The sequence below is a fragment of the Leptodactylus fuscus genome, chromosome 5, assembly GCF_031893055.1.
Source record: "Leptodactylus fuscus isolate aLepFus1 chromosome 5, aLepFus1.hap2, whole genome shotgun sequence".
NCBI lineage: Eukaryota > Metazoa > Chordata > Amphibia > Anura > Leptodactylidae > Leptodactylus > Leptodactylus fuscus.
This window is the reverse complement of record NC_134269.1, coordinates 207419501-207654646: the sequence shown is the minus strand read 5'-3', so window position 1 is coordinate 207654646 and position 235146 is coordinate 207419501. Positions and strand designations below refer to the sequence as shown.

Here is a 235146-nt window from a genome sequence, read left to right as displayed (position 1 = left end):
TGGTCAGTGCACTTGTCAGGCTGATGTATAGCAGATTCATCAAATGAGAATACAGAATGAAACGCAAAAATTGCATAGTCTTATTCTCAAGTAGGTGCGGGGCGTAGAAAATGGAATAACATCTTAGGATATCACCCCAGTCCTGCAGATAGATAGGTTACTGTCACCAGACCCAGCATATCACCCCAGCCCTGCAGATAGATAGGTTACTGTCACCAGACCCAGTATATCACCCCAGCCCTGCAGATAGATAGGTTAGTGTCACCAGACCCAGCATATCACCCCAGCCCTGCAGATAGATAGGTTACTGTCACCAGAACCAGCATATCACCCCAGCCCTGCAGATAGATAGGTTAGTATCACCAGACCCAGCATATCACCCCAGCCCTGCAGATAGATAGGTTACTGTCACCAGAACCAGCATATCACCCCAGTCCTGCAGATAGATAGGTTACTGTCACCAGAACCAGCATATCACCCAGTCCTGCAGATAGATAGGTTACTGTCACCAGAACCAGAATATCACCCCAGCCCTGCAGATAGATAGGTTACTGTCACCAGACCCAGTATATCACCCCAGCCCTGCAGATAGATAGGTTAGTGTCACCAGAACCAGCATATCACCCCAGTCCTGCAGATAGATAGGTTAGTGTCACCAGAACCAGCATATCACCCCAGCCCTGCAGATAGATAGGTTAGTGTCACCAGAACCAGCATATCACCCCAGCCCTGCAGGTAGATAGGTTACTGTCACCAGAACCAGCATATCACCCCAGTCCTGCAGATAGATAGGTTACTGTCACCAGAACCAGCATATCACCCAGTCCTGCAGATAGATAGGTTACTGTCACCAGAACCAGCATATCACCCCAGCCCTGCAGATAGATAGGTTACTGTCACCAGAACCAGCATATCACCCCAGCCCTGCAGATAGATAGGTTACTGTCACCAGAACCAGCATATCACCCAGTCCTGCAGATAGATAGGTTAGTGTCACCAGACCCAGCATATCACCCCAGCCCTGCAGATAGATAGGTTAGTGTCACCAGAACCAGCATATCACCCAGTCCTGCAGATAGATAGGTTAGTGTCACCAGAACCAGCATATCACCCAGTCCTGCAGATAGATAGGTTACTGTCACCAGACCCAGCATATCACCCCAGCCCTGCAGATAGATAGGTTAGTGTCACCAGAACCAGCATATCACCCCAGTCCTGCAGATAGATAGGTTACTGTCACCAGAACCAGCATATCACCCCAGCCCTGCAGATAGATAGGTTAGTGTCACCAGATATCTGCAGGGCTGAGGTGATATGCTGGGGTCTTTCTTATATCCCCCAATTGCCTTAAGCAGATCAACTTCTGACCTGGGAGCTGCTCCGCAGTCTCTACCAATAGTTTCCTCATTGAGTTACAGCAATATAATCTCTTGAAATCACCGAGAAATTGAAACATAAAGAATATGAGGAAATTGTAGACAATAATTTTTAGACTTATGTCTGTTGGTCTAACTTGTAGGTTTTACATAGACATGAAACATGACCTTATATGGTGAAATATATCTAGTTTATAAAGGATAAAGATGAGGTTCTCAGTCACCGTATACAAGGAGCGGAATGTGATTTAAAGGGATTGTCCAGTTTCAGCAAGTAAATGTTATTGTTTGTATACTGAAAAGTTTTAGGGTTTTCCATTATATTTTCTGTATCAATTCCTCACGGTTTGAGGGCATTTGTACTCTGTATGGCATTCGGCCAATCAACGCTGGTCAATGCATTCCTATGGGAAAAAGTCAGCTCCCGCATATCACAAGCTGACAGGGATCCCGACCAGATAGAGCCCCAAAAAGCTGTGTGAGTGACATTCCCCCCTAAATAAAGGTAATCCCTAGCTAACCCTGCCAGTACATCTATCCCTGTCTCACAGTCACATAGTTCACAGTCTCATATGACTCGGATATTAAATTCACCATTCATATAAATTGGAGGTCACCTGATTTAGCCAGTCAATTACTTTTTCAGATTATTTTTCGGTGCCTCCTTTGTCGTAGTTCCGGTCCCACCTCCCCTGTGCAGTTATTGGTGCAAAAAAAGCGCTAGGGAAGGTGGGAGAGGATACAAATTTTTAGTGAGTTTGCCACCTGGTGTTCGACTCGAATCGAACATCTCGAACAGCCTGATTTTTAATATACCTTATTAGAGAAAAATGCTTCTTTCTCTACTTTTCAGTCTTCTTGCATATCGCAGAAATATGAGGTTGAGGAAGGAATGACCAGGAGCTCAATGAGAGGGAAAGACACGCATTGAGACTGCAGCAACTAATAGAAAGTTTCTATTTCACCTCAAGTGCTTCATTCATTAATACAGGTCAGTACTTCTTAATATGAGTGATACAGTCCTTAAATGGCCACTAAAACTCTACATCAAATCATAGTACAGAATAGTACAGGCAAATATAACAAACTTTTTAATGTAGCTTAACTGAGAAAAATGATTCTTTCTTCACTTTTCAGGCTTCTTCAGTCACAGAAGAATAAGGTCGAGAAAAAAATAAGTAGAAGCTCAGTGACGGAAAGAAGGAGACACACTAGAGACTGCAGCAACTAATAGGAAGTTTCTATCTCACCCCAAGTGCTTTAATCATAAATAATAGTCAGTACTTCTTAATATTTGTCCTGTTCTCAATGTTGCTGCAGCTTCTAAGAGAGAGAGAACTATGAAGCAAAATTTTCTACATGTGCAAGGTATGGGAGACACTATAGCAGCTAGTTTCCACCCACCAGGGAGAACTTAGGATGGGCCATCACATTATATCTGCCAGGACCACTGCAGATCAGCTGTTCCAGGGCAGCACAGGTCCTGGTAATGTTTGATTGTCTGAGGAGACCCCTGCTGTGTGCCCAAAGAGTTTGACCGGAAACGGACTGGAGGACCGAACCTCAAGAATATTTGATGAAATGTATCTCATGAGCTTGGCCCATCTGTAATAATGAGGTGACACTGATAATGGGTTGACTCTGCTGTAACTCTCTGCTGGTATCAGTGGTGCATGAGATGTTCCTCATATTCGGTCAATAACTGTTAGATTGGACAAGTGTGATGAATATATATTTTTTATTTCACAATTCTCTCCGAATGATCTTCCGGTCCATCACTCGTTTCCAGCCCCCTTTGGTCAATTGGATTCCAAGGAACAACCTGCGTGAAGATGAAAAAGTCAGGCTACAGTACGACCTTCATGGAAACCACATACAGTCCTGCGCAAAAGTGTTAGGCAGGTGAGGTAAAAATGTAATAATGTTTACAGAAATGAAAGGGTTAATAGTTTATTTTCGTCACTTGACCAAGTGAAGTGAATGGAAGAAAAATCCCATCAATATTTGGTGTGACTTTTGCCCTTTGGGGGAGGAGTCCTGGAAGTGATGATCCGGCCCCCGCAGAGCCCTGATCTCAACATTATCCAGTCTGTCTGGGATAACATGAAGAGACAGATGGATTGGAGCAAGCCTATATCCACAGAAGATCTGTGCTTAGTTGTTCAAGATGGCGGTGGGAACAACCTCCCTGAACAACTTCTGCAAGATGAGAATCTGCTCAGTTAACTCTGTGTCTTATAGAGAAGTGCTGGTGAGATAGAAACTTCCTGTGACTAGGGTTGAGCCGATCTTGACTTTTCAGGATCGATTTTAAAATCCGATTTCCAATCATTTTTCATTCAAACCCATTCGAACCCAATCTCGATCCCAATTCAAGTCAATGGGATTTTTTTATTAATCGGAGATCGGATTTTAAAAGCAATCCTATTCAGTATACAGCATGGAATCTAACAATTGTTAGAATCCACGCTGTGTAGTGAATCACTAAGTAGCCAGAGGATTTTTTTTTAATCCTTTGGCTACTTAGTCCCCCCTGGTGTCCACTTACCTCCAGAGATGGCTGCTCCGCTGCTGTTCGCCTCGCTGCCGCTCCAGCTGCAGTCTTCTTCTCCCTTCACTGCCCCCTCCCTGCCAGGTTAGGAGAGTGTGGGCGGGTTAGGAGTGTGTGGGCGGGTACTGGGAGGGGAGACGTCATGTCAGCGAGGCGAAGAAGACTGCAGCTGGAGCGGCAGCGGAGCAGCCATCTCTGGAGGTAAGTAGCTACTAGAGATGCTACTTTAGTCTCCCATTAGGATGAATGGAGGCAGCCGGCACGCAGGGGGTTAAGGCTGTGTGCCCGCTGCTTCCATTCATTCCTATGGAACCGCAGCTGAGCCTTCACACTGAGTATACGCTATATACTCAGTGTGAAGGCATTGTGGGAAATACTACCGATCTCGATCCCACCTAAAAAGATCGTGTTCGGAATTCCGATCGCGATCGTGAAATTTTCTCGATCGCCGATCGGAATCCGATTTTTTCCGAACACGATCGCTCAACCCTACCTGTGACTCTGCCGCGGCCTCTGTCTATGTCTCCTCTCTCACTCGCTCCTGTACAGTAAATCAGACTTACATTTATAGATGAGGAGGAATATCACAGGTGTCAGTAGGATCAGAATCCCGCGAATAATGTTTCCGATTGAAGCTTTATTCCGTTCTCCAGAATCTGGCCAATCCGTCACTGACTATACAGAGAGAAGATTTCAGCAATGTATTACTATCCACCTTATGTCATTTCCGATCACATTGGGATATAACATGGGTTGTCCAGGATATACGCAAGGAGTTGCTGTCCTGTCTTGCGGTGCCTTCTTCCAGCAGAAGTCCTTGTCTCATGTGCGGCCTAAGGAAAGAAATCGGGATGTCACTTACATACGTCACCTGTGACGTCCCATGTCCTTTCCTTAGGCTGCTGTTTGATGTCAGAGGTCACGTGCGGCGAGGACTTCCACCAGAACAAGACCTTGGGAGTGGCAAGACCGGAACACAGTGGGAGACACCGGAGCACCAGAGGCAGGAGAGTATGGATTGTTATCTTATCACCTCTCCGGCCTTCTTACCAAACACTACATATCCTGGACAACCCCTTTAACTAGAAGAGTTTATTTTACCGTCACTTCTGTAACGTCATTGCGTGTACCGGAAACCTCCGTGGATGTGACTGCGACAATTTCAGAAACTGAAATACATAAGTAAGATAATATTTAGTACAAGACTCCATTATATCAGGTGGCCAATGGCTTCAGATACAGGACATAACCTCCACCCATTCAGCTGTATGAAGAGGCTGCAGGGTCAGGTGAATGCTACGGCCTCTTCATTACTTACCAAGCACAGCGCTGTACAGTGTATAGTGGTCGTGCTTGGTATTGCAACTCACGTGAATGTGACTGAGCTGCGATCAGGCCATGTGACTGATGAACATGATACCACATGTCCTGCTGTAACACTCAGGAGGGCCAGGGCTGGTATCACGGGTAATATATCAGATGTGGCCGGCTTTCAGGGGGTCCCTGGGTCCCAAATGTGCACAAAATCTCCTTTTTGATGTCCCCGACTACCCACCCCCACTCTGATATCTGACAATGACAACAAACAACCAGGTCTCGGGGGTAGCCGTTGCTCTTTTTACTAGCAGGACCAAGTAATACAAATGTACATATGGAGGAATTCTTCACATACAATACAGCGATCTTTGTAGGTAGTGTCCAGTTAGCAGGTGATGAAGGCAGAATGCTTTGGATAGATTAATTAGTAGTTGCTTGGGTAGTTAACTTGTATATACTTGTAAAGATGGCCTGTATCCAGGGGGTTAGTCCTCAACAACTGGGTACACGTATGTAGAATAGCAAATACAATTTTTTTCAGCAGCGGGAGACCCTCAATTTCTGCCAGACTAGCTATGGGCTTCTTAAATATAGATTTGTCCCAAAGACTTACTTGAATAGAGAAATACGTGTGAGGTCCCAGATGTATGGATAAGCAGGTCCATCAACGTTAGTACTTGCAGGCTTGAAGCTTCAGAGGAAAACACTCTCTGAGGAGAATCCTGAGTACAGAGGAAAAGCCATCTCTGTGGGAAGTGCTCTCAGAGTTGGCTGCCATTTTCAGCTCTCCATGTGCTGCTAGGTCCACATGTCTTGTCTTGTCCCCCCACACAAAAGACCAAAGCAAAAGGTCCCCAACCCCCCTAGAGGGGGCTGTAACCCCTCCTCCTCCAGGCCAGTCCTGAAGGTCACCTGATTATACTGGAAACACCTTCACACTGACAACTCAAATTACAATGGCAAAGTATAGGCAGGTGTAGTTCACAAAAACATCCACAAGATGGCGCATTAATAGACCCCCTGTGTGCTGGCTCTGGAAAAATAGAAGGAATGAAGGGGGAGGAAACGCTTTACCTTATATGCAAATGTCCATACCATCTCGGTCTGCATGGACTATTAAAGGGAATGAGACGAGCAGAATCGGGACATTACACTGCGAAGCAGAAGCGGGACTCAGCCAGGTTCAAACAGCTAATCTGCGGGGTCCCAGGTTATAGACAGCCATAGATCGAATGTTCTATCCTAACGATTTGCAGAAATGTATAAATTGTTGCTTTGGTTTTTCCTGACCCTTATATTATATACAAAGTTTAAATATAAAGATATGGAAGTGTAAAATATCTCACCTCCTGGTGCTTATATCTTGACATCAACCTTATTTTTCAGGTCATTGAATGCTCCAGAGATCTCCACCCGGCAGCAGTACGTCCCTTCATCTTCTTTGGTGGCCCCGGTGATGGTCATGGACACGTCCCCCTGACTGATGTTGCCCAGTAGCTGGTATCTGTCAGATTTCCTCCAGGTTACTATCCTGCCATCAGTCCTGATGATCTCATCATTACACCAGGTAAGTGAACAGTCGCCCCGACCCCAGCATATGGGATTGTGATACTTATATATGGTATAAGTGCAGGGTAAGACCAAGGTGTCCATCACTGATCCGATCACCTCTACTGATACTGCCAGGACTGTGGGGAGGAAAGTGCGATGAAATATTACATAGCCCAGACGAGAGGATTCTTATGGCCAATTACCTGAATATATAAGGAGTATAACCCATATATAGGTATGGCCGCAGTACTGTATGTGTATATATACTCTCTATCTGCACACTGTCCCACCAAACCCAAATCCAGACCGGCTTTGATGGTCGAGATTTATAGAAACAGCGTAACTATCTGAGCTAATTCTGTAACTCCCATAGAAGTGACTGAGAATTCTAGAAACAAATCAGGACTGCTGGATATATCTCTGTCTATATAGATCTATCTACATTGTCTGAGTGGACAGATCTATCTATCTATCTATCTATCTATCTATCTATCTATCTATCTATCATCTCTATCTATCTATCTATCTATCTATCTATCTATCTATCTATCTATCTATCTATCATCTATATCTATCTATCTATCTATCTATCTATCTCCTATCTATCTATCTATCTATCTATCTATCTATCTATCTATCTATCTATCATCTCTATCTATCTATCTATCTATCTATCTATCTATCTATCTATCTATCTATCTATCTCCTATCTATCTATCTATCTATCTATCTATCTATCATCTATCTATCTCCTATCTATCTATCTATCTATCTATCTATCTATCTATCTATCTATCTATCTCCTATCTATCTTTTTTATCTATCTATCTATCTATCTATCTATCTATCTATCTATCTATCTATCTATCTCCTATCTATCTATCTACTATCTATCTATCTCCTATCTATCTCTTTATCTCCTATCTATCTATCATCTATCTATCTATCTATCTATCTATCATCTATCTCCTATCTATCTATCTATCTATCTATCTATCTATCTATCTATATATCTCTTTATCTCCTATTTATCTATCTATCTATCTATCATCTATCTATCTCCTATCTATCTATCTATCTATCTATCTATCCAGTGGCGTAACTAGGAATGGTGGGGCCCCATGGCGAACTTTTGACATGGCCCCCCAACACTGACGATCTTGACCGAGTCCACCTACGCATTCCTGCGCTCTATCATGTCCCATAGTGGCCCCTACAGGACTAAATACTGTCACGTCACCCGCTGACCGCTATACCAGGACAATTGTGGATAAAAATTCTGGTCATGTGCATTACAATTTAGTAACTCCATGTGCCTCATATTAATAGAAGTTAACCCCATCATGTCTCTCACATTAACCCCTGTGTGCCTCACATAAGAGTTACTGATATGTGAGAGACATGGAGGTAATAATAAAGTATCTTCATTATTATTACCCCCATATGTCTCACATATCAGTAACTCTTATGTGAGGTACACAGGGGTTAATGTGAGGGACATGATGGGATTCAAATATCGAAAAAAGATCCAGCACCTCCCGACGTCTTAAAAACTTCCAATCTTTATTTTCAATACATTAAAATGGAAACATGGCAACCATCATAGGGTGGAAATATGGCTACGCGTTTCGGGACACGTCTGGTCCCTTCCTCATGGCATACTTCAATGATTTCCAACTTCCTTTATAAAGACACCCAACCTTAAAAAACTCCTCCCATAAGAACAATTAACCCTTAAATATAAATACACATTCCTTTTTTAAACATAACATATAAAAAAGGAATGTGTATTTATATTTAAGGGTTAATTGTTCTTATGGGAGGAGTTTTTTAAGGTTGGGTGTCTTTATAAAGGAAGTTGGAAATCATTGAAGTATGCCATGAGGAAGGGACCAGACGTGTCCCGAAACGCGTAGCCATATTTCCACCCTATGATGGTTGCCATGTTTCCATTTTAATGTATTGAAAATAAAGATTGGAAGTTTTTAAGACGTCGGGAGGTGCTGGATCTTTTTTCGATATTTGGATACCTTGCAGCCGAATGAGTCCACCAGCTTCCGTGCACACCGACACAGGATTCAAGGACATTGAAAGGGGTGAGCTGAAAAACTAAAACTTTTCTTGTATACATGATGGGGTTAACTGCTATTAATATGAGGCACATGGAGTTACTAAAACAAAACTAAACCCCCCCAAATGCCTGATATTAATAAGTATAGTAACCCCAGTATGTACCTGTGTACCTGTGTTTTCTTCTTTTAGTTTCACTTTCCTGGAGCTTCTTCTCTTGCATGCAGGAGCTCGGCAGGGTCCATATCCTGTATAGGGATAAGCCCCGCCTCCTGGGCTCTCCTCAGCCCTCTCATTGGTGGGCAGAGGACAGGCAGAGAAAGGGAGAGGGAGGGGAGAGAGAAAGCATCCTGAAGCGCTGAGAGGAGCCAGACCTGCAGCTCCTGTGTGTCAGCCGTAGCTGCAGCATCATACATATACAGTACTTTCCCTATATTAATAGGGAATGTATTCCACCAACAGGGGGCCCCGATCATTATACTCGGGGGTCCGAAAAGACCCTCGAGAATAATGATAGCAGTGGTAGCGGCTGTCACCGGGCCCCTAATGTCCCGGGTCCTGTGGCAGCTGCCTCCGTGGTAGTTACACCACTGTATCTATCTATCTATCTATCTATCTATCTATCTATCTATCTATCTCCTATCTATCTATCTATCTATCTCCTATCTATCTATCTATCTATCTATCTATCTATCTATCTATCTATCTCCTATCTATCTATCTATCTCCTATCTATCTATCTATCTATCTCCTATCTATCTATCTATCTATCTATCTATCTATCTATCTATCTCCTATCTATCTATCTATCTATCTATCTATCTATCTCCTATCTATCTATCTATCTATCTATCTCCTATCTATCTATCTATCTATCTATTTCCTATCTATCATCTATCTATCTATCTATCTATCTATCTCCTATCTATCTATCTATCTATCTATCTATCTATCTATCTATTATCTATATCTATCTATCATCTATCTATTTATCTATCTATCTATCTATCTATCTATCTATCTATCTATCATCTATATCTATCTATCTATCTATCTATCTATCTATCTATCTATCTATCTATTTCCTATCTATCTTCTATCTATCTATCTATCTATCTATCTATTATCTATATCTATCATCTATCATATCTATCTATCTATCTCTCTCCTATCTATCTATCTATCTATCTATCTATCTATCTATCTCTCTCCTATCTATCTACCTATCTATCTATCTATCTATCTATCTATCTATCTATCTATTATCTATATCTATCTATCATCTATCTATCTATCTATCTATCTATCATCTATATCTATCTATCTATCTATTTCCTATCTATCTTCTATCTATCTATCTATCTATCTATCTATCTATCTATCTATCTATCTATCTCTTATCTATCTATCTATCTATCTATCTATCTATTATCTATATCTATCTATCTATCATCTATCATATCTATCTATCTACCTATCTATCTATCTATCTATCTATCTCCTATCTATCTATCTATCTATCTATCTATCTATCTATCTATCTATCTCCTATCTATCTATCTATCTATCTATCATCTATCTATCTATCTATCTATCTATCTCCTTTCTATCTATTTATCTATCTATCTCCTATCTATCTATCTATCTATCTATCTATCTATCTATCTATTATCTATATCTATCTATCATCTATCTAGCTATCATCTATATCTATCTATCTATCTATCTATCTATCTATCTATCTAGCTATCTAGCTATCTAGCTATCTAGCTATCTATCTATCTATTTCCTATCTATCTTCTATCTATCTATCTATCTATCTATCTATCTCTTATCTATCTATCTATCTATCTATCTATCTATCTATCTATCTATCTATCATCTATCTATCTATCTATCTATCTATCATATCTATCTATCTATCTATCTATCTATCTATCTATCTGTCTCCTATCTATCTATCTATCTATCTATCTATCTATCATCTATCTATCTATCTCTTTATCTCCTATCTATTATCTATCTATCTATCTATCTATCTCCTATCTATCTATCTATCTATCTATCTATCTATCTATCTATCTATCTATTTCCTATCTATCTATCTTCTATCTATCTATCTCCTATTTATATATCTATCTATCTATTATCTATCTCTATCTATCATCTATCTATCATATCTATCTATCTATCTATCTATCTATCTATCTATCTATCTACCTATCTATCATCTATCTATCTATCTCCTATCTATCTATCTATCTATCTATCTATCTATCTATCTATCTCTCTCCTATCTATCTATCTATCTATCTATCTATCTATCTATCTATCTCCTATCTATCTATCTATCATCTATCTATCTATCTATCTATCTATCTATCTATCTATCTCTTTATCTCCTATCTATTATCTGTCTATCTATCTCCTATCTATCTATCTATCTATCTATCTATCTATCTATCTATCTATCTATCTATTTCCTATCTATCTATCTTCTATCTATCTATCTCCTATCTATATATCTATCTATCTATTATCTATATCTATCTATCATCTATCTATCTATCTATCTGTCTCCTATCTATCTATCTATCTATCTATCTATCTATCTATCTATCTACCTATCTATCATCTATCTATCTCCTATCTATCTATCTCTCTCCTATCTATCTATCTATCTATCTCATATCTATCTATCTATCTATCTATCTATCTATCTATCTGTCCATCTATCTACCTCTTTCTTATCTACTAACAATATGATAGAAGAAATAAGACATTTGTCTCCGTAGACACCAGAGGATACAACTATATCTAGAATGAATCCACTCACCTGAGGAGCAGAGAATAAGGACTAATATTCTGAGAGTATTCAGAGTGGACATCTTGTGTGACCGCTGCACAGAACGCAATAAAGGCAAAAGAAAATGAGACATCAGGAAACTGCAAAAAGGAAACCTTAGCCAAAACGCAGGCATTGGTTCTTCACATGACACACATATGTACAGCACTATGCAGGTGTGGAATCAATGCTGCAAAGTAAGAATGCTTCCAGAAATAGAAGGGTTAATAGCTTATTTTTGTAAATTTTTGTCTTTTGGAAGAAGAGTCCTGGAAGTGATGATCCGGCCTCCGCAGAGCCTTGATCCCAACGTCACCAAGTCTGTTTTGGATGACATGAAGAGACAGAAGGATTGAAGCAAGCCTACATCTACAGAAGATCCGTGCTTAGTTCTCCAAGATGGCAGCGGGAACAACCTCCCTGCCTAGAAACTGTCTGCAAGTACCGAGAAGAACTGATGGAAGGCAAAGAGCAAAGGTCACACCAAATATGGATGGGATTTACATTTCTCTTTTCTTTATTTTTATCAATTGTTGGTACTTGCAGACAGTTTTTGGCAAATCTCAGTGGGGAGGATGTTCCAGCCGCCATCTTGGAGAACTAAGCAAAGATCTTCTGTGGATGTACATTTGCTCCAATCTGTCTGTCTCTTCATGTCATCCCAGACAGACTGGATGATGTTGAGATCGGGGCTCTGTGGGGACCATATCATCACTTCCAGGACTCCTCTTCCAAAGGTCAAAAATTGACATAAATAAACTACTTACCCTTCTATTTATGGAAGTATTCTTACTTTGTAGAATTTTTTCATGCCTAAAATATTTGCACAGCACTCTCCGTAAGGAGCCAACAGGCCATATACTGTACCTGGAAGATTCCTAGTGGGCTGGTCCTTTTGATCACACATTGAGCAGTCTGGCCTGCCTTCTAAGCCTGTGATTTATTTGTTGAGATTTAAGGCTGCTAACCATAGAGATCAGTGAACATGAATTTGGAGTCAATAAGTCATGTAAGTGGAGATGAGCAAAATCAATTCAGATAGAACCAGATTCAACCCAAATTTTCCAAAAGTTCTGGTTTCATCTCAAACCTGAAACTTTTAGGGCTCATCACCCACAAAACACTAACAGGCTCTCTTCAGGTCCCAAAGTATAATAAGTGTAAGCTGACGTCATATGCCCTAGGGTCTTGTCATGACCCAGTGTCATTATGTCAACATACCCCATCACTGGCCCAGTCACAAGCTTCAGCATTGGCCCTGGGGTGCATCGAAGCCAGAGACCACAAGAGACCTAAAGAGGACATTCAGGGACCACCAGACACCACAAGGATGCCCAGGAGAACAGAAGCCATGGTGTGTTATTTTTACCCACCTTCCCTGGGCTTCCTATGTGCCTTAGTTTATATGTGTAGTCATGAAGTTCAAATGTATTGAGCGGCTATTTAAAGGGGACCTTTCACCACCTTTATCAATTCTAACTTACTGAATCCTTCAATAGACACCACTTTACAGACTCTGGCACAGTTGGAATTTTCTCTCTAGCCCCCACCATTCCAGAGCATTGATTTCTGTTTGTTACAACTCAATGATTTTCTCTGCTCTCAGGTGGGCGGTCCCTGACTACAGTAGATAGATAGGCACCGCCCACTTGGGAGCAGACAGCATAAGTGTACTGTAACTAACAGAAGTGATTGCTCAGGAATGGTGGGGGCTAGAGAAAAAATTCCAACTGTGTCAGAATCAGTGGAATACCATGTATTGAAGGATGCAGAGAACTGGTGTAAGCAGTGAAAGATTGACTTTAATGTAAATACTGGGCTTCATGCTCAGGAAGCCTCAGGGGTCTCTGCTGGCACTGATAATGGGGTGACTCTGCTGAAGGTCTTTGTTGACATCTGTGGTACAGAAGGTGCTCCTTATTTTAGGGTTCTCTGTCAATTAATTTGTAATGCAGACAAGTGTGATTACACTATATGTTTTATTTCACATTTATCTCTGAATTTTCTGACAGCCCATAATATATTTCCAACTTGTTCTGGTCAATGGAACAACCTGCGTGAAGATAAGTGAAAATGAAGAACATTGAAGTGAACCGTGTGTAGACTATATTGTTTCAACTTCAGCAGCATCTTATAGGACATTATAGAGAAGTTCTGGTGAGATAGAAGATTCCTGTGACTCTGCCACGGCCTCTGTCGGTGTCTATGTCTCCTCTCACTCGCTCCTGTACAGCAAATCAGACATACATTTATATATAAGGATGTACATCACAGGTATCAGTAGGATCAGAATCCCGCGAATAATGTTTCCGATTGAAGCTTTTTGTTCTCCATAATCAGTTACCGGCTATGTACAAAAATAAAATAATCCAGTAGATCCTTTAGGACCCCCCCCCTGACGGAACCTCTGGAGTAACCGGTATCTGTCAGATCGGTAAGTAAATAGGGCCTGTTGTTGGCTGACCGGTAACGGCCTATTAAGAAAAGAAAAAAAACGCAGGGGTAGCGGCTGTCGCTGGGCCCCTAATGTGCCGGGCCCTGGTAGTTACTCCACTGTAACTGAAGACTTAATCCTCTCGCAGTCACCATCTTCTATATATAGTTTTCTAACAAGACTTTATTCCACCACCATTTTTTCCCGCGTTAGGTGTTTGGCTTCTTTCATTCATTGTTTAGCTCTTCACGCGCGCACTCATCTACCCCCTGGGGTGTATCATTCTGTAGAACATTAGTTGTACACCTATCAATGTCAAACTATAGCCCAAATCTGCTGCGATATAACATCAACTACACACAGAGCACTTATTGCAAGTTAGGGTAGGATATTGCTGCCGCCGCAACGTGCATTTCGCCTGCCAACATCCTAATATTGTTTAGATTTCATAAATCATATCCATTTCATGACTTTCTTCCTCTTTTATGATGGTTTCGGATCTTGTTTGTGCATCCTTCCATATATTCTCAGATTTCTCAGAAGTTTTGCTTCCTACATATATTTATTCTAATAACAGCGCCTTCCGTTCTTCTATTTGAGCTTTATCTAGGGATGTATCTAAAGGCTCGCGTGCCCAGGTACAACAGCTCAGCCTGGGCTGCCCTGCAACTTCTCCTCACAACCATCAGACACATCCCATCTAGCCATATTTACATTTCCTTTCCTTCTCTATCTGGCCCAGACCACCATGATGACTTTTTCACACCATTCCCATCCCTGTTGGAGCCCCCCACATAGTAAACATGCCCCCTTCTGTACCACAGTCTCCCCCATATATTCCCTCTTTGACTACTTGTTGCTGATCAATGGCTATATTTGCAATGAAAGGGTTTAACGTTCTCCTTTCTGACAGTGGAAGGCTGTGTATCATAAATCTTCTTTCTCCAGAGCCCCAGGGAGCATAGAGAATAAATCAGGAATCAGAAAGGAGATCAAAGAGGTTTCTGCAGCCCTAGTGTGGGGAGCATGGCCTGTTGGCCCCCTTGGACTCTGGGCCTGGTCATTATGACCCCTATTGTATTACTCCTAGTGGCTGTATCCCTTTTCTTCAAGGATCACCTCTTAAAACCCACCCGTCTTATACACCCCTTCATGGTATATCATAATATTAAGTGCCATGGACTCAAGTTATGATATTTTCAAGTTGCCCTCAAGCTTCCTGGGCCATTGCAGCTTCACTTGGCTGGATCTACTAGTCTCGTGGATTCTATACTTTTTGAAGGTGAGACACAATTTTTGGGGAGAACTTTATTTGGGATCCTCTATTCTGCTGTATTCCGCTCTCACAGAGCTGTCTGCTGCCCACCTTTACAGCATTGCTCTCGCTTAATCCACTGTTTCCAATACCTACTAACAGCTAGGTTGGGGTGGCCTAGATGATGGACAGTTCATCTGCTTTCCTGTTTCTCTCAGGATCCCCTCCAAAAGTCTGTTAACTGGGCAAAATATCATTGACTGTATCAAAGAGGCAGGTCTAGCAGTCAACAATCTCTTACCAAATGGTACACTACCCAAAAGTAGCCTGTGAGAGCTTTTTCATAGGACAGTGGGGTAGCATTTGTATACCCTCTAGTAGAAAGACCCAGACTCTGCTCTACTTATATAAATATCTGCAAGTCTTTGGGATTCTGCTTCCTCTTTAATTTTATTTGCTTCCCCTTTTCAAATTCTCTTTAATTTGATTTTTTTTTTTTACAGCATTCTGAATTCATCCAACTTTGAAGATGACTTTTTTTCGGTGTGTTCAATGAGAGCCAATCGCAGGCTTCAGTAGACCCTCAGGCCCACAACCACACCCAGAGAGTCAGAAGATGATCAAGGAGGATCGGACGCTGAAGGTAAGGAAATAAAGTTATGGTATACCTGAGATCACCACTAAGGTTGAGCGATCGTGTTCTATCTTTTTAGGTGGGATCGAGATCGTGATTATTTCCCACAATGCTTTGCTACTGGCCAAGCATTGTGGGAAAAGCTAACAATGTTAGCCTTCACACTGAGTATATGCCCTGCTCACTCTGAGCGGAGTGTATACTCAGTGTGAAGGCTCCACTGCGGTTCCATAGGAATGAATGGAAGCAGCCGGCACACAGCCTTAACCCCCTGTGCGCCAGCTACGTCCATTCATTCTAATGAGAGACTAGCTAGTAGTTACTTACCTGCAGAGATGGCTGGTCCGGTGCCCGGTGTTCTCGGTCTTCTTCGCCTCGCTGGCCCCGCCTCCCAGGTTAGTGTTTAAAGAGCTAGGAAGAAGGCGGGGCTTGTGGCTTAGGAGAGTGTGGGCGGGTACAGGGCGGGGAGACGTGACGTCTCCCCTCCCAGTACCCGCCTACACTCTCCTAACCCGCCCACACTCTCCTAACCTGGGAGGCAGGGGGCAGCGAGGCGAAGAAGAACGAGAACACCGGGCACCGGACCAGCCATCTCTGCAGGTAGGTGGACACCAGGGGGGACTAAGTAGCCAAAGGATTAAAAAAATCCTCGGGCTACTCAGTGATTTAAAAAAATCACTACACAGCGTGGATTCTAACTATTAAAGCGTTCAATTGTTAGATTCCATGCTGTATAGGGAATAGGATTGTTTTTAAAATCCGATCTCCAATTAGTAAAAAAAATCCCATTGACTTGCATTGGGATCGGAATTGGGATCGAGATTGGGTTCGAATGAAAAATGATTGGAAATCGGATTTCAAAATCAATCCTGAAAAGTCAAGATCGGCTCAACCCTAATCACCACCACTACAGCCTGACGCGCGTTTCGTTTGTATACACAGACTTCGTCAGGGGTCCCTACAGCCAAGCAGATCTTCAGCCACACCTCCTCTTCCAGCGATGTCTTTGGGTCCCGTCTTTCTCCAGTGCTCGCGAACTGCCATTGATAAAAAATGGTGTAGGTGCATGCGCAGTAGCAGCAGTAGTAGCAGCATGCTACTGCGCATGCCCCCACGCCATTTTTTATCAATGGCAGTTCGCGAGCGCCGGAGGAATACGGGGCCCGAGGACATCGCTGGAAGAGGAGGTGTGGCTGAAGATGACGTCGGACCCTGAACGCCTGCCCACCGTGCACAATAGATAAGATTAACATATGCTTTTTTAGGGTTTTATTTTAAACACACAATATTGATGTACAGATTAAAAAAAAAATTAAATTACAAAATTAATTTATTGTATAAATATTTTGTTCGGTTTGGTCCTGTGTTCTTTCCAGCCCCTCCAGGGATAAGATTCTGCAAAACACACATTTCGTTTATCGTATAGGTTGTATACATAGCAATATCAGCATAATATACCATAATATGACCATAACCTGGTTAGTTATAGAAGACCTGTCATCAGGTCTGAAAAGCCCAATGACATCCATCATCTGATTGGCACCGCCACCCTGAGCATTTTGATGTTTTGTTTATCCAAATCTGTTTAGCCATTCCAAAGATATAAGCCCTACTAGTTAAGTGGGCGGTAACACTGTGGCTCCTCTGGGGCGGGGTCTCTGTGTGCTGTATGTCATGTAATGTTACCGCCCACTTGCCTAGTAGACCCTACTTTAACAAGCTTATATCTTTGGAATGACTGCACGGATTTGGATAAACAATACACCAAAATGCTCAGGGTGACAGCGCCGAGCAGATGATGGATGTCATTGGGCTTTTCATAACTAGTTACAGGTCCTTTTTATAGGCGTTGTAAGGAATTAAAATAGGCATGGCTACTTTCTTCCAGAAACAGCGCCCTTCTTATGGGCTGTAATTGACTTTGCATTTGCATCTGCCCATGGGTGAGACTGATGCTATTTCTAGAAGAAAGAAGCCATGTTTTTTTTTTTTTTAATAATAAATAATGGTGGTATTACAGTCATGAGATTATGTGAAAGGAATGACAGAGAATTGACGGAAGTAAGTAACAGCTTGTTTGACTGGGAATACTCAGCATTTACTGATGGAATATTCCGGCAATACCATGACCTTATAATCTGTAGGGGTCAGACCAATTTTATCTTACTCCCTAGCTAACACAATGATATCTTATTCATTACTGACCTTGATGTTTCTTTACTTTTCCTTTTACTATCTGAAAACCAGAAGAAGAAGGTTGTGTCTTAGTACCGAATAGTCTGTACACATTGCAAATAATATGGAATACTGCAAAAATTATGGGACCTTATAAATGCATAAGAGTGCGGGCTGAGAATCATATATACTGTATATACAGGTCACCGGTCTGTGAAGTGGCTCCTGATTTTTAGTAGGATTTTACTTTTCATAATACACAACAGCTGCTGCAGAACCTCCTGGAGAAAAGTTGAGCTTCCTTTCCATCATTGGTTGCCATCTATGAATAATCCTAATTCTCATGGTCTACAGCATCTGAGGTGTGTATGATGATGTTCTGCAGCAGCTGAGGTGTGTATTATGATGTTCTGCAGCAGCTGAGGTGTGTATTATGAGGTTCTGCAGCAGCTGAGGTGTGTATGATGATGTTTCGCAGCAGCTGAGGGTGTATTATGATGTTCTGCAGCAGCTGAGGTGTGTATTATGATGTTCTGCAGCAGCTGAGGTGTGTATTATGAGGTTCTGCAGCATCTGAGGGGTGTATTATGAGGTTTTGCAACAGCTGAGGTGTATATGATGAAGTTCTGGAGCAGCTGAGGTGTGTATTATGATGTTCTGCAGCAGCTGAGGTGTGTATTATGATGTTCTGCAGCAGCTGAGGTGTGTATTATGATGTTCTGCAGCAGCTGAGGTGTGTATTATGAGGTTCTGCAGCATCTGAGGGGTGTATTATGATGTTCTGCAGCAGCTGAGGTGTGTATTATGAGGTTCTGCAGCATCTGAGGGGTGTATTATGAGGTTCTGCAACAGCTGAGGTGTGTATTATGATGTTCTGCAGCAGCTGAGGTGTGTATTATGATGTTCTGCAGCAGCTGAGGTGTGTATTATGATGTTCTGCAGCAGCTGAGGTGTGTATTATGATGTTCTGCAGCAGCTGAGGTGTGTATTATGATGTTCTGCAGCAGCTGAGGTGTGTATTATGATATTCTGCAGCAGCTGAGGTGTGTATTATGATATTCTGCAGCAGCTGAGGTGTGTATTATGAGGTTGTGCAGCAGCTGAGGTGTGTATTATGATATTCTGCAGCAGCTGAGGTGTGTATTATGATATTCTGCAGCAGCTGAGGTGTGTATTATGATATTCTGCAGCAGCTGAGGTGTGTATTATGATGTTCTGCAGCAGCTGAGGTGTATTATGAGGTTCTGCAGCAGCTGAGGTGTGTATTCTGAGGTTATACAGCAGCTGAGGTGTATATTATGAGGTTCTGCAGCAGCTGAGGTGTGTATTATGATGTTCTGCAAAATTTGGCAAAGAATGTATACTAGAAACTCACATCTCAATAAAAATACAGCCAGTGAAATCAGGACAACGATAATGACGGCGACGCAAACCATAATATATAGAAGCTTGTTATCGCCTGTCATGGCTTCTTCCCTTTCAGTTTCCTGCAGGCAGTCAAGATACAAGAGATAGAAAACAGAACATAAGTGACAGATTATCATGTAAGTATCTGCTTAGAATGGATAAAAATATTCTTACTGCCTTTAGCCACCACTAGGGGGTGCTCAGGTTCGATCAGAAAATTTTCACAAAAATCTTACCAACACATACCTGGCTTGCCGGCGTCACAGTGGAGGGGAGCGGGTGGGCCGAGGTTGCCTTCAGAGTTTCATAAGTAGATTGAAGGTCTGTGATTAAAACAAAGTGCATATAAAGCAATAATAGAAATATGGACAAAATTGTTCCTAAATATTTGAAAATTGAAACAAAATCTCAAAATCCATAAGATCCATAAGATCCTGTCTTCACAATACGTAGAGCAAGTGCCAAAAGTCTGACTGAATTGTCCCCAAGTTTTCTTCCTGCCATTGGACGTCTCACTAGGACTGACCAAAAACTTCCTCTACGTGATGGCTCATAATGGAACTAGAGTCACGGAGCTGGAGGACAAGTTTCCCCGAACCAGTGACCCCAAGATTCAAGAAGAAATACTCAAGGGTTCCAAAATTAGAGAAGTGATACGGGATGTGGAGATTGTGAACAAGTTGAGCGCAAGAGAAAATTCGGTATGATCATTTTTTGATTTTCGTTTTTGACTCCCCTCCTTCTAAACCCCATAACTTTTTTATTTCTCCGCTCCCAGAGCCATATGAGGTCTTAATTTTTGCGGGACAAATTTTTCTTCCTGATGCCGCCATTAATTATTCTGTATAATGTACTGGGAAGCAGGAAAAAAATTCAGAATAGGGGGGATTTGAAGAAAAAATCAATTTCTGCGACATTCTTACGGGCTTTGGTTTTACGGCGTTCACTGTGCAGCCAAAATGACCTGTCCCCTGTATTCTGTAATTCGGTACGATTCCGGGGATACCAAATTTATATGGTTTTATTTACATTATGACCTCTTAAAAAAAATCCAAAACTGTGTTAAAAATTTTTTTTTGAAAAGTCGCCATATTCCGACAGCCGTAACTTTTTTATACGTCTGTGTACGTGGCTGCATAGGGCGTCTTTTTTTGCGGGTCCGGGTGTACTTATTAGTTCCACCATTTTTGGGAAATGCTATTATTTTGATCACTTTTTATTCAAATTTTTATCAGAATCAAAACAGTGGAAAAACGGCGGTTTGGCACTTTTGACTATTTTTCCCGCTACGGCGTTTACCGAACAGGAAAAATATTTTTATAGTTTTGTAGAGCGGGCGATTTCGGACATGGGGATACCTAACATGTATGTGATTCACAGTTTTTAACTACTTTTATATGTGTTCTAGGGAAAGGGGGGGTGATTTGAATTTTGAATAATTTTTATATTTTTTTTATATATTTTTTTTACTTTTTTTTTTTTTTTTGCATTTATTAGACCGCCTAGGGGTGTTGAACCCCAGGGGGTCTGATCACTAATGCAAAGCATTACAATGCTAATGCATTGCAAAATGCATTGCAAAAGATCATCCTTTCTTTTGCAGGCTGCATAGACCAGCCTGCAAAAGAAAGAGCTTGCAGACCGGCCGGGGAGCCTGTACAAGGCTCCCGGCTGTCATGCTAATGTGACGTCGGCTCTGGAGCATGCTCCAGGAGCTGGCAATCACTGGCAAAATGGCAGTTTCCCATGCGCCAACGGGAAAATGGAGCCTCCGGCGCCTTTGACCGTGGTGCCGGAGGGGTTAATGCCTCCGATTGGTCCAGGGACCGATCGGAGGCATTAGAGATGGTTGTCTACTGCTTAAAGCAGTAGACACCCGGCGGCTATGGCGGCCGCCCGGCTCCCGGGCGGTTGCCATAGTTACACAACCGACATGCGCCGTAAAATTATGGCGGATGTCGGGAAGGGTTTAACAAGAACCTTTGGTGAAATCATAAAATTATTGTAAAATAGTGACAGCACAATGGGGTGCAACATGGTACTATGGAGGCCCACTTTATTAGTAGAAGGGTCTCGCTGCAACTACTGGGCATGCCAAACCCTTGGCCAATGTGCCCATATGATCAGTAGACATCTCAGACTTACCTTGAGTGGTGTGAGATGACCAGTCGGTGGGCTCAGGAGGACTTGGAGCTGCCGATAAAATAAGAACGATCAAAATATAGCAAAAATTTGTGACCCTCTACAGGTAATAAAGCCCCATGAAGGGGTTCTCTTGGACAACATTGATGTTTGGTCGGTGGGGTCTGTTTTTTATTGTCTACATAGGCCTTGGATTGGTAGCTTCGTGAATTCACTTGGTCAAACCCACCGATCGAACCTTGATCCTTAGTGACTTTTTTTGTTGCAGATTTTGCTGCGTTTTTTTGAGATGAAGTCAAGAATAGCTACAAAAGGAATGAGAAATATACAGTCCTATGAAAAAGTTTGGGCACCCCTATTAATCTTAATCATTTTTAGTTCTAAATATTTTGGTGTTTATAACAGCCATTTCAGTTTGATATATCTAATAACTGATGGACACAGTAATATTTCAGGATTGAAATGAGGTTTATTGTACTAACAGAAAATGTGCAATATGCATTAAACCAAAATTTGACCAGTGCAAAAGTATGGGCACCTCAACAGAAAAGTGATATTAATATTTAGTAGATCCTCCTTTTGCAAAGATAACAGCCTCTAGTCGCTTCCTGTAGCTTTTAATCAGTTCCTGGATCCTGGATGAAGGGATTTTGGACCATTCCTCTTTACAAAACAATTCAAGTTCAGTTAAGTTAGATGGTCGCCGAGCATGGACAGCCCGCTTCCAATCATCCCACAGATGTTCAATGATATTCAGGTCTGGGGACTGGGATGGCCATTCCAGAACATTGTAATTGTTCCTCTGCATGAATGCCTGAGGATTTGGAGCGGTGTTTTGGATCATTGTCTTGCTGAAATATCCATCCCCGGCGTAACTTCAACTTCATCACTGATTCTTGAACATTATTCTCAAGAATCTGCTGATACTGAGTGGAATCCATGCGACTCTCAACTTTAACAAGATTCCCGATGCCGGCATTGGCCACACAGCCCCAAAGCATGATGGAACCTCCACCAAATTTTACAGTGGGTAGCAAGTGTTTTTTTTGGAATGCTGTTTTTTTTGGACGCCATGCATAACGCCTTTTTGTATGACCAAACAACTCAATCAGTCCACAGGACCTTCTTCCAAAATGAAGCTGCCTTGTCCAAATGTGCTTTTTCATACCTCAGGCGACTCTGTTTGTGGCGTACGTGCAGAAACGGCTTCTTTCTCATCACTCTCCCATACAGCTTCTCCTTGTGCAAAGTGCGCTGTATAGTTGACCGATGCACAGTGACACCATCTGCAGCAAGATGATGCTGCAGCTCTTTGGAGGTGTCTGTGGATTGTCCTTGACTGTTCTCACCATTCTTCTTTTCTGCCTTTCTGATATTTTTCTTGGCCTGCCACTTCTGGGCTTAACAAGAACTGTCCCTGTGGTCTTCCATTTCCTTACTATGTTCCTCACAGTGGAAACTGACAGGTTAAATCTCTGAGACAACGTTTTGTATCCTTCCCCTGAACAACTATGTTGAACAATCTTTCTTTTCAGATCATTTGAGAGCGGGCTGTCCATGTTCGGCGACCATCAAACTTAACTGAACTTGAATTGTTTTGTAAAGAGGAATGGTCCAAAATACCTTCATCCAGGATCCAGGAACTGATTAAAAGCTACAGGAAGCGACTAGAGGCAAAAGGAGGATCTACTAAATATTAATGTCACTTTTCTGTTGAGGTGCCCATACTTTTGCACCGGTCAAATTTTGGTTTAATGCATATTGCACATTTTCTGTTAGTACAATAAACCTCATTTCAATCCTGAAATATTACTGTGTCCATCAGTTATTAGATATATCAAACTGAAATGGCTGCTGCAAACACCAAAATATTTAGAACTAAAAATGATTAAGATTAATAGGGGTGCCCAAACTTTTTCATAGGACTGTATAAGAAGTTCTTATACTTCCACATTCTGCTCAATCCACTCCTGGCTTTGGCTCAAAATAAAAAACGCAACAAAATCTGCAACAAAAAAAGTTGTATTTCTGCAACGTGGGGCCCAAGTCTTAATGATATTTTTGACAGTAATGATCTCCTCACCCTCTTGTATCTCTACTGTTCTCTCTATTTTCAGATCATTTAACCATCCAGGGATCTCCACCCGGCAGCAGTAAGTCCCTTCATCTTCTTTGGTGGCCCCGATGATGGTCATGGACACGTCCCCCTGACTGATGTCCCCCAGTAGCTGGTATCTGTCAGATTTCCTCCAGGTCACTTTCCTGCCATCAGTCCAGATGATCTCCTGATCACACTTAGAATTTGGACAAGTGCCCCGTCCCCAGCACATGGTGGTCGGCCATGAAGAATATGTACAAGGTAATACAATGGTGCCATTCAGTGGTCCGGTCACATGTCCTGCTGGAGCCACCAGACCTGCAGTGTAAGAAAATACAATGTTTGAGGCAAAATTGGCTGTGCACCAAAAAGTTTAACTTTTTGCAGATTTTGAATGCTGATTTATGACAGAAAAATAAATAGATTCCTCTTAAGGTGCTCTATATGTATGAGAAGATAACCCGACCACAATAAGGACATCATGGCTGGTTATCAGGAGGACACTACATGTATGAGAAGATAACCCGACCACAATAAGGACATCATGGCTGGTTATCAGGAGAGGACACTACATGTATGAGAAGATAACCCGACCACAATAAGGACATCATGGCTGGTTATCAGGAGGACACTACATGTATGAGAAGATAACCCGACCACAATAAGGACATCATGGCTGGTTATCAGGAGAGGATACTACATGTATGAGAAGATAACCCGACCACAATAAGGACATCATGGCTGGTTATCAGGAGGACACTACATGTATGAGAAGATAACCCGACCACAATAAGGACATCATGGCTGGTTATCAGGAGGACACTACATGTATGAGAAGATAACCTGACCACAATAAGGACATCATGGCTTGTTATCAGGAGAGGACACTACATGTATGAGAAGATAACCCGACCACAATAAGGACATCATGGCTGGTTATCAGGAGGACACTACATGTATGAGAAGATAACCCGACCACAATAAGGACATCATGGCTGGTTATCAGGAGGACACTACATGTATGAGAAGATAACCTGACCACAATAAGGACATCATGGCTGGTTATCAGGAGGACACTACATGTATGAGAAGATAACCTGACCACAATAAGGACATCATGGCTGGTTATCAGGAGGACACTACATGTATGAGAAGATAACCCGACCACAATAAGGACATCATGGCTGGTTATCAGGAGGACACTACATGTATGAGAAGATAACCCGACCACAATAAGGACATCATGGCTGGTTATCAGGAGGACGCTACATGTGTGAGAAGATAACCTGACCACAATAAGGACATCATGGCTGGTTATCAGGAGGATGCTACATGTATCAGAAGATAACCTGACCACAATAAGGACATCATGGCTGGGCTTCTGACCAGTCTCCGACCATAGAAAGTTCTTACATTTATGGTCATATCCATTGGTAACCGATCAAGACAACAGATGTCACCACTAGAGATGAGCGAGTACTGTTGGGATCAGCCGATCCGAACAGCACGCTCCATAGAAATGAATGGATGCACCTGGTACTTCCGCTTTGACGGCGGCCAGCCGCTTAACCCCCCGTGTGCCGGCTACGTCCATTCATTTCTATGTGAGCGTTCTGTTCGGATCGGCTGATCCAAACAGTACTCGCTTATCTCTAGTCACCACGAAGATAGTTAGAGAAATGATACGGCTTCTGCCCATATTCTTAAAGTATAACTTTTTTTTTTCCATAAATTCATAGTGAATGTGAAGGAAACAAACTTTAGAATATAGTTTATATAAGAAAAGTGCCTGTTTCCTTATTTATTTGTCACCTTCTGGCAGTGAATGTATAGGTACAATAGAAGTCTATGCAGAGGGGAAGGAATTAGAGAGACATATGTATTATAGAGAGACCGTTCTCTTTCACAACACAGTTGGGTTATCAGGAATTACTATCCAGTTTTCTCCCAACAGAAATAACTTATATAATGCTGTAGACAATCTCGTATCTCTGTCTCTCTCCTTCTCCTCCTCTCCCTCTCCTCTCCATAGACTTCATTGTAAACTGATGCTGCTTGGGTCTGAAGTATGGATTGAAATCACTAAGATAAGAAGTAAAGACAGTATAGTATAGTATAGTATAGTATAGTATATATGGAGTCTTATTCTAAACTGTGAGTAAGGTTCTCGGGGCCTCAGCTGTGGGTGTAAGGCTCTGTACACAGCAGTGTGTGCCTGGTCAGTGTACTAGATGTGGTTTTCATAACACAGTACACAGGGTTGAGCTCAGTTGTGGTTGTCACCCACTGCATTATTCGAGTAATGTTATTCAATATCACAGGTACGTTCTCATATGAGATATTTTGTCATTCAGAAACTTGCATGAGGAAACCATGGCTTCACACATCCTGCTTACAATTTAGATTCTTCAAGGTAGAGAGGTAGATAAATCGATAGATATGGGATAGATAGATAGATAGATAGATAGATAGATAGATAGGAGATAGATAGATACTGAGATAGATAGGAGATAGATAGATAGATAGGAGATAGATAGATAGATGACAGATAGATAGATAGATAGATAGATAGATAGATAGATAGATAGAATGAGATAAATAGATAGATAGATAGATAGATAGATAGATAGATAGATAGATAGATAGGACATAGATAGATAGATAGGAGATAGATAGATAGATAGATAGATAGATAGATAGATAGATAGGAGATAGATAGATAGATAGGAGTGTCACGGAGCAAAGGTATACGTCCTTCCTCCGGAGGATATCTTGAATCAACACGGACGCAAGAGGTCGGGAGACAACAGCAATTTATTGTATTCCACAAAGTTAGTAGCCGGCGGCGGTCACATCAACCGTAATAACAATAAGTCCACAGAAGTCACAATCCAATGATAGCTTTGGTTCCTTGGTCCTGTAACTAAATCCTGGCTCTCTGCAGAGCTGTGCACAGGCCGGCTAACCCATACTAACTGCTAACTACATACTATATACTAAGACTGTTACATCCTATATCTGTGGGTGGGAAGGGCTGAGTCACAGATCCTTCCCCCCTCACCTATACCAAGGAGAGCAGACTCCCTGTCTACTATGGACAATGCACCGTCCAACATCTTCTTGGAGACACTGATCAGATTATCTCCACCCATTGTCCTCACTGGTCCTCACTAGTTAGATGTATCTGCATACAATGTGCTAACACACTAGACCCCAATCAGCCAACTACACATTGATGTATATAACAGGTTAGAGAATACATTCCACATGAAATATATATTACACATGGCCTATAGTATGGACTCTAACCATCCCGTGACAACCCCTCCCCCTCTCAAAACATGTGCATGACACAATTGGCCTACACAGGTAAATTGGGGAATGCACATCAGTCTCTATAGCTCATATGTCCTCCTGCCGGGATAACCCATCTGCGTTCTGGTGTTGGTTCCCTCGGCGGTACTGAATGGTAAAGTTGTAGGGTTGAAGGGCTGGCATCTGGCAGAAAATCCGGTCGATCCATGTTGGCTTCTCCCTGAGCTTGGCTTCGGGTCACTGCTCCCACAAAATGGCACTATAGATTTCCAACATCGTTGCCTAACAGAACATCAGCCGGCAGCCCGCTCATCACACCAATTGTGCATCGTTTTGGTCCATAACCATAGTCGAGTTCCACGGTAGCTTTAGGAATACGTTTCCGAGTACCCCCTGCCAACTCGATAGAAAGGCCAGGACCCTCCTCTAGGGCCTCAGGTCGAACCACTCGGGGGTCCGCTACCGTTAGGAAAGCTCCCGAGTCCCGGAATCCAACAACTGTTCGGCCATCCAGTAGGACCTCCTGCAAGTGCTTCCGCTGAAGGTTTGCGGGATGTGTGGCAGAAGGCTGAATCCCATAGACCCCTGGAGGTGGAACAGATGGGTCATTCATGGAGTCATCTGGAAATGGGGCCAAACTTTCTGTCCTAGGGGTGGTTCCCAGGTAGTGAATAGGCCGGGATGCCACGGTGGCCCGTGCCCCCATGTTAGCAGGGCAACTAGCTTGCAAATGTCCAGGCCGCCCGCACCCAAAACATCTGCGCTCTAGCATTCTTCCAGTAGGTCGTTGTCTAGGGACAGGGTTGTTCATAGCTGGAGGCCGATGGGCTGGGGCAGGGGTAGAGGGGGAATTGTAATCCTGAGGCCGGACACGAAAGGTGGGTGGCTGGCTGAAGAGTGTCTGGCGGACTGTGGTAGTTTTCCGCTCCTCTGCAAACAACCTCTTCCACTGCGGCTTGATGGTCAGGCCCTCATCTGCAAGAGAAGCAGCTTGCTCAACTGTGGCTGGGTTCCGTTCCAGCACCCACTCACGGATTTCAGCGGGGCACTGGGAAAAGAACTGTTCCTTAAGTATGACTTGGAGGACCTTATCGACTGTGACAGCCTCCTCTCCTTCTAGCCAGCGCTTGCATGCTTGCTTCAACTTGTGGGCGAACATGTGGAAGGAGCTTCCCCCATTGTAAGACAAAGAGCGGAACTGAACTCGGTAGGTCTCTGGAGTGACTGCATAATACTTCTGCACCGCTCTTTTAATGGCCTCATAGTCCCGCTGATCACTAGGGTCCATGGCTCTGAGAGCTTCCGCAGCCCCATCTCGTAGGTGCCCCACCAGATACCGGACCCAATCCTTCTCTGGGACTTCCATCAGGCGGCACTGGTGTTCGAAGTCCTGAAAATATCCATCAACATCCCCAGCCGCTTCATCAAAGGTCTTGAAGTGTTTATGGGACACATATGGTGGTTCTCTCACTGTTGGGCTGGGGGTCGACGTTTGATTATAATTCCTCGTAGTTATCTACACATGGCCTATAGTATAGACTCTAAACACCCCGCGACAAGGAGATAGATAGATAGATAGATAGATAGATAGATAGATAGATAGATAGATAGGAGATAGATAGATAGATAGATAGATAGGAGATAGATAGATAGATAGATAGATAGATAGATAGATAGGAGATAGATAGATAGATAGATAGATAGATGATAGATAGATAGATAGATAGGAGATAGATAGATAGATAGATAGGAGATAGATAGATAGATAGATAGGAGATAGATAGATAGGAGATAGATAGATAGATAGATAGATAGATAGGAGATAGATAGATAGGAGATAGATAGATAGGAGATAGATAGATAGATAGATAGGAGATAGATAGATAGGAGATAGATAGATAGATAGATAGATAGATAGATAGGAGATAGATAGATAGATAGATAGATAGATAGGAGATAGATAGATAGATAGATAACATATGAAGTATAGATAAGAGTTAAGGTGTACCTCCCATTTCATTGCCAGGTGTCCCTACACATATACTCCATGTCTGGTATTACATATAGATGAAGCATTGTCCCTTAGATCAGACATGGTCTCGGCACACGGTTGTATCTTCAGTTTGTACGACCTAGAAAATGGTTCTAATATTATAAGAAATCTGAGATTTAATTTTCAGAAGTTCCTTCAAGCTGTGTATAATATCACATCCCCGACTGTGTTTATCACTACTTATATCTCAGATTATGCTACAGCTAGTTCTTAAGTCTGGGCATATTATGTAAGGTAAGAATCTCAGCTTTCTTATGATACTTTATCCATTTTTCTAGATGGTATAACACCGGAGATAGAGCCATGTGAGGTGACCATCTCCCTGCGGTAAATGCTTCAGCTCTGTATATTTACAATATAACTGTGTATGGATTTACCCCACAACATCTCATTTACGCTACATTCACACCCGTCTTCAGGTTTCCCCAAGCAGACCATCCCGACCAGAAACCTAATCTGCTTAAAACAGTGGTTACCCGGGGAAACCCGCAGACCCCAGAGACTATAATGGGGTCTGCTGGGTGTCCACTCGGTTTCCATCCGTCTGCAGAACAAAAAGGTTTAATCTCCACAGGTGACAAGACTTCTTCACTGTAAGGAACGTGAATCTGTGGAATAGCCTACCCAGGAGCCGGTCACTGCAGTCACAGCTGACAACGTCAAAAAAGGATTAGATGTATTTTTAGAGAAAAAGATAATTGATGGTTTTATAGAAATGTATAAAATGTCCTGCCATTTCCCATCCCCTGATTGAATTTGATGGACATATGGTTATGATGTATCTTTTCAACCGTACTAACTATGTAACCAATGGAAAGAAGGAAATAAAGAGGAAGGAAGTAAGGAAGAAAATGAAAGATTAAGAAGATAGATAGATGATAGATAGATGAGATAGATGATAGATAGATAGATAGATAGATAGATAGATGATAGATAGATAGATAGATAGATAGATAGATAGATAGATAGATAGGAGATAGATAGATAGATAGATAGATAGATAGATAGATAGGAGATAGATAGATAGATAGATAGATAGGAGATAGATAGATGATAGATAGATAGATAGATAGATAGATAGATAGGAGATAGATAGATAGATAGATAGATAGATAGATAGATAGATAGATGATAGATAGATAGATGAGATAGATAGATAGATGATAGATAGATAGATAGATAGATAGATAGGAGATAGATGATAGATAGATAGATAGATAGATAGATAGATAGATAGGAGATAGATAGACAGATGAGATGATAGATAGATAGATAGATGATAGATAGATAGATAGATAGATAGATAGATAGATAGGAGATAGATAGATGATAGATAGATAGATAGATAGATAGATAGATAGGAGATAGATGGATAGATAGATAGATAGATAGATAGATAGATAGATAGATACATAGACAGATGAGATAGATAGATAGATAGATAGATAGATAGATAGATAGATAGATAGATAGATAGGAGATAGATAGATAGATAGATAGATAGATAGATAGATAGATAGGAGATAGATAGATGATAGATAGATAGATAGATAGATAGATAGATAGATAGATGATAGATAGATAGGAGATAGATAGATGATAGATAGATAGATAGATAGATAGGAGATAGATAGATAGATAGATAGATAGATAGATAGATAGATAGATAGATAGGAGATAGATAGATAGATAGATAGATAGATAGATAGATAGATAGAGATAGGAGATAGATAGATAGATAGATAGATAGATAGACAGATAGATAGATAGGAGATAGATAGATAGATGATAGATAGATAGATAGATAGATAGATAGATAGATAGATACATAGACAGATGAGATAGATAGATAGATAGATAGATAGATAGATAGATAGGAGATAGATAGATGATAGATAGATAGATAGATAGATAGATAGATAGATAGGAGATAGATAGATAGATAGATAGATAGATATAGGAGATAGATAGATAGATAGATAGATAGATAGATAGATGATAGATAGATATAGGAGATAGATAGATAGATAGATAGATAGATAGATAGATAGATAGGAGATAGATAGATAGATAGATAGATAGATAGATAGATAGGAGATAGATAGATAGATAGATAGATAGATAGGAGATAGATAGATAGATAGAAGATAGATAGGAGATAGATAGATAGATAGATAGATAGATAGATAGATAGATGATAGATAGGAGATAGATAGATAGATAGATAGATAGATAGGAGATAGATAGATAGATAGATAGATAGATAGATAGTCTGTATATGAGTAGTAGAAGCTTCCGCAGAGAATATCTATATTTCTATGTATCTGGTGACTTACCTTTGGTAAATAAGACATATAAGCAGAGTGTTATGTACGAGAGTCTCATGTCTTGTCCGCACATCTGATCTCTGGTCTCTAATACTTATCTTGTTACATTTACCTACTTCTGTATTTCTAGAAGGAAACGAAAGGAAACTCCTTATATGGTGAATGAGTCACATAGATCATAGACTGTACGTGGTGAGGGAACCCAACACAGCATCTCTGAGAAACCCATAGAGATACCTAGAGATACATGGTGGTCTCTGTATACAGACGTCAACTCGGCTTTAGAGCAAGTCACCCTATTTTTATCTTCCCTTACGCAAAATACGGGGTCACCTGGTGATATATAGGTTCTGTTCATTATATAAGTTCCATCCATTATTTAATAATCTATCCATTAGTTACTGATTTAGAGTCTTTTAGATGTTGTATGAATATTGATTAGTCATGTCTGAGCAGCGACATAGCCGGGTCCTGTGGTGTGACATTACTAATGTGTCACCTCTCAGCCCGCTAAGGGATCGGCACGTTCAGGTTAGTGGGTTATTTTAGCTACATCCACCTACACGAGGAGGCCTTCTATAAAGGTCACTAGAGATCTTCTACGACTACTCGTGAGAATATCACCCCAGCCCTGCAGATAGATAGGTTACTGTCACCAGAACCAGCATATCACCCCAGCCCTGCAGATAGATAGGTTACTGTCACCAGACCCAGCATATCACCCTAGCCCTGCAGATAGATAGGTTACTGTCACCAGACCCAGCATATCACCCTAGCCCTGCAGATAGATAGGTTACTGTCACCAGACCCAGCATATCACCCTAGCCCTGCAGATAGATAGGTTACTGTCACCAGAACCAGCATATCACCCCAGTCCTGCAGATAGATAGGTTACTGTCACCAGAACCAGCATATCACCCCAGCCCTGCAGATAGATAGGTTAGTGTCACCAGAACCAGCATATCACCCCAGTCCTGCAGATAGATAGGTTACTGTCACCAGACCCAGCATATCACCCCAGCCCTGCAGATAGATAGGTTAGTGTCACCAGAACCAGCATATCACCCCAGTCCTGCAGATAGATAGGTTACTGTCACCAGACCCAGCATATCACCCTAGCCCTGCAGATAGATAGGTTACTGTCACCAGAACCAGCATATCACCCCAGCCCTGCAGATAGATAGGTTACTGTCACCAGACCCAGCATATCACCCCAGTCCTGCAGATAGATAGGTTACTGTCACCAGACCCAGCATATCACCCAGTCCTGCACATAGATAGGTTAGTGTCACCAGACCCAGCATATCACCCCAGCCCTGCAGATAGATAGGTTAGTGTCACCAGAACCAGCATATCACCCCAGCCCTGCAGATAGATAGGTTAGTGTCACCAGAACCAGCATATCACCCCAGCCCTGCAGATAGATAGGTTAGTGTCACCAGAACCAGCATATCACCCCAGTCCTGCAGATAGATAGGTTACTGTCACCAGACCCAGCATATCACCCCAGCCCTGCAGATAGATAGGTTAGTGTCACCAGAACCAGCATATCACCCCAGTCCTGCAGATAGATAGGTTACTGTCACCAGACCCAGCATATCACCCTAGCCCTGCAGATAGATAGGTTACTGTCACCAGAACCAGCATATCACCCCAGCCCTGCAGATAGATAGGTTACTGTCACCAGACCCAGCATATCACCCCAGTCCTGCAGATAGATAGGTTACTGTCACCAGACCCAGCATATCACCCAGTCCTGCACATAGATAGGTTAGTGTCACCAGACCCAGCATATCACCCCAGCCCTGCAGATAGATAGGTTAGTGTCACCAGAACCAGCATATCACCCCAGCCCTGCAGATAGATAGGTTAGTGTCACCAGACCCCACCAGCAGTTGGTAGAACAGAGAGAATGTCTTCTTCTCAGATGAGGTTGTTGCTCAGTCGTCTTGTTGCCTTACATAGTGTGGGAAAAAAAACAAAACTGCTGACAATGGTCATTAAAGGGGATTTTTATCACATTATGCAGAAATATAACATTGTATCTCTTTCCGTTCCTGTTCTTTTATTCATTTTCCTAGTTAATTTGTGATTCAGCTTTCCAGGTTTGCTACAAAATTTGGGTGGTCAAGACTTTTTAAGGGGATGTACTAGATTACTAAACATGGCTACTTTCTTCAAGAAACTGTGACGCATCTGTCCATGGGAATGGCATCGGGCGTTCAATTTTCAACAATGTTACCTGTTGTGTTACATATGGTTGACCTAGGAGAGGATCGAATTAAAGAGGACCCCCCACAACACCGCACCAATGCCCCCAACTCCAACTCTTTGCATCCTTCAATAGGCTGAGGCCCCACGTGGCGGGAAGTTGTTGTTGAGGATTATTGTCCTCCTATCTGCTCCTCTGTTGCACACAGTGGTAGGAATTTATTAAAACAGTTTTTTTCCAGTTTTCCGGAACCTATGGAATAAACCATTTCTACCAGTGTTTCTTGTATGAACAGAAGGTCAAAGTCAGTATACAGAGACAGATTGAGGCTCTCATAGACCTTCATACTGGGTATGACCTTCTCCTCATCATCCAGGAAACACTGTGTGCATCAGAGAAACAGAGAGATCAGGGCTCCGGAGGGGAGCACATAACTTCACAATAAAGCTGTAAGTATTTTCATAAGGGATGTGGCCAATTTTTATTCTTTTTTGACTGGTTGGGATCTTCAAATTCAACACATTGATTGAAAGGATCAAAAACTGGAACAATTTCCTTCGAGGGGAATCTGAGGGCGTCAAAGCTTCAGACCTCCGCACAGATTCTCTAAACAAGGACACCTTGGTGATTAGTATGGCGGGTGCAGGTCTCTTTCCTAAGTCCTTTGAACGTAGGGAAGATGATGGTTGTTTTACGCGCGAAGATACACGCTGCCCTGACATTCAGAAGGAAGTTATCAGTTTGCACAATGAATCACAACCACAATCTTAGTTGGAACTTACTGCTCACATTATTCTTTAAGGAAACCTCACGACTTCTACAATCTGATGTCTTTAGATAACGCCGCGCACATAGGAAGTGACATATATGTGACCTGACAAACCTGGGCTGAGGTTAGTGACAATCGCATGAGGTCGCATCTCGGTAATGTCTCTTACCAGGTGGAAATTATTGTTTAAATTTCTAGTATTTCAATAAATTTCTCTTCACATTTCCAATAAAGTTTCCTCTTTTCTATGTTATTCATCATTAGTTTCTGTGCCCACGGCATTATCGTCATGTCCTAGTATAACAGGCAAACTACACAGGGTATGGAGGTATATACAGGTTCTGTATGGTATATAGCAGTACATTTACCACAGATGTTACACCTGTAGTCTGGATACAAGATGAGATACGGCAGGACATGGAGGTATATACAGGCTGTGTATGGTATATAGCAGTACATTTACCACAGATGTTACACCTGTAGTCTGGATACAAGATGAGATACGGCCGGACATGGAGGTATATACAGGCTGTGTATGGTATATAGCAGTACATTTACCACAGATGTTACACCTGTAGTCTGGATACAAGATGAGATACGGCAGGACATGGAGGTATATACAGGTTCTGTATGGTATATAGCAGTACATTTACCACAGATGTTACACCTGTAGTCTGGATACAAGATGAGATACGGCAGGACATGGAGGTATATACAGGCTGTGTATGGTATATAGCAGTACATTTACCACAGATGTTACACCTGTAGTCTGGATACAAGATGAGATACGGCAGGACATGGAGGTATATACAGGTTGTGTACAGTATGGTATATAGCAGTACATTTACCACAGATGTTACACCTGTAGTCTGGATACAAGATGAGATACGGCAGGACATGGAGGTATATACAGGATCTGTATGGTATATAGCAGTACATTTACCACAGATGTTACACCTGTAGTCTGGATACAAGATGAGATACGGCAGGACATGGAGGTATATACAGGCTGTGTATGGTATATAGCAGTACATTTACCACAGATGTTACACCTGTAGTCTGGATACAAGATGAGATACGGCAGGACATGGAGGTATATACAGGTTGTGTACAGTATGGTATATAGCAGTACATTTACCACAGATGTTACACCTGTAGTCTGGATACAAGATGAGATACGGCAGGACATGGAGGTATATACAGGATCTGTATGGTATATAGCAGTACATTTACCACAGATGTTACAGCCGGACCTGGATTCAAGCGCCATGCCAAGCCATGCGTGTCGCGGCAAGTTTAGCTCTGCCCACTTATATGTTGACTCCGCCCATTCTCATTCATTTTTCATGTCCCCCGACACAGTATAATCCTCCTACAGTCACCCGCACATTATATGCCCCCATATTATAATGTTCCTTTCCAACTGCCCCACAGTATTAAGTCCCTCTCCTGGTAAACATGAAACTGGAGCAGCTGGAGGGGGACATTAGCAATGGGGGTAGTTGGAGGGGGCAATAAATAAATGGCAGATGAAGTTGGACATTAAATAGGGGCAACTAGAAGTAGACATTAAACCGAAGGGGTAGCTGGAGGGGGACATTAAACAGGGGGCAACTAGAGGCAGACAGGTCCCCCTCCAGCTCCTCCCACAGTTTAATACTCCCCTCCAGTTGTCCCCAGTTTAATGTCCCCCAGTTTAAGTGCCCCCTTCATCTGCTCCATTTCATGTCCCCTCCTCCATCTCTGCCCCCAGTTTCATCTCCCCCCCCTCCATTTCTCCCTCAGTTTCATATCCCCTTTCATCTGCCCCCAGTTTCATTTGTCCCCTCCATCTCTGCCCCCAGTATAATGATAAACACAAACAGACACACAGACATACACACACACAAATACACAGACACTCTCTCTCTCTCTCTCTCCATCCTGCATCTCACATCCCCCTTCCCCCTCCCTTCTCAGTACCTTACACGGATCTCTTCATCTCTTCACTGCATGGGACACTGACACGCCCACCTAGTCACGTGACAAGATCCTTGAACCATAGTTGAGCGTTCCTCCGATCACCGCAGCCTCTTATCTGTTATAAGAGCAGACGGTGATCGGAGGAATGATTGATCAGTAAACCATTAACGGGACATAGCGGGACATGTAGGGAGCTGCACGGGACGGCGGGAAAGGGGTAGGAAAGCGTGATTGTCCCGCAGAAATCAGGACGGTTGGGAGGTATGGTTATATAGCAGTACATTTACCACAGATGATACAGCCGGGCCTGTAGTCTGGATACAAGATGAGATACGGCAGGTCATGGAGGTATATACAGGTTGTGTATGGTATGCATGTCGGTCTAGACGTTCCCGGGAAACCTTTATGTGTGTGCGAGGGTGAGCATTATCCTGCTGGAGAATAGGTTATAGTGCGTGTTATTTACAGGGAAGGGCATCCCAATATGTCAGTCCAGACCTGGATTTAAGACAACTACAGATAAAAAAAAGTCATTTATTATTTATTATATTACATATATTTTCTTCCGATCTGTCCCGGGTTTTTCTTCCACGTCCTCCAATGATATCGCTGCGTGATCCTGAAATCATACAGAGAAGTAATGATGTGAGCTGTAATAAGAATGGTGAAACGCGCTAGGTCACTGAATCATGGCGGCCTCCTGGGGATATAAAGACTGGCGTTCAATATGCCAGTCTTCAGACATATCCCTGATTGTACAGGCTCGTCCTTGCAGTTAGTCGCCGGATGCCTGAGTGTATATACTGTAGTAAATGTATATATTTGCAGTTGGCACCTGTGCAGATTTGCTATGTAAGAGTCACTTACATTTTAATGCGATTGCAGCCGCTAAAAACAGGACGGCGATAATGATGACGAAACAGGCGACAAAAAGAGGGACAGCACTATAGTCATATCCCGTACTCTGTGAGAGGAGAAGAGACATTTGTTATCATGGAGAATTCATGGGGTGGTGCAGGACTTTGAAAACATGGCCGCTTTCTTCTCAGGAAGTGACATCATGTCCGTTGCTCACATGGTCATTCTGCAGCTCAGTCTCATGTAAATGGAACGGAGATATGACCAATGGACAGGATGTCACTTTCTGAGAAGAAGCGGCCATGTTTATAAAGTCCTGCACAACCCTTTTAAAAAATAGAACATAGCAGTAGTATTATTATGGCGCCATCTACTGTACTGTGTAGTGATTGTCCTTAGGAAGTAGAGTGCTTTACTATCTTCTTCAGTCCCATGCACTTTCAACGAAGCAGTGGCAATAATATTTGACTGCCACTCCATTTAAAGGTGGTGTGCCCTAGACCTCAGCATATCACCCCAGCCCTGCAGATAGATAGGTTACTCTCACCAGACCCAGCATATCACCCCAGCCCTGCAGATAGATAGGTTACTGTCACCAGAACCAGCATATCACCCCAGCCCTGCAGATAGATAGGTTAGTGTCACTAGAACCAGCATATCACCCCAGCCCCGCAGATAGATAGGTTAGTGTCACCAGAACCAGTATATCACCCTAGCCCTGCAGATAGATAGGTTAGTGTCACCAGAACCAGTATATCACCCTAGCCCTGCAGATAGATAGGTTACTGTCACCAGAACCAGCATATCACCCCAGTCCTGCAGATAGATAGGTTACTGTCACCAGAACCAGTATATCACCCTAGCCCTGCAGATAGATAGGTTAGTGTCACCAGAACCAGTATATCACCCCAGCCCTGCAGATAGATAGGTTACTGTCACCAGAACCAGCATATCACCCCAGCCCTGCAGATAGATAGGTTACTGTCACCAGAACCAGCGTATCACCCCAGTCCTGCAGATAGATAGGTTACTGTCACCAGAACCAGCGTATCACCCCAGTCCTGCAGATAGATAGGTTAGTGTCACCAGAACCAGTATATCACCCCAGCCCTGCAGATAGATAGGTTACTGTCACCAGAACCAGCATATCACCCCAGCCCTGCAGATAGATAGGTTAGTGTCACCAGAACCAGCATATCACCCCAGCCCTGCAGATAGATAGGTTACTGTCACCAGAACCAGCATATCACCCCAGCCCTGCAGATAGATAGGTTACTGTCACCAGAACCAGCATATCACCCCAGTCCTGCAGATAGATAGGTTACTGTCACCAGAACCAGCATATCACCCCAGCCCTACAGATAGATAGGTTAGTGTCACCAGAACCAGCATATTACCCCAGTCCTGCAGATAGATAGGTTAGTGTCACCAGACCCAGCATATCACCCCAGCCCTGCAGATAGATAGGTTACTGTCACCAGAACCAGCATATCACCCCAGCCCTGCAGCATACCTCCCAACTTTTGAAGAACCGAAAGAGGGACAAAATGTGCGGCGCGCATAGCCCCGCCCACTTTTGTGTTGACTCCACCCACTCGTTAATTTTTCATGTGCCCGCACACAGTATAATCCTCCTACAGTCACCCGTAAATTATATGTCCCCCCTCTATCTCTCCCCCAGTTTCATATACATCCTTCATCTGCCCCCAGTTTCATGTCCCTCTTCCATCTCTGCCCCCAGATTCATGTCCTCTCCATCTCTGCCCCCAGATTCATGTCCCACATCTCTGCCCCCAGATTCATGTCCCCCATCTCTGCCCTCAGATTCATGTCCTCTCCATCTCTGCCCCCAGATTCATGTCCCCACATCTCTGTCCCCAGATTCCTGTCCCTCCATCTCTGCCCCCAGATTCATGTCCCCACATCTCTGTCCCCAGATTCCTGTCCCTCCATCTCTGCCCCCAGATTCATGTCCCCCAATCTCTGCCCCCAGATTCATGTCCCTCCATCTCTGCCCCCAGATTCATGTCCTCTCCATCTCTGCCCCCAGATTCATGTCCCACATCTCTGCCCCAGACGCGATGTACAAGCCAGGAGCCGGCGGCAGCAGCGAGGCGAGGAGCTGACACAGGTCAGCTCCTCGCTTCAGCCGCATGTGTCAGCGAGAGAGAGACGCAGCGGCGAAGCGGACACGCGAGCAGCTTCAGCCGCATGTGTCAGGGAGAGAGGCGGGCAGAGAGCGGCGAGGGAGCGGAGGAGAAGGTAAGTTTAATGTGGAGGTGGAACGTGAATCTGGGGGCAGATGAAGGAGAGGACGGCATGACACTGGGGGCAGAGATGGAGAGGACAGGAATCTGGGGCAGAGATGTGGGACAGGAATCTGGGGGCAGAGATGGAGGGACATGAATCAGGGGGCAGAGATGTGGGGACATGAATCTGGGGGCAGAGATGGAGGGACATGAATCTGGGGGCAGAGATGGAAGAGGGACATGAAACTGGGGGCAGATGAAGGGTGTATATGAAACTGGGGGAGAGATAGAGGGGGGACATATAATTTACGGGTGACTGTAGGAGGATTATACTGTGTGCGGGCACATGAAAAATAAACGAGTGGGCGGGGTCAACACAAAAGTGGGCGGGGCTAAATTTGCCACATTTTGTCCCTCTTTAGGTTCTTCAAAAGTTGGGAGGTATGCAACCCCATAGTCTCCGATGTGGTCCAATGACATGCGTGATGTTCTAATAAACATATTACAAGAATATACCTGGTATACTATATTTAGGGTGGTGGGCAGAGGGTCAGCAGAAGATGTCATTGGGTCGACGTAAGCAGGTTCAAGTCCTGTGGTTAAAAGAAAATGGGTAAAGATACATAGAACGTAAAGAAATGGAGGATCACAAGGAACCGGCAAACCCTTTGTGATGTCCATGTATCCTAACACAGCATTTGGAAAGGGAGTGTCTTAATAGCCTTACCCCTTCACCAGTCCTTGTAACCCCTCCTATGCCCACTGGGTTACCATTGATAGTTTGGCCTTTGGCCTACAGGTGGCATCCAAGTGCCCAAATTACCATATCTATGGGCATCTCCATCTTACCATGAGTTGTATGAAGTGACTGGTCGGAGGGTTCAGGAGGACTTGGAGATTCTGAAAGATAAACAATTTCAGAAATTTGGTAACAGGGTAACAAAAACACATGACCTGGGTGAGATGTAAAAACATTCTCCGAGAACTTTAGTGTCAAAGTTTGATCAATTAGGATCCATGATCTGGGACCCCCGTCAGTTCAGAACAATGAAGTTACTCTTCCAAAAACATGTCTGTGCCTGGTCCCGCTGCTAGTCATGTGTAATTTTTTGGACCCCAACAAGCAAACATTGATGGCCTCTCCTGGGTTACTGTTAATTTTTGGGGTTTTTTCTGTGGGTACAAGGGTTTTTTCTAGGCTCCCCAGGTGAAACAAGCCTTATGGAATACAGTTGTGGGTTCCACCATGTAGTCCTACCCATCAGTAACATGGGATGCTTAGTCCTTATTGCTTTTTAAAATTTTTAAATTGCGGATTATAAAAATAGCCAACCCCTTCATGGCGGCGCCCCAGTGTCCAAATACCCCAGAGGTATCTCTGACTTACCATAAGTTGTGTAAGATGGCTGGACAGTGGTTTCAGGAGAACTTGTAGTGGCTGAAAAAAATTAAGAATTTTTAGAATTTTGTAAAAATTTTGGAGGACTCGAGGTTTCATAGATACCAACATTTACTCAGAAAACATCGGGGCATTTAAATCCCTCCCCCCAAACCAGACAGGAACATCCACTATGGGTTGGGTTCTGCATAAACATGGCGTCTTCTTCTGTGGAGTTATATGGGATCTCCTCACCCTCTTGTATCTTTACTGTTCTCTCTATTTTCAGGTCATTGAACCATCCAGGGATCTCCACCCGGCAGCAGTAAGCCCCTTCATCTTCTTTGGTGGCCCCGGTGATGGTCATGGACACGTCCCCCTGACTGATGTCCCCCAGTAGCTGGTATCTGTCAGATTTCCTCCAGGTCACTTTCCTGCCATCAGTCCAGATGATCTCCTGATCACACTTAGAACTTGGGCATGCTCCCCGTCCCCAGCACATGGTGGTCGGCCATGAAGAATATGTACAAGGTAATACAATGGTGCCATTCAGTGGTCCGGTCACATGTCCTGCTAGAGCTGCCAGACCTGCAGATTGGGAATCACAGTCAGAAAGATAACAGAGACATCAAACATATGATAAGTAGGTAGAATAGATGGATGGACGGATGGATGGACGGACGGACAGACAGACAGACAGACAGACAGACAGACAGACAGACAGACAGACAGACAGACAGACAGACAGATAGATAGATAGATAGATAGATAGATAGATAGATAGATAGATAGGAGATAGATAGATAGATAGATAGATAGATAGATAGATAGATAGATAGATAGATAGATAGATAACCTATGTAACTTTTCATACATGAGGAATATAAGTGACTACAGACCTTTGGTAAGTAAGACATACAAGCAGAGTATTATCCACATGTGTGCCATGTCTTGTCTGACCCCGTACATCTGATCTCTGCGCCGGTCTGTAATTCTTGCGCTGGCACATTTATATGGTTCTGCTTTTCGAGAAGGAATTGAAGAGGAAACTCCTTATGTGGTAAATGATGTAAATCATAGTCTAAGAACTTGTTCTCTTATAGCAGACGATTTTACCTTCCATCATGTCATCTCCTTTTGTAATACTGTCTGTGATTTAAATGAGGTGCAATCCCTACAGAAATGTCAAGTGTCAGTCTATTATTAGGCTTAGTGGCCAGAGTGAAGATGAAAGGGTATAATATTTTTTATTAAGTATAGACACTGACATGGAAAATGTATAAAAATATGATCTTTCTGTTAATAACTATCTTTATGCAATTGAGTTCTCTTGCAGCACTGGGGGCGTCCCCAGTGCTGTGAGAGAACTCTCCAGCACCACCTCCATCTTCTTCAGGACCCGGCCTCTACGCGTCGTCTTGGCCTGGCTTTCAATCGTCTACACATGCGCAATTGGCTCTGCCAGCGGGCCTCGGGCAGAGCCGACTGCACCTGCACACAGCCATTTTTTTGTCGCCGCTTACTACAAGAGCTTGCGTAAGTGGCCACAAAAAAACGGCCACGCGCAGGTGCAGTGGGCAGAGACGATTGCACATACAGTCCTATGAAAAAGTTTGGGCACCCCTATTAATCTTAATCATTTTTAGTTCTAAATATTTTGGTGTTTGCAGCAGCCATTTCAGTTTGATATATCTAATAACTGATGGACACAGTAATATTTCAGGATTGAAATGAGGTTTATTGTACTAACAGAAAATGTGCAATATGCATTAAACCAAAATTTGACTGGTGCAAAAGTATGGGCACCTCAACAGAAAAGTGACATTAATATTTAGTAGATCCTCCTTTTGTAAAGATAACAGCCTCTAGTCGCTTCCTGTAGCTTTTAATCAGTTCCTGGATCCTGGATGAAGGTATTTCGGACCATTCCTCTTTATAAAAAATTCAAGTTCAGTTAAGTTTGATGGTCGCCGAGCATGGACAGCCCGCTTCCAATCATCCCACAGATGTTCAATGATATTCAGGTCTGGGGACTGGGATGGCCATTCCAGAACATTGTAATTGTTCCTCTGCATGAATGCCTGAGGATTTGGAGCGGTGTTTTGGATCATTGTCTTGCTGAAATATCCATCCCCGGCGTAACTTCAACTTCGTCACTGATTCTTGAACATTATTCTCAAGAATCTGCTGATACTGAGTGGAATCCATGCGACCCTCAACTTTAATAAGATTCCCGGTGCCGGCATTGGCCACACAGCCCCAAAGCATGATGGAACCTCCACCAAATTTTACAGTGGGTAGCAAGCGTTTTTCTTGGAATGCTGTTTTGTTTGGACGCCGTACATAACGCCTTTTTGTATGACCAAACAACTCAATCTTTGTTTCATCAGTCCACAGGACCTTCTTCCAAAATGAAGCTGCCTTGTCCAAATGTGCTTTTGCATACCTCAGGTGACTCTGTTTGTGGCGTACGTGCAGAAACGGCTTCTTTCTCATCACTCTCCCATACAGCTTCTCCTTGTGCAAAGTGCGCTGTATTGCTGACCGATGCACAGTGACACCATCTGCAGCAAGATGATGCTGCAGCTCTTTGGAGGTGTCTGTGGATTGTCCTTGACTGTTCTCACCATTCTTCTTCTCTGCCTTTCTGATATTTTTCTTGGCCTGCCACTTCTGGGCTTAACAAGAACTGTCCCTGTGGTCTTCCATTTCCTTACTATGTTCCTCACAGTGGAAACTGACAGGTTAAATCTCTGAGACAACGTTTTGTATCCTTCCCCTGAACAACTATGTTGAACAATCTTTGTTTTCAGATCATTTGAGAGCGGGCTGTCCATGTTCGGCGACCATCAAACTTAACTGAACTTGAATTGTTTTGTAGAAAGAAATGGTCCAAAATACCTTCATCCAGGATCCAGGAACTGATTAAAAGCTACAGGAAGCGACTAGAGGCAAAAGGAGGATCTACTAAATATTAATGTCACTTTTCTGTTGAGGTGCCCATACTTTTGCACCGGTCAAATTTTGGTTTAATGCATATTGCACATTTTCTGTTAGTACAGTAAACCTCATTTCAATCCTGAAATATTACTGTGTCCATCAGTTATTAGATATATCAAACTGAAATGGCTGCTGCAAACACCAAAATATTTAGAACTAAAAATGATTAAGATTAATAGGGGTGCCCAAACTTTTTCATAGGACTGTACGTAGAAGATTGAAAGCAAGGTAGAGGCCGGTTTCTGAAGAAGATGGAGACGGTGCTGGAGAGTTCTCTCGCAGCATTGGGGACGCCCCCAGTGCTGTTTGAGCGCTGGGGACCGCCCCCAGTGCTGCGAGAGAACTCATTTGCATAGAGACGGAAAACGGAATATCTACCAAACGGCAGCGCGGAGAAGACATCTAAAGGTAGGAGAAGAATAGCCTTTCTTAAGGCTATTCCTACGTGTTAGTTAGAAAAAAAGGGATTCTAATGATAGGATCCCTTTAAAGGACCTGGTGTTACTCCTTACAGGTCCTCACGCATTCCCCAATTCCTCTGTTATACCTCTTGAATACTTATGAATCCATTGACCATTAGTCTCATCAAAGGGGGGTCCCTATACAGTCCGGCACTGACAATGTGAGACTATGTCAGGACCCTCCTCTCATGTGGTAACGCCCCGTTGTCAATTTCTTCCTAAATTCCTAGAAGTATAGAACATCAACACAATACGGATATCTAAGAAACGGTGATTCAGAATTGTTATGTCATTTAGGAAGGGGGCACATACTTTACCTGGCACTGTAAGGGTGTATAGTGTTGCATTTCTGGACGGAATGGCTTGTTATGTCCCGGGGTTGTTGCTCAATCGTCTCATTGGGAAACAAGCAAAACTGCTGACAATGAAGGGACTTTTATTGTGCAATGCTGAATGATAACATTTTCTCTTTTTTTAAGTGTTTTCCACAGCTTTCGAAACTTACTGCCAAAGATTTAAAGGGATTCACAGGATTGAAAAACATGGCGGCTGATTTCTAAGAACAGCGCCACAGCTGCCCATGTTTGTGCCCGGTAATGCAACTTCATTGAAGTAAATGGGCCTGAGCTGCAAGGACACGCACAGGCTGGGGCGAGGAGTCATACTAATTTTTGAGGAAAACAGCCATGTTTTTCTAAAACAGTCAATTCTCTTAAAGGGGTTATACCACGAAGAATATTTATCCTCTATCCAAAGGATCTTCATAGACCTGCAGACAAAGCTCCATCTTTTGCGTATATTGTGCCCACTGGTTCCCCAATTATGTTCAACCAAAATTATGTTCAAGCAAAATGAAGAAAATATTTGATGTGACCTTTACCCTTTGGAGGAGGAGTCCTGGAAGTGATGATCCGGCCCCCGCAGAGCCCTGATCTCAACATTATCCAGTCTGTCTGGGATGACATGAAGAGACAGAAGGATTGGAGCAAGCCTATATCCACAGAAGATCTGGCTTAGGTCTCCAAGATGGCGGCGAGAACGAACTTCCTGTTGAATTCTGCCAAAAACTGTCTGCAGACGTCCCCAGAGATTCCACGGAATATGTGATAACTGAATGGTCAGAAGGAGTGTCCTGTCCCCCCAACTGCAAAACTGTGTCTGAAGGTGTTGAATAAAGAGGTGGCCTCACAGTCTCAGCTGGTGAGTATGGTGCTCAGTAGGGTTGAGCCGATCTTGACTTTTCAGGATCGATTTTAAAATCCGATTTCTGATCATTTTTCACTCGAACCCGATCTCGATCCCAATTCCGATCCCAATGTAAGTCAATGGGATTTTTTTATTAATCGGAGATCGGATTTTAAAAGCAATCCTATTCACTATACAGCATGGAATCTAACAATTGAAAGCTTTAATTGTTAGAATCCACGCTGTGTAGTGAATCACTAAGTAGCCAGAGAATTTTTTTTTAATCCTCTGGCTAGTTAGTCCCCCCTGGTGTCCACTTACCTGCAGAGATGGCTGCTCCAGTGTTCTTCGCCTCGCTGCCGCTCCACGCTTCTCTTCTCGCCTCGCTGCCCCCTGCCTCCCAGGTTAGGAGAGTGTGGACGGGTTAGGAGAGTGTGGGCGGGTACTGGGAGGGGAGACGTCACATCTCCCCGCCCTGCACCCGCCCACACTCTCCTAAGCCACAAGCCCCGCCTTCCTAGCTCTTTAAACACTAACCTGGGAGGCGGCGACAGAGGCGAAGAAGAACATCGGGACCAGAGCAGCCATCTCTGGAGGTAAGTAGCTACTAGAGATGTTAGTTTAGTCTCCCATTAGAATGAATGGAGGCAGCCGGCGAGCAGGGGGTTAAGGCTGTGTGCCGGCTGCTTCCATTCATTCCTATGGAACCGCAGCGGAGCCTTCACACTGAGTATACACTATATACTCAATGTGAAGCCTAAGCAAAGCATTGTGGGAAATAGTACCAATCTTGATCCCACCTAAAAAGATCGTGTTCGGGATTCCGATCGCGATCGTGAATTTTTCTCGATCACCGATCGGAATCCGATCTTTTCCTAGTGCTCAGCTATATCCATCAGTCCTGTAGACCTGTACTGGGCATGTGCGACCACCACTCTATTCAACTACACGGTAGTGTGAGATTCATCTGTCTTGTCGGTGACATACCGTACGTTCCTGCTCTCGCCCATAGATTTATTGCAGCTCTGTCCCCTCTGATTGGCTCCTGTTTATTAACACAAGCCCACCACAAACCCATCAGACGTTTATATGATTACAATGATAGTAACTAGGCCACCAACTGTATATGTATTAAGACAAATGTTATATAGATACAGAAACGTACAGCTGCAAGTTACACCTAAAATACTCATAACTATATTAAATTAATTTCGGAAAATGTAATAAAAAACGCAATTTGACGACTTTGAACGGAACAACAATAAATAAAATTATATTAGAAAATTAATCTCAGAAAATATCCGCAACATTCTTTAGCATTAGATAAAGAAGAGGAAAGTAATAGACGTCATGTTATAATTTATACAATATCAAAATTTATCAGTTTTACAACATTTTAGAATTTTTCATTTTCTTTGTTGTAAAGGGTCCTTTAGGTCACCATGGGTGCTAGAGCCCGGAATGTGACTGCTACTTTAGAATCCCATCTACTGTTGGGGTTGGGGTGATGTCCAGGGCCCAACTTTCTAGTTTTGATTCCGTACGTGTTTCCACCATTTCAGGACATGATAGGATTAGCATCGTTGGCCTAGTTTTCTGGAAGACATGGTCCAAGGCGTCAGCAATTTTTTGGGTTGTCACTAGGGTTGAGCCAATCTTGAGATTTCAGGATCGATTTTGAAATCCGATTTCCGATCATTTTCCATTCGAACCCGATCTCGATCCCAGTTCCGTATACTCAGCTCTGCTACATATGAGATGTAGCAGAGCTGAGTATACGGTAAAGCAGGGACGAAGCAGAAGAGTAGATAGACAAGTCAATGTAGAGTAAAGCAGATGTAGCAGAGTCCAGTATACGGCATAGCAGAGAGGAAACAGAAGGGTAGATACTATCTAATCTTCTGTTTCCTCTCTGCTATGCCGTATACCGGACTCTGCTACACCTGCATTACTGTACATTGTAGTAGTAGTAGCTAACATTGTTAGCTTTTCCAGTAGCAAAGCATTGTGGGAAATAACCTCCGACCTCGATCCTGCCTAAAAAGATCGGGATTGGAATTCCAATTTACTCGACCGCCGATCCGAATCCGATCTTTTCCGATCCCGAACCCGAGTTGTCACTGATGTTGAAGACCATTACTAGCACTGGGACCATTATTGCTGATGTAGCCCCCAAAAGAACAACAACGTATTCCAGGCATTGTCAGGCCAAGGCAAACATAGTGTTAGTCCATGATATAAAAATTCTCTGCCGTCTGATTCGCGGGATTGCTTAAGTTGTTCAATTCTGTATGTTCAGTCCTATAAAGAAAATGAAGCCAAGATTAGATCATAAAAGGAACAGAGTAAGTCTAATAAGGGGATATTATTGTGCAACACACTAATGTGTAGCCGCCAACTACTAGGGAGCTTAAAGGGAGTGTGTCACCAGCCCCATCCATATGAAGCCAGCCCCACGGATACACAGGTCAGGGACACCTAAAGTTAGAGTTGTTATCTCATCTTCATCCGTGCCTCTGTTCCTGAGATATCGATTTATTACTAATCCAAATGAGTCGTTTGGCACAATGAGGGCGTCACTGTTGCTCTCATTGCTCCAACAAGCTATACCCTCCCACCCGCCCCAGGTCTACCTTCCCTCCGTTCTCCAAATGCTTGCCTAGGCCCTAAGCTCTTGTGTATGGACCGTTGTTATGATAATCCGCGCATGCGCAAAGCTTGACCAGTCCGAATCAGTTTTACTGATCTCTATAAATCCTAAGGACCTACCTAAAGTGGAAAGTGCCCCTTCTGCTACTTACCCAACATCTGATTTCCTTTTCTTGAATTTATCTAAAAAATAAAATAAAGTAAATATCTAAGTAAGTAAGTAATCTAAAGTAAAAAATAAAGTAAAGAAATAACAAAAATCAAATACAAATACCAAGTATAACCCATGAACAAGTGTGGCGCTGTTTTTGGAAAAAGCACTTCCTTTTTCCTGTCTCAGTCACCAGGATTCTACCATTAAAACATGTTTTTTTCTAATGACCACATCGGAATAGCCTTAAGAAAGGCTGTTCGTCTCCTACCTTTTGATGTGGTCTCTGCCGCGCCGGTCATCCAAAATACTGTTTTTTCCCGGTATGCTAATGAGTGTCCGGCAGCAATGAGGGCGGGCCCCAGCGCTCATACGCCGATGGAGGCGTCACCACTGCTGCCGGAACTGGGCAATCCAGCCACGCCTTCTTCCTGATCTGCCTCCTCCCCTTCTGTGTCCTCTTCTTTCGTCGTCATGGGTGACGCATGCGCAGTCAACTCTGGCAGCGAGACCCTGTTAGAGCCAACTGCGCATTCCGGCCGGTGGCCATATTTGCGAGGCCGCAATTGCGCGCATGCGCAGTACGCTCCGCGAAGTATTTGCCGAACAGAGTGTACTGCGCATGCTCAGTAAGGTCCGTACAGCCCTCTGACGCCTGGATGAGTTCACTCGCGCGTTGGAGGGCTGTACGGACCTTACTGCCCTCATTGCTGCCGAACACTCATTAGCATATCGGGAAAAAACGGTATTTTGGATGACCGGCACGGCGGAGACCACATCAAAAGGTAGGAGATGAATAGCCTTTCTTAAAGCTATTCCAACGTGGTCATTAGAAAAAAACATGTTTTAATGGTAGAATCCCTTTAACATATTTTAAATATAACCTATGGAAAAGCCACAATGGCCGATCTTTGAACTCTGGAGCCCCAAAACAAAATCTAACCGTAGGTCTCCCATTTATCATGGGCCACTTCTTCGGCGGCAGAGTTGCCTTTGGGCCTTGTCGGTCATTAGGGACCATGTGCCTTGTTGACACTGCCGCCTGCTCCATTAAATATTCTAGAAAGTACATTTGACTTTTTGATGTTACTTACATATGTATAAAATAGCGGCAAGAAGTATGACTGCCAGTGTAACAAGTGAGAAAACGACATAGGTCTCAATCCTCGTGCTCTGGGACTCCGAATTGGAGGAGAATGTCTAAAATAAAAGAAATATATAGAAAACGCAATATGACTAAAACCAACATTTCACCAAAAATCACCATAATACCGTAATGATACCGTAATGATACGTCCCACAGGTAAAACCTCCTACAAAAATAGATATCAAGTAACCGATTCAAAATTGAGACTCTCAAGGTCGGACTGGCCCACTGGAGTACCAGAGGATCCTCCAGTAGGCCCAAGCTCTAAGACAATGGTCCAGTGGAAGACACCCAAGTATGAAGACTACTAAGGTCTATGTCCTAGAAGTTGTTGGATGGTGGCTTCCCAGAATCTTTATTTATGGAAATTCCAAGGAACCTCAAGTCTGGCCCTGCAGACTCCCAAATCACAATGTGCATGGAGTAGTCTGAAAAGCTATGGAAATGAAGAGGAACTGGAGTAACCAACCAGAAATATTAAAAAAGAGGGCACCGGTCACTTATAACTGAAGGGGTACTTTAAATTTGCATTGTAACATCCAATACTATTTGTAACAAGATTTGATATGCCTTGTATTTCCTATTGTGGCCACCAGACTTGTCCCAGCCATGCCTTCTACGTTCTCAATAGGGAGAAGGGGGCGGGGGGGGGGGGGGGGGGGTATGCTGCTGCCATACACCAGACAACAGTATATTTCCCAAAGATCAAGTATGTTGAATTTCGACACGCCAACCCTTCTTTACCACAAATCTTAGGCCACCATACTCATGAGAAGGTCAACCAGCCCCACCGAAATCAGAAGCTTCGGAAAATGTTCATCTATTGTATTTGGCCACTACGTGCTATAGTCATCTCATATGATATAGCCAAGGGAAATATACAGCGTAAGTGGAAACGCCAAAGAGGAACCGAATCCGGATGTTCTGCACTAAATTAGCTCTCCATAGTACAGACTGTCTGCCGTCACTTGTAGATAGTCGCCCTGGCTGCAAAGTACAAGAAAACCAAAAACATAGAGGAAATTCTCCTGGACCCCAACCAATTATATAAGAACCTGAGATGAGATGGTGAAGGTCCAACGGGTTGGTGGATTGGTTGGTAGTTCGCTGCTATCTTCATGAATCTTATCTGGAAAAATAGGTAAATAGGAAATATAAACATTTCTTAGAGAAGACCTGTGTGATCTGATCTATGGTTACATCATTGGATGCTTAGCGGTTATTCGAGAGAATGGGTGCAGCACAAGACAAGTCCTGCAGAAGAGAATGAGAAGATGTAAGAAAGGAGGAGCGTTGGCCATGAGTGGGTTGTAGATGACAGGGAGATGTACAGTATGACAGTATTGTGGAGAACGTTCTAGACTACAAGAGTTATGATTCCTGAATATAAATGGTCTGGACCAGACACCAGACAGGAGGATCAACTTATCTGCTGCCATCACGATGGACATGAAGCTGCATCACCCCATGTGGCACTACCCTCATAGAAGTCAAGATGAGAATTGACTAGGAAAATTTTTTTAGTAACTAGTACGATAGATGTTTCTTAGATGGAAGGGACAGGATTTGGAAAAGGAATGAATATAAATAAGACATAAAAAGAGATCAGAGTCGAAGAATAACTTCAAGACTTTGGGTCAGATGTCTGGAGAGGAGGGTGGTGTTAGGTTCACATCAAGGTTAGGTTAAGGTTGGAAATAGGAGACAACAAAGAAATGGGCAGCCAAAGTCTTGGCTTTTCTTGGAGTTACGTGTCCCAGACAATAACGTGAGTGAGCGCTCACCTTTATCGATCTTCAAAGTCAGATCGGTTACGTCATCATTGAATGGTCCAGTGACCTCCACCCGGCAGCAGTAAGATCCTTCATCTTCTTTGGTGGTCCCGGTGATGGTCATGGACACATCCCCCTGATTGATGTCCCCCAGTAACCGGTATCTGTCAGATTTCCTCCAAGTCACTTTTCTTCCATTAGTCTGAAGAATCTTTTTGGTGCAATGAGTCTGAAAACGTGAACACTTGGCTCGTTCCCAGCACATGTTGTATGTCTCTTTACTGGTAGAATAATGGCAGGGTAACGTCACCGATCCATTGACCGACCCGGTCACATCTTCTTCTGATGCCGATAAAACTACACATGAAGGAGACTTGTAAGAATTTAGAAATAAAGGTATAACATAAAGAAGATCCACAGAAGATCTGGTATGGTAGGTAATCTAAACCTCTTGAGAAAGGAAATCAGAATATCGAGAGCAAGAGATGTTGCCTTTCATGTAAGCTACTATGTGTCAAGAGGATGGAGACTTCCAGACCTTACTACCTTGGTTGGTGGCAATCTTGGTTTGACGTGTACTGTATGTCCGAATTCACTGTATCTGTGGCTGTAGGTTATTCAATATATTATCATAATATGATCAAAAGAAAAGAAAATGGCGGCATCTACTAGAGGTCAAACAACAAGAAACACAGTCAATACTCACCAGAGCAGGACCAGAGAAGACCAGACATGGACACAATCCAGAAAATCATCTTCTATAATGCCTAACCAAGAGCAAAATGTTGTCTTTGGGAACGTCGCTGCGTTACAGGAAACCAGTGGGAGGAAGTTTCTAAAATTAACTTTGCTGGTGGTTACGTATAAAAAAAGTCTCACCTCTGTATAAGATTTGTGTCATAGGTGCATACGCCAGCCCCCGCTAGTAGGGGTAGAGATTATTTGGTTGGCTATAGACCGACACCGACTACCAGAAGCGGCCTGGAGATTCAGTAACAACAGCGGCAGAAACAGAGCTAAGAAGAATTAGAGTTGTCACCCAGTATAACTTACATTCTTAGACTTGGTTCACATCTGTGTCAGAGTTACCACCGTAGAAGGGGACGTACTCACTCTCATCACCTCCAGCATCAAAACCTCCTGTCCACTGGGTGCGCATGTGCCATCTGAAGCATATAAATCCAGCGCATGCGCACTCCCATAGGCATGCGCACTCCTCCAGAGAGCAATAGAGTCACAAGATACATGCGCAAAGGCGTCCAAGCCTGTAAGGAGAGCTGAATAAGGGAGTTACCATACTCCTATTATATATCTCCTATTATATATCATGCATCACGACTCAATATGGGAAAACAGCACATGCAAAAAAGTACAAACGATGTGCGGGGTGTTTTATTTAAGTCTGTTAAGTTTAATTTTGATCTTTTATTTCATACTTATGTATGATGAAGAGTCACTGTTAATTGTAAGAGGATGCTATATGTTATACCTGGCTGTTAATAGTTACTTGGCGCATGCGCTGTTGAGATGATATATCATTGTGCTATCTTGTTTAGTATAATATGTGTGCGCCATAGTAGGATTAGGACAGGCGGCATATTGTATGTACTTCAGTGCTGTTTTTTCATATTCAGCCATGATACATAGCCCTTATCCGGCTCTCTTTACCGGATCGGCCTCCTTTGCGCATGCGTGTTGTGAGTCTATTGACCTGTGGAGAAGGGGGGCTTCGGTATCTGTCTGGGTGCGGAGCGCACATATAATAGTATTACTGTTCTATTATTATGTTCCTATGTAATCCTATTAATATTATAAATGTGAAAGTTTGTGACTTTGGATGTTTGTGGGTTTGTGTGTTTGGATGTTTGTTACTCAATGACATCCGAACGGCTGATTGGATTTTTTAGAAATTTCACACACACCTACATATTGGCCAGGAAGGGGTAGTAGGCTACTTTAAAAGTGTGTCACTCACCCCAAAACGCCATCGCGAACCTCAAAAGTTGTCTCCGGCTCCACGTCGCCCCTGCCATGACGTCAACGCAGGTTGTTACATGCAGCTCCTATTGGTGGAGGTCGGTGTCTGGGCGGGATTGGGAGACAGGTCAGCGGCCCCATAAGTTGACGCCGATATGTGGGCGTGGCCAGCACGCACGGACACTTCACTCAACATGGTGGCGCCTCCACCACACAGCCACCCGTACACGGTCTTCCCAGCGCTGATATGCCAGCCGGCCACACACTCCCCCCATGCCGGCATAACATACAGCAGCAGCACGAACACGCCTCCAGCCCGTGTACTGTGCAGACCACAACATACATGTCTTGCCAAACTCCCTGCTGCTACCGACTCATGTTGCGGTCACCATACACAGACCTCACCAGCATCTACAAGGTGAGTGTTGCAACTTCTGTCAACGGCACGATCCTTGGGGTGGGTGGGGAGTTCAACAGTTGGTGTGTTGGGTGGGGGGAGGTGGGGGGTTAAAGTGTTGATTGGGGAGGGGGGTTGGGAGCAGAGAGCCGAGGGTGAGTAGGGGGGGAGGCTGATTCCACAGGTTAAATGGGGGGTTGGAGGATCACTGGTGTCACGGGTGGGTGGTGGTGGGCGCAGGGCTGGCAATTTGCAAGGTGACTGTAGGCTGTAAAGGGGGGAGGGGGCGCGGGTGGGAGGTAAGGGGGGGGGGCCGAGGGCGCGCTTAGGTAGTTAGGAGGGAGCCGGGGAAACAGCAGCAGGGCTGTGGGGTCCCCCCCACCAGGGTGGGGGAGAGGCCCACGGCGGCCACAAGGAAAGGGTCGTTGGGGACAACGGTCCGCGCCAGGTTGGGAGGGGTCGCGGACGAAGTTGTGGGTACAGCTAGTATGAGATATATTTAACCTACAACCCTGTCAGGTTTTGGCCTTTTTTGGATGTTCACGCCTCCGGTCTTGTTTATTGTATACACGTTTTATAGTCTTTCCAATAGAGTTATAATACTTATATGTTACCATCGGTGGTGTTTCATTGATCGGTATATGTGGTATATGTACGGTGACATCACTCCGCTTGTAGCTGGAGAGGATCATGGTGGTATATGCGCCATTCATAATTTTGGCATGACACCCCATGTTTGCTTTTTACTCCCATCGATAGAAGACATATAGAAGCGATATATACGGTAGACATAGAAGACAATGGGACCATTTATTTAAAAATACATCAGTAAAGTATTTTAGTAACACATTAGACAAATCAGTGCAATAGCTCAGCGGCGCCCTCCATCATGTCTGCCCTTATAAGGTACTGCATGTTATAGGTGCATCTTGTTACTTAGTATTACCTTAATGTATTTCTGTATTGTGTTATTATAACCACTGAGACTTGTTAGAAGATACCATTGGTAGGGGTCTGTGCCCCCCGCTAATCACCAGAATGAAGCGAGAACGCTAATGTTTGGGCTTTCTTTTCATATCTTGGAACAGTCTATTACATTCAGTAGAAATACGCCAGGCCCGGAACCCCCACCAATGCTATCATACGGTATGTGCAGATTATGTGTCACAAAATATTAGTACCTGGAACATAGCAAAAGCAGAAAACCAATATACAGGAGAACAATATTATTATGCATGATGCCTCATTCATGACTCTGGGTGGTGGACCTCCTGAAGACGACTGTATCAAATAGACAGCAGGTCAACCCATCCATGTGGAGACATAGGTTAGGATCACCAGAACCACTAACCTATCTATCTGCAGGGCTGGGGTGATATACTTGGGTCCAGTGACACTGACCTGTCTATCTGCAGGACTGGGTAGACATGCTGGGGTCCTTTGACACATTCCCTTTAAGGGGTTCTCCCATGTGAGCATTTTGTATCCACCAGCAATATACTGATCACAGAGTCTCTCCTGCAGGAACCCGCAAGGATCAGCTGCAATCTGTGGAATGGGTGAACCTGTAAGAGATGACTTTACCTGCAGTGCCCCCAGAGTGGAAATAAAGTATTACAACCTTCTTACGGAAAGGCAGGGGTGTGTAAGGCAGGGGTGCCCAATACGTCGAACGCGATCTACCGGTCGATTGCAAAGGAAGTATGGGTCGATTGCAGACATCCTCATTATTAGACTGCTCTCCATGTCCACCAGGCAGCGCCGCACCTCTAATGAGGCAAGGTGAGGCGCCCACCTCGGGCGGCACACGGGAGGGAGGTGGCAACCCAGGCGATTTTTGGGTTTTTTTAAATTTTTTTTCCGCCTATGCTGATACGTAGATGTCTGACTGCCAAGAGAAGAGGATCGCGGGGGCAGTGGGAGCAGTAGCAGGGAGATCGGTAAATATAATAACTTTTTTTTCTTTTATAATAGACCGTTACCTGCTGGCCTATTTACCAACCTCCCCGGACCTGCTCACTGCCACCCCCGCTTCCCCTTGTGCCATAGGCCGCAGAGGCCGGCAGTGAATAGGCCCGGGCCAGGCCGCGATCCCACTGCCGCTATTATTATACTCGGGAGTCTTTTCAGACCCCTGAGTATAATAATCGTAGCCCCAGGGGAGGTGAGGGAACATAATAAACAATGTTACTTACCTCTCCGGGATCCGATGTTAATTCTAGCAGGCTTCGGGCCTATATGGTAATATCCAAGACCACGTGATGTCTGGGCATTACCATATAGGCCCGAAGCCTGAATTCAGCGCACTGTCTGCCTTCACAATCTGTGCTCCAGGACAATCCGGTTGGGGGGGGGGGGCGTCTTTCGATTGTCCGCCACAGGCAGCAGAGAGGCTAGGACCTATCTTGTCAGCTCGGCAGTGGGTAGTAGATCATTTTGACTTGGTCATTTTATAAGTTCATATTTTCTATAACATCCGTGGAGTTTTGTCCGTGCTCATTTTTCTCCACCTGCTGGCTAACAATTCATTTGGTGAGATAGACTTTGCAATTACATTCAGTCATTCTCCTGATATGAAATACTATAATACCGCCACCTATGGACAACAATAGGTAGAAAAACATTTATATCTAAATAGAATTCCTTTATAATCATCTTTGTACATAGAACAGCCCCAAATATGATATGTTCCAGTAGATCCAGCTTGGAAATGTGTTGGCGCATGTACTAGATCTCCATAGACGAACGAAACCAAATCAGTGGTGCAAGTAACTGGTATAGAAGACTGAAATGTCTGGTGTGGATGGGACTCAGCCCTAAGCTTCGCTTGTGTTTCCTATATGGTTGGTTTTAGCCTCTTCAGCTTTGTTGGGGTCATTTGCTTCAGCCTGTAGTTCAGTGGTTGGGTCCTCTGCATGGGAGACAAGTTCGAGACTGGAGACAAAAAAAAAATTAAATTAAACTTGATAAATAATAAAATATATAATAAATATATTTTTAATCTGGCACCTAGCACCTAAATACAGTAAATAGAAGCGTAAAAATTGATGCAATAAAAAAAACCAAAAACTTCATTTATGATTATATTGACTGGACTTCATGAAACATAATAGCTGGTTTTAACACACACGAATAGAAAAAAATGGTGCCATTGAAAAATACAGCTTATGCCGAAAAAAACAAGCCCCAATACAGCTAAGTTGATACAAAAAGAGTAAATAAAGATATGACTCTTGGAATTTTACTTTATTGGATGTCATATTGGATCCCTGCAGCTACCACTAGGGGGAACTTACTCCATACATATTTGTACAACTTCCAATAAGCTGAGTATTAGCAGAGATTCCCACAGATGTGGGAGATTTGATGAACTGGGAGGTTACCCCTTATTTCGGGAGCTGCCTCAACTTTGCAGGAAAGTAGGGGAGTACAAATTTTTCCTTGCCAATATGGATCGAACTATAGTCTTTAAAAAACTAAATGTAATAAAAATATAATAATATTAGTTCAAGTGACACTTACTGCGGATCCAAGCCTAAGAGGTAGCGTGCTCTTTTCTGACCTAATAGAAAAAGAAATACTTTAGATAAAGGAAAAGCCGCACCATTAGATGCCCAGTGTTCACTAACATAATGCTGCAAAAGGGAACGTTTTGAGGGGCACCGCTATGGGCACCCACATGACGCCTTCAATAGGAAAACCTTTGTTTTGGTCTATTGATTTCCAAACCTTCTCAACAAAGCTTCTTGTAGATGGATTCCCATCCTACAACCCCCTTTTCTAGATTCGACACCTCTAATGTTTCTCAATATCGGACCCAAAAATAACAAAAATAATGAACCAAGGACTCCTCAATTTTAGAATACAGTTTTGGAAAAGTCCCTATCACAGTGTACCGATGCGGGGATCACCGTTCATCAACTATATCTATATCAATCCCTTGGGAGGTGTGAAAGTTCCCTACAGCGCCACCACAGGGGTAATGAAGTATTACAAAATGGTCCATATAATGTATGGACTTGTGGAGTCCTCCACAGAGAGATCCTCTTTGGAGCCATTTTCCCCTTAAAGGACCCTAATAGTGTGATTGTGAATAGTTCTTCCAAACAAGACCACCCCTTTAAAACTTTTTGACTCACCTTTCAATTGTAGAAGTATTACACAGATCACTATTAGTGCGATTACCGTTAAGCTAATCGCAATGATGATGGTACTTTTATCCTGCAAGGGAAAGACATGTTAGAATAGTGGTCAGGGGAGTTGTGGGGCACACATCTATTCTTTGGTATCTCAAAGACTTCTCAATTTAGAGACCTTTTGGTCAGAATTCTGGGGTTAATCCATTATGGTGGGTCCTCTGAGGATCAGCCAAAAGGTTGGCCTTGTATTGATCCCTGATGCACTCGTGTATATGCCAAGGGCCAGTATGGAACCTACATATGTCCAATACGTGCTGGTACCAGCCGATTACTGAGCCATAGAGGACCCACTATAAGGTAACCTCTACTGTTTTTGTCCCATCCCATAATATCAGGATAATATATAACTCCCTATAATCATTTCCTTGGACGTTACCTTTTTCAGAGGTGCTGTGACATTTGCTTGAAACAAATCTGAGATTCCTACAAAAAAACAAAAAAAAATATAATGACAACACCCACAAGAAATTTGTTTCCGTGACTAACCCCAAAACATTTTTTAACAATTTTTTGTAAATTCATTCATGTATGATTTTCAGGTTATGGCTAGTGATACACATGGGAACATATTATAGGACAGGGTCCTACAACCAGTCTTGGGATTAATTTCACGATCGCAATCGGAATTCCGAACACAATCTTTTTAGGTGGGATTGAGATCGGTACTATTTCCCACAATGCTTTGCTTAGCCTTCACACTGAGTATATAGTGAAGGCTCCATAGGAATGAATGGAAGCAGCCGGCACACAGCCTTAACCCCCTGCGCGCCGGCTGCCTCCATTCATTCTACTGGGAGACTAAACTAACATCTCTAGTAGCTACTTACCTCCAGAGATGGCTGCTCCCAGTGCCGGTGTTTTTCTTCACCTCGCTGCCGCTCCACGCTGCTCTTCTCGCCTCGCTGCCCCACCTCCCAGGTTAGTGTTTGAAGAGCTAGGAAGGTGGGGCTTGTGGCTTAGGAGAGTATGGGCGGGTACAGGGCGGGGAGACGTGACGTCTCCCCTCCCAGTACCCGCCCACACTCTCCTAACCCGCCCACACTTTCCAAACCTGGGAGGCAGGGGGCAGCGAGGAGAGAAGAGCAGCATGGTGCGGCAGCGAGGCGAAGAAGAACACCGGAGCAGCCATCTCTGCAGGTAAGTGGACACCAGGGGGGACTAAGTAGCCAGAGGATTAAAAAAAATCCTCTGGCTACTTAGTGATTCACTACACAGTGTGGATTCTAACAATTAAAGCGTTCAATTGTTAGATTCCATGCTGTATAGTGAATAGGATTGCTTTTAAAATCCGATCTCCGATTAATAAAAAAATCCCATTGACTTGCATTGGGATCGGAATTGGGATCGAGATCGGGTTCGAATGAAAAATGATCGGAAATCGGATTTTAAAATCGATCCTGAAAAATCAAGATCGGCTGAACCCTAATTACTATATAAAATTATAGTTTTTTTTGAAGAAATTCAAAAACTAATAATTTTCTATAATTAATATCAATACGGGTCTAATCAAATTATTATAATAGGTTTCGCAGTTGATGTTACCCATTAACGCCTCGCTTTATTTTATTAATGGATACAATAAATTGTGAATTTTTTGGATGGCCCCTATCTCTAGACGTAGGGTTACCATTATCATTTGGGGAATGACTTTCTGGCCATAGAGAAGATGTTGCGTGTTCCTTGTTTTCAGGATTTGATTCAGCCGAAGTGGTCAAGTCGTCTTCAGGTACGAAACCGGGAACATCTGAAGAAGAACAAATACGTAACATTTTAAAATAAATTATTAGAATTTAAGTAATGACATTTTTCAATTTTTATTTTGCATTAATTCAAAATTGTAATAAATATTAAAAAAAATATTATTGACATAGCCCATTTGTTCCTGAATCTTCAGTGGTGCCCGAAGTGGCAATGGCCCATACAGTATATGTACTCTGAGCATATATCTGCCCTTCTTCTTGTCCTTCATTTATTAAAACGCTATGGTAATCTGCAGCTGCGTTGCCCTCCCCTCCCCTCCTCTTTCAAAATGATAAAAAGATGTTTCTGAAAAAACAAAAATTACAAAATTTCCTTCACGGATTCCTATACCTGAGGTCTTGTCAACGGTAGGTTTTGTTTTTGGAACTTCATGCTCAGTTCTAGTCGTTGAGAAATCTGTACAAAGAAAATGGGAGCCAATGCAGTGGTGCCTGTAAATTTCAGATTTTTCCCCTAATAGTCCAAAATTAAATTTTTTACTAAATTGCACTCCCCGCTTATGATCATGTGTCAAAGACCAAAATCTTTTAAGTCCAGTGCAACTAAAATAAGAAAATAACACAATTTTGCAACTGTGAACTGTATACAGCTCCCATGCGGATCTATATGTTTCCATGGACATCTTGGTCCTTCCACCATGCACCATATACAGTTTTACCAAGAATTTAATATTGATGTTTTTACCTGAGCTCTTCGGTGTTAGGTCAATGGTCTCTGCTGTCCCGGAAGGGGGGACGTCTCCCTTTGAATATGTTGCAGTCTCTGTCCGGATAACATGTGGTGATGTATCTTCAGTAACCGGTAAAGTTGGTTCAGTAGTTACCTCCACATGTGTTGTTAAGGTTCTGGTAGGTTCTGGTGTAGTCTGAATAGCTGGTGGTGTTGGAGTGGTCTTCACAGTTGAAGGTGCTGGAGTTGTCTTAGTAGTGGTGGTTGGTAGAGTTGTCTTAGTAGTAGTGGTTGGAAGAGTGGTAGTTCTTACTGTTGTAGGTGCTAAAAAATTTACATTATTGTGTAAACATAAATTAAATTTTTGGTGTGACAGATCAAAAACATTTTTGTCATAGATCTACAACTATTCCACCAACAAAAAAGGTGGCAGATGGAGGAGAAACTTGAAGCTCCGATACAAAATTCATAACTGGGACCCCACCCATCTTTAGACCTCCTCAAGTATCTGGGAATGAATGAAGCTGTTACCTCTGAACCCCAAATAAAATCTGTTCCAACATGGTGATTTTGGTGGCATTGGCTGAGGATATAATTTGTTTGATGGTAGATACATTGGGAGTGAAGGACCAGAGATGTTAGATAACAAAGGACAACAAAGGTTGGTGAGGTGTTTGAGGTGGTGGGACTCCAAATAATTGGCATATAATTTGCAGGGTGGTCTACTTCCTTGCAGACGCTATTATCAATCAAATAAGGTTTTTCAAAAGATTTTTTATGAAATCTTACATTCACCTTAAGAACAATCTTGGACTAAGGTTTCTTACACCCACCAGAGAAGAAGATCCCATAAGTTAGAAAGACCCTACCCAAGTTGTACATCTTTGGCATCAGCGTCATCTTTAAAATGACTTGTCTTCTGCTGGACCTTTGAAGTTCATTATACCAGTCATGATGGTATAATGAACTTCTGGTGGGTCAATCCAACCCAGTCCTCATGGATTAGGACCATGCTGGTCTTTTGTTGCCTATCCCACCACAATTTATTCGTGGTCACTTGAAATTCCAAAGCCTACGGCAGATGCCCCAATAATAATTGGCAATTTTGTGGCTTCCAACCCATGAAAGTGGATTAGCATCTGTTTCACGTAAAGATGCGAAGGTTTGGAGCCAATCAATTTGTCACGCAAATTTTATAAAGGGATTGTACTACTGGTTGGAATCTAAATCCTGCGAATCCCACCAATCCTCTTTTCTGTATGAATTGCCACTCTCTTGGTGGGGGTCAATGGAGTTGAACTCCCAACAGTCATCGAGTTATCACCTATCCTGTGGATAGGTCGTAACGTGCTATCGTGGCACAATCCCTTTAAGAAATACGTATATTAGCACAAATACAATAATAGCAATCACATTGGATAAACTTTTTTGGTATACCGCGGTCACCTCTTTCAACTGTTAACTGTATGTTGATCTTTTCATCGTTGAACCACCCTTGATGTTCAATACGGCAGCAGTACGTCCCGGCATCTTCAAGGCTGACTTCAGCAATGGTGAGGGACACTATCCCTTGGTTAATTCTCTCTTTGAGCTCGTAGCGTGAAGATGACTGAAAAGTGACCTTGCGGCCGTCGGTCCAGATGAGTTGCTGGTTGCACTTTGAGTTCGGGCAACTTCCACGGCCCCAGCACATAGTGGTGAGGTCGCTGCTTCGTCTTACCTTGTACGAACATGGCAGAACGATGGATTGTCCTTCAATTCCTGTTATTGTTTTTTGGCATAGCACAGTGACTACAAAAAAAGTAAGGAAAAAAATTCATGGTATATCGGTGGTATTTATGGGTACATAAGTATTGGTCTTATAATATATGGTTCAGGTTCCAGTATGTGGGGACCAAAGCCTCAAGGAATAGGTGGTGGCATTAGTGGGTCCTCATCTACTCTTCGAAGGAAGAGGGCATGGGGCGTACTTGGTCTGTTGCCCGACAAACCCCATGATACTCACCCCCTTGTTCTCTTCCCTGGTGTGATAGAAGGGCAACCGGCATATGCATACAGTTTTCTGAAATATCGATTTCGACCTTGACATGTCTAGCCCATATATCATTCATCGAGGGTGAATTTTTTGATATCTCAAACGTTAATACGGAAAAGTAAAATGTCACTATAGGATCCATCTGGAGCATAAATTCTTCTGCCAGACTATACCCTCACCCACTATTCTCTTTCCCGGTGGGGTACAACATGGACATCCACATATAACTACTAGAGATGAGCGAGTAGTACTACGGTATTCGAAATACTCATATTCGATCGAGCACCACTCGCTATTCGAATGGAAAAGTTCGATGAAGAACCAGCATTGATTGGCCGAATGCTATACAGTCAGCCAATCAACGCTGGTTCTTCTCCTACCTTTAGAAGTCTTCTCCGTGCAGTTTCTCCGCAGCGTCTTCCGGCTCTGAATTCACTTTGCCAAGCATCGGGCCTGGGCAGAGCCGACTGTGCATGCCCGCTTGTTGTGCGGACATGCGCAGTCAGCTCTGCCCAGGCCCGATGCCTGGCAGAGTGAATTCAGAGCTGGAAGACGCCGCGGGGACGCAGCGCGGAGAAGACTTCTCGGAGGATCCAGCCCGACCCTCACTCGTGGACTTGGTAAGTATAATTTGATTGAACGTTGCCTACCCCTGAAACGAGCATTTTCCCCCCATAGACTATAATAGGGTTCGATATTCGATTCGAGTAGTCGAATATTGAGGGGCTACTCGAAATGAATATCGAACCTCGGACATTTTACTGTTCGCTCATCTCTAATAACTACATATTATATAACTACGAAAGATCATATTGGACGTTTGTCCAATAGACCAAATTTTGGCACCGAGGGTGAAATTTTTAGCGTTTTTAGAATATCAAGTCATAACAGGATGCATCTATTGAATGAAATGTCAAAAATGACAATGATATTGAAAGTCCAAATCATTATCTCAAAACCAAAAAAATAAAAACAGGAAACTAATAAAAGCGAGAGAGTCTGCGGAGATAGCGCGGCTCCATAATGACTGCCGTATGGAAAATGCAACTTCCTGGGATGGACACCGCAGAAGAAGAGAAAGTGTAACTCAGCAAATTCACTTCCTTATGTTTAATGGAGAAGTTTCTAAACTTTGGATAGTACAAAAAAGCCCAAAATACCAAAATACCTCAACACTTGACCTTCAGCAACCTAGGTCACCTGCTATCAGTGTGGTGGTAGCTTTGGGTCGGGGGTAAGGGTCCTGAGCCGATATCAAGAGAACAACTAAAAACCTGCTGTTTAGAAAGATAAGAAATCCTCAAAGTAAAGAAAAGGATGAAATCGTGAAGACCATGGAAGAGCGAAGAATGACTGAGGGTCAAAGTTACAATACTGCCAAATAATAAGTCAGAAACATTGTCATTATATTGGTGGTATTTCTATTTTACTGTTCAACACCTGTACTACACGTCCTGTACTGCTCTCTACCTGTACTACACGTCCTGTACTGCTCTCTACCTGTACTACACGTCCTGTACTGCTCTCTACCTGTACTAGATGTACTGTACTGCTCTCTACCTGTACTACACGTCCTGTACTGCTCTCTACCTGTACTACACGTCCTGTACTGCTCTCTACCTGTACTAGATGTCCTGTACTGCTCTCTACCTGTACTACATGTACTGTACTGCTCTCTACCTGTACTACATGTCCTGTACCGCTCTCTACCTGTACTAGATGTGCTGTACCGCTCTCTACCTGTACTACATGTCCTGTACCGCTCTCTACCTGTACTAGATGTGCTGTACCGCTCTCTACCTGTACTACATGTCCTGTACCGCTCTCTACCTGTACTACACGTCCTGTACTGCTCTCTACCTGTACTACATGTACTGTACTGCTCTCTACCTGTACTACATGTCCTGTACCGCTCTCTACCTGTACTAGATGTGCTGTACGGCTCTCTACCTGTACTACATGTCCTGTACCGCTCTCTACCTGTACTACACGTCCTGTACTGCTCTCTACCTGTACTAGATGTGCTGTACGGCTCTCTACCTGTACTAAATATCCTGTACCGCTCTCTACCTGTACTACATGTCCTGTACCGCTCTCTACCTGTACTACATGTCCTGTACTGCTCTCTACCTGTACTACATGTCCTGTACCGCTCTCTACCTGTACTACACGTCCTGTACTGCTCTCTATTTGTACTACACGTCCTGTACCGCTCTCTACCTGTACTACATGTCCTGTACCGCTCTCTACCTGTACTACATGTCCTGTACTGCTCTCTACCTGTACTACATGTGCTGTACCGCTCTCTACCTGTACTACATGTACTGTACCGCTCTCTACCTGTACTACATGTCCTGTACCGCTCTCTACCTGTACTACACGTCCTGTACTGCTCTCTACCTGTACTACATGTGCTGTACCGCTCTATACCTGTACTACACGTCCTGTACCGCTCTCTACCTGTACTACATATCCTGTACTGCTCTCTACCTGTACTACATGTCCTGTACCGCTCTCTACCTGTACTACACGTCCTGTACTGCTCTCTACCTGTACTACATGTCCTGTACCGCTCTCTACCTGTACTACATGTACTGTACCGCTCTCTACCTGTACTACATGTCCTGTACCGCTCTCTACCTGTACTACACGTCCTGTACCGCTCTCTACCTGTACTACATGTCCTGTACTGCTCTCTACCTGTACTACATGTCCTGTACCGCTCTCTACCTGTACTACACGTCCTGTACCACTCTTTACCTGTACTACATGTCCTGTACTGCTCTCTACCTGTACTACATGTCCTGTACCGCTCTCTACCTGTACTACATGTCCTGTACCGCTATCTACCTGTACTACATGTCCTGTACCGCTCTCTACCTGTACTACACGTCCTGTACTGCTCTCTACCTGTACTACATGTGCTGTACCGCTCTATACCTGTACTACACGTCCTGTACCGCTCTCTACCTGTACTACATATCCTGTACTGCTCTCTACCTGTACTACATGTCCTGTACCGCTCTCTACCTGTACTACACGTCCTGTACTGCTCTCTACCTGTACTACATGTCCTGTACCACTCTCTACCTGTACTACATGTACTGTACCGCTCTCTACCTGTACTACATGTCCTGTACCGCTCTCTACCTGTACTACACGTCCTGTACCGCTCTCTACCTGTACTACATGTCCTGTACTGCTCTCTACCTGTACTACATGTCCTGTACCGCTCTCTACCTGTACTACACGTCCTGTACCGCTCTCTACCTGTACTACATGTCCTGTACTGCTCTCTACCTGTACTACATGTCCTGTACCGCTCTCTACCTGTACTACATGTCCTGTACCGCTCTCTACCTGTACTACATGTCCTGTACCGCTCTCTACCTGTACTACATGTCCTGTACTGCTCTCTACCTGTATTACATGTCCTGTACCGCTCTCTACCTGTACTACATGTCCTGTACTGCTCTCTACCTGTACTATATGTCCTGTACCGCTCTCTACCTGTACTACATGTCCTGTACCGCTCTCTACCTGTACTACATGTACTGTAATGCTCTCTACCTGTACTACATGTCCTGTACCGCTCTCTACCTGTACTACATGTCCTGTACCGCTCTCTACCTGTACTACATGTCCTGTACCGCTCTCTACCTGTACTACACGTCCTGTACTGCTCTCTACCTGTACTACACGTCCTGTACCGCTCTCTACCTGTACTACATGTCCTGTACCGCTCTCTACCTGTACTACATGTCCTGTACTGCTCTCTACCTGTACTACATGTGCTGTACCGCTCTCTACCTGTACTACATGTCCTGTACCGCTCTCTACCTGTACTACATGTCCTGTACCGCTCTCTACCTGTACTACATGTACTGTACCGCTCTCTACCTGTACTACATGTCCTGTACCGCTCTCTACCTGTACTACACGTCCTGTACCGCTCTCTACCTGTACTACATGTCCTGTACTGCTCTCTACCTGTACTACATGTCCTGTACCGCTCTCTACCTGTACTACACGTCCTGTACCGCTCTCTACCTGTACTACATGTCCTGTACTGCTCTCTACCTGTATTACATGTCCTGTACCGCTCTCTACCTGTACTACATGTCCTGTACCGCTCTCTACCTGTACTATATGTCCTGTACCGCTCTCTACCTGTACTACATGTCCTGTACCGCTCTCTACCTGTACTACATGTACTGTAATGCTCTCTACCTGTACTACATGTCCTGTACCGCTCTCTACCTGTACTACATGTACTGTAATGCTTTCTACCTGTACTACATGTCCTGTACTGCTCTCTACCTGTACTACATGTACTGTACCGCTCTCTACCTGTACTACATGTCCTGTACCGCTCTCTACCTGTACTACATGTCCTGTACCGCTCTCTACCTGTACTACATGTACTGTACCACTCCCTACCTGTACTACATGTGCTGTACCGCTCTCTACCTGTACTACATGTCCTGTACCGCTCTCTACCTGTACTACATGTCCTGTACCGCTCTCTACCTGTACTACATGTCCTGTACCGCTCTCTACCTGTACTACATGTACTGTACCGCTCTCTACCTGTACTACATGTCCTGTACCGCTCTCTACCTGTACTACATGTCCTGTACCGCTCTCTACCTGTACTACATGTCCTGTACCGCTCTCTACCTGTACTACATGTCCTGTACCGCTCTCTACCTATACTACATGTCCTGTACCGCTCTCTACCTGTACTACATGTCCTGTACCGCTCTCTACCTGTACTACATGTCCTGTACCGCCCTCTACCTGTACTACATGTCCTGTATTGCTCTCTACCTGTACTACATGTCCTGTACTGCTCTCTACCTGTACTACATGTACTGTACCGCTCTCTACCTGTACTACATGTCCTGTACCGCTCTCTACCTGTACTACATGTCCTGTACCGCTCTCTACCTGTACTACATGTACTGTACCACTCCCTACCTGTACTACATGTGCTGTACCGCTCTCTACCTGTACTACATGTCCTGTACCGCTCTTTACCTGTACTACACGTCCTGTACCGCTCTCTACCTGTACTACATGTCCTGTACCGCTCTCTACCTGTACTACATGTCCTGTACCGCTCTCTACCTGTACTACATGTCCTGTACCGCTCTCTACCTGTACTACATGTACTGTACCGCTCTCTACCTGTACTACATGTCCTGTACCACTCTCTACCTGTACTACATGTCCTGTACCGCTCTCTACCTGTACTACATGTCCTGTACCGCTCTCTACCTGTACTACATGTCCTGTACCGCTCTCTACCTATACTACATGTCCTGTACCGCTCTCTACCTGTACTACATGTCCTGTACCGCTCTCTACCTGTACTACATGTCCTGTACCGCCCTCTACCTGTACTACATGTCCTGTACTGCTCTCTACCTGTACTACATGTCCTGTACCGCTCTCTACCTGTACTACACGTCCTGTACCGCTCTCTACCTGTACTACATGTCCTGTACCGCTCTCTACCTGTACTACATGTCCTGTACCGCTCTCTACCTGTACTACATGTCCTGTACCGCTCTCTACCTGTACTACATGTCCTGTACCGCTCTCTACCTGTACTACATGTCCTGTACCGCCCTCTACCTGTACTACATGTCCTGTACCGCTCTCTACCTGTACTACATGTCCTGTACCGCTCTCTACCTGTACTACATGTCCTGTACCGCCCTCTACCTGTACTACATGTCCTGTATTGCTCTCTACCTGTACTACATGTCCTGTACTGCTCTCTACCTGTACTACATGTACTGTACCGCTCTCTACCTGTACTACATGTCCTGTACCGCTCTCTACCTGTACTACATGTCCTGTACCGCTCTCTACCTGTACTACATGTACTGTACCACTCCCTACCTGTACTACATGTGCTGTACCGCTCTCTACCTGTACTACATGTCCTGTACCGCTCTTTACCTGTACTACACGTCCTGTACCGCTCTCTACCTGTACTACATGTCCTGTACCGCTCTCTACCTGTACTACATGTCCTGTACCGCTCTCTACCTGTACTACATGTCCTGTACCGCTCTCTACCTGTACTACATGTACTGTACCGCTCTCTACCTGTACTACATGTCCTGTACCACTCTCTACCTGTACTACATGTCCTGTACCGCTCTCTACCTGTACTACATGTCCTGTACCGCTCTCTACCTGTACTACATGTCCTGTACCGCTCTCTACCTATACTACATGTCCTGTACCGCTCTCTACCTGTACTACATGTCCTGTACCGCTCTCTACCTGTACTACATGTCCTGTACCGCCCTCTACCTGTACTACATGTCCTGTACTGCTCTCTACCTGTACTACATGTACTGTACCGCTCTCTACCTGTACTACATGTACTGTACCACTCTCTACCTGTACTACATGTCCTGTACCGCCCTCTACCTGTACTACATGTCCTGTACCGCCCTCTACCTGTACTACATGTCCTGTACTGCTCTCTACCTGTACTACATGTCCTGTACCGCTCTCTACCTGTACTACACGTCCTGTACCGCTCTCTACCTGTACTACATGTCCTGTACCGCTCTCTACCTGTACTACATGTCCTGTACCGCTCTCTACCTGTACTACATGTCCTGTACCGCTCTCTACCTGTACTACATGTCCTGTACCGCTCTCTACCTGTACTACATGTCCTGTACCGCCCTCTACCTGTACTACATGTCCTGTACCGCTCTCTACCTGTACTACATGTCCTGTACCGCTCTCTACCTGTACTACATGTACTGTAATGCTCTCTACCTGTACTACATGTCCAGTACCACTCTCTACCTGTACTACATGTCCTGTACTGCTCTCTACCTGTACTACATGTCCTGTACCGCTCTCTACCTGTATTACATGTCCTGTACCGCTCTCTACCTGTACTACATGTCCTGTACCGCTCTCTACCTGTATTACATGTCTTGTACCGCTCTCTACCTGTATTACATGTCTTGTACCGCTCTCTACCTGTATTACATGTCCTGTACCGCCCTCTACCTGTACTACATGTCCTGTACCGCTCTCTACCTGTATTACATGTCCTGTACCACTCTCTACCTGTACTACATGTCCTGTACCGCTCTCTACCTGTATTACATGTCCTGTACCGCCCTCTACCTGTACTACATGTCCTGTACTGCTCCCTACCTGCAGCTGCAGTATCTTATTCTCTCCATAAGTGTGCAATGTAGTATAAGGAGATAAGCAGCAGTAAAGAGGTCACAGCACAGTATAAAGAGCCGACCCTCTTGGTATCCATGACAGAGGAAATATACATTTAGAAAAACCAAAAAGTCGGAGTAGTAGACACAAAAACTACAAAAACTGATGTTGCCCCCAAACATTGACCTCGAGGATTGATCCTCCGTCCCTGCAGGATTGATTAGTCATGCCTGCCCTGTATGGAGAGGATACACAATATCTACCAATTGTCTTTTAGACAAACTTATCAATTTATGTGAACCAAAATTCTTCCAAGAAGGAAGCGACAAGAAGAGAAGACGAACCTTCCCAAGAGATCAGACAAGGACCTGAAGGCCATTTATCTCCCTCTTATATCACAGCACATCCTATCAAGTCACAAACTCAGCTCTGCTACATCTGTACAGTGGTAGAGGAAATATCTCAGACTGCCATACATCTGCGTCTCCCAAATTCTGGAACATTAACCTTTCGGCTCCCAGAAGGTCAGTAATACATTCCAGCTCCCCGTGACAGTGATGAGGTTAAGCTGTTACTCCATGTCTCTACCCTCCATCGAGACCCCCTCGCCACGGCCCCTTTTCCTTCCAAATTACACATTCCTTTGTCGCCCCTTTTGTTTTTCACTTCTTTATTTGTGGATTTTTTTTTTTAGAAAATAAGTTGCGCCAGTTCATCGACCGTGTGGCACCCCTGATCAGGACCATTTGTAGGGACCCATTGTATGGGCCTAAGAAAAAAAAAGTGGGCGCAGTACAGATCCTGCACTCAATGGTGTGAATAGGAAATAGTTAAATGACAAACTCAGCTCTGCTACATCCAAGTGCGATAGCAAAATCCTCATTCCAAGAAGTTATTTAACTTAAAAGACATCTCAGGTGACATTAAAAGAAGTGTTGCAAAAAGTTAAGATGTAGCAGAGCTGACTAAGCGTCTTCCAATATCACAATGTGATCCACTCAGCTCTGCTACATCTTTGATATTTCCAAAGAGCGGTCATGTTAAAAAGTTTTGCATTTTGCAAGACGGTCTTTGTTCTTACCTAAGGCGCTGAGGAGAAGGAGGAGAATTTGTAGACTCTCCCTACAACTTGAGCACAACTTCATCCTGACTGTAGCAGTGCCGGTCACTTCTGCAGAGACTGACAACTTCTGATACAATGCACATGGAGGAGGTCACTCCCACATCCAACACATGTCATCCACAGCTGCATCAACCCAGCGGTCATATATGCATGATGGGGGGCACATATATATGCATGCTTCACATCCAGGATAGGGGGGCACATATATAGGCATGCACGCGGTCGATGGGTTCTAAGGGGGATCTATGCACCGAGATGAGTGTCTAAGACTAGAAGAACGTCTGGTACCTCCATGACATCACAGCTGGCTCCGGCGTCCAGTACAGAGGGTGGGGGCGCTGGAATCAGAGACTCCCAGTGGGGGGAGAGATGTAGAGCTCTGAAATCATAAAGCCCAATGCGACTATTCCCAGCACAGATATATTCGTTCTTTATCCTCCTGGGCCGAGGCGTAACATGGAGCTCATCACCCTATACAAAATCCAAAGCGATTCAAAGAGGAACATTGTTGGCAATATAAATAATGAAAGATATTGCAACCATCTTAGTGGTGACATCTGCTGTTTCTATCGGTTTCTAATAGATAAGACCATGAGTGTCGGAACTTTCTATGGTTAGAAACCCAGCCGTGATGTCCTTATTGTGGTCGGGTTATCTTCTCATACATGTAGTGTCCTCCTGATAACCAGCCATGATGTCCTTATTGTGGTCAGGTTATCTTCTCATACATGTAGTGTCCTCCTGATAACCAGCCATGTTGTCCTTATTGTGGTCAGGTTATCTTCTCATACATGTAGTGTCCTCCTGATAACCAGCCATGATGTCCTTATTGTGGTCAGGTTATCTTCTCATACATGTAGTGTCCTCCTGATAACCAGCCATGATGTCCTTATTGTGGTCAGGTTATCTTCTCATACATGTAGTGTCCTCCTGATAACCAGCCATGTTGTCCTTATTGTGGTCAGGTTATCTTCTCATACATGTAGTGTCCTCCTGATAACCAGCCATGATGTCCTTATTGTGGTCAGGTTATCTTCTCATACATGTAGCGTCCTCCTGATAACCAGCCATGATGTCCTTATTGTGGTCAGGTTATTTTCTCATACATGTAGTGTCCTCCTGATAACCAGCCATGATGTCCTTATTGTGGTCAGGTTATCTTCTCATACATGTAGTGTCCTCCTGATAACCAGCCATGATGTCCTTATTGTGGTCGGGTTATCTTCTCATACATGTAGCGTCCTCCTGATAACCAGCCATGATGTCCCTATTGTAGTCAGGTTATCTTCTCATACATGTAGTGTCCTCCTGACAACCAGCCATGATGTCGTTATTGTGGTCAGGTTATCTTCTCATACATGTAGTGTCCTCTTGATAACTAGCCATGGTGTCCTTATTGTGGTCAGGTTATCTTCTCATACATGTAGTGTCCTCCTGATAACCAGCCATGATGTCTTTATTGTGGTCAGGTTATCTTCTCATACAAGTAGCATCCTCCTGATAACCAGATATGATGTCCTTATTGTGGTCAGGTTATCTTCTCATACAAGTAGCGTTCTCCTGATAACCTGTCCACAATAAGAACATCATGGCCGGGTTTCTGACCATAAAAAGTTCACTCAGGAGGCCAGGAAGGTGAAAAAAACCCCCCAACCCATACTCACCTGTCCCTGGTGCTCCGGTGTCTCCCACCGCAGTCTGCTCCTGCTGCTCCAAGACCTTGTTTTTGCGGAAGTCCTTGCCCCACATCACCATTGAGGCCAATCAGCGGCCATGTGAGGACTGGACCGGACCGCGGTGGAAAGTACTGGAGCACCATGAACAGGTGAGTATGGGTTGTTGTTTTTTTTCACCTTCCCCCAACCTCCTGGCCACAAACGTTTCTTCCTGGACAACCCCTTTAATAAATCCTACAAATAATTGCTTACAAATAAATAATTTCCACTGTAATCTCCATAAATAAGAAATAATAAGACTAATAATGTATCTCCCTAAATATTGGAGACGGGCTGTTCTATATCCTGCTGACGCTCGCTCTGCTCACCAGCGTTATCAGCAAAATTCCTGATCTTGTGACCTTCTGCTTATTCTACATCAGCTTCAGCAAAACAGGAACAGATCCAGAAGATTTGTGGTCATTTTCGTTTGATGGAACTTTCACAACTCTATAAAGAAACCTTCTTAGTCCTCTTGGCCACAGGACATTCTCTGGGGTGGAAAATACATTTACATCTTGTTACTTATATAACACAGCGCTGTGACAACCCCTGTCCCGATAGTCACCACAGCTCTGGAGTATAATACAGGATAAGTAATGTACTGTATGTACACAGTGACTGTACCAGCAGAATAGTGAGCGCAGCTCTGGAGTATAATACAGGATAAGTAATGTAATGTATGTACACAGTGACTGTACCAGCAGAATAGTGAGCGCAGCTCTGGAGTATAATACAGGATAAGTAATGTAATGTATGTACACAGTGACTGTACCAGCAGAATAGTGAGCGCAGCTCTGGAGTATAATACAGGATAAGTAATGTAATGTATGTATACAGTGACTGCACCAGCAGAATAGTGAGCGCAGCTCTGGAGTATAATACAGGATAAGTAATGTAATGTATGTACACAGTGACTGCACCAGCAGAATAGTGAGTGCAGCTCTGGAGTATAATACAGGATAAGTAATGTAATGTAATGTATGTACACAGTGACTGTACCAGCAGAATAGTGAGCGCAGCTCTGGAGTATAATACAGGATAAGTAATGTAATGTATGTACACAGTGACTGCACCAGCAGAATAGTGAGCGCAGCTCTGGAGTATAATACAGGATAAGTAATGTAATGTACGTACACAGTGACTGTACCAGCAGAATAGTAAGCGCAGCTCTGGAGTATAATACAGGATAAGTAATGTAATGTATGTACACAGTGACTGTACCAGCAGAATAGTGAGTGCAGCTCTGGAGTATAATACAGGATAAGTAATGTAATGTAATGTATGTACACAGTGACTGTACCAGCAGAATAGTGAGCGCAGCTCTGGAGTATAATACAGGATAAGTAATGTAATGTATGTACACAGTGACTGTACTAGCAGAATAGTGAGCGCAGCTCTGGAGTATAATACAGGATAAGTAATGTAATGTATGTACACAGTGACTGTACCAGCAGAATAGTGAGCGCAGCTCTGGAGTATAATACAGGATAAGTAATGTAATGTATGTACACAGTGACTGCACCAGCAGAATAGTGAGCGCAGCTCTGGAGTATAATACAGGATAAGTAATGTAATGTATGTACACAGTGACTGTACCAGCAGAATAGTGAGCGCAGCTCTGGAGTATAATACAGGATAAGTAATGTAATGTATGTACACAGTGACTGCACCAGCAGAATAGTGAGCGCAGCTCTGGAGTATAATACAGGATAAGTAATGTAATGTATGTACACAGTGACTGCACCAGCAGAATAGTGAGTGCAGCTCTGGAGTATAATACAGGATAATTAATGTAATGTATGTACACAGTGACTGCACCAGCAGAATAGTGAGCGCAGCTCTGGAGTATAATACAGGATAAGTAATGTATAGAGATGAGCGAACACTAAAATGTTCGAGGTTCGAAATTCGATTCGAACAGCCGCTCAATGTTCGTGTGTTCGAACGGGTTTCGAACCCCATTATAGTCTATGGGGAACAGATACTCGTTAAGGGGGAAACCCAAATCCGTGTCTGGAGGGTCACCAAGTCCACTATGACACCCCAGGAAATGATGCCAACACCTCTGGAATGACACTGGGACAGCAGGGGAAGCATGTCTGGGGGCATCTAACACACCAAAGACCCTCTATTACCCCAACATCACAGCCTAACAACTACACACTTTACACACTCAATACCACCTCTCTGACAGTAGGAAAACACCTTGAAACATGTGTATTTGGCACTTGCAGTGAGGAGAGCTTGTCACCAGCAGTGAATTTGGCCCTTGTAGTAAGTTGAGGTTGGCACCAACATTTGTTTTGAAAATCAGGGTGGATTGAGCCTCTAACCAGCAGAGTTTGGGCAAATTCATGGTGGAGGGAGCCTCTAAAAACCCCAGTTTGGACCAATTCATGGTGGAGGGAGCCTCTAACCAGCCCAGTTTGGGCAAATTCATGGTGGAGGGAGCCTCTAAAAAACCCAGTTTGGACCAATTCATGGTGGAGGGAGCCTCTAACCAGCCCAGTTTGGGCAAATTCATGGTGGAGGGAGCCTCTAACCAGCCCAGTTTGGACCAATTAATGGTGGAGGGAGCCTCTAACCAGCCCAGTTTGGACCAATTAATGGTGGAGGGAGCCTCTAACCACCCCAGTTTGGACCAATTCATGGTGGAGGGAGCCTCTAAACAGCCCAGTTTGGGCAAATTCATGGTGGAGGGAGCCTCTAAAAAACCCAGTTTGGACCAATTCATGGTGGAGGGAGCCTCTAACCAGCCCAGTTTGGACCAATTAATGGTGGAGGGAGCCTCTAAACAGCCAAGTTTGGACCAATTCATGGTGGAGGGAGCCTCTAAAAACCCCAGTTTGGACCAATTCATGGTGGAGGGAGCCTCTAACCAGCCCAGTTTGGGCAAATTCATGGTGGAGGGAGCCTCTAAACAGCCCAGTTTGGGCAAATTCATGGTGGAGGGAGCCTCTAACCAGCCCAGTTTGGACCAATTAATGGTGGAGGGAGCCTCTAACCAGCCCAGTTTGGACCAATTAATGGTGGAGGGAGCCTCTAACCAGCCCAGTTTGGACCAATTAATGGTGGAGGGAGCCTCTAACCACCCCAGTTTGGACCAATTCATGGTGGAGGGAGCCTCTAACCAGCCCAGTTTGGACCAATTCATGGTGGAGGGAGCCTCTAAAAAACCCAGTTTGGACCAATTCATGGTGGAGGGAGCCTCTAAAAACCCCAGTTTGGACCAATTCATGGTGGAGGGAGCCTCTAACCAGCCCAGTTTGGACCAATTAATGGTGGAGGGAGCCTCTAACCAGCCCAGTTTGGACCAATTAATGGTGGAGGGAGCCTCTAACCACCCCAGTTTGGACCAATTCATGGTGGAGGGAGCCTCTAAACAGCCAAGTTTGGACCAATTCATGGTGAAGGGAGCCTCTAAAAACCCGTTTGGACCAATTCATGGTGGAGGGAGCCTCTAACCAGCCCAGTTTGGGCAAATTCATGGTGGAGGGAGCCTCTAAACAGCCCAGTTTGGGCAAATTCATGGTGGAGGGAGCCTCTAACCAGCCCAGTTTGGACCAATTAATGGTGGAGGGAGCCTCTAACCAGCCCAGTTTGGACCAATTAATGGTGGAGGGAGCCTCTAACCACCCCAGTTTGGACCAATTCATGGTGGAGGGAGCCTCTAAACAGCCAAGTTTGGACCAATTCATGGTGGAGGGAGCCTCTAAAAACCCCAGTTTGGACCAATTCATGGTGGAGGGAGCCTCTAACCAGCCCAGTTTGGACCAATTCATGGTGGAGGGAGCCTCTAAAAAACCCAGTTTGGACCAATTCATGGTGGAGGGAGCCTCTAAACAGCCCAGTTTGGGCAAATTCATGGTGGAGGGAGCCTCTAAAAAACCCAGTTTGGACCAATTCATGGTGGAGGGAGCCTCTAACCAGCCCAGTTTGGACCAATTAATGGTGGAGGGAGCCTCTAAACAGCCAAGTTTGGACCAATTCATGGTGGAGGGAGCCTCTAAAAACCCCAGTTTGGACCAATTCATGGTGGAGGGAGCCTCTAACCAGCCCAGTTTGGACCAATTAATGGTGGAGGGAGCCTCTAACCAGCCCAGTTTGGACCAATTAATGGTGGAGGGAGCCTCTAACCACCCCAGTTTGGACCAATTCATGGTGGAGGGAGCCTCTAAACAGCCAAGTTTGGACCAATTCATGGTGAAGGGAGCCTCTAAAAACCCGTTTGGACCAATTCATGGTGGAGGGAGCCTCTAACCAGCCCAGTTTGGACCAATTAATGGTGGAGGGAGCCTCTAACCAGCCCAGTTTGGACCAATTAATGGTGGAGGGAGCCTCTAACCACCCCAGTTTGGACCAATTCATGGTGGAGGGAGCCTCTAAACAGCCAAGTTTGGACCAATTCATGGTGGAGGGAGCCTCTAAAAACCCCAGTTTGGACCAATTCATGGTGGAGGGAGCCTCTAACCAGCCCAGTTTGGGCAAATTCATGGTGGAGGGAGCCTCTAAACAGCCCAGTTTGGGCAAATTCATGGTGGAGGGAGCCTCTAACCAGCCCAGTTTGGACCAATTAATGGTGGAGGGAGCCTCTAACCAGCCCAGTTTGGACCAATTAATGGTGGAGGGAGCCTCTAACCAGCCCAGTTTGGACCAATTAATGGTGGAGGGAGCCTCTAACCACCCCAGTTTGGACCAATTCATGGTGGAGGGAGCCTCTAACCAGCCCAGTTTGGACCAATTCATGGTGGAGGGAGCCTCTAAAAAACCCAGTTTGGACCAATTCATGGTGGAGGGAGCCTCTAAACAGCCCAGTTTGGGCAAATTCATGGTGGAGGGAGCCTCTAAACAGCCCAGTTTGGGCAAATTCATGGTGGAGGGAGCCTCTAACCAGCCCAGTTTGGACCAATTAATGGTGGAGGGAGCCTCTAACCAGCCCAGTTTGGACCAATTCATGGTGGAGGGAGCCTCTAAACAGCCCAGTTTGGGCAAATTCATGGTGGAAGGAGCCTCTAACCAGCAGAGTTGTGGGAAAGCAGGGTGGAGGGAGCCTCTAACCAGCAGAGTTGGTGGAAATCAGGGTGGAGGGAGCCTCTAACCAGCAGAGTTGGGGGAAATCATGTTGGAGGGAGCCTAGTATTAGCAGAATTGTGCAACGCTTATGGTGGATGAGTATGAGGATGCGGAGGAATTGGAGAGGTTGAGTACAGACATGGAGTTTCATGTTGGGGTGCTTTACACAGGTGGGCACAAAAATGAAGGCTCTATCCAGTGGTGGTTCATTTTTATCAAAGTGAGCCGGTCGGCACTCTCAGCTGACAGACGGGTGCGCTTGTCAGTGATGATGCCACCGGCTGCACTGAACACCCTCTCAGATAGGACGCTGGCGGCAGGACAGGACAGCACCTCCAAGGCATATAGGGCAAGTTCAAGCCACAGGTCCAACTTCGACACCCAATACGTGTAGGGCGCAGAGGGGTCGGAGAGGACAGGGCTGTGGTCGGAAAGGTATTCCCGCAACATGCGCCTATACTTCTCACGCCTGGTGACACTAGGACCCTCCGTGGCGGCACTTTGGCGAGGGGGTGCCATCAAGGTGTCCCAGACCTTAGACAGTGTGCCCCTCGTTTGTGTGGACCGGTGAGAACTTGGTTGCCTACTGGAGGAACTGCCCTCCCTGCCGCCAACGTCACATGCTGGAAACATCTCCATCATATTCTGCACCAATTGCCTGTGGCAAGCATTGATGCGATTGGCCCTCCCCTCTACCGGAATAAAAGACGAGATGTTGTTTTTATACCGGGGGTCAAGGATAGCAAAGATCCAGTACTGGTTGTCCTCCATGATTTTGACAATACGCTTGTCGGTTGTAAAGCACCCCAACATGAACTCAGCCATGTCTGCCACAGTGTTAGTTGGCATGACTCCTCTGGCCCCACCGGAAAGTTCAATCTCCATTTCCTCCTCATCCTCCATGTCTACCCATCCGCGCTGCAACAATGGGACGATTCGAAGTTGCCCGGAAGCCTCCTGTATCACCATCACATCATCGGACAACTCTTCTTCCTCCTCCTCCTCCTCCTCCTCCTCCATTAAACGCAGTGAAGCGGACAGATGTGTGGACCTACTCTCCAGCTGTGACGGATCGGATGCTATCCCTAACTCCTCTGTGTGATCTGAGTTATCCCTGATGTCAATCAGGGATTCTCTCAGAACACACAAGAGCGGGATTGTAAGGCTCACCATCGCATCCTCAGAGCTCACCCTCCTTGTGGACTCCTCAAAGACCCGTAGGATGTCACAAAGGTCTCTCATCCATGGCCACTCATGGATGTGAAACTGAGGCAGCTGACTTTGTGGCACCCTAGGGTTTTGTAGCTGGTATTCCATCAAAGGTCTCTGCTGCTCAACCACTCTATTCAACATCTGAAACGTTGAGTTCCAGCGTGTGGGGACGTCGCACAAAAGCCGGTGTTGTGGCACATGCAGGCGTTGCTGGAGAGATTTTAAGCTAGCAGCGGCTACTGTCGACTTGCGAAAGTGGGCGCACATGCGCTGCACTTTCACCAGTAGCTCTGGAACATTGGGGTAGCTCTTTAGGAAACGTTGCACCACTAGGTTGAAGACGTGGGCCAGGCATGGAACATGTTGGAGTCCGGCAAGCTCCAGAGCTGCTACCAGGTTCCGGCCGTTATCACAAACGACCATGCCTGGGCCCAGGTGCAGCGGCTCAAACCATATTGCCGTCTCATCGAGGAGGGCATCCCTCACCTCGGAGGCAGTGTGCTGTCTGTCCCCCAAGCTGATCAGCTTCAGCACAGCCTGCTGACGTCTACCAACGCCAGTGCTGCAACGTTTCCAACTCGTAGCTGGGGTCAATCTAACAGCGGAGGAGGAGGCGGTGGCGGAGGAGGAGGCGGTGGCGGAGGAGGAGGCGGTAGAGGAGGAGGAGGAGGGGGGTGTTCTTCTCGTGTCCCTGCCAGGAATGTTAGGCGGGGAGACGAGGTACACCGGGCCAGTTTGGGAAGCAGTCCCAGCCTCAACTACATTCACCCAGTGTGCCGTCAGTGAAATGTAGCGTCCCTGTCCGCATGCACTTGTCCACGCGTCGGTGGTCAAGTGGACCTTTGTGCAAAGCGCGGAACTAAGGGCCCGCCTGATGTTGAGTGACACGTGCTGGTGCAAGGCGGGGACGGCACACCGGGAGAAGTAGTGACGGCTAGGGACGGCATAGCGAGGTGCCGCAGTTGCCATCAGGTCCAGGAAGGCGGGAGTTTCAACAAGCCGGAACGCCAACATCTCCTGGGCCAGCAGTTTAGCGATGTTGGCGTTCAAGGCTTGCGCGTGTGGGTGGTTAGCAGTGTATTTCTGCCGCCGCTCCAATGTCTGAGAGATGGTGGGTTGTTGTAAAGAAACGCCTGATGGTGCCTTTGATGGTGCAGGAGAAGGAGATAAGACAGGACCAGGGGAGGATGAGGTAGAAGTCAACAAAGTGGCGGAGGCAGATGAAGTGGTGTCCTGGCTCGTCCTCTGGAGTGCATCGCCAGCACAGTCAGCAGTGGCAGTGGCAGAGGCAGAGGCAGAGGCAGTGGCAGTGGCGTGAACGGCAGGCGGCCTTTGTCCTGCCGTTGCTGCCTGCCACTGATTCCAGTGCTTGGATTCCAAATGACGGCGCATTGAAGTGGTGGACAGGTTGCTCTTCTCAGAGCCCCTAATCAATTTCGAGAGGCAAATTGTGCAGACAACACTATATCTGTCCTCGGCGCATTCCTTGAAAAAACTCCACACCTTCGAGAAACGTGCCCTCGAGGTGGGAGTTTTTCGGGGCTGGGTACGAACTGGAACATCTTGGGAGATTCCGGGTGTTGCCTGGCTTCGCCTAAGCTGCTGACCTCTGCCTCTGCCTCTAGCTACCCTTTTTGGTGCTGCACCTGCCTCAACATCCACACTACTTTCCCCGCTTGACATCCCCCCTGTCCAGGTCGGGTCAGTGTCCTCATCATCCACCACTTCCTCTTCCAACTCCTGTCTCATCTCCTCCTCCCGCACAATGCGCCGGTCAACTGGATGCCCTGACGGCAACTGCGTCACATCATCGTCGATGAGGGTGGGTTGCTGGTCATCCACCACCAAATCGAACGGAGATGGAGGAGACTCTAGTGTTTGAGCATCTGGACACAGATGCTCCTCTGTTAGGTTCGTGGAATCGTGACGTGGAGAGGCAGGTTGAGGGACAATGAAAGGAGCGGAGAACAGCTCTGGGGAGCAGGAACAGTTTGGGTTATTGTTCTGTAAAGCTTCGGAATTTTGGGAGGAAGGAAGACAAGACTGTTGGGTAATAGGAGGAGAGGAGGCAGAGTCTGACTGGCTGCTGGACAATGTGCTGTAAGCGTTCTCTGACAGCCATTGCAAGACCTGTTCCTGGTTCTCGGGCCTACTAAGGTTTGTACCCTGCAGTTTAGTTAATGTGGCAAGCAACCCTGGCACTGTGGAGTGGCGCAATGCTTGCTGCCCCACAGGAGTAGGCACGGGACGCCCTGTGGCTTCACTGCTACCTTGCTCCCCAGAACCATTCCCCCGACCTCGCCCACGGCCTCGTCCACGTCCCTTTCCGGGAGCCTTGCGCATTTTGAATTCCTAGTTAGAAATTGGCACTGTATACCAGTAGTAAAAATTGTGGGTGCACGTAACCCCAATATATTCTTTGAATTCCCAGTCAGACACTGGCACTATATGGCAGTAGCAAGAAATGAGGGTATTTATAACCCCAATATATTCTTTGAATTCCCAGTCAGACAATGGCACTGTATACCAGTAGTAAAAATTGTGGGTGCACGTAACCCCAATATATTCTTTGAATTACCAGTCAGAAACTGGCACTATATGGCAGTAGCAAGAAATGAGGGTATTTGTATTCCCAATATACTCTTTGAATTCCCAGTCAGACAATGGCACTGTATACCAGTAGTAAAAATTGTGGGTGCACGTAACCCCAATATATTCTTTGAATTCCCAGTCAGAAACTGGCACTATATGGCAGTAGCAAGAAATGAGGGTATTTGTATTCCCAATATACTCTTTGAATTCCCAGTCAGACAATGGCACTGTATACCAGTAGTAAAAATTGTGGGTGCACGTAACCCCAATATATTCTTTGAATTCCCAGTCAGAAACTGGCACTATATGGCAGTAGCAAGAAATGAGGGTATTTATAACCCCAATATATTCTTTGAATTCCCAGTCAGACAATGGCACTGTATACCAGTAGTAAAAATTGTGGGTGCACGTAACCCCAATATATTCTTTGAATTACCAGTCAGAAACTGGCACTATATGGCAGTAGCAAGAAATGAGGGTATTTGTATTCCCAATATATTCTTTGAATTCCCAGTCAGACAATGGCACTGTATACCAGTAGTAAAAATTGTGGGTGTATATAGCCCCAATTCTATTGCTAGGGGACTTGCAGGGTATTTCTGGGGTGAAGGTGGGGGGGCACACCGTTGGAACGGGTATCGGGGTATATATCGGGTATACGGGAATACACTGACAGTGTATTCCATTCAGGATCCTGGGAAAGCTGGGTTGCGGCGATTGAGCCCGTCAGTGCCACGTTACACTGACAAGCTTCTCCCTGGAATTTAGCTCTTACAAGAGCTGTTGGTTGTCTTCTCCTTCCTATCTAGCCTGTCCCTGCCTACCCAGAATCTAAGCCCTAGCTAGCTGGACGGAAACCTCCGTCCTCGGTGAATTGCAAGCTCAGAATGACGCGAACCTGGGCGGCGCTGTTCTTTTAAATTAGAGGTCACATGTTTTCGGCAGCCAATGGGTTTTGCCTACTTTTTTCAACGTCACCGGTGTCGTAGTTCCTGTCCCACCTACCCTGCGCTGTTATTGGAGCAAAAAAGGCGCCAGGGAAGGTGGGAGGGGAATCGAGTAATGGCGCACTTTACCACGCGGTGTTCGATTCGATTCGAACATGCCGAACAGCCTAATATCCGATCGAACATGAGTTCGATAGAACACTGTTCGCTCATCTCTAGTAATGTAATGTATGTACACAGTGACTGTACCAGCAGAATAGTGAGCGCAGCTCTGGAGTATAATACAGGATAAGTAATGTAATGTATGTACACAGTGACTGTACCAGCAGAATAGTGAGCGCAGCTCTGGAGTATAATACAGGATAAGTAATGTAATGTATGTACACAGTGACTGTACCAGCAGAATAGTGAGCGCAGCTCTGGAGTATAATACAGGATAAGTAATGTAATGTATGTACACAGTGACTGTACCAGCAGAATAGTGAGCGCAGCTCTGGGGTATAATACAGGATAAGTAATGTAATGTATGTACACAGTGACTGTACCAGCAGAATAGTGAGCGCAGCTCTGGAGTATAATACAGGATAAGTAATGTAATGTATGTACACAGTGACTGTACCAGCAGAATAGTGAGTGCAGCTCTGGAGTATAATACAGGATAAGTAATGTAATGTATGTACACAGTGACTGCACCAGCAGAATAGTGAGCGCAGCTCTGGAGTATAATACAGGATAAGTAATGTAATGTATGTACACAGTGACTGCACCAGCAGAATAGTGAGCGCAGCTCTGGAGTATAATACAGGATAAGTAATGTAATGTATGTACACAGTGACTGCACCAGCAGAATAGTGAGCGCAGCTCTGGAGTATAATACAGGATAAGTAATGTAATGTATGTACACAGTGACTGTACCAGCAGAATAGTGAGTGCAGCTCTGGAGTATAATACAGGATAAGTAATGTAATGTATGTACACAGTGACTGTACCAGCAGAATAGTGAGCGCAGCTCTGGAGTATAATACAGGATAAGTAATGTAATGTATGTACACAGTGACTGCACCAGCAGAATAGTGAGCGCAGCTCTGGAGTATAATACAGGATAAGTAATGTAATGTATGTACACAGTGACTGTACCAGCAGAATAGTGAGCGCAGCTCTGGAGTATAATACAGGATAAGTAATGTAATGTATGTACACAGTGACTGCACCAGCAGAATAGTGAGCGCAGCTCTGGAGTATAATACAGGATAAGTAATGTAATGTATGTACACAGTGACTGCACCAGCAGAATAGTGAGTGCAGCTCTGGAGTATAATACAGGATAAGTAATGTAATGTATGTACACAGTGACTGCACCAGCAGAATAGTGAGCGCAGCTCTGGAGTATAATACAGGATAAGTAATGTAATGTATGTACACAGTGACTGTACCAGCAGAATAGTGAGCGCAGCTCTGGAGTATAATACAGGATAAGTAATGTAATGTATGTACACAGTGACTGTACCAGCAGAATAGTGAGCGCAGCTCTGGAGTATAATACAGGATAAGTAATGTAATGTATGTACACAGTGACTGTACCAGCAGAATAGTGAGTGCAGCTCTGGAGTATAATACAGGATAAGTAATGTAATGTAATGTATGTACACAGTGACTGTACCAGCAGAATAGTGAGTGCAGCTCTGGAGTATAATACAGGATAAGTAATGTAATGTATGTACACAGTGACTGTACCAGCAGAATAGTGAGCGCAGCTCTGGAGTATAATACAGGATAAGTAATGTAATGTATGTACACAGTGACTGTACCAGCAGAATAGTGAGTGCAGCTCTGGAGTATAATACAGGATAAGTAATGTAATGTATGTACACAGTGACTGCACCAGCAGAATAGTGAGCGCAGCTCTGGAGTATAATACAGGATAAGTAATGTAATGTATGTACACAGTGACTGCACCAGCAGAATAGTGAGCGCAGCTCTGGAGTATAATACAGGATAAGTAATGTAATGTATGTACACAGTGACTGCACCAGCAGAATAGTGAGCGCAGCTCTGGAGTATAATACAGGATAAGTAATGTAATGTATGCACACAGTGACTGTACCAGCAGAATAGTGAGCGCAGCTCTGGAGTATAATACAGGATAAGTAATGTAATGTATGTACACAGTGACTGCACCAGCAGAATAGTGAGCGCAGATCTGGAGTATAATACAGGATAAGTAATGTAATGTATGTACACAGTGACTGCACCAGCAGAATAGTGAGCGCAGCTCTGGAGTATAATACAGGATAAGTAATGTAATGTATGTACACAGTGACTGCACCAGCAGAATAGTGAGCGCAGCTCTGGAGTATAATACAGGATAAGTAATGTAATGTATGTACACAGTGACTGTACCAGCAGAATAGTGAGTGCAGCTCTGGAGTATAATACAGGATAAGTAATGTAATGTATGTACACAGTGACTGTACCAGCAGAATAGTGAGCGCAGCTCTGGAGTATAATACAGGATAAGTAATGTAATGTATGTACACAGTGACTGCACCAGCAGAATAGTGAGCGCAGCTCTGGAGTATAATACAGGATAAGTAATGTAATGTATGTACACAGTGACTGTACCAGCAGAATAGTGAGCGCAGCTCTGGAGTATAATACAGGATAAGTAATGTAATGTATGTACACAGTGACTGCACCAGCAGAATAGTGAGCGCAGCTCTGGAGTATAATACAGGATAAGTAATGTAATGTATGTACACAGTGACTGCACCAGCAGAATAGTGAGTGCAGCTCTGGAGTATAATACAGGATAAGTAATGTAATGTATGTACACAGTGACTGCACCAGCAGAATAGTGAGCGCAGCTCTGGAGTATAATACAGGATAAGTAATGTAATGTATGTACACAGTGACTGTACCAGCAGAATAGTGAGCGCAGCTCTGGAGTATAATACAGGATAAGTAATGTAATGTATGTACACAGTGACTGTACCAGCAGAATAGTGAGCGCAGCTCTGGAGTATAATACAGGATAAGTAATGTAATGTATGTACACAGTGACTGCACCAGCAGAATAGTGAGTGCAGCTCTGGAGTATAATACAGGATAAGTAATGTAATGTATGTACACAGTGACTGCACCAGCAGAATAGTGAGCGCAGCTCTGGAGTATAATACAGGATAAGTAATGTAATGTATGTACACAGTGACTGTACCAGCAGAATAGTGAGCGCAGCTCTGGAGTATAATACAGGATAAGTAATGTAATGTATGTACACAGTGACTGTACCAGCAGAATAGTGAGCGCAGCTCTGGAGTATAATACAGGATAAGTAATGTAATGTATGTACACAGTGACTGTACCAGCAGAATAGTGAGTGCAGCTCTGGAGTATAATACAGGATAAGTAATGTAATGTAATGTATGTACACAGTGACTGTACCAGCAGAATAGTGAGTGCAGCTCTGGAGTATAATACAGGATAAGTAATGTAATGTATGTACACAGTGACTGTACCAGCAGAATAGTGAGCGCAGCTCTGGAGTATAATACAGGATAAGTAATGTAATGTATGTACACAGTGACTGTACCAGCAGAATAGTGAGTGCAGCTCTGGAGTATAATACAGGATAAGTAATGTAATGTATGTACACAGTGACTGCACCAGCAGAATAGTGAGCGCAGCTCTGGAGTATAATACAGGATAAGTAATGTAATGTATGTACACAGTGACTGCACCAGCAGAATAGTGAGCGCAGCTCTGGAGTATAATACAGGATAAGTAATGTAATGTATGTACACAGTGACTGCACCAGCAGAATAGTGAGCGCAGCTCTGGAGTATAATACAGGATAAGTAATGTAATGTATGCACACAGTGACTGTACCAGCAGAATAGTGAGCGCAGCTCTGGAGTATAATACAGGATAAGTAATGTAATGTATGTACACAGTGACTGCACCAGCAGAATAGTGAGCGCAGATCTGGAGTATAATACAGGATAAGCAATGTAATGTATGTACACAGTGACTGTACCAGCAGAATAGTGAGCGCAGCTCTGGAGTATAATACAGGATAAGTAATGTAATGTATGTACACAGTGACCAGCAGAATAGTGAGCGCAGCTCTGGAGTATAATACAGGATAAGTAATGTAATGTATATACACAGTGACTGCACCAGCAGAATAGTGAGCGCAGCTCTGGAGTATAATACAGGATAAGTAATGTAATGTATGTACACAGTGACCAGCAGAATAGTGAGCGCAGCTCTGGAGTATAATACAGGATAAGTAATGTAATGTATGTACACAGTGACTGCACCAGCAGAATAGTGAGCGCAGCTCTGGAGTATAATACAGGATAAGTAATGTAATGTATGTACACAGTGACTGTACCAGCAGAATAGTGAGCGCAGCTCTGGAGTATAATACAGGATAAGTAATGTAATGTATGTACACAGTGACTGTACCAGCAGAATAGTGAGCGCAGCTCTGGAGTATAATACAGGATAAGTAATGTAATGTATGTACACAGTGACTATACCAGCAGAATAGTGAGTGCAGCTCTGGAGTATAATACAGGATAAGTAATGTAATGTATGTACACAGTGACTGCACCAGCAGAATAGTGAGCGCAGCTCTGGAGTATAATACAGGATAAGTAATGTAATGTATGTACACAGTGACTGCACCAGCAGAATAGTGAGCGCAGCTCTGGAGTATAATACAGGATAAGTAATGTAATGTATGTACACAGTGACTGCACCAGCAGAATAGTGAGCGCAGCTCTGGAGTATAATACAGGATAAGTAATGTAATGTATGTACACAGTGACTGTACCAGCAGAATAGTGAGTGCAGCTCTGGAGTATAATACAGGATAAGTAATGTAATGTATGTACACAGTGACTGTACCAGCAGAATAGTGAGCGCAGCTCTGGAGTATAATACAGGATAAGTAATGTAATGTATGTACACAGTGACTGCACCAGCAGAATAGTGAGCGCAGCTCTGGAGTATAATACAGGATAAGTAATGTAATGTATGTACACAGTGACTGTACCAGCAGAATAGTGAGCGCAGCTCTGGAGTATAATACAGGATAAGTAATGTAATGTATGTACACAGTGACTGCACCAGCAGAATAGTGAGCGCAGCTCTGGAGTATAATACAGGATAAGTAATGTAATGTATGTACACAGTGACTGCACCAGCAGAATAGTGAGTGCAGCTCTGGAGTATAATACAGGATAAGTAATGTAATGTATGTACACAGTGACTGCACCAGCAGAATAGTGAGCGCAGCTCTGGAGTATAATACAGGATAAGTAATGTAATGTATGTACACAGTGACTGTACCAGCAGAATAGTGAGCGCAGCTCTGGAGTATAATACAGGATAAGTAATGTAATGTATGTACACAGTGACTGTACCAGCAGAATAGTGAGCGCAGCTCTGGAGTATAATACAGGATAAGTAATGTAATGTATGTACACAGTGACTGTACCAGCAGAATAGTGAGTGCAGCTCTGGAGTATAATACAGGATAAGTAATGTAATGTAATGTATGTACACAGTGACTGTACCAGCAGAATAGTGAGTGCAGCTCTGGAGTATAATACAGGATAAGTAATGTAATGTATGTACACAGTGACTGTACCAGCAGAATAGTGAGCGCAGCTCTGGAGTATAATACAGGATAAGTAATGTAATGTATGTACACAGTGACTGTACCAGCAGAATAGTGAGTGCAGCTCTGGAGTATAATACAGGATAAGTAATGTAATGTATGTACACAGTGACTGCACCAGCAGAATAGTGAGCGCAGCTCTGGAGTATAATACAGGATAAGTAATGTAATGTATGTACACAGTGACTGCACCAGCAGAATAGTGAGCGCAGCTCTGGAGTATAATACAGGATAAGTAATGTAATGTATGTACACAGTGACTGCACCAGCAGAATAGTGAGCGCAGCTCTGGAGTATAATACAGGATAAGTAATGTAATGTATGCACACAGTGACTGTACCAGCAGAATAGTGAGCGCAGCTCTGGAGTATAATACAGGATAAGTAATGTAATGTATGTACACAGTGACTGCACCAGCAGAATAGTGAGCGCAGATCTGGAGTATAATACAGGATAAGCAATGTAATGTATGTACACAGTGACTGTACCAGCAGAATAGTGAGCGCAGCTCTGGAGTATAATACAGGATAAGTAATGTAATGTATGTACACAGTGACCAGCAGAATAGTGAGCGCAGCTCTGGAGTATAATACAGGATAAGTAATGTAATGTATATACACAGTGACTGCACCAGCAGAATAGTGAGCGCAGCTCTGGAGTATAATACAGGATAAGTAATGTAATGTATGTACACAGTGACCAGCAGAATAGTGAGCGCAGCTCTGGAGTATAATACAGGATAAGTAATGTAATGTATGTACACAGTGACTGCACCAGCAGAATAGTGAGCGCAGCTCTGGAGTATAATACAGGATAAGTAATGTAATGTATGTACACAGTGACTGCACCAGCAGAATAGTGAGCGCAGCTCTGGAGTATAATACAGGATAAGTAATGTATGTACACAGTGACTGCACCAGCAGAATAGTGAGCACAGCTCTGGAGTATAATACAGGATAAGTAATGTAATGTACTTACAATTTTAGAGATATGCCATTTAAATGTGTGTTTTTATGTGTTATGTATTACTCACTATGGCTGACACATGGCTGGACATCCCTTTTATTAATAGAAACAGAATGAACGTTGTTATTTCTCTCGGCATTACAGGAACATTATTACATAACTTGGACAGAGGTGTAATTGAAACTCATGGGCTCTGATGCAAAATCTGTAATAGCGCCCCACCTAGCATATGCCATAAATAACACTGGTGTCTGCTTATGTGGCAGAGAAACCTGTCCCCTCCGGCGCTGAGGGCTGTGTGTGACAGCTATCACATCACCCCCTATAGATGGACCCTACAATCATAAGATGTGACATTGAACTATTGAAATAAAAATACCCACTATCACCCCAGTCTAAAAAGTATTATAGTACAAATACAATGCCAAAAAAGTTGGGGCAGTGTTTAAAATGTACAGAAAACAAGAATACAATGATGTGAAAATCTCAGAAGGTGAAAGTTACACAATAGAACAGATGACATATCAGAAGTTTGGATTGGAGAACCTCCGACCATCTTTGCTTCTGAGAGATTCTGCCTCTCTAACATGCTGTTGTTAGACACAATCAATAAGTAGTACTATTGTATTTCACTAATATCACTTATTTTCCAGCCTTTTGTTAACCCTATTCCTTCCTTTAGAACAACTAGTGTAGCTGCCATCAATTTCTAAATTAGTTATTTTTTCACCTGAAATAGATAAATGTCTAACTTTCACCTTCTGATTTGTAATCTATGTTCTATTGTGTAACTTTCACCTTCTCATATATGATCTGTGTTCTATTGTGTAACTTTCACCTTCTGATATGTGATCTATATTCTGTTATGTAACTTTCACCTTCTGATATGTGTTCTTTGTTCTATTGTGTAACTTTAACCTTCTGATCTGTGTTCTTTGTTCTATTGTGTAACTTTCACCTTCTGATTTGTAATCTATGTTCTATTGTGTAACTTTCACCTTCTCATATATGATCTGGGTTCTATTGTGTAACTTTCACCTTCTGATATGTGCTCTATATTCTATTGTGTAACTTTCACCTTCTGATATGTGATCTGTGTTCTATTGTGTAACTTTCACCTTCTGATATGTGATATATATTCTATTGTGTAACTTTCACCTTCTGATATGTGTTCTTTGTTCTATTGTGTATCTTTCACTATTGTTAGACTAAATACAATCTATACAAGAGTTGGAAACTTAGGTCAATACAGATGACGGTATTGAGGAACAATTACGTCTTGCACGTACCATGACCATTTACGTCGGCGTGTTTTTTTAATGATATTTTTATTAAGGGATTACAAAATACGGATTGTAATATTTAGCAATTGTAGAAGTGAAAGAAACAAGAAGAAGGTAGTAAATGAATCACTTGAGCGTAAATAACCCATTAGCCACTTCTCTATATATAATAGTCACCATGAAAAGAGCTATTGTAAATAGACGCAGGAGGCCGGGGGCAGGGGATTGACAGTCGCAGAAGAGATTCCGAATTATGATAAGGAGTAACAAGGAGCGAACCAGTTTTGATCAAAATTTTCCAAATTTTCCAAATGTTTTGAGCTTGACCAGAATCCAAAATTGTTGGTTTTTCTCATCCAAAAAACACTATGTTCTACTGTATGTGAGGGCTCTTGTTTTGTGGGATACGTATTTTTTATATTGGTACCATTTTTTGGTATGTATATCTGATTTTTTGGGGGGTATTGGCATAAACATTACATAATGTAATGGGGAGGCTTTGATAAGAGCCTTGTAAAACGGGATACCTACCACATGGATGGGACCTTTAACTTCTCCATGTTGTGTTGGTGGAGTAGGAAGGTATTGAAGACAGGTCGCGGGTCCTGAACCAAAATACACGAGATCTCTGGTCACGCCAGGGTAATTTGGGAAACAGAATTCCATTCTACAAAGAGGTATCTGTTTAGGGAAAGTTACAAAATGTGCGGGAGACAAGACATGTACCTATGAGATAGAAAGACAAATAAACCAAATAATTGTTTCTGGTGAATCCAAAACTTGTGGCACCAGCGGGGATAGAAACAACATCAGAGTAAGTATCTCTGCAGGGGAACCCGGCAGTCGGACCCCCAGTGATCGGGCATTTATTCTCTATCTGTGCCCTCAATGGGCAAAACCCCTTTAAGTCAACCAATTCAAATCAATAGGCGCTCTTTTGATGATATAAGCATATATATATATATATATATATATATATATATATAAACGTGTGCTTATGTTGTCTTTTCTGTATGCAGGGAGAAATGACTGGACCAAATTTGGCTAATACTGTAGATAAATTGGTTGCCTAGAACCAACCATGCTCAGCGTATTCCCAAAAGTAAGTACCACTGGCTTCCACATCAAGACCTTCCTCCATATAATATCACATGGCCAATACAAGCTTGCAAATCCTTCATTCTTAGCCTCACTGACATATACCATTATCCCAGGATTTGCAGGACTTATTCACTGTTGTCCTCTTTTATCAGCCGTTATCAGAGGATCGTATATATACACTTATATCCTCAATATACTCACATTGTTCTCTGCTATCAGATAATGTAATATAAATATAGCTGATAGCAGAGAACAACAGTGAGAAATCACTGAATATATATATATATATATATTTACAGTCCTCTGATATTTGATAGCAGAGAACAACAGTGAGCAATCGCTGTATATTAGTATATATGCAATCCTCTGATAAGGACTGAAAACAGAGAACAACAGTGAGCTCTCTCTCTATATATATATCTTTACACAAGCCTCTGATAATGGCTGATAACAGAGAACAACAGTGAATAAGTGCTGCAGTCCTGGGATAATGGTGTATGCCAGTGAGGCTAAGAACAAAGGATTTGCAAGATTCCATTGATCAGAATGTCCAGGGTAAAGGTTGCAAGGTTAGCATGGCTGCAGAAGGCAATAGTATGACCTTTATTGCTTGCAATAAGAGGAAAAGGGAACCCCTTGTATACATCACCCCAGTATTCCTAAAAATGAAGCCCCGCCCCTTGTGCACTTGCAGGCTGATTTGCATATCCACAAATATATGATTATCTCTGCATTGCCTCACTGGTACATTTATGATCCTACATGACACTATTATTGGCATTTTGAACCTGAAAAGAAAATGGTTTGCTAATCTCAGCATATTGGGCTCAGCTGCAATACCACACTCAACCACAAGAGCGGCGATGTACTTTCAAAAAAAAATAAAAAAATATTTTCTTGAATTTCCTATAACCCCATTAATATTTAATAAGACTTTATTTAGTAGTCTGTAAGGGGTTAATAGCTAGCTCGGCTAGGTGCATTGCGTAAGCGGCCACAGTCATACCAGACAGGATGCCGGATAATTTAAAACACATGTCTTAGAGCCAGGCCGGGTGCTACACGCTTGTACAGGAGAACATGGCTGTGTATGGTGCAGATGTACAGGCGTGGATTCCTTCCTGCCTTAGGTCACCTACATAGGAGTCTCTCCATCGATGACATCGGAGGCGGACGCTTCACTGGTTTTGCTTTGGATTTGCTTCATTCTAGGAAAAATTTATACGAACACAGAGAATACAATTTTTTATACAAAGATGAAATTTTTGTTTTATGGTTTTAGCGCTGTATTTTGTCTTCTTTCAGTGTTGTTAGTCACCAATATTATAAAACAATTTTCCTATATCATATTAGGGAACTCTGAGCGAATGAGGTGGGGTACTCTGTCCGGAGTGGATATAAAGTTCTGGAGGACCTGTCCTGCATTACACAGACAACCCATTGATCTGAATGGACATTGTGTAATACCTCATTTGTCCTGTGGTGGAGCTGCAGAGAAATTCAACACTTAGGTGGAACAAATAGGGACTACACAAGAACAGGGAACTCTTATAAACCCCCTCCCCCTATTGGGACTAATTTGGCTATCCTCAATACGTGCTAACCATTCTACTTTCTTCAGAGCCATCATAAGCATGAACTACTATCCTTGTCACCACTGCAGAGCCGACGGGGGGTTCAAACAGAGGGGGTCCCCATTCAGAACCTAAATATACTGTATTAGCCAGGGAGGAGAAGGTATAAATATAGAAAGTAGACTTTCAGTTTTATCCATCTGATTACTGAGTTATTAATGTAGAGCTGGCCCCTCCTCTTTTAATAGTATACGCCCCTGAGGTACCTGCTTACTTACCTTAAGAACACCATGGATTGAGGTAAGCTGTTATTCAGATCGATGACACAGGTTAGGTGTAAAAAAAGAACAAGATCAACGTATTTTACACAAGTCTTGATGTTCCCCATGCCAGTAGAGGGAATGTATAGTTCATGGGGAGCCCAGGTAGCATAAACTGAACACACTGAATGTTCCTGAAAACCCAAAAATCACACATGTCCTGGTAACACAAAACAGCAATGGAACTCCTTAATGTGTCAATTTGTCCCGTTTTCCAAAGTCTTCCCCATTCATGGTGCACAGTGTGCCAAGATATGGTTTTGATGGTAATGGGTAGTTCTATTAGGTGGTTACTGAGTTATTAATGTAAATATGTCCTCTCCTATTTTAATAGTATACGCCCCTGAGGTACCTGCTTCTTTAAGGGAGCTGTATCCAATATAATATACAATAAAATTGTACCCCAAACTGGAAACAAAGTATAGAAAATAGACTTCCTGTTTTATGCAACTGGTCACTTTGTCATTTATGTCAAGCTGGCCCCTCCTCTTTTAATAGTATACGCCCCTGAGGTATCTGCTTCTTTAAGGCAGCCATATCCAATCCAATAAACAATAAAAATTGCACCCCAACCTATAAAAAAAGATATAGAAAATAGACTTCCCATTTTATCCATCTGGTTACTATGTTATTTATGTCCCCTCTTCTTTTATTAGTATACGAATCCTATCATTCAATCACATTTTTTTTTATTATTAACACATTGGAATAGCCTTAAGAAAGGCTATTTTTCTCCTACCTTTCGTTGTCTGTAAATGAGTTCTCTCGCAGCACTGGGGACGGGCCCCAGCACTCAAACAGCACTGGGAGCGTCCCCAATGTTGCCAGAGAACTCTCCAGTGCTGCCTCCATCTTCCAGTGGTGGCTTCTAACTTCTAGGCTTCGGGCCTAGGGCAAAGTTGACTGCGCATGCCCGCGACCATAAGAAAAATGGCCACTTACACAGTATTTTAAACGGCCAATTTCTGGTGGCCGGTGGGCATGTGCAGTCAGCTTGCCCTAGGCCCGAGACCTAGAAGTTAGAAGCCAGCACCAGAAGAAGACACGGTGAAGACCTCGTTCCAGAAGAAGATAGAGGTGTCGCTGGAGAGTTCTTTCGCAGCATTGGGGACTCTCCCAGTGCTGTTTGAGCGCTGGGGCCCGCCCACAGTGCTGCGAGAGAACTCATTTACATACCGACAAAAACCAGGATTCCTACGGAATGGCGGCGCGGAGAAGACAACAAAAGGTAGGAGAAGAATAGCCTTTCTTAAGGCTATTCTGACGTGTTAATGATAAAAAAATGTGATTGAATGATAGGATCCCTTTAAGGGAGCAATATCCAATACAATATACCATAAAAATTGCAACCCAAACTGGGTAACGTGATATAGAGTAGACTTCCTGTTTCATCCATCTGGTTTCCAAGTATAGAATGACTTTTGTAACCACCCAGTTGCTTCATTGTATTTCATTCTCATTTCTGCCTCTTCTGTGATGTGTTTTGAGGAATTTGACCGTGTCATCCACCAGTTCTGCTAAGACAGATTGTCTTCATCAAGTATCAGCTCAGCAAAGTGACAGCAGAATTTTGCAAAAAGGGAAAAGGAACAAAAATATCAGTTTCATTTTTTTGATCATTGAAGTGAAACCTAAAAAGAGCAAAAAGAGAAACAAAACATATTTCTTGTAAATTGACAACCGGATGATATTTTTTGGCCACCGCCAAACTGTTAAGGGCTTCTTCTGCATAAAAAATACCATATTGCTGCATCGGTGAGGGTTAAATAGAGGCAGTCCTACATTCAGAACCTTCATATATGAGCCAGGGAAGAGCAGGCCTCTTATGTTAGAGAACCTGGCTTGTCTGTGCATCTCATAGATTTTGTTGCAAATTGTGTAATGCATCTTTTACCCTGCGGAGGTGCTGTAGGGGAATTTAACACTTGCTACAGCTCTGATTACAAGTAATTATAAGAGAAATTCACAAAATGCATATAGGTAAATAATATCGCCATATAGTGCTCATGTATCAGTGCTATAGAATGCAAAAATAAAAATAAATTAACCATACAAGAAATTATGGTTTGCCCCTAGTGTGGGGGAGGTAGCTCGGTAGCAGCAATGGTGCAGACCCAACCAGTCAGATACAGGGACACAAAATATGTATCGAACAGGTATATTTAACAAAAACAGCAAAATAAACCTTCACTTCAGGTACAAAATGAGCAATATAAAATACAGCGTTTAATGTCAGGCAAAAGAATGTCAAACAAAACCCTGCTCGTCCGAGCACTAACTAAACACTAATGTACTAACTGAATGGGTGGCTTACTACCAACCACATGAGTAAACAAAAATAGCGCAATACAGTCTAACCAGATTCTCTGTGTGTAAGGATAGACCCAGGTGCCTCCTCTCGCTCCCAGGATCTGCCCTGACGTGCAGGCTCTGCAGCTTTTTATGGCCCGGTATCGAGCCCAGGACCTACACCTAAGGCATAGGCCTACTCAAGACTCACCCTGGACCACACATAGGTCAGAAACCTGGAGCTGATATATCGGGACTCCAGCACTCTGCCTACCACCTTCTCACACTAGGCAGTAGCGGGAAAAAAATGAAGTCTACGATTGGGCCTCAGTGGTCACATTGGACACGTCAATGTCATGACGCTTTGACACAAGTCCAATCACAAACTTCAGGGGTCTCCATGGGCCAATGACGCAAACCACGAGGTTGGAAGAGCCCAAAAAACACTGTGGTGGAGGCCTGGAGAGGTGAGGAAAGATGAGTATATCTCACGCGTTCTGGCCATCACTAGGTGTAACCGTCAATAACCTGATACAAAAACCTCCATTCAGAGATGAGTAAAAAGTTTTGCTGGGTTCTGAATTTCAGCTGAGGTCAGACTTTTTGCAAAGTTCCGCTGAAGTAGAACATTTTCAGATTTCTGTTCCTTGCGTTATTTTCAGGGTTGAAAGGGATGTACAAAAAGTTCAGATCAGGTTCCCAGCCAGTTGTATGACATTCCCCGTTCACCTTCTCTAACCTCGCTCCCCCATGAAAATTTTTTAGTTTTTCCATCTGTGACATTTTAGATAATCCTAAATTCTTAATGTAATCTGGGTGGGGGAAAAGTTTTTAGACTATGGTTTCCTACGTTAGTCTTAATTCTCCCCATTGGAGTGAGATGGTGAGAAACTCAGGCAACAATGTGGGCCAAAGATGCGCCATAAATACTCCCATCTAAACCCCTCTTTATTTGTTGAGTACACAGGATTCCAAATTTTCCAAAAACACACTGACCCACCAAAATAATAATTTTTTGTTCTGAAGATTCAAGGCTATGCTCATTTTTCAAAAAGAAAAAAAATCCTAGCCAGGGTATGTGGTCTACATGGACTTGTAGGTCTACTTTAATGTGAAGTAATGGTGGTGACAACCATAGGTGATACAAAATTGTAGCTCCAATGGTTGTCACTTTATAGTCATCCATTCAATGCTACTAGAGGGGGGTCATCCTGCAGTTAAAAAGTTCTCCTGAACTCGATATGGATGGCCTATCCAATGGATAGGCCATCAATATGGGATCAATGGGCACAATTATCCCCACAATTAGGCCACAAGGTCAGGGTCCTCTTCATTGTAGACCAGGCACAGTGCTATACATTGATGGGTTAAGTTAAGGAGAGGATATCAATATCAAAGCCCTGGAAAACTCTAACCATAGAATAGAGGATAAATTGCTGATCGGTGGCGGTCTCAGTGGTTGATCAGCATGTACTGGAAAATCAAAAATCAAGATAAGGAGCTGCAGATAAAAAAAAATTCTAGAAAAAGCTAAAGTTTTGTTTCTTCATGACTACAATTTTTCTTTTAACATGTTCTCCTCATGACTCATTGAGGGGTTACATAACCAGAGGGGGTTGAGCGGTCATCCAGCTGTCTTCATACCCAAAGGAGGAGGAACATGTTTGCGTGTGTAAAAGAAGCAACAATACCAAAAATAATTTTAAAGACAAAGAATTACATGGTTGGTTGTACAAAAAGTTTACTCACGGTGTCAACTGAACCAGCCAATATGGTCAACCTAGGTCTTACTTCTGGAGAGCTTCACTGTCAAGACTAGGGAAAAGAGTGTAAGCTTTAGAACAGCCTCTCCCCCCTGCTTAAAGGGGATCTTTCACCACCTCCATCAACTCCAATTCTTTGCATCCTTTATAAACTTTGCCCCACTAATTTTGACACAATTGGAATTTTTTCTCTAGCCCCCACCATTCCTGAACAATGAGTCTGTAAGATTCAGCACCAATATCACTGCTATCAGGTGGGCGGTCCCAGACTAGTTGCTGCATCTCAGGACCGCCCCTGACAGTAGAGAGTGCTGAAAATAACAACATCAACTACTCAGGAATGGTGGGGGCTAGAGAAAAAATTCCAACTGTGTCAAAATCAGTAGAGCATCAGCTATTGAAGAATGTGGAGTTGGGGGATCCTGATCATAACCCCAGAAATCATTCTTTTATCACCTAGATTTTAGTGTAGATTTCAGCCATGTTTACCAGATTTTTGTGTAAATTATAGTAAATTGCTGGCCCGCAGGAGGCCCCAACGTTCCCACTAAGCCCCACCTATATTAAAATTTTGGAGTATAAAGTAAAAGTTAAAATTTTTTGCACAAAAACACAAAAAATTGTGACTTTTATATACCAGAAAACTGGCAAAAGGGGCAAGAGAAATTTCCTCCAAGGTTCTTTACAATTTTTTTGTTTATTTCGGGCCAGTTTTGACTCTTTAAGATTTTAATTCTTGCGAACGTTTTAGGAATTTGTAACAAGAATGAAGAATAAAACGAGTCCTGAGTGTAATAACTCAGCATGAAATATTCTGAGAACTCACTCTACGTCTTGTGCCAAAATGAAGAAATATAACTTTATTAGATTTAATAAAACTTTTGTTTTTGAGGAAATGAAAAAAAATTAAATCCTCATTTTGCTTAGAAATACAAAAATTCCCTAAAATTAAGAACTATTACAGCAATGTCATAAAAACGGCGTGTGGAGGAAGCCAATTTTTTTTTTTTTTTTTTTTTTTTTAGCATTTGCCTTGTATAAAGTAAAAGGGCCAAGACCTTTGGTACTTACACATTCTCGGGTGGCGAAGAGCGATCTTGATCTCAGACCCACTGGATAATGTGATTGTACGTTATCATGGGTTCCGAAGGGTTAGTCTGATGGACTCCTCTGTGCAATACAGTTGAGTGCCTATAAGTAATGCCGCAGACATAGCTCCTGTGCTGGCGGTGTAATAGTACCGTACTATTACGGCGCTGAGCTTTGACTACATGCTAAGGCATCGGTAACTTAAAAGGATTCTACCATTAAAAATCAATTTTTTCTCGTTAAGATGTCGGAATAGCCTTAAGAAAGGTTATTCGTCTCCTACCTTTAGAAGTCATCTCCGGCCCGTGTTCGGTAGAAATACCGGTTTCTACCGGTATGCAAATGAGTTCTCTCGCAGCACTGGGGGCGGGCCCCAGTGTTCAAACAGCACTAGGGGCATCCCCAATGCTGCCAGAGAATTCTCTCTAGTGACGTCTCCCTCTTCAACAGCAACCGCCTCTTCTGTCGTCTTCTTCCAGCTGGGGTCACACTCCGATACCTGCGCATTTTTTGGAGGCTGCTCTTGCGTGCATGCGCAGTACGCTCCTTTAGTTCTACCGGCCACCGGCTGACATGAGCACTCGGCTCTGCTTACGTCTCAATGGCAGGCGTCGGAGTGTGACCCCAGTCGGAAGAAGACGGCAGAAGAGGTGGTTGCTGTTGAAGAAGGAGGCGTTTTCTGGCAGCATTGGGGACACCCCCAGTGCTGTTTGAGCGCTGGGGCTCGCCCCCAGTGCTGCGAGAGAACTCATTTGCACCCCCGTAAAAACTGGTATTTCTACCGAACGGCGGAACTTCTAAAGGTAGGAGACGAATAGCCTTTCTTAAGGCTATTCCGACGTCTTAACGAGAAAAAATAGATTTTTAATGGTAGAATCCCTTTAACAGTATCGTCCAAACAAAGTCGTAGTAGTGGTAGGTGCTGCATTTGCACCTAGGTGTCTGAGGAAACCCAAAAGTGCAATGACAGGACAGTGTAGGGTTTGATAAATGGAACAAAGCTATTGGCTGAATGGAGAAACCTTAAGCCCAAATTCACATGGAGGAAGCTGGACCAGAAAACGTGGTGCGTTCATTAGCTGGATTTCATGGCCTAAACTCAGAACCAGACACAATCCATTCTAGTGATCTTTGATGTTAGGACTCCCTGACTCTCCATAGCTCCACTATCCTGTATGGCACAGCATATTGCTTATATGTTTCACAAATATTTGCAAGGTTCGTCCATCTGCTTCGTTTCAATCCAAACTAAATGTGAAATTATTATTCTCTGGTACAAACCTAAAAGCTCAGTGATCTGCTCTAATAATGCAACTCTATGGTATCCTCCTATTAAGGTTCTTACAGAACAGCACACCGTGTGGTCAGACAGGGTGTTACAAGTAAAAAAAACATCAATCCTTTCAAAGAGACAGACACTGACAATTATTGTACATTTATCATTTTATTGTGGTTGCAGTTTCATAATACATTGTTGGAAAAAAAAAATATCCTAAGCAGCTGAAATGTTGAAATTCGATAGCTTTGAAGACAATAAAAGCCAATTTTGTGTAGGAATATTTGCCCTTGAACATAACTGAGTGCATTTGCATCTTGTAAGTAAAGGTATGAATTATAAGAAGCATACAATGTTTCAGCAAAGCAGTGGTTTTAATCTTTGGAATAACAAAACAGTGATTTTTTTTTTCTTTTTAGGTCAATGTATAATGATATTACTAATAAAAGTCAAGTTTTAGACAGTCAACATGGCGTTCATATTACAGTCACAATACCTGGACCTCCCACGGTCCTACTGAACCTGGACACAGATCACCATAGAACCTATGGTAATTCAAGTTTGGTTCTAAAGAACCTCGGGGGCGGGACTTTGTGTGTGTCGGCAGTGGAATGGCCTCTAAAATGTGGCTGCGTTAGAGCCCCTCCGAATGTAGTCAAAAAAATTACACTTGGCACATTTACCCCCCACTGTCTTAAAGGGTCAAAATCTATTTCTTGTACTGATGTCACCTATAGTAACTATATACATATAAAATGAAACCTGCCTGTCAAAAACTTTGGAACAGATTAATAAGAGAATGAAAAAAAAACAAAAAACATATATTTAAATGAGTGTTGTGATCCCAATGGCAGGACTCTCAATTTTGTGCCGATTTTCTAATTTCTAAAAATATTTTTTTTAAAAAATTCTGTTTTTATAAATTAATTACAATTTTTTTTTTAATTCCCCCCCCCCAAATCTGAACTAATCTGTACTTCTCTTATATTGTACCTATGATTTATTTTTTGCTTATATTTTATTATTATTATTTTTAATGATGTTGTCGGGCCTATACTTAAAATTTTTCTTTTACAGGTTATTGGAATGAAAAAAAAAAACAAAAAAACCTAAAAACTAAAAAAAAGTGAATTAACAAAAGCTGTGATATTGGCTAGTATGTAAAAAAAAAAAAAAAATCTAGATATATTCTAGCACATATAAAAGCGTTCTGCATTTAATAGTGTTGTCAGATTAAAAGCTACCTGTGTATATAATGTGTATAAAAAACAGTTGAACTATTATAACACTATAAGGTCAACCATAAAAAGTACCACTGCTGGCTAGTACGAACCAAAAAATTTGGCAATACCTGTAACAGAACGAAAAAGGTCAAAGTAGTTTGCAACAAAAGAAAAAAAAAATATAATAAAAAAAGATAAAATAAAAAAAATCTGTATTTTTTTTCTTTAATGGACATTAGTCGTTATATAAAGAAAAAAAAAAAAAAAAGTAAACCGTATTATACTCTAAAGTGCAGCGCGATTATGCTGGCGCAAAATCTCATGGTAAAAACTGCCCTGTTGCTGTTGCTAACAAATTTTTGTCGGTATAATGGTATCAGTAGAAATCGGTTGGTTTCACAGCTGAGATTCTTGAAGATCTTGTGCAAAGGCAGTGCTGTACTTCTGGAGGAGTCGCTGACTGGAGAGGTGGATATTAAATACAGTGCTAATGTACAGGGTTTGATTCAGCGGATCGAGAAACACATTTTTTGGTAAAAGTAAACATAAATATAAAAATGACAATTTTTTAGCACTTTATATCTGAGTTGGTCCGGTGGCTTGGAAAGTGATTTATGGCTCCTTCTCAAATCTTAATCCTGCTGGAGAAGAAGGTAAAAAGAAAAAAAAAAAATTGTAGACATCTAAGAAATTTTACTTTGGAAAATATGATAATAGTAATATTTTTTAAAAAATTTAAATAACAGTAAAAATAATTTCAAAATATTTTTGAGAATTTTTTTTAATTCGATTTAATCTGGACCCTCGTAACAATTTTAAAAGGGTTTTCCAGGCTAAAAATATTGTCCTATACCTATGAACGATCAATATGAGCTCAGTAGGGGTCCACTGATCGACCAAATTCAGATTTGAGAGGTCCTCTTTAAAGTAAGTGTCTACTTTTTTTGCACCATGACATTTTTACGTTTTTTTTTGCTACCAACCGCCACCACCAGAGGGAGCTTAAGAGCTAAGCTCATACAAACATAATAGAGTCTGCAGTAAGCTCCTAAGCACCCCCTAGTGGTGGCTGTAGGTAGAGAGAATTTCGTAATTTAGCTTCAGGTCTACAGGAGGTTAAAAGGTGGAAATTCACTCATCTAGAAGAATCTAGAACCTATAGACCAAAGAAAAGAAGAGAAATGTTACTTACCATTAGTGTCAGACTTTTTTCCGCCAGTTGTCATCTGTTAATAAATATTAGAGATCCATAAGTATTTGCCTCTCCCTTAGGTAGGGATGTAAATATATGGGATAGCAGTCACAACTGATCCTTGATGGCCTAAAAAGGCCATTCACATGGTGGAAAGTGAAGAAGAATTTGAGGTGGACTTTTTCCTCAAATTCCTCTCCACTTTCCAGACTTCCGGCGTTAACCTGCTGATCTTAAAGTTATGGCCCTTCCCCCCTGACTACACCATGACCCCCTTGGTGACGGATGAATTGCAATAAGATGTTTGGGAGTAACTAAGAATACGGTCATGTTCTGCTCTCACCTTGGTTGGTGACCCAGGCTTCTCTGTTTGTGGCTTTTCCCAGATATTACGTTTGCCGGAAACATCTCCAGGTCTTAAATCCTGAACATGGAAATATAAAAGTTATTAAATGAAGAAAAAGGAGGAAGAAAGAAATAGAAGTTGGCCCAACAACCAGCCGATTGCCTCCTGTTTGCCTTCTCTGCTGGGAGAGCCTCTGTTGCTCTGGAGGACCAATCTTAGTCTTACATTATATGAACATCCCATTCATTTCATTGAGTAGTATGCAATGCTTCATTTTGCCTGTTGGGGCGCTGCAGGACAACTAAAAACCTGCACCAGATTCCCAGTTGCTTATGGCCCAAAGCCCCGCTGTAGCACCCAATCCAAGACCATAAGAGATGTTACCATTCACACATTTATTGCCCAGGATGTTTTTTAAAATAGAAATCCCACACTAACCTATCTATCTGCAGGGCTGGGGTGATATGCTGGTTCTGGTGACACTAACCTATCTATCTGCAGGGCTGGGGTGATATGCTGGGTCTGGTGACACTAACCTATCTATCTGCAGGGCTGGGGTGATATGCTGGTTCTGGTGATAGTAACCTATCTATCTGCAGGGCTGGGGTGATATACTGGTTCTGGTGACAGTAACCTATCTATCTGCAGGGCTGGGGTGATATGCTGGTTCTGGTGACACTAACCTATCTATCTGCAGGGCTGGGGTGATATGCTGGTTCTGGTGACACTAACCTATCTATCTGCAGGGCTGGGGTGATATGCTGGTTCTGGTGACAGTAACCCATCTATCTGCAGGGCTGGGGTGATATGCTGGTTCTGGTGACACTAACCTACCTATCTGCAGAGCTGGGGTGATATACTGGTTCTGGTGAAACTAACCTATCTATCTGCAGGGCTGGGGTGATATACTGGTTCTGGTGAAACTAACCTATCTATCTGCAGGGCTGGGGTGATATGCTGGTTCTGGTGACACTAACCTACCTATCTGCAGGGCTGGGGTGATATGCTGGTTCTGGTGACAGTAACCTATCTATCTGCAGGGCTTGGGTGATATGCTGGTTCTGGTGACAGTAACCTATCTATCTGCAGGACTGGGGTGATATGCTGGGGTCTGGTGACAGTAACCTATCTATCTGCAGGACTGGGGTGATATACTGGTTCTGGTGACAGTAACCTATCTATCTGCAGGACTGGGGTGATATGCTGGTTCTGGTGACAGTAACCTATCTATCTGCAGGGCTGGGGTGATATGCTGTGGTGTGTTGACACTAACCTATCTAATATGGTTAAAAATAATTGCCAATGAAACACCTTTCTCAGTAAGAATGGGCATCTAAGAATGTCCTGAAGCCCTCAAAGGCAAATTTAGGCAGGGATTAGAACAGTACACTACAGAACATGGATAATTCTGGAAGAGACTACAATACTGTTCCTTAAAAACGACCTTTCTTAACTTCCACCATTTCCAGCTTTTGGCTCCCTTCAATGGATACCGCTCCACTGATTTTGATACAGTTGGAATTTATTCTGTAGCCCCCACCATTCCTGAGCAATTGATGCTATTAATTATACCATCCAATATTTTATTTAGTCTCTACACTGTCAGTTGGGCGGTCCCGAGTTAGACAGCCTGGAACCCACCCACCTGACAACAGAGAGCTTAATTAGCATGTTGGGTACTAAAATTAACAGATTTCTCAGGAATGGTGGGGGCTAGAGAAACAATTCCAACTGCTCCAGAATCAGAGGAGCGGCGCCTATTGTAGGATTCAAAGAACTACAGTTGGTGGAGGTGGCGAAAGATCCTCTTTAACCCCAGTGTAAAACATCAATAGTAAAGAATTACTAACTTATCCACATTATTACCTTATCAGCACAATGAAAAGATCCAATAAGGAAAGAAGGAGGAAGAAGAAGAAGGCATCAGAGAGGAGATCTCTTCGGGTGGGGGCAGATGGATAGACGAGTAAGGAAAGAAAATCAGCTGATCAAGAGCAAGAAAGAGAGAGGTGTCAACAATAGCTAAAAGGGAAACGTAAAATAGTTGCATTGAAGGTCTACAAAAAGTTGTAAAAGTCAAAGAATTTTTGAAAAAAAATCTGATTAATAGAGCAGACTGAGAATTCAGCCAGCCTGGTTGCCAGGGTTACTACCTGATATACACTCGCCGGCCACTTTATTAGGTACACCATGCTAGTAACGGGTTGGACCCCCTTTTGCCTTCAGAAATGCCTCAATTCTTCGTGGCATAGATACAACAAGGTGCTGGAAGCATTCCTCAGAGATTTTGGTCCATATTGACATGATGGCATCACACAGTTGCCGCAGATTTGTCGGCTGCACATCCATGATGCGAATCTCCCGTTCCACCACATCCCAAAGATGCTCCTCTATTGGATTGAGATCTGGTGACTGTGGAGGCCATTGGAGTACAGTGAACTCATTGTCATGTTCAAGAAACCAGTCTGAGATGATTCCAGCTTTATGACATGGCATTGCATTGTCCTGCTGAAAGTAGCCATCAGATGTTGGGTACATTGTGGTCATAAAGGGATGGACATGGTCAGCAACAATACTCAGGTAGGCTTTGGCGTTGCAACGATGCTCAATTGGTACCAAGGGGCCCAAAGAGTGCCAAGAAAATATTCCCCACACCATGACACCACCACCACCAGCCTGAACCGTTGATACAAGGCAGGATGGATCCATGCTTTCATGTTGTTGACGCCAAATTCTGACCCTACCATCCGAATGTCGCAGCAGAAATCGAGACTCATCAGACCAGGCAACGTTTTTCCAATCTTCAATTGTCCAATTTCGATGAGCTTGTGCAAATTGTAGCCTCAGTTTCCTGTTCTTAGCTGAAAGGAGTGGCACCCGGTGTGGTCTTCTGCTGCTGTAGCCCATCTGCCTCAAAGTTCGACATACTGTGCGTTCAGAGATGCTCTTCTGGCTACCTTGGTTGTAACGGGTGGCTATTTGAGTCACTGTTGCCTTTCTATCAGCTCGAACCAGTCTGGCCATTCTCCTCTGACCTCTGGCATCAACAACGCATTTCCGCCCACAGAACTGCCGCTCACTGGATGTTTTTTCTTTTTCGGACCATTCTCTGTAAACCCTAGAGATGGTTGTGCGTGAAAATCCCAGTAGATCAGCAGTTTCTGAAATACTCAGACCAGCCCTTCTGGCACCAACAACCATGCCACGTTCAAAGGCACTCAAATCACCTTTCTTCCCCATACTGATGCTCGGTTTGAACTGCAGGAGATTGTCTTGACCATGTCTACATGCCTAAATGCACTGAGTTGCCGCCATGTGATTGGCTGATTAGAAATTAAGTGTTAACGAGCAGTTGGACAGGTGTACCTAATAAAGTGGCCGGTGAGTGTATGTAAAAACATACAATGTATCCTTTGAATGTCACCATGGCAACACGGGAGTGGCCACCTCAGGCTCATGCACTAGTAATCAGATTTTTCAATATCTATTGTACCAAGATCACACACGGCATATTTTAGGTGGGTTTGTAGTGAAAACCCCCCCCCCCAAAAAAAAAAAACAAAAAAAAAAACAGACATGGGTTTGGAGGACAAGGTGAGGAATTTTAATCTCCTGTCATGTTCTGTTTCGCAAATTTTTCTGCCACGTTTCAATAAATTATTAGTATTTTATATCCTGTATTATTTTATTCTCAATAGGAGAACTTAGCACACATGATGTTCTTCGTAATTATGCATAAGATTACAAAAACATGGCTGGTTTCTACTAGAACAGCGCCACACTTGTCCACAGGTAGTGTGTGGTATTGCAAGTCAGCTGCATTCACTTCAGTGGAGAAGAGTGGTAATACCAGTTCCAATGTACGGACAAGTGTGAAGCTGTTATGAGGAAAAAAAAGCAGTCATTCTGTACAGCCCCTTTAAATGCGGTTTTGACCACCGGTATTCGCATATTGCACATCCATACATGGACACATGATGGCCATAGGTCTTGTGGCACTTACTGAAGGCTTTGTAGAAGGGGTTTTGTTGGTCTCTGGGGTTTTTGTAAGCCATTCATTAATACGGCTCGAGACGCCAACCTTTAATCCTGCCGTTTCCTGAAAAAAAACAACAAATAAACACAATTTTAGTACAAAGGCATTAATTTGGTGGTGACAAGTGCCTTAAAGGGAGTCTGTCACCAAAACTTATCATATCAACAGAACCCGCAGGTAGATAGGTTAGGGTCCCCTGAATAAAATGGTGTTCTCCCCTTGTCAATCGCTTTTTCCGTTCCCGAGATATCACAGTTTTTGTTATATGCAAATGAGCGCTTTGAAGTATTGAGGCCGCCGCCATTATTTCGAGGAAGTCATGTATATTGAGATAAACGGCAATATCTCGGCAACGGAGGCAGCGATTCACAAGGGGAAAACACTGTTTGATTCAGGAGACCCTAACCTATCTATCTGCAGTGCCGTGGTGATATGCCAGAGTCTGGAGATAAAGTCCCTTTAAGAACAAGGAGAAGAAATAAATGGTTCCTTGAACAAATCATACAAAACCTTGATGCTCCAATGACTAGGATAAGGTTTTATGTTATTTCCAGAATGGTATGAGGTCATGTCGTCAGTCATGCTTATAAAGTGAGAACGCCCAGGGCGGATACTTGGAAGAGCTGAAGGGAAGGGAGGTAGCGGGCAGTCAGGAGCAAGATGGAGTCAACCACAGAAATAGAAGCCCAAATAAGAAGGACAGAATTCTAGAAGTATTATGCGTGAGCTGAGTGTGCATGTGTATGGGAGTCGAGAGGAGAAGCTGATGGCCAAACAAGTGGGTTGTATGTTGAGTGGCCACATTTAGTTGTAGGGGCCAATTTACGCACAATAAGGAGTCTATCATAGACTAACTCCATCATGGCTTCCTCATCAGTGTTCCAATATATTATATGTGCCAATTAATCGGGTTGTCTGGCACTATGATATTGGGCACCACTTCCTTTTCTCAGGCCACTGACTTCTCATCCACTGCCCACATGGCCATGGTGAAGCCTAGTCCCATTCGGATGGATGAATGGGGCCAAGCTGCAATACCAAGAAGAGCCACTATACAATGTATGGCGCTATGTTACGTAAGTAGTGAAGAGGCCGAAACAATATCATAGTCCCGGGGCTCTAGTTAGTGTATCTGATTGTTGGCCCACCAGGGTACCTCTATGTGGTTTATCCGTGGGCCATCCTACCCACTTTGACCCTGTCTACTACCCAATAGTAGCAACGATATAGAGGCTAATGAGACTAGCAGTGGTTACCTTGTTCGGTGAGACGACTCCACTGGGTGACGAGAATACATTTCCTTTCTCCCACATGCTCTTTATATTCCGCACACCCTCGGTCACCAGCGGAAGGTCGGCTGGTGCGGGTTTACCAGGTCTGGGGCCTTTGTTGTTCTGCAAAAAATAATACATAAAAAAATGAAGCGTGAACGGTTACGTAACCGGTAACACCAAACTAAGAACTAACCTAGTGTGTTGATCCAGAAGAAGCCATTATCTTATGCTTTATTATTTATAGGTTGGCTCTAAGGGTGGAGGCCTTGGGTTTGTTGGATTGGCCTATTGTCACCACCAATTGTACTGACTATTGTGATGGCCACAAAAATAAATCCCGACTATTCAAAAAGTTACCAACCACACGATCCCACACTTACCCCAATGGCACTGGTGTATTGCTCAAGTCGGCTGTCGATCTTGGACACCACCGCTGGTTGTGAAGATTTAACGCTATAAGAGACACAAGTGTTATAAATACTATGGGAGCAAAGGGTTATGGGTACTGGAAAAAATAATATATAAGGTGGTGGAAAAACATGGATGACAATTTTGGAGAAAGTTGGGTGGCAACCAGTAGTCAGAGAACTTCCCAAGATTTGTTTAGTTTCGAGTCCAGGTGTCTCGGGATTCTGTATCGTTTTGGGTTGAACAAGTCTGGATAGAACCAGAACTATCAGATCCCAGGCACACACAGCGCCGCACCTCCCATGAGGTGACCTGAAGCGACCGCTTCAGGCGGTGCTATGCCGGGGCCCTGGGGGAGGGGACGTCCGCCTCAGGCGGCACAAACCCTAGGTTCACCCCTGGGCACACCTGTATACATATAATGATTTTTGGGATTTCTTTGGCGTTCGCCAGGCAGGTGTTACGGTGTCCATCACATCTTCAGCAAATAAAAGTCCGCCCTCTAGTGTTGAGTGTGCAGAATGACATGTGGCGAGGGTTTGTGTTCTCCAGGATTGCTATGATTAAGCGTGCACAGGAGTGTAACACAACAACCGCCATCCATTTCCTCTGACTAGTTAAGTTGTTGATAACATCATAAAGGAAAGATGGCCGCCCGGGCGCCTGGGAACTCGGTGGCCGGCTTTAATCATAGAACAAAGCCCTCATTTACAGCACTTGTCATGTCCTAATGAGCGCTCGCCTGAGAACAGAGTCATTTCTGTTAAGTCAGGAAGAGAGGAAGAGAACTGAACCGCACGAGACAATAAAGGTGCAGATTTAAGGCAGTCACCTCCGAAATTGGAGTCTGTACTGACGTCAGGGGCAACTGAACCGTGGCACGTAATGTTGTGGGAGTCGGTACAGTGTAACTTATTACATGACTTGTCTTGCCAATTTTTGTAGGAGTTCAGGCGGAACCGTTTTAACGAATATATTAATGAACTGCTCAATAATACGTCAGTAGGTCGTCGGGTGTGGGTGATGTAGTCAAATGGGAGGGGCATATAGGAGATTTTTTTGTTCCTCTATATGCTGTGTTTATATCTGTATAGAGATGGGCGAAACTCCCAAGTCAGGTCTCTGCTTCGTTTTGGGTCAAACAAGTTGGGCCTCCTGGTGGCGTCTCAGCATCTCGACCTTCTCAGTCACATCTAACGCCCTGGGCCTGTGATTGGGCCATGACGCTCAGCATGCTCATGTGACCACTGAAGCCTGATCATAGGCCTCAGTAGTAACCCAAGGGGTATAATATCACCAGGCGACCGAGAGAAAGCTCTGGACGCTATCAGGAGGCCCTTAAGAGGTGTCAGGAGGCCCTCAAGAGGTGAAGGAAGAGGAGTATGAGCAGTGGTGTAACTAGGAATGGCGGGGCCCCGTGGCGAACTTTTGACATGGACCCCCCCCCACGACGACCTCGACTGACCCCCTCCTAAGCGCGCTCTATTATGCCCCATAGTGGCCCCTGCACACAGTATTATACCCCATAGTGGCCCCTGTACACAGTATTATGTCCCTCAGTGGCTCCTACACACAGTATTATCCCCCATAGTGGCCCCTCCACACAGTATTGAAAAGACCTCAGGGTATAATAAGTTACCACAATGCATGTCGCGGCGGCCATTTTAGTTCATCCCAGAAGAATCCCCCATTGTCTGGTTTTGTTGGGTCAAACCCGGCTCGTGACGAATCGGTTCGCCCATTTCTATATCTGTATAATTTACAAAACTTATATCACTCACCTTTTCTGGGCCGACCTATTCAAAAATTCCGCCCGTTCCTCAATCTATAATAGAAACAAAATAATTTTAATAATCTTACATTAGTCATGACCCCACTGCTTACTCTTAAACACAGGTGTATCATAGAGACTATAACGTAGATGCTGTGGGGCCCAGGGAAAGAAAGTATGAGTGTGATTACTAATAGATGGAACCTGCACAGAAGCCCCGCCCCTGAGGAGCTGCATTATTGGCAAATAAGGGGTGAGGAAAGGCCCAAGGAGATTGTATAGGGTTAAAACTCACATAAAACATTACCATAATTGTGGGGGGGGGGGTTATGAGGGGCTGATATTCTATAATTTTATATAATACAACCACGGCAAACCCAAACCACAAGTCAGCATGCAAAATAAGAGAACGTCCAAAATGGTATAAAGACCAAATAATCTACCAAATTTATATTACATGTGAAGAAGCCTTTAGTGCAGCATCAGCTTAGAATAAAATGTCATCACGGACGAATTAGAAAAATATCACGTACGATTTAGATCGTATCCGCGCCATTTACCCCACGGTTGCTTTTAATACACACACCTCAGTTTTTGAAGCACTAAAGTCTGCTCCACCTGTAAACGAAGGCAATATAAGGACTATATAGCAATCGGATGTACACGTCTCAAATTCTTGACCACTAGGTGGCAGCATGTGACACTAAATCCACCGCTATTCACACACAAGGCACGCATTTTAAAAAAACCAAAAAAACAACAACATACAGTGTATAAAATCACAAAGTATTTCTGCAAAAAAAATAGGAAAGAAGAAAAAAATATTTATAGAAAATTTGTCAAATATTGTCAAGTAGATGAGCTGATGTGACATGGGCATGTTATGTCATGGTCACGTGACGTCCTAAAAGAAGGACAGTGAACATCACATTAGCATGCTCATGTCACAAAAAGGGGCATACACAACCCAAAAGGGGGCATGACCTTGCCAATAGGAACACATCTCACACCATTCTATACCTGGATAGCAAATTGTTGGTAGCTACACATATAATAGACAGTCATACCCGCATTCAGGGGCTAGCAAAGGGGCTGTTATATTGTGTGGGGGCCAGTACAGGTACCATTATACTATGTGGGGCCAGTATACTATGTGGGGCTAGTACAGGTACCATTATACTATGTGGGGCTAGTACAGGGGGGCATTATACTATGTGGGGCCAGTAAAGGGGGCATTATACTATGTGGGGCCAATACAGGGGGCATTATACTATGTGGGGCTAGTACAGGGGGCATTATACTATGTGGGGCCAGTACAGGGGGCATTATACTATGTGGGGCCAGTACAGGGGGGCATTATACTATGTGGGGCTAATACAGGGGGCATTATACTATGTGGGGCTAATACAGGGGGCATTATACTATGTGGGGCCAGTACAGGGGGCATTATACTATGTGGGGCCAGTACAGGGGGCATTATACTATGTGGGGCCAGTACAGGGGGCATTATACCATGTGGGGCTAATACAGGGGGGCATTATACTATGTGGGGCCAGTACAGGGGGTATTATACTTAGTGGCTCTCCCATAGTATATAGTTCCCTATTGGCCCCATACAATATCCCCCTTATAATGTCCTTCTTTGGGTTGCTCCACCACAGATTCATGTCACCCTCCAGGTTTCCCCCACAAATTTATGTCCCCTCACCCCCAAGAGGATGCCAATGAGTTGGGGTAACTCAGACCTACTGCCATGGACAGCAAATGTCGGATTATCCCGCTGTCCAATGAAGGCCACAGGCACCATGGGGCCCGATGCAAGTGCACCATTGTCCCTATAGTTAAAGCGACCCTGGTGGGGACCAGTAAAGGGGGCAATATACTGTCTGGCACCAGTAAAGGGGGTGTTATACTGTGTACAGACCAGTAAAGGGGGTGTTACACTGTGTACAGACCAGTAAAGGGGGTGTTATACTGTCTGGTACCAGTAAAGGGGGTGTTATACTGTGTACAGACCAGTAAAGGGGGTGTTACACTGTGTACAGACCAGTAAAGGGGGTGTTATACTGTGTACAGACCAGTAAAGGGGGTGTTATACTGTCTGGTACCAGTAAAGGGGGTGTTATACTGTGTACAGACCAGTAAAGGGGGTGTTATACTGTCTGGTACCAGTAAAGGGGGTGTTATACTGTGTACAGACCAGTAAAGGGGGTGTTACACTGTGTACAGACCAGTAAAGGGGGTGTTACACTGTGTACAGACCAGTAAAGGGGGTGTTACACTGTGTACAGACCAGTAAAGGGGGTGTTATACTGTCTGGTACCAGTAAAGGGGGTGTTACACTGTGTACAGACCAGTAAAGGGGGTGTTATACTGTCTGGTACCAGTAAAGGGGGTGTTATACTGTGTACAGACCAGTAAAGGGGGTGTTATACTGTCTGGTACCAGTAAAGGGGGTGTTACACTGTGTACAGACCAGTAAAGGGGGTGTTATACTGTCTGGTACCAGTAAAGGGGGTGTTATACTGTGTACAGACCAGTAAAGGGGGTGTTATACTGTCTGGTACCAGTAAAGGGGGTGTTATACTGTGTACAGACCAGTAAAGGGGGTGTTATACTGTCTGGTACCAGTAAAGGGGGTGTTATACTGTGTACAGACCAGTAAAGGGGGTGTTATACTGTCTGGTACCAGTAAAGGGGGTGTTATACTGTGTACAGACCAGTAAAGGGGAAGTTATACCCCTTTAAGTTAACCTGCAATTTGCAGTCTTAAAAATTACAACCAAAAAGACGAATATCCATAAGAAAGGACATTTGGGTTTGTACCTTAAAAGCTGAACCCTTTGGAGTAAAACATGTGAATGTTTTCTTCTCTTCTGATAACCCGTCATCTGGAAGTTTCTGGCGTTTTTCGGCGGCTTCTGCTCGTCTCCTTTCTATTTCTTCCTTACGTTTCTTCTTTTCTTCCTAAGATAAGAGACAAGTTTTTGTAAAAATTTTAATCCATTGGCTTTAAAAAATAAAAGACTTACACAGACCACTAGGGTTGAGCGATCGATATCGGAAAAGATCGGATTCCGATCGGCGATCGAGTAAATTTCACGATCGTGATTGGAATTCCGATCCTGATCTTTTCCAGTGGGATCGAGGTCGGAGGTTATCTCAAGATCGGCTCAACCCTAAAAGTGACTTTTCCCATAGAGAAGCATTGACTAGGGTTCAGCGATCGGGATCGGAAAAGATCGGATTCCGATCGGCGATTGAGCAAATTTCACGATCGCGATCAGCTGAAAAATGATCGGAAATCGGATTTTAAAATCGATTCTGAAATCGCAAGATCGGCTCAACCCCACAGATCACCGCTCGCCACACCATCTCACCTCTTCCTTAGCTTTCTTCTCGGCCTCTTCTTGTTTCTTCTTCTGTTCTTCTTCTTCCATCAGTTTCCTTCTTTCCTCACGTTTCTTCTTCAGCTCCTCCAGTTCCACGGCGGCTTCTTGTTGCTTCTGTTTAAGCTTCTCAAACTCTCCAGAATCTGATTCGCCTCTACGACGCTTCAGTTCCTCGAGCTTCTTCCCTGCGTCTGTCACATCAGAACTTGGTTGTCCTTTTGCACCACTTCAATAGTAATGTGAAAAATAAATGAGTTTGGAAATTGGCCAAAGGGCAGAGACAGAAATCACTCTTCGAAATGGAAAAAATATTGTGGTCCATCATACATGCAATATGAGACATGAAGGTGGTAGAGCATGACCACACTATAAACCATGAAGAAGGTAGAGCATGACCACAATATAAACCATGAAGAAGGTAGAGCCTGACCACAATATAAACAAGAAGGTGGTAGAGTATGACCACAATATGAGCCATGAAGGAGGTAGAGCCTGACCACAACATAAACAAAGAAGGTGGTAGAGCATGACCACAATATGAGCCATGAAGGAAGTAGACCCTGACTACAATATGAACCATGAAGGAGATTGAACCTGACCACAACATGAACCATGAAGGAGGTAGAGCCTAACCATAATATGAACCATGAAGGAGGTAGAGCCTGACCACAATATGAATAAAGAGGGTGGTAGAGCATGACCACAATATGAGCCATGAAGGAAGTAGACCCTGACTACAATATGAACCATGAAGGAGATTGAACCTGACCACAACATGAACCATGAAGGAGGTAGAGCCTGACCACAATATAAATAAAGAGGGTGGTAGAGCATGACCACAATATGAGCCATGAAGGAAGTAGAGCCTAACCATAATATGAACCATGAAGGAGGTAGAGCCTGACCACAATATGAATAAAGAGGGTGGTAGAGCATGACCACAATATGAGCCATGAAGGAAGTAGAGCCTGACTACAATATGAACCATGAAGGAGATTGAACCCGACCACAATATGAACCATGAAGGAGGTAGGGCCTGAATACAATATGAACCATGAAGGAGTAGAGCTTGACCACACTATGCACAATGAAGGAGGTAGAGCATGACCACAATGTGAACCTTGAACGTGATAAAGCATGACCATAAGATCACAATTTGGACCATGAACTATTTTTCAGCCGATCTTAAAGGGAGTCTGCCACAGAAAACAACCCCTTGGGTTAGCGTCACCTGAATCAAATTGTGTTTCCCTCTTGTGAATTTGTTCCTCTGTTCTCGAGATATTGCCATTTTTGCCAATATGCAAATGAGCTCTTTGGCGAAACAGGGGCATTATCATTGCTCCAAATAGGCAAGTGGCAGTGGCCTCATTGCTCCAAAGAGATCAGTAACTTTAAGGGCTTGGAATATGATGGCCTTCCCTAAGCCATAAATGTATTTAGGACATTTACCACTTTGCGTCCATAATGTACCATGAGCACAATGTGCAATGTTCTTTGCAGCTCATGGCCAGCAGGAGGCAGCAGTGAGTTCAGATATCGTTTGAAACAGCGAACGCAATAAAATTTTGTAAGTCGGATAGTCAGGAGTCAAAATAAAATTGTTATTCCTGGGAACGGATCGGCCCTTGAAACTCAATTGGAACTTGCCTATGAAGACGTTCATGGAGGCCGTAGACCTCAAAGGAACTCTACTTTCCCAGGCCTTTCTTGGGTCAAAGATGACAAGTTCTTTCCAAGCTATTCACAATTATATCAATGAAGTGTCAACCGGCAGCTGTGGAGTCGGAATTAAAAGAGCTGCGAGGATCCACATATAGGACGAGATCAAACAACTCAAGTATATGAGTTATACCAATGCCAATATCCTATAAGTAATGTGTAATTTTTAGACTATGTCGAAATTTTGAACTTCCCTGAACTTTTTGGATGTTAGCCATAGAACGTACGCAAAACATAAGCTTAAAGTGAATTTCCACTTTTTGATACAACGTCATTTTTAGGATCTACGGTCTGCACCGAACAATTTCTTAATATATCTTTATCACAGTAAGTGCTCCGTTTTTCCGATACAGGTCTCCAAACTTTGTGCATAGATGTAGAGTATGGTTATAAAATCCTGACTGTATGCATTTGCTCTAAAGCTCCCTCTAGTGGTGGCTGCTGACAGAGTTTTATTGTCAAACTCTTGGGTTTATTATAACTTCCATAGGTCAGGTGATGGGATGGCCCACTTATGGAACATTTGCACTTGGCACACCAATATGGATAGGGAATAAACATCATTTGGACCCTCTCCTGAAGGAGGAGAACTAATTTCCAACCCAGAAATATCTACTAGTGTCAGGAAGTAGTGACTACCCTTCAACAAAGCTTAAGCAGAATCCGTCTATGCTCCGGCATTTGCATAGACTTCCGCCCACACATACAAGAGCTCAAACTCTAAATTTGGCTCCCCCACAGGCAGAGCTTTGCTAAAGCGGGTAAGTAACCTGATGGTCAAAAACAAATCCCTAAAACTGCCAGTTGGGAAACCAATAAAGGGGCACTTGGAAAATCTTTAGGGCAATGATCCCTAGGAAGAAATATGCAAAAAATAGCTTTTCTCCAGTAAGGAAATATACAAATATGGATGCCAAACGGTTCCATTAGCGCGACCTTTGAGATGGTACCTCCATATACATCAGTTCTTGGTCTTCAGAAGTCTAGTCATCTGGGATTAAAACCAACCAGAATATCTCCTCCAAAAGGAAGAGACATCCATCTTTTAGACAGCTTATTGTCTATCATCAAGGTGCTGGTTGGTTGGTGGGTCTACCCTCCATCAATCAGGGACTTCTTGAAGGCCAGACATTGAACTATAGGGTCCCACCTACCATAATGTGGCACTAGAGGAAAGTTTTCTTTTTTCCATTGAAGAATACTTATTTGCATATTCATTTCCCAGAATTCCCAGTGGAGCAAGCATGGCCTGTAGGACTCAGCACACCTGACTATGGTGGACCTTTAGGAGACTAATTACCCAGCATACTCTAGAAATAAGAAAACTTTCATTCTAGCGCTACATACTCCATAAATCAATATCTAAGAGTCTCCTTGAATCATGTGATCTTTGAAAATCTGGTAATATGGTATTACCCCAAATATGGAGGAAACATGAAGAAATATTAGTCATGTTCCACTCACTTTGAATGAAGAGAGAGAAGAATGTGAGTACTACAACCCTATATAGCGAGAGTTGGCCGAGACACAAGCTGAAGGATGTCACCTCACACATAGTCTTAGGGGAGGAAGAGGATATAACAGGGGATGAGACATCATTGGGGCCTGAAATATCCTGTTCCAATTACTTTAAGCCAAACACAACCAAATATGAAGATGTTTGGTTTACGGAGAAGACTTATTACCCAAACTTGTCCATATGTTTGAGCTTCTGTGGCGTAGCTTCATGTAAACTTTCTCCATTTTGAGCTTTGGCCTTGCGTTCCCAGCTCGCCTTTAACTCTTCTTTTCCTCCTTTGTCTTTAAGAGTCTTCTCCTCCTTAACCTGTTTGGGAAAAAGTTTAGGAGGCCAAAAAGAGAAGAAGTAAGATTTTAGCAGAACAGAATGAAAGCCCTAACTACTAGAATTACTGTCTACAAAAACCGGTTGGACCTCATTCACATGGTGAAGAATTTGTATAGACTCCTAACATAGTGTCCCTAGAGGAACATGGCGATGCTGGATCTCCATATGACTCCGGTTCTGGAGGTAAAATTGTTCCATTCTAGATACCATCAGTTTGGTGCTGGACTGTCTCCGATAGTCTATTTCCTAGAGTTTGTTGGAGGTTGGGCCTCCAGAATACATTTATCTGGTGGGTTCACCCTACAATAACCCCTTCAAAAGTCGGAGTCTCATGCTGGCCCATTATTGTGTTAGAGCCTGGGCCTACCAGAGGATCCTCTGGTACTCCAACACTGGATACCATAATATGGTGCTATATGAAGCCATAAAGAGTGTCTACCACTATCACTGTCTCATGTTTTGGAGGACCCAACCCAAATGTGACCCATTGATTTCACTGATAACTGTGTAATTCTTCATTGTGCCTGGGGTGGCACTGCAGGGAAACTGAGCTGCCAGGTACCTTCACATATTACAGCTGATTGTTGGTGATCGACTACTAGTAGGGTTGAGCGATCGGGATCGGAAAAGATCAGATCCCGATCGGCGATCGAGCAAATCTCACTATCGCGATCGGCTGGAAAATGATCAGAAATCGGATTTTGAAATCTCAAGATCGGCTCAACCCCTAAAAGTGACTTTTTCCATAGTGAAGCATTGGCTAGGGTTGAGCGATCGGGATCGGAAAAGATCGGATCCCGATCAGTGATCGAGGAAATTTCACGATCGGGATCGGCTGGAAAATGATCAGAAATCAGATTTGGAAATCTCAAGATCGGCTCAACCCCTAAAAGTGACTTTTCCCATAGAGAAGCAGTGGCTAGGTTATAACGATCGGGATTGGGAAAGATCGGATCCCGATCAGTAATCGAGGAAAATTCACGATCGGGATCAGCTGGAAAATGATCGGAAGTCGGATTTTTAAAATCGATCCTGAAAACTCAAGATCGGCTGAACCCTAACTACTAGGTGAGTCAATCTATACTTACCACACTATGCGACACCATTTGCACCACTATTGTGTTTCTAATAAAATGTAATGCAGCACGATTGGTCATTTTTATGGAATATTAGATTAGTTTTAGAAGTTTTTAGTAAGATCAGTTATAATACTGAAGGAAACAACTTGTCGGTGTAAGTAAGCTAGTACACAGTATTACGGAGAAATTTAACAAAGGGGAAAACAGAAAAGTAGACCAAAAGGTACAATAATCCGCCATAATAAACAAAAAGTGGATCCTGTTATCTTCCTCTTTTTTGTAGGCCTCATTCCCTATAATGTTCTTTTTCTGTTTAGTGGAGGCGGCCATTTTTTGACAGCCATATTGGTTATGCACAAACAAAATTTAAAATTTAAAAAAATTGCATAAAAAAAAAAAAAAAAAAAAAAAAAAAAAAGCTAAACGTGACCAGATAGTTACCTCCTCTTTTTTGAAGCCAGGTCGACCTTTGTCATCTTTTTTAGGTTCAAATTTATTTTCTTTGTCTTCTCCCTTTTTTTGCGACATTTCACAGGTTTGAGAAAAGTCTATGAGATTACGAGCAGACAAGGTGCGTTCTTGCATCTGCAGGCAATCTTGTGCTTGGCAAAATGGTGGCACGTTGACGTGTGTGTGCGCATTACTGATTTGTGTGCCTAAACCATATACCAAAGAACTACAATAGCGATCTAGTCACCAAGCATTGGGTTGTGTCAGATGGCACCAGGGGCCACCAAGTACCAAAAGACTACAATAGTGATCTAGTCACCAAGCATTGGGTTGTGTCAGGTGACACCAGGATCCACCAAGTACCAAAAGATTGCAATAGTGATCTAGTCACCAAACATTGGGTTGAGTCAGATGGCACCAGGAGCCACCAAGTACCAAAGGACTACAAAGTGATCTAGTCACCAACCATTGGGTTGCATCAGATGGTATCAGGAGCCAGGCCCACTGGTCGGGGTTGCCCATTATGGATATACCTGTTTGTATGTATTTTACCTACATGACCCTCTATTTCAAAGCTAAGAAGGTTTTGCCGGTGCTTGTAGATCTCAAAAATTCCAACAAAAAAAATTGTAGGATCAGTCTACCAAAAAACTAATGTCTATGGCATGTCTAAGATAATCTAGAAGACCTAGAAGATCAAGAGGTGATCTCTGAAGTGTATGGATAATATCCACTGCAGTCACCTAAGGGTTTTGCCTTATTGGAACTCCTCTACATCATTGCCCCCCTTTCTGTCTAGATTGGGTCTCCAAGTCTTCCCACTTCTTCGGTAGTCCCTTCAGACACCCCTTTCCATTGGTTATCTCATATGGGCTATGTAGTGTTGTAGTGAGGATGGAGGTCTTCTGGAATAAGTCCACTATGAGATGGTTACTCTTGTAGATCAGAACACTTTATTCCATGCTCCATCATGGCTCCCTGTCTAACAACTCCTCCCCCTAAGCTCAGCTCCTCCTCCCTTACTACCTCACTGTTGCTAGGCAGACAAAGCAGAATAAGTAAGCAGAACAGAACATACAGAACATACTTATAACAACATCACATCTCTCCCCTTCTTATAAAAAAAAAATAAAATAAAATGCAAACATTATAAATGAACAATAAATAAAAGGTCCGAACTGAAAAGAAAATTTTACTGCAGAACATAGTCCCTGAGGTGCGTTGGTGGCCTTCGACTCATCCTTGTCGGGTAGCGTTGAGACATCTCGTTATCAGAAACAGTCTGTGAATTTTCGGAGGTGTCTCTTGTTGGTGTTGCTGAACCAGTTGTACCTGGTGAAATGTCCTCATCATCTGTCTCCTCTGCACTTGCTCCTGGGTTGTAGTCACGAAGCTTTTTAAAATGGGAGACATTTCGTGTCACTTGATGACCCTGGCTTTGAGCAGTAACCATGTTGCCTTTGACGTGTGTGACTTGAAAGGGTTCTGGATGATAAGGGGATGATAACTTGTCACTGGGTCTCAGCCTTTTAACAAGGACCCAGTCACCCACGTCCAGCTGTTTGAAGCGACAACTTCTCTTATCTGCATATCTTTTCATCCTGCCTTTGGCAAGGGAATCATTGAGGACCAATGGAGTCTGGACGTGAACTACTGGGATGTTTGGAAGCTTAATGCGCAAAGGCCTGCCGAAAAGCGCAGTCGCTGGCGGAGTTCCTGTAGTAGAGTGTGGGGTGGCTCTGTACTGTCTAAGGAACCTGTACAATTCTTGCTGCAAATCCTTGTGTTCCATGGTAGCAATCCAAAGAGTTTTGTTGATTGATTGCATGAAGCGCTCCACTTCACCATTGGCTTGAGGCCAGTAAGGAGTTATTTTCCTGTGGTTAAAACCAAGATAAGTTGCAAAAGACTGAAAATCTGCACTATTGAAAGGTGGCCCATTGTCAGTCTTCACTGTTTCAGGTATGCCATATGCAGAGAAGATTTTGTCCAGTTTTGGTATGACAGCTCTTGCAGAGGTGGTGGAAACGGGTTCAATGACTGGAAACCTAGAAAAATCATCTATGACAACCAGTAAATAGGAATGATCCGGCAAAGTGCAGAAATCAACACTCACAGCAGTCCATGGATTGTCTGGTAGAGGTGTCATTTGTACTGGTGCTCGGCTATGGTCCACCGTAGTTGCTTGGCAAGGTATACATGTGGCAATAAGTGCTTCCACTTGTTTATCTAGTCCAGGAAACCATACTTTCTCCCTAAGTAATTGCTTTGTTTTAACTATACCTTGATGGGCCTCATGGGCCAGATCGATCACTCTACTCTGAAGTTTCTGAGGAATGACCAGGCGGTTGTCACGTAGTAGTATGTTTGAGTCAGATACAGAAAGAGAGTGTCTTGCATTAAAGAAGGCCTGTAAATATGCTGTTTGGCCCTGCGGTTGAAGACGAGTGTCAGCTAGAAAAGAGTTCCAGTTCTTAGACCGAACAGTGTCAATTACCAACTGAAGTTGGGGATCAGAATCCACCGCATGTTTAATTTCTTCGAGGGTCATTGCTCTTGGCACAGAGTGTGTAACAATGAAATTTACAGGCTCCTCAGCTAAGACAGTGGCAGGCAAGTCATCTTTGGTAGACTGTGGTGAAGGGTGTCTTGAAAAATAGTCTGCAGGGTTCCCAGCTCCTGCCTCATATCTCAAGTGAAAGCGATAGTTCTGCAGGCGGAGTAGCCAGCGTTCAAGTCGTGGGGGTGGCTTTGATGAATGTTTATTGAAGATTGGAATGAGTGGTTTATGATCACTGACCACTGTGAATGGACAACCAAAGAGGTAAAGATGAAAATGAAGGCATCCCCATACAACTGCAAGAGCTTCCCTCTCAGTTTGAGAATAGCGCTGTTCCGTTTCTGTTAAAGCCTTGCTCGCATAGGAGACTGTGGAGATACTGCCAGTTTTGGACACCTGAGTTAAAATTGCACCAAGGCCTACAGGACTGGCATCCACAATGAGCTCAGTAGACTTTAGTGGGTCAAAATAGGCCATGACCGTGTCACTAGAAAGACTGGACTTTAGTGTGTCAAATGCTGATTGATGTTCAACTGTCCATGACCAAGGAGTATCCTTTTTAGTGAGTTGTCGTAGGGGTTCAGAAACAGTAGCCAGATCAGGTATGAATCGTCCACAGTATGTGACCAGACCAAGAAAACTTCGAACATCTGAGACATTTTGTGGCTGGCTAGCAGAGGTTATGGCTGCTACTTTCTCAGGGTCTGCAGAAACACCATTTTCAGAAAAAATGTAGCCAAAAAAATTCAATGACGTCTTGTTGAACTCGCATTTTGATGGATTAACAGTTAAATTGCAGGTTTGCAGTCTCTGAAAGACTTGTTCTAGGTGATTGTCATGTTCCTCTTGGGTTGTGCCAAAGATAAGGATGTCATCACTAACATTGAGGACTCCAGGTATTCCTGAAAGAACCTGCCTGATAACATTCTGAAAGATTTCTGCAGCCGATGAAATGCCAAAATTCAGCCTCTTGAACCTTCTTAGACCGACATGAGTGCTAAAAGTTGTGATATATCTGGAGTCTGGATGCAATTCAAGCTGATGATAACCAGATTTTAGATCAATTTTTGAGAATACTTTTGCACCATTTAGATCTGTGAGAATATCATCAATGGTAGGCGTAATGTGCCTTTCTCTTTGAATGGCTCGATTGGCATGTCGCATATCCACACATAACCTGATTTTACCAGGCTGCTTAGGTTTAGGCGCAACAACAATTGGTGAGACCCAGGGAGTTGGGCCCTCCACACGTTCAATAACATCATCTGTCTCCAGGTCTTGTAGCTCTTTCTCCACTAGCTTGCGGACATGGAATGGGATGCGCCTGTGAGGTTGAACTGACGGCTGGACTGACTGGTCAATGTGTAATTTCACTTGAAAGTCTTTCAGCTTTCCTATGCCTTGAAAGAGTTGAGGATATTTCTGCATAACATTTTGGACAGAAGAGTGTGTTACGCTGTTTGCCAGTTTCACTAGGCCCAGAGATACCGCACTATTGCAGCTAAGAAGAGTGTCTGCAGAACACTCCACTACATAGAAAGTGTCCGTGATGGATTTCCCATCAGCCGTTAGTAATGCCTGAAATTTGCCACATAGGGGTAATGCAGTAGCTGAACCATAAGGATATATCTTCAGGTTAGTACATTGCAAAGCAGGTTTGTTCTTTAGCTGGCTATAAGTGGCATGACTAATAACATTGACAGACGCCCCTGTGTCTACCAGTGTCTCCACCGGATTGCCATGTATTAAGATGACTTGTTTGGGATTAGACATTGCATGCACCTTGTGAGACCCCTCAGTCACTGAGAATAAGTAGGTGCTGCAGGGCTCATCAGCAGGGGACACTGACTGCACTGCCTGAACTTTCTGTGGCAAGGCTTGTTTAGCAGAGAAAGAAGATTGTGATTTTGATCTGCAGACTTTTGCAAAGTGATTTAGTTTCCCACAGTTATGACAAGTTCCTCCCTTTGCTGGGCATGGTTTCTGATGAGGATAAGGACCTCCACAGTTGTAGCAGGCTGCAGCCTGTGTGTCAGGCACATGTGGCTTCTGAGTGAGCTTTGCTACAGAAGATGGCTGCTCTAGTATACAGTCTGTGTTCTCTATAAGTTTAGCTTGATTCTCTGCTGCATCATGAATACGTGCAATGTCCAGTAGCTTTGTTAAAGTCATGGTGGGATCTCTGAGTGCTTGTCTCCTTAACTTAGAGGACACACAACCTTGTATGATTTGCATCAGAATTTCCTTGTCTATATCTGCAAATTCACAGTAAGCTGCAAGTTGTCTTAAGCGGACATGATATTCATCAATGGTTTCTGTTGCTGACTGTTTTGACTGTCTAAACTTGAAAATTTCAAAAGCTGCATTTATGTATGGAGAGAAATGCTTAGTTAATGCTGCTTTGCTTAGCTCATAGTCACTGTCCTCCCCTGTATTGGGCAGAGTTGTGAAGATATCATAGACTTGCTCCCCTGCATAGTGTAATAACATGGCTTTCTTTCTTGCATTGTCAGTAATGTTCATTGCTTGCAGGAATATCTCAAAGCGTTTCAGCCATTTATTCCAGCATGCTGCTAAGTTTGCTTGGGGCTGGTGCACATCAAATACAGCAAAGGAGGGTAAGCAGGCCATGGCTGGTGCTAGGATTGCAGTCTTGTACACAGTTTTCTGTAGCAGTGAAATACCTTTAGCTGATTATTCTTAATCCTCGTCGCCAATTGTAGTGTTGTAGTGAGGATGGAGGTCTTCTGGAATAACTCCACTATGAGATGGTTACTCTTGTAGATCAGAACACTTTATTCCATGCTCCATCATGGCTCCCTGTCTAACAACTCCTCCCCCTAAGCTCAGCTCCTCCTCCCTTACTACCTCACTGTTGCTAGGCAGACAAAGCAGAATAAGTAAGCAGAACAGAACATACAGAACATACTTATAACAACATCACAGGCTACAGCTTTTGGCACCTGGTGGGATCACTTGACTCTCATTGCATAAAGAGTAGGGAACAAAACTCGATTGTCCCATGTTGGTCTGGTGACCATATTTTTTAACACTATTCTGTGTGTGAAATGTTTTTGGATTTTATTTAACTATGTTTTTCACGTTGAAACATTGTGAATCCTTATGGAAGCTTGTGATACACACCCAAATGCTCGATGCAAGCGTGGCCAAACACCAAACGTGAGCCAAACCAAACCGAACCAAACCTGTGGCACTCAAAAATTTCAGCAGAACATCTCACAACATGCCTCACGGTCCTTTCAACTAAGAGGTAAGAGAGGAAATTTGGTCATGCAGTATTGGCAGTGAGAGTTGTAAGCAAGGTGTTACTGTGCAAGTACAAGGCTGAGCTGTCAGCAAGACAAATTTGCAAAGAAGTGACAGTAAATTTTTCAGAGTGTGAACAAGACCCAAAGTTATGGCTGCCATTCCATTTTTCAAAACACAGGTGCAAAATAAGTTGCCGGAGGGGCAAACATGTACCTGCTTCCTGAGGAAGGCCGGCTGAGTTTTGTCCTCCACCTTCTTTCCTTTTACCTGTTTGTCGTCAGGTTTCACATCTTTTTTCTCTTCTGCTTTTGCTTTCTCCTCTTTCTTTTTGGCCTCTAGCCTAGCCTTCTCTTCTGCTGCCCTTTTCTCCTCTGCTGCCTTTTTCTCCTCTTCCTTCCTCTTTTCTTCTGCTTTCCTCTTTTCCTCTGCCTCTAGTCTTTTCCTTTCCTCCTCTGCCCTTTTCTGTTCGGCCTTTTGTCTTTCCTCTGCTGCCCTCCTCTCTTCTTCCTCTTTTTGTCTCTGTCGTTCCCTCTCTTCCGCCTCACGTCTTTCCCTTTCCTCTGCCTCAGCCCGTTCCCTCTCTGCCGCCTCCCTTCTTGCCTCTTCTTCAAGCCTTTCCTGTTCCTCAGCTTCCTTCCTTTCTCTCTCTGCTGCCTCCCGCCTTGCCTCTTCCTCCAACCTCTCTTTTTCTTCAGCAGCTCTTTTTTCCGCCTCAACCCTCTCCTTCTCTTCTGCCTCTTTCTGCTCAAACCCACCGTCATCTCTTGAGATAACTGCCTCTATCCTCACCTCCCCATCTACCGCAACCCTAGACGTCTCTACATTCTTAATTTGGAAAGTTACTTCTACCTGATTCTCCTCTATGTGAGGTTCCTCAGGTGCTTCTTCTTCTTCTACATCCTGTTTGACCTCAACCTCTTCTGTTTCTACTTGTTCTGTTTCAACTTCCTCTTCTTCTTTTCTATCATTCTTCTCAGAGGACTTGTCAACCGTTTCAGTCTCTTCGACTTCATGTTGGCCTCTATACGCGTCAGTATTGTTTTCTTTAGGAGAGGTATCGTTTTCTTGGACTTCATTTTCTCCATTTCTGCTACTTTTTGTGATGGAAATAGTTTCGTCGACTGAAATAGATATGGTTGGGTCTAGTTCTTTCTGACGTTCCATTGCCTCTTTTAGACGTTTCTGACGCCTCTCTTCTCGTCTGGCCAGTCTCTCCAACAACGCAGCTTCATCGTCTGCCGAAAGGTCAGGGTTTGTTATTGACGAAGACTTGGTCTCTTCTCCTGTGATGCTGTTAAAGAAATTAACAGTATAAGTTGGGTATGGATAAGTTGGTTAGGCATTTATTGACCATGACCCAAGAAATCTCGACCTTAATGGCAACCTCACGAGGTTGACTCAACCGGTGATAAATCTGGGTTGATGATCTCCAACCTATTCCAATATTCTGACTATACTAGGCATCCTACGAACCTTAAGATGATGGGTAATAACTATTTATACCTACATGGTATGCGTCTACAACTGCATGTCTTTAGTTCTGACCCATTTGAAACATCGACCATCGATGGAACAATTTAACAAAATCAACTATTCTTTTTTAAGACTTACATTGAGGTAACATGCTTGATCTCTCAGGCAGAAGATCAAAAGGAGGACCCTAGTCTTAAGCTGACCATGTTGGCCAAACCCACCAATTTCCAAAGAACTGGTCAACCATTGAATACATATGGGGCCCTCGGGAGATAAACCGCTGCCAATGTTGACCCTACTGAATACACATCCACACTCAGTTGAATCGAACATGTATGTACATCGGGGGTTTGGGTGGATGTTGGCTGTACAAGTACGTATGGTCAATCTCATGTTTTTGGAAACCCTTTAATACAACAGTTCCACTCACATTTTTCTCCAAATAGCATAGTCAACAAGTTTCATAAACCATTTGACACTAAAACCCACAAAGTTAAGTGTTTTCTGTGAAAAAAGCCTTATGTCTATCGTCAATGTCACCGGAACGCTGCCGTATCAGTGTCCTTGGACGTATAAATAACGTGAAAATATTTGCTTGAATTCCTTTATGTACAGTTATTCTATGTAAATAAAGTTTGACATACGAGCAGACGGCCACTTTCAACCTCCCTTTGAACTCGCTGTCGTATTTACATTGTTACCCGTAACTGGATGTTCTCCAGCTTCTCATTTCTGCCATTGCAGAAAGATTGCTGTTTTTGTTAATATTTTCCCATGAATTTTTTTTACCATAAGAAGGTGGACTTCATATCTTATTACTGTCTACTGTATTTTTAGCAATAGACAAGAGGGGGCCTCCATCTTTCAAAGTGGACCCCTGATTATCATGCAAAGTTCTACCAACCAGGAAATGGAGGCCTAATTTTCGTTTCTCCTTCGAGATTCTTGTCATGATCCTCAGGCCAATTCCAAACCCCAGTTCCTCTGGATAAAAGAGTCCTGAACAGGTTCTTACCACCCAATACCATAAGTGACAACCATACCTGATTGTAATGCAAAGTTCTACCAACCAGGAAAGGGAGGCCTAATTTTTGTTCCTCCTTCGAGACTGTTTCCATGATCCTCAGGCCAATTCCATACCCCAGTTCCTCTATCTAGAGGAGACCTGAACAGGTTCTTACCACTCAATACCATAAGTAACAACTATCCAGAGTTGGACCACTTCTCTCCAAGGGCCCAGAAAAATCACAGCAGTAACTGATCCACTTGTTGAAATTTTTTGATGTGGGTTTTCTTCGCTGGACCTCATGGGTCATGCTCTGACTGGAACCTTGAATTGAGTCACATCTAGAGTCTACGGGAGGATCATGATCTCTTTTGCTGGACCTTTCCACTCAAGCTATGGTCACAATACCATATTGGACAAGTAGTAGACAAACCATTCAGGAATTCGGACAGTACCCTGGTGTCCATGGTATATGCCGGCCAGTGTAGTATCAAGCCCACTAACACCTATAAGAGGTATTCCAACAGTAGGCACTTTTGGTACATGGCTAGAACATGTTGCAGATATCTGATCCTAGATGTGGGTCATGATATTCGTGTGCCCTGTGTGACCCAATCACAGACTTCAGTGGTGACTCCTGGATGCATGACGTCACCTAGGAGCCCGCGAGGATGCCCAGAAGAGATTAGGGAAGGTCAGTATATCAGTTTGTTTTACACCTCCCCTGGGCCACCACCCCTTAATAGAAATGGCTCCCAAAAGAACAAAGACAACTTGGCTTTTTGATTCAAAAAGTTAGGCTTTCCCTAAGTCTAGAGAACATAACTAAACTGGATTTACCTATTCTGAGTGCCATCATGCCCCTCTCCATCATCCTTATTCAGTCTTTTCCGTTCTTCGCGAGCCCGCCGGCGTCTCTCTCTTGCAGCTTCTTCTTCATCATCGTCATTTCTCTGGTAGGTTACTCTACAGCAAAAACAAAGAGCAAGTTTAGAATGTATGGCCCATTGCCCATCAATGGATGCACCCGATTCTCTGACGTAACTAAACTATTGGATACCCTACAGAGCACCATGATGGGAGTTGTAGTGCTGTCTGCAGATTACAGTCACTATATTTGGAGGTCGTATAGTACAATGGCATTGTGTTTTCACAATCGGCTGTGACATGTATCGGTATAGAATTGTATTATGATCTGGACTGATTCAGAAGAAACGTTATATTCTGAAGGTCTGTAGTCATCATGAGCAGAACTATAAAGATATGAACAATGCAAAGGGTCATTTACATTATACCTGTGACTTCATGAGTCTATTTTTCCTGCATGGTGACATCATTATGTTTTTTCTCCTTGCGCTGTGATGTCACAGTGTCCTTCATGTCATGCCTGGTGTTAGTTATGCTTGCTCTATGATATCATAATGTGAATTATGCTTGTTACATGACATCACTGTGTGTATTATCCCTGTACTGTGACATCACTGTGTGTATTATCTCTGTACTGTGACATCACTGTGTGTATTATCCCTGTACTGTGACATCACTGTGTGTATTATCTCTGTACTGTGACATCACTGTTTGTATTATCTCTGTACTGTGACATCACTGTGTGTATTATCCCTGTACTGTGACATCACTGTGTGTATTATCCCTGTACTGTGACATCACTGTGTGTATTATCCCTGTACTGTGACATCACTGTGTGTATTATCTCTGTACTGTGACATCACTGTGTGTATTATCCTGTACTGTGACATCACTGTGTGTATTATCCTGTACTGTGACATCACTGTGTGTATTATCCTGTACTGTGACATCACTGTGTGTATTATCTCTGTACTGTGACATCACTGTGTGTATTATCCCTGTACTGTGACATCACTGTGTGTATTATCCTGTAGTGTGACATCACTGTGTGTATTATCCTGTACTGTGACATCACTGTGTGTATTATCTCTGTACTGTGACATCACTGTGTGTATTATCCCTGTACTGTGACATCACTGTGTGTATTATCTCTGTACTGTGACATCACTGTGTGTATTATCTCTGTACTGTGACATCACTGTGTGTATTATCCTGTACTGTGACATCACTGTGTGTATTATCCTGTACTGTGACATCACTGTGTGTATTATCCTGTACTGTGACATCACTGTGTATTATCTCTGTACTGTGACATCACTGTGTGCATTATCCCTGTACTGTGACATCACTGTGTGTATTATCCCTGTACTGTGACATCACTGTGTGTATTATCCTGTACTGTGACATCACTCTGTGTATTATCCTGTACTGTGACATCACTGTGTGTATTATCCCTGTACTGTGACATCACTGTGTGTATTATCTCTGTACTGTGACATCACTGTGTGTATTATCTCTGTACTGTGACATCACTGTGTGTATTATCCCTGTACTGTGACATCACTGTGTGTATTATCCCTGTACTGTGACATCACTGTGTGTATTATCCCTGTACTGTGACATCACTGTGTGTATTATCTCTGTACTGTGACATCACTGTGTGTATTATCTCTGTACTGTGACATCACTGTGTGTATTATCCCTGTACTGTGACATCACTCTGTGTATTATCCTGTACTGTGACATCACTGTGTGTATTATCTCTGTACTGTGACATCACTGTGTGTATTATCCCTGTACGGTGACATCACTGTGTGTATTATCTCTGTACTGTGACATCACTGTGTGTATTATCCCTGTACTGTGACATCACTCTGTGTATTATCCTGTACTGTGACATCACTGTGTGTATTATCTCTGTACTGTGACATCACTGTGTGTATTATCTCTGTACTGTGACATCACTGTGTGTATTATCCCTGTACTGTCACATCACTCTGTGTATTATCCTGTACTGTGACATCACTGTGTGTATTATCTCTGTACTGTGACATCACTGTATGTATTATCCTGTACTGTGACATCACTGTGTATTATCTCTGTACTGTGACATCACTGTGTGTATTATCCCTGTACTGTGACATCACTGTGTGTATTATCCTGTACTGTGACATCACTGTGTGTATTATCTCTGTACTGTGACATCACTGTGTGTATTATCCTGTACTGTGACATCACTGTGTGTATTATCCTGTACTGTGACATCACTGTGTGTATTATCTCTGTACTGTGACATCACTGTGTGTATTATCTCTGTACTGTGACATCACTGTGTGTATTATCTCTGTACTGTGACATCACTGTGTGTATTATCTCTGTACTGTGACATCACTGTGTGTATTATCCCTATATTGTGATATCATGGTGTACTATTGAAGGTGGTCATGTAGAGGGGGCGCCATTCCAAGGTTTTACTATGGAGTCCCATGGTTACTTCTCCATAATACCCTACAAAACTTTTCATGCTTCCCTTAGTACTGAGTAAGACTTTAGTACCAAACCAATAGCTAACAAAGGTATTCAACAAACCTTACAAAGACAAAGTCCTAGAGGGAATGTTCCCCTTTTACTGACCCCCAAAAACAGTCAATGGAGGACAATTTATGAAAACCAGCTTATCTCACACAATGACGATGCTCGGAGCAACCGCCCAAATGAACCTTTGAACTACAGGCAAAACCAAGAACCTACTTGGTCATCAAAGGGCAAACATTTCATGGGGTCAAAAAGTCAAAAACATCTCCAAACATCTCAGGTTCATTTATGAGACGCGTTTATACCGATCCAAGCAGCCACCAGTATCCTACAGCAGAAGGTCAGAAGCTAATGATCACCATCGCCCATCACGAAGACTTGTGGGAAAATTGGCCTTCACATGAAAAAGCTAAGAAAACATCTCAAAAATATCTCAAACCTGAAATCCATCTCTTTTCTCCTTCCTCCTCATACCGGCTGCTCTCCGAGGCAAAGGATACAGTTTCTCGGGTGAAGCCGTTTCCTTTCCTTCACTTGGGCCGATACCTAATCTGCTGCATTAAAAATGTATGCGAGGCAATGTAACCCATATAAAATAATGGCGGCCTCCGCCCAAGTCGCTTTCTCAGACAATTAAGAGCCCTTACCAGGAAAAATTCACTGTGACTTGACTCTATGAGTTCTTCACCTGAGGCCATTCCCAGGCCTAGGAGTCAAAAATGAGTCTACAACATCAGGGGCACAACTTGAAGGTGGCGAACTCGGGCCCAGGAGGCTAAGGGGGCCCATAAGGTGTCCAGCATGTTACAGTATAGTTGGGGAACCGAACTTGGTAAAGATTCTGCAATGGGGGCCACTACACAGGAATGGAGCTGTGTATGTTCTGACACTGGCGACTCCTGTGAACGTTTGATGAGTAGGGGTGCTAGATGTCGGACCCCCATTAATAACCAATCCTAAGGATAACTCATCAGTATACCCCCTTTAAAGGAGTTCTCTGCTTTGGACAGTCTCTGTTTCTAAGAATGGCCCTGTGACCGTACAGTAACAACAGTAAACTGTTTCAATTTGCCTACAGCACCTCCGGAGGGAAATTGAAGCATTACACATGTAAAGGATGATAGATAAAAGTCCTAGAATTGGGACCCTGTTTGTTAAAGGGGGTTTCCGAGATAAAAATGGATAAGTCATCAATATTAGATCCGATGGGGTCCGACACCTGGCGCCCCCACCAAATAGTTCTTTTCAGCAGGTGATATGCAGAGAATGGAGCAGGAAGCAGATAGCCCCATTTCCTGTGTAGTGGCTGAACTACGTCACTACAGCTTAGCTCCCATTTAACTGATTGGGAGCTGATCTGCAGTACTCGGTTTGACCACTACAGAGGAAACAGCGCTGTCTGCTTCCTACTCTATTCTCTGATCGGTGGGAGTGCTAGGATAACCCTTTTAAGTTAGAGTTTCGTAATATTGGCTACTTGTAAACAGAGACGAACGTCCCGATCCCACTACACACATGCACACTTGGCTTCTGCTCAACATGTTTGTTCCGAAAACCTCCTCCAAACAGCTCTAGTTCCAACTTTTGTAAATTCGATATTTGCCCCCCAGCATAGAGAGGTCTCTAGTGTCAGCCCAGGGGTAACAACACAAGCTTACGGTATTAAATAGCCTACCCCTACTCCTGGTAAACTTGATATTTGGGTGGTATTTCTGCCGAAAGCGTTGCAGTCTCTAAGGTAAATATTTCCCTTGTGAATTTTTTAGGTGTTTTTGTACTTTATGTTTTTGTATTATTTTCACCATTTCGTATCTTTCCGTTTTACCCCCCTCGCTGACAATGGGCACCTTTATCACACAGGCGGTATCTGGGATGACCTCACCGGAGATAGAAATCACTTGAGGTTATTGCATCAGGATGACTCACCGAGGGAGGACCCAGATTTGGGATTTCACACGAGAGGACTCATCGCCGTAATCTACATCAATAGGATCAAGAATCTGTAATGTGCACTGCAGCCAACGAGGGAAGCTTTCCTGGGCTCCTAAACTCTTGGGTGGTAAAACTTTTCAGAAAGGGCTTATGGGGGCGCTCTACTGACACTGTTCAAGTCTGTTTAAGGGGGCACTCTGCAGTTTATAAGCTGTCGGGAGCAACAAGGGTGCTGTCATTGCACCAAAGTAGTAAGCGTCAACACCCTCGTCGCTCCAAATTTAAGGAAATTTAAATCTTTCTCTTTTAAGGATTTTTTTTTCAGAAAACAGCGCCACCCCTGTCCATAGGCCATGACCAGTATTGCGACTAAATCTTGAATATTTCTTAGTTGTAATACCGAGCCCAGCCTAATACCAAGAGTGGCGCTGTTGCTGAATAAAAATGATCCATGCCGAGGTAAGAAAAACACATTGTCGTAGCCAGGTGGGAGGGGTAGGGGGGGGACTTGTCCCATAAAACAATGATCCAGGCCGAGGCCAAGCCCCATCCCGTCCTCATTCATCAGCAGGATAGTCACACGCTCAGTTTTTTTTTTCTTGCATCACCAAAAGAGTCGAAATCTTTTCCCTTATTAGGACAACGTCTGTGTAATAAAAAAAAAATAAAAAAAAATCCCCCCCCTAACAATCATTACTGTGACGATCAGCATGTGCTGGAAAGCAGTGTAGTAAAAGGTCATGAACAGGCGGTTATCTGCGCCGCCTCCCCCATATTGCACGACTTGATGCACTCAATTGAAACAATATGTTTAGCTTAGGTGAAACATTGATAAAGGAGAGAAGCGGAGCAATGACTTCTGGGATATCGTGTATTCCAGAAGTCATTTACAAAAAGACTGGCTTGTCCTTTTTGGATCTCATGAGTGCAGGGTGGGGTCTCCTTGCTTTGGACTGTGTTGTAGGTCTGAGGGTACTTAAAGGGAATGATCATTTTTTATATTTTGTAAAAAAAAAATTTGAATTTTTAATTATCTACATTAAATACATCCCAAAATCCTATTAGTAGAATGACGCTTCCTGTTCTGTAGAGATCATGTCTCAATGGTCATCTCATTGTCACCACAGGCGAGATAACATGGACAGATATTATCTCTATATAATAGGATCCGCCATTCACAATAGGCGATGGTCACAGCTTGCACATTAACCATGGCACAGGGTATTGAGCACGCCCACAACACTCTTCCATAAAAGTCAATGAACATCTCTAGACTATAGGTTGCTCTAGTCTAGAGACATAAGGCCTCGGGCAGAACCTACTGCGCATGCCCGCAGCCACAAGAAAAATGGCCGCTTAAACAGTAAGTAAGCGGCCATTTTCTTGTGGCCTGTGGGCATGCACAGTCGGCTCTGCCCGAGGCCTGGAAGTTTGACCCCCAGCGCCGGAAGAAGATGCGTGAAGAGCCCTTTCCTGAAGAAGATGGAGGCGTGCTGGAAAGTTCTCTCACAGCATTGGGGACGCCCCCAGTGCTGCGAGAGAACTCATTTGCATACCGAGGAAAACCAGGATTTTTACGGAACGGTGGCGCAGAGAAGACATCTAAAGGTAGGAGACGAATAGCCTTTCTTAAGGCTATTCCTACGTGTTGGGGACAAAAAATTCAATCTGAATGATAGGATCCCTTTAAGGGGTAGGAAGTAGTGGGATATCACTTCAGTACTGTCAAGAAGAGGGAGCAGGAATCACGTGGATTTTATTTCATCAGTCTGCAATAGAAATTCCTACAGGGCCCCCTTGGGAATTGTTAAGGGCCGGTGGGGGAAGAGGGGAGGGGTGTAACTTCTGGGAATCAATCCGGGGGATTCCAGTTTTACATCGGTATACACCATACGCAGAGCTTTGTTAGCCTTCCCTTTTAGAGTGTACCAGAAGATTCTTGAATGGACTGTTAGATCAGACGACACACAGGGTTTGTTTGTAGTCTGTTGCAATGGAAACGCATAGCCCTGCCTAGGAGCTGTATAGACAAAACGGCAGGAGAGGTTATTTATATCCATGCGTCTGTATCCATATAATGTGGCCAATTTTAAGGGCAGTGGCCCTTTAAGTGACTACATGGCGTAGCTTCCCAACAGGAGCTGCAGATTAAGACAGAAGACTCCTTATCCTTTAATAAGAAGATTAGCGAGTGACAGCCATGGAGGACTATGCAACGTGCGCACCGATGGACACCCGCAGAGAGGAATTCCATGGCCTATATGTTATTATGTGATACCATGGCTGTCATCACCTACCGAAAACAGTCATTAAGATTCTTCTGTCATCTTGGAAGATTAAGCCCACACCCAGCCTGAGCCTCCAAGATGCTATGTCTGGCCACAATCACTTTTCTGGCAGGTTAAATTACCTTCATGTGTCAGTTTGTGCGTCTCCCGTCTGCGTCTTAAAGGACCCACGCAAAGCCAATTTTCTACTCGCTCGGTTCTTAAAGGGGCAGTCAACCTAAAACAATGGCTTATGAAATGTTAGCGCTATAAGGTGAGCTGCTAGTATTAGGGGGTACCTATAAGAAAAGGGGGTACAGATCAAAAAATTTCAATGGTCATGTTGCCGTGAAGGTTAGAAGAGCTTGGAGTTGTCTCCTCCTCCATGTCTATCAATTCCGTATTGACAATACAATTCTTCTTGAGAGGGGACTCCAGTTTTTTTTGGCTATGCACTGGTAACCAACCAAGACCAACGCTCATTTTATTCCCAGCCTATGAGACCAATGATATAGCCGAGCGCTGTACTTGGTTACATATAGATTTAAAGGGGATTTCCAAAACCAAGACATTAATGACATCTTCTTAAAGGGGTTCTTTTTTAGGACTACCACGATATTCTTCCCCTACCTTTAGATGTTTTCTCCACGCCGCCGTTACGGTGATATTTTCGGTTTTCACCGTATGCAGAGGAGTCTCCGGACAGCACTGGGGGCGTCCAGCTACACCCTCTATCTTATTCTCGTGACCGCCTTTTCTCCGTGTCTTCAAGCACAGACTGAGCATGTGCGGTGACCATTTTCCTGTGGCCGAACTGACAATCGTGTAAGAGGCCACAGTAAAATGGCCGCCGCACATGCGCAGTTAGCACTTTTGGTTGTACACGCTTCCATTTTCCTGTGGTCAAATGGACAATCCCGTAAGAGGCCACAGGAAAATGGCCGCTGAACATGTGCAGTCTGCATTTTCGGTTGAAGACGCAGAGAAGAGGTGGTCTCAAAAAGAAGATGGAGGATGTAGCTGGAACGCCCCCAGTGCTGTCTGGAGACTCATTTGCATATGGTGAAAACTGGGAATATCACCGTAACGGTGACGCAGAGAAGACTAATAAGGGTAGGGGAAGAATAGCCTTTCTTAAGGCTATTCCGATGTGGTAGGCCTGAAAAAAGGGATTCTAATGATAGAATCCCTTTAAGGAGAGGTCATTAAAGTCTTAGTTTTGGAAACTCCCTTTAAATCTGTACAGTGCTCGGCTATATCATTGGTCTCATAGGCTAGGAATAAAATAGGCCTATGCGAACACGCACAATAGTCATACCCTTCAGATCGGGACCACCAAAGTACCAGAGGATCCTCCAATTGGCCCAGGCTCTAATCCAGTAATGGTCCAACCCAAATTTATAGGGTACTATGATCTATTTCCTAGGGGTTGTTGAAGGTTTGGCGCCCCTTATCACACCTAAAAATCAGACAAAAAAATTTACCCTGTCTGATATCAGGAGAGTACATGGCCACTTTATATAAGGACCCATTGAATGGGTTTTATCTGTAATACCACACACAGCCACAAAACAAGAGTGGCGCTGTTTTTGAAAAAAAAAAACCAAAAAAAAACCCATTACATTTTGAAATCTGTAAATTTCACACGCTCACGTAGCGGCAACTACACAAAAACATCCAAACAACAGGCCCTTGTCCTGCCCTGGCACATTCTGTTTCAGCCACATGTTTATTTGCTATGACCCGGTGTCATCTCCTGACTTCCAACCATTTCACATTAAATCTCCTGCAAATTACCCGCAAGGTCTCGGAGAAACTGCTGCTTTCACCTGAAAGGGCTCCCGTCCCAGCACGCAACGTCCCTGAGATCTCCGCTGGGCTCCGAGTTGTGAAAATAAACACTCGCAACAAAAGTGCATTGTTCGGTGCGCGGTGCGGCTTTCAGGACATTTCTGTTTTTCTTTTCGCTGGAATAGAGTTTTATGCCAAACTTCATTCTCACCTAAGTCGCTACGACAGATTACCGCAAGATCCCTTAAAGGGAATGTGTCACCAGATTTTTTTAAATTAATTATTAAAAGCCGATAGTGAAATCTGTCACTTTTCCCCCCCCCCCCCGATTGTAGATTTTTTAATTCTATTTTCTGTCCATGATTATGGGGGTGGCCATTTTGTCTGAGCTTCTCCTCCGGTCTGTTAACAGCATTTAGTGATCTGCTTTACAGCACGGTCATGACCATAGTCAGCAATAGTCTAAAGTCAACTCATTGAGGTCTATGGAAAAATTAAAAAAGAGGAGTTATCTTCTATTGTAATCCTGTCTGTGATGGAATAAACTGGGGCCGACTCATAGAGGTCTATTGGAGAATTTCCTAGACATGCTCAGCGTAGGGAATGGGCGGAGATAAATTGTGACATGATCAATTGTCAGTAGTGATATAATGATGGGTTAGTGGTGTTATTTATGGAGGTGCTAGCTTCTATTGTAATCCTGTCTTTGATGAAAATTAGGTGACTGCTGCAAAGAAATCCCCTACAGTACTGATTGTTATTAGGCTTAGTGGCCAGAGTGAAAATTTCAGGATAAGGTACCTCTGCATACTGTTTATACAAGAAACTCTATTATAAAACAATAGGCATTATGCTCTTGAGCTCCCCCTAGTGTTAGTTCCCTCTGAAAGCCCTGCAAGATGTCTTTATAAGTTAATGGGCGTTATTCCTTTTTTGGGCCAACATTCTGTGCTGATTTATCTTATTTATCAGTATAGGTGAGTTCATATAGGATATAATTCTATATGCCTTTAGCCACCACTAGGGGGAGCTCACTGCAGATTGATTCAAACAGCTAGTGTCAAACCCAAATCTGTATGCAGTGAGCTCCCCCTAGTGAAAACCAGAGCCCATAGCAATCACCTATGGTAGCCACGGCACCGGTGGATATATTGGTTAGTCATGCCCCTAGTGGTTAGCTATGCACCTACACCCTCATAGACAAGCATGCTCAGTTTGGCCAAGGGTGCATGTGTGTTATATAGGGAGAAGGGAATAAGCTGCTGAAAGAAACTTGGAAATCAAACATGGACAATCCTTCGCTCCCTCCGACATCATTCGGGGAAAGTTGACACAAATACCTATTGGATGATTTAACCAGTTGCTGCCCATTTTCATATAACTTTGAGATATTGGTCTTAGGCACCATCAGGGATAAAAAAAAGGGTCAGGAATTGGTTTTAGCATAAAATTAAAAAAATGTAAAAAAAATATTAAAATTTCATTAAAAAAAATAAAAAAATATTTAAAGGGGCCGACACGAATCACAGGTAACAAATGGGTTTGATCGAGAATTTCCCCTTCTTCTAAGTGCAGAAAGTGAAAGCGATCAGAAACCCGAGCCCTCGTGTTTAATTAATGGATTAGGTGCTGTGAAGTTTCCTGTGAATTCCAGAGTCTTATCGTGTGACCTGTGAACGCATACCGGTGTCAGCGGCCTCCTCCAGAATGAATGAAAAATCGCCTTCCAAAAATATGTCCTGAAAAAATATTACACCACGGGTAATAAATAATTTTTACATGCGCTGTATTTGTTTTCAGGAAAGCTGGGCGAGAGCCAAAATGGCTGACATAACCCGCAGGCCTTTGCTTTTCAATATGTCTGCCATGGATTGGCGTTCGTTTACCCCATGGCAACTTTTTTTGTTATAGGGATAGCCACTTTGCCCATGTGACCATGGCCATAATACGAAGTCGCCTTCTCACTATGGCGGTGGAACGTCCTCGAGTCATCACCACTTAACCAGTCAGGGTCCACCCCATAGCAGGGCATCCTAATAAAGGGACCCTACATGGTGGATACAGATCTGGGTCAACTAAAGGAACGAATAACGGATTGAATATATTGTCCTTTTTCAGGAAATACTGGCGCTGGCGCATTTCTGAATCCTGGTCTGAACCTGAGCTTACAGCAGCATAGGCATCGGGATTTGCAGCACTTAAAAAAAAGCACAAAAAATTGCTGCTGTACAAAGCTTGCGTGAAGCCGGTTTTGGGCTAGTTCACACAGGCACTAAGGGGGGTGGCGGATTATGGGGCGTAATCCACATCATAATCCGCCTCCTCACAACGGTTGTCTATGGAGACCGCCAGGCTACTTTTTACGATGTTGCCGCTCACGGAAAAAAGAAGCAAGCTGCCCTTTCTTCAGGCGGATTTCGCGGATCGATGCACCCTCCAGAATCGGCCCATTCATTTGAGCCTGCTCCAGAGGGGGAAGTCGCGACCGTGACGGTCGTAGCAAGCGGGTTTTGACCCGAGAGTGACGCAGCTCCCCACGTCACTCTCGGTGCCAAATTCCGCCCACACGCTTCACGTTAGTCTAAACTAAAACACAGGACTATGTAACGGCATATAAGGTTAAGATTTTTTTATTTTTTTTTAAGTTTCAAAAATTTTTGAATTTTTTTTTAACAGGAAATTATCTTTATTAAATAAGACACCGGCGAGATCTATCACAGACCCTCATAACCGGAGCCTCTTATATAATACATTTATATCGGTCATAATAAAAAGCAAAATATTTACCTGAAAATCAAAACTAAAAATTTTTTTTTACATTTTTTTACATAAATAAAAAAAGGTTACGTCCTACAAAAGGGATGAACTAAAAAAAAAAAAACTTTTTAGCCAACATTGTCCAGGTCAGGGTTTATGTTTTAGTCCATAGCGGCAATAAAGCGGTTAACCTGCCATACAAGAGGCGGCTCCGGGGTCGTCCGGCCGGGCACTGCCCCATTATCCTATTATAATTAGATTACCAAAGTCCACGGACTCCACGGCACGGAAGTCTAAAGGCGAAACACCGAGCATGGAAGTATGATTGTGCAATGGGGGTCATTAGCAAAAATGGATTGTATAAGGGACGTGTGCGGGGGTTGGATGTGTCACGTATAGCAGGATGGAAAAAAAAAAAGTATATATAAAAAAAATTTTGCCACTCAACATTGCGATCACCTTGAGGTTGCATTGTGACTCCATTCACTAACATGAGTGCAGAGGTCGCACGGTCACATGGCGTTCTTTGGCCTATATTCACCTTTGCGCAGGTTTTTTGCCCGTTTTCACGGACCCCTCATATATTACAGCGTACAAATGGATTCGTTAAAACGGACAAAAATAGAGCATGACCTAAATTATGATAGTCCGTTAAAAAGGGTTGTGGAAATATCGGTCATGTGACTAGCCCCCATGAAAAATACCCGAAACCGGCTGCAATGGGTGGACAAGACCAGCAAAATCATAGCAACCAATCACAGCACAGCGTTCATGTTTCATTGGCATAATCCAAAATGAAAGCTGCGTTGTGATTGGTTGCTATTGGCTGCTTTTTCCTGGGTCTTCTGGCCTTTTCCGGCCTCTTGGGTGAGGTCACAGGGCCGGGTGAACCATTGAGGCCTATGATTGGGCGTCTGTGGTCATGGTGTCCGGTGCCATGAGTTGACACCATGATGATGATGCGTCCCATGTGACCAGAGAGGACCAATCACAGGCCTCAGTAGTTCCCTCACCCTAGAGGCCGGAATAGGCCAAAAGCCACCAGAGAATGGGGGCCGGACCCCGCGAGGGAGCCCAGGAGAGGTAAGGAAAGGGGGGTATCGCTATTTAGGGGTTTCCACACCTTCCTCTGAGGTCTATTCAGGTCTAATAATAATCTGTGGGTGCCAAACGCAAAATTTTTGGAAAACTCGGACAAACGAATTCGCTCCTTTCTGATCCTGACCAAGTTTCCCAGTCCGAAGTCAACCATGTCCTTAAAGGGAAGCCGCCATCTGCGAGAGGAGCTGAGCCCATTGATATATAGCTTTGTGGAGAAAAATTTGGTCAAATTTGTCAATGATAGGCTCGTTCAATGAGTCAAGTGGGCGGGTCTATTCAGTGATTGGTCAGCAATACAGAACTTTTCTGCTGATACCAGACAACAACTCAACAATCCTCCGGCATGCTGGGAGTTGTAGTTCTGCAAGTTGGAGCAATGGCTTAAGCGAGCCAATAAACGACAAGGCCTGCTATAGTTATCACCGGAAATGTAAGGGTTAAACATGTCAAAAACATGTAAGACATGTATACAACCTATACAGATGTAGCAGAGCTGATATTGTCATGGGCTGTATTAGGAAGTAGACCTATGTAAAAGCAAAGCTAACACTTCAAAGTATGCAAATGTCCTGTGACCAACTCAGCTCTGCTATGTTGTAAAATAGGACTATGCACAAACCAATTCAGCTCTGCTACATCTGTAATGATACAGATCCCCAGGATGCTACTAATGTTTCACAAATTCTCGGAATGGCAATGTGTAGAATCACCGAAAACACATTGTAACATCCCAATTGTGCCAACCAACAAACTCAGCTCTGCTACATCTGTAGTGATGTAGCACCCTAATACATTGCTAATGATTTTGAGTGGTACCGATGTATTTAAAAAACAGACAACACATTGTAATGTTTCAATGGTGGCAATTGACCAACTCAGCTCTGCTACATCTGTAGTGATATCGCTGGTCAATACGTTGCAAATGACTTATACCAAATCTCTAAGCAATAATAATGTTGGAAACCAGACAACAAATTGTAATATCCCAGTGTTACCGACTCAGCTCTGCTCAATCCAAGAATGTTGTTAATTAAAATTGGTAAAATCTCATGTAACATATTGCAACATTGTGCAACTTGACCAGCTCAGCTCTACTACATCTATACTGATAGAATTCCCCAGAATGTTTCTAATGTGCTTTATAAAATCTCAGAGCAGTAACAATGTATCAAAACACATTGCAATATCTCAATTGTGCCCATGACCAACTCAGCTCTGCTACATCAGTAGTAATATCACTTCCCAGAATGTTGTTAATAACTTCCATAAAGTATCTGAGCCATTACATTGTATAAAATCAGATATAACACATTGCAATATCCCAATTGTGCCACTTGACCAACCCAATAGCGCTACATCTGTAGTGTTCTAGATCCCCAGAATGGTGCTCAGAACTTTTATAAAGTGTCTTTGTGATAATAATGAATAAAATCACCGACAAGACATTGTAATATCGCAATGGTGCTACATGACCAACTCAGCTCTGCTACATCTGTAATGGTATAGTTCCCAAGGATGTTTACAATGACTTTTATGAAATCTCTGCATGGAATCAATGTTTAAAAATCCTGTATAACACAATGTAATATCCAAAATATGCCAGCTAACAAACTCAGCTCTGCTACATCTGTAGAGATACAGTGCCTCAGAATGTCGTTAATAACTTTTAGATACTGTCTGAGTGATATTAATGTGTGAAATCCTATATAACACGTTGCAATATCCCAATTGTGGCAACTAACCAACTCAGCTCTGCTACATCTGCAGTGATACAATGCCCCAGAATGTTGGCAATAACTTTTATAAACAGTCTGAGTGATATGAATGTATGAAATCCTATATAACACGTTGCAACATCCAAGTTGTACAAATTGACCAACTCAGCTCTGCTACATCTGCAGTGATACAATGTCCCAGAATGTTGCGAACACCTTTTATAAAGTGTCTGAGCGATACCAATGTATGAAATCCTATATAACACGTTGCAATATCCCAATTGCACCAACTAACCAACTCAGCTCTGCTACATCTGCAGTGATACAGTGTCCCAGAATGTTGCGAACACCTTTTATAAAGTGTCTGAGCGATACCAATGTATGAAATCCTATATAACACGTTGCAATATCCCAATTGTACCAACTAACCAACTCAGCTCTGCTACATCTGCAGTGATACAGTGCCCCAGAATCACGTTAATAACTTTTAGATACTGTCTGAGCGATATCAATGTATGAAATCCTATATAACACGTTGCAATATCCCAATTGTACAAATTGACCAACTCAGCTCTGCTACATCTGCAGCGTTATAGCCCTCCCAAGCATTTTCCTGATGACTTTCCTAAAATCTCAGAGCGCTTACAATGCCCAGGTTGGAGCCAGAACAGTTGCAGAAAGTTAATAACTCACTTGGAGAGGGCGGAGAGGCTGTGCCTGCTGTAGGATCTGCTGCTGATCATTTCGGCTCCTGTTAGTCACTGACTATTTCCCAGACTCTCATTAAGAACAATAGAAGATGGGCTGAGACAATGTCATATTCCTTCCAAGTGCGGCGGCCCTGCAGGATGCTCTGCACACCTAGGCACTCGCCTTGCCCATCAGCCTATGACGCCAGCGCCTGCCAAGCTTGACCCACCACTTTTATCACATGATCTCATATGTGAATGCTCCCCCGCCTCTTCTTTGTTACCGTAATCACCCTAATAAAAGCTCTCCGCTTCTTTGTCTTCGATTTTTCACATATTCCCCCCCCCCCCCTCTACACCACATCCAGCCACCCCCACCCCCCTGATAATACAAGAATGTGTACGCCAAGCTTACGTCAGCTGAGAAAAATTGCACCGAATATTTTCAGGTCTGTTATCTGGAAAGCTGAAATTTAGGATTTTTCCTACTAGGCGACTTCTTTACCGAACATCTTTAGCTAATTTACATAGTTTACCTAGCAGCGTCGCGTCATTTAGGGAGATGTTCCCGAATCTCCACAACAATTGTTTCGGGAGTTTGAGGAAAATTGTATAATTTTATATAGACCAACCCCTTTAATGCATGCTCTGATATATACGGCATTAAAGGGGAGGTCCGCTTTGGTTTGGATTGGTGGTTCTCCCACCAAAATAAGTTTCAGAACAATAGGGGTCCAGGCTACTTGGACCCCCATGATCACAAGAATGGAGGAAATTGATTTCAAAGAGAACAATGTCATTGCATCCTGTGTCCTGCGGAGGCACTATAGGGAAACACTCGCTGCTGGGTTCTTTCTTTTTTCCTCTGTTCTCGTGATCAGTCGATCCTCCAACAATCTATAGCTTATCCCCAATCCTGCGCTTTGGTAGGACAACCCCTTAGATGATCAGATCTGCTGGGATTCACACTAATTGGCTGTAATAAACAAGAAGGTAACCCAGCAGCAAGCGCTCAATCTACCTGCAGTGCCTCCGCAGGAGATCTGAAGTATTACATGGTTGTTTGAAATTGACTGTGTAATGTAGGGATATGCTGGAGCGACATATTGTAGGGTCCGAAAAGGGGGGCTCCGTTTTATTAGCTCCAAATAAAAAAAGCTTAAGTCACCCTTATGACATCACATTTGTCGATCACATGGTCTGATCGCAGCTCAGTCCCACTTAAGTGAACAGGCTGAGTTGCAATACCCAGCACAGCCACTAGACAATATACAGCGCTGTACTTTGTAAGTACTGAAGAGGTTGCAGCGCCCATTCAAACAGCTGATCGGCTTGGGGCCTGGGTTTTGGACCTCTGCTGATCTGTAATTGATGACCTATTCTAATTATTGGTCATCCATTATAAAGCCTGGAAAACCCCTTTAAGAATGTGTCAGATTTGCTCAGCTATATCCCTCCTCCTCCTCCTGATTGTCCAGGGTCTGGTAGTAAGACAACTGGCTGTAGCAGGAGATTTTACCTTGTGCCAAGTTTGCAGGAGGACAGAAGACGAAACATGGCAAAACCAAAACCCCCTCTATCAAAAATGGAGAGTTCCTCCAAAAATTGACTGCAAGTGTACCGACATGACTTGACGAAAGGCAAAGGGTAAAGGTCACGGGACATTTTTTTTAAGGAAAGTTGTTCCCGCCGCCATCTTGGAGAATGAATGTAGACTTGTTCCAATCCGTCCATCTTTTCATGTCACCCCAGACAGACTGGACGTTACGATCAGGCAGGACCATATCATCACTTCCAGGACTCCTCCTCCAAAGGGCAAAACACACACCAAACATTCATGGAATTCACATTTCTCTTTTCTTCGTTCACTTCATTTTGTTAAATGACATGCCTAAAACTTTTGCACCGCAGTGGACATCCAAGGACGACATCATTGGTGGTCCACAAACTCCGGACCCATACAATCTTAAGGCAAAGAACTCAAATCGGGCAACCAAACCTGGCTATTTCGGACATCGGTTGAGGTTGACCTGGAGTAGGGTTTGGGCCTGATATGGAGTGGGCAGCCCCTACGAAATCTGGTGGGGCCCTTCTCCGAGTAAATGATACCTCTAGCCCCGACTATTAGACCCTCCAAATAAAATAATCAACCCTATAGCGTGTTATGGTCTCATATAAACCAGCAGGAGGAACATGTGGCGGTTTACACAAAGGGTGGGGGGGTAAAAAGGTTGTCGCGACCACTAATGGAGACGGGCAAGACCGTAGAAGAATGTTCTAAATTCCCATAATAAACAAGCGGAGGCGACTCCGCCGCAGAAGTCAAACTTGTCAGTCAAACACAAATCTAGAAAGTACACAAAGGTCGGAGATTTGTATGGAGAGCGATACAATGCGGTCACGCTCGGCTGACGCGTCGTTACACTCGAAGGTTTTCTATCGAGGGGGCCGCTGTGTTTTATTTTACGTGAGGTGATTAAAAACAAATGGAGGAAGGTAAAGATGCGACTATTGACTGTCTTCGGAGTGTAGAGTGTCATAGATGTCACCCGTAACCCCAATCTTCACGAGACACTTCTCCGGAGCTGGGTGGAGCTTGTCAGGTAAGCCAAGTCTATATCGAGATGACTGTGCAGCTCAATGTCAGCTACTGGTCCCTGTTATCAGCCATTTTAGGTTGGGGAGAGACCTAAGGAGTAAAGGTGCCCTACAGTTTCACCCATTATCCTTAGGTTAGCAGGTGTCCTCAATGTGGAGAGAAGAAGACACCAATGGTGGGATCATCTCCTTTGAGAACAAAAGATGGGGCATTGAAATTCAACTACCCGAATGTTCTTTCCATGTTCCTCAGGAGTTGGGAAGAGTCAGCATACCTCCACATAAGACCGGAGGAGTAAAGGTGCCGTACAGTTTCAGCAACCGTTCAGCCGACAGCTGTTCCACCCATTACCCTCGGGTAAGCGTATGTCCTCAACATGAAGAAGAGAAGAAGACACCTCTGGTGAGATCATCTTCTTGGAGAACCAAAGATCGGACATTGAAGAGTCAGCATACCGCCATATATGTAAGACCAGAGAAGTAAAGGTGCCGAACAGTTTCAGCAACCATTCAGCCGACAGCTGTTCCACCCATTACCCTCGGATAAGCGTGTGTCCTCAACGTGAAGAAGAGAAGAAGACACCTCTGGTGAGATCATCTTCTTGGAGAACAAAAGATCGGACATTGAAGAGTCAGCATACCGCCATATATGTAAGACCGGAGGAGTAAAGGTGCCGTACAGTTTCAGCAACCGTTCAGCCGACAGCTGTTCCACCCATTACCCTTGGGTAAGCGTGTGTCCTCAACGTGAAGAAGAGAAGAAGACACCTCTGGTGAGATCATCTTCTTGGAAAACCAAAGATCGGACATTGAAGAGTCAGCATACCGCCATATATGTAAGATCAATGTAAGTTATATTTGACTGGTATCTGGGAGGAAGAAGGCAATCAAATTTTTAACATGGTCATGCCCCAATTTTTATAGAGCCCTATCCCTTTCGGAAGTGCACTACACCCATTTTGGGGGAATGACATGTCCTCACCATGACGTGGAGCAAATTTTGGGCCAGTCACGCTCCTTTTTTTGTGACTAGTGCCCATGTCACGTAAAATTCCAACGGGTTCTGGAGATTCGCCCATCTTTCCATCAATTCTTTTTGTAGGACGTTCTGGGAGAGTTGGCAACTATGAAAATAGGAAGGTTGAGGAGACCTGTTCCTAAAATTTGGGGTTCCAACATCTTCCACCATCCTCTGCGACGTCACCAGCCCCTGGGTCACCGCTCAGTTCTGTGATTGGGTCTCCGGGGTCATGAAACTCTAACAAAAGTTTGGTACAAAAGGGCGAATCCTACAAGGTTTGGCCATCACGAATAGAAACCAACAGGGGACTGGTGAAATATTGAAGTAATGGTGCAGAATTGGTGACCAATTGGGCGTCTTGAAGGGAGAGTCCCATCTCACCATTGGAAACACATGCACACCCTACCCTGCCGAACCTTGATCCAGGGCTCACTATGTCCTAATAACATAAGAAGATGGGTAACCGAACTCCAAAAACACATGTAAACTTCTCATATGGTAGAATGTCTCATCCTCCAAGTTATTTAGCACAGCGCCCCCTAGCGATCATCCTCCATTGACCTTACACCTCTGCCGTTGATCTAATTATAGCCTGTTCCAATTTGCATGTAAACTGAGCCCCATAGAATAAAGAACATATGCTGCTTTAAGGAAGCCCAGAACAAAGGACTATTTAGTCCATGTGAACGTGCGACAATCAATAAGCGGAACGTTCCCTTCCAAAATATTTTCTCTATTTCTCTTGAACACAAGCCTGAAAACAGATACATTGGGAACTCTTAGATTTTCCGTTCAGGTTGATCCAGACCTCCTTAAATACACAAAGCACGGAATGGAAAAATATCTGCCGATCAATTAATGGAGGATGGTAATTGTGAATTAGCAACCAGCCAAGTTCTGCTCCTCAACCTCCAGTGGCTGTCACTCAGCCAAGAACAGAATATACATATGTAGATGTAATAGAAGATCCCGCGCCAGCGGCTTGTAGACTTCTGCAGAACAAGCAGTAATACAGGGTGTTATCATAGGCCGGGGCAAGGTTGTTTGGCAAGGAGGAGGCGGATTGAATTCTCCCCGATGCCACCTACCAGTGGCACAGCATAAGGACTGAGTGCCAACGAACCACTCTGCCTTGGCCAGGGTAAATTAACCCTTCTCCAAATTGAAGAAAAGCCTACCCTGAAAGTCAATGTCCAACCCTTTAAGAAGCCTCGCACCATGACTAGGGATAATGGCCAAGAAAGACATCCATCTGTAGATACCTTGTCACAGGGTACTTGCCTCTTGTTGTGTAAATTAGCTCTTCTTCAGAAGGAAAAAAAAAGTTTCACTAGCACAACCTATTGGAGGAAACTACCCTGTAAGTCAATGTCCAACCCTTTAGGAAGCCTTGCAACATGACTAGGAATATTAGCCAAATGCCCATTTCAAGGTACTTGCCTCTTGTCTTGTCTCATTAAATTAGCTCTTCTCCAGAAGGAAGAAAACTGAGAATAGTGGAGGTAGCTACTATGGAAGCCAATGTCCAACCCTTTAATAAGACTCACAATATGACTAGAGATATTAGCCAGGACAGACACCTACCTGTAGACAGCTTGTCACAATGTGCTTGCCTCTTGTCACGTAAATTAGCTGCTCTCCAGAAGGAAGAACACTGTGAGAATAGTGGAGATAGCTACTATGGAAGTCAATGTCCAACCCTTTAACAAGGCGGCTCACAATATGACTAGTGATATTAGCCAAAACAGACACTTATCTGTAGAAAGCCATTTCAGGGGACTTGCCTCTTGTGGTGTAAATTAGCTCTTCTCCAGAAGGAAGTAAACTATATGAATACTATGGAAATCAATGTCCAACCCTTTAAGAAGCCTCACAACATGTGTCAGAATGTTGGTGTGGTTGCTTGTCACAATGTGCTTGCCTCTTGTCATGCAAGTTAACTCTTCTCCAGAAGGAAGAAAACTGTCAATAGTGGAGGTAGCTACTATGGAAGCCAATGTCCAACCCTTTAACAAGGCGGCTCACAATATGACTAGAGATATTAGCCAGGACAGACACCTACCTGTAGAAAGCCATTTCAGGGGACTTGCCTCTTGTGGTGTAAATGAGCTCTTCTCCAGAAGGAAGTAAACTACATGAATAGTGGAGGTAACTACTATGGAAGCTAATGTCCAACCCTTTAAGAAGCCTCACAACGTGACTATGGATATTGACCAAGAGAGACACCGATCTATAGATACCTTGTCAGAGGGTACTTGCCTCTTGTCATGTAAATTAACTCTTCTTCTTCAGAAAAAAAAAAGTTTCACTAGCGCAGCCTATTGGAGGAAACTACCCTGTAAGTCAATGTCCAACTCTTTAGCAAGCCTTGCAACATGACTAGGGATATTAGCCAACCCAAACACCCATCTGTAGATGCCATTTCAGGGTACATATCTCTTGTTGTGTAAATTAGCTCCTCTCCAGAAGGAAGAAACTGTGAATAGTGGAGGTAGCTACTATGGAAGTCAATGTCCAACCCTTTAACAAGTCTCACAACATGTGTCAGAATCTTGGTGTGGTTGCTTGTCACAATGTGCTTGCCTCTTGTCATGTAAGTTAACTCTTCTCCAGAAGGAAGAAAACTGTCAATAGTGGAGGTAGCTACTATGGAAGCCAATGTCTAACCCTAGGTATATTGGTCAAGACAGACACCCATCTGCAACATGACTATGGATATTAGTCAACCCAAACACCCATCTGCAGGGTAAATGTTTCTTGTTGTGTAAATTAGCTCTTCTCCAGAAGGAAGAAACTGTGTGTATAGTGGAGGTAGCTACATGGAAGTCAATATCCAACCCTTTAATAAGCCTCATAATATGACTATGGGATATCACCCAAGACAGACAGAATGATATCAAAGAGATACATACTGTATTATATAGTCAGCCAATATATGGTGGACCTGTGATCGACCTCATCTCTGGTCCTCCATACCTGCACAAGTAGTCAACAACAGCCGTTACCGACTAGAAGGGTGTGGTGGGATCAGTCAGCACCAGCAGGGGGCTCTGTTTCCTCTACACGCTGCCGTCTGTTGGCCTTGTGTTTCTCAGGAAGATGAGATCTGTGCTTTTGTTATGACAAACTTGAAGAACTGTACAAGATCCATGGCAGATAAATTCCGCTCCTAGCTAGGAGACGACATCTGATGGTTGGCTCCTCGGCTCCGTTCCCTATCAAGGGATTTGTGTATGTTTCAAAACTATAAAATTCACGGTAATTGTGTACTGCGAGCAGTCGTAGTGTGTACTGTAACTTAATCAACAACAGCTGCGTATCATCGGAACGGGCCAAACACGGAGATAACAGTAAATAAGTACAAGCTGGAAAAGCAACATTGCTGCTCATGAAGACTTGTATCGACCAAGGACGCAACGCAACATGAAAGCGGTGACACTACACCGCCATTCTGGTCTTTGTCATCATTTATACACCGCCAATCCCACTCAGATTCAAAGCAGAGTTTAAGGCGTGGGCTCAATATTGTTGCGTGTGAGTCACAGTATGATAATTGGCTAAGTATATCCCAATGGATCAAGGATCCTCAAAGGTTGTCTTCCGCTGTGTCACCATCCACCACAATGATAGTTGAGCTTCGCTATTAGTCAACATCCACTTAACACCCCTGTCCTCACCGTTCTCACAATGAAAGACTGCTTGTTTTAATTTGTACCTATGCTGCTGTAATCCCAGGACTTTATTAGTTTGCAAGAGGAACATGTAAAGCACCTATGCTGCTGTAATCCCAGGATTTTACTAGTTTGTAAGAGAAAAAAGTATAGCATCTATACTGCTGTAATCCCAGGATTTTACTAATTTGCAAGAGGGACACGTATAGAACCTATGCTGCTATAGTCCCAGGACTTTATTAGTTTGAAAGAGGGACACGTAGATCACCTATGCTGCTGCAATCACAGGACTTTAATAGTTTGCAAAAGGGACACATAGAGCACCTATGCTGCTGTAATCCCCAGATTTTACTGGTTTGTAAAAGGAAAATGTATAGCACCTATACTGCTGTAATCCCAAGACTTTATCAGTTTGCCAGAGGGACACGTAGAACACCTATGCTGCTGTAATCCCAGGGCTTTATTAGTTTGCCAGAGGGACACATAGAGCACCTATGCTGCTATAATCCCAGGACTTTATTAGTTTGCAAAAGGGACACGTAGATCACCTATACTGCTGCAATCACAGGACTTTAATAGTTTGCAAAAGGGACACATAGAGCACCTATGCTGCTGTAATCCCCAGATTTTACTGGTTTGTAAGAGGAAAATGTATAGCACCTATACTGCTGTAATCCCAAGACTTTATCAGTTTGCCAGAGGGACACGTAGAACACCTATGCTGCTGTAATCCCAGGGCTTTATTAGTTTGCCAGAGGGACACATAGAGCACCTATGCTGCTATAATCCCAGGACTTTATTAGTTTGCAAAAGGGACACGTAGATCACCTATGCTGCTGCAATCACAGAACTTTAATAGTTTGCAAAAGGGACACATAGAGCACCTATGCTGCTGTAATCCCCGGATTTTACTAGTTTGTAAAAGGAAAATGTATAGCACCTATACTGCTGTAATCCCAGGATTTTACTAGTTTGCAAAAGGGACACGTAGAGCACCTATGCTGCTGTAATCCCAGGACTTTATTATTATGCATGAGGGACATGTAGAGCAGTTATGCTGCTGTAATCCCTGGATTTTAATAGATTGCAAGAGGAACACGTAGAGCACCTATACTGCTGTAATCCCAGGATTTTTTTAGTTTGCAAGAGGGAGACGTATAGCACCTATGCTGCTGTAATCCCAGGACTTTATTGTTATGCATGAGGGACATGTAGAGCACGCTATGCTGCTGTAATCCCAAGATTTTATTAGTTTGCAAGAAGAACATGTAAAGCACCTATGCTGCTGTAATCCCAGGACTTTACTAGTTTGCTGGAGGGATATGTAGAGCACCTATGCTGCTGTAATCCCAGGATTTTACTAGTTTCCAAGAGGGATATGTAGAGCACCTATGCTGCTGTAATCCCAGGATTTTACTAGTTTTCATGTAGAAAGCCACCAATGCTGACCACAATTCCCCATCTATAAACCACAATGCTCCCAGTATCAGTCAGCACATTTATCCTTCTCACTGTTCCACCTCTTTTGCCACCGAAGTCCAGCAGAATCCACGATACTTGAAAGACACGCCACATCTCATCAAGACATAGGACAATATGAGAATTATTGCTATAGATGGACCACTTTGGATCCCTACTATGAACCACCAGTCAGAATGTACAATTATGCTTGCCAATGGACCTCTCATGTTTACTGGGTAGATGCGGCACCCTCAATGTGTTGACTAGTGGGGGTCTCCAATATCAGACCATCGCCAATCAAGAATTGCCTATCGATGTGAAATTTATGAAGAATTCCTTTAAGTGAAAAAATTATTTTTGCCCAAAGCTGCCATAAGGGGGAGCTAGCTGCCTATGCACTGAAGGTAACGGAAGCAGCATCAATTGCAAAGAGCTCCCCCTAGTGGTGACTGCCAACAGTCTTTGCGGGAGACTTGTCTGCTCTGTTAGAAGCCCAGGATATCTCCTCTATTTGGAAGACTCTGGGGAAGTATGTAAGTACGGTTACCCAAATTAAATTTAATAAGAAAATTTTTTTGCCATGTCCCTTTTTGTGACAATAATTCACACTTTTACTTGAAGTGCTGTGAAGGACGCGGCCTTCCTTGGGGAGCGGCGAATAATTTGGTCCCTGTTATTGTAAGCCATGTACGAGCCTGAGATGGAGACAAAATAAAGCCTCCATTCATTCCATACTTTGTGGTGACAGCTCGCTGAGATATCTAACTTCTATTCAAATAGTTCCCCGAAATTCACAGAATACCCACAGGATTGCCTAAAAGGGAAATGTAGATTTATTTTAACTTGATCCAGATTTGGCAACTGGTGCATGAGATTTAGGACACACTCCCACAAACATGAGAATAAAATCTAGAAAGATTCCTTTAGTCCGATGGTCTGGAATATTGAAAAGAAAGTTCTAGAGACTTCAATTATATCCTACTATCAATAAGGTAAATGTTTCTAGATTCTCATGTATAGGAACCAGAGGCACTGTACCTACAAGCCTGCTAAATCATATTATATCCATCACCCTTTGTCATGTGTGACCAGGGGCGTAACTAGGAATGGTGGGGCTCCATGGCGAACTTTTGACATGGGCCCTCCCAACCGATGCTGAAGACCCTGACCGACCGACCCCTCTGCTTTCCTGCATGCACGATTATGCCCCATAGTGGCCCCTGCACACAGTATTATGCCCCATATTGGACACAGTACACAGTATTATGCCCCATAGTGGCCCCTGTACACAGTAATATGCCCCATAGTGGTCCCTGTTCACAGTATTATGCCCCATAGTGGCCCCTGCACACAGTATTATGCCCCATAGTGGCCCCTGCACACAGTATTATGCCCCATAGTGGCCCATGTTCACAGTATTATGCCCCATAGTGGACACAGTACACAGTATTATGCCCCATAGTGGCCCCAGTACACAGTATTATGCCCCATAGTGTCCCCTGTACACAGTATTATGCCCCATAGTGGACACAGTACACAATATTATGCCCCATAGTGGACACAGTACACAGTATTATGCCCCATAGTGGCCCCAGTACACAGTATTATTCCCCATAGTGACCCCTGTACACAGTGTAATGACCCATAGTGGCCCCTGCACACACAGTATTATGCCCCATAGTGGCCCTTGTTCACAGTATTATCCCCCATAGTGGCCCCAGTACACAGTATTATGCCCCATAGTGGCCCCAGTACACAGTATTATGCCCTGTAGTGATCCCTGTACACAGTATTATGCCCTATAGTAGACCCTGCACACGTTATTATGTCCCATTGTGGACACCCACGCAAAAATTATTATACTCGGGGTTCTTTTCAGACCCCAGTATAATAATCGGAGGCACGGGGGGAATTCCAACATAAAAAACATTGTTACTTACCTCTCCCTGGCTCCGCTGCACTCCCCACTGATATCGGCCATCTTCAATGACATGTGGGACGTCACGTGACCCGTGGCCTGCATCCCAACACATAACATAACACAGGACATGTGACGTCAGGGACATCAAACAAGTAGGCCCAAAGCCTGACCGGAGCCAGGAGAGGTAAGTAAATAGGGCCCGTTACCGGCTGGAGTTACTCCAGTCGGTAATGGCCTATTAAAAAGAAACAAAAATGCAGCAGTAGCAGCTGTTGACGGGCCCCCTAATGTCCCGGGTAGTTACGCTCCTTGTATCTGACAATTTACCTATTGAAATCATTGCCTAAACTGCTGTAATCACAGGACTTTATTAACCTACAAGCTTACTCTACAGACATTCCGACACCACATAATTCCCAGGGTATGTAAGACAGTCAAGTTCTTATTTCTGCTTCAAGTTCTTATTTTTTGCTCACAGCAGGGAGGAAGTAAAGGACTGCAGGAATTCTTCTTTGCCACATTAAAATAAATGGCGTGTTCATCCTGCAAGTGAAGGAACCTAATAAACAAACCAAGGAGGAAGATATGCCAAGTGTGAAGACATTCAACATTTGCCCGTCGCCCTTATCACCGGTTAGTTCTAAAAATGGAAGCCATGTCTATACGAAGGGTTTCGTCTGGGAATTTACAGAAGCCTTGGTTTCCAGCCAGGTTATAATATGTCTAAAGACGGAGCGCTGATATATTTATTTCACAGGAATAAAAATTCTTCAAAAGGAGGAAAAATAGTATGCCAAAAATCGGAACAGACTAAATGAATTAAAAAAATTCCATATTGATAGCTCCGGGATTAAAGGCTTGTGGAAAGTTCAAGCACATTTTATAGGAATGTCACAAGGTGTAGGAGACCTGGCACGAAATCCAAAATCTTACAGCTATTAGGGCCTGATATTTTTGAACCCACCAAAGACGATAATGAAGTGGTGAGTGGAGGACCTGTAAGAGAAGACCAACGCCATACCAGCCGAGTCTAGCTGAGCTAAAAAAACCCATAACATGTAGATAGGGTCTGCTCTGACTGCACGGCCATTTTTTAAAAAAGGCAATATAAAATTTTTGGATCTACATTGGGTGAGAGGGGCAGAAGTGGTAGAGGGAAGAAATCGGTCTTCTATGGCAGTGGACGAGGCAGTTATAATCCATCAAAAGTAGATTCGATCTCGGGTTTCCAGTCATGGGCCTTAGAATATTGCATGAAATAGGACGCCTTGAGGGCCAGGTCAGAGACCAAGGTGGTGAAGAACCAGTGACATCACTCACCTAGGTTACTGGTTCCTGACCAAGGACAACTGAGGCAACGGATTGGCCTCAGTGGTCATAGGAGACCTTCTGTTTTTAGCTTGGTAAGTCCCAGCATGCAAGAGAAAGTGGACTGGGACAGGACACTAGAGCGTAGGGGATAGGTGAGTATGTCTTTTTTATTTTACGACTCAGATTTTGCTCTAAATCTTGGACAAGAGTCTCTATAATTGCCAAACCTAGTATCTAACCATGCCTGTGATCACCAAGTCTGGTGCCTTGTAGCCTTCTGCCAAATTCAAAGATGTCTACCTCTTTATTGCACCATCTTTCATGGGGGTCCTGTAATAAGGGTCAAGGGTCACATATAGAACTGACCATCTTACAATTGGTTAACACTATGTCAAGCACTCAGTCCAGTTTGATCCTGATCAAAGGACATATAGCTTCTACAAGGAGTTTATATGTTCTGCTTCCTCAGGGGTGGAGCCATGGGAGTGCAGAGATATCAGTGCCTGTGAGGAGCCAGACAATAGTTTTCTACATAGAAACCTTTTGCAGTTTTTTTCAGGGAACTTCAGAATGTCTCTTCCTGGATTTCCTTTGAATCCTTGACATACTTCAAGATTGATTCGCTTCTTAAGAAACCGTCTCAAGTATATGTGGAAATGCGTGAGTTATAGAAATGATATTGTAGCTCTATTACTTATTAGGACTAACGTGACCAATACATGTCGGCACTATACAACAAATGAGACCATCTATTGACCACATGTGGACGTTCTACTCGTCTTACAGAAAATCTTAGGCAATCTTAAATTTCGTAATTCCCTTTTCAAGAAAAAAAATTCATTCGAACATTTGCTGAGAAAGTAAATTTGGTGAGGATTTTTTTCCGCCTCTTAACAATACATATGTTGTATATAGTTTGACGAACAGCTCCAGTATTTAATACGTCCCCAAAGATGGAAGTGAATTTACAAAAGCTCCCTCTGTCTGCAGCTGCCTAAGAGTTTGGACCGCTCGGCAGAAAAATCAACAAATAAGAAATGCCAAGAACCTTTTTAAGTGGGATTTGTGGATTACAGATCAAGCTCGAAGGTCATTCTGCTATACGTGACGAGGACTGAAATATCTCCAAGGTGGCCGTCTAGGAGAAGAAGCATGAGGGAGCACTTTAGTTTCTCAGACAAATGATCTTTGCTACATCATGTTTCGATCAAGAGCAAACGTCTAGAATATTTTCTCCCACTGAACGGTTCCAGTAGGGGTTTTCAGAAATGTAATACCTTCCCCGGCCAATCTCTAATATATATTATGTACTTGAGTGGTTTAATATATACACACAATAGGGGTCAAGGAGAAAAGTGTCGACGAAACAAAATATTAGATTAAAAAAAAAAAAGGTTGGAGAAACGTGGGCCAAGTTTAGGATTCCATGTTGTGAAATATTTTTGAAAAATGAGATGGCTGCAGTTATTCTGTGGCCCTGTAGAGGACCTCCCAGTATAGAATTTAGATTCAGCGGTGACAGGAGATGTAAACCCACCAGGTCGCTCACTAATTTTTTGGCTAAGGGCTAAACTAAGAGATTGTGAGTTCTTCATCCTTAATCCCCAAGGAGAAGATTCTGAGTTCCTCACTCTTAACCCCCACAGAGATGTACTCTATGGAGTATACAGGAGATCTCCAGGTCGGTACCCCCAGAGTAGTTTTGGTTGGAGTGTAAATGGACTGAAGACACGACGCAGCAGGCAAGAATTGTAGTCAGACAGAGCATAGGTCAAGGCAGGTGACGTTGGAGAATTGTCGGCCAAGTTTAGGATTCTATGTTGTGAAATGTTTTTCAAAAAGGAGAAGGCTGCAGTGATTTTACGTCCCTGTAGAAGACCCTCCCCCTAGAATAGATTTCAGATTTAGTGAAACCAGCAGGACTTGTGAACCCACTGGGTCACTCGCTAATTTTTTGGCATGGGGCTAAACTAGAGATTGTGAGTTCTTTACCCTTAATTACATCCCATAGTAATTCCTCAGGCCGTTACCCCCTAGAGTAATTTTGGTTGACGTGTGGATGAATTGAAGACACCAAGTTTTGATACCGAAGCAGCCAGCAGAATTATAGTCAGATGGAGCATAGCTCAAGACAGGTGGGCCAAGTTTAGGATTCCATGTTGTGGAGTATTTTTCAAAAATAAGAAAGCTGCAGTGATTATGTGTCCTGTAGAAGACCCCCCACCCCCAGTATAGATTTTAGTGGTAATAAATCCAGCAGAATTTGTGAACCCTCTGGGTCACTCGCTAATTTTTTGGCTTTGGGCTAAACTAGAGACTATGAATTCTTCAACCTTAATCCCTTCAAGGAACTACTCTATGGACTTTCCCAAAAGAATTCCCAAGGTCGTTATCCCCAGAGTAGTTTTGGTTGACATGTAGATGAACTGAAGACACCAAGGTAAAGTAGAGGCAGGAATCGTAGTCTGATAGAATATAGGTCAAGGTAGGTGGCGTTTGGTTGTGAGCAGTGGACAGGCCACGATCAGGAAGAGCAGAAAATGGGTAGGAACCTAATAAATCTTGAAGTTTAGACCAATAGTAGAGGGTCCTTCATAAACACTGGGCACATTGGCATTAACTAAGGTCAGGTATGTCTAGGGAGCACTGTTTCTTTAAGTGGATGGGAGCCAGAGTACCCAAAATGCAGGATTAAATGGGTGGGTCGTCCCATTCAGAAATCTTTAGGATGGAGTAATGATGAACAGGTCTGTAGGATCTGCCATATCTGTACATCATATGATTTGTAATACCTGGTTTCACCTGTGGAGGTGCTGCAGAGAAATCAAACACTTGCTGCCAGCTTGTCCCAAAGCTGATCGCTGAGGGTTCCATGAAAAATACAGCTTATCATTGAATGACCCTTTTGTAAGGACGTTTGCCAAGGCCTACAGATGACGCTAGCCTGTCTAGCCCCAGGTTTCCCAAAAATAATTAGATTTAATAAAAAAAAGGATGCCAGAATTTCCCTTATAAAGGCAAAAGTTGAATCTAGAAGGGAAATGTTAGCAGAACCTTATTGAGTTTCCAGCATAATTTTTTTTGTTCTTTGCCAACTCCGCTTTCACAGCTGATTATTATTATTTTGTTTCCTTTCTCTCTTTTTCGTCTTAATGACTTCTAATGCCAATGCACAATAGATGAAGAAAACAAAACTCAGCACTCAGGGTGGGATTTCAACCCTGGAGTATCGCAGGATACTCTACTGGCCCACAGCCCATAGCTGGCCGGTGACTCACCAGATTAGCTTGGGTGAGGTCATGTGGGGTGACCATACTACCTCATCAAATCTCAGCTTCACTAAACCGCAGGCTCAATGATGCAACGCAACAAGAAATGTTCCCTGGATACCTCCAAATTGTCCATAATTAACACGAAATTAGTAAAAAAAGTTGAATATTAGATTAAAAAATAGCCATAATTTATTGATTCTGGGCCCCAAAACACAATATGGAACTTGGCCCCGCACCTTGCATGTGCCATGTATAATATGGGTGTCTTCTTATGTGGGCTGCCTTATGCGTTCCCCAATCGTACCCCGTGTTATCATACATTTATTTTCATGGGCCAACCCATTTCATATGTTTTTTACCCTACAGAGCCCAATATAGATGTTATTGGGGTCACTCCCAGTCTCAACTTACCTACCCCAAGACCAGTTGTCACTGACACCTGTTTAGTTCCTTACTGAGGTTAAACTGACATGTAGGAACTGATTTATCAAGATCAGCATTTTCCGTGTTCCTAATCAAAATTCTACTTCAGTTCCTTACATATTATTGTGATAAACCTGATTTTTTTTAGAAATCCTGTAAGAGAATTTCCCCGTTTAATACCCCAAAAAGACCCTCTTGTCCTGGAAGGCCCAACATATCCACGCTATAAAAAATAGCCACTTTATTCCAATGAACTGTGTAATACTTCAATTCTCCAGTGGTGGCACTGTAGGCAAATTAAACACTTCTTGTATGGTTCAGATTACAGCTGATCGCTAGGATCCTGTGATCAGCTGATCGTCAGAGATTTATAAAGTGGACAACACCTTTAATAAGACAGTACCTAGTGTTGGCAGATGTAATGGTTAAAATTGTACTTCCACCGTGGTGTTTAGGGGGCAGAATGTAGAGCACCAAAAGAGGGAATTCAAGGGCTTTCCCTCACGCTACGTCACAAAAATTAAAGGGGTCAACAGGCTATATGGAAATAACCTGTCTGGTCTAACACAGCTAAAGGGTGATACCATAATTTAAAGGAGCCTGTCTTGGTTATGGTTCTTAAAGGGTTTGTCCCACCATCACACAATAACTGATGGCTAGGGGTCCCACCCTTGGGAATCCTAAAATCACAAGAATGGGGGTCTCTTGCTCTCTGTTTGAATCAATGACGCAAGATGCCACCCCATTCAACTTTTTATGGTACTGATGATAAAACTGAGTTCAGCTCTTGGAGTTCCATAGACTTTGGAGCAGCAGAAGACTTACGTCACCTAGAACCCTCATTCTCATGATCTATAGAGGTCCAAGTGGTGGAAACCTCAGCATTTAGACACTTTGGGACAACCCCTAAAGCAAATACATATCACAAGTAAATGTTCCAGAATCCTGGTGTGAACTAAAACAGAATAGTGAAAAGTGATCTTGGGAATAACCATGGGGTCAATGGAGGTTTTAAGGTCCCTTGACCAAATCTTCGTAGACATGTCAGAACCTTTCAACCACTCAGCCCAGGCCAGGGGTACAACTATAAGCATATATGACAACTCTCCCGAAATGTCCAGAAGATTCCCAAAATGAAGGCTGATGTTAAGGAAGTTGAGCCATTATTGTTGCTACTATGTCACTGTAGGATCACTTTTTTGGAGAGGATCGTACCCTGGCTTTTTCTTGAGAGCCCTGAACTTGGTGGAGCAGGGCCTTTGAAGGCTTGGCTTTGGGGAGCATACTCTTCTACTAGAACGTCTATGTCAAATGTTGGCAGGTATGGCTATAGGGAATCAGAGGTGGTAGTTATATCTGGAACCTGGTGAACCTTGGAACCTTAGAGGGCCCAAAGGACACTTTGTCCCAAAAAAGATACCATTATTATAAAGGGCACATGTTGACGTAGTAAAACCAGAAATACATATGAAGAGACTACGAAGATTTCCAATCTACTAATAGCATATTGTTGCACGTACGATACAATTCATTGCCGATATGCCCAACATTTAAAGCTCTGACGTTCCTCCCTCAGTAGATGTTTGCCAATACTTGGCTAAGTCTCCAGAAATGTTTCCTGTCAACAATATATCCAAGAAATAAAACGGGTCCGCTGGGAACAATGATGTCATCAATATACAATTATAAATAGCATCCTCTCTCTTTCTACATTCTTGACATGCCGTTTTTGGACCAACATACAGAAGACGCTGCAAATCATTATTTGTGACCATTTTTGGGAATACAACATGGCTGGTTATTTCATGGCTTGGAAATTGAGTTGGCCAAGTATGACTGCCAGATATGGGTAGCCTCCAATGCAAACAGAATGAGAGCAGCGCTGACAAATTTATTCTGACGTTACCTTTCGACTTCCTGGCGCATTTCCTCCCGTTTCTGTCTCCTGAGCTCTCTGCGACGTTCAAAGTCATCCATGGCGGCCGCTGGAGCTTCTGAGCTGAAATCTTAAACGACAAAGGTGAAAGCCAACGTTAGACAAAAACATGGAACAGTGTACCATATATATATCCTTATTGTCTTTACAAGTCAGATTTCGGAAACTACCCAACCAGATGGCAGAACACCAGGTCCGTATATTGGTTATTGCCAAATTTAGTCAAAACCTAAGTTAAAAAGTTACTCCAGTAGACACATTCCCAAAGCTAGCCCACTCTATAATGGTATTCCTCGAGGCAGCTTCTAATGTTCTTCCATGGAGCCGCCATCTTGATTGTAGCAGTCATTGGTCTCCACTTGACCCATGACCTGTCCATTGCTAGCCCTAGGTACATCATGAGTAAGGTTATGCGACTTGGGACAACATAAAGAGACAGAAGGATTGGAGCAATCCTACACCCACAGAAGATCTGTGCTTCGTTCTCCAAGATGGCGGGAACAACCTCCCTACCAAGAAGTCTACCAAGAAGAATAATGGAAGGCGAATATCGAAGGGACTTACATATAACTTTTCTTTGTACACTTCATTTTGTTATTTGACCAACATAAACCATTAACCCTTCTATTTTTGAAAGCCTTCTTACGTTGCGACATATTTTCCATGACTGCCTAAAGCTTTTGCACGTTACTGTATCTCCAGGTACTTTTTCTACCCACTACAGACACATAATCTCACTTTTTAACACTCCATGACCATGTCATTATACATTGCTGGCATTGAACCTATGTATATGTCCTGGTGATCAAGTCAAGTGGTCGTAATCACTGGTCACATGTGATCACCGGTTGGAGGGTGACTGTGCCATGATGGGTGCCCTTTGTCCCCTCTCGGGAACCATCATGACATGACCACCAAACTTCACAGTCCAGATAGAGATGGGCCAAGTATGATTTAGAACTAGTCAAAAGTAAACTTATGGAAATACAATAAAAATAAAAAATGCAAACAAACAAGGAACATGTGTCTTGGAGGTGGAAGCCAGATCGTTGCCAACAAGATACCCAGCCTTGGTCAGTTTATTTCGATACAAGGTTAGGCTTGTGAGCTGGATCTGAAAAACCAAGCTACAACTCTAAAATTGCTGATTCTAAAACATAAAGTCACAAAAATCCACCAAAAAACAAAAAAACTTTACTTAAGAAATGTCTCAAAATAGATGAGACACCGAAGACATATTTGGTATCCTCAACACCGTAACATCAAGTATAATAAAGTTCATGCAAAATATTTTCAGACTGTAATAAAAAATAAGGTCTTAATAAAGTTACGTCAACACTGGATCTCATCATTTACAAAAAGAATCGTCCAAAAAACTAAAAATTATTTGGTCAAAATTGGCCTTAAGGGATTAATGGATTTACAATTTAAAAAAAAACCTAACTGGGGCAAAATTAAAACTGAGAAATTATACAATTTATCGATAATTTTGGAAAAATTAAAAAAAATAAAGATTAAAAATAAGGTCTTAAAAAAGTTACATCAACACTACGGTTCCAAAAAGAAATCCAAAAAAATTGAAAAATGATTTGTTTAAGGTGAAAATTACAAATTTAAAAATTAAATTTTTGGCACAATAAAAAAAATTGCGTAACTGGGTGCAAGTCTAATAAAGTTCTTACATACCTCTAAGGCGATGGCCTAAAAAAATTCAGTTTCTAATAAAAAACAGTAAAAAAAAAAAAGTGGATTAATAAGGTCTTGAGGTCTCATCGTTTAGAAAAAGTACCAAAAATGATTTGGTTAAAGTCAACATTTTTTCAAAAAAAATTCTTAAAAAATTTTATTTCAAAAAATGACCCAAACGGGTTTAAGACGAAGACAGAGAAGTGATCGATTCCATCAATAGGAGGATAGAGGTGTATTGTGTAGGGTCTGGATAGGGACGCCTCCCCCCACCGCGTCTTCTGCGTCCTTTCATGTATAGTTAAAGACAAAAACACACAATGTGAAACGCTCCATACTCACCGGTTGTAGATTTTCTTCTGTGATTTGTAATCCAGCAGCTCTAATGTAAAGTCTTAGGTATCACTGAGCAGGCACACAGTGTGCAGCACATCAAAGCCCAGGCTTGTCTCCTCCACTCTGGAGATCATATTAAAGGACTACCAGAAAAGGGAAAGGCTTTGTGTCCGCTCTGTGTTTAGCTAAACCGTCCTGTCAGTGCTTAGTTTAACTTTCGGATGCTGAATGCCAGATCAGCACCAAGAACTAGAGAGTTTCCTGTGAGGTTTTTGAGGCTGCCTCTCTGAACTTTGGGACGACATTCCTCAATTAACCCCTCGCGTACCAGTTCGCCGTCCACAAAAGCCCATGCCCACACCATGCTAGAACTTCCTCGGAAGTTCCTCAGACTTATGCTAACAGGCTTTGTGTTGTACATGAAGCAAAGAAACTCATGTGATTGAAGTAACACAATATCTACACGCCCGTAGAATCAGACTTAAAGAGGTTTAGAGGTCCTTCCTTGTAGAATTTTTGACTTGTCCCCTCATAGTCCACCGGGACCACCAAAGACAAGGTGGTAAATATCATATCTACTAACCTGTGCTAACATACATATTCCCACCTTCCCATATATTTAGCCATCTATCGATGGTCCTCGCCAACACTTGGTCTTCACATACTCCACATGTGTTCTTGATCCTAATTCCTCCCATCTCAATCCAGATCTTTCGTCTATTTTCTTCCCAGTAACACTCCTTAAGCTTAAACTTTCTTCAGGGATGTTTGAACACACAAGCATAGTTAGATCAAAGAAATCTCATAATGTCAACTCTCTCCAGGTATCAGAAGACCCTAACTGGACAGGTCAGGGCCTTGGCCAACAGTGGTCCATAACATATTGTAGGCCTTGAGCCACTTTACCCTTGTGTTTATTGGTTTTGACCCTGGTACCAAGTTCTAGTAATGTTATGGCTTCCCAAGAGTGCAAAATTTCTAGTTTCCCAAGACACTGGTTGGGAATTTGGGACACATTGTCCTATTGTCACACAGTGGTGCTGACTGTCCTGTAGGAGTATTTAGTGTTCTCCTTCCAGATGTTCTATTCCTCTACAATAGTTGAGGAGTTCCTGATCCATAGGTTGGGGAACACTGTCCTACATCAATGTCAGACAAGGAGCCCACCAGAGGTAATGACCAAGCCCTTCGGAATGACTCTGTAGATCATTCTATAGTGTTCTCCTGATTGCTCTTCTTCAGGGGTCCATGGTCTTAATATAACCATTTACCTTCAACAACTGTCAGACCAACTACTTGTGTTCTCAACGTGAATTGTGGATTTCATCTCATGGGGGGGTCATCTCCCTGTCAATCTTTCTTTAACCTGAAAACTTTCTATAATGGGTATCAGCACCTTTACCCTCCAAGGCTTCATCCTTACCTCCACCTGTAACACCATATCATTCTTCAACCTCTATCTGTCATATGTTGTCATGTTTCTTACTTTGGTTCTTTTTTGGTTGTCCTCTCATGGACAACTCATGTGGTTGACCCATATTTTTCAGCCCGTAATCTGCCCATCATACATCATTTCTTTCCTGATAGTCTATCAGGAAATGTCCTCCCATTTCCTCATTCAAGTCCCAACTTATCACCATCCTGAGATAACAGTCCCTGGTGTTGATAGTAATGGTGGTCATAGACTAAGATAACTTTGTTAAATTGACAGCAATTTCATCAAAAAATTTCCACCAAATGTTCCTTTTGTGAGTGAGACACAATGGGATAAGCAGAAAAACAGAATTTCCCCTTTTCTCAAGGATATCCTTTATCTGACCATAATGCTTATGAGAGGTGGGCTGCCCAGAAGATGACAACACAAGATCTGACGTCTTAAGAGAAGAGCACCATTGGTTTGCTTAGTAAACAAGTCCGTACTGGCTCTCTTTCCAGGAAATTTTGGACATAGCTATGAGATGTGCAAAAGATACCAGACGCAATGAGAACTAGTAGTGACCTAGGGTATCCAAAGGTCCTTCTGTCACATAAGGAAGCAATAAATAAAAGTATGTGATAGGCCCGGTTATAGATTTTGCCTAGGAGGCCTAGGAGCTTACTCCTTTAGAGGAGAACGTTATGATAACTGACTCTTCATATTGTTTCTGTGGCTGACAGTATTAATGGGGGCTTCTGTGGCTGATGGTAATAAGGCCATGTCTTGGGGCTGACAGTATTATTGGGACTTCTGTGGTTGACCATATCGAGGACACATCTGTGACTGTTATGGAGGCTTCTATGGTTGATGATACTGAGGACGAATCGGTGGCTGGCAATGTTATGGTGGCTTTTATGGTTGGACATATTGAAGACACATCTGTGGTGGCAATGTTATGGTGGCTTCTATGGTTGGCGATATTGAGGAGACATCTGTGGTGGCAATGTTATGGTGACTTCTATGGTTGGCCATATTGAGGAGACATCTGTGGTGGCAATGTTATGGTGACTTCTATGGTTGGCCATATTGAGGAGACATCTATGGTGGCAATGTTATGGTGACTTCTATGGTTGGCCATATTGAGGAGACATCTGTGGTGGCAATGTTATGGTGGCTTCTATGGTTGGCCATATTGAGGACACATCTGTGGTGGCAATGTTATGGTGGCTTCTATGGTTGGCCATATTGATGGTTCTGGTTGGTATGTCATGGTTACTGGCTTGCTTTTATACACGGCTACTACCACATAAAATATGGTCCTATATACAACTTTCTCTCTATCTATTGTGCATGTTCTGTATTTTGCACTCCATCTAGGAGGCCTTGTATTAACCAGAAATTCCATCTAAATCATTTAAAATAGACTTTCTTCCCCGAGGCCGTTCTGCAGCTCCACAATTTCTAAAACTTTTTTACTTTTAGGGAGAAATGAGAATTCGCTTCAGATCATCTGGAAAAGTGAAGTATCTGAAACTTGAGCCGGGACTCGTAGAGAGCTATAGAAAACAAACAGGAAATACCCAAACCGAAGGTTACGCCTGATAGCATGAACTGCGACATTATCCCTGACCCCACAATATGTTGTCTTTACTTCATTAACAAATTAGCCTTCTTGGAAACTGTATTTTTATCTATGTCCAAACTTCCTTAAAGGGGCCGTGAAGAAACAAACATTTTTCTTAAAGGGGTTTTCCAATTTTATGCAAATAAAACTTAGAGAGGACCTTTCACCTCAACCACCAACTCTATCTCTTCACATGCTTCAATAGGCTTTGCTCCGATTCCAGCATAGTGGGAAATTTTTCTGTAGCCCCCACCATTCCTGAACCATCATTTTTGCTCTATTGTAAGGTTGGTGGTCCCAGACTATTTGCTCCAGCCCAGGACCGCCCACCTGACAGTAGGGAGCCTAGTTAGCATATTGGGTGCTGATACGAACTGCAATGACTGCTTGGGAATGGTGGGGGCTAGAAAAAAATTCTAACTGTGTCGGAATCAATGCATCGGCAGAATACGAGGGACCCCATTAACTATCATGGTGTGCATTGGGTGAACATAGCCTAAGAAGAAAAATATGCAACTAAGTTCTCCATGATGGAAAATGAAAACTTCCTCTAGTGCCACCTTTTGGAGGGTAACTTCCCTATCAACCAATACCTGGTTTCCAGAAACCTACTTGTATGATCTGGAAATAAAGAATCTCTCCACCAAAAGGATGAAGGACCATCTGCAGATGGCTGTTTCGGGGGTTATTAGCTCTCAGGATACTGTCTGGCTGGATGAGTGGTGATAGATGTGTGATAGACAGACAGACCCCTGCAGGGGGAGGGTCTCAGACTTAAAAAGTACAGCGCACATAGACTAGTTTGAGGAGCCAGTGGCCATTTTACAGATGGGGTATTCCCATCGTATAAGATTATGGTCAATTTCTACGATATGCTTATGGTAGGTAGGAGCCCCGTTACAAATTTGCATTGGAGCCCAGGATCTTCACATTACACCCCACATTTTATGACTTGTACATTTGTTTTTTGTCCTAAAAAAACATCCCTTGTAAACAATGTCGGCCGATGACTACCTGTTATTTACGTCTCTTACTCTGTCACATACCATGAGCTATATTAGGTTTCACAGGTACACAGCCAGCACATGAAGCTACTCGTAATGCCGCCTGTGTGGTCCTGTTTGATCCCTCGTATTTGCACATTAGTAGCTCAGTGTAACAATGAATGGGTGGAGATAGAAGCTTTATTTACAATGGATTACAAATGGAGTCTTACTAACACGGAGGAAGCAAATACTAGAGAAAAGCACAAAAAAAAATAGAGACTATACTCAATGACACATGTACTGTAGGATTTGTCTTTATCTACATTTTAGAGCATCTGTCTGACAATCCCAATGATGGACAAGTCGTCATCTGATCGGCGCTGTCACCCTGAACATTTTGGTGTTTTGTTTATGCAAATCCGTTCAGCCATTCAAAAGATATAAGCCTTGTTAGTGTTGATGTAATTTAAGATCTACTAGCCGAGTGGGCGGTAACACTGCACACAGAGACCCCGCCCCCGAGGAATCAAAGCATTACCACCACTTAAAGTAACACTATGACACTTTCCTCTCCTTTGATACCGCCTGCAGTTTTTCTATATTTTCCTGGTCTTGTTAGTGTTTTTCACCTCATTCACCGCCATACTTGGTTTCAGGAGCTTTGACAAATATAATCCTCCAATCACGTAACATTAACCACGCCCCTTAGTTAAGCCCCACCCTTCATCTGAAACATGGTGGAAATCAAAGTATTGAAATGTTCTATTTTTTTGACACATTTCTACAAGATGGTTTGTATTAGGAACCCTCAGAATCCCCTACAGACCGATAACTAGGGTTGAGCCGATCTTGAGATTTCAAAATCCGATTTCTGATCATTTTGCAACCGATCCCGATTGTGAAATTTGCTCGATCGCTGATCAGGATCCGATCTTTCCCGATTGCTCAACCCTAATTGTATATTATATATACAGTATGGTTGAGCCGAACTTGAGATTTCAAAATCCGATTTTCGATCATTTTCCAGCCGATCCCGATCGTGAAATTTGCTTGATCACCGATCGAGATCCGATCTTTCCTGATCCCTCAACCCTAATTGTATATTATATATACAGTGGGGTTGAGCTGATCTTGAGATTTCAAAATCTGATTTTTGATCATTTTCCATTTGATCCCGATCGCTCAACCCTACTGACATCCAAAAAAAATTGCTTTCTCTTGTCATTCTTCTTTCTTTGCGTCGGGGTTTGGTATCCCTTTAATTTGGAGAACTGTGCAGTCTGAAAACCATCCAACTGACTCGCACTCTGAGGCCAGATACTTTACTATATTAGAACAACTGCTGGGCATTGGGATGCAGGACGATGTTTTCGTAAGATAAGCCGAGATTAATAAAACTTTTATGTTTTTGTTGTTTTTTCGCTGCCCCCTTCACTGTAGGGATTTCAGAAACAGAATGTTCTAATGTCAGTGTTAAATAGTCATGTAATACAGGAACAGATAGCGATCAGGACTCGGGCGTACACTTAATAGGTTCCCAGTGTCTCTGGCCTAGTTTTACTGTGCTGTTACCTCTGTAAAACCTGTGACTTGTGTTACAGGATCTAGTGCAAGGAATTCTTTCCTTGTATGAAGGAGCCTATTGTGTACATGGCATTGTGCAAAAGTGTTAGGCAGAAAAGGCTGAAAGCTAAGAACGCTTTTAGAAATTGAAGGGTTAATAGTTTATTTTTGTCAATTGACAACATTAAGAGAATAAACAAAAGAGAAAAATGTAAAAAATGTTTTAAAAAATGTAAATCCCATCAATATTTGGTGTGACCGTTCGGAGGAGGAGTCCTGGAAGTGATGATCCGGCCCCTGCGGAGCCCTGATCTCCCAATATCGTCCAGTCTGTCTGAGATGACATGAAGAGAGATGGATTGGAGCAAGCCTATATCCAAAGAAGAGCTGGGCTTAGTTGTCCAAGATGGTGGTGGGAACAACCTCCCTGCCGAGTTCTGCCAAATACTGTCTGCAAGTAACGAAAAAAAACTGATGGAAGGAAAAGGGCAAAGGTCACGAGTCACGACAAATAATGATGGGGTTTACATTTCTCTTTTCTTCAACTTTTTACAGTACTGAAGGAAAGATGACCAGAGTCAATGGCCCTGTAGCAGATCTAGAAGAAGACAGCAGGGTAGCAGAGCAAGAGGAAGTATCTTCAGGTGGGCTCTCCCTACCAGAATAGGGATTAGAAGCAGGTGATGTCATCAGGAACAGTATTATTGCTTATTATGGGGTATTGCTTCTAAGGGAAACAATGTTGCCTCAAGATGGCACCATATGGTGGCCCAAGGAGTGCCTAAAGGTCCATAATTTGAACCTGTAAGAACTCCATGATCCACCCCACAAGACCGGATATTGAAATTTACTGTCTAACCGGTAACATGGTATACTGTATCTGCTCTACATAAAGGATAACATCTAACAAGTCATTGTCCCCTCCGACTAGCCGTCACCACCGGAACATTTAGAAGAAAACTTTGCTCCAAACCAATCAAAAAGTTGTTCATTCAGTAGTTGAGAGAAAGTTTCATTCACTGCTGGGTAGGAAAATTTCCTGGAGATATTTCCTATTTACTAGGAACCTTTGTGTAGGACCATGGGGGATGTTTACTGGCAGGATATCCCGACCTCTGTGATCATTTTTGTCTTTTGTATGTTAGGACATAAAGTATGTGGGAGGGACAAAGGGCATTGGTATAGTGGGTTCCGTAGAACAAGGTGTAACCTGAGGAACTACCAGTTGAAAAACCCATTCCTCCAAGGTACGTGAAAGTATTATCTATACTATATGAGGCCTACGTGGAGGCCCGGTTACATGGTGGAGTCATCTATACATACAATGGGTTGTACTCACAGACCCAAAAAATATAAAGTCATCTTCAGCTAGGTGGTGATATACCCATATACTATTGGCAGTGTCGGACTTGGGCCCACCAGATAAACAGCCCACCCTCTAACAGGCCCCAGAATGTAGACCATAGTACTCTTCACATTTGGATGTCTTCTGCTGGACCACTGTTGTGTTAGAACCTGGGTCCACTACGAGTCTGAGTCTGTTGGGTGGCAACTCAAAAACTTCAAGATATGCCCTTGGGTGGAAAGTATCAGACATGTTTTTAGAATCCCAACATATATAGGGAACCTTAAAGGACCATGAATGTAGTGGCTGAAAGAAGACTACCAAAAGTGCCAATCCAACTGTGCTAACTAGCCCGACATGCTACTAGGCAGAAGACCAAAGGTGAATTTAGGGATGTCACAAAGATGGTGCTTTTGATGATCCATGGAACAAAAAGTGGATGAACTTTATATCTACCAATTCCTGACATGGAGCCACATTGACATGTACGTTTTTTCTAGTGGATGACCAAAGTCATGTACTTGGACTCCATCATTACTGATCTAGGATGATGCTATTAAGTCATTGACTGTGCATGGAGGGGGAGGAGGGAGATGGAGCTGCCCCATCACCTGGTATTAGCAGTGTAATCCTTGGTTATTGTTCGGTAATTTTTTTCATTGATATAAGCATTATGTCTATTTTGACTTCTAGCACATGGGCTGGGGGCAGCATCGTCATGTCAACTTCATGTACCAATGTTGGTGTGAGCTTCCTTTTGGTAATCTGGTTTCCTCCACAATATAAATGACTGAACTGACTTCCTATGAAATTGGCCTTTGTGTCTGCGGGACTGAGATATGGAAAATCGATGTCAGAGGAGAACCTCACCGGGTGCATCCTCTGTCAGGGCGACAAAAATAATGACTAATAAGTAATAAAGTTCACTAGACAAAAGTGAAGAGTGCACAAGAGAGTGATCGTACAAAAACAGGACCCCTAGGGATCAGTGGAGGGTCCGGGATTGGGGGCCACAGCGATCTGATATTTAACACCGATCGTATAAGCCAAAAATGTCCCTTGGGGGATAACCCCCTTTAAATTATCATACTGTGTGATCTCCTCAGACCCAAGAGTATAATAGGGGGAGGCCCAGGGCAGGTGAAAAAAAAAAAAAAAAAACACCTTCCCTCACCTTTTTTGGGCCTCCTCATGGCATCCAGCACTTTCCTAGTGACATCATGAACCCGGGTCACCATTGTGGCCTGTTATTGGGTGACCACGGGTGCATGACATCACAGATGAGATAGAGAAAGAGGGCTGGATGCTGCGAGTAGGCCCAGAAGAGATGAGTATGAAAGTTATTGGTTTATTTTTTACACCTCTCCTGGGCCTTCACCTCTCAAGATACCCGACCTCCTCATGGCATCCAGCACTTTCCTAGTGACGTCATACGCCCGGGTCACCACCTAAGCCTGTTATGGGGTGACCATGGGTGCATGACATCACAGAGGAGACCGAGAGCGCACTGGATACTGCGAGTAGGCCCAAAAGAGGTGAGTATAAAAGTTTTTGGTTAATCTCCTGGGCCTTCACCTCTCAAGAAACCAAAGTATAATAATTTAAATTCTGGTTCTATCCAACACTTGTTTGACCCAAAACGAATCAGAGACCCGAGCTTTGAAACTTGTAGGCCTCGGGCAGAGCCTACTGCGCATGCCGGACACCACAAGAAAAATGGACGCTTACACAGTAAGCAGCCATTCTCTTGTGGCCTGTGGGCATACGCAGACAGCCCTGCCCGAGGCCTACTACGGAAGAAGACACTGGAAGATGACGTTACTGAAGAAGATGAAGGCGAAGCTGCAGAATTCTCTGGCAGCATTGGAGACACCCCCAGTGCTGTTTGAGCACTGGGGACCGCCCCCAGTGCTGCGAGAGAACTCATTTGCATACCGAAGAAAACCAGTATTTCTACAGAACAGCAGCACGGAGAAGACATCTAAAGGTAGGAGACGAATAGCCTTTCTTAAGGCTATTCCGACGTGTTAGGGACAAAAAAATTCATTCTCATTGATAGGATCCCTTTAAAAAAAACCTTTTTTTTTTTTTTCAAAAAGTTATAGCCTTAATTTTTTTGTTTGTTTGTTTACAGACTTCCATCTAATGAATTCAAGTCTAATTCTATGCACGAGACATTCCCTCTGAGTTCTCAAGTCTTGCGAAATTCTCACACTGAGAAGAATCTCGGCCTTTGTCTTTTTTTGATCGGAGCCACTTCGAGTGTCGGGAACCATGCCTCGGCTCACGCCATTAAATATTACAGTCAGATATTGATAGGCCGTCGTCTTCCGCGACCGTTTCTCACACAATCGTCTATTTATTTAATCTACAACGGAGATAAAGTCTGGGCTGGTGAGAGAAGAAAAAATATATTAAGAAAAAACATCACTCCATCATTTTTATGGCGTGGGGCCACTGTGCCAATAAGATTACGATCGTGGGCTTTTTTTTTTTTTTTGGAAAAACTCCCTGGTCTCCAATTATTTTCAGTATAGCTTTGGGGAATGTAGTATGTTTGACAGGATCTGAGATGCTTTCACGCTTTACTGCGTGTTGCGATGTACACATAAACATGAGCAAAAAAAGAAAAACAGAAAAAAAAATCCCATCGGTGAACAGATTGACAGCTGTTATACAAAAAGTTCAGTGGTGAAATGGAAAACTCGGGAAGACACCCTGGAGAAAATGGGGTTGGGAAGGGGTAGTGGGGAAGGGGTTGGGGGTTGAGGGAAAATTTTTAGCTTTTACCTACCACGTCTGAACATAAAGGCAAATATGGTAAAAGTTTTAATAGCAACAACATGTAGTCAGGTCAAAAGGGAAAAAAAACACTGTGTAAACAAAGTGGAGATGAAAACCACATGTCGTGGATGCCGAGGGGGTAAAGGGCCTTTTTGTACAACATAAGGACCTGGTTTTGAAATAAAGGTAGAAAAAAAAAATATTTTCTTTTAGAATATTTTTAGAATTTTTGAAAGAAAACAATGAAGGAAAATATTTTTCTATTTGAAAAAAAAAAGACTCTTAAAAGGTCAGTCTGAAAAAATTTGTATACTATTAATAAACTTGTAATCTAAATATCACATAGACAGGAAATATACAGGTATATCTCATCTCAGGTAGATAGGTTAGTGTCACCAGAACCAGCATATCACCCCAGCCCTGCAGATAGATAGGTTACTGTCACCAGAACCAGCATATCACCCCAGCCCTGCAGATAGATAGGTTACTGTCACCAGAACCAGCATATCACCCCAGCCCTGCAGATAGATAGGTTACTGTCACCAGAACCAGCATATCACCCCAGCCCTGCAGATAGATAGGTTACTGTCACCAGAACCAGCATATAACCCCATCCCTAAAGATAGATAGGTTACATCACCAGACCCAGCATATCACCCCAGCCCTGCAGATAGGTAGGTTACTGTCACCAGAACCAGCATATCACCCCAGCCCTGCAGATAGATAGGTTAGTGTCACCAGAACCAGCATATTACCCCAGCCCTGCAGATAGATAGGTTACTGTCACCAGAACCAGTATATCACCCCAGCCCTGCAGATAGATAGGTTACTGTCAACAGAACCAGCATATCACCCCAGCCCTGCAGATAGATAGGTTACTGTCACCAGAACCAGTATATCACCCCAGCCCTGCAGATAGATAGGTTACTGTCACCAGAACCAGTATATCACCCCAGGCCTACAGATAGATAGGTTAGTGTCACCAGACCCAGCATATCACCCCAGCCCTGCAGATAGATAGGTTACTGTCACCAGGACCAGCGTATCACCCCAGCCCTGCAGATAGATAGGTTACTGTCACCAGAACCAGCATATCAACCCAGCCCTGCAGATAGATAGGTTAGTGTCACCAGAACTAGTATATCACCCCAGCCCTGCAGATAGATAGGTTAGTGTCACCAGAACCAGCATATCACCCCAGCCCTGCAGATAGATAGGTTACTGTCACCAGAACCAGCATATCACCCCAGCCCTGCAGATAGATAGGTTAGTGTCACCAGAACCAGCATATCACCCCAGCCCTGCAGATAGATAGGTTAGTGTCATTAGAACCAGCACATCTGATCAGTGCACCGAAAAATGAAATGACTGGTGCAAAGAAATGTACAGAAAACAGGATGTGTCAGCAAATTATTTAGCTTAGTAGCCAGAGTCAAAATTGTAGGAGTTTTTTAATATATAGATGGAAAATTTTGAATTGTAATTTCTTGGCGACGCATTCCCTTTAAATGATACTATTACTAATCTCTAGATCTTATATTCTTGCCACAGCTCTCATTGTTCACCATCAAAATCCGACCAAAGATTTTGCATATTAGAGCTATATAAACCGTGACGCGTTGTCTTCTAAGATGTAGTAAATGAGTCAAGTATCGACAACAAAAGGAAATTGACACAGTTCTAAGAGGCTGCAGCAGCGCAGTGTGTATTATGCTCTAGGGTCTCCTTTATCCCATCGCTACAGGGTGAACTATGCAAGTTATGTGGCCTCTTAGCCTCCCTGCACAAGAGCCGGAATCTGGAAGACACTTCATTTACTTGGAGTCTCTGATACAAGTCAGTTCCAGTTTACATCAGAGTCGAAAACGTAAAATTGCCTTCATGTCATAAAATACTTAAAAATATAAACATAAAATAACATTTAAAAAATAAAGTGTCGTAAAAATTTGAAAAATTTGAAATAAAAAAAACTATCCAAGATACAGTTTCATAAGGCCAACACCTTATCAGATCCCCAAAGGTCCAGCAACTGGAACCCAAACAGTCATAGTGTAGATGAGGGCAATGGTGGGGCGCGAGCGGCGCATTCCTGGTGAGGTATTACATGGCGACCACTAGGGGGGCAAAATATGTAAAGAGTGAACACCACCTAGTGGTAGGTGAAGGTAAGCATTGTGGATAAGCAGCCTATCTATCTATCTATCTATCTATCTATCTATCTATCTCCTATCTATCTATCTATCTATCTATCTATCTATTATCTATCTCCTATCTATCTATCTATCTATCTATCTATCTATCTATCTATCTTCTATCTATCTATCTATCTATCTATCTATCTATCTATCTCCTATCTATCTCCTATCTATCTATCTATCTATCTATCTATCTATCTATCTATCTACCGTATCTATTTATCTATCTCCTATCTATCTATCCATCTATCTATCTCCTATCTATCTATCTATCTATCTATCTATCTCCTATCTATCTATCTATCTATCTATCTATCTATCTCCTATCTATCTATCTATCTATCTATCTATCTATCTCCTATCTATCTATCTATCTATCTATCTATCTATCTCCTATCTATCTATCTATCTATCTATCTATCTATCTATCTCCTATCTATCTATCTATCTATCTATCTATCTCCTATCTATCTATCTATCTATCTATCTATCTATCTATCTATCTATCTCCTATCTATCTATCTATCTATCTATCTATCTATCTATCATCTATCTATCTATCTATCTATCTATCTCCTATCTATCTATCTATCTATCTATCCATCTATCTATCTATCTATCTATCTCCTATCTATCTATCTATCTATCTATCTATCTATCTATCTATCTCCTATCTCCTATCTATCTATCTATCTATCTATCTATCTATCTATCTATCTCCTATCTATCTATCTATCTATCTATCTATCTATCTATCTATTATCTATCTATCTATCTATCTATCTATCTCCTATCTATCTATCTATCTATCTATCTATCTATCTATCTCCTATCTATCTATCTATCTATCTATCTATCTCCTATCTATCTATCTATCTATCTATCTATCTATCTATCTATCTATTATCTATCTCCTATCTATCTATCTATCTATCTATCTATCTATCTATCTATCTATCTATCTATCGTTCTCTCTCTGTTCTCCAATCAAATATTATATATCTATTCTATTCCTTCTATATACCAAAATCATCCTTAGAAATGTAAAGTGTTAAACACAAGACGATAACCTTCCATCTTACTTACAGAAGTTTCTGAAGATCGGGCGTCACTGGACCAGGTCCTATTGATGAGATGAAGCAGCGGCTCAGTAGACAGACATAAAGGATTTGGGATATTATCTCTGTAAGAGAACATAGGGGAACATTAAGATGTTTCTGATATTCTTAAACAGGAAATCTAACATGCACCGTTTTGTGTTCACAGCTCCGATGCAGAACTATGTGTCTCCGTGGTTACAAGGCCTGTGTGCTCTCATCCTTCAGCCATGTTCTTCTACATGTTTATGATCTATACGACTCGAATGGAGTGACACATGACTACAGGATCAGACTACACAGGCTTAACACATAAAACTTTATTTGTAATACGGTAACTTGTACAATGCACAGAGTATAAGCTTATACAGAAAACTGAGCAGTACTGCGTCATCTGTAGATAAGTGTGCACACGTGTATTAGCGGGGGTCCCAATGGGGTCCTCGGCAGAGTCCTGCAATTCGCGATCTATAAGAAAATGGCTACAACAAAGTAAAAAAAAATCTAAACAATCCCATTTATCAGAAGACTAAACACGCCGTATTTTACTTGTCCTTCTGCCAGGTCTTGTTTTGTTTCTAAGGAACTATTATCACATTGTCCGCCTCGGCCAAAACCAACAAATTAGGGACATATTTGAGACCTTGAGGTTTATTAAACCATGAAAAGGAAGCTAAGTATACAATGAGGGCCATTTTGACGTGCTACAAAAAGCTCTCACAGGCGAGTCCACCACTCAGGATCCCGAAAGTGAACGTGAGTCATTAAATACCATAACATCGACCCTATAAACACGCGCTAATCCCCCAACCCTTATGGGGTTTTCTCGTTTCGAAAATGTATTTGATATATTTTATATATGAGTTGAGGAGGGTGGGTCTTTGTTCAGGATCTTCAGCAGAGGAGGACCTGTTCTATCTAGCATTACGTGCAACATTGATTTCAATGAGCACCGTGTAATACTTTATGTCTCCTGTGGGGGCACTGTAGGGAAATAGGAAGGTTAGATCCAGGTCTCCACACAAACTACAGCTGATCACTGGTGACAGTATGTGATCGACTTATTGTCAAGGTACAATCGAACAACAAGGGTTGTTCCAAGTGGAGTACCACTTTGGAAGGACCACAAAATCCTCAAGAAGAAACATTAAATTTTTTGGGAAAAATTCAACTTTTTGCATTTGCTTGATTCATGAAATTCTAGGTATTTCTGCGTAGGTTGTTAGGACAAGTCCATGCAAGGAGTACACCCAAGTTGACTTCTAGAACATCATCATATATACACCAAGGTTTTCTGTCCATATTGAAAGAAACTCCAATGGAGAACAGGTCAAATGGAGTCCAAAGTTGAACCCTATGGAATCTGCTCCATTACAGTGAACTGATCCATTCTGGTATATATGTGAATTACATTTCTGGGGTATGCCCCCATCTAAAAAGCTTACATGTTGTAAACATAGCCTTGAATGGGTTGTCCACTTTGGGCAATTAGGTGTTTAGAAGGTCCTTGACAAAGAGCTGATGACCAGATCTTCTACAGCTTGGATCATCAACACTGGGTTCCTATAAGGGAACCTGGAACCAAGTGTTCAGTTTCCTAGGAGTGTCACCACATGAAGCATAATATAGTGTCTATTGTTATTAATGGCCTGTCCATGTAATGCCTGGACATGCCAGGTCCTCCAAGGTCAGAGACACTCTTCATTACCATTCTACGATATGGCTAAGGCTGAAGTCCTCAGCATGGAAGCTACTCGTGCTATGTATGTGAACGCTATTTTCTGGTATCCAAACATCTCCCCCCACTGGAAAGCCCTAGCATAGCAAAAAAATGTAATGTCACTGAATATAGGCCTAAAGGGGTTGTCCACTTTGGTCAACCAGTTTTTAGAAAGTTCCCTTGACAAAGAGCTGATGACCAGATCTTCCACTGTTTGGACTATCAGCAACTAGACAATAAGGAAACCTGGAACAAAGTGTTTATTTTCCCTGCAGCGCCACCACAGGTAAAATGAAGCATTACACAGTGTCTATTCTTATCAATTGACTGCCCATGTAAGGCAAGGACATGCCGAGTCCTCCAGGGGAAGAGACACTCTTTGTTACCATTCCTCAGTAGAGATAATTCTACCTGAGATCTTCTCTATTAACCTAGAACTTAATAACAGGGTACTGAAAACGGGTTTCTAAAGTAGACAACGCCTTGCCTCAACCTTTGACCAACCCTGACATCTGAACATTTACAAGCCTCTATCTCCATGTAGATGCGGATGAGTAAATATGTTTACTAGATAGCAAATAAGTGATGCATCACCCAGGTGGATGGATAGGCCATCCAAAGGTCAAAGCCACACGGTAGCCAATAGTCCTTACCATGTGTGGCCAGATTCTACAACTTAGGGACAAAAAAATAGGTCATGTGGAGGGAAGATTGTATGTGATCTGGATATGGAAGATGAGATTGAGATTTCGCAACCTGTTGGGAGAGCCTCGTGAGGAACATCTCAACTGTCCGTCAGTCAATGACAAGAGTAACTAGATAGCCATGGTCAAACAAAGGAGAAGCAAAGGCTCCAAAAATAGGATGAAATAGAGAAATGCTCTAGTCTACACCACAGCTCTTAAGGAGACGAATAAAGGAGCACACACCGGCTAGACTAGTTCCTGGTTACACCATCAGCCATGAAGGTTGCATGCTCAGACGTGATAGAAAATGTATTTGTTTTTACACATCTTGCCTTTCACGCTTGAACGGTTGCCTAAGGGCGATTGTATCTTTACACGTGAAGGCTGTCAATGATCATTGGCTTTGTTTCATTTTCTACAAAAGAAACCACAACAAGTGAAACAAAGACCATGAAGATGCGCAACACGGGTGAGGTGACCTTTCAGATTTCACGGGTTGAACGTTCTATCCTGCAACTATTGGAAGAACATCAAACTCGATTCACTCCGAGGGTACTCTAGTCATCAGAATAGGCCCTCAGCTTAGATGTTATAATATTAGAAGTCCATTCCTCACAGTTTTGAGGATTCTACATTTTTAGGGGCCCAACCTAGAAGATGTCCATTGGAAGCCTATGAAGAAAATATTCAAAATCTTCTTGAATCCTAACTCAACCAAAGATCTAAAAAAAGTCAAAGTTGACCATAACTAGTCTCATGTTGACCATCTTGTAGCCCTAGAAGTTTAGGAAGATTAGAAATGAGACCTGTTTAATTTTTCTACAGCGCCACCACAGGGGAAATAAAAAATTTAATAGTGCCAATTGAAAGCGATACAGGACAGGATGGGTCCTCCAGTGCGAGAGACACTCTTTGCAAGTGTATTCTCCACTTTGACTAAGAGTTGAGGATCCTACGTGGAATCCCCTCAACTAACACAGAATTTCCTCATAGGTTATCTGATAATAGGTTTTCTAAACTTACTTGAAACCTGGCGAAAATGAGTTGTATCATTGTTTCCCTCCCCCCTTTCCCCCCCCCCCCCCCCAACCCTTGATTCCTTGGGTCTTGGAAAAGATAGTGAGGAATTTGTGTCTCATCTCCAAGTTGGATTGTCAGACTTGTTAGACCTTTGGGCCCCATTGCTGTATAAGATCTTGGCTCAAACAGAGGGTCTTCTAGTGCTATGGTGGATCAGTCAGTAAGGTCCTCTAATGCTCTTGTGGATCGGTCAGTAGGGTCCTCTAGTGCTCTGGTGGATTAGTCAGTAAAGTCCTCTAGTGCTCTGGTGGATTGGTCAGTAGGGTTCTCTAGTGCTCTGGTGGATTAGTCAGTAAAGTCCTCTAGTGCTCTGGTGGAGTGGTCAGTAGGGTTCTCTAGTGCTCTGGTGGAGTGGTCAGTAGGGTTCTCTAGTGCTCTGGTGGAGTGGTCATTAGGGTTCTCTAGTGCTCTGGTGGATTGGTCAATAGGGTCCTCTAGTGATCTGGTGGATCGGTCAGTAGAGTTCTTTAATGCTCGGGAGGATCATCAGTAGGGTCCTCTACTTCCCTGGTGGGTCAGTCAGTAGAGTCCTTTTGTGCCCTGGTGGATCGGTTGGGTGGGTCCTCTAATTCTCTGGTGGATCAGTCAGTAGGGTCCTCTACTGCTCTGATGGATGACACAGTTTGGTGCCCTAGTACGGTGACATATCTTAGAAGACTTGCCCACCAACAGGATAAACTGAATAAACCTCTTCACCATCTCATCTCAAAAAATTCTTCTCCTACCCCCCCCGCCCTGCCCTACGTGCATTCATCTAGTATGTAGCCTGAGTTGGTTTTCCTGAACAACGGTTAGGTCCTCAGCACGAGAGCCTGCACTGGATCTCTTTGTTTCCTTTTAATACCAAGATTCAATGAAAACATCTGTTAAATTTATTGGTATCACTTTTCTGGCGAACAATGCGATGTCTTTCGTAACAATATATTTTATAAACATTCATGAAAGTGAAATGTTATCAGATTTTAGCTCTGGCAAATTTAATACCATTTTAAAGCAACAATTGTGATCCTTCTTTACTGCTTGTTAAGGATATTTTTTCTGGATGGGTCTGGTACAAAGACATATTGGCGGGCCAGAAATGACTCGAAAATTATATAATAATGAGTTCTAACAAAGTCTATATAAAACTGTTTAGGGCGGCCAAATATAATCGTTTATATAGAAAAAATGTACAATTGGTACCATGCCCTGGATCCTCTGGGGCGTGGTTTTTTACACAACCACACCCCCACAGAAACCCACACTTTCTAAAGCCACGCCCACAGTTCATTCCATTCTGAAAGCCAAAAGAACCTACAGACAGGAGAACACATTGAAGTCATGGGGTTCCATACAAAACGTCAGGACAAAACAGGGCACTATGGGCCTCACCAGTTTTTATATATGATCTTAGATATATTTGGGTAATGGGACTTATTGACAACTGGATGTCTGTATTATTGGCCTCCTTAGAACATTTGCCTCAAATATCTCTCTACTTCCCGCCTCCACTATGGCTTTTGCTCATTGACTAGCCCTAGATGGATAGGGCTACTCAGTGAAGTGGCTCTCGCCATGGGTTCTGGGCCTAAATCAGCCGCAAAATTGAAGTTCAGTAGAACTCTTATTTTTTCAACATCCTGCTTCGATCTCTGCCCCCCATGGGATGCCTATTCAATCTTGATGCAGAATCAACTTCAAAATTAGCGCCATATGCCAACATTATTATTATTATTGTTTATTTATATAGCACCATTAATTCCATGGTGCTTTACATTTGTAGGTTACATACAGTACACAGAATATACAAGTAGATATAATACTAACAATGACCGACTGGCACAGTGGGGTAGAGGGCCCCATGTGATCATACTGATACTGTATACTACCTCTACAACAGTGGGTTCCAACTCATGGACTATGAGGACCAGTTGGACATGGGAGAGCACCAGAAGATATCCAGGACTAGGGCAGGAAGCTGAATTGGTGGCGAAAAGCCAAGGTATGACATTACTCCACCCTCAGCAGACTGTCACTCAATGCTGGGGGTTTATGGTCTTGCAGTGGTAGGACAATCATGGGCTACAGACCAGAACATGGAGGTCCCATAGTCATCTATAGGTGCTTGTATTACCGTTGAGCTCAGATGGTTTACGGACCCCTAACGTGGCCATATGCGTGAAGCCTAAGTCTCCAAATACGTGTTCCCTAACATGTTTAATAGCAGTTGAGTTCTGTGTCATAACACAGAACATGAAAAAGGTCACCTCCAAGGAGCCAAGATCTGGAGAGCTTCATTGTCAGCCATGTAATTGGATCATGGGGACTGTTTCGAGCCAAGCTCCATCACTAGTGAATTTTTTTCTTTTTTTCTATCTAAATCCTGGCCTAAATCCACATGGCAATGAAACGGATCCAAGCGAGGCATTAAGCCCTCACGTAAGAAGATACCGTTGCATTTTTCAGGTTGACCACTTGGTATAATCACTGTATTTATTGTATTCTCGAAAAAACAGATTATTGAGTGTATATATTTATTACCCGTCCGTCACGCTGGTGGGATACAATCATTTGGAATGGTTTAAGCCAATGATGAATGATGGGACAATCCATAACAAAACAGTGCCACTCTTGTCTGTGGCCATGTCTGGTATTGCAACGACGAATAAGAAAGGCAAATATCATCAATTGTTACGTAAAAATTTCCATTCTTGGGCCGTAAGAAAAGCCAAAAAGATGATTGTTCATATTTTTTTGCTGGCAGGAGAACTGTATATCGTCAGAGCAAGCTGGACTCGGTTTCGTGTTTGTGTTGTCAATTATTTTTGTTAAAAAAAAGTTGAAATCTACAACGAAAGTTTGGAATGTCGATGAGTGTTAAAGGATTGAATGCCCAATGGTGTCTGCACAATCTCACTAGACCATAGCTGTGAGCGGGGAGCGATAGTCTATCCAAAGTATTATCCTAACTAAGAAATATAAACATCGAATCGGCCGGTTCTGGGTTTTTTTTTTTATAGTCCCTCGTTTTATATGTTTTTGTGAATTTGAATTTGAAATTTAACAAAAATATTTGAAATTCGATCAAATTCTTATAGATACTATTTTAGATTATATAAATAAGAATTTTTTGTGTATTTTTTTTCTTTAGGTGGTCATAAAATTTCAAAAAATTCTTAATTTTTTTCCTGTACAAAAATATTTTATGTTCCCTTTCCATTTTGCAGTCTCTTCTCAAGTTTAACAATCTCATTGTTTTTAGAAGACTATACCGTGAATTATTATTTCACTAGTCTTCGGGAAAGGTTACCCAAGGACACGGATAATGACCCGACGCACGGACAAGCTGCCAACGGTTGTGCGTGAGGGTCGTTGAAAGGTGGCAGACCCAACTGGGGCTTGAGAGGGCTAAAAAGACCCCCCAACACATGAATCATACATGGGAGGTGGTCATCATTCTTATTATAGGATTTCCATTGGGACCCAAGGATCAAATTAAATCAAATCAAATCAAATGTGCTTTATTAGCATTACCGAAGAAAAACATTTGTTGTTGTCAAAGCATAGAATGGTTGGGGGGTAGTGGAAGGGGGTGGGTACGGGGTGTGGGTTCGAGTGTCCTTGGGGTCTCGTCATTCTTGTTTGGGTCGTGTGGGTATGGGTGGGCGTGGGGTAGACGGGTTATGGGGGAGCTTAACGGTCTTTGGGTGGTGGGTGGGGGTTTAATAGTCCTTGGGGTTTCATCTTCCTCTTGTTTGTAGACAGCTGGACACATATTGGGCAGCGATCTCCATGGTGGACTCCTCTTCTCCCAGTAGAATGTAGAGTTTCCTCTTCTCGTCCGCAGATGTGAAGTCTATGATGTGGGTAGATCTAAGAGTAGATCATGAGGATCTAAGTTGTGCCCCTGTCCGAGGTGATTTATAGAAGTTTATAGTGGTGTAATCTCTGTTTAACCAAGGTTGGATAAGCAAAATCCATTCTTATGCTTTCCCACAGGTCTGGAATTGCGACATTGAACTACAGAATTATCCCCTCTCCAAGGAATGGAAATTCAAAAAGTTGCGTGACAAAAATATCCAAAGGTGCCCTAAAATAAAGACTGAATAGAACTCAACGTATAGTATTCCAGTATGGCAGACATCATACTAAGCTCCCCATTATAGAGTATGGTTGGTCCCCCAAAACAGCACCTTCCACCCACTTTCCATGATCTTTGGCCCCATTCTTCACCCATAAACACATAATATGGTCTTGTTTATCCCCTTAAAGGGATCACCCACTTTCTGTGATAACCCCTTTAAAACAAAGGGTCAGGCATGTTAAAATTCCCCGCCATTTGTGGCCTTGGACATCGTCATCAACATTAGATGGTTGGGGAGTCTTGATAAAATTGGTAGGATCAGCCAACATTTATCTAAAGTCTATGCCCAGCATTAAGCTGAACCGATGGGTCACATGACTGACAACGCACTGGGGATGAATTGTTGTCTGTTGCCAAGGACAACCAGCAGAATTCTGGAATACACATATGAAATAGTTAAAAATGAACATTGACTTGAATTTACACCAGGCTTCAGTTCAGACATTCTCTAATATGATGTACACCCCCCTGGCCCTCTGCCCGCACCCTGAATAATTAGTAGTTACGGATATATGACAGCATCTCGTTTTATGGCAGATTGTCCTAAATGACAAGTATATGGCAGGGCCGCTGACTCACCTGTGGGCAGGTCACTGCGTATTTGGATCAGTGTCTTACAGGTTTACAGAGAGCCGTGTTTTATTGGAAACTGAAGCCTGGACGTTTACTGAGCTGAAATGTATAAGGCCAGGTCTAGTGATTTCCTGGCTCGGGGCCCGATGGCCTAATATGGCAACGCGTTTTTACGCCAAACCTAACAAGCTCCCATTGAGTCGTGTGCCACGGGCATCTGTTTAGAATAGGTTTAAATTAAAATGTCAACCAGTTTACATCAAGTATACCCGAACTGTACGCTTCATCCTTAACACAATGCAGGCCCCACCGGCCCCCCTGCCCCCCCCCCCCCCCCACCAACCATTCAGACCAAGGCTCGCATAAATAAAACTTTCTGATTTTTTTTAATGCTCTCCGACAGTTCATTTTGGAGAACAGACTTAAATCCTAGACACAAATTAACATGTCATGAGGCCCCGGGTAAAGACAGACGGGGCCAAATTGTTCATTAAATCCAAAAAGTTTATGAAAAAGAAAAAAATTATATATATATATACGTTTTCCAGGCTCATCAATTGATGTCCTATCCTTAGCAAAGATCAATTGAAGATCAGTGAGGGCCCGACCCACGAACCCACTGATCAGCTCGAGACCTCCACATATGGGCAAGCTCTGTGGTCTCTTCTCAGAAGACCAAAAACAGCGCCATACTTTGTATAGAAGCTCGGTTTGGTCCCCCATTTACTAAGCCACGTCACGTAACTAGGGTTGAGCGATCGGAAAGATCGGATTCCGATCGAGCAAATTTCACAATCGGCTGGAAAATTATTGGAAATTGGATTTTGAAATTTTAAGATTGGCTCAACCCTAAAAGTGACAATTCCCATAGAAAAGCATTGACTAGGGTTGAGGGATCAGGATTGGAAAAGATCGGATTCCGATTGGCGATTGAGCAAATTTCACAATCGGGATCGGCTGGAAATGATCGGAAATCGGATTTTAAAATCGATCCTGAAATCTCAAGATCGGCTCAAGCCTAAAAGTAACACATTCTGGTGCCGATTCCAAAAGATGGTCCAATATCTGGGAACCCCATGGATCACCTTTTGGAATCAGCAGCAGAATTTGTTACGTCATGTGACTTAGGTGATCCTTGGGGTTCCCAGATGTTGGACCACCGTTGATCTATCAATGGATGATCTATCCTAAAGAAAACCCCTCTAAAGAGTGCGACTTATTATAAGCCCTTCAAAGAAAGGTACCATCGACAAAAAAAAACACAATATATAATATTAGTCAAAGTGAGATTCTGGTGAAAACCCACACAATTAACCATACAGAAGAGAGGGAGTTCCAATGAGCCCCATCATCATGGCGCAGAATGGCCTGGGGTTTGTTTTCCCATTCCCCAGACCAATTTCATACCCCATTAGTTGCTAATGTTTCAGTTCCTCTAGGGAGGGAAGTCCAGCACAGAACCCAAATGTGACAAACCGGGCAGGGGTCTATCCTCTCTCCAACAACCTCATTACCACTACATTTTCTGTTCCTTTTGGAAGGCTATATTCAATAGCCTACTGGGCCAACAATATTTCTCCTCGACCCCTCCATAAAGGCGTACCCTCAGCTTGGACAAAGGGCAGTAAGTTGTTGCCCAACTTCTCTGAAGTTATCTTCCAACAGAGTTGGGCATGAGCAGTGTGGGACTGAGGGTCATTGGGCCCACCAAATAAAATGAGTCTGGATGCCCACCCTCCAACAGCTCCTTCAAATTTTTGTGTCTTCTGCTGGACCATTATTGAACCTGGTCCCACCGAAGGATTCTCTGGTGGGCCAGTATGACCGTGCCCAACCCTTCTTTTCCCCATCTTCACATTCATTATATGGACTCCTACAAATTTGATGAACCCATACTGTCCCTTTTATGAGAGTGTGGAGAAACTATAGGTGGCGTTCCTCATCACATCATATCACATGGGATTTCCCTCCTCTAAGCATGTCTTCTAGATGACCCTACTCTACAAGTGTAGTCTCCTTAGCATCTCAAGGCACAGCCAAGCATAGGGTATTATTACAGTACTGTCTCTTGGAAGGTATTGAGTTTCCCTGTGGAGATCCATCTAGTAGACCAAGTAGTTCCTCAGCCAGGTTACAAGGATTGGGACATGGACTTAACGGGAACAATTTATAGGTATCCCTAGAGAGAGACAACCCATAAATCACAGTAGAAAGTACTCTCATACGAGAAATAAGACTAAAATTCTCGGCTTTTGTATATTATTGTCGACCATTTTACTGTCAACAGTTCTGCCGACTGGGCTCAACGGCTTAGATTTATTACCCTACAGAAAAAAGTCGTATATGTGCTGGACGTCAGATGGTCCACTAAATAAAGAGGACACTTAGTGGTGAAATATGTTGTTCTTTCTGGATTTATGACCCCGCGGTGTCTAATGTACAAGTAGCACCTACTCCTCATACAAATGTACCATACCAGAGGTGCAATTGAGAGGAACATGTCAAATATCTTCATGTACAAACCAAACTAGACCTGGAAACCCGAGCCCTGAGTGTCTTTATTACGTGTCTCCATATAAATGTATAGGTTTCTTAAAAGTACATTTTATGGACCTATTACCACAAAGCTGTGCATGAGGTGGATTCAGGGGTGGTCATGATGGAGAACCCCCTCGAAATGGCTGATAGAGATGAGAACGGCCGAATATACAAGACCAAGGCAGGACAAATGGGAAAACGGCCTACAGGAGAAGCTGTATTTATTTCCCATGGCAACCAATCACAGCGCAGGCTTCATTTTTCAAGAGCGCTGCAAAGATCAAAACTGAGCTGTGATTGGTTGCTATGGGAAATAAAGGGAGATTTCCTTTTAAGTGTTGAAGGGGTTGTAACTCTTAACCTATCCCTAGTTCCCTGTGTGAATGGAGAGGTGGTCGCGCATGCGCACTGTTGTTCCATTAATTTCTATGGAACTGCTAGAGATATCTGAGTGCAGGCCCATAGAGATGAATCGAGCGTCAAAACGCAGCTACAACAGTGGCTCCACTCAAATAGGGGGGCTTGGGCACCCCGTTATTGGGCTCGTTCAAGGCTCCTGAAATAAGGGAACACCTCTTGGGCTCCTGGAGGAGATGGCATCTCTCACTTCTTTGTTAATCCTTATGTGATATGGGCACAGTGTGTGGTCATAAAAAGGGGCGCTTGTGTCACAGAAAGCGGACATTGCAGGCCCCTAAAAGGAGCATGTTTCATGTTTGTCTGCTAGCCTCAAATTCTGTCGTGTAAACATACCCTTAGGGCTCGTTCACACGGGCAAGAGGGGGCGGATTCTGACGCCGAATCCACCTCAGAACCCGTCCCCTCACCATAGAGGTCTATGTAGACCGCTACCTTCCTTTTTTTCCGTGAGCGGTATGTTCCGGCTCATGGAAAAAAGAAGCAAGCTGTCCTTTCTTCAGGCAGATTCTGCGGCTGATTCAGCCCTGGCGTCCGCCTTGCGTCAGCACCCTCCGGACTAGGCCCATTCATTTGGGCCTACTCCGGAGTGGCAGGTGCATTTTGGTCCTATTCCGACACAGCTTCCCGCATCAAAATCAGGACCAAAATACACGGTCCCGTGCCCCACTACATGCGGCCCCATCTTTAGTCAGTATTAGTAAAACTTCCCATTATATAGTGAACTCCTGAGCTCCCTCTGGTGGTAGCAACAGACAGGTCAAGTTTAGCATTTTATACTAAGGCCGGGTTCACACAGAGTATTCTGGCTCATCATTTGGTACGTAGACGCCACGGGAGGATTTGCAGGCCATATACGCTCCCATTGTTTTCAATGGGAGCCAGTACCGTACACACGGCGCTATTTTGTGGCTGCCGCAAAATCAAAGCTGCAAAATAGCGTTGCGTGTACGGTACTGGCTCCCATTGAAAACAATGGGAGCGTATACGGCCCGCAAATCCTCCCGTGGCGTCTACGTACCAAATGACGAGCCAGAATACTCAGTGTGAACCCGGCCTAAGTCTACGCAGGAGATTTGGAACTTTGTATCAGCCAATGAAACGTTTCCCATTATAAAGATATATAAGAAATTATCAAGCAGAGAATGTATATAATGTGGCGTCCAAGGATCCTGCTTTCTAGGACAGGGGACAATTCAGCGCCCGCGTTGTCAGGTTTGCTATATTCCGTGTCACATACCATTCTGCTCTTACAAAACATGCAGCCAAATCCGTTCATGTCTCTACAGCTCCCATCTTTACTGCCCCCTATTAACAAATGAAATAAATGAGAACAATGTGGTGGTTTACAGACGCCCTATTAATCGCATATTTAGGATTCCATAGGTTTACCGTAATAGTAAGGATTGGGTCAGGGTGAAATTCCAGCCAGTAGCTGAAAAAGAATTAGCGATATGGAAGATAAAGCCCCGACAGGTATCGAATGGCACAGAATGGAATGTACGAACATTGGAAGGAACGCCGCACCATCACATCCTGTTCCTTCATTTTCTTAACAAATATGTTGTGGTCTTGGAGGTTTATTTTTTCAATAAAAGACAATTAAAGCGGAAATCCAACTCAAGGAATAGGAGAATGATACAGACTGAAAATCTCCAAGATGTGGGAGATGAAAACCTGGTGGATATGGGTGGTGATGGGCGTCAAGTCCATGTTCAGGTACCTAACAAAGGTGGTCACTGATTCAGACCAGTGGCCGTAAAGATGGTCTATTGCCTTGGAGGACCGATCCTCCCATTGATCTTAATGAGAACTGTGCAATTTTTCATTTCTCCAGTGGTGGCGCTGCAGAGAAATCCAGCACCTAGCTGAAAGATTGATGGAGATCTCAGCTGGCATCTTTAAGTGGGCACCATTCTAACCATCGAAGAATGGACAACTTGAAGTTTATTGGGCCCACCTTGTGTTCATCCAGTCGACTTTCATCCAGTTTGCTGGTCATAAATGGGGCGGGGAGAGGGGGGGACAGGGGCGTAGTGAAAAAGAAATCACCCACCCCCAGTCCTCGGTTTTGGCATCGGACCTCCTATTCTATGCCGTGCAAGCGCTGGTTGGGCCAGAAGTGTAGCAGTTCTCTATGGCCAATCATTAGACTCAGCAATCATATCTTGGGTATCGGTGATGTATTACCAGTGATGTCATCAGTACCCAACATGTGACTGCTGAGGTCATTAATTGTCACCTGAGCCACAGGTTGGAACAAAACAGAGGACCAAGGATCTCGCTTCTCTCATTTTACCCTACCCCCGATCCCTCCAACTTGCATGAAAAACCGCTTTAATAAATGTCAGCCAAGTCCTATAATTCTGGTGGCACCAGTCGGCCATGTGTATAGAGGTCTCCCAATCCTCCCCCAATGTCATATGTCGAGAGAGAGAAGGATCGGGCAGCTGGGTTCAACATGTCTGACCCTTCTGGTAGCAGCTTACTCCACTCTCTACATTCAGAACACATGCACACTCGGCTACGTAATATGGGAGGGATATCTGTACTGTGTATGGCCAACCTTAGAATCAGAAATTCATCCAACCTGTGCTGGGCCCACATTCCCTACGGGCCCCTCTAGGGTATAGTATTCTTTTTTATTACAATGCGTTGGCGGTTATTTTTATTTGAGTCCATATCCTAGTAGGGAGTAAATATGGGCCCTAAATAGGTCAGATCTGTAAGTGTAGGATATATTGGCACGATCGACATCCATAGCTGCCAGTTATTCAAGGTGGAGTCACGTACATGAAATGACTCAGGGACTGAAACATAATACTGAAATATGTCATCTCCTAGACACATTGTCAGCTGGTGACGTGGCCGGATACTGGTTTATAGGTTTTCTAGTGTCAGTTTTTGTGTTGGGAACTGTTGAATTGCACTAAATTTCACCATTGTCCATTTTTTGGGGGGTAATTGGATATGTACAGTAAAATTGCCATAGGATTGGGCATGTTGACATCCAACATGTCCAACTCCTTAACACAAGTGAAGGGGTGTAGATAGGTGGGACGATGTGAACACTAAGAGGAATTTGAGGACGTCTACTCCCTCAAAATGGTCTCCAAAGACTAGTCCATCAGAGTACCAAGAGAATCCTATAGTCGGCTCAGGTTCCTATACATTTACGGTCCACCAAGGTTTGAAGGCCACTATGGTCTATGTCCTACGCGTTTTTGGAGAGCGGGCCCCTAGTATCTGGTGGGCCCAAGGAACGGAGATCAGATAAGTATGACGGCACCTTCAAGAGAGTAGGACCACCAACAATCTGGAAGTGATGGCCTGAGATATGGGGCGAACTCCTAACATCATAGTCATCATGCCAGGTGTCCAGGTCCAGGAAACATGGACGACATTCTCACAAACCAAATCCGTCCATGCAAAGACAACCAAAGTCACCCCCTGCCTTCCAGCCTGTCCCCCTCGCTCAGCAGCTGGCCCTGCTTACCATAATGGCTCTGTCGTAACAACCATTGTGCAATTCCCCGAGCGTTAGCATTTTGCCATAAACTTCAAGAATTCCACGTTCTATTAAAAAGTCTCCATTCCCATTTCTTAATTTTATTTCCCATTCCTAGGAAAGTTGGGTAATAACAATCATTTCTGACATTTCATCTAACGTTCTCAGAATGGCATAATGATAGATTCACATATGGCGGTGTAACATCAAATCTGGCCGAGCTGAGTGACAGGCTGTAAATTAGTAGCTACCCAACTTTCCCAGAAACAGATATCATGGAGAATGTATATGTTGAATCAATCATATCGCACCTGCAGGCGGATGGTGCTATCGCTGCATTATGTCATGGGATATGAAATATGTACGTGCCATGTCCGTGGTTATATCGAGATTTATGGCCTGTCCTATGCAAAGGAGCAGGCGAGGTCCAGAATAATCCCAAATTCCGGGAATACCTGAGATCATCTGTAAGGGCTGTCATTACATAGGAACGGCATGTCCAGAACGCCCAGAATTTAGGGGAAGAATATGGGAATCCTTCTATACATCAGGTCTATGTGCTACAGCCAACATATACAGCTAGAGAAGTTGTACTGTGCAGCCCCATGTATATACCGTATACCTGGAGTACAGTCCTGAGGATTACATATATAAGAAGAGAAGTTGTACTGTGCAGCCTCATGTATATACCGTATACCTGGAGTACAGTCCTGAGGATTACATATATAAGAAGAGAAGTTGTACTGAGCATCCCCATGTATATACCGTATACCTGGAGTACAGTCCTGAGGATTACATATATAAGAAGAGAAGTTGTACTGAGCATCCCCATGTATATACCGTATACCTGGAGTACAGTCCTGAGGATTACATATATAAGAAGAGAAGTTGTACTGTGCAGCCCCATGTATATACCGTATACCTGGAGTACAGTCCTGAGGATTACATATATAAGAAGAGAAGTTGTACTGTGCAGCCCCATGTATATACCGTATACCTGGAGTACAGTCCTGACAATTACATATATAAGAAGAGAAGTTGTACTGTGCAGCCCCATGTATATACCGTATACCTTGAGTACAGTCCTGAGGATTACATATATAAGAAGAGAAGTTGTACTGTGCAGCCCCATGTACAGTATATACATCTTGAGTAGAGTCCTGAGAAATACATTACACATATATCACATGCAAGGGGGTTGAGCGGTACAGTGCCCAGATAAAACCGCCATATACAACCTAAATAATGTAAGGTGAAGGCTAAATATAATACTAAAATACTGTGCCCTGATAAAACTGCCGTATGCAACCTAACAGTGCAATGCAATAACTACGGTAAATAATAACACTATCATACAGTGCTCAGATAAAACTACCATATCCAAACTAACAGTGCAATGCAATGACTAAATAATACTATCACATGGTGCCCAAATAAAACCACCATATACAGCCTAAATAGAACCATGCCATGGCTAAATAATAACACTACCATACAGTGCCCAGATAACACTGCCATATGAAACCTAACAGTGCAATACAATGACTAAATAATAACACTAACATACAGTGCCGAGAAAAAAAAATGCCATCTACAACCTACATAGTATAATGTAATGACTAAACACTACCATACTATGGACAGATAAAACCACCATATGCAAACTAACAGTGCAAAGCAATGACTAAATAATACTATCCTATGGTGCACAGATAAAACCGCCATATACAACATAAATAGAGCAATGTGATGATCAAATAATAACACTGTCATAAGGTACCCACTTAAAACCGCCATATACAACCTAAATAGAGCAATGCAATGACTAAATAATACTATCATAAAGTGCTCAAATAATAATACCGTACAATGTTAACAATTATACCATACCGTGCCCTAATAACTATCATACACTGCATATAAACACGTCAAATGAATGGCTTATACCGCGAAAAGCGGAGCGGTCATACACCGTGACATTAATCATATTTGTCGCCACCTACTGGATATTCATAACTTTTTTTAGAAGAATTTTTGACTTAGCACATGTCTCCATTATCTCATCTTGCATCTCCTATCTAATCAGAAGCAGAGATGCGGCCTGCGAGACCACTGCAGGAGTCCAAGAATGCATGACAAGACCTCAGAGGAATGTTTCTCCTTGTACGTCGGGCTTGTGTCTTGAAGAACCTTTTAATCGGATCCGGTTGCTGAGCTGAGGAAACAATTAAGATCCCTTTAATTTCCACAACAATTAGTAGGATTCATCTACAAGACGTCACGTCTGAAGCCGTAAAATCCAGGCTAGATAATAATTAGGGGACATATGTTCACCAGTGGTGGTGGAAGCTGTGGTAGATATGGTGTTCAGGAGATTGTCAACAAACACCAGCACAATTCTCCTTGTACAACGTGATAGGGGATATATGGGTCACCAGTGGTGGTGGAAGGCTTGGTAGATATAGTCTTCAGGAAGTTGTCACCACCAGCAGAAGTCTCCTTGTACAATGTGGTAGGAAATAAATGGTTCACTAATGGTGGTGGAAGCCTTGGTAGATATAGTCTTCAGGAAGTTGTCACCACCAGCAGAATTCCCGTGTACAATGTGATAGGGGACATATCTCTCACAGTGGTGGTGGAAGTCTTGATAGATATAGTCTTCATGAGATTGTCAACACCAGCACAATTCTCCTTGTACGATGTGATAAGGGACATGTGGTCCACCAGTGGTGGTGGAAGCTTTGATAGATATGGCCTTCATGAGATTGTCAACACCAACAGAATTTTTGTTTTGTGATGGTTTTGAGGAACTACATCTATTGAGAAGATATTATCTCCGTAATAGCAGATGTTTGGATTATTTGGAGTACCTTTGTTATAACACCAATTGAACCATTCTTCCTTTATGCCTCCTGGAAGTGTCTGAATAAATTGGTAACTGGGTGTTACCAACTCCCCTTGTTGATGGGGAATGTCCCTACACAGCCTGGCACTGTCAGCTCTGATTGGACAGTGTTAAACTATTTGTATGGACACCCCCCCAACTGGTAACGCCCAGCTGTCAATTTGTTCCTCAATTTCTAGGAGGAATAACAGAGGAACGGCACAATACAGAGTTGTAGGAAAAGATGCTCTAGAAATGTTATTTCATGGGAACTACAAGTATTTCTTAATTTAAAGGGGTTGTCCAAGACTCAAGGGTACTGGGTACTGAAGACCTATCCAAGGAATAGCCAGAGTAGTAACAGGAGTAGTGACAGATTGTATTTTAAACAGGTATGAACTGCAGTACCAGACACAACCTATGGAGAACAGTGGTGCTATTTCTTATATAATTCTTTATAATCCTTGATAAAGTCTTAAATAGACTGAGATTTATAGTCCTGATTGGTCATTCGTACATAGAAGAATTTCAGCGACATTAATCTCCAGGCATCTTAATGTTGGCTTATAATTGTCATGTATAGTGCTCCCCACTCCGCTCTCCCCACTCTCTTCTTCCCTCTCCCCACTCCCTGTTCCCATCTCCCCGCTCCCCACTCCGCTCTCCCTACTCCTCGCTCCGCTCTCCCCACTCCCTGTTCCCATCTACCCACTCTTCGCTCCGCTCTCCCCACTCTTCGCTCCGCTTTCCCCAATCCTCGCTCCGCTCTCCCCACTCCCCGCCTTGTGATATAGTGAAATGTATTGTTTACTCTTCTGGGCAATGCTAATGACACCACATAAGTCATATCTAGATTTCGGCGGATTTTGTAATTTTTAGTTTCCAGTCAATTATCCAAAAATAATACCTCTTATTTATTCACGTAAACACTGGGGGAAGGAGGAATGCCGAAAAATGTAGTAAAATATTTTATCAGGAAAGAAGGCGCTTGCCAAAAGTGAAAAGAAAAGACTGGTATGCATAACATATTTTCTTAGAGCTTTACATTGTGATGTTCCTCTGTTATTCCTCCTGGGAATCTATGACTACATTGACAACTTGTGTTTGCCACACTCCTTGCCAATAGGGTGTTCCAGTCTGTGTACGGACCCACCCCAATTGGTAACACCCAGTTGCCCTTTTAGTTATATTATCAGGAGGAGTAACTGAGGAGTGACAACAAAATGTTATAATAAAGATGATTCCAAATGGGAAGTACAAGTACATTCTGTGGTTTGTCTGTTTAGGGAATCAGTAGACATCGCCTCTCACAACCTCTAATGATGTCATCTTGTCCTAAGCCCGGTGATGTCATCATGGCGATGTGCTCATGAGCAGATATTTCATCACAATCCCAAGGCTATAGCCCTCTCACAAGTTCTAATGATGTCATCTTGTCCTAGGTCCAGTGATGTCATCATGGCTATGCACATATGAACAGATACTTCACCACAATCCCAAGACGATATCTCAATTCACAACCTCTAATGATGGCATCTTGTCTTAGGTCCAGTGATGTCATCAAGGCGACCTGCGCATGAACAGATACTTCATCACAATCCCAAGATGATCTCAAGATCTCAACACACAACCTCTAATGATGTCATCTTGTCCTCCAACAACCCCTAGCAAATAGACCATAGTACCCTTCAGATATGGGTGGCTTCTGCTGGACCATTATTGTGGTAAAGTCTGGGTCCACCAAAAGATCCTCTGGTACTTTCATACCCCAGTCCAAAACTGGATCCACTAACCATGACACCTGTACGGAACCTCAAAAAAACCCCACTTCTTAGTAAACATGGCCAGTTAAGTCCCACTTTCAAAAATTTTAGCAAATTTTATGTTAATACTATAAATTTTTGAGACCAACCACATAGTAGAGTTGGGGGTCCCGTAGCAAACATCATAATGGGCCTACTTTCCATGGCCTACCCCTAATTTGCCCTTAGTTCTTCTAGCAATATGGTGTGTCCAATTTTTTGGTCAACTTTAGGCCAATTTTAGCTCTAGGCCCCCGAATTTCCTGCACTCTCTCACATACACACGTCGCCTGGAAATATCCGGCTTCCGGTTCATCCTGCTGAAAGCCTTGGGCCTACTGTGCGTAATGATCATTCCGGCCTCCATAGGAATAATTAGAACCTTGTGTTTCTTAATCCCCTTCCTTCTTAGATATTCCTTCGCATGTCCTGCGGTTGATCTCTGACTACTTCTTATTGCGTCTTGATTCTTGACATAAATTGGCCGAGCACTTGATGAAAATCGAGCAGAGTTATTGAATTCCAACCAAAATCCATTTTGCTGCATATCACAGATTCTTTCTAAATTACATTCTTGGGGTAAATGTGGCCTTTGTGAGAAATCCTTCATTACACGGCGTAGCCAGTCCCTATGATGGCGGAATTATAGAAATGTCTTGTGTTGTCAGATTCAGTTTCCTATCTGCAAAACCCTTCAAGGATAGAATAAAATACTGCAAAAATGTTACAAAAATACTGCTAAAAAAACAAAAAGATTATAGGCCGGGGGGAATCAAGGACAGACAACCTTACCAGCATCGTCAGCGCCCCCAATAGTACTGCCAACCACAGTCAATAGTCCTATAATACTGCCAACTAGTCAGTTCCCCCATAATATTATCATCCAAAGTCACTTACCCCATAATATTGCCACCCACCCACAGTGGGCCTATAATACTGACTAGTCAGTACCCCCATAATATTACCATCCAAAGTCTCTTATCCCACAATATTGCCACCCACAGACAGTAGTCCTATAATACTGCCAACTAGTCAGTCCCCCCATAATATTATCATCCAAAGTCGCTTACCCCATAATATTGCCACCCACAGACAGTAGTCCTATAATACTGCCAACTAGTCAGTTCCCCCATAATATTACCATCCAAAGTCACTTACCCCATAATATTGCCACTCACAGACAGTGGGCCTATAATACTGCCAACTAGTCAGTTCCCCCATAATATTGTCCTACAAAGTCACTTACCCCATAATATTCCCACCCACAGACAGTAGTCCTATAATACTGCCAACTAGTCAGTTCCCCCATAATATTATCATACAAAGTCACTTACCCCATAATATTGCCACCCACAGACAGTGGGCCTATAATACTGACTAGTCAGTTCCCCCATAATATTATCATACAAAGTCACTTACCCCATAATATTGCCACTCACAGACAGTGGGCCTATAATACTGCCAACTAGTCATTTCCCCCATAATATTGTCCTACAAAGTCACTTACCCCATAATATTGCCACCCACAGACAGTGGGCCTATAATACTGACTAGTCAGTTCCCCCATAATATTATCATACAAAGTCACTTACCCCATAATATTGCCACTCACAGACAGTGGGCCTATAATACTGCCAACTAGTCATTTCCCCCATAATATTGTCCTACAAAGTCACTTACCCCATAATATTGCCACCCACAGACAGTGGGCCTATAATACTGACTAGTCAGTTCCCCCATAATATTATCATACAAAGTCACTTACCCCATAATATTGCCACCCACAGACAGTGGGCCTATAATACTGCCAACTAGTCAGTTCCCCCATAATATTGTCCTACAAAGTCACTTACCCCATAATATTCCCACCCACAGACAGTAGTCCTATAATACTGCCAACTAGTCAGTTCCCCCATAATATTACCATCCAAAGTCACTTACCCCACAATATTGCCACCCACAGACAGTAGGCCTATAATACTGCCAACTAGTCAGTTTCCCCATAATATTATCATCCAAAGTCACTTACCCCACAATATTGCCACCCACAGACAGTAGTCCTATACTGCCAACTAGTCATTTCTCCGATAATTTTTGTTTTTGTAGCCACTCTCCGCTTTGTCTAATCGATAAAGACCCTAAAAGTGGTTGTCCCCATTAACCCAGGATTTAAAGGGAGTCACCACAACTCAGCATACAGTATCACCCCAGCCCTGCAGATAGATAGGTTACGATCCTCTGAACCAAACGGTGTTTTCCCCTTGTGAATTGCTCCTTCCATTGCCAAGATATGGCACTAATTTCGAGTAACACGGGCGCTGCCATTTTCCAAAGGCTCATTTGCATAATAACAAAAACCGTGATATCTTGGCAACAGAGGCAGCGATTTATGCGGGGAAAACGTCGTTGTATTCAGGTGATCATAACTAATCTATCCACGGGGTTAGTTTTATATGCCGGTTCTGATGACACACTCCCTTTAAGAAGCTCTGTATTACCAGTCCTCCTATATTGGCATTATTAATCAGATTTTTCTAAAAATAAATTTACAGTAGATGTAAAATCTGTTCCTCACGACCTTTAGTAGCACAGAAAACCTACCTCAATAGTGAATGGTTCCCTTATATTGTACGCTTTATTATGATCTCAGGCCTGTTCGTTTTTATATAGGGCTGTAAAACTTTTTTTTTTAACGTCGTCTTACGGCGCATAGTTGCAGAGTAAGAGTCAAGTAAGGTAATTGAAAAAGGCATAAATAAGTAATTTACGCCCATACAGAATGTTCCCGCCGCTACCGTCACATCGCACCTGAACAAATGCACAGAAAACATCTGGTTCGTAAATCTGTCCTCTCGCGTTCTCCAGGGAGCTTCATTTATGTACATTACAAATACTTGGGAACAGGATAGAGCAATTTCATACACGCAGCCTTAAAGGCGGCCTTCAGTAAACTGCCCAATTACTCACCTGAGGTTACCGAACTGGGATGGGGGAGAGGTCACCCATTAAAAGATGTCATGGTCACGTGGGCCGTCACAAATGTCCCATTACATAATCCTGCCCCTAATGTGTCTGGCCTAATACAAGGTGAGACTGGATGGGGGTAATTTGGAAAAATTCTCAAAAAGTGAATTCGTCTGGATTGTATGTTGACGAGAAAAATAAAATTATCCAATTAACGTAGAGCAAAAAATTTGGAAATTTACAGCATAGATATATGAAGTATACAATTCAAGGGAGGATATTTTTTGGAAACTTTTTTTGCTTTTTTGGAATGCAACAATTTTTTTAGATTTCATTATTGAAATCTAGCCATTTTTTCCTAAATTAATTTGAATTTTTTTATATTTTCCAGTTACAATTTTTTTAAATTCTATTTTCTGTTCATGATTATAGGGGCGGCCAGCTTGCCCCAACGTCTCCTCTGTTCTGTTAACAGCATTTGGTGACCTGATTACAGCACAATCATGGCCAAAAGCTGAAATAGTTTAGAGCCAAATCATTGATATCTTTGGGAGAGTTTTTAACCATGTTCTGGGCAGGGAGGGGGAGGAGATAAGCTGTGACGTCATCTATTGTCAGTAGTGGTTGTAATGAGGGGTCAGAGGTGTTATCTTCTATTGTAATCCTGTCTGTGGTGTAAATGAGGTGACTGCTGCAAAGAAAATCCCTTTGGCAAAATTGGTAAGTTGCAGTCTATTATTAGGCTTAGTAGCCAGAGTGAAAATTGCAGGACATAGTAAAAAAAGAGATAGTGACATGGAAGATTAAAAATAAAGTCATCAAAAATTCTTAACAATAAGTTTCATACAAAAATTTAGTTAAAAAAATAGGTTATTGCACTCACCACTGTCAACGATTATAGTAGCCAAAACTCAGGCTCTAGGCCAGTGTACTAGTTGTGTTTTTCACAGCTAGCTCAATGACCATTTTGTCTCTATGGCCCTATACCCATATATTATCAAAAGCTCATGTATGCAGCAGTGAACCCGGGGCAAAACTTAGGGCAGATCCTATACCTATACCGCTAGATGATGCGAATGGGTCCATGGAGACATGGGTGGCACACAGGTGTCATCCATGTGATGCCCATGCCAATTTGCCACTAATGAGCCGCATGATTGTGTGCATGTGGCCAACACAGAGAAAGTCTCCCATTGGTCTCCACTTCCTGGTCCCACTTGACAAACAGGAAATGCTGCTCAGCCAATCGCTGGCCACAGTGGTGACCCACCTTAGCTTGTGATTGGCTGAGCAGAACTTCCTGTCTGTCAAGAGTGACCAGGAAGTGGAGCCCAGCGTAGGAGCAATGTAGCATTAAACCTGCAGAGGCCACAGATAGATGGGGTAAGTATTTTTTTACGTGTTTCAGGGCACATGTTTTTTAAGAAAAAATTTCCGTGTCGGACCAAGTCTTCCATTATACAGACTTGAAGGGACCTGATATAGACGGCTACTGTTTCCTGTCTGACAGAGATACAGCCTTATATTTGTCATGATTATTGTTTGCCTGGAAGCTTTCTTAAGACATCAGAAGTATACTACATAAAACACTCTCCGGGGACAAGAATTAATTGATTTTCCATTTTAGAAAGAAGTAAGACGTGGAAAATGCTCCTGAGGGGCACAACTCCAATATACGGGGGGTAGAATGAGTTCACCATGATGAGAATGGAATCCACAAAGAAGCCATCTAGGGAATGAGAAAGGCAAAGTCTAAGACATTTTCCGTTTTCCAAAAACTCTAGGTTCCTTGTCCAACCTTCAGGAGAAGATCAGATCCAAAAATTCCACGACATCTGACGGGCCGTGGTTTCCACTTAGACACCAGAACGAAGTACAACAATGCTATCTTCTCCTATAGTTACACTCTTGAATAAAGGACCTGAAAGGAGTAAGGAAATAACCCAGAACCTGGGACTGACCAAGAATTTTTGTTTATTTTTGCTTCCCATATGATATGGTACATAAGGAAGAAGACACTGAGAACCGTCTGGTAGGCAGAGGAGACAGCTGTGACCAAAAAAGTTGTGTCCTCTTCTTATTCCTCTTATTATTTGATACAATGGGATGAGGTGACCGAGCCCTGTAGGGTCTTGGTTTCCTACTCGTAACCTGCGGCCATCTTTCAAACGCAATAGGCCATTGTTATTTTTGTGGTTGTGTAAAGGACCTATTTCCTATTAGACAAGCAAATGTAGATTTTCCTAAAACGGCAGGCAATATTGCAAATGGTTTGTCAAAGATTTAATCTTACTGAAATTTCCAAATCAAAAACATATGACATTTGGACTCTATTAGGAGAAGCTTGAGCTTTCGGCACAAACATTTATAGACTTTGTGAGGCCTGGACGTCTCTGTACAGTAGGCTTATCTGATATACATGGTAATAGGACTGTACATGGTACATTACCTGTCCCTGGGCTCCTAAGGCCACCTATAACCTGGACTCCTAAGGCCACCTATAACCTGGACTCCTAAGGCCACCTATAACCTGGGCTCCTAAGGCCACCTATAACCTGAGCTCCTAGGGCCACCTATAAACTGGGCTCCTAAGGCCACCTATAACCTGGGCTCCTAGGGACACCTATAACTTGGGCTCCTAGGGATACCTATAACTTGGGCTCCTAGGGCCACCTATAGCCTGGGCTCCTAGGGCCACCTATAACCTGGGCTCCTAGGGCCACCTATAAACTGGGCTCCTAGGACCACCTATAACCTGGGCTCCTAGGGCCACCTATAAACTGGGCTCCTAAGGCCACCTATAACCTGGGCTCCTAGGGCCACCTATAACCTGGGCTCCTAGGGTCATCTATAACCTGGGCTCCTAAGGTCACCTATAACCTGGGACCTTAGGGCCACCTATAACCTGGGACCTTATGGCCTCCTATAACCTAGGCTCTTAGGGCTATTATGGAACCACAGAGCATAATTTTTGGCCAGTATATGGCTCTTTTATTTTAACTTAATAAGTGTTACTGGTATGGTTATGTGTGTATTATATCGTGCAACATATGGCGGAGTGTCGAGGCACAAGATGCCTCACCAACTTCCAACCTATGGCCATTCCAGCCTCCGTTAGGTTCCATGCACACGGCCAAATATTTTTGTCTATGTGCTATCAATCACAGATCTATTCATTGCTATGGTGCCATGTACACAATCGTGATGGGTCCTTGTGAGGGTCATGAGTATGGGCAGCACATACTATTTTTGTCCATTCCCCAATCCAGGCTCGGTCATTCAAGTGTATGGGTCTGTCAAAGTCAATATGGCAAGATGAATATAGTAGCTGCAGCAGGAGCCTCTCCCCATAGTTCTGCCACAAGCAATAAGCTCCACCCCCTTATAATACCAAACCATAAAACGGGAACAATTAGGAGTCAATTCAGGATTTTGAGGGCATGCTCCATTGCCAATAAGCAGGGCAACGAGCCATTGAAGACTGGACCATATAAGGAAGAAAAACCTCTGACATAAATTATTAGAAGAGCGTATTTCTATAAAAATCTGCGGAGAGGAACCAGCGCACCTCCTAGATCCTGTGCCCAGAGAACGTGTTTCCTGCTCTCACGGAGATTACTTAAACTGCTGATTTAATCAAGGGAGTTCCCCGAATGAAACGCGACTTAATATTGTAAACAGGCGCGAATGTACCGGCAGTGAAATTACAGCCATCCTACCGAACAATGGGCGCAAAACACTCTCACGTTTAAAGGAGCGCTCCACCTACAATACAGTCTGCTTGGTATCACAGTGACTTGTCCGGGACCTCACATTAATTCATAGGTTACGTGCATTTTTATTTCTCCCCCCAAAAACCATCCTTCATTAAAAATATTGTAAGGTTAGTGTCTATGGCTCTAATGGAGACTGGTGCGTTTCCATGTTTACAGACTACAAACAATCCCTATGTAGTCTGAGCAGTCTAACAAATCAGCCGGGTCTGTTCAGGGTTAATGATAGTTAAGATCGGAGTAAGAGATAGATAGATAGATAGATAGATAGATAGATAGATAGATAGATAGGAGATAGATAGATAGATAGATAGATAGATAGATAGATAGATAGATAGGAGATAGATAGATAGATAGATAGATAGATAGATAGATAGATAGGAGATAGATAGATAGATAGATAGATAGATAGATAGATGGATGGATGGATGGATGGATGGATGGATGGATGGATGGATAGATAGATAGATAGATAGATAGATAGATAGATAGATAGATAGATAGATAGATAGATAGATAGATAGATAGATAGATAGGAGATAGATAGATAGATAGATAGATGATAGATAGATAGATAGATAGATAGATAGATAGATAGATAGATAGATAGATAGGAAATAGATAGATAGGAAATAGATAGATAGATAGATAGATAGATAGATGATAGATAGATAGATAGATAGATAGATAGATAGATAGATAGATAGGAGATAGATAGATAGATAGATAGATAGATAGATAGATGATAGATAGATAGATAGATAGATAGATAGATAGATAGGAGATAGAACAGATATAGATAGATAGGAGATGATAGATAGATAGATAGATAGATAGATAGATAGATAGATGATAGATAGATAGATAGATGATAGATAGATAGATAGATAGATAGATAGATAGATGATAGATAGATAGATAGATAGATAGATAGATAGATAGATAGATAGGAGATAGATAGATAGATAGATAGATAGGAGATAGATAGATAGATAGATAGATAGATAGATGATAGATAGATAGATAGATAGATAGATAGATAGGAGATAGATAGATAGATAGATAGATAGATAGGAGATAGATAGATAGATAGATAGATAGATAGGAGATAGATAGATAGATAGATAGATAGATAGATAGATAGAATAGATAGTTCAATGTATAAACTATATACTAACATTATTATATATATAATTTTCCCTGCATTGCTTTGCTGAGAACTCTATGTATAACAATAAACCTGACTATCACAAGCAGTGAGTGATGTGAACAGGGTCCTAGCTCCCAGGATGACTACTTTGTGGCTGGGCTGGGAATGTGGACACCGGGGTGAATAATATCTCCACTATTTAATGAATGGGGCAGAGAAGTCTATCCTTATATGGAAGAGATTTCTAGTAACCAAGTGGCAAATAAACACTGGGATTTGTCGGAGCTTCTTCTTCTTCCTTTCCAAAGTTTCACACAAAAATAATGTGATTCATCAGCTTTTATGTTAGACCATGTTCACACTGCTGGAATACTAGACGTGAAGATATTGTTATATTCAGACCTATCACAATGCTGTAGAAGAAGAGAGGGCAGCCCCAAAATACAGACCAAACTGGGGCTCCAAATACAGTACCAAGTTTGCCATCCCAGATAGAAGGGCCTGATATTTGTGCCCATTTATATGAATCTTGGGCCAATTGTTTACCCATAACACACACCAAAGTGGGCCCCGAATACGATACTGAATTTGCCATACAATAACGATGCCCTGGTGTTTGCGCCGTCCCACCATATGAACCCGGCCTTAGTTTCTGTTCGTAATAGAAATTGTATTGCAATGCCGGACCCGTTGTATGATGGGTAGTAGCAGGGCCCTAGGTGCCCAGGTTATTGGTGGCCCTAGGAGCCTAGGTTATAGGTGTGCCCTAGGAGCCCAGGTTATAGGTGGCCTTAGGAGCCCAGGTTATGGGTGGCCCTAGGAGCCCAGGTTATAGGTGGCCCTAGGAGCCCAGGTTATAGGTGGCCCTAGGAGCCCAGGTTATAGGTGGCCCTAGGAGCCCAGGTTATAGGTGGCCCTAGGAGCCCAGGTTATAGGTGGCCCTAGGAGTCCAGGTTATAGGTGGCCCTAGGAGCCCAGATTATAGGTGTGCCCTAGGAGCCAAGGTTATAGGTGGCCCTAGAAGCCCAGGTTATAGGTGGCCTTAGGAGCCCAGTTTATCGGTGGCCCTAGGAGTCAAGGTTATAGGTGGCCCTAGGAGTCCAGGTTATAGGTGGCCCTAGGAGCCCAGGTTATAGATGGCCCTAGGAGCCCAGGTTATAGGTGGCCCTAGGAGCCCAGGTTATAGGTGGCCCTAGGAGCCCAGGTTATAGAAATAGAAATCTACTCATGTCCAACGAGAGTCTAATCTGTCTCCTCAGCTCTGTATGACGTGACGTCATCACGGGCCGTTGGCACTCTACCATGCTCCTCAAGCATCTGGAATACCCTAAGGCCACTGACATTCCTAAAATACCTCCGGAACGCGCCTGTTTTTCTCCAACTCCCCAAATCCATCTACCAGGGAAGCTTCACCCAATCGTGACACATGTATGAATAGGGTCAAAGTTGTCTTATATGTGAACAATGCCCCCAGGGGCTATAGCAAAATATTCTAATACACGTAGGATAGGCTCAGTATGTGTATGCCCTATATTTGGGTAAATACTCCTGGGGTGTATACCAAACCTATACGGGCATCATTCCGTACCCATAGGCCAAAAGGGCATTGACCTCCATAGGGCCAGTATATGTTTTTGTATATACTTTATACTTACTAGGAGGCGTGATATCCACAGTGACATAATATCATGTTGTCATGTGATCCAATGGTCACAGAAATGATTGGATGAAGGTCACATGACGTTATATAGACGTAGACGAAACGTTATTGAAGCCAGTGGTGGGGCACAAGGATAATTTACACAATGGAGGTACATTAGGATTTTTGTTATTTTTCAATTTTTTACAGGTTTATATCCTTTCGGGAAAATGTCACATGGTCCACCCATTTATGTAGGTTACGCCCACATCGTAAGCACTGGGATCATAGTGGATATGTTCCCTCATCACCCCAAAAAGAAATACAGACCCCAAAACAGATAACCACAAAAATTACAGTCCCCATATCCATATGCAACTTTCAAAGAACAGGAAGAGAAACAGAATTTAGCCACACCTACTTCCCCTTTAACTCCACCCATTCCCATCCATTTCTCATTGTCAGGGGAAGAAGGGTGGAGCAAAGAGCAGAGCTAGGTGGATTGGTAGAGCAGGAAGCAGAAGGCTCCTGCCCCACCATTGTATTCAACTATCCATACATACAATTCACCATTCCCAATTTCTACTCATCTGTGTCCTCTCTGGACATACCCCGTGCCAATAAAAGATACCCTGAACAAATACACATCCCAAAGAGGATCCCCTAAACTAATACAGACCCCATACCAAACCCTCAGCAGACACACACCCCAGATACGGGCATTAATAGGACTAGGCTGGGCACTGACAACTAATATGGCCGACACTGCAGTTTTCATTCTTGCCAGAAGAGGACGCCCCCAGAGAGAAATAACAACTTTAAGTGGATTATAATAAAGTAATATGTCTGTATCATTGGCGGATACGTGCTGCACATGAGCTGACTACGACTGTTATTCTTCTCAATTATCATTCTCATTATTTTATGGGTATGTTTGGCCTGCCAGAGGGCCTCAGGCAGAGCCGACTGAACCTGCGCGCGGCCTTTTTTTTGGCTGAGCCGACTGCCTGGTAGAGCCAACTGCGCATGCGTAGAAGATTGAAAGCCAGGCCAGAAGACGACACGTAGAGGCCAGTTCCTGAAGAAGATGGAGGTGGCGCTGGAGAGAGTTCTCTCGCAGCATTGGGGAAGCCCCCAGTGCTGTTTGAGCGCTGAGGACCGCCCCCAGTGCTGCGATACAACTCATTTACATAGACGGAAAACGGAATATCTATCGAAAAAAACTAGCGCCACTGGAGCTTGGACACATAGTCAGCCAAATCCATTATAGTCATAGGATGGTAACTGGTCACCTGTCCTATATAATGGTCATGTATAAGGCCCACTTTGGCCTGGCCATGCTCATCCTGGAGTTCTGGGAGTCCAGGGGCAGTTTTATGTAAATGTAAGTCTTAGTTGCTGAGAACAACCAATCACAGCACAGCTTTCATCTGTATTCTGGTGTTAATTGCTTGATTTAAGAAAACTGCGACAATGTGTGAACACAGCCCAAATGCCAATTATAATATTCCCCAATATTCATCAACGTTAGTCCCCAGACAATGGCCGCAGCTGCAGGAAAGGGGCGGGGTTTTGTACTCTCATCCAAAAACAGGGGAGGAATCCAAAGGGACTTATCTCAGCATCCTGTGGATACGACAGTCTACGTAAACAAACAACCATCACTATAAATAGTCACATTTGACCACAGACTAGTTATATCATCAGATGGAGTTCCCCTTTAAGAAATCCCTGAAGGCACCAAAATCAATTTATAGAAGAATTTTTTATAAAAATAAGGCTGTTAATACAGTTTAGAAATAGGACAATAGTGTTTACAGCAGAGGAGTAAAATGAGTTTTGTAAAAACTTTATCGACATCAAACGAAAGGTACACTAAGAATCCCGACAGAGGTTATCGCATTTATCTATGTTTTCTAAACAGGATTGTCTGCGTTAAGTGTTTCTGTAGGAATTCCTGCCCACAAACACTATCTCCCCCAACCATCAAGTCTGCCGCTGTGCCAGAACTGTCTCAGCATGTCTCTGCGGCTTCTGCTCTCTTGTTTCCTTTATTCCTGGAATAACTGCATGACATAAGGATAGTGATATTCTTCTATTAGGACCCACCCAATTACAGCGCCTTATTAGCAATGCAAACCGTGGTACTTCATGTGCAGATGTAGCAGAGCCGAGTGTGTTGTTAGACTCTGGAGCTGCGGGGCTGATGTATTGGGATGAAATGGGTCAGTAGGTTTATTGGCCATTAGGAGACCAAATGACTAATATATTTTATCTCCCATATATTCAGTTCTGGTTACCTCCATATACACTGATATATTTTCTCCACTTATAGCGCTGCCATACATATTAGTGGTGTATTATATATGAAGGGGCGCACCCCCTGCGATCAGTAATGGGTAGCCTCAACGTATATTCCGCGGCAATGCAACATTAAGGCTACCTGCACGGGACCGTAGTGGTTTATACTGCGTAAACGGATCCGTATTCTGCAAAAACATGTCTGCAGGTATCAGTATGTCATCCGTAAAAAGACTTGTACAATCCCCTACACTTGTATGGCCGAGACTGGGCTGCAAATACGGACAGGAATAGGATTGCGCCATATTTTGTCAATGGTTCTAATACCCGGACATGTATATAGGTCCATAGTAATGAAAGGTCCATATACCGTATGCAAACAGACTTGTACAATCCCATACACTTGTATGGGCACCCGGTGTTGCAAATTCAGACAGGAATAGGACTTGCGCCATATTTTGACCCGGACATGGATGTGTAAAAACTATAGACATGTATAGGGCCATAGGAATGAAAGGTCCATATACTATCTGCAAAAAGACTTGTACAATCCTATACATTTGTATGGGCACCCGGTGTTGCAAATATGGATAGGAATCCGACTTGCGCCATATTTTACGGATGGTTCCTATGACCCACTCATGGATGTGTAAACACTATAGACATGTGTATAGGGCCATAGTAATAAAAGGTCCATATACTATCTACAAAAAGACTTGTACAATCCTATACGGTTGTATGGGCGACCCTGTTTTGCAATTACGGACAGGAATCGGACTTGCGCCATATTTTGTGTATGGTTCCTATAATCCGGACATGGTGTCTATAACTGCAAACAACTACCGTCGTGTGAATGGGGCCTTGACATGAATGGGTATCCAATGGGCAGCCATCAGTGCTGCAGAGCTGAACTCCTTGCAAGATGTTGCTATTGATGGGACTTTAGGACGGACCCCCTTACCATCCCAAATACTAAATCCATAATAAATTATTTAAAAAAATTCTAAAATTTTTATGGACAAAAACATCCAAAATGCACCAAAACCCCCTAAAAATAATATAAAAATAAATGCAATAAAAAATAAAGACATGAATCATAGAATAGATCGCGCAAGGAAAGTTCCAAGGTTGCAATCGAAACAATTATACGGCTTCCCTTACCTTTCTGCCGAAAAGTTTGCAGCTGGAAGGAAGTCACTGGCTGCTTGGAAAGAGGCAAGAAAAAAAAGGCAGGGGCTGCTTAAAACACAGCACTATTGAATTAAACTTGCAGACTTTCTCGAAGCCCCTCCCCCCTCCGAGGGAAACAGAAAAAAAAAAGTCAACGCTAGATGAATCCTTATTCCTTATGTTTACAATTGGCAGCCAGTAAAAGCCATTGTCCTGCTCAGCATATTCTAATGGGCGGCCAATGGGGTCTCTCCCAGCCCAAAAAAAATAGGTGGGTTTAGCCCCGGCTCAAAAATGCTTGTCATTCCCTAAGCATGCTCAGAGACAGGACTCATCAGAAAAACCCAAATTCGCGCAGCCTGCCAATTTCAGTAACATATCCTTTTTTGGTTATGCTTTCGGGGCCTCTGTAAGAAAATCCTCTGACGGGGAAGATCATAAGAAACCGTAATCTTACGAAAAAAAAAACAGAATAGGATGTCTGGTGGAATGCGGAGACGCGAGAAAAATCAGCTGCAACAAAGAGACGTAGCAGAGCCGAGTTTGTCGTGGATGACGTTGAAGGGTTAAGGGACCGCAGAAAGAAAGATGGAGGGAAAGAAAAAAAAAATTGGGCGGCGGAGGGTTAATTTGTTTTAAATGAGAACCACATGTTCGCCGGGAAACGGCTTGAATGATTCTGGAACAATTGAATGAGACTTGTCTGTAATGTCAGGGCGCTGGCTGACGGCCCGATAGGTGTGTGTGTTTTTGGAACCGCTGTCCTACTACCGTACCGAAGAGTTTTTGACGTACATGTATAGATCAGATGTTAGGGACTTACATGACATGAGTTTATAGGATGTGGGGAGGCCCGGATAAAGCTTAATCCTCTTACTGAGTGAATGTATACAGCTGAGTAATGTAGGAAGAGCTCCTCGCTATTGTTATGTCATAGCAATTCATTATAGGGTACTTAAAGGGGTTGTCCGGATTAAAAGAGAAAATATGACAGCGCGTTTGGAAAGACGTGTATTAAAGAGAAAGCTTCTTGTTTTGGAGGACCCCACATATCTTCGCATTAGTTTGATTTGAATGGACAATGTGTAATACTTCAGTTCGCCTGCGGTGGTGCTGTAGGGAAATGAAACACTTGGTGTCTGATTGATCCACAGATCATAGAGTTTCAGCAGCAAGATATCCTGTGATTTTGAGTAAGCATAGGTTCACATCTGCACTTGGGCCAGGGGACCCAAATGGCAAAGAGTGCCGGACCACTAAAACAGCAGTTACACATAGACACCCACAGACCCCATTAACTATAACGAGATCCACCAGTTGTCCGACGTTCCCATACGAAAGAAGCAGAGAGAATAGTCCTCCATACAATCTTCTTCCCCTGGTGGTTCCCACCCATCTCTGCATTACATGGACAGTTCATTGATTTGACTGGACACGGTGTAATACTTCATTTCACCTGTGGTGGTGCTGTAGGAAATTGAAACATTAGATGCACAGATCATAGATGAACACTGAGAGTTTCAGCAACAAGATACCTGTCATGTGTTTATATTCAGGGAACGCCGTGTAATACTTTATTTCACCAGTGGCGGTGCTGTAGGGAAATGAAACACTTATTGCGTGGTCATAAATAAGAAGAAGCAAACTGGATTCCAACCGAATTTCTCTAAAGTTCCAGGATCAACCCAAACCCAGAATCACCTGGGAAACACTATTATATTCAGGTCTCTTCAGACCCCAGAGTATAATACATGGAGGTCCAGTTACATTCACCTTGCCTCACCTCTCCTGGGTATCCTATTTGACATCATACACCTAGGTCATGTGATTGGGCCTCAGCAGTCACATGGGGTGTGCTGAACAAGATTGGCATGAAATGGAGCATAAGGCCAAACTTCACAAATATTCACCAAGCAAGTATTTCATTTCGCAGCTGCACCCCCGCAGGTGAAATGTAGTATTACACAATGTATTTTTAAATCAATGGACTATCTGTGTAATACAAAGAGGTGTGGGGTCCTCCAGGACAAGAAGCATCCAAACTCCCTGTCATAGTTTTTTCAAACGAGACAATAGCTTTAAGGGTTTTTAAAGGGGACTAAATTTTAGAAAAGTTTCTTCTTGGGATTTGTAATAAATGAGAGTCGCAGAGACAACAGATAATACAGCCAATGTGTCGTATACCGCGCAGATGTTGTTATTACTATTAATGGCACAGATATAGTAGCGCAGCAGAGATGAGTCAGAGGCAGCGCACTGTGAGGAGTGAGATAATCTTCATGCTCGGCCGCCTTTCATACTACATGTTCTTATATGGAGTACAGCAAATGGTGATTCTTCTCATAACACAATGTATGTAATGCCAAATCCTCACAAATCATTATACATGTTGGCAAAGCAGACAAGTTTCTTATGTATTTGAGGTCCTCTCCCTGCTATGTGCCCTGCTTGAGGTCCTCTTTCTCTTATGTCTTTAAGGTTCTTCTTCCATTATATATTTGAGGTTCTTCTTCCTCTTATGTATTTGAGGTCTTCTTCCCCTTATGTATTTGAGGTCTTCTTCCTCTTATGTCTTTGAGGTTCTTCTTCCTCTTATGTCTTTGAGGTTCTTCCTCTTATGTGTTTGAGGTCCTCTTTCTCCTATGTGTTTGAGGTTCTTCCTCCTCTTATGTGTTTGAGGTTCTTCCTCCTCTTATGTGTTTGAGGTTCTTCTTCCTCTTATGTCTTTGAGGTTCTTCCTCTTATGTTTTTGAGGTCCTCTTATGTGTGTGAGATCCTCTTCCTCTTATGTATTTGAGGTCATCTTCCTTTTATGTGTTTGAGATTCTTCCTCCTCTTATGTATTTGAGGTCCTCTTCCTCCTATGTGTTTGTGGTCCTCTTCCTCTTATGTATTTGAGGTCCTCTTACTCTTATGTATTTGAGGTCCTCTTCCTCCTATGTGTATTAGGTCCTCTTACTCTTATGTATTTGAGGTCCTCTTCCTCCTATGTGTGTGAGGTCCTCTTATTCTTATGTGTTTGAGGTTATTCTTTCTCTTATGTATTTGAGGTCTCCTTCCTCTTATGTGTGTGAGATCCTCCTCCTCCTCTTATGTGTTTGAGGTTCTTCATCCTCATACGTCTTTAAGGTTCTCCCTCTTCTTATGAATTTGAGGTCCTCTTCCTCTTATGTGTTTGAGGTTCTTCCTCCTCTTATGTGTTTGAGGTTCTTCCTCCTCTTATGTATTTGAGGTCCTCTTCCCGTTATGTATTTGAGGTCCTCTTCCCCTTATGTATTTGAGGTCTTCTTCCTCTTATGTGTTTGAGGTTCTTCCTTCTCTTATGTATTTGAGGTCTTCTTCCTCTTATGTGTTTGAGGTTCTTCATCGTCATACGTCTTTAAGGTTCTTCCTCGTCTTATGAATTTGAGGTCCTTTTCCTCTTATGTGTTTGAGGTTCTTCCTCCTCTTATGTGTTTGAGGTTCTTCCTCCTCTTATGTATTTGAGGTCCTCTTCCCGTTATGTATTTGAGGTCTTCTTCCTCTTATGTGTTTGAGGTTCTTCCTCCTCTTATGTGTTTGAGGTTCTTCCTCTTCTTATGTATTTGAGGTCTTCTTCCTCTTATGTGTTTGAGGTTTTTCCTCCTCTTATGTGTTTGAGGTTTTTCCTCTTCTTATCTATTCGAGGTCCTCTTCCTCCTAGAATTGACCTCTTGGAATCTGCCCTGATTCTACCTGCCATTGTTTTAAGTGGGAGGCAAATCTTGCCATAGATTCTGAGGCTGACCAACCACCGATCCCACAAAGTATGAGAGTCAGCTGCTCAGACCCAGATGTAACGGAAAGCTTAAGAGGAACATCAAAGCTTTGCCACAGGGATCCGGAAAGTAGGAAAACGAAGAGGAATTTGAGGTGGCAGTCTTATCCAAATGGAGGACGTTCCCTACACCACACCGTCCATGGACTTTAGACTATACCAAGAGTGTTTGTACCATCGAGGTAGAAATGAAATCCCGAATCCATCTTTCAGACCTTATCTGGAGGCATTTTAAGTACCGTCTTTGGTTGTCTTAGGTAGTAGGAACATCTGATGATAATCCAAAGCCCCACCTGGAATCTTTATATCCTAAAATCCTCTCCCGATGGATACATGGACATACAGGAAACCCTTGTAGCTTATTATCTGGAGAACGTCTTTTATGTCGAACACAAGGAAATCACACGCATTTTTACAGTCAGTTAAGTGCCATAACAAACAATTTAAGACATTCCTTGAATCTCTCCGGGATTACTGGGTCGAAAAAGAAAACAACCATCAAAATGTTCTACAGTTCTGGGGGTGTTGGAAGAAAGATTTCACTGACGGTCGTGTTACTTGGTGTGGAAGATAAAAAGAAGAAAACTTAATTTACTATACAATAAGGGCCCAAGAGAGTAGGACTATCCCGAAAGGCGTATGATATGATGGGGGCAGAAGAACCCCAAATTATAACAAATTGTCCTTCTAAAGATAACAATCAGGGTAAGATTCAATCTTCTATCATACTGTATACTAAAACACAAATGTCCCCCCTACCCCCATACTGATAATGGGCTGGATAGGAGGGCAATAGAAGACATCTCACTAAATAAGTTATTTGTGTGTATTATTCTGTACTGTGACATCACTGTGTGTATTATCTCTGTACTGTGACATCACTGTGTGTATTATCTCTGTACTGTGACATCACTGTGTGTATTATCCCTGTACTGTGACATCACTGTGTGTATTATCTCTGTACTGTGACATCACTGTGTGTATTATCCCTGTACTGTGACATCACTGTGTGTATTATCCTGTACTGTGACATCACTGTGTGTATTATCCCTGTACTGTGACATCACTGTGTGTATTATCCCTGTACTGTGACATCACTGTGTATATTACCCCTGTACTGTGACATCGCTGTGTGTATTATTATTCTGCCACAGATGCATGTTAGAGAAATCTCTGAAGATGTGAGATTGTAATTCCCGTATGTAAGCTAATGGCAGATAGCAGAACGCGCTGACATTTCATTCCCTGCGTTCCCAGGTTGCATGTGGAGAGATGCAATGGAGTTGCTTCAGGTAGTTTATTTGTCTTTACCTTGAGAGATGATATGCCATACGGTCAAAACACAATTCCTTTCTCAGTTCTACAAGATGGTTGCTCAGTGGTTACAGACTGAATAACACATATCCAGGAAGAAGATGCAACAAGAAGGGAGGAGTAACAGAAACAGAGAATTATGGGAGAAAACTACTTAAAGAGCCCTTCACACATTATCAATGTCTATGCACCAGCATTGAACAAGATATGAAACACACTGTATGAAAGTCAAACAATAAGCATGAATGATACAATATGAACAAGAATCATTACTTCAGCAATACCCCTGCTGTAACAGCATACTCCCCGTCTGAAATCCTTGGATTTCACTACTTAACATAAATGTCCATCTGGTATATTCTGGAACCCTGAAAGACAAAATGCAAAAACAAGGAAAAATAACAATAACTGTGAACATGTATTCAGGAACAGTTGAAAATATTGAATGCGTCAAATGCACGGTATATCTGTTCCTGGGATAGTCCAGTGACGAGTCAACTGAGTCAATGTACTTGCAATGTTCTTTGCTTGACTCATTCCTCGACAGGTAACAGGAGGACAGTCTCAGATACAGGTCTGATGAATGTCTTGGAGTCACCTTGTCGTGTGATGGTTACTTCCACCTTACGGACTCTACCATCCTCGCTGGGAAAGATTTTTGAGATGAGTCCCATAGGCCATGCATTTCTTTCCACTTTCTGGTCCTTCATCAGAACGACATCTCCCACCTGTAAGTTAGGTTTAACCTGCTGCCACTTTCTTCGTCCTTGAAGAAGAGCCAAATACTCCTTTTTCCATCTGCTCCAGAAGCAATTGGCCAGATGCTGAACGTGTTTCCACTGTTTCCGATAGATGTTTCCAGATGAAAGTTCTTCAGGTGGACTAGGAACAGATCCGAGCTTCTGAGTGAGGAGAGTCGCTGGAGTAAGAATAGCAGGAGAATCCGGGTCCACAGATACGGGAACAAGAGGTCTTGCGATGGTGCGTACAAGCTTCAGCCATCTAGAAAAGCGTTCAAAGCGGTGACAGTCCAGGCCGGACCTCCTTACAGACCTGGTGATGAGGGTACTCACTTCAGGACGAATCTCAGGATCGTTGTCAGGATCTTGAAGATTGAAGACGTCTTGACCAGATGTTTCTTTTCCTTCGTTCAGCAAGAATTCTGGACCTGTTAACCAAGAGGATTTAGCAAAGGCACTGACCGATGATGGTCTGGTGGCACAATCTGCAGGGTTGAGATGAGATGGAACATAGTGCCACTGCTCAGGTTTAGAGGATTTCCTAATCCTTTCAACGCGGTTACTAACATAGACGTAGAAGCGTTTTGTCTGGTTGTTTATGTAACCCAGGACAACCTTGCTGTCTGTATAGAATTGAACATCGTCCACATGAATGTCCAGCTCATACTGTATAAAATCTGCGATCTCTACAGCCAGTACAGCGCCACAAAGTTCAAGCCTCGGGATCGTATGTTCAGGTTTAGGGGCTAGTTTAGCTTTCCCAAACAGAAATCCAACATGAGCTTTAGTGCGGTTGTCGATTACCTTCAAGTAGGCAACAGCTGCGATAGCCTCAGTCGATGCATCCGAGAATATGTGGACTTCCCTTCTCTGGCTTGTGGTGAGAGATGCTGGAGTGTAGTAACGTGGTATGTGAGTTCTGTCCAAGGCATGTAGGGATTCTTTCCAGGACTCCCACTTTGGCTGCTTGTCATGTGGCAGTGGAGCATCCCAGTCCTCAATCGTCTCTGAGAGCTGCCTAAGTAGGAATTTGCCCTGTACAGTCAATGGTGCTACAAATCCCAGTGGATCATACAGGCTATTCACCACTGAGAGAACTCCACGCTTAGTGAACGGCTTGTCTGCACAATTAACCTGGAAGCCAAGAGAATCGTTTAACAAGTCCCATCTCAAACCCAGACTTCTCTGCACCGGAGGATCGTCTATGCCTAGGTTTAAGTCTCTGAATTCTGTGGCATGATCGCTGGGCTGGAAAGCTTTCATGACAGCAATACTGTTGGAGGCTATTTTATGCAACCTCAGACAGGCTCTGGACAGCATACCTTGAGTCCTTCTCAGCAAGTCTATGGCTTCCTCAGCAGTGGGCAAGGACTTGAGTGCGTCGTCCACGTAGAAGTCTTTTTCAACAAAGTGACGAGCATCCTTTCCAAATTCTGATTCACCATCAGAAGCAGTCCTTCGTAGGCCATATGTTGCAACCGCAGGTGAAGGACTGTTGCCGAACACGTGCACTCTCATGCGGTATTCAATCATTTCCTTGTTGGTATCACTGTCTCTGTGCCACAGAAACCTCAGGTAATTCCGGTGGTCTTCTCGTACAATAAAACAATGGAACATTTGCTCAATGTCAGCTGTAATGGCAACTGGCTCCTTTCTGAATCTCATTAGCACCCCTACCAGGTTGTTGGTCAGGTTTGGACCCGTGAGGAGAACGTCATTCAGAGATACGCCATGATGTTTGGCACTTGAGTCGAATACCACCCTGATCTGCTTGGGTTTTCGTGGGTGATATACTCCAAAGGAAGGAAGATACCAGCATTCTTCATGCTCTTGCAGAGGTGGAGCTGGCTCTGCGTGATTGTTACGGAATATCCTTTCCATGAATGCCACAAAGTGATCTCTCATCTCAGGCTTGTTTCTCAGCGTACGTTGCAAGGAGATGAATCTAGATAATGCTTGTTCCCGGTTGTCAGGAAGTCTGGCTCTCCCAGTCCGAAAGGGTAAGGGTGCAACCCAATGGTTAGATTGATCCTTGAAGCATTCACTGTCCATTATTTTGATAAAGTCTTTATCTTCCATGGATAAAGCTACTCTGTTGTCGTCTTGTGTTATGTGAAACACTGTGGCTCCTAAGTTGTCATAAGGTGTAGGGACGATGTCTGGTGCCCTTTTTAAGTTAGGAAGATGTTCCTTTGCCTCATAGTGATGAAGGCATGGCTTAAAGTAGGTTGTGCGTCCATTGTTGAGCACAAAGGTTTTAAAGGAGTTCACTTGAGATGACATGAGACTCTTATCCTGACATACATTGCCAATGATTACCCAACCTAAGTCAAGTCTTTGTGCATATGGGGCATCATGTGGACCATTGCATTGTTGACGTACCTTATGTACTCTGAGAATGTCTCTTCCGAGCAAGAGCAGGATGTCAGCATTCACATCCATAGGAGGAATCTCCTTAGCCAGGTGTCTCAAGTGGGAATGATGATATGCAGCTTCCGGCGTAGGAATTTCTTCCCTATCATCAGGCATCTGGTCACATTCAATTAACGTTGGTAGGGATATGTGAATATTCCTGTTAATTGGAGAGATAACGTATCCAATGGCTCTCCTGCCAGAAGTCTCTATGCGACCAGAACAAGTGTTAAGAGTGTATGGTATTGCTTCTCCTTCTATACCGAAGATCTCGAAGAACTTAGGCTTTGCTAGAGACCTGTTGCTTTGTTCGTCTATTATGGCATACATCCTTATGGCCTTTTCAGATTGCCCTTCTGGGTAGACATTCACCAAGCACACCTTGGCACAGCACTTGGGACCATTATCCTTGCCACATACTTCCATGCAGGAGGAGGAGACAGTGGTAGTAGCTGAAACTTGAGCCGATGGCTCCCCGCCATGCGCAGTGACGGCTTTAGATGCTGCTTGAGGATGTGAGTTGTCAGATGAAGAAGTAGGATGCATGGCTGCGACATGTTTGTCGCTACTGCATTCAGTACACTTGATGACAGCCTTACAGTCCTTAGCAAAATGTTTTGAAGAAGCACAACACTTGTAACACACTCCTAGCTCCTTGAGCATGTCTCTGCGTTCTTGCAAAGTCTTTGCCCTAAGTCCTCTACACTCTTTCAGGGGATGAGGCCTTTTGTGGATAGGGCACGTACTATTAGGGTCTTTATCTTTAAGGACAGGAGTGTCCTGTTTGGTGGTGCAGGGTGCAGCGATTGGGACGTCTGTCTTCCTAACAGATACTGTTCCCCTTAAGTCTCTACGTTTGCTTGTTTCATACCTTGAACATGATGATGAAGCTGGTAGAGAGGATTCTGTGAAGTCAAAGCTGGGATCATTCTTTTTCCGAGCTTGGTCACTGATAAATCTGGAAAAATAAGAGAAAGGAGGGAAGGACACATTGTGGTCTCTTTTGTATCTGGAACCTAGGTCGGCCCATTTTTCTTGCATGCCATATGGTAGTTTGGATACCACTGGATTAACACCATGAGATGTGTCAAGGTAACTCAGACCTGACAGACGTGGGTCCATTTTGTCTAACTCTAATTCCTTTAGTAGGTCGCTCAGATCTTGAAGCTTGCGGCTGTCCTTGTTGGTGATTTTTGGGAACATATGAAGTCTCTTAAATAAGGCACTTTCTATAGCTTCAGAACTGCCATAAGTCTGTTCAAGTCTCTCCCATGCCGCAGCAAGACCTTCCTCTGAGTGGCCTGCATGAACTGCTCTCAATGTCTTTATACGTTCTGCAGAATCTGGGCCTAACCAGTTAACAAGCAAGTCAAGTTTTTCTTTGGCAGTGAGGTTAAGATCACTGATCACTGCTTCAAAGGTGGATTTCCAGGCTCTATAATTCTCAGCATGGTCATCGAACTTTGAGAGACTATTGTTTATCAGCTCCCTGCGTATCATATATCTGGCAAAGTCCGACATGTCTGATCTCCCACCTTGTGTCACCAGATTAACTTGTGATATCCCTGGGACGTATAAATTCTCTGGCATATGGGGCCGAGATGAATCGGGGTGAAATGATGTAGCATAAGGGTTGAGCTGTGGTTTAGTTTCTGGAGGATCTGCATGTGTGATGCTGGAAATTACCTTGCTCTGGATAGGTGGCATCATCTGATGCTTCACAGGTACAGCCATGTAGTCGGTTTGGAGTGGTGCTGGTGCATGTAACTTAGCAGGCGGTGCAGGAGATGATTGCTTCAGCACATAATTGGCAGTGCGGTCAGCTGGGTCTTCCACTTCTGCAGGGATGGAGCAGTCTAGGTCGGCGTCTTGATCTAATGCTTGTTCAAGAACCTTTAGCTTGGCTAAGGCAGCTGCTTCCTCCCTTTCCATTTGGAGAATTTTTAGTTGAGCTTCTGTCTCTGCTTGCCTTTGCGCCATTTCTGCTTCCTTCTTCGCCATTTCAGCTTTTGCCTCTGCTTGCCTTTGCGCCATTTCTGCTTCCTTCTCAGCAAAGGACCGTCTGACACTGGCCTCCTCTGCGTCAGCACGGATCTCAATAAGCTTATCGTGTAATGCTGACCTTCTGGAACGAGAGGATCTGGAGGATGACAGCGTATGTTTGGATGAAGTAGACCGATGGGACCTTACTTCTTGTAGGTGTGCGATGCGGAGTTCTGCCTTATCTCTGGCGTTTTTCACTGCGGCATCTTTCGTTTGGAATAGGTTCTCCCTCTCAGTTAGCTCTGCTATAGCATCATCAAAATCAGCGTTACTCAGGAATGTGACGTATTTTGCAGACAGTCGCTGATGGCGTTCATAGGCGGCAGATAAGCGGTTTAGTGTGGTGACCAATTTTGCTGCGTCACTGTCATGGCGTGAGAGCGCTGCTATATAGTGTTCAGTTCTTCGCCATAATTCATCAAGATTATCACAGAACTCTTCTTTAGTTATTTCAAAGTTCTCTCTAATCTTTTGCGTGGGTTTACTGACACGTTTTAATCGCTCAATTTGTACATCCTGAAACATGGAGTCTGTTTCCTGCACATCTGAGTCCCTGATAGCAGGATGCACTGTCCCAGATGCAGTGACAGGGGAATCCACATAGCTCCTTGTGGACATGGTGCCTTTGTGTGGAAAATGTCAATAAAGATGGCGCTGCCCCTTATTTCACTGTGGTGAGGAGAACATGTGCTCAAGATGGAGGACAGTTTTGAGCTCACCTGCAGGCTGTGAGGCGTGCTGCAGATTAAGCTGTATTCTCACTGTGCTTGCTTGCAGGCTGTCTGTAGATCCTGCAGGAGCTGCAGATATAGCTTGTTTTAACTAGAAAGTTGTGTTTTGACTATTCTGCCACAGATGCATGTTAGAGAAATCTCTGAAGATGTGAGATTGTAATTCCCGTATGTAAGCTAATGGCAGATAGCAGAACGCGCTGACATTTCATTCCCTGCGTTCCCAGGTTGCATGTGGAGAGATGCAATGGAGTTGCTTCAGGTAGTTTATTTGTCTTTACCTTGAGAGATGATATGCCATACGGTCAAAACACAATTCCTTTCTCAGTTCTACAAGATGGTTGCTCAGTGGTTACAGACTGAATAACACATATCCAGGAAGAAGATGCAACAAGAAGGGAGGAGTAACAGAAACAGAGAATTATGGGAGAAAACTACTTAAAGAGCCCTTCACACATTATCAATGTCTATGCACCAGCATTGAACAAGATATGAAACACACTGTATGAAAGTCAAACAATAAGCATGAATGATACAATATGAACAAGAATCATTACTTCAGCAATACCCCTGCTGTAACAGCATAATTATCCTGTACTGTGACATCACTGTGTGTATTATCCCTGTACTGTGACATCATTGTGTGTATTATCCCTGTACTGTGACATCACTGTGTGTATTATCCTGTACTGTGACATCACTGTGTGTATTATCTCTGTACTGTGACATCACTGTGTGTATTATCTCTGTACTGTGACATCACTGTGTGTATTATCTCTGTACTGTGACATCACTGTGTGTATTATCCCTGTACTGTGACATCACTGTGTGTATTATCTCTGTACTGTGACATCACTGTATGTATTATCCTGTACTGTGACATCACTGTGTGTATTATCCCTGTACTGTGACATCACTGTGTGTATTATCCCTGTACTGTGACATCACTGTGTGTATTATCTCTGTACTGTGACATCACTGTGTGTTTTATCCCTGTACTGTGACATCACTGTGTGTATTATCTCTGTACTGTGACATCACTGTATGTATTATCCTGTACTGTGACATCACTGTGTGTATTATCCCTGTACTGTGACATCACTGTGTGTATTATCCTGTACTGTGACATCACTGTGTGTATTATCCCTGTACTGTGACATCACTGTGTGTATTATCCCTGTACTGTGACATCACTGTGTGTATTATCCTGTACTGTGACATCACTGTGTGTATTATCCCTGTACTGTGACATCACTGTGTGTATTATCCCTGTACTGTGACATCACTGTGTGTATTATCCTGTACTGTGACATCACTGTGTGTATTATCCCTGTACTGTGACATCACTGTGTGTATTATCCCTGTACTGTGACATCACTGTGTGTATTATCCTGTACTGTGACATCACTGTGTGTATTATCTCTGTACTGTGACATCACTGTGTGTATTATCCTGTACTGTGACATCACAGTGTGTATTATCTCTGTACTGTGACATCACTGTGTGTATTATCCTGTACTGTGACATCACGGTGTGTATTATCCCTGTACTGTGACATCACTGTGTGTATTATCCTGTACTGTGACATCACTGTGTGTATTATCCCTGTACTGTGACATCACTGTGTGTATTATCCCTGTACTGTGACATCACTGTGTGTATTATCCTGTACTGTGACATCACGGTGTGTATTATCCTGTACTGTGACATCACTGTGTGTATTATCCTGTACTGTGACATCACTGTGTGTATTATCTCTGTACTGTGACATCACTCTGTGTATTATTCTGTACTGTGATATCACTGTGTGTATTATTCCTGTACTTTGACATCACTGTGTGTATTATCTCTGTACTGTGACATTACTGTGGGTACATATGAGGACATTGGGCAAAAAAAATCCAACAGGTCCCTTCAATTGATATTTGAGAACATCTAGCAGGTGGGATTTTCCAGTATCTACAAGAATTAAGATGGACGTGGGGGGCTGCGTTCGCGCTTTCCCCTGAAAAAAAAAAAAAAAAAAAGAATTAAGATGGACGTATACATTAGATTAACGTTAGTTGAACTTGCCAATTTCCATGGGACCAGCCAACCATCTTACATTTTTGAGGTCCTGCAAACTCGCTCCTGATGGGAAGGGGGGAGGTAAAACGAGTGGGTAGATGGATTCCAACATGTCTGCCCCTTTTGTTCTCACGGTCAATGGAACCTCATACGTTTCTACACAACGTTTTAATGAATGAAGTACAAATTAATACATTCCAAAAGAACAAAGAACTGTCCATCATTTCGGACCGGCCAAAAATAATCTATAGTTTTGTGCTATCACTTGACAAGTTCACAGCCAGTGAGCCTACACCTGACAATCGAAAATTATAGAGTGAGAACAAGTACTGAATATCATTTGTGACTGCAATGCTTTCCAGCTGGGTCTCAGACGGCCAAATCCTACATCTGAGCTCCACCGAGGTGCCAAAACACTTGCTTATACGAGGGAAAGTTAATTGATTGATTGCAGGTTAATTAAGGAAATCCTACAAATCTGGCGGACCGGGACCCTGTGAGGATAGAGCTGGAGAAATTCTAAGATGAGTAAATAAGAAAAGATCATCTCCCTGCTTTCTTCATCTAGGCTTGTCCTTGGCAGCACACTCTCTACGCCTCACATTACAGTGGTGGGAATTAACGTAGGTCGTGTAGGTGAAATCTAGACAGTGATTCTATGATTTCCGCCTCTCTCTGATGGTTGTTCAATTCAGCCCTGGGGTTATCTTGGGATCCATAATGATTTACACATGGAAATTCTAAGACGTCTACAATTTAAGTTGGCCTAAAAGTCTACAACTTAAGTTGGCCAAAAATTTCAGTGTTACTACCAAAAAAGTCCAAGGTGGTTTATTCATATTCCTTTCAAGGGTAGACGTATGAGGGTTCTTGACAGTCCCAGTGCACTGAATCCAAAAATTCCAAGTAGGTATCATAGTAATGGACTCACCCTTTGGAAAAATGGATGCGAATGATTGTTCATGAAGGTCAATGGCAACCTTCTGTCTGCCAAGGTTGGAAAATGTTGGCCGAGGTTAGTCCATATTACATGATGTCATAAGCCGAACTTGCACCTTTGCGAAGCCCCAGGATGATTGATCTCAAATGAAGAACCCATCGAACGACTGACTGGCCAATGATAATCTTAAGTCTTAAATTCTCCAGTAGGTCCAACTTCAGTAGTTCACGGTCTTGAGGTGGCAGAGTTACAATACTCTTCTCTTGGCTCCAGCATTCTCCTCAACAAATATTGGGCACATACTAGTCCTCCCAGTCCTGGTATTTGTCCAGTTTTGCTGTTGTAGACCCTGTACCCAGCATTTTATCCTTTTGGCCAAGCTGTCCTAGGTGTGGTGGGGCTCCAAGCTTCAGAACCATGTCCACTGTTGTAGGAGACCAAGCTAGATATCTGAATGTTCTCTTGGAATAGTACAGAAGAATTTGGGTTTTACGAGAACAAGTCTCTAGCCAATACTGAGTTTTACATTTTTGGCCAGAGATTGACTTTTAATATTTAAGGATTGGACAATGTAAACACAGAGATGAACAAATTTTGGGATCAATGATCCAAATGAATAATTGGTTCTGTCATGGTCTTCGAAACTGGCCAACATGCCGTCAATCTGCTGACCAGTTTGTAAGAACTCTATATTAAACATGAAACATCTTGGATGTATAGTTAGGTGGAGTCCAAAAACACAATGTACTTCAAAACATTCTCAACCTCAAAGTGTTGGAAGGTTTAGAACCGATTATATGGAAATGTGGTTTTGTCCTGCAATGGAGGAAACAGACTTCAATCCAAAGAAGACGAGAGATGATGTCATCCCAATACTTCTGCCAATTAATTAGTTGGCCAAAGTCTAGAGATCCTTTCGGCAGTTTTTTGTTTTGTCTGCAAATTCCACCTTCTCCTAATTGTTCTCAGTCACAATATTTTCAGTGATCGTAGCTAGAGTAACATAAAAGAGAAAAAAATAAATCTGATTAATCGGACATGTGTTACCTTTAGTAAAAATTATTTTTGTCTTCCGCAACAAATCCCAAAAACATAGGTCATTCCTGATCTTAGAAACGTGGGCCATGCTCACCCTGGTCAACTATGCGTTCAAAGAGCCAAATCGGCATTTGGCCATAAGTACCATTGACCTTGTACCCTCTAGTTGCTCTCAATAACCATGTACATGGGAGTATCACTGTTGCTATATTACATACCATACCATGCGGCCCCTTTATCCTACCTGAGGCCACCAGTGGGTGAACTGCTCACCCACTGGTGGCCTGGTAAGACAGAATCTTCTCCTTGGTATTCTGATACTTCAAAAACCTGGAGAGCTATGAGATGGCTCTGTCAATAATCCTGAATTCATAGTTGTCCCATTAAAAATGACTACCTTTCCAGAAGACCACCTCTTTGAGAATATGACCAATAGGTTACATCTGGTTCCTATGTATTACTAGGGCCATTGTCCTTAGATAGCGTCTCACCAAACTAGTTGTCTGTTGACTCCTACAATCTACCATTGTCCTGCCAGGTATCTTCTGCATCCCCCTGGTGATACATCAAATCCTCCTTTTCCAGGGATGAACATTTGTTGACTGGTCCACAATTCTAGCTCGACTTCTCTCATCGGCTCCTAATTTCAACAAGAATAAGACATCATGTATGTTGGAGTCTTGGGATATCCTCAAACATGAGATGGTCAACTAGACCCACCAAAATTAACAGATTTGCAAAATTAATCTAATGTGTATGTCCACCTTTTGTCAATTTTCTTTATATCCTCTATACGTAGGCTTTCTTCTTTGGATCATCCCCCTAGAAGACCAATTTTGGGTGGTCATCTCAGTCTCCTAGTGGAGATATAGGTAACTTAGGAAATTCAGAAAAAGGGAAACCTTTGAGACCACCTCTATTCTGGACCAGATCCAGTTCCCTTAGGTTCTATGTATATTGACCAACTTATTTGAGAGCACCAACCACCTAGGAACACCACTTTTCATTGCAACTTTAGATGGTCTTCTCAAAAAGGTTTCACCTTGTATGACATGAACTGATACTAGACCAACATTTTTATTTTGTTCATGAAGCTATCAAGGGAACTTTTTCCTTCTCTGGATTCAAGTGTGAGATATAAACCATTTTGTGACTGGTCCTACTGTTTGGTGGTGGACTTGATCTTCTAGGTCACCATATGAAGTTGGTCATGTACATATAAATTTTTTATCATGACCTACATTGTGATATTTTTGTAGAATTTGGATAACCTGAACCTCGAAAATCGCTTCAATTGTTCCCAAAACCACTTGTGTATTTTGCCTAAAGTTACTTCTGATCATTGGTGACCAACCAGACGTTCCAGTAACTCTCTATATGTAATTAAACAGCAATGGAAGGGGCCAGAGGTCAGAGTGGACAGTAAACCTGCCTTCTCATGACCAGTGTCTCCAGGGCACAGATCAACTGTGTCCAGCTGCATTGGATGAGTATTGACAAACTTCCAGCTCCGACCTGGATTCCTCAGGATCGCAAGGGTCAACTATTCCTAGCCCTAAGCAATGTAAATCCGAGAACATCTGTAAATAATACTGAAACAAGCCACCATTTTATGCAAATGCTCTTCTTTTCCACAAACCATATAAGCAGGCCAGGACACCTTTATGGGACCCAGAAGGTCAAGGGCCTCCTGAAACTCTGATCCTGAAGTCCTAAATAGGAATTTTGGCCCTTCCGCCTTGTGTTGTAGCTCTAAGAGAGATGACAACTTTGGTGAGAGTAAAGGGGGTTGATGTAGCAATCAGTTCCTTCCCATAATTTCAGAATTTTCCATCAATTTTTGAGCCTTGCCACCCATGAATCATTATTATATTCCAGGGTTTCTGTAGACCCCAGGGTCTAATAATAGGAGACCCAGAAGTGGAAAAATAATAAACTCTCATATTCACCTCTTTCTGGGCATCTTCTGGCCTCCTTGTTGACATCATCAGTCCGTGACTGGGCCTCAGCAGTCACGTGGGCCATGTCGATGTCAAGACGCTTTGACAAGATTTCCGGTTGTTCAATCCAAAGCTAAACTTGAGAACCAATCTGAAACTTTGTGAAACAAATCTCGGAAGGTTTGCCAATTTCTAGTCGTAATTTTGGGCTCCCAAATTTCCAAACATCTTAAATAGCAAGTACCTTCTTAAGCAAACCAGAGGTGTAGATTTATGGGTTGCTGAGGTAGCATCATATAGAGGTCCTGGGACTCAAAGGAGCCCAAAGAACCCAGAATTATAAATGGAAGACGGTAGGCAAGGGGCTCGCTTACAAAGTTTGCATTGAGGCCCAGGGGCTTCAAAAACATAGGAGTGAGAATGTATGGCTTATAGGTGTACAGATATGGCATTGCAAAGTTTAAACAAACCGGGTTATAATTCCATTTGTGGTGACCATGTTGGTTGCTTCCAAGGTTTCTTCAAGTTTTCTGAACAACGTAGACTCTCTCCATTGACGTAAATGGAAGATATGGAAAGAGAGTATGAGGTTAGGCTTTAGATGCTGCCAGACAACTCACTGCCCCATACACCTGGAGCCAGATAGAGCCGAGAGCTCGTACAAAGTGCGTTCCCACTATTCCTTACTGTCCTAAATAATGAGTTTTAGGTCCGTTAACCATGCGTGTCTTCTATGTGATGTTTATACAGAATGTGGGCTGTTTCCAGGTAATGTTACATGATAAGACATGGAGGTTTTACTTGTTTTCTACAATGAATAAGCAACTTGGAAGGAATGTTGAGTTTATTCAGCCTTTGTAGTACGTTGCACTGCTAAGAAGACTGTATAGAAGAAGAAGAATATAGTAGATGTACATGCAGTTTTCGACTGGTCCACCAGAGCCCTGGAGGATCCTCTTCTGTGCCCAGGCTCCAGCACAATAATGGTCCAGTAGAAGACACCCAAAATTGAAGGGCACTAGTCTACTTCCTAGTGGCTGTTGGAGGGTGGGCCCCCAGGTTCATTATGTGTGGTGTATCCAAGGAACTTGACACTGAGTACATGACGGTGCTCAGTAGATCTAGAGTACCTACTATAGAGACAGAGATGCCACCAGTGAAGGACCGGTGTAGAATAGTGGGCTTTCTACTGAAGACAAATAAGGGTTATCTATGCCAGAAGGTCTGAAAAGTGGAAATCTATCAGGAAAATAAAGGTGCCGTCCTTTTAGGAAAAGCTAAGGAGATTGGACATAGGAGGAACTAAAAGAGCAAGTAGCCCCTTGTGTACATTTCTCTCCATTGAGGTCACACAGAGTGGAGGGCGCCATTGCAAGAACATCATACGAGCTCCTTGCTCTTCAATATCATTTTAGTTGTAGAAACAGCCAACAAGGAACACTACGCCTCTCCATTTTCTCTCCTACTGGCCATCTTGGCTTGCCACGTGGGGATTGGGGTGGTCCATTTCTTCTACGTTGTCCCACAAGGCATTCCTCATCAGATATTTATATCTAATAATATTTTAGGAATATACTTATGTACTGTACTTTACCGAGCAACCCTGTTATATCTCTGTAACACCCCATCAGACACTGTGACCTATGACCGCTCAGTTCTTTACATGCAACTGGTTGTAAAGTAGTAGTGGGCCCCATTAACTACCAGGCCCCTGTGCAGCGGCATATGGCGTCCATGTGATAGCAGTCACTCATGAGGTTCCCACAGTGAGACCTTCATGGCCAAACTTTTTCTCAAGATCCTACAACTTGGAAAAAACTACTCTTTAAAGTGGGACTGGTTAGGAAAACCAATTTTCATATAACCGACTAGGAAAGCCATTGAGTTTATAGGGAAATCTCACCATTTAGAACCCTCACTTACCAATATGGAGAGTAGGAACACAAATGATATCTCGGTCTAGAGGACTTGGCGTGCCCAGGCATTACAAAAATAAAAACTTGATTTTGATGGGAACCGTGTAATGCTTCATTTCACCTGTGGAGGCACTGCAGGGAAAATGAACACTTACTACCAGGTTTATCCATGGGTTCCATTAATTTCAGGTTCTGATGTGAAAGGCTTTAACTCTGAAGATCAGGTAACCTTAGGTTCTAATCCGTTCTTCTAGTCTATCGTAGGGACAGAAGAACAAATTGAACAATAAAGACCGATTTATCTAATGATGGACAACAAGGGACTCCCAAAGGACCTCACTGATGTTAATGGAGTCTGTTGTGTATCCATTGCTTTCCCCTGACATTTTCGGATGAAAAAGTCGGTGTCAGAGAACTTTTTTGCTCACAGACGGACTCTGAACCTCATGTATCACGTCATCCAGCCCTAGTGTGTCCACTTTTAAAGGGAACCTGTCAATATAACAATTCTATCCAATCTATCGAATTTGCATGAAAATTTTTTGAATAAATTGTAACTTTTTAATTACGGCCCCTGTTCTTATTCTGTCTAAGCATCTATAAAGTGATGTCAATCATAGGAAGGACCGCCCACTGGACTCTTTAGCACAGAAAGAACCAAGATTTCAATCCACATTGGAAGCAATAGACCGAGACAGTGAATTTTTCTTTTTACGTAGAAAGATATTTTTGGTTTTTAGGTTTTCTCTTTGCTGCGTTTTCTACCCACGTAACAGATGCCTCTGCAAATGTTATAGAAGAAGATAAGACACGTCAATGACACATTCGGGTTTGTTCAGGACAAGTTCAGAAGGTCCCTAGATACCATCAAGCATTCTCGCTGTCTCTGAGGTCTGTCACTTAATGAAAAAAGTCCTTGTACCGGGGGCGTTTCACGAGGCCTGCGAGATGAACATCACAGCTAGAGTCGGAGCGCTGACCTTTTAATCCTTGCCAAGCCTTTGCTTGGATCAACAGTTCGCTGTTGTCACCCCAGACACCCGTTCTTTGCAGAGAATTGAGCAATGAAGCTTCTCCTTTTGTAACGATCTGATGATTCACTCGCTTTTTATCGGCTCGGACGGTCTTTTGACGCCAAATTTGAGGTAGTAGGGGACACAAACAAAGCCTGTTGTTTCAGAATTGAAAACACAGAGTGCGGTAATGTGTGTACAGTGAGAGCAATGCGGGAGGGGAGAGGGGAAAGAAAACAGGTCTCCGCTTCGTACATCTGTGTATGACAACAAGGACGGGCGGGAGGAATTTTTGCTTTGTTCACGAGGAACCAAGAAGTATCACCACAAAACCAAGATTCCATTGCCTCATGGTGTATAGGAGGCCGAGAGTGGGAAATACAAGGTCTGGAAAAATAAGACAAAGCCAACGAGAAAGAAACCTCAAACACGAGACACAAAAAGGCCGGTTTTTGGAGGTATCGATGGGACAATCTGGATCACGGGGGAAGGAAAGATATCTGCAATGATGGAAGAGATATCGGATGTCCCATACAATCGGCAGGTCCACAGTACTGAGCCCTATACTAGGATAGAAGTCTCTTTACCATGCAAACAATTATCTCCATAGGGTTATGGTGGACATATAGACTCGATAAATTTTTGGTCAAAGCCATCGATTTCATCAGGATAGGCCAATCATCTAATGTGTATGGGGGACTCCAGGGGCGTAACTACCAGGGTAGCAGAAGTAACTTACCGATCCTGCAGGGCCCTATTTACTTACCGATCCTCGCTCCTGCTCACGGCTAATGGTGCTTCCCCTTCTGTGGAGGCCGATGTGATCAAGAGCCAGGATCGTTACGTAAGGCCGCGGGCCCGCAAACCCCACGAACACCGTTATCATTATACCTGGGGGTCTTTTCAGGGCTAGGAAAGGTGGGGGAACATAAAAACACTGTTACTTACCTCTCCTATGCTCCAGAAGGCTTCGGGCTTACTTGGTGACATCCCAGATGTCATGTGGGCCAAGGCTTACGTCATTATGCATCGCGACGCAGGTCCAGCTTGAGTGGTGTCTCTTCCATCATTCAAGAGGGCCGACATCGGCAGGGAGTGCGCTGGAGCCCAGGAGAGGTGAGTAACAGTGTTTTTTATGTTTGTTTCCTTCCCATAATAGTGTCTGGCTGTCACCCCCCTGACAACCAGCACCTGGGCCACATGGCTTGGTTTGTAGCACCTTGCTACTCCCTATGCTCCCAACAGTCTCCAATAGCAGATTTTGGGCAGCAGAAGCATACTTGACCCTTTGGTATCCTGGGAAGATAACCTGCCGCCATTGCTGACTAACTGGGGCTTATTCCTCTCTCCCTATTGAGACACATGCATGCTCAGTTGAACTGAGTGTGGATGGAATACATGTCCACAGCTATCTAAGTTTATTCATATAATGTGACTACAAATAGGATTAAGTGATCGGGATCGAAAAAGATCAGATTCCGATCGTCGATCGAGTAAATTTCACGATCGCGATCAGAATTCCGATCCCGATCTTTTCCGGCGGGATCAAGGTCAGAGGTTATCTCAAGATCGGCTCCACCCTATTCATGTCTATATCATGAATAGGGTTGAAATTTGCTTGATCGCCGATCAGGATCCTATCTTTTCCGATCCCGATCAATGATCGAGCAAATTCCACGATCGGGATTGGCTGGAAAAGATCTGTCAACGTCAAACTAAGACTAGTCATACAGTACAAAGTTAATGTGCGATTTATTTGTGGGCAGGTGAACCAAGCGAATGTCCATGTTAGTGGCTGGTAACCCCCAGTGGAGCCCTTTTCTATGGCCAGTATTGGCTATCCCCCATGTTTCGTACAATCCCCGGTACAAGGATTACACTAAGTCTTGGAGAATATACAGCTGTGACACCTGACGATATATTTGCTCTACCCTAAGAATCCTTATACAGTAAAGTCCAATTGTCTTCAAAGGAAGGGCGGCTAAATTTAGAAGACGGGTGTCTGGCAGCGCTTCACTTCATCTCTGCTGTCTAAATAACAAGCAGCTGCCATTGTTTCCTTGCCGGTTTGACACCTTAATGTATACAGAGTCTATAACAACACCCCACACATTGGAAAATGTCAGTCTAATAGCTTGTGGGTCTGGACTAGCAGCTCGGCCCGCGGTGTAGTGTCATGTAATGGCCTGACGTGTCTTATGTTACCAGTCACAGTAAACATTGGGACACCCTAATGCTCGCACCGCACAAAGCCAAATAGGGATTTCATCCATCAACATGGTGGAGCGGGTATAAAGTGACTGAATAGACAGCAGCGGCCGGTACAGCATGTATGCTAAAGGGGTACGATCAGATTGTGTGCAATAAGTCTGTTTTATGCGCCAATCACATCCAAACATATATTATTTCTCTTTATTATATATATTCATACACATTACACACATATATATACAATATACCCTCACATACATACACATTACACACATATACACAATATACCCTCACATACATACACATTACACACATATATATACAATATACCCTCACATACATACACATTACACACATATATATACAATATACCCTCACATACATACACATTACACACATATACACAATATACCCTCACATACATACACATTACACACATATATATACAATATACCCTCACATACATACACATTACACACATATATACAATATACCCTCACATACATACACGTTACACACATATACACAATATACCCTCACATACATACACATTACACACATATATACAATATACCCTCACATACGTACACATTACACACATATATACAATATACCCTCACATACGTACACATTACACACATATATACAATATACCCACACATACATACACATATATACAATATACCCTCACATACATACACATTACACACACATATATACAATATACCCTCACATACATACACAGTACACACATATATACAATATACCCTCACATACATACACAGTACACACATATATACAATATACCCACACATACATACACATTACACATATATATATACAATATACCCTCACATACATACACATTACACACATATATACAATATACCCTCACATACATACACAATACACACATATATACAATATACCCTCACATACATACACAGTACACACATATATACAATACACCCACACATACATACACATTACACACACATATATACAATATACCCACACACACATACACATCACACACACATATACAATATACTCTCACATACATACACATTACACACACACATACACATTACACACACACACACACATACACATTACATCCTTGTATTACATATACTTACCTCTCCTGATCTGTCACATCCCAGCAGTGATGAGGAGCCTGGTGAGAAGAGCAAAACCATCTTCCTGCCTAAGCCACCTGTCATCGCCCTCTTCCGTTGAGATGACAGAACTGCAGCCTGGATTAAGTTACAACAGCCAGAAAGAATCTCCAGCTGTAGTAACCTTACAATACAGATAGAAGGGACAGGGGAAAAGTCAAGCCTTACAGAGGGTCAAGTTATGTGGATGCCATTCCAAACTCATCATACCCCTTTAAAACATCAGTCACTGTGTTATGTAAACTCAAAAAGCCTTAAAGTCAAAGTGACACCTACAGCAGCTTTAGATTGTGAGGTCCTAATATACAGCATCCTATATATCAGCTTTCTGAATCCATTGATTTTTCTTACACAAAACTCCAAATTCACTACATACCCTTAGAGTTACACCTGGAAGCAACCGCCACTAGAGGGAGCTAAAGAGTCTTCTATTATTGAGTACAATGCATAACAGTATACAGTAAGCTCCCCCTAGTGGTGGCTGCAGGCAGGCAGAATCTCTGTGCAGAGGATTTGGAGTTCTGTATCAGCTCCAACCACTATAAAGATATATTAAGAAAGTGATCATAAAAGGATTTTGGATGTATTTACATAGTATACACGGGTGGACATTCCCTTTAAGATGATTTCACTTTTACTTTATGATTGACAGGAAAAGGAAACCTTAGTAAGGGGTCAGAGTAGAGGTAATTACCCATCCCAATGTAACGGAGGTCATCGCAACCCACAGGAAAAGCAAGGCTTCCGCAGAGAGCAGAGACGATGCTCATGTCATCCCACGTTTCCGCTGAGCAGGCAAAAAGGAAATATTAGTCTAATTAAAACCTGTAATTGTGAATCCAAAAATCTGGAAAGCAGCAGTCTAAAATTAGAAATAAATATATAACACGAAGTTGTATTTCTTCGCCCACGCTGATACAGACAGCAGTGCTCCTACTGTAGACTCATCCTGAGTCATGAATACAATGCCAGAATTACAGTAAGACTGACACTTATCATTACATAGTCATGCTGGGCTTGAGGAGCCAATGGAGATCTGGGTCAACCTGCTCTATGCTTGTCATGGAAGGGCCTTATGTGACCACAAATGGATTTGGAGCCAAACCAGGCTGTATAATCAGATTTTCTGGATTATTCGATACCAGATAGCTGTATACACAGTGTTCACTGAGTGCTGTGTATACAGTGATAGGAAGGAAAGAATGGGAACTGGGAAGTCCAGCTGCCACTGACAACCGGCTCCCCATTTTGTGCCGCTAACTCTGCAAGGGATATTCTTGCAGAGTTAATTGCCAACCACTGGATTTAGATAGTTAATGAGTGGTTGGCACGTGATTAAGGAGGACCCAATGCCAATCCTGTCTGTTTTAGTAAATACTTGCAAACTTCTATTTTTTATCTAATATTGTTGTGTTCCTCTGTTGCTCCTCCTGGAAATGTAGGTTTTTTAATCCGTCTTGTCAAAGGGATGTGTCCCTACACAGTGCAGATTGGGCAGTGTCATACAATGTAGAGAACCCCCCTGCCACAACTAATGTAGAGAAACCCCCCCTGCCCCAACTAACTAACATCCAGTGGTCCATTTATTCATCAATTTCCAGGAGATACAACAGAGGAACAAGAAATCCCAGAGTCTATGAAGCTGTGCAAGAGTTGTTTTAACAATTCTATATGTCGGGAGTGGTTGTAGGACCTCTATAGACTGGAAACAAGAAAATATTCTTGTAGAAAATTCCAGAAGAAGTCTACGGGGTGAGTCAGAGCCTGAATTCACAGACCACATCAAGGATCCCTTGTCTGGAAGAGAACAACAACCTCCCAGATAACATATGGAGCCGTTACCGTAATAAATCGTAAGACTAGACGCTTCTATTGTTCTCATTAGTAATGTATTTCACGCCAAATCGGCTACAATTCTGCAAAATCCCATCCGATAATCCAGAATATTGTATAATCTGGCAGCCATTACGTGCTGGGTATAAGTATATCTGAATGGACAAGGCGCCCCCTGCAGATCTGCCGCCCCCGCCATCGGGCTCGCTATCTAATTTTTCTCACGCAAACATGCTAAGGCCAATTTCATAGGAATCCAATTAACCTAAGACTGTTCCTGGAGTATGGAAGGAAACCGGAGAACCTGGAGAAAGCTCTGGGGAGAAAGAAATATTTCCAATTTTTGGAAACTGTTTTAGGGAGAAACGGGCCGGTGGCGCACAAGGAATGCTGAAATTTTTCAGGATGTGCCCCATAAAGGTCGTGTTCAAAAAATATGGACAAAGTAGGGAAGCAGGCTGCGCCATTTTGTCTGGTAAAACGCCAGCTTAGCCATGCTGTAGCTGCACCCATCTATAACAATGCCCATGTCTCCTATGACCACAATGTGTTCCTTTGTGCTCCATACAGTATACTATCCACCTAAAAGTATAATGCCCCCTTACTATCCATGATCCAGCACACAATATAAAGCCCCCTTAGTAGCCCTCATACAGTATAACGACCCCACAATTCCCACACAATATAATGTCCAATTAGTATCCACCATACAGTATAATGACCCCTTAGTATCCACCCCACAATATAGAACCCCTTTAAGGGGCCACACGGTGGCTCAGTGGTTAGCACTGCAGCCTTGCAGCGCTGGGTCCTGGTGTTCAAATCCCGCCAAGGGCAAAAAACCATCTGCAAGGAGTTTGTATGTTCTCCCCATGTTTGCATGGATTTCCATCCCATATTCCAAAAAAAGACATACTGATAGGGAAAAATGTACATTGTGAGCTCTATGTGGGGCTCACAATCTACATTAAAAAAAAAAACAAAACAATATAGAACCCCTTCAGTAGTCCCCATACAGTATAATGACCCCTTAATGGTTCCCACACTATGTAATGTACACTTAGTGTCCACAACACAATATAATGACCCCTTAGTGGTTCCCACAAAGTAAAATAGCCCTTAATGGCTCCCACACAATATAATGTCCCCTTTGTGTCCACTGCACAGTATAATGCCCTCTCACTATCCAATACACAATATAATGCCCCCTTAAAATCCACGCCACAATATAGAACCCCCTTAGTAATCTTCATACAATATAATGACCCCTTAATTGCTCCCACACAATATAATGTCCCCTTAGTATCCACTACACAGTATAATGCCCCTTACTATCCAATACACAATATAATGCCCCCTTAGTAGCCCTCATACAGTATAACGACCCCTTAGTATCCACCCCACAATACAGAACCCCCTTAGTAGTCCTCATACAGTATAATGACCCCTTAATGTTCCCACACTATGTAATATACACTTAGTATCCACAACACAATATAATGACCCCCTAGTGGTTCCCACAAAGTAAAATAGCCCTTTCTGGTTCCCACACAGTATAATGTTCCCTTTGTGTCCACCACAAAATATAATGACTCCTTAGTGTCTCCTATACAATAGTGTTCACCATACAATATAATATCCTCCACACTGTATGTTGCCCCCTTAGTAACCTCCACAGAGTATAATGACTCCTTAGTGGTTCCTATACTATATAATGTCCCGTTAGCGTCCGCTACAGAATATAATGCCCCCTTAGTGGCCTACATACAGTGGTCCCCACACAGTATAATGACTCCTTAGTGGTTCCTACACAATATAACACAATATAATATAATGTTCCCTAGGTGTCCACCACACAATATGATGCCCCCTTATTGGCCCCCACTCATTATACTGACCTTTTAGTGGTTCCCACACAGGATAATGACCTCTTAGAGGTTTATACAAAATATAACGCCCCCTTAGTGGTCCCCACACAATATAATGTCCCTTTAGTGTCCACCACACAATATAATACTTCCTTTGTGTGCCCCGACCACTGGAAGCAAGCAGAAATCAAACTCGTGTGGAGCAGGGGGTAGCGGCAGTATATGGTCAGCGACCGAAGACAGACAGAGGTCAGCGCAGGCCATGGACTAATAACCAGGGTGGAATATAATACACGACTAATGTGGAACGTTATAATATACCCCCTTTATTTTCTGATAGGTGTGAACTTACCCTAATAAGGAGACTTTGCTCACACTTTTCCAAGTCACATCCCAGGGAGCGAATAATTGTACCTTTAATTGACTTATAATAAGGAAGACGACAGTCCAGACGTAATGAATATCATTGATGTCACTGCGACACTGGGGACCCCCTGAGATGTAGCACCCCCCCTGTGAGCAGCGACCACAGGGCCTCGACATCCCGCTGTGACTACTCCGCATCTCTGCCTAGTCTTAATATTTACTTGGAGTTGCTAACACAACGAGGGGCTGCAGAGGCCTCCATCTCTATTTATAGAGCGTTTCCTCCTAAGACATACTTAGGTTTGATAAATGCCGTTTTTATCGTGGGGTGTCCCTTTTTTTAGGCCACACCTCCAAATAACCCCAATGTAATGTCCTGGAATCACAAGTAAACCTGGAACTTGTAGTGCTCCGCCAATAGATGAATATAAGACATATCTTATTAAAGGGATCGC

The 235146-nt window shown here is 43.2% G+C and overlaps 3 protein-coding genes across 10 annotated transcripts; all 3 read right to left on the bottom strand.

The window, feature by feature from the left end:
• Positions 1-16981: 16981 nt before the first annotated feature.
• On the bottom strand, positions 16982-31614 carry LOC142204597 (hepatitis A virus cellular receptor 1 homolog). Its single transcript, XM_075275911.1, has 6 exons — positions 31560-31614; positions 23841-24173; positions 21761-21808; positions 19852-19938; positions 18239-18340; positions 16982-17070 (listed from the first exon to the last, which is right to left on the bottom strand). The coding sequence occupies exons 1-6, from the start codon at positions 31606-31608 to the stop codon at positions 16982-16984; spliced, it is 708 nt and encodes a 235-aa protein (XP_075132012.1). The 5' UTR covers positions 31609-31614.
• A 22909-nt stretch (positions 31615-54523) lies between these two features.
• Positions 54524-70982, bottom strand: LOC142205097 (uncharacterized). Of its 2 annotated transcripts, XM_075276453.1 has the most exons (9): positions 70678-70982; positions 61793-62137; positions 60362-60670; positions 60008-60073; positions 59544-59660; positions 58293-58339; positions 57857-57938; positions 57240-57279; positions 54524-56651 (listed from the first exon to the last, which is right to left on the bottom strand). In XM_075276453.1, exons 1-9 carry the CDS (start codon positions 70739-70741, stop codon positions 56534-56536), a joined length of 1188 nt encoding a protein of 395 aa, XP_075132554.1. In that variant the 5' UTR covers positions 70742-70982; the 3' UTR covers positions 54524-56533. The 2 variants fall into 2 exon arrangements, with proteins under 2 accessions (XP_075132554.1, XP_075132555.1); XM_075276454.1 differs by lacking the exon at positions 60008-60073.
• A 29854-nt stretch (positions 70983-100836) lies between these two features.
• Positions 100837-207356, bottom strand: CALD1 (caldesmon 1). 7 transcript variants are annotated; one of them, XM_075275133.1, is made up of 16 exons: positions 207277-207356; positions 174947-175043; positions 159895-159994; positions 127497-127622; positions 124391-125468; positions 118339-118410; positions 116658-116797; positions 113239-113476; positions 112685-112825; positions 109869-109912; positions 108060-108132; positions 107662-107799; positions 106373-106468; positions 102367-102447; positions 102024-102057; positions 100837-101472 (listed from the first exon to the last, which is right to left on the bottom strand). In XM_075275133.1, exons 3-16 carry the CDS (start codon positions 159963-159965, stop codon positions 101444-101446), a joined length of 2361 nt encoding a protein of 786 aa, XP_075131234.1. In that variant the 5' UTR covers positions 159966-159994; positions 174947-175043; positions 207277-207356; the 3' UTR covers positions 100837-101443. The 7 variants fall into 7 exon arrangements, 6 of the variants coding, with proteins under 6 accessions (XP_075131234.1, XP_075131236.1, XP_075131238.1 ...); XM_075275135.1 differs by having other exon boundaries at positions 100837-101469; XR_012716130.1 differs by lacking the exon at positions 100837-101472 and adding an exon at positions 104236-104353.
• Positions 207357-235146: the final 27790 nt, after the last annotated feature.

Excerpts from the sequence above, each read along its gene's own strand:
- LOC142204597 (XM_075275911.1), bottom strand. The coding sequence starts at position 31,608 with ATGAGACTCTCGTACATAACACTCTGCTTATATGTCTTATTTACCAAA. Across the intron at positions 19,939-21,760 it reads GTCATCTCACACCACTCAAG|ACCTTCAATCTACTTATGAA; the intron begins GTAAGTCTGAGA and ends TTTTAATCACAG. Across the intron at positions 17,071-18,238 it reads AAAAGTAAAGAAACATCAAG|TTCGCGAGCACTGGAGAAAG; the intron begins GTCAGTAATGAA and ends TATCAATGGCAG.
- LOC142205097 (XM_075276453.1), bottom strand. The coding sequence starts at position 70,741 with ATGAAGTTGTGCTCAAGTTGTAGGGAGAGTCTACAAATTCTCCTCCTT. Across the intron at positions 59,661-60,007 it reads TACCGTTGACAAGACCTCAG|ATGTTCCCGGTTTCGTACCT; the intron begins GTATAGGAATCC and ends GTTCTTCTTCAG. Across the intron at positions 56,652-57,239 it reads CTCTTAGGCTTGGATCCGCA|TCTCGAACTTGTCTCCCATG; the intron begins GTAAGTGTCACT and ends TTTTGTCTCCAG.
- CALD1 (XM_075275133.1), bottom strand. The coding sequence starts at position 159,965 with ATGGATGACTTTGAACGTCGCAGAGAGCTCAGGAGACAGAAACGGGAG. Across the intron at positions 112,826-113,238 it reads AGAAGAAAGCTAAGGAAGAG|GAAGAAAAGAAGAAACGTAA; the intron begins GTGAGATGGTGT and ends CTCTTATCTTAG. Across the intron at positions 109,913-112,684 it reads CAAAGGGTTCAGCTTTTAAG|ATTGAGGAACGGGCGGAATT; the intron begins GTACAAACCCAA and ends TTTCTATTATAG.